Source organism: Mercenaria mercenaria, chromosome 5, assembly GCF_021730395.1.
Source record: "Mercenaria mercenaria strain notata chromosome 5, MADL_Memer_1, whole genome shotgun sequence".
In the NCBI taxonomy this organism is placed as follows: Eukaryota; Metazoa; Mollusca; class Bivalvia; order Venerida; family Veneridae; genus Mercenaria; species Mercenaria mercenaria.
The window spans coordinates 50923129-51211486 of NC_069365.1; the positions used below are offsets into that span (position 1 = coordinate 50923129).

A 288358-nucleotide genomic window follows, 5' to 3' on the forward strand; every position below is an offset into this window, starting at 1 on the left:
ACAGAACCTTGATGTATTTGGCTGAATTTTTTACTGATGATTAGGATTATTGCCCACAAAAGGGTTTAGCCTTACCTTGATAACCACTTTATATATATCGTAGTAACAGCGATTTTAATTATTTAAAAAAAAACAGGTTTTATTTTAGATTCGGGTATGGGTTCACAAAGAAAGTCGTGAAAGGAGAAAATGTTAAACCGCACTTTTCAATGAATTATGAATGGTATGGTATTTAAAGTATTGGAAAATATAAAATACCATTACTATATGTCAGTTTATATACACTGGGCTAGGTTAATCCACCCGAACAATGTCACTGTCGGTCATGTTTATATACACAGACACTACATTTTGACTGAAGTAGACAATTTTATTTAACTATGTCTTAGTTTGTATTTTTACCTGAAATCGATAATCGTTGTGAAATATGTGGTTTTATTTTCTATGTTATGTTGTGTTGTTGGCAGATATTCGGACTTTACACGGCTTGGATATCTGTAAGTATAGGCAACTTGACATTTACTATTATATTACGGTATCAGGTGATTCAGATATAAGACATTTTTTGTATTTTTGAAAGTCTATATAATGGTGATACCATCACTGTAAATGTTCATTGCATGTCACTTTATATATACATTATAGACGGGAAACGGTCAAATGCATTACTTTTAAAAAATAGCATAATATGATATATACAACAATATTTCTGGTCATAAATATTTAGAAAATTGATAAATAGATCGTTTTTCATTTTCATCATTTGCCCTTTCAGTCAACTTCCATGACTACTGCGGAGCCACCATTTACGAAAATGTTGGAGAACTGCGGTTTAATGCGCAACAACTCCCTTCCTATCTGCCCGGAAATAAATGCAGTGTCACAGTGAGTCTAGAAAGCGATACATTTAACGCAAAACCACAAGCCTTCTTCTATTTCACGAAATTTGACATATCAATATTTTGTGAAGATACTAATGTTACTGTCATTGATGGAACATCATATAGAGGGACACAGATAGAAGGTAAACATTTTATATTACTCGCTGTTATTTGATTTATATATAATCCCTACTGAGAATGTACAATATACCCTTACGAAACTCGATATTCTTTGCAATATCTTCCATATTAAAAGTAGTATATTTATGAAATTTCTCATATATTTATGATAATATGTTTTACTTAACATTATCAAATAAACTGAAACATGTAATGATATCTATTCATTCATTCAAAACAAACACAAGGATAAATATCAAACAGGGAATGCCATTATCCAAAAACGCCGCTTCCCCAAAACTCACAGTACGCAGATGTGCGCACTGCCAACACACCCACATACAAAGCAAAAACACGAGGAGAAAACGAACAAATAAAGGAACACAGTGGGGCACCTTAATTAAAACCAAATTTCGAAAAAAAGATAAATGTCCATAATTATTAAATACACAAATGAATTCCATTACAATGTAGAAAAATCATGACAAAAGCAAAATTATTTCTTTATCCTGTCATAATAATATGTAAGACGAAAATTAAATGTGGCATGATATTTGATCATATATCAGAAATATTTTCATATCTATCACTCGTTATCCTTATAATTCATATTCGCACGTTTACTTAAAAGCAAAACATTCAGGTGTTTTCTGTGACTTTATAAAATTAGGTTAAGGTCGAAAAATGAATAAAATGATAGCATTGCCTAATTTGATTTTGCTAAAATTTCTAAGTGCTATTTCCGACATATTTATCTCGACGTATGTGAAAATTCATAAATATGATAGATTGCAGTAATATCAAGGGTGGCCTTAGAAGTTTTTATTAGTACATTATTCTCTGTTTCTTTTATGACACCGAGCTCTCAACAACCGTATGAACTGACTTTGTATCTTCTGCACTCAATATACAAGGTTGTGAATTTACTCACGTATAATACAAACAACTCATCATTTAAGCCTGGGCTCAGTTAAAGTTACGAACACCCGGGCCCTGCACGCTTATTTTTGCAACGTGTGATACATATGAAATACACATGAATTTGCTTTTCCAGGCTTGCCAGCATATTTATGTGGTCACAATAAAACATTGGAAGAGGATGGCCAGTACTTCCAAACTGAAAGTCACCAACTGACAGTCACGTTTAGACGAAGTGCTTATGGAAAAAGATTTTCAGGAAATTTCAGCATTAAATTTTTAGACTTTTACTACGGTACGTGACACAAAATTTTGATTTGAAATTGTAAATGGTAAAAATTCTCTTTTTCGGTGGAGCAGGTCATTGACTACAAATTTTACAGATTGTTGAGGGTTTTATCTTTACTCTATTGAAACTGAAAAAGAACATTATGTTATTTTATTTTCAAACATATTTTAGAAAAAAAAAACTTAAAATATTGAAATACTAGAGGGAAATCTATAACTGGTGAAACATGTCAAATATTCAAAATTTAGATAAAAACCATTGAGAAACTTGTAGTGAAATGACAGTTTGTTTGTTTTAAATGTAAGAGTCGTGATGACAAACACTTACATGAAGTAAAATAAAGTTTTCTGTGTTTACATATAAGATCACTGAAATATCACAATATGAACAAGAGATCTTACATATGCCACTCTTTAAAATATTACATTTGATGTTCATTCGGTGAAAGATATTTCGATCTTACACTGACATAATCTCATATCTTCTTTATGCTCTTTTTTTAAAATGCCTTTCTATTAAAAGAAAAGAGCATAACGCGGTTAATTTACGTTTGGAACTTTTCTAATGGTGTACCGCCGTAGAACGTCCACTTCAGGTGCTACAGGTCGTAGATTCATGGTATCGTCATACCAAAGATACGAAATCTGGCACCAGTAGCTCCCTTGCTTGATGCTAAGTATTAAAAGGGAAGTTGGTTTCTTCTCTTATACTTTCCTGGGGATGGATTAAAACCAGGAATGGGGTGTCCAGAATGATCAATATAAGTCGTTGAACTTGTTTCACAATCGACCTACAAATAAATTAGCATGAACTATAATATTATGTACATTGACAACAGGTAATTGCGAAGGTGACAAGGTTTATGAATGCCCAAGTGGCCGATGTATTCAAAGTGTATACCATTGCTCTGACGACATCAAAGCTTGTGGTGACGACTCGTGCCAGACTGATACTAGTATTGACGTGGCCGAAACCTTTCTAGATAGCATTGTTAATATACTCAAGAACATTGGATGGATTGTCCTCGCCGTTGTTGCTTTCTATTTGTTCAGAATCGTATTCTTGTCAAATAGAGAAAAGATACGAAATTTCTTCAAAGGCAAGTCACAAACGGTATGTATATAATCAATGCTGTAGACAGATTACCACTACAAGCTGCCGCGTATGGTGGTTGTTGGGATATTTATGACTCTTGTAGTGTATGGTGGTAGTTGGGCAATTTTACGTGTCTCGCAGTGTTGAATGAGTACGTTGGTTATTGTGGTTCCATTGATCAACGTACTCTTTCTCCATTTGCAGAATTAAAGAAGTAGGCGACATCAGTCATTTACATTCACCACAGCTATAAATCTGTTATTTATCAGTAAATAAAACCGTTGATGATTCATAATTTGAATTTGTAGCGTTTAAAACATATTTGGTAATATACAGTTATTTTACTGCTACATTAATAGAAATGAAATGCCTAGAAACGGCTGGTATTTATACTTTGAGTTGGTCCCGCCAATATAGTTCAGTTCGACAGTTGTCCGCTTTTATTTAACAGATGTATTTACTACATAAATAATAACAAAGTTGATTTCGAATCACATTCTTTTATAATTGCTACTATATTTGTATATTTTGTAACTGCCTTAATATTTTTCAAAATGAGAGAGAATCATAACATCTCTGATCACTTCATACTGCAAATTCATTATGTATGGCCTCATTGATGTGATTAATTTACTTATTTCATAAGCCTCATGTTATAATGCATGCTGCACAAAACACTCAGCTGATCTTATTTCAGAGTCGGCGCGAATCGATAGGAATGCATTCGGTTCAGTTAAACGGGACACCAACAGATGACATTCTTTTATCCACTGAAGAGGTTCAGCCAAGACGAAATTCCACAAATTCGAGTTCAAGAATTTCTAGTGCCAGAAGTTCAATCTCTGAGCCAGGGCCAGAAGATTCCAATATTGACCGTAACGGCATTGCATCGGATGACGTCAACATGACGTTATCTGATAGTTATCCAGGGCAAGCTACACCGTCAGCGCCTCCACCAAGCTATGAAGATGCCATGGCACCGTCATATGATCACGTGATGGCAAATGAACATATTTATAAACACTGAATTACATGCTGTCCGTGCAACACAGGTGTTTCAAGAAAACTTCCAGATATCTTTGAATCTGACCCGTATTCTTTGAATATCTAAGTAAGGAAGTTAATATTCAATTTGTAGACTATACTGCAACTAAGCGAACATTTTAGTAAAGCATTTAACTTATTTATGTAGGTATAACGTATGTTTAAACATGTCTGCAGTATCCAACGGGATCGGTTGCTTCCCATGGGACCGAAGGTGTGACAATGCCAAATTATTCCTATTTAGAACAGTGAATTCCTATTCTAGTGTAAAACTTGAACAAATTTAAAAGTTTAAACAACATAGGTCATAACGATACGCTGGTCATTCCCTTGTTATGTTCTGTTATAAATAGCACTGAATTCCAAAATTTTCTAAACGTTTTTATAGTCGGTTAGATATTTCATTTGGCAACGATCTGGTAATACATTTTGTATTGGTTTAGAGATTTTCTCTGGCGCCCGTACTGATAACAAAATGGGATTTTATGGGGGTAAAAGTTGTTTTTGGCGTAAAAAATTGTGTTTGTCATGTTTGTTAAAAGCAAAGTCAATGAAAATTTCAGGTCAGCTCGACACTGCGCGAAAACATTCATTACTTCGGTAAATATCATTGTATTCTCTAATTTTATAGTAACTTCTCTTTAAAACCATTCTAATCCCGTGTGACATATATATTATACAATTATGTTATTACACTATTAATAGGTGTACATTATTGGAACATAGTCGAGAAATCTATTTTCAATCAAACAAATGCGAAGCAATGACGTAGCTAACTTTGCGCAGTAGCTGCAAACACCCAGTCAGGAGTACTTTTTGATACAAAATGGTGGACTATAACAGTCGTGAAATTTTATTTTAGAATGTGAAAGTTTGTATAAAGGTAACAAAGAACAGAATACGTCTGTCAAAATACAGTTTTGACAGTTAAAGTGATACTGTGATAAAATTGCATTTTAAAAAAATATATACATTGTATTTGGAAAACTTTGCTTTGTTCACTTTTTACCCAAATACCTAAAAGCAGCCGTAAGATCTTGGGCTGGCGCCTTACCATTGGACAATTTCAATACTGGACTCGGAACCAGCCAATCAGATGCTGTAGTTTGAAGACTGGGTCTCCTAACTTAGTTTTATCACTACTTGTCAAGGCTCAAAGATTATAAAACTGAGTTTTGAGACGTGTCTCAGAATACCAATCAGATCCTGGAATTTTTAACCCCGGACCCACCTGATACAAGCTTTGTTTTTGTGAAAGTTAAAAAGTGGTCCGTTTGTTATTCCAATGTTCATTATACTTGCGACTGAAAGATCTGTAAAGTACATATACTGGAGTGGAGTTACACACAAATGGGAAACAACTTTCATTTAGAAAGAGTATTTTCGGGTTTGAAACGTATTGATATAACTAAAGAAAACTTTAAAGAACATACTTAACTTGTACAAACCTTCAGATCTGGAGAGGAAGTTGGTAGACGTTCGAACATCATCGCCAATAACCTAGTTTCTCGGCCCTTTCCGTCGAACTTCGGGCAATATTATTGATAATCCATGTTATAATTATACAGGCAGCCGTTTGTTTGGATATGTAATTGCTGATTTCTGCCTTCAAATACGTTTCTGTACTTAAAATGTTATTGTGTTCACAGTTTTCATCCAAGTTATTTGATATGAAAATATAAGATCAGTCTAAGTGACAACACCGTGCAGGTTATCATGATTATCAAAAGAACAAAACCACGGTGCACAATCACGTGGTCTATGATGTCACGCCGTAGGTATCGCGCCAAGAAATTTTTGTCCACAAAGCGTCGATTCAAGAAGAAAATTCGTCGTAAGTATTTTGTTACGAATTTTTGTAAAATGTCTTTAGTATGTTGCAAGTCCGTTTATAAATGTGTACCTCCGATCATACTGCATCTGTCCGTGTCTGCTTTAGTTTGGCTAGAAAACGGGACAAACTGACCAAATCGCTCTTGCTATAGCTCCAAGCTGATTCCAGAACCGCGTTTAAAACAGCTTTCTCTTGCTACTTTTTGTCTCAAAACAGCCGCTGATAGATTATTTTTCACATTAATGGTGTTATTTTCAGGTAAACCCAAAGATAAATAGGTATGCTATTGCGGCAAGTTCTGAAAGATAATTGATATCGCAACAAGCTTAAAAAGTGTGCTCTAGCAGGTAGTTCTTAAAGATAAATGCTATCGCAACATACTGAAGCATTTATGTGCGACGACGGCTTGAAAGGTTTGAGCGTGATTTTCAGGATAAATCAAAGGCTTTGAAGCAAAATAAATCTGTTTATGTGTTAATGTAGAGCGGTATATTCGCGGGGCTATTATTATCATGTTACAAGATTAAAGGTTAGTCGTCAAAGAAGACTAATAAAACATATACAGTTCTTATGTTTGTCATTTAATCTGTGATTTACAACGATTTGATTAATGCCAGTATTTTATAGTTCAAAGTATAAGTTTTGTTGCAGTAGTCATTAAATACAGTCACAATTGGCCAGGCGTCAACAATCCGTCTAATACATCGCCCACTCACATGCACGCTTGAACACACACACGCTTGAAAAATCGCCCATGCCCTTGCACTACCTCCCAAAATTGCCGAAATGCATATAGGTATCAAAACTTCTAAAAACTGCATTTAGATCTTTTACGTGAGGTGAAAAAAAAACAACAACTAAAAAAACAACAGAAAAATGCTTCTTTTTGTCGTCATTTTATATATATATAAGCATATCATTTTAGGCCATGAGTGCAGTTTATTTCGTTTATTTCCGGGTGTATAATATTTTTGTAACGGAAATGTCCATAAGTGTAAGCAATATATGATGGAATTCATTGGTTGAAATTTACTTTACTCAGCCTTCTTTAACAAACAAACACATTGACGTCATACTTCTTTTAATGGAAAATCAGAATTACAGGATAGAGAAGTATTGACGAAGTCTTTCGATTTTTAGAAAAGAAAATGTACTGTTGATATATTAAGTCTTGTTCACTTTATTTACAGATAAACATTGGGTCTTTAAGAAAAACAAGCTAAAGCGATCAATGGCTAAACAATTCTGGCATTATTTTGCAAAGTAAATATAAAATGAATGTTCAGAAAATTCCTTCCACTTTTTCAGTAGCTAAGATATAGTGGATATATACACAACTTTTAAAATTGTAGGAATTATAATACAGAGGAAACAGTTTGCAATTGATACAACTATGCTTCGACATGTGGAAAAGTTTCTGGAAGAAATTATTTTGGAGTTTCGAAATATAAAATTTTAATATCGTATGTTACATTCACAGTCATTGGCAAAACTGGTGTAAGCGTCTAATTTTATCCGAAATCCATCATTACAGAAATAATACACATATTTTAGATACTATAAACACATCTTTAAAGTTTACAAATGTAAAAGTTCTTTTAGCACATTATGAACTATTGTTTCAGAAAAACAGGATTTCTTACATTCAATGTAGAGACAAGGTATATGTAAACCAAATATTCATAGGAACGAATTTTCGGGAAATGATACATTATTTTACAATCATATGATAAGTGTGAGTTTTATCTTGTTTACGTATGATTATACATGAAGTTACATGTTTTTAAAAATAACAAAAATGAAGCTAAAAGTTCTGGAATGTGTTAGTTGTAAAATATTACAAATGTTTAAACGACCTGACTCAGGAAAAATCCAATCTACATCATGATACATAGCCTTAAAAGCTTACAAGAGTTAACTGTGTAATAACTAAAATATCCAACATACAAAATTTCTTCAAACTTGGTCTAACTTACTCATGACAATGTCTAAAATAGAATTTTGAAAGAAACGTCCTATGTCAGCAGCCTTGAATTTTTAGTCGAAAGGCAGTCAAGTAACACGCAAACATGCTGTGAATCATCAGTTGTCAGTCCAATTCTAACGCTCGGAGGTATCATAGTTTGCTCTCATTCTGCCTTGCACTGCTGTCCCATCGAACACAAAGGGGTCCCCTTTAACAGCATTCCTGTCTAGGCTCATTTAGCTACCTTTTTCATGCACAAGACCCTAGTTCTCTCTGAGCGATCAAAGTCGTGGTCCCTGTAACAAGCAAAAAGACAAAAACTGGTAAAGTCTTATAAGATCAAAGATGACATATTATAAATGCAGATGTGACATGTCGTGTGCCGGCTATAACAGAACAGAACAGAACATATTCTTTATTAACTTGTACAACATGTACATCGTTAGATAACATACATTACAAAACACAGATTCAATAGGTCACGATATTCAAAAGTTACAAAACAAATATACTACTTGAAACACATACTAGTATACACTACTTATTAGAGGATGAGCACAACAATAATTACCGTTGCAAAAGTGAAATTCTTCGATTTAAAGACAATTTGATAAATTTACATAATTTGAGGAGTATATTTTTATCAGTGCACTTTAGCAATTCAATAAGTTTATACATATTTGGTCTGTTATAAAAAATAAGATTCAATATATTTTCTTCTAAGATCAGCTAAACACGGACATTTACAGAAAAAGTGAAATTCATCATCTATATCATTTAAATTACAAAAAATACAAAAACGTTCATTTCTTGGTGTTCTATTAACTCCATATCGTCCAGTTTGAATTCTTAATGACTGTGATGAAACCCGAAATCTAGTTAAATAAAATCTAAGATCAGAAGGTAAAACATCAAGATAGCTTTCATACCCAAATGTCACCTTAACATTATCATACAATTCCAACACAGTGTTCGACGACTTACTATTACACCATTCTTGAGCAAAAGATTCAAATAACCTTTGTTTTAAAATATGTAAAAAGTATGTTTCGCTAATAGACGTTGGGTTTTCAAACACATAGTTAAATCCATAGTCACATAACAATTTTTTTACACTAGAAACCCAATTTTTCTTTCCATTTATACAATCTTTATGAGACATATTGTATATAGTTTTCAGAATAATATTATCTGTTTTTATCATTTTGAACCAATATTTCACTATATGAACATACCTTTGTATATACAGTGGATATCGGCCTAATTCTCCATATACTGTAGCATTTGCTGTATTTAATTTTACATTTAGCATTTTCTTCAAAAATTTAAGGTGAATTCTCTCAGTTTCCTTAGATTTACTAAATCCCCATATTTCGGACGAATAACTTAGTATAGATCCTACGAATGAGTCAAATAACTGACATAGTACCTTTGGTTTCATTTTATATTTTCTACAGTTTATTAATAGAACATTTAATGCTTTTAATGTTTTACCCGCTAATTGTTGCTGATTTAATACAAAACTGCCAGTATAATTGAAAACCGTACCGAGATAATTAAAATCATTAACAATCTGTAGTATATTACCATCATATGTAAATTCTTCATTTTGAAATAAACCACCACGTTTTCGAAAAACAACTACTTTAGTCTTTTGCGTGTTAACTTCTAAACTCCATTTTTTGCAGTAACTGTTCAACAACGCAAGAGATGCATTTAATTCCTCTGGAGACTTACCAAGAATAACCATATCGTCAGCAAATAAAAGTAAAATGATTATAATATCGTCAACAGTTAGCCCAGAGTTTATATCATTTTGGAGAAACAATTCCAAGTCTTCAATAAACAAAGAAAATAGTATTGGCGAAATTACCTCCCCTTGACGCAATCCTACTGAATATGCAAATAATTCAGAATAACAATTACACGATCGCACACAAGATTTAACCTTTTCGTACATATCTTTTATAACTCTTAATATTTTACCGTCTAATCCAAGTTTGAATAATTTTAACCACAATGCGTTTCTGTCAATGTCGTATGCCATTTTCAGATCTACGAAACAGCAATAGAGTCTTTTATTATCATTTAGGTATTTCTGTACAAGATTTAACAAAATAAAACTAGCATCAACAGTTGATCTTTCTTTCCTGAAGCCAAATTGCGCGTCCGATATAGTATTATATTGTTCACAAAAATTAGTAATTCTTTTATTTAAAATAGTTGTGAATAATTTCGACATGCAACTTACAAGAGTTATCCCCCTATAATTTTTTACATTACCCTTATCACCTTTTTTATGTAGAGGTACAATTACACCCTCGGTCCAAGTTTCAGGGAAAAAGCCGCTACTTAGTATACCATTAAAAATATCGCATAAATGGCCAACCAAAATGTCAATGGATTCTATAAAATATTCATTTAATAAACAATCATTCCCACAGGATTTGTCTCTTTTCAACGACTTTACTGCATCTAGAATTTCTTCTATTGAGATAGGACAATTTAACAAGCAATCTTCATCAAAAGTATTTTCATTGAAATCATAGCTCTCTGCGAAATGTTCCGCCTCGGGATTTTCACTTTTAAAAACATCGTTACTTAATTCTGAAAAATGTTTTTAAAAAGACTCAAGTGTAATTCCATTATCTGACTGTTTTGATTTCGTTTTAAAATATTTCCAAAATTCTTTAGGTTTTGATGTTTTTAGTTTTTCCATATTCGATTGCTGTTTCATATCAAATAGTTTTCGTTTTTTCTTTACTAGTTTTTTTATAATCAGATTTTAATGTAGAAAAATGGTTTCTACTTTCCACAGTTTTACACATTTTAAATATACGCTGTGCCTCCATATATCTTCGTTTTGCATGCATACAGTCACTATCAAACCATTCTTTGTCATTTACCGGATTATCAGTAAATTGCGGTGACGCACTATTACGTACTTGCCGCTTAAATAACGGGTCACCTACTTGGCGAATTATGCTGGTAAAACCACCGACAACATTATTTACTGAATTTCTGTCACTGAGATCTATGTTTTCTGTCAAACGGTTTAAATTTGGTAACATACTAATCAAACCTGACCTGAAATCATTTTTCGACATTTCGCACCATTTATATTTTGTATACTCGCAAGAATTATTTTCATCGTTAGTCAAATTGCAGTTTAATGCCATTGAAATTGGACAGTGGTCGCTCCATTCATTAAAATCATGAACTGTAAAATTATTTATATGGACGAAATCGCATTCTTTTCCCAATAAATAATCTATAGTAGACGGCCCTTGTCTAGACGAGAATGTATAAGAACCGTAAGCAAAGTCATTACCGAGCCGACCGTTAACTATTCGAAAGCACGAGGATTTGCAAAGATCAAGTAATTTAAGACCAAATGTGTTACAATTTTTATCAGAGGAGGCCCTGGATGAGGGTACATCAGCGACATAATCATCACTATCGAGATCAGAAATATTTCTATCAAGAACTATGAAATCGTCCCTTATCCCGACACGACTGTTCCAGTCACCAATTAAATAAACTGAAGAATTGTTTTCAAACTCATAAATATCATTTTGAATAATATCAAAAAAGTCAACATTACATACATTGTAAACTGGAGACTCTATAACATGTCGCCAAGTATTTAATCCCAAAACAAATGAATACATACATGTACTGCTTACGGCGTTTCTACGGATCTTTTCAGAGTTTATTTAATTATTTTGTAACACGACGGCGTTTCCTATGAAGTTTGTTTGTTTTGCCGATGTAAAGGTTATTTCAGTGAGTTTACAGACTAGAATTTCCCCTATTATTATCATTATTGATAATTATAATGATATTATTATTATTATTATTATTATTATTATTATTATTGAATATAGGTTATTACCTGTCTTCCAATGTACAACGCTTATTAGTGGGCACACGTTGTATGGATCTGTCTTCTGCTCGTTGCTCATATTTGTCCACCAGATTGCAAACAGTCTTCCGGCTAGTTCGATAGTAAAAAGACCTGTAAAATAAGAATAGCACTTATAATCCAATGTCATATTTTCTCAAAATAAAAGTATCAAATATTTCATTTAGCATTTGCATTATCATTTGACCATTTTCAGTTTAGGTGAAAGAATGATATGCGTTGATTTACTTATGAATACTGATGGGAAAACTGACTTAAAATAAGAATATCATTTCAGCTTGTTGCAATATCATTTATCTTGCAGAACTTGCCGCAATAGCATACTTTTTTATCTTTGGTTTTACCTGAAAATAACACCATTAACGTGAAAAATAATCTATCAGCAGCTGTTTTGAGACAAAAAGTAACAAACAAAAACGGCCATCTGGAGAATTTAGCAAGAGAAAGCTGGTTTAAACGCGGTTCTGGAATCAGCTTGGAGCGATAGCAAGAGCGATTTTGAGATTTTGGTCAGTTTGTCCCGTTTTCCAGCCAAACTAAAGCAGACACGGACAGATGCTGTGTGATCGGAGGTACGCATTTATAAACGAACTTGCAACATACTAAAGACATTTTACAAAAATTCGTAACATAATACTTACGACGAATTTTCTTCTTGAATCGACGCTTTGTTGACAAAAATTTCTTGGCGCGATACCTACGGCGTGACATCATAGACCACGTGATTGTGCACCGTGAACACGTCTGGCGTCATATTCGTATACGCGCGCCTGTTCCCCGCGCTAAGATTAAAATTTGTTGCAAAATGCATATCTCAACATAATTAAGCATAAAATAAAAAGAAAATTTGTTTGCTTTTCGTGAATATGGAATATATCTCACCTCAAAGTGAGAAAATGTTCACATTTTCACTTGCGCTACGCACTCGGGAAAATATTTGAGATTTTCTTACTTCTAAGTGAGATATAGGCCTATTCCATATTCTCGAAAAACAAACAAATATATAGAACGTGAACCGCAAAATAACAGTTCATTTTGCTATTCGAACTGCAAAATCGATATGTTTTGCAGTTTGCAATTCAAATTACGAAGTGCAAATTAGATGGAAATGTTAAATAATAAAGCATGAAAGGCAAAAAATTATAGAATCTTTATTTATAAAGCGAATCGCCATTCAAATATATATATCTAGAACCGCAAAATAAAATTCATTTTGCAATTGGAACTGCAAAATGCATAATGTTTTGCAGTTTGCATTTCAAATTTAAAAGTGCAAATTGGGTTGAAATGTTTAATTTAAAAGCCTGAAAGCAAAATACAATAACATCTTTCTCGGAAAGCGAATTGCAGTTCATCTACTTATATATAACTCGAACCACAAAAAATTCATTTTGCAAGTCGAACTGCAAAATGCAAAACTGCAAACTGCAAAATGGAAATCAGTTTGCGGTTTCATTTCAAACTGCAAAATGCAAACTGCAAAATACAATTCAGTTTGCGGTTTGCAATTCGAATTGCGAACTGCAAAATGCAAACTGCAGACCAACTTAACGCCTATCAGGATCCATGCTGTTCGATAACGGTTTCTCTAATTGCAATAGGCTTTTAAAGCGAACAGCATGGATCCTGACCAGACTGCGCGGATGCACTATGTTGGTTTTCTCATGACGCGGCTCATACACTAACCTGAAGACCTATGAATAGACAATGAATGGCACGACACATTCAGAAATGGTATCGTTACAAGGATATTGTCAAGCGTAGAATACTCTGGCATAATCGTACTGGATTGAGATTATTCAGATCATATACAAGTATACTGCCACAGGCAGATTTTGATGACGGCATACAGCCTGTACAAGAAATAAAGAAAAAGCTGGCCTTGCATTAGATAGAGATAAAAAAAGAAATGTGCAACACATGATCATGGTACAACAAAATTTGAAATAACCATGAAATAGAAAGTTACAGGCATCAATCATTTTGAATAAAGATTCTGCGAATCTTGATGTTGTTCTCTCACACACATTATCCTTGGAAACGTTGGTCAAGGTTTTTGGTCAACCTGCCACTCATTTAATCGAATCAATAAGTGTCGTAAATTACATTTATTTCACATCAACGGAAAGTGCCGAACGATCGCGTAAACGTCCCTTATACACAGATGCTTTCGACACCACCGGAAGTAGTCTCAATTTAGTTTTAAATTAAACTTTTAATAGTAAAAAACGAGATGCCTTATAGATTTAACAATCTCAACGAACACTTTCAAGGACGCTAGCTTCAACATTTTACGACAATGTGTGATAAAAAAAACCATAAAAATTAATCTCATTCATTTATTAAATGTACACGCCATTTTAATATATTTATACATGAAGACTTTAAACATCCCGAAGCTCCTTACCACGTGAGTGTGTTATTTCAGTTGTACATAACAGAATTTTGAAATACGTTTATGTATTCAAAAGATATATCGGGTTCTTTAAATAGCCTATGACCATACAAATTTATATTTATACCTGTATAAGAGTTTAATATTTTGTATTGGATTTTCAGTTACAGTTTTTATAATACTATATAACTATTTAAATCCCGAATACGTTATGGTTTTTGATATTGTTTTCATTGGACTTTTCGCCTGTTACGAACTTCAAGGGTCAATATGTTGAACTCTGATATAAAACACTGAAGGACTTAAGACATTTAACATGTATAAAATATGGAAGTTCTCAATACATGTATATGGTCTTCTGATACTGCAGTTATGTGATGGCTGTGAAGGAATCAAGATATGTAAGTATAATTCTGTATGAAATATTATAAATATAAAATGAAAATATTCTTACAATTTATATATAGTACATGATCAATATATCAGTATTTCAATGTAATTATCAATGTAGTAAACAGGTAATGGCCTATATACATGTATTGATTAAAAATCCTTTCCGTCAATATAATTATGTCCGCGTAAATATCTACCTACATGTAGGCAGTACTGTACAATTACTATTTATGTGAGAGTTTTAACTATCTTGCGGGAAAAGTGTTTTAAAGTTTTATATGCTCATTTGTAGCTGATTTTCAAGACTTTTGTGGTGACACCATTTACAATGGAGCAGGTGAACTGAGATTCGATGCACAGAATCTACCGTCCCATCTGTTCAAATGCAGCGTCACAATACAACCAAAGTCGGACGTACTCACAGAAACAACACGGGTTCTGTTTTACTTCACAAAGTTTGATTTAGCAGGAACATGTGAAGATTTGAGCGTTACAGTCCTTGATGGATCTTTATTTGACCGAACTTACGTTGGAGGCAAGTATTTCTACTACAGTCATGGATTTACAATTCTTACCAATGCCAGACATTCTCTTTAACATTCTCAAGTTTTTCGAAATTTATTGCATTTGCAGTGAAATGTTGTCATTAGCTGTCACACCTGTTAGTTTATTTTGTGTTAATATGTAATGCATTCATTAAGAACGCAGTATCACCTTACGCCATCTGATTCAAAACTTATACTTTCCGTTATAGGTCTACCGATATATATATGCGGCCACAACACCTCGCTTGAAGAAAGCGACCAAATCTTCACAACAAAGTCGGATCAGTTCACAGTAATAATCAATAAAAATGACTTTGTAAGATATTCAACTGGAAATTTCAGCATAAAGTTTATAGCTTTTCACACCGGTATGCAAACATTTGATATATGACTATTTTCAAAACTATATATTTAATTGTTGTTTGTTAAAATTGTGAATCAAACGTTATATGTAGACAAGATTTAAAAAAATAAGTTAATTCATATACAAATAGATTCATTTGAAATTAGATACAAAATCTATGCATTGGTTTTTCAAGTGAATTAAAATATGGTATAAGAGTCACTTAAAATGTTATTCAAGTATCACTGGATCGAATACCAAACTAGTTTACAACTTCCTCCAAACAGTTTTAACTATTTAAAGCCTTTTAGTATGCATACATTTGATTGATCTCTGTTCCACTGCCCACTCCGAGTCCTCTCTAAAAAGATCGCCTCGTCCGATTTTGCCTGTATCGGCTGCCCCCACCCCCCTCCCCATGCCAACGTGTTGCTCTCTCTCTCTCTCTCTAAATTACTTACTGCCAGTTTTAATGATGATTTAAAATTGAAAATGAACTGAAACTGAAAAGTGACTATGACCAATATTATATTTACATACAGGTGATTGTGAGAGCATTTCTGTTGCTAACTGTTCAAATGGCCGATGTGTTGCCAGTGAATACTTTTGTTCAGATGACATCAACGCATGCGGGGAGCATCAAATTCAGTGTGATTATATAAAAGCAATTGCAGAACTGTTTGAGGCAATTGTGGACATTATAAAGAAGTACAGTTGGATAGTGCCAGTTCTAATTGGGCTATGTGTGTTGAAATGTATTTGCAAGCGAAACCGGAGAAGTATTAGCGATTTGAAATCGTCAACGTGTTCAGGCTTAAGGAAACTGTTCTCAAATTGTCGTGAATTAATCTTCCATAGAGATACGGTAAAATTGCTATCTTATGAATGCATGATAAGGTTAAAGTTTATAGGATTAAATTCGCCATTGCTTTTTTAAGAACATTCCTGTTGATTCCTGTGGATGACTACATCCTATAGAACTATTGTTTTATATCTATATCATTTCTTTATTAGTGAATCAAACATTCATATTTCCTACTGTTTTGTTTAAAAACTTGCTTTTATATTCTCACTTTATGAAAAAATTGTTTCAGGGTCGCCGACCTTCGAACAGCTCAGACAACTCAAACTTCGTGCAACTTCAGCCTGTCCAACGCACTGTAAGTGTGCATCGTGCACGTGAAAATGTACGAGAAGCACTTGTTGAGGCTTCAGATGTGTTTAATGCAGGGCAATCATCCAATCAGTCAGAAGTGAACTCCCTTAACGAGAACAACCATAATACAAACTCATATGCAGATCATACGTGGTCTTCAGATACAGAACACAGAACCTATGAACCGACAGCCCCGCCACCTTCTTATGATGAGGCTGTTGCGCCCTCTTATGAAGAAGTTATTAGAAATCAACATAAATATAAAACGACATTATAAGCTATAAGTCATGTCTGCTAAATTACTTCTATTTTTTCTCTTCACGACAGATATGTGACAATGCTTTCTGAAATATAGACAACTGTTGAACATGTGCCAAAATGTATTGCCGGTGTGAGCTTATCCGCGGTTTAGTAAAAATGTGTTACAAAAATATGTAATCTTCAACAAAATATTGCTGTTTCATTGTGTAATAACGATGTTCTCAACTTGTTCTGAGACAACCTCAGTCTGTCCTATAAACTGTATTAACAAAGAAAAATTAAATCTAGATGCAGCTTTCAACTTCTTATTCCACTATTTTCGGGTCATCCTGAAACTTTGCTCATAAGTGACAAGTGTATGACACAACAACATCAACATTTGCTGCATCTAACGATCTGCAGCTGTTCAGTTTGTTACATCATATTTTACATATTCTTTATCTGATACAAGGGCAACCTGAAATGTTTCTTCATCTCTGGTAAAACTAGGCAATTCTGTGGCAGTATAGAAGTGCGCTGTGATTAACTTCAATGAGTTGAGTTTGTCCTAACACTGGCTTGAGCCCTGAAACGGCAGCATTTGTCCTTGTATATATACAAAAAACACATCACAATTCGTGTATAGTTTTCAAAAAAGCAAGTCATAAGCTCTTTTTACCCATTCATTTTATTTGCCTAGACATTCTATCTTGTGTGTTTTTAAAGATACCAAATGCGTTTATTGTTATGCTTTATTTTTGGATGCTAACTTCAAATGTTGAAAATCTTCACCAAATAAGATTAACTTGACTTGATTAAGTGATTTTAAAGATACGTTCATAATGAAAACAGTCACCTTTAACGTCTCATTGTATTATATATATCACTCAAAAATTACCTTTATAAGTGCCAAAAGCAAAACACTTGATCCGCCCCTGCTTTGCCATAGCTCAAATATTACGCAATCCGGTTCTTAAAATAGCCCATTTACCTTACAAATATATATTTTGAAATGTACCAATATGTATTAAAGTATTCAACAATTTGTATGTAGATAGGTAAACATTCTTTATTTTTCGGTTACAGCTACATGTAGATAGGTAAACATTCTTATAGTTCGATAAGATTTAAATGTAGGGTACGTTAAGGTTTTTTGAGTTTCACCTGTTATTAAATCAAGGGGACAAAGTGTTAAATGTACAAAAAACGGGGTAAAGGAGTTAATACCTTTAACATGCATAAAATATCAAACAATAAAAAGGTGAAGGAGTTAATACCTTTGACATGCATAAAATATCAAAGTTCTCCAAGTGTATTATTCTAATACTGAAGTTATGTGACTATTGTGAAGGAAGGACTCAAGATATGTAAGTATCATTCTGTATGTAATATTATAAATATAAAAGAACAAGTACTAAAACTTTATATATCGGAAGTATATGATCAATACATCAGTTGATAGTTTTAAGGTAATTCTTAATAAAGTAAACATGTTATAACCTACTATTTAACATGTTCGTATTGATTATAGAAATCCTTTGTATCCATTATAGTGTTGTCATTTAAATCAATATTGCAATATTGATGCGCGTGTTAGTGGACCTGTATGGAACGGTGTCCGCAAAAATGTCCAGGTGCTAGAGGACCTATGATAGTTGTCTTCTGAGTATTTTAACTATCTGGCGGAAGAATGTTCTACGTTTTATCTGCTCTTTTGTAGCTGATTTCCAGGACTTTTGTGACAGTACTATTTACAACGAAGCAGGGGAGCTGCGATTCGACGCACAGAAATTACCGTCCTATTTGTACGGTAGTGAATGCAGCGTCACCGTACAATCACAGTCGGACGTACTCCTCACAGAAAAGACGCAGGTTCTCTTCTACTTCACAAAGTTTAATTTAGCAGGAAGGTGTAAAGATATGAATGTTACAGTGTTTGACGGACCTTTATTCAATCAGACACGTGTTAAAAGCAAGTACTTTTGCTATAAATCGAGGAGCTCAGCAGTTTAATTACAGTTCATACCCTGCCAGATACATTCACTCAGACGTCCACCTAATAGTTAATTGTAATGTCATTAGCTGTTAGACCTCTTGTTTTAGTGTACATTTTTATAATACATCATTGGGGATACATTTAGGCATTTAATTGTATTAAGTTGTTTTACCAGTATATACGTTTGGTAGATAAATCCTGTGTGAAAATAAAGGATCGGTTTCCTCTTATTGTGGATAGCCCTACTTAGTAATAAGATTCTTATGAGACTTTCAGTGTAGAGAAAACGATTTTGTACTTTTATTGTTTTTCGGCGAACGCCGTCTAAATTCGTTTTCGTTACCTATGCCACGTGACTTCAGTTTGCAAATCAAACTACTTGTTAACGCATTATAGATAATTTATCAAAATGGAAGATTTATGCAACACTCTGCCTGATTGGACGACAGTGTCAATTTCTTTCACTCTGTTGATTGTGCTACGCTGAGTAATATGTAGACCAAGCGTTTATCCTAAACGACGCTGTTCACAGTTTTAAAGCTAACTTTGGCACAGTATATTTAGCAAGAATGTTGATATATCTCAAAATGATAAGTAAGTTTAATAAATATGATAAAAACCTGTTCAAATACCAACATATATCAAATTAAAGAAAGAGCTGAATACGGTCTGCGTACCACATGAATAAGGGTGTGATAAGAGTCTTTTATGTAGAGAAGTGCTTTTTAAAAGATTTTCCTTGTTACAATTGTCGTCTGTATATGAAAAGGTGTCTTGCTTTTGTGACTTATTCAGATTGCATATTAAATGAATACTTGTTTGCTTTGATATATTTGTTATAAATTATTCAACTGATTTATTATACAAATGTATATGATTATTTTTCTTTAGTATGGTATGCAAATATTGAACTCAGTTGAAATCTGTTTTATTATATATATGCTATATAATGACTGAATCTCATTACACTGAAATGAAGGTACGCTGCATACAATTTATCTATTTGATATGACTACGGTCAAACTTTGCTTATGAAACAGAAATATTGAAATAATTACAATTGTCTGTTTTGCTTGACCTTCACTTTTTTATAGGTGTGACGTCATTGTCCAAAGATTCATGAATAGCGAATATGCATTTGTTAAAGCGGGATCAGTAATTAATAAAAAAATCCTTTTATTGATTTTTTCTCATGTATTCTAATCAAACTTGATTTGTAGCATCTTTATTAGGCCCGCAGCCAACTTTGTTCAGCTGGGACATTTGACCCCTTTTAGGGGCTGCTAGAGCTAAAACTAGAAATGCCTTTATACAGCGTCTCATGAACAGCTTGGTGGATCTTTGTCATACTTGGTCTGGAGCATCATTATAGGGTCCTCTTCCAAAATTATTTATATAGGAACTTGGGCCCTATTAGGGACCACTATAGCTAAAAGTAGATATGCCTTTTTTCGCATTAACCACTAAAATGTAATGGATTTTTTATCAAACTCGATGTGTAACAATATCGTAAGGTCTCCTGCTATTTTGTTACAAATGGGGATAGGGACCAATTTAGCTAAAAATATAAAAACGTTTAATGACCTCTTCTCATGAACCGCTTCATGAATCTTCATCAAGCTACTGCTGTAATTATTCGTCTAAGGATAAACGAAACAAAATTGCAACCCTACGAAACCTTTGCGAAAAATTAATAGAGAACCATTTAAATTGTTAAGTGCGGTGTTTAGATTTGCAATTTGAAAAATGTTGGATGAAAGATGAATGTTAGATGAAAAATTCATAAACTTCTTTCCTTATTACAATTCGCCGACCATCATTTTTAAAGATATTTCTTGTTATATATGAGCTGTAAGCTACAATTTTACAAAAATGGAACTAGAAGGTAGAAATAACAGCCGCCTTTTAATTAGGTCATGCGCCATCTTCCGCCTGTCAAATTTTGCCATTAGTTTTCACGACCTGTCAAATTTATTTTTATCTGTCCGTTCTTCAAATGCATTGTTTGGATGGGATTCTTGGCTATATAACATGACGATAAATTCCATATAAATAGTTGCGCTTGAAATTGTTTTGTTGAGCTTAATGTTTAAAGTCACGTAAGAATTTCTAGTGTTTTTGGTTATTGTTGGTAATCAGGATACCAGCACCCTATATTAAAGGCATAGAATGGTTCCTTTCTGACTGGCAACGAAAAAAAAGTTAGGTTGAAATATGATGTTATTGTTTTTGGAAATATCAATATTTTTTGTCATCCACCAGAAATTCATTAAGAACGTGGTATCACCTTAAGCCTTCTGTTTCAATACTTTTACCTTCTGTTATAGGTCTACTGAGATATATATGCGGATACAAAATCTCACTCGAACAAAGCGACAAAATCTTCATAACAAGCTCGGATCAGTTCACAGTTACATTCAGTAGAAAGGACTTAACAAAATATTCCACAAGAAATTTCATCATCAAGTTTATAGCTTTTCATACGGGTAGGCAAAGCGTTACAATATGAATATTTTCAAAACTATGTATTAAACTGATGTTTTTTTTTTTGTTTGTTTGTTTGTTTTTTTCTGTGTGTTTGATTTTTCTTTCTTATTTTTTAAATGGCTAATAGAACATTACTAGTATATATAGGAAAGTCTTTTTAAAATGAAATGCTGTGCTCATACATGTCATATACATGTATAATTTGATTCATCTGAAAATCATACCCTTGATATATTCAAAGTTTTATTCAACATCACTTTGTCCTATACAAGAGTTTGTATATCAAGTAATTTACAATTTCCTGAAAATAACAGTGGCAGAGCTAACAATGTAAGCTATTTAAAGCTCAGTCTTTTAACAAACATACTATTGTATGACCTTTGTTCCAGTTCCCACTCTGTGTCTTCTTGCAAAGAGATCGTCGCGTCCAATTTTTCATGCAGCTGCTGTCTCCCTGTCCCAACGTATTGTTTTGTATGTGTCTCTCCCTTTTTATCCATTAAGCATAACCTGTACATAAATACAAAAAAACATCTTTTATTTCACTCCAAAGAGAAATGTCTTAAAAATAAAAAATAAACCTTTTTCATTATATCTCAATATATGTGTGCCTAATTGACTTACTGGCTGCTTTTGTTATTATTTGATATTTTGTTATTATTTGATATTTGCAAATAAATTGTAGCTAAATATGACTATAACCAGTATCATATTTACATACATGTGATTTATGAGATCACCATTGTTTCTAATTGTTCAAATACATTGTAGCTAAATGTGACTATAACCAGTATCGTATTTACATACATGTGATTTTGAGATCACCATTGTTTCTATTTGTTCAAATACATTGTAGCTAAAGTGACTATAACCTATCGTATTTACATACATGTGATTTATGAGATCACTATTGTTTCTAATTGTTCAATACATGTAGTAAATGTAACTATAACAATCGTATTACATACATGTGATTTGAGATCACCTGTGTTTCTATTTTCAAATACATTGTAACTAATGTGATATACCCAGTATCATATTACATACATGTGATTTGAGATCACCATTGTTCTATAGTCAAATACATTGTACTAAAGTGACTATAACCAGTATCATATTTACATGCATGTGATTTTGAGATCACCATTGTTTCTATTAGTTCAAATACATTGTAGCTAAAAGTGACTATAACCAGTATCGTATTTACATACATGTGATTTTGAGATCACCATTGTTCCTAATTGTTCAAATACATTGTAACTAAAAGTGACTATAACCAGTATCGTATTTACATACATGTGATTTTGAGATCACCATTGTTTCTAATTGTTCAAATACATTGTAGCTAAGTGTAACTATAACCAGTATCGTATTTACATACATGTGATTTATGAGATCACTATTGTTTCTAATTGTTCAAATACATTGTAGCTAAATGTAACTATAACCAGTATCGTATTTACATACATGTGATTTTGAGATCACCTGTGTTTCTAATTGTTCAAATACATTGTAACTAAATGTGACTATAACCAGTATCATATTTACATACATGTGATTTTGAGATCACCATTGTTTCTATTAGTTCAAATACATTGTAACTAAAAGTGACTATAACCAGTATCATATTTACATGCATGTGATTTTGAGATCACCATTGTTTCTATTAGTTCAAATACATTGTAGCTAAAAGTGACTATACCAGTATCATATTTACATGCATGGTTTGAGTCACCATTGTTTCTATTGTTCAAATACATTGTAGCTACAAGTGACTATAACCAGTATCGTATTTACATACAGTGATTTGAGATCACTGTGTTTCTAATTGTTCAATACATGTAGCTAAAAGTGACTATAACCAGTATCGTATTTACATACATGTGATTTTGAGATCACCATTGTTTCTAATTGTTCAATACATTGTAGCTAAAGTGATATACATATGTATTTACATACTGATTTTGAGATCACATGTTTTAATTGTTCAATACTTGTAGCTAAAGTGACTATAACCAGTATCGTATTTACATACATGTGATTTTGAGATCACCATTGTTTCTAATTGTTCAAATACATTGTAGCTAATGTACTATAACCAGATCGTATTTACTATGTGATTTTGAGATCACGTGTTTCTAATGTTAATACATTGTAACTTAATGTGACTAAACCTATCATATTACATGCATTGATTTTGAGATCACCATTGTTTCTATAGTTCAATACATGTAGCTAATGTGATATAACATATCACTATTGCATGCATGTGATTTTGAGATCACCATTGTTTCTATTAGTTCAAATACATTGTAGCTAAAAGTGACTACAACCAGTATCATATTTACATGCATGTGATTTTGAGATCACCATTGTTTCTATTAGTTCAAATACATTGTAACTAAAAGTGACTATAACCAGTATCGTATTTACATGCATGTGATTTTGAGATCACCGTTGTTTCTATTTGTTCAAATACATTGTAGCTAAATGTGACTATAACCAGTATCGTATTTACATACATGTGATTTTGAGATCACCTGTGTTTCTAATTGTTCAAATAAATTGTAGCTAAATGTGACTATAACCAGTATCATATTTACATGCATGTGATTTGAATCACATTGTTCTATTGTTCAAATACATTGTAGCTAAAGTGACTATACCAGTATCGTATTTACATACATGTGATTTTGAGATCACCTGTGTTTCTAATTGTTCAAATACATTGTAGCTAAAAGTGACTATAACCAGTATCATATTTACATGCATGTGATTTTGAGATCACCATTGTTTCTAACTGTTCAAATACATTGTAGCTAAAAGTGACTATAACCAGTATCGTATTTACATACATGTGATTGTAACAGCAGCGATGTTGTTGACTGTTCAAATGGTCGATGTGTTGACATTGAATACTTTTGTTCTGATGACATCAACTCCTGTGGCTTGCACCAAAATTAGTGTGATTACCTGAAAGTGATTACCAAAGTGTTCGAAACAATTTTGAAGATTGTGCCAGTCCTTATTGGGTTATCGGTGCTGACATGTACATGTATTTAAAAGCGGTACCGGAAAACTGTTACCAATTTGAAATTTTGTTCATGCTTAAGGAAATTGGACCCAATTTGCTATGAACTAAGTTGCCATACAGATACGGTAAAACATAAGATTTCGTTTCACTCTGAACGTTTATCTTTCGGTTAAATTCCTGGGTTAGGTTCGATTTGACAGCTTATTTCTTATAATGTCATTCATGTCTGTCCAAAAGCTGAATGCTTAAGATAAAATCATTGTTTGGGATATACTATGTCTTTATTTGATAATTCAATACAATAAATATCTTCTCAGTATGTTATGCTTGTATTTACTTATTGTTATCTCATGAAGATTTCGTTTCAGAGTCGCCAATCTTCGGACAGCTCGGACAACTCCGTGCCACTTCAACCTGTTCAGAGCCCTGTAAGAGTGCACCATGCAGGTCAAAATGCACGAGAAACAGTTGGTGAGGCCTCAGGTACTATAAATACACGACAACTATCTATTCAGTCAGAACTGAACTCTCTAAACGATAGCGAACAGTCATCTGGAGACGGTGACTATACGCAGCTATTAGATGTAGAACACATGCTTTATGACCCGACGGCTCCGCCACCTTCCTATGATGAGGCTGTTGCGCCGTCTTGTGAAGAAGTTATTAGAAATAAACACAAATATAAAACGACATTATAAAAAGCATGTCGATGCCACTTCTGTAGCTAATTTCATTTCATGATTCTGCATGACGTTTGTGATATAGACCGATTTGCTAAAATGGTTTGCCTATGTCAACCTGTAGGATTTTTTTTTGGTAGTTTAAGCTGCTTTCAGTACGTTTATTTACCGTCTCACTTCTAATGAATATGCAATATTGAAGTTCAGCTGTCGTTATAGTATATTGTAACTTTGGCAAGGAGTGCTCATGTCACAACACTGTGTTAAGAGTATGTTTGGTTTTATTATGTACGCATATGTGTAAGATTGTCAGAATTCAGATAATTGCGTCTTTCGATTCATTATTTTTCACTAAAGAATAATGTCTCGTACAGTTATATATGTGTACCAAGCAGCTTGAATTAATAGTAGACGTTCAAATATTATGTGAGCCGTGCCATGGGAAAACCAACATAGTGGCTTTGCGACCAGCATGGATCCAGGCCAGCCTGCGCATCCGCGCAGTCTGGTCAGGATCCATGCTGTTCGCTAACAGTTTCTCTAATAGCAATAGGCTTTGAAAGCGAACAGCATGGATCCTGACCAGACTGCGCGGATGCGCAGGCTGGTCTGGATCCATGCTGGTCGCAAAGCCACTATGTTGGTTTTCTCATGGCGCGGCTCATGTATCTGGACAGTATTTAAAATCTCGAATTCCCTTACATCGACCACTTTCAATGAGATGCTAATCCTCAGGGAATATATGAAAGTGGGGGAGTGTTGTTTCCAGGAGGGAATACGGCTAGTTTTCTGCCCTAAATTGATCCAAAAATGACCTGGAGCTTTAGTGGTTTGTTGACTAACAAGGCATAAAAAAGATGATTGAACAGAAATCTGTAATATTCAACAAAAATCTGTAATCATCATCAAAAAATCTGTAACCATCTACTGTAACAATAATCAAGCATATTCAACAAAAATCTGTAATCATCATCAAAAATCTGTAATCAACAAAAATCTATGATATTCAACAAAAATCTGTAATCATTCGCAAAAAAAATCTAGACTCAGTTTAACACTAGATAAAGTATGTTTAGTGTTATATTTTGCAATATATATAAACATAATTGTAAATGAGTATGTTACGACTGATAAATCGACCAGTTGTGTGTGTTCAATCATTTTAGTGTCGAGACTTCATACAAATGAGCCGCAGCATGAGAAAACCAACAGAAAGTGCATTTGCGACCAGTATGGATCCAGACCAGCCTGCGCATCTGTGCAGTCTGGTCAGGATCCATACTGTTCGCTATCAAACCCTATTGCAATTAGAGAAACCGTTAGCGAACAGTATGGATCCTGACCAGATTGCGTGGATGCGCGGGCTGGTCTGGATCCATGCTGGTCGCAAATGCACTATGTTGGTTTTCTCATGCTGCGGCCCAAATAGCTATTTCAGAAATTTTTGCTCTAAAAATTTATCATGATTCATCAACGACCAGTATTTTATTTTTATAATTTGTGTCTATTTTCGTAACAATCATCATACGTTCTGAAGGCCTACACTGCTAATTATTACACGTGATTGCTTTTCGAGTTATATGGGAATTCAGAAAGTAGGGGAATCATATACCCTGAACTTTTTATTGTGTAACAACGTAACCAAATGTTTATAAGTTTATTTAACTCTTTCCGTCTGATTTGGAAACGATCATACACTGTGATATTGTGCATTGTTGTAATAATGTTCGTGGTTTTACTTATTCCGGGACAATCTAAATCTGTCCTGTGAATATTCTAATAATTTGTGTTTTTATTCTACTATTTCCGGGTAACTCTAAAACCTGGTTTGATCAAATGTGTATTGCAGGACAACATCAATTGCGCTGAACATCGGCCTATTTCGATTCAACGTGAGTTTATCCTAACACTAGTTCAGCCTGTAACGGCATCATCTGTCTTTATATGTATACGGAAGAAACATCATTCGTGTAATGTTTTCAAAAAAGCAAGTCATGGGCTATTTCCAGCCGCTCATTTTATTACGAAGCATTGTACAACGCATTTAAGTGTTTCTATGAAACTTTAATTATTTCATGAACCTTTACAATAGTGTTAAAGCTATGCATATTTTACCTGGCAGTGTAAGTCTTGTGTGCTGTCTTGGAGGGGTAATGAGTACAGGAAAAACAGATTTTAATAATACCTCCAGTGATAATCTACCATGTATTAAGAATTCAGTGAACACAAATTTCAAAGGGTGGGGTGGGGAAGGGAGGAGTAAGGGCTTACTTCCAATTCGGGAAATCAAGCTATGGATTTCCCACTTCCCGAAAACGTTGTTCGCTGTAAATGTAATTTGTTTTCGGTTCCGGAAGTAAAACCACCATTTTTGGTTGTTTTATTCAGAAGGCGTGTCTAGCTGTCAGTATATTGAAATGTGTCATATAAACATAGATTTCCACCGTTCAGAATGCTATGATGTCTTAATAAACTTGAAACTTCCCAATTCAAGAACTTCCCAAATTGGAATCAAAAACCACATTATATAGATGTAAACTGAATTATACATCTACATTAACAGTACTAAAGGGTATACTTACCGGTAATTACAGGGTGGCCGACCCACGTGACTTTTGGATACCGTACACACGGAGAAAATGCCCCGATTCACGTAGCTTCCTTATTACTTGACGGATTTTCATAAGATAAAGAGTGTCGAAGACAGAAAATTGGGTGCTTTCCTCCACATAAAACGATTGCAATCAGTTCTCAGTACTTTCCTCAAACACTTTGCCCAATTGCGAAAGTGTGTACGTTATCTATACAGTTAGTCCACGGAAAGAAGTTAGGCGAAGCGTTTGAGAAAAGTACAGAACTGATTGCAGATGCTTTGTGTGGAGGAAAGCACTTATCATGCTGTCTTCGACGCACTTCATTTTATGAAAATCCATCAAGTAATAAAGAAAATATAGGCAAAATGTTACCTGAATCGAGACGTTTTCTCCGTTTAGGCTGTTATTAGGTTCTTAACGAGAAATACCCAGCAAACACACCACGTTGTTACAACGTTGTTATGACGTCTTTTCCTGACGTTGTAACAACGTTGTTTTTTGGTTGATAATGAAAGGTGCGTTGACGTCTTGTCACAACGTTGGAAAGACGTCTTTTTTGCAACGTTGGAAAGACGTCTTGTCCACAACGTTGGAAAGACGTTGTTATTTGGTTGATAATGAAAGGTGTGTTGACGTCTTTTTCACAACGTTGGAAAGACGTCTTTTTCACAACGTTGGACAAACGTTGTTTCTTGGTTGATAATGAAAGGTGCGTTGACGTCTTTTTTGCCACCTTGGAAAGACGTCTTTTTCACAACGTTTGAAAGACGTAGTTTTTTCTTTGATTGTGAAAGGTGTTTTGACGTCTTCTGCAGTGTTGGAACTAAATATTTTTCACAACTTTGGAAAGATGTATTTTTTACATTTGAATGACATCTTTTCTCAATGTTGTTTCGTGTAAAAGCACAAAAAAAAACCCCAACAGTCTATGGTTTTAAACAAAAGTGTACTGAATAATAGAATAGTCACAAGACGTATCATAACATACTGGGTCTAGTAAGAAAACATACTAAATATGATTTAACTGAAATGTTTTTATTAAAAAGTACATATACCATTCAATCAAAAATAAATTTTGTTGATGCACGTAATCTGTAAAAAGAGCTGTTCAGGCACAGCAACAGTCAATCGACTATTCAATAGCTTTTTAACAAAATATTTCATCAATGAATACAACGATAAACACTTGTGGAAATGGGCAACCATTTTGCTTGAATGTAATAAAGTGTCATAGCATATAAAAACAAGAGCTGTCATAGAAGCAGCATGTTTAACTATTTTAAAACTTGATACTAAGTGAAGAAACATTATCTTGAATTCTAGCATAAAACTGCTGTTATTGTCACTTTTCGGGGGTGTCTTAACAGGAGAGAAAACGTGTATTAACAGAGAGATTCTCGCGCTCACATGCTGTTGTAACACCTTTTTATTTATGCGCGTTCCGTGGCAAAGCGTAAACGTATTACGGCCCCAAAACGAATAATTCACAAGGAAATGACGTGAACGTGATAAAACAAACTTTACCGCGCATTTCATGGGAATTTAATGACGTTGAGGGACAATATATTCATTTACTTAGTTTTGCGTTTTATGCCAGAATAGCGTTAGCGCATGTTATTTTCTTGTTGTAACATCTACAGAATCCCTCGGGAATCATTGATACCTGGCTTGGGTACCAACCAATCCCTCGGGATTCTGGAGATGTTGTAGCACGAAAAACATGCGTTATCCCTACACTATTACTTTATGTTTGAACAAAAAGCATTGAATAATAGCCATAAATGAGTGAAACTGCCTAAAATTCCTTTAAATAATTCAAGAAATACTGGTTCGATACCACACTTCGGTCTGTGAAATCTGATCTTAGATGCTGACAGAAAACAAGTAGGATAGCTCTGCATATAGTTTGTACAGTCTAGCTAAAATCTTAAAGTTACTCACCCACAGTTTGGGTGAAATTTTTCAACATCTTCCTTTCAAAAAGTTTAGCAGAGAATGTGTATTTAACACAGAAATGTGATCTAAAACGGTTGAGAATAAAATTTAGATATTGGTAAAAATGCAACAGGAATGTAAATTTTCTGCAATATTTCAAATTTAGTATACTACATTCTGCACAAGATATAGAGGATAATTGTTGGTTTCGGTGTAATATCACGTTATAATTTCACCGAGTGGGCACCAAAAGTGATATTTTCACGAGTGGCGCAGCCACGAGTGAAAATAACAACTTTTGGTGTTCACGAGTGAAATTACAGTGATATTACATCGATACCAACAATTTTTCTGTTTATTTTATGTCTAAAACTCTACTTTTGTTGTGTTTATTTCAATAAAATGTCGAAATTTGCGGGAAATTTTATCAGGAAGCATCGCAAAGATGACGTCATTTTAACGACGTCATCGTCATATTGTTTCCGGCTTTCAGTACGCTCGGTAAACTTTTTGACGTTAATCCGGGTATCAGATTTGATAATTTTCACTGAGTGGCCAGTGAGTTTATCAGGATATAATTCACCGTTATATTTCGATAAACCACCGAAAAACATAAAATAATTATTGTTATTTAATGTAATATCTTGCTTAATCATTCCAATAAGTTTGACTGAACCAATTTCCAACTCCAAAAAAGACCATAATTTATCCAAACTCATTGACAAGAGTTATCTGCTCTTGCCTACAGATGGAAATCATGATAGTAAGTAAGTAAGTGTTCAAAGTTTCAAAGCCATATGTCAAATAGTTTTGACAAACACGTACTTGTACGCAAACTGAACCAATTTCTAAGTACAAAAAGGCCATAATTCAGCCAAAATAGTTGACAGAGTTATGAACACTTACTTACAGATGGCGATCATATAATAAACAAGTGTTCAAAGTTTCAAAGCCACACATCAAACTGTTTTCACAAAACATGGACTGGTAAGAAATTGTACCAATTTCCAAGTCCAAAAAGAGTAGCCAAAATACTTGTAAGAGTTATGTACTCTTACCTACGGATACAGACTATGGTATAATAATAATCAAATGATAAAAGTTTCAATGTCATATGTCAAACAGTTTACACAAAATATGAACTAGTAGGAAATAAAAGGTACCCTAATTCAGCAAAAGTCCTTGATAGAGTTATGTGCCCTTGCCTAAAATTGGATATGGTGATGATAACAAGTGTTGAAAGTTTCAAACCTTTATCCCCGAAGGTTTTGCCAAAATGTAAACTGGTACCAAAACTTAACCAAGGTGTGACGCAAAGCTAATGCCGTATCGAGTAGGATAGCTATTTTATAGTTCAAATAGTAAAGTTATAAAGGTCCAATTGCGGCGTCTTTTATGCAGTTTCCGAAAATGATTTTAATAAAAAATCTTGCAAAAAAGTTCTATGTAGAACAATCTAAACAAAATACATTTTTTTTCATATATAACTTTCAGCCAGGTCATTTAATATTGATTTATGTGACAAATTATTTTAATTATTCTCAAAATCACTACAAATGGATAAAGTCTGCCCATCACTTAGCTTGAGACAACATTAACCTTAACCAACAAATTCTTGATTTTGCCTTGTGAATGAGTAATCTAATCCATTCACAAAAATATTAAGAATAAATAAAGTAAAGTTTAAGTGTAATGGACTGGCAAAACAATGAACAAACAACTGCAAATTTTTGAAAAACAATTCATTGTGCAAACTTTTTTTCTCAAGATACTATTTGAAATATCTTCACCTTGTAGAATTTTAAATTATCTGAAAAAAATTCCAATAACACTGTGCATCCAGAAAATGAATTGGATAAAAGTTCTTCAGTTTTGTATACAACAAAAAATCAAACTTAACTTGCACTGTTTTCACACATTTCATGTATATCACTTTTCAGCTGCATTTAGAATTTACTGAAAGATTCATTTTGTAAGTAGAACTGTTTTGCATTTAACACATTTTAAATTCAAGTGTTTGTGTTTTAGAGCAGATTACACAGTATGTAAGTCATGATTTCTGCTATTTCACTATTTCAGATTTCCTTTTGAACTGGATTTCTATCTGATAGTGCATATATATCAGTCACAGGCACTTCTCCCACTCCTAGCTCCCCTTCCTGGTCCTATGTCTACGCAGGCTGAAAATATACATTTTAACACACATGTAAACTTAAACGTTTTGTTAAAAACTAGAAGATGATCACACATATTAGAATTATGTATAAAGTTAAATGTATGGTAAGGTGACGGTGTATCATTTTTAATGCATGACATACTAATTTCTTTACTTTATCACAAAGTTTATACGGTAATACAGTGGGTGGGATAGCGCCGATGTCGTGAATTCATTTCGGACATACTGAGTTTTCAAAATTTCTGGAGCCCTGAATACATTGGACGGGTTCATTCAAATGCTAGAATTTCTATTCTTACTAACAACATTCTCACGTAAGTATGATCAAATATCATTTCTTAAATATTTACCCTTCAAGATCGAAAACAATGTTGTCCTTTCTTCTCCCAGTTTGCTTTTCCTCTGATGTTAACATGGTCATTAGTTTCATTGTCATCAACCTGTGAAACAGAATGAATTTGGTGATAAAAAGTTAATAAAAAGGTACAATTTGAATCTATATCACTAAAAATTAAATCAATAAGACAAGTATGCCAAGGAGCAGAGTGTTGAGCCCACCAGCTGTCAAGTGGACCTTGGACCTAGGGGCCTGGTTCTTGCGCACGACACTCCGTCTCATAATGGTAAACATTCATGCCAAGTTACATCAAAATCCCACCATGCATGAAGAAGAACTGCTCTGGACAAACTTCAGTATGACCGTAGGCCTCTTAACTGTGACCTTGACCTTTGAGACAGGAACATGGGTTTACGCATGGCCACCTTCTCACTTAGGTAAACATTCATACCAAATATAAACAAGATTGGTTCATGCATGTATAAGTTATGGTCTGGACAAAATCAGACAGACACAAGCACATACATCGAAAGTGGCGACTATATCAAGCTCACCGTAAGTGGGTTCAACAAAAACTTGACACAAGACAAATACAACTCTTGCATAATTATTATTTTTCATTCTCTTAAAGTATTCTTCTAAATTTAAAACATGCACAAAAATGCTCGTGAAACACGATTCAGATGAGTTTCAGTTAAGTTCACGCATATTTTATTCAAGAGGAAGTAAAAAACAGGTAATAAATTTATGGAAACTTTATTCCAATATTACTTACTTACTTACTTACAAACACCATGATATCCTTGTACAGCTAGAAATTGTGCCACTGGCCCATGAGTAAGTGTTGTATATAAGCAGAAGATAAAGATTCTATTCACAGTCCCTCATAGATGTTCTTCCAACAGCAGACAACATGGAAACCTGTCAACAGCAAAAAATTTCAAATTAGAGCTACTTTGTAATAATCTACATTTTAAGCACACGCAACAGTAGTACACCCATGCATAAAATAAATTTTGAGAATTTACTGTCTTGCATTTTAGATGTAAACAACCTTGAATCAGTTTCACAACTAGTTTACGGTAAACCTTTAGCCTACTAGCAACAAGTGATTCTGCCTTTGCGACCAGTGCAGACCAAGATCAGCCTGCACATCTGTGCAGGCAGATCATGGCCTGCACTGTTCGCTATTCAGTCAGTAAATTTTCAGTGAACACCCCTTCGAAAAACAGATGGTACTGTCCAAACTGAACGATGGATCAGTTCATTTTAGAAACTTAGCAGGGTAAAGGTTAATGAAAACTTATGCCTGACTAAACTCAGACATACCAAAGTCTTTGTAAAACAGATCCTAGGTTTTCTGCATGAGGCATATATGTTACTAGTCAAAATAATTCGCCGTTCAGATTGTTTTATATTTGTGACGGGCAATCTAAACGTCAAAACTTTGAAGGACCAAAATAATGGAATATAAGTCACAGTACACAGTCATGTAAAGTTATTGGTTTTGCGTTTTCGCATATTTGCATGTAGAGACACGGTAAACTTTAATCGTGTACAGTACATACATACATTTAAACTATCACCAGAAAATAAGTAACTTTGGATAATATTTGATAATTTTGGCATAAATCATTGAGAAATTGAATCCCTGTTCAATACATGTAAGTTTATTTGAATTTAAGACTAATGTTTGAAAATAATCGGCATTTAAACCTATAGCATGTAAAGCGTTGGCAGCGATGAAAATTTCATCGGAAATTGCTTCAACTATTTTGGTCTTTCGAGTGTTTGACGCAAGTGGGGATACTGCCCATATGAAAAGAATTATCCCAACATTTCCTAGGATCGCATCAAATTAGTTGGACTATTATGTTACTTCTGAAGAGAATCATCAGGCATCAAACGAATGTGAAGCAGTATAATAAATTATATTATATGGAGATGTCCAAATACAACGTAACAGGATATTTCGCCATTTTCGGGACAGTGTGATAACTTGACTGTCGCTGTCTCAACATGTCTAAACTTATTTGGCACGATTTCTTTCAGGAAATCTCTAAAACATGTGACGTCACGAAATGGCTTTGACTACAAACAAAATGTAAAAACTGTTGATTTTATGTTAGTCAATATGGTGACAGCGACAAGTAAGCATAGTTCCGGCTATATTTCTGTTGCCTTTAGATAATGGATGGCACTTCTGTTAAATTTTCTTGTTGTATGGTGGATGGCGTATGAATGCATTGCACGTTATTATGCAGAAGGGGGGATAGGCAGGGACTTTTTTCATATACAGACTTTTGGTGGCTTGATAGAATTTTGATCAGAATTGATAAAAAAAAAATATTTATAGAATCTGTGTTTTAAGAATATTGATGCAGTTAGAAAAACATCACTGTTTACAAAAAAAAAAAAAAACATGAACGTCTAGCCGCTCACTGTCTTATCAGTTCTAAAAATAGAAACTACAACGGATTTGTTTACAAACACCATCTAGTCTAGTCCTATATCATGACCCGCATAAAATTAGTTTGACTACCACACCCCTAGCCACTTCCAACAAGTAATGCTGTTTGGTGACAGATATCAACATACAAATGGCATGTAACTGTTAGACACTAAGCATACGTGAATTTATAAACTAAAAACCCTTTGTCAAAACCTTTATAATTTATGGAAAGTTCTAACTATTTTTTGCACTGTAAACAGTAAAAGACTGCAAAATGTTGACAGTCTGATCTTCATCGCATGCAAGATATTTTAAGTAAGTCCATTTCTAGCCTAAAATGCATAATTATTAATTTATCCTCATGCAGCACAACAATGTCAACATACAAATTACCGGTAATAGGCCTACCGCGAAAATATATGACAATATAAGTTATAGCTATAACTTCAACAGTTTTAAAAACGTCATGACAAAAAATAACTGCTGTAAAAACTAACAACATACTTACAGGTGGAGAAGCCATGATTTGACATATAATCTGTACAGGGCGCATTTTAAATACTTCCACGAATTTTAAAAACTCCGATCAACAACATGAAGGAGTAAGGTCAGTAATTCGGTCGAAAATGTGCTTCCGTGGTGTAGTCGAAAGAAGTCCATAATAAATAGATCCTAATTTTCCCATTTTCTGCGCAAATTCGTGTAGAACGAGTGCTTTAATCACACTTTTTCGCTACTAGAATACATTCTGCATGAAATGAGACGGTTTTCATGTTCATACAACCCACATGGCAAGTTTTGCAGATCGAAACCGGAAGTAGGTGTTTATTGCGCGGAGGAGAGCAAATATGCGCCATTTTTAGGGTAGCAGACCACAACTGACTGGCATTTCACTAGGAACTATTCAACCCCCTATTTTCTTTTCATTTTTTCGTTAATTTGTGATAGAACTTTTATGAAAAATTGGTGTAGGAAAAAGTGATGTTCTCTAAAGATACGTAAAGACGACATGAAGTTGTCGTTTTTTATATGAAACAAAGAAGGATTTGAATTACTGACCTTTAACCTTGAACGAGGGCAAAAAGGCACGTGAGCTAGACCTGTTTTGATTGGTCAATTTCGAACACATGTCGGAAATCATGGGACGGAACTCTTTCGAGTTAATGTTAGATGGTTAATGTTACTAACCTCACGACATGACGAATAGCGCTAAACGACAAATATGCAATAAAGTATTCACGCAATGAAATTATTTTTGCAGCTTGAAATAGTTTAAAGTTTCAGTAAATCTAACATGACGTTGTTCCAACGTTTTTACAACGTCGGAATAGCGATGTCGGATTTTGGTCGCTGTAAAGCCGTTGGAACAACGTCGGAATTAGCGACGTCGGATTTGGTCGCTGTAAAGCCGTTGGAACAACGTCGGGATAGCGACGTCGGACTTTGGTCGGTGTAAAGTCGTTGGAACAACGTCTGATTCTGGTCACCGACGTCGCGACCCCAAAACAACTATAAAAAGACGTCTTTGCGACGTCGTGTGTTTGCTGGGTATGCACGAGTTCTACGCGACTTTAGAAGCGCAATATTATTCCGCGAAAGAACGCTTGCATAATTATTATGTCTCGATGCAAATCTAATAATGTCTTTATTATATTTGCATCTGCAGTTACAATTATTAGGTAAATGATAAAAAAAAAATGATCTTAAGTCTGAGTAACATTGAAAATATCGTCGTATGAGGACCTTTAAACGCGACGACATACACGAAACTGACGTCACAAATGTCGCCGCGCTATATCAAATTTGAACCTAAAAAAGGAAAAAATATGAACGTTTTATGTTCCTAACTATAGACTGTCATATAGCACGAACTATGGACCGGCCATTTATAGAAGAAATCTTGTAATTATATGTATCATGTAATTGTTTGGTGAACAATAACTATAAAACAGGAAAATAACAAGTGTTTGTAAATTTGTTTGTCAGATACAGGATACATCAGACAGTGAATGGGTGCCATATTACCCTTCTGACCTAAATTTGCGTACTAGGATGAAAACAACAAGTAGGACAAAACCACAAGCAGAAGAAGATACGGAAAATTCTAAACTGAAAGCGGACAATACGCGTTTATAGAATGCTAAAAACTTTTTTTTATTTTGAAAACTTGTCACATTCAGGAGATACTGGCAATCTCTCTACAACTTCGCGTCTATTACACCATTTTCCGTATTACTAAGATAAAAAGAACGTTTTAAATATTCATAAACAGATGACCAAACCACTTACAGAGTAAAATAACTATTTTAGTTTATCTACACATCTAAATGAAGTAAAATGTCTCCTGTGAAAACTCAGTGGGCCGTATTTTCCACCATATGATCGTTTTTCAACTGAACCAGTTTTATGGCCTAAAAATATCTACATACGGGTGGGTAGAATAGATCGATATGCAAAATCAATACACCAATATCATGACTATTCATACACAATACAATACAAGCCTTGTGATAATATTGGAAAAGGTTTTAATAATTGTTAAACAATGTAGTTTTAAGTATGACACATTTTTCTATTGCAAATAATATAAACAGGTTCAATATATAGGGATTTTTAAGTATGTAAAATGACAATATTAAACAGAGTGAAATGTGTTTTTCTCTAGGCTTGATATTATTCATAACCTTGATCGCCAACGTGTTCTGTGATGGATTAATATCATGTGAGTATTTCAGATATTTATCTTAAATGTTGTTTCAGTCCCCTACTAGTCGAAGACTAGTTCGTCAGTCTGTCAGCTTGTCTAATCATTGTCAGTGTGTCAAAAGTCATATAACGTGTCACGTGCAACTCCGATGGCCAAGGCCAAATTTACAGATTGATGTAACAGTTAAGATTCATGATTATTTTGATCTGTTTAGCTTAGTGTCATCACGACAGTGATGGTCGGGGAAATCCCGAGTGCCTGAATAAGGAAATGTTACGTTTTGCAACAAAGCTTGATAATTCGTAAGGCTCGAATCCTGTCTCAGCAACCTTAGGTACACACCACGGACGGACAAACTATGATTATATTCATCTGTTCATGACTATAAACAGTCATAATTATATTTTAGATCTGAGATTTTCCAAACTGTCCAGACCCGGATCGAATTTGCTATACGGCAATTTTAAGATCAAAGTCAAGCAACTGGAATTGGAGAAATGGAGATACATGCTGTTCTTTTTCTTCTTCTTCAAATTACTACACTCCTTCATAACTTTGAAAATTATGTGTAGGCGCTGAATAAAATTTTATGGTGTTTTTACGTGTATAAAGTTTTTACATGTGCCAAAACAATAAAACTTTCAAACTTTACAATATTAAAACTTTGTACACTGGTTGCTTGAGTGCAGAGATTAAGACAGGCAAAGTACAATATCAGCATCGTTATTCAGAGTACTAGTACCAAGTTCTGCACATGTAAATTGTTTGGAATTTCTTTTAGCCGACCAAATTTATGGCCACTGACTTAGTCAAAGATATGCACAAAGGACCTAAAAGTTCGTATTGCAGGTATCTCAAAAGGTATATAGTTATCTTTATTATTGGTAAGTATTTGACCTAGGGTCATGAAACACTGTAGGGTTGTTATTTTGCATGTGATGTTGGCACCTGTAGTTTTGTTTGGGATTTCAGTCAGCCGACCAGAGTTTAGGGTCTTGATTTTGTCAAACTTGTGCATAAATGGTAGCATTTACCTCAAAAAGTATTTTTGGTGTGTGTGTGTGTGCGTGCGTGCGTGCGTGCGTGTGTTGTGTGTGTGTGCGTGTGTGTGTGGAGGGGGTGTAATTGGCGTTGTACCGACTTTGATGGCGAAGGAAGACCCAAGGTGTCCATCCGAGCACGAACGTGCACCTGGGTAGAACCACCGACCTTCCGCAAATCAACTGGGTGGCTTCCTCATATGAAAGAAGTATACACCTTGAGCGAGGTTTCGAACCCACAGCGGTGAGGGACAAATGATCCAAAATCAGCAACCTTATGTCACAGTACGGACTTAGTCACTTTAGTTGAGGTTATGTGTTAGGCAGCCGGTTGGTTCAGTTGGTAGAACACTCGCCATGATGCCAGCCCCCCCCCCCCCCCCCGCCTCCCCTCCCCTCCCCTCTCCCTCACACACACCTGCAACCCTCCAACTCCATCATCCAGGTAATACGATAATATGATAGCGTGTTAGTCTTGCATTTTCAACAAGTAACGTATAAGTCTATGACCCCCCCCCCCCCCCCCCCCCCCACACCTCCAACTCCATCATCCAGGTAATATGATAGTGAATTAGTCTTGCATTTTCAACGAGTAACGTATGAGTCTATGACCGTACAGAGAAGTAAGTACCGTGGACACACATCAAGTTCTTACCTACTTCGAACAGATGTGTTAATATTTATTGTTAATCATTTTGTACATTTTAGGGAGCATGAGTGATTTATGTGGTGCTGAAATATCAAAATATAATTTCGCTGGCGAAATTTATTTTGATGCGGAGAAGTTACGTAACAACGACTTTGGAGATGGCTGCACTCTTACAATAACGCCGGCAACATTGAATCAAAATGGCGGCAACAAAGTCATGTTTTATTTTACGGCATTCGAATTCCAGTCGGATTGTGACATTATTAGCGTAACCATCAGGGACGGCAGATACCGTGATAACAGCGTTGTTCAAGGTAACGGTTGTCCAGAGCATCTCTACTGTCTGGCTTTGTGTTGACATTTCTGTTTACTATGTTATTAAGTGACATGTCCCATCAGTTGCGTGTCGATGACTTGAGTACAATAATAGCAAATTGATTTTCAAGCTCGTTGTATTGTGGCTTGATATATGTTAGGGATTTCCAATTAAAGCTGCACATAAGCATGATTCCCAGTCTTTCAATACTGTCTTAATCGAAGACCAGCCACGAAAGCCAAAAGAAAGCCAGAAGGCTATTGGTCCATCTGATTTCAACCAATACAACTAGTTCTTTCAATTCGTTTGAGGCATATAGAACATAATTATCATTGTCAATTTGTGGCAACAGATTACGGTACTAGGCACGTTCATAGCTTTCGTCTATGTATTTTCGTCTTTGACAATTTTGTTACTTTTTAGATGTTAATTAATATTTAAGTTGTACTTATCCAATTAAGTATTGTTTAATACCTCTGTTTTGCTGATCTAACAAATAATGTTACTTTAATTAAGGTATCCGATCCATAAATAAGCTAGCAAGTTCTATAAAACAGTGCTATTAAAATATATCAAATATTGATGCCTGGTAAGCTCATATAATTTTGGTATCACTTGAAAGTGTATTGTCTACTGAAAAAAAAAATATAAATTACATTACAAAAATATGTTACAGAATTATTTTTTTTACTTTATCCTGAGACTTATACTTGAACAGATATCCAGTCATTACAGTATAGATTTATCACTTTGAGGTCAAAAAAACATGACAATAGTGATTCGTGCATATTATTTATGGTCATCTTACTTACTAATTCTTGTTCAGCAGACACAACTCTTTCAAATGATACAAAAACATGGGGTCACCACGCATCGAAATGTTACCTTTTTGTGGATCGGACACCTTAAGGGAAAACAATGACTAAAGAAATGAGCTGTTTGTTTATAAAGTATATTAGATCTATATAGTAGTGCATTATTTAAATTCCTTGTGTCATGTAGGACTTCCACGATACCTATGCGGAATAAATTCCACATTGACAGAGCAAGTTTTTTCAACAAATGGTGGAAGTGTTCGTATACATGTCAACATCAAAAGACACTGGAATTACATAGGGTACTTCCGTCTGAAGTTTGTTACGTATCACACAGGTAAGTTCTTTTATTATGCTGATATTGTTTTATTGTGCCATGTGCAGTGCTCATACAAATGTATTGCTTTTATTTTTTTGCAGCTACATTTGCAATACTATACATATACGACATGAGATCGTATGTTGATTTTACCCAAGAACAAAATAAAGCTACCACAAGGTCACATAACCTAATGCAATCAGCAAAAAAAAGATGTATATATCTATTTTCTTTTAATGCAAAAAATGGAAATAAAATAATGAAGACTTGAATTAAGGACGATACACAAACGTTCGCCACTTGCGACGCGACGTGTTCAGGGCTTCACCGTGTATCATGTGTAACGCTGTTCTATCAACCTTTGTCTAAAAAGAAAATATCAGATGTCCGATAAGCTCTCGTCGCGCATAAAAGCATTTTACATTAGAAAATTTTAAAATGCTCAAATTAAATGATAAATATGTACTACATTTTTTCTACTAGGGAGTTGTGATGAGTCCGATGTATCTACATGCAGCAATGGACGCTGTATTCCTCTGGAGTACAATTGCTCTGAGAACATAAAAGCTTGCGGTGAAGTGGATGATAAATGCACGGAGGAAGCTGCAGACGAGAATATTAGAGATTGGTTCGGCAATGTTATCAGATATCTCTTTATCCTTATCGGGTTTATTTGCATTATATGTCTGCTAAAAGTGATGGTGAAACAGGGCAAAAGAAAATGTGGTCAGCTCTTAGATGGCATGGGAGATTGTTTTCGTGACATCAGGTTAAAATGTGCAGACTGCAGACGATCGGTAAATTTTTGCTTGTATTAGATCAAACGGACCTGATAATAACTTTAATAACTTTATACTTTTAGGAACAGCAGTATATTTGCGCTACAGCACAATGTCTGCTAGAATTAGTATATGAGGTATAGATTATATACAAAATTGTCTACTGAGCAGTTTATACGTTTTTAGCAACTTGGTCAAGGTGGATGGTGTATATCCACGAAGATAAATATATTAAGGCCGTCTTGAAATATCTGTACAACGGATCGTGTAAAACCCAAAACTATGTGTCACAACATTCCGTATGTACATATTAATTCTTAAATTTTACTCGTAATTAACATGGCAATATATATATATATTTAATTATATAACTACAGTAATATATCTCAGTAACAAATGAAGTATGATATTTTGCTTTGTATCGGTTTGGTACAAGCAGACTATTTATCTGATACTATCTGTTTGTCAAATTTTAGGTCAATTTGTCTCGCTTTCGTAAACCCCGCCTTCCGCATTTTATAAGAAGTCGTCTGCGATCAAACACTCAGAACACACCAGACGAATCAACAGACGACAGATCCACAACTGAAGGAGTAGCTAATTCAGCTTTTTCTAACAGTGATACCCAAATAGATCAAATGATACAAGCTCAAATAAGCATACAATCTCCGCCAATGAGCACTGCTCTTCCACAGTCGATGACGTCACAGAATGAGCCTCCATCTTACGAAGAAGCAATGGCTTCCAGCACACATTCTTTTCCTTCTCTGCAACCAGAAGATCCAGCCCCACTTTACGAAGAAGTTATATCACCAAATGAAATGGCGGTTTCCTTTCAATCGGAGGAATATTCAACTACAATTGACGAGAATAGTTTTAATAGTAGATCAAATGATAACATAGAAACTTCAGAAGCAGACGACATGAACAATGATACGAACGAAAGAATAATGACTTCAAACATAATGATACAATCTTCTTTGAATACAGATACATCTTCCATTTTAAATAATTACTTGTGTGACTTTGCTGTAGAACTGTCCGATGATTATTCATCCGACCCAGACTGGGACTCTCTAAGCAATTCTTCAGTATTATCCCAAGGACAAACAGCTGTAACACAGTCTGTGATTAGTGCTAGTAATGAACCAAATGAAGAAGGTCCTGTGCCTCTACCAACTTACGATGACGCTGTTCCCCCGCCTTATTATTATGATTACATAGCTAATGTAAGTCGATACAAACAAGATTCTGTCAGGGGAAGCGATGCCTGAATGAACTTACCTTTGATAACTTAAATGGGTGAAAGGTTGTAGACCAGTCTCTGCTTCTGATTGGCTGTTCCTGATAATGCTTTATAAAACTTAACCTCCACGGACCATTCAGTTTTACTTCTTGATATTTTAATCTGCCGCTCTTAAAGAGTAATGCAAAAATGAATGCATATATATGAATGCGTTTTTTGAGTTTTTATTTCGACGAACAGAGTTGAATAAAAGTAATTTTAATTACAGTGATCCTAAACTGTCTGAATCTACACGCAGTGTTTTACGTTTTATCAAAAAGTTTTTTATCAGTCCACCAAAAACCATAAGGATCGCTCTAAGGGTACATACCTTAGAAGAATTTATATACAGTAAAGACTACCTTAGCGACCCCTTGCTTTCAGCGACTTTCTGTCTACAACGACCTTTTTATTTCCTCCCGATCAATTTCACATTAAAATTGGCTTATTTCTAGCGACCCCCTGTCTGATGCGTACAGCGACCATGATTTCTTAGCCCCAAAGCAAGATTTCGAACCTTTATAACGACTTTTTGACCCCTCCCCTCAAAGGCAGAAAACTTTTTCCAATACAAATCATGGAGTGTTGTTCTTGATCTTAATAACTGCCTCACCGTCTTATCGATGAAAAATAAGTGAAGCAGACTGAAAGGTCATTTGAAATATTCCATGTTTCATCAGAGTGTTTAAAGGTCCGTAATCAAATGCTAACTAGAACATGTCTTATTTGCCTTAACCCAAGACTTCTAGTCAGATTGTGTATAGAGACTCCCTTTCTACAATGACCTTTTTGAAATTTTCCGAAGGCTGGACACTGTAGACAGTCGTTACTGTACATGTAGTGTCAAGGAAATATATTAATACTGCACATATTGCCCTTGATTCGCAAATAAACGAGAACTTTGTGATAAAAAAACTACAAGTTTTTCAGACAGTTATTAGATTTGTGGAGCGATAGGCAATCCTTTTTTGACCATGTTTAATTGTATTGTTGTTATGTTTTATCATTTTATACAAATAAATTTTTATGTATGACCTTTGCTTCAAACATAGTCTTAAGGGACATAGAGTATCATGTACTGAAAGGATATAAAAAGGGAAAAAATAGGGACCTCCATGGCCGCTGACTTTGAACCACTTGCCCCTCACCGATATGGGTTCGAAATCTGGCTTGGTGTGTAGAATTCATATGTGAGAAAGCTATCCAGCTGGCTTACGGAAGGTCGGTGGTTCTTCCCAAGTACCTGCCCGTTATGATACAAAGCCATGAGGGGAACCTGGGTTTTTCCTCCACAAGTCGCCGTATGACATAAATTTCGTGGTTGTGGCTCTAGATTGATCCAACTTTCACCCCATCCCCTACCTACATACACACACAAATAATGAAAAAAAAATGTAGTGTGCAATATTGTGTTATAATTTATATTTCACACGACATTGTCATGTTTAAGATATATAACTAAATATTTTTGTCTAAAGTTAGGGCAATGTCTTTAAAAAGAATTGCATTGTTAGTTTAGTTATTTCTGGAGCAATCAAAGATGAATTAACACACATAACACGAGTTTTAACATTTGATTTGTTCTATATAACAATAACAGGTGGTTGATTCTGTCTGTTTTATGATAAAAAGGACCAATCAGTTTCGAAAAATAGTGAATAGATTCCTTTTTGATATGATCCGTATTACACGAGCATGCACTTTGTTTTTAGTCAACCGTTTATTGGTCGTTTTGATATATTGAGTCGAAGTCGGGACCCGTATTAGACTAGCTCCTAGACTATGATATAACTTTTTACATGTAGTGAACTGAGCCAGTCTATATCCAATGTTAAATGATAAATTAACATCATTCCTCTATGAAGTATTTAGAATAGACTGGTTTTTGTCTCTATGAAATGGAATTAGACAAAAAATGGACAGATCTAGTAGTACCAGGACTATTACAGAATTTTGGTCGAGAAATGTGAGAATGTCATTCTGTGCCTTTATCAAAGCCGACTCAGTTGAATGAAACTTTCTGTACGTAGACTGCAGAACGTCATGTAACTTATGTTCACTCAATTGCCGCTAAGACACGCATCTACTACCTTTTCCAAGATTATTTAAATGAACGGAAGATAGACACAGGCCTGTAGATTTTGAGAATGTTTGGTTCCAGACCTGGTTTCTTAAGCAGAAGTTTTATCCTCGCACTCTTAAACTGCTTTGGAACCTCTCAATTTCCTATGTCGTGCGATATTAACCAGGTGCCGCCAGGCTGCCGCCGCTGAAGACATGCTTTCAGGTATGTGAGATCATTCTGTTGACGTAATACTTTTAAAGTGGTCATCTAATAAAACTGTCTATAAACATGTGTTATTGTTGTTGTTTTTTTTTCCCACAGTGGCCTAGTGATAGATTTTGTATTCTGTGTACAGTTTTAGTACTATTGCTGCACAATATCATCATATATTTTGTGCAATCAGAACCAGTTCTGACCAATTAAAATTTATGTATTTGTACTTCATATGATGGCCCCAGTTACACTTTTATGACGATTGGCACAACCTCTATTCCTTTAGCCAGTATGTCAATCTAAATTATGAACTTTAATTTTTTTTCAAATATGTCCATTGCTTAAAATGTTAAACATTCTGTAAAAGGACATTTCCGAGTGAAACTCACAATGACCGCCAGTAATGGTCGCTTCTCTCATACATCCGTCCGAATTTTTGTCGTGCATATCTCAAAAAGTATTTGATCCAGAGTCATCAAAGCTCACAGCATTGTCATTCAGCATATGAAGTTGTGCACCTGGTTTTCTGTTCGGGAGTTCACACAGCCAGACCAGCGGTGGCCCTAAACGCACTGAAAAGGTAAAGTTTCGAAAAAACAAACACTTTTTGGGTTTGTTTACTTCAGTGACCAAACAAAACGGACTTGACATTACCTTATTACAAAGTTCCTGTACTTTTTTTATATAGTTGACTATGGCTTATGTTCTCGCACAACGTTGTCACTCGGATAAAAAGATTGTCGGTATCTGCTGTCCACCCGATGAGAGTTGAATGTTCAGTTATTTTAGACCCAGGTGGAAGAAGTTGTTTTAGATGGTTAACTAGGAAAGTCCTGGAGGATAAAATCTATTTGTTTGCCATCGGAGTAGGGACAAAATCCCTAAGGACAATTAAAATTCCAACTGTTCAGTTTGACTAAGGCGGACAAAATCTACCTTTTTTCAAATATATCCTACTTTTCAATTCATTCTCTATAAAAATGGATAATTAGGCCCATATTAGGCCTATCACCATAAAATCAATAATTTTTCAATTTATGTTGTTCAACACTTTTAATATAATTTACAGAACTCAGTAACAAAATCAAAGGAGAGATTTGTTTGTCCTACATTATTTATCCCCTCTTAAGAATTTCACGACAGTATCAGTAAGCTCAACAGGAAAATGTCACTCCCAGAATTAAATCTCTGGTAAAGAGTGGGAATTCGAAGCTAGCAGCAATATGTGTAAGGGAACGCATGATCGCTGGTGTCACCCTTCTTTCGATGAATATATTGAACATGTTCAAAGTTTACTTTACACGTACCCTAATCAAGCAAACCACAAAATGACTTCCGCACGGGACAGATTATTTTATTCTTTGCCAAAACAAGACGAAGATGATAAAATACATAAACAATACGATAAACAAAAGCTTTTGCCTTACATACTTGAAAATACAGCAGGGAGAGACAAAGTCTTCAGCGGCCCCTTTGGCCTCAGAAAAGGTTTGTCATATAATTTCGCGACCTGTAACAACTGTTCATTTTTGTCGAGCCCGCTTGCGTAAGTGAATATCGTCGGAGTCCTTAAAATCGTGGAGTACCTTGGTTCACGGCCATTTTTGTTTGTTAACTGGTCACTCGAGATTTGCATTCACGCACCGGAAATTACGTTGGCATTTACTACGAATGTTACTCGACCATGACGATCTTTCTAATTATAAAAAATGCGTTTTAAGAAGGCAAGTGCATTAAATACTAATCTGTCATGAAAATTTTACCTTTTACGCTAATCCCTAAATATAGCCACTGAAAAGACACATGTTTATACCCTAAAATGTTTTTTGAAAGTCCAAATTTCCTTCGTCTGCTTTGTTTACATTTTATCAATGGCACAAGTTGTGATGAATAACGGTTACGACAAAAAAAGTGTTTTTCATGTACCTATAACCCTTAGCAATTTTTTCCCTGCTTTTTCAAACTTTCTGAATAAACCACAGCCTATCAGAAGTAAATATAGGCTATTACAGTCTCTATCACGTTCCCAAAGTGAGCTCAATGTAATGAGATGGGAAATGAAAAACCCATGTAAACACTGGAATCGATCAGATTCACTGCACTGACTTAAGAGTAAAAGAGGGGAATCTTTCCTATGTCCTCACTGTGTAAGTCATGAAAAATAGAAACTGTTATGTTGGAGATTTGAAATGTTAATGTTTTAATCTTTTGTTACTGTAGTGAAACATTTTAAAAGCTAAAACATTGAAAATCATTAAAACCACATGAATGACTATATTTGACCTTTAAGTCACGTGATTCAAGTCCCAGGATACTGTGATGTCATATCCGCGAAATCAAGGTTTGCAGACGACTGACATAATTTATTTGACATGACTGTTTCGGGTGAATCCCAGTAGATAACTAAATCGAAAAAAGTTAATTGGAATAATCAGGGCTTCGGAAATTTGCCGGTTTGTCGGTTTTGGACCGATTTTTTACTTTTCAGACCGATTCATAAAGTGAAAAAACAAAAAAAATTGGTCCCGTAAAAATGGAGAAAAGTATAAATTTCTGTCTGATATCTCAATACACCATCTACAGCCAAGCAGGAAATTGTTGGTCGCACCCTCAGATAATCAATAAACGTGTCAAACAGTCTGACTGTCACTTTGATAATCGGTCCGTAATTAGCACGTGACGCAATCAGTACTAGCGCGGCACATCCTTTAATGTTTGCAGACAGCCGACTGCAATGTATTAAACATTTTTGACTGGTTTCCAAATATGTCTGACTGGATCCAAATCATTTCGACTGGGATCCACTTCTTTTATTTAAAATCCGATGGATGGTTTATTTCAAAAGGCTATGTTTCATCATGGTAAAAAACAAATGGTCACTGCATTTAATCAAAGAGCTATAATTGTACATTATAGGTCTTTGATTTAAAGAGAAATCACACGGAAAACCAATCAAAATATTTTTTATAATTACTTGATTTGAAAAAATTACAAGATTCATTTGTTGGGGCTCCAGTTGAAACAAGTGCAGAAAATCGTCTTTGCAACCCGACGGTGCAAAAAAGAAAAAAAAATGGACTGGCAAACACGAATGATAAAGAAAATCGGAGTGGTGCTGTTTATCAAATCGGTCTTTTAAAAAACGTTTCAAAATGAAATTTTGTTTACATCAGAAGAGAACATATAACTTTTAAAATGTAGCTGCTTATTGAAGTACAACATAAGTGAAATGAAATATCCGTGGCCAACACGCGTGACCTTTTGGTACTATACATGCGGGAAATTAGATCTCAGCGTTCATATAACGTACACATTCGGTCCGCGGCAGAGTATTCTTAAAATACCGAGACTGTTTAGCAGAGAATATGTTTTATGTAATTGTATTTTATAGAATTCCACCAAAGAATGAGGAAACATCACAAAGTATCTGCCGTGTATACGGTACCGGTCACGTGCGTTGGCTTTTAGACTAGTTACGCACAAGGTGTCAATGCCTCGGTAATTTTATCCTTACAAGTATTTTCTCGGAAAAAAATCGAAATTTAAACAAAGTAACAATCACACATAACACTGAATAACTGTCTTCATTGTATGGAAACACGCGGTGACCGGTAACTCAGTTTTAATGCATGACATGATTATATCTTTACTCTATCACGTTTTACAAAATATGTAATATTGGGAATGCAGTGGGTGGGGTAGCGCCGATGTCAGGATTTTCGTTTCGGACCGATTGAGTTATCAAAATTTCCGGAGCCCTGGGAATAATGTATGTGGTGGAGGATAAATGTATTTAATCAGGTATGTAAACATTTTCACATGACAGTTGTTATTTATTGAGTTTGCGCTGAATTAAAATTAACTCCGCGTACCATGGTACGCCGAGGATACATAGTTGTCTAACTGGCTGTATGACATGCATGGGGCACTCTTCTTTATATTTGGCATGAATTTAAAACCTTATTGAGACAGAGTGTCATGCGCAAACCCCAGGTTCCTATCTCAAAGGTCAAGTTCACAGTTGCAGGTCAAAGGTCATGTCAGATCATGTCCTGCCCACAACTTTGACTTGCATTGAGGAATCCTGTTTATATCTGGCATGAAGGTTTAACTGGATGAGACGGAGTGTCATGTACAAATCCCAGGTTCCTATCTCAAAGGTCAAGGTCACGGTTAGGGATCAAAGGTCATTTTAAAGCTTTTTCAGGCCATAACTTTGATAAGTATGTTTTTTTTTCTTTGGTGTAAATGTTCACTTCTGTGAGACGGAGTGTCTTACGCAAACCTAGGATTGCTATCTCAAAGGTCAAGGTCACACTTGGGGGTCAAAGGTCATTTTAGAGCTTGTCCGGACTGTAACTTTGCCATACATAAAGCAATCTTTTTTTTTTATTTGGCATAAAATTTGCCTCAATGAGAGTGTCGTGTGCAACTGGTTCCAGATAAGCACACATACTGTTTCTCATATTTTCATGGGCCTAAGGGGTGTTTTATTCTCAGTAATAGCTTTATAACCATTTTGTAAACAGTATTTGGGTTTAATTTCATAGAAAAATCATTTGTCTCTCAGATGGAGCCAAGAGATGTTAGAGTAAAACCATGTGATCATAAAATTGTGACACGCCTGGTAATTAAACACTTGCCATAATCTACAGGCATATTGACATATGTGCCACAGCTTTTAAGAACATAATGAAGGTATTCAATTTGTTTATGGGTTGTCATAAGTGATTTGTTAAATTCTTTGACTGTACTCAAAATACTCTCATTGTTTACACTTTTAACATGTATGGGTCACAACAGCAGAAAAAAGGAGTAAATTTAGTATGTCTTTATTATTTTTTTACTCATATGATATTAAAAGCAAAATATATGATATTGAACCACTGAGATATAAAGTTTGTACAATAAAATTCCAAAATGTGAAAGATATAACATGGCAATAATTCAGCTGAATTTATATGTGATGGCAGTGTCTGCTGTACCAGTAAGGGGAAGTATCACTGTGTTGGAGTTTGCCATTTTCTGTGATTGTCTCTGGTCTCGTAAACCGTTTTTGATGGTGACCATTTTGCGTCTGATTCGGAGATAATTATTTTGTGTTATTGACATAGGTTTTATAGGTATTTTTAGTGATACATAGCTTGTTTCAGCTGTAACTAGTTTATAACTTTTCTTGGGCCTGGTTAAGGCAACGTCTTTCAAAAAATGTTAAGAATTTAATTACAAAAAATATTTCTACTGTACAGCATTTGTCTTGATGCCAGAACAAATGTAAACAAAACAGAGTCTATGGTGACCACAGGCACTACTTCAACAAAAAGACATGTTTTGAAATTTTGTTTGCTTAAGTTATTAAAAACAAATAAATTACAATGTTAATTATATTATGTTTCTATTTCAGCTCTGTACCTTGATTACACAGCATCTGGAAGGTAAGATTGATAAAGGGTTTTGTAAATTGTAAAAGCAGAATTCCTCCAGTTGTGCTTCACAAAGACCAAATTTTTAACAGGAGATCATAGTGTCTATTTAACATTTGAGTAGAAATGAATGTACATGTAAGTCGTCTGAACATTGTCTACATGCTGTTTCTAGACTGATGGCTACCATTTTGCAAAACTGATTTGGTATGTATATAATGTGCTAATACAGTAATCTTATAGCCATTGAAAAATGTTTGCTTTGCAAGTCCTGGTAACAGCTAATATTTAGCCGCTTTATTTATCTTCCTCTTTTTGCAAATTCTTACATTTTTTTCAGATCTTTAAATTTCATTGAAGACTACATACGTAATGAGGTTCTTCCAGAATATGGTAATACCCACACAACAACCAGTGTATCATCACTACAGACCACACTGTACAGACATGAGGCTAGGTTTGTGTGTATTATAAGTTTGGTTAATTCACTATACTAAGGGCTTTGTCTTCACCTTGGGAGGATGGTGTCAGTGTCCTCAAAAGGTGAAAATGTTAAATCAAAAGAAAAGCAAGCACTGGAGAATAGCCAATTCCAGTCACAATGTCAGGTCTTGATGGAAAATGTATGTCTTGAATTCATTGAGGATTTTTTTCACAAAATTGGGTGAAAAGGAAAATGTTTCACATGGAAGGGTAATGTTACTATTATTGGCTCTTGTATATTCCTATTAAAACATAAAGTCTGTGCTACCATGTATATGTATACTCATCTTTATGTCAGTTTAAATTATAAATCAGCTCATAACTTAACCCTTACCCTGCTAAATTTATATGATGAACTTGTCCATCTTTCAGTTTGGACAATATACCATTAACAATTTAACTGTTAAAAGGGGTGCTTACCAAAAAGATACTGCCTAAAGTAAGGATTAATACAAAGTTCTTTGTGTATTTTGTAGCATTTTAATGTATATTCAGTAATTCATTCAGTCTTAAAACCAAAGCTTAATTCGTTACTGCAGTGAAAAGTGCTTTCTTTGGTAAAGCTTTTTTCATGCCAAAGTTATATATTCCTTTTTTGTCCCTGAAGTGTCTCATATAGTAATAAAGGTATCCATCACTCTGTCTGTACTCATTTTGCTTGTCTGGGACATAACTTAAAACTATGCAAGGATTTGATCGATATTTGAGTATATTTGGAGTATATATATGTATTGACAAGGAGGAGGGCAGTACTTACCGGTAGAAACCATAAAAAACTCTAGCTTAAGACTTCTGATGGCTTAAGTCATTAACATTTCGCTCTAAAGCAACTAGCAATTCATTGCAAAGTCTTTTTCACACCCAGAGAAGCCAGAAATCTTGACATATGATAATTGCAAAGCCAACCCAGATAATAAGAACATTGAAAAGAAAATATTTCTTATCTTGCAGGGACATAATTCGTAATGCAGTGCATGCCAGTGAACATGATGCTGTGATATTTGTGGGCAGTGGTTCTACAGGAGCTGTACATAAACTGATACATGGTCTGCAGCTTGACCATAAACCTGTAAGTGCGGTCTTGAATATAGAAATTATTTCTAAGAGTCAATGTTAGGTGGCGCAAGCCACCAAATATTTAAGGCAACACTGATAACTGGTTAATACTCCCAAATTGGCCAATACTAGTCAGTAGAACTGGATACTATTATCTTTAAGAGTAGTGTTGCAAAAGGGTAGAAAGATTTAACGGAGAAGCTTTCCCCAGTTTTAACTTTAAATAGGCTGCTGACCTGGACAACACTCTTTTTGACCAGTATTTATCGACCTTTGGTGAGAATCTCTTTGGTGTAATGTTCTGATCAAGCATACAGTTCCGTACTGCTTAGTCCACCTTGTGTATATATATTTCTAAATACAAAAGGGAAATTTCTTGTTACCCTAACCTGGCTTACATTGGTCAACGTAGAGAAATTACATGTTATCTTAGACAAAATAAAGTGATATGTCTGGCAATAAAAGTGAAGAAAACATATATAGTGTGAATCTCCATTTAATGATTATATATTAAGGTATTAGATCACTAATAGTAATGTTTACAAAATGGCCTTTGCTTGTTATATTCTGGAAGGTAACCATGTTTTGCACTATTTTGCAATTTTTAAACAACTTTTACCGTGCCGTTTTTTTTATAAATTTCGTTTAACTTATGGTATCTCCTCAAGCTCAAGTAGAGACAAATTTAAAAGTGATAGCCACTATCCAAAACGTTTGCAGAGAACTCATTATACCATTAATTTTAATAAAAGAAACATCAGACTGTTGGTAAACAATTATAAAACACAAAATAAAAATGTCAGTATCATTTTTAGCTCATCTGATTTTTTGAAAAAATATGATGAGTTATTGTCATCACTTGAGCGGTTGTCAGCTTCGGCGTCGGCGTCTGCGTCGGCGTTGCCTGGTTAAGTTTTATGTTTAGGTCAACTTTTCTCCTAAACTATCAAAGCTATTGCTTTGAAACTTGGAATACTTGTTCACCATCATAAGCTGACCCTGTATAGCAAGAAACATAACTCCATCTTGCTTTTTGCAAGATTTATGGCCCCTTTTGTATTTAGAAAATATCAGATTTCTTGGTTAAGTTTTATGTTTAGGTCAACTTTTCTCCTAAACTATCAAAGCTATTGCTTTGAAACTTGGAATACTTGTTCACCATCATAAGCTGACCCTGTACATCAAGAAACATAACTCCATCTTGCTTTTTGCAAGATTTATGGCCCCTTTTGTACTTAGAAAATATCAGATTTCTTGGTTAAGTTTTATGTTTAGGTCAACTTTTCTCCTAAACTATCAAAGCTATTGCTTTGAAACTTGGAATACTTGTTCACCATCATAAGCTGACCCTGTACATCAAGAAACATAACTCCATCTTGCTTTTTGCAAGATTTATGGCCCCTTTTGGACTTAGAAAATATCAGTTTTCTTGGTTAAGTTTTATGTTTAGGTCAGCTTTTATCCTAAACTATCAAAGCTATTGCTTTAAAACTTGCAACACTTGTTCACCATCATAAGTTGACCCTGTACAGCAAGAAACATAACTCCATCCTGCTTTTTGCAAGATTTATGGCCCCTTTTGGACTTAGAAAATATCAGATTTCTTGGTTAAGTTTTATGTTTAGGTCAACTTTTTCTCTTAAACTATCAAAGCTATTGCTTTGAAACTTGCAACACTTGTTGACCATCATAAGCTGACCCTGTACAGCAAGCAACATAACTCCATCCTGCTTTTTGCAATAATTATTGCCCCTTTTGGACTTAGAAAATCATTTTCTTGGTTGAGTATTATGTTTAAGTCAACTTTTCTCATAAACTATCAAAGCTATTGCTTTAAAACTTGCAACAGTTTTTCACCATCATAAGTGGACACTGAACATCAAGAAACATAACTCTATCCTGCTTTTTGCAAGAATGATGGCCCTTTTTAGACTTAGAAAATCATGGGTAGGACAATATTTCTATTACACAAAAAAAATCAGATGAGCGTCAGCACCCGCAAGGCGGTGCTCTTGTTTCTATGGTGCCTCAAGTAAACGGATTTAACAAGACAGAATTCATACTTCAACATTGAAAAAATAAGGCCGAATGCTGTGTTTCTGTTTTGAAGTTTGCTTACTCCATTTAAAAATAACCTAAGGACAGATGTAAAACCTATCTAAATTTCTTCCACAATATATAATCTAAGAGTGAAAGCAAAATAGAGAACTTTCACCGCGTGTAACTCAATATTTTTAAAGATGTGTAACTCTACCCCTTCTGTTTAAGTAGTAAATTCACTTTGAACACCAAGAAATCGCTTATAAGATTCATCTTTTTCCATTTTTGTACAAGAAATCAATAATAAGTCTTGAAAGAAGCAAAAACTTACTAAAAAAAAAAAGGAAAAAAAATTTGGTCCCAGTAGGGCTTGAACCTACGCCCCCCTAAGAATTGCAGTAAAAGTAAGTTTATGGTAGGAATTGAATATTCTTCCAAAAGGAGGTTCTCTATTAGTGATCTAATACCTTGAATAATGATTTTTTATCTTCCATATGCATTTCATAACTATAAGAAAGTACTGGTTAAGACAAATGAGTAATTCATATTTCATTGTTTCAGGTTGTATTGGTAGGACCATATGAGCATCATTCGAACTTGCTGCCCTGGAAGGAAATTGGTTCAAAGGTATGGGAGTGGAATTGTCAGTAAATATTGTAATAAGAAAATATAATCAGTAATTGATGCCTCAGTTCTTATTGTACAGAGATTGAAAATACTTATATATTAACAGGGCCTTCTCTGGGTTTTTCATACTTGTCGCCAACCTTTTCGCCAATTTGAAAAAGTTGAAGCCACTTTAGAGCCATTTTTGAGCCAAAGTTCTGAGCCACTTTTATTTCTCTTAGTTGGCTGTCATAGTGTGCATAGAGAAATAAAATATTGTAAATAATTTCATTAGGAATAATAACAAGTTTTGAAGGTGCATTAGTTTATTGTAGAAGTAATTTTTATTTTTATAGCTCTTTGGTCAGAATTACCAATTTTTCAGGACTCATTTATTTTCGGAAAGGAAAATTCGGATTTTTTTCTATTCTAAAAGGTCGAGTTGAACACTTGTCTAATGATTTTTAAGAAGCCATGGTAGCAAGTGATATCTTCCAGCTTCTGAACATTTCAAAGAAATTAACCAGGTCCAGGATACAAATTGAGGTCGATGTGTTTTTGTTTTTGGATCCATCGTTAAAATCTTTTATGAAAACTGAGGAATTACAAAATTATCTTGCAAAAACTAACAAATTAAATGTATCTTTCGTACTTATTTAAAATTCGTCAGTCATACAACTGCATGCCACAAACATGTCGATCTTTTTTTTTTTTTTGTAAAAAATCACAACACATAAAGTACACCGTAATCGGCGTTAATTTTGGTGAATTCTCGGCAGAGGTCAAACATACAAGCTGGCAGATGTTTTGATTACTGGTTAATCATCAATTCACACATTATTACCATAGGCGTAGGAGCAGGGGGGGGCCAGCGGGGGCCAGGCCCCTCCAAAGCTAGGAGAGGGGGTGGCCAAAGTATAGTTTGGCCCCCCGAATATTTTGGAAAAGAGATATAAATTGCAGTCTAATATAACATTTACTTAGCATCATATAGTTCTTTTCAACCTGATTTCTGATTTGCATTTGGCCTTCCCTTGTATTCTGACTAAAAATGTCTCTTTCCATAGTATTAGTACTGAAATCTGTACGCGCCACGCCAAGAATTTTTTACATTTTAAAAAAATAATATATCATTGAGCGCAATCACTACAGTTCCGGTTTGAGCGTCTGCAAAATCAAGGTAGGCCTAACTATTAAGCCTGTTTACGCATGTAAACGTTATGTATTTTTTGGTTTTTCATTGTCCATTCAAGGGAAATGATATTTCCACAACTTTATACTACAATTAGACAAATGCAGTGCTAATTGATTGTATGTCCAGGGCTTCAACAGAAGAATGTAAAAAAATGGCACACTTTTAGAACAATACATATTATGACTGATTAAGACAGTTCAGTGCCTAGTCGTATGTGTATCATCAGAATAACTCAATGATTGCTAAAACATAAAGGTTTGAGGGGCCTATGGCCCAATTAATCCCTGTACAAGGCTTTGAGTCTTTGTCACGAATAATGCACCGAGGATACCTTGCCGCTAACCCCCCCTCCCCCACCACAAACCGCCGGTCGAAAAGGTTTGGCCCCCCCAAAGTTAAACTCGCTCCTACGCCCATGATTACGCAATTATCTTTTCAAAGTGTCAAACAACCTCGACGAATTGTCAACACTGCCTAGACTGGTTATCGATTTTATTCACTACCAGCGTCTAGGTAAACATGTGTATCGGGAACCAATTATTGGGCCGCTTATATCACTACGGAAAAAACAAATGCCGATGCGCCACTTATTTTCGCCAGTTCGCAAAATTAAGCGCCAAATTCTTAAAATAATCGCAAATGGCGACATTGGCGATCGACAGCGGAGGCCCTGTATTAACCCTTATCATGCTGAACACGCTTGATTCTGTCTATGCAACCAGTGCAAATCATGGTCAGCCTGCATAGCCATGCAGTCTGATATGGTCTGTACTGTTTGCCATTCAATCAGTATTTTTGGTATGCACCCCTTTTAAAAGTTAATGGTACTGTTCAAACTGAAAGATGGACAAGTTCATTACAGAAATTTAGCAGGGTAAGGGTTTAAGTAAAGTTATGGCTCCATGTTAGGCACAAAGTGTTTTAGATTATAAAAACTTTGGTGCCAAACCATGACGCAAACACAGGGCCTCGGAATGTTCATACCAATGCTCTGTCAACTGAGTTACCAGATATCTCAAACAAAATCTACTAAGATTTGTAATAAATTTATATAAGGAGACACCATCAGCATCCAGTTTGTTGTTTTTGGGTGGATGGTTCGGCACAGTTGGCTGCACATGCATGAATTAATGCCCGTTGAATTTGTTCTGAACTTTGGAAATGTGCCTTAAAGCCAACAAAACAAACTACCCAGTATGTGTCACTTTTAATTTACTATTTTAAATCGGAGGTTTAATGATAAGTTTATGAAACAATAAAAGAAATATATTTGTATTCTGCAGGTGTTACGAGTGAAGACAGATAATGCTGGTCTTGTAGATCTAAACCACTTGGAAATACTCCTTGAGGTAACATGATAAAATACTGCTTTATTAGTAATCCTATCGAGCAACTTACACAGATCACTTTATTATGACATGAATTGCAGTACTTATTTAGGCAATAAACTCGGAACACATTAGATAGATAATAAGTTTTCTTATACGAACAAAGTAGTTTGCTATAATTAATTTCAATAACATTCTACTTTGCTGCTTAAATTTTACTAATTTTCTTCCTATATTATTTTAGATTCTTTTTTATGCCCCCAGCATCTACTGATGCGGGAGGCATATAGTGATTGTCCTGTCCTGTCCGTCCGTTCATTCGTCTGTCCGTCCGTTCGTACAAGGTTAACCAAATGGGACCGTTTCGTCTAGCATCAATACCCCTTACAAGAATGACTTCATACTAATGCAGATGTAACCTGTGACCATTCCTCATCTTCAAACATCACCTGACCTCAGTTTGACCTTGACCCCATTTTGGACTTAGGTTGCTTTATATGGGCCATCTCTTGGTTAACCAAATGGGACCGTTTCGTCTGGCATCAGTACCCCTTACAAGAATGAATTGATACTAATACAGATGTAAACTGTGACCATTCCTCATCTTCAAACATCACCTGACCTCAGTTTGACCTTGACCTTGACATTGTTTTGGACTTAGGGTGCAAAATCTATCGACAAGGATGCCACCGGGGGCATCAAGCACTTATTGAACGCAGCTCCTTGTGTTTTTTTTTGCTAGCATGCATTAGCTACAAAACATATAAGTGAATGAAGTTTACAGGGTCTATCGCTTGCAATTAGCGATAATATTCGAACTTCATCATATTGGTCAATATCTGAATCCTCAAAGTCGGAAATGAGTGAGTGCCTGATATTCTTTGAATTTCCATTGAACTCGCTGGTTACTGATTTTAACATAAATTAACATGCTTACGACTGTATGACAATTTGCAAATGTCTAATGGTATTGTCGAATAGGAAAAACACGCAGGCAGATGAATTTAAGGCAGTCCCAAACCTCAGGTATTCGACGATTATCGCCACATAATGTGATAGCAATTCGAATATCGCGACAGCAGAGTTATGTGGTGTTAAGCAACCGCCGCGTTTATGCTTCTTTGAACCTTCCTGCGTTAATATGGTCCCAACATGTTTCGGTGCAACATTAAAAACAAGGTTTTATTAAAGAATACTGCTGATTGAACTTTTGCGATTAATGGAATAGTGTCAAATTAGTTAGTTATCTTTGTAAAAGAACGCTTTAATGTATTATAACTACGTTAAATTGACTCCCATCGATGAATTTATTTGAATATGTATTTCTAGATTACTGTACACATTTTACTTTCAGTTTTATATTTCGAGTGAGATACTGACATTCTTCGTTGAATGACTCGGTGCAAAGAGCTATAAAAAATAAATACACTTCTACTTCTTTGCTCGGTGTTAATAATAAACACTTCATACATGTACAAGATATAACCAAAATTCGGCGTGTTACATTTATAGCATCGGCTTGAATTTTGAAAACGACTTTTTTCAGAATTTTGTAAGAAAACGATAACCACTGTATGGGAAATGATCTAACTAAGAAAATGAACGGTCACATCAATGTTTTTTATCAAGAAACAAGAAAATTACATCCACCTTTCGAATCACTCAACATCATTGCGGTAGAAAGTCTTCCCACTTCTCCCTAAAGTCTCCCCACTTCTCCCTAAAACAGCTTGAGGGAGAAGTGACTTCTCCCAAAAATTTGGACCTAGCTAGACCCCTGAGTTTATAGGTTCATAATCTTGCTTTCAATTATTGTTTTCTCATATATTTTCCGAACTTCATCATATTTGGTTCAGTATTGAATCCTTTTTTTAAAAAGGTCATGTGCAAAATTGAGTGTAGTGCTTTTCTAACTATGTCATTATGAATACTTCCTATTTGAACACCTGCGTTATCTGATTTTAACATAAAATTAAAAGTCTTATGGGACTTTTAACTGACTAAAGTCATGTTTACAAGTTATAAATGTACTAATGGTATATTGTAGAAATGGAAGGTGACAGGAAGGCAGATGATTGGTTGTTTTAGTGCAGCCTCAAACATCACAGGAATATTGTCCGACGTTGATATCATCACCGTTCTCTTACATAAACATGGTGCTCTAGCATTCTGGGATTACGCTACAGCAGCACCGTATGTCGGCATCGATATGAACCCTGTCTCAGCAAGGTTTGTATGTCTTGCAAATTTTAACCTTTACCCTGCTGAATTTCATAAATGAACTGGTCCCTTATTCAGTTTGGGCAGTACCACTTACTATTCAAAGGGGTTTTCACTGAAAATTTACTGACTGTGCAGTCTGATCTTAGTTTGCACTGGTTGCAAAGGCAGAATCACGTGCCAAAAGCAGGCTTCAGGTTAACCAAAGTCATAATGTACAAAACAAGTCTTTCATCTATCTTTGTTAGCTGTCAGTAACTTCAGTAAGCAAGTTAGTTTAGTAAAAACTACTTTTATTTGAGAGAATCAGTCATTTTTGGGTTATTTGGTTGATACTGCAATTTCGGAAACATTTTTTTATGCCCCCACTTTGGGTGGGGGGCATATAGATTTGCCCTTGTCCGTCCATCCGTCCGTCCTTCCGAGAATGTTGTGTCGCGCATAGCTCCAAAAGTATTTGACGTAGAGTCACAAAACTTTACAGGAATGTTGGTCAGCATGTGTAGTTGTGCACGTGGGGTTTTGCTTCCGGATTCATTCAGTTGTGTAGGAGTTATGGCCCCTGACTTTGTAAAAATTGGTCATTTTAGTGTTGTGTCGCGCCTAGCTCCAAAAGTATTTGACGTAGTGTCACAAAACTTTACAGGAATGTTGGTCAGCATGTGTAGTAGTGCACGTGGGGTTTCGCGTCCAGATTCATTCAGTCATGTAGGAGTTATGGCCCCTGACTTTGTAAAAATTGGTCATTTTAGTGTTGAGTCGCGCCTAGCTCCAAAAGTATTTGACGTAGTGTCACAAAACTTTACAGGAATGTTGGTCAGAATGTGTAGTTGTGCACCTGTGGTTTCGCGTCTGGATTCATTCAGTCGTGTAGGAGTTATGGCCCCTGACTTAGTTAAAAATTAGTCATTTTAATGTTTTGTTGCGCGTAGCTCCAAAAGTATTTGACCTAGAGTCACCAAAGTTTACAGGAATGTTGGTCAGCATGTGCAGTTGTGCACCTGGAGTTTCGCATCTGGATTCATTCAGTCATGTAGGAGTTATGGCCCCTGACTTAGTTAAAAATTGGTCATTTTAATGTTGTGTCGCGCCTAGCTCCAAAAGTATTTGACCTAGAGTCACCAAAGTTTTAAGGAATGTTGGTCAGCATGTGCAGTTGTGCACCTGGGGTTTCGCGTTCAGATTAATTCAGTATTGTAGGAGTTATGGCCCCTGACCTAGGAAAAAATTTGTGTCCTTTGTCATGTAGTGGGGGCATCTGTGTCCCATGGACACATTTCTAGTTTTTAGCTCACCTGTCACAAAGTGACAAGGTGAGCTTTTGTGATCGCGTGGTGTCCGTCGTCCGTCCGTGCGTGCGTCCGTAAACTTTTGCTTGTGACCACTCTAGAGGTCACATTTTTCATGGGATCTTTATGAAAGTTGGTCAGAATGTTCATCTTGATGATATCTAGGTCAAGTTCGAAACTGGGTCACGTGCCATCAAAAACTAGGTCAGTAGGTCTAAAAATAGAAAAACCTTGTGACCTCTCTAGAGGCCATGTATTTCACAAGAACTTCATGAAAATTGGTTAGAACGTTCATCTTGATGATATCTAGGTCAAGTTCGAAACTTGGTCACGTGCCATCAAAAACTAGGTCAGTAGTTCAAATAATAGAAAAACCTTGTGACCTCTCTGAAGGCCATATTTTTCATGGGATCTGTATGAAAGTTGGTCTGAATGTTCAAATTGATGATATCTAGGTCAAGTTCGAAACTGGGTCATGTGCAGTCAAAAAGTAGGTCAGTAGGTCTAAAAATAGAAAAACCTTGTGACCTCTCTAGAGGCCATATATTTCATGAGATCTTCATGAAAATTGGTCAAAATGTTCATCTTGATGATATCTAGGTCAAGTACGAAAGTGGGTCATGTGCAGTCAAAAAGTAGGTCAGTAGGTCTAAAAATAGAAAAACCTTGTGACCTCTCTAGAGGCCATATATTTCATGAGATCTTCATGAAAATTGGTCAAAATGTTCATCTTGATGATATCTAGGTCAAGTACGAAAGTGGGTCACATGCCGTCAAAAACTAGGTCAGTAGGTCAAATAATAGAAAAACCTTGTGACCTCTCTAGAGGCCATATTTTTCATGGGATCTGTATGAAAGTTGGTCTGAATGTTCATCTTGATGATATCTAGATCAATTTTGAAAGTGGGTCACGTGCCTTAAAAAACTAGGTCAGTAGGTCAAATAATAGAAAAACCTTGTGACCTCTCTAAAGGCCATATTTTTCATGGGATCTGTATGAAAGTTGTTCTGAATGTTCATCTTGATGATATCTAGGTCAAGTTCGAAACAGGGTCATGTGTGGTCAAAAACTAGGTCAGTAGGTCTAAAAATAGAAAAACCTTGTGACCTCTCTAGAGGCCATACTTGTGAATGGATCTCCATAAAAATTGGTCAGAATGTTCACCTTGATGATATCTAGGTCAAGTTTGAAACTGGGTCACGTGCCTTAAAAAACTAGGTCAGTAGGTCAAATAATAAAAAAAACCTTGTGACCTCTCTAGAGGCCATACTTTTCATGGGATCTGTATGAAAGTTGGTCTGAATGTTCATCTTGATGATATCTAGGTCAAGTTTGAAACTGGGTCAATTGCGGTCAAAAACTAGGTCAGTAGATCTAAAATTATTAAAATCTTTTGACCTCTCTAGAGGCCATATTTTTCAATGGATCTTCATGAAAATTGATCTGAATGTTCACCTTGATGATATCTAGGTCAGTTTCGAAACTGGGTCATGTGCGGTCAAAAACTAGGCCAGTAGGTATAAAAATAGAAAAACCTTGTGACCTCTCTTGAGGCCATATTTTTCATGAGATCTTCATGAAAATTAGTGAGAATGTTCACCTTGATGATATCTAGATAAAATTCAAAACAGGGTCATGTACCTTCGAAAACTAGGTCAATAGGTCAAATAATAGAAAAACCTTGTGACCTCTCTAGAGACCATATTTTTCAATGGATCTTCTTGAAAATTGGTCAGAATTTTTATCTTGATAATATCTAGGTCAAGTTCAAAACTGGGTCACATGAGCTCAGAAACTAGGTCACTATGTCAAATAATAGAAAAAACGACGTCATACTCAAAATTGGGTCATGTGGGAAGAGGTGAGCGATTCAGGACCATCATGGTCCTCTTGTTTTCTAAATGACAGAAATAACAAAGTAATAACCTTATTGATCATATTTCAGTCCAGACCAGCCTTACATGTACAAGGATGCTGTGTTCTTATCCTGTCATAAGTTTGTAGGTGGAGTACAGACCCCAGGTAATGACAGACACTGTAGTTGTATTCCTTTTCATGTATTAAAATCTCATCTAATTACTTTAAACCCCTCAGAGTAAATAAAATTGGTAATATTTTAGAGATGTCCATCATCTTACCATTGTAATTACATTCATTTTTAGCTCGACTTCAAGAAGAAAAAAATGAGCTATTGCACTCGCCCCCAGCATCGGCATTGCCGTTGGTTAAAGTTCTTGATGAGGTCAAATATCTCTTCCTATACTACTTGAAACTTAAAATGATTATTTACTAACAAAGTCTACACCAGGACAAACAATCCCCATAACTCTTGATTTGAATTTTGACAAAGTTAAGTCCCTTTTAACTTAGAATTTTTTTGTTGAAGTTTTATAAAGTTTTTACTGGCAAAGTTCTAATTCAGAGTCATGCACTGACTGATGCCAGTCAAAGAAAAGTCAAGCGTGCTGTCTTATGGACAGCTCTTGTTAGCTTGGCTTTTCAAAAAATAGTGAGAGCTGTTCAAATAATTAGGGTATTGGCGTTGCCACCAGCGTCACGCCTTGGTTAAAGTTTTGTGTGTGAGATTATATCTCAGTAACCATGCATGTATTGCATTGAAATTTCATACAAGAAGTCCAAGTCATCAAAGCTATTGATTCAGAAGTAATCAAGTTTGATAATAATTATTATTCTTGGTTGAATTTTATACAAATTATGACCCTTTTTCGACTTATTTTGAAAATATTAAAGTTTTGCATATAACTACCTTTAATTGTATCTCAGGTAACAACTATATTTATTGGACTAAACTTTCACTTATTGCTTTCCAGTCATCAAGCCTTCTGAAATAACTAAAATAACTCCTGGTGGTTAAATTTAGTCCTAAGTATGACCCTTTTTTCGGCTTTAATACTGGTAGGAAGTTTGGTTAAAGTTTTTCATACAACTAACTATCAGGCTGTATCTCAGTAACAGTTACTTGTCTTGGACTAGAAAACTTCAAACTAGATATCTTTCTCATCCAATGTCCAATCATAACCAATTTGGAGAAGTCTTTGTTGACATGATTCCCCTCATTTGACTCAGAAAATTTGATTTTTCTCGCAAGTTGGTATCATTGCCATAGTAAGATTTTAATTGGTAAAAAATTGTGATAAACTAACTCAGTTACACAAGTCTTGCCAAGTTATGGGCCTTGTCTGACTTAGATATTGTCAAGTAGTTGAGCATGCTGTCTTATGGCCAGGTCTTCCTAAAAATGATAATAAAAGCTATTAAACATTTATTTCAGTTTTATTACGTGTACTTCGGTATTATTTGAGTTTTATTTCGTGTACTTCGGTATTATTTCAGTTTTATTACGTGTACTTCGGTATTATTTCAGTTTTATTACGTGTACTTCGGTATTATTAGATATTATTTGTGATATGATGTAGTTGTGACTAGGGGAAGACAAGATGAAATTGACATGATAAGGTTTAGGTAAAAAACAGCACAATTTTATTGCAGGTGTTTTAATAGCTAAGAAGAAACTGTTCAGAAATTCTGTACCTGATGGTTGTGGTGGAGGATCCGTCTTCTTTGTAAGTAACATATATATATATACTTAGTGTACCAGTAATCATGATATACATATTACAATGAAAGCTGTTCTTGTTATTTTACCCAGATCCCAAAGAAATAAGCTAGGCGACAAATTACATTGGTGTAAAATTTGCGATTTTTCTCTAATAATTTTCAGTTTATTTGCTTATTGCTGCCATGTCTGTTTCATATTTGGTTAGACCCAGTGTGAAATAGAAATGCGTTCATTGTCTTAGATCAATTAAAAAACTAGATTGCTAGTTGAAAATTATAGTACAAAATGTAATAGGTAAATGGCAGATATTGCTAATTGCGCCATCCCTACTCTCTGTAGTAAGGAAGTGGAACCTTACCTTTTATTTTGCTGAATTATTGCCAAACGTCTAAAGCAAAAATGTAAATAAGTGAAACAGAGTGAAATTTATCCTTTCATATGATAATTTTGTTGTGATAAGAGCCAACTGAACAGAAGACTCATGGTATTTATTATACTCTGGATACATGTCTGCAAGTCTGCATCGTGAGGTGGGCAGATTAGACTTATAAAGTTATTTTATTACTTTCTGACAATAGGAGAGAATTCTGATTTGGTTTAGTAACTTATTTTGATTGTGAAGTTGGTCTTCTTGTTAACCACTGTCATGTACATATAGGTACGTAGAGATCAGCATCGTTACCTGCAGGAGCCGGAGTTGAAGGAAGAAGGTGGTACCCCGGCGATTGTGGAAGCTGTACGTGCAGGACTCGTGTTCCAGCTGAAACAGGCTGTTACACCAGCCGTTATACTGCAGAGAGAGAAGCTTATGCTCAGGTATCATGCTTATCGTAGTGTCCATATCAGCAGTAAATTGTAATATGCTATGTAAAATTAGTCCATTTGAGAGAGAATTGACCGTTATCATGAATCTTATCCCCCAGCAATGCAAATGTACTTCATGATGATACTGACAAGGGTTCAACAAAATATTAGTAGAAATGGGCTCCAGTGAGTTGAAGTTGCTGTAGAATTTGTCCTACAGGATGAGTGTGAGCTGCGGAAAAGTCTGAATATTGTCAGTTATCTCAGGGGAAGTTTGAGTATGTTCACGAGGTTTGATATTCGTGAAAAAAAAAATGTTTATTGTGAACCCTGCTGACAAAAAAAATTAAGTTCTGGTAGACTGCAAAAAAGACTGTTGTGGGTGGCACTTAAATTTACTCTGATATCTATCTGTCTGTCTGTCTGACCATTCGACAAAATTTGGGTTGCTCTTATCTCTAACAGTATTTGACTTAGAGTCATAAAACTTGAAAAGGAATGTTATACAGCATGTATATTTTGTTTGCAGTATCATTCCATAAGATCAAATTTTGGCCCTTGATGTAATAAAAAATATGTATAAAGGACATTAAAGATGGTGATAGATAAGTTGAGGCACTTATGTCATATGAATACATCTGTGTTTTTTGTTTGAATTGGGTGATAAAGTACTTTCGGCATTATACCAGTAATTTGTTTGTCAGATAAATTACAAAACTGACCCTCTGACCTAGTACTGATTTATTGTTTGCTTTCATGCCTGAAATACAGATGGAAAATGACTAAAACACTTATTGAAGGAATTTGCTTTTAGGGTTATTGAATCAAAGACAGGACATCATTCAGTAAACTTACTCATTTTTTCACCCCAAAAGTTCCTTCTCATTTTGACTACTGTAAAAGCACGTATTTCCGCTGGGTCAAAATTTCGCAAATTTGAAATTTTGAGTATGTTCACGAGGTTTAATATTCGTGAAATTGTAAAAATGGTCACTTTTTTAATTTGAATTATACTAAAGGTGAATATTTACGCGAGGATTTATTTTTGCAAGATGTAGGGCCTCGCAAATATAGTGAAAATTAAACCCTTGCGAAAATTTCTGCTTTTACAGTATTATTACCATTGTTGGGACTTTTTGCCATACAGTAAGATTAAAATAAAATGCTGAATTTAGATTGTCTTCCCTGTAGGTCATTGCCATAACAATTGTTTTCTTATGGTTTTGTCAGAAAAGCACAAGATGCATGGAAAGAGCATCCAACGTTGATAAACCTTGGAAATATGGCTGCATCTCGTCTACCTATATTCTCATTTCTGGTGTACCACAAAGAGTCGGGCCGGTTCCTGCACCATAACTATGTCAGTACACTGCTGAATGATTTGTTTGGGATCCAGGCTAGAGGAGGCTGTGCTTGTGCTGGGCCTTATGCTATGGTAGAGTAGAATTTTATGTCGTAGAGAAAAATGAGTTCTGTATTCATGTTTGTGGAAGATGTAAGAAAATGGCTTGAACTTTGTGAAGAGTAAGAGGCTTGAAGTGTCAGTCCTTGTACTAAATTTGGTTAATAATGAATCATTTAATGTATACAAAAGTGAGTTACTATACCTGCAAATTCATGAATATTGTGTTAATCTATATGTCTGTATTTGTTATCATATAGACCAGTAAAAAAATCTGAGTTTCATAATACTTGCACACTTATGGTTAATGGGAGGTAACTCTTAATTAAAATGCAACTAACCAAATCCTTGAACTTGAGATTTCTGCATTAATTACATGTGTTACAGGACTTGCTGGGTATGGAGGAGGAAATCAGTGAGAGGTTTGAACATCTGCTGGCTGAAGACAGGTAAGGGTTACATGTTACATATGAATTCAGCTAGTTTAGCTCAGCTGTTTCCAAGGTCAGATTTGAAGTTTGTGTGATATGACAGGTTAGGGGGTTGATAGATACTTTGATTTCTGATCAATAATTAGAGAATGCATTGACCTATGGTACTCAGACTTTATAGGATAGTTGCCTGTAGTTTACCCCAGATGTTTTGTTTGGGGTTGAGTAGGTCAAGGTCAATGTTATCTTGAAGCTGAAAGTCTTACAATCAATAGTTAGAGAACATTTGAGACTACAGTACTCGGACTACATAGGATGTGTGTGGTCACTATACAACCCCTACTGCTTTTCTTGATAATTTGAACTGTCAGTCTGAACAATGTTCTTGCAAAACTTTTGCTATGATTGTCTGGAAAAGGTTGTCTGATGCAATGTTGTGAACTGTACTCTTTAAACAATCATAGGTTCTGAAGGTGTTTTTATTTTTCAGTCGTCTGGATAGGACACATTTAAGAAGATACAGGGAATATTCACAAAGAGAAATTCTCAGGTACAGTAAATACATTCAATTTGTATATACCATTAGTTGAAAGAAATCTGAAGAGAAAAAGTGTATGTTTCATTGCTTTAAAAATTATTTACAGTTATGAAACCACATTTATATAGCACACCTTTTATAGTATACTGCACACTGTAAATATGGACTTAATATTTGAGTTTATGGCCCAACTTGGCAGGTTTGAAAAGAACTGTTGACAATAAGACCAAGTGGTTTTTTGTTGTTATTTTTTTTTTTCATTAAAGCCCCTGCATGACATATTGGCCCTATATCTGCGGCAGGAAGGCTTAGAGCCAGAAACCTCGTTAGAAACAGAGACTTCACAAGTCTAGTGGATGGCTTTTTGACAACCTGAGCAGGGCTCGAACATAAAGACTTCAGGGGCAAGTGATTTGAGGTCAGCAACCATAACCAATTGGTTGCAGAGGTACCAGGTGGCCTTTTAAAAAAAGATTTTTTTTTTTTTTTCAAATTTCAGACCAGGATTCACCAGGATAAATCTCCCATATTTTCTGGATGAAGAGAGTGTAGAGTTTACCCTGGAAGCTGTTAAACTTGTGGCAGAGGAAGGCTGGAAACTACTTCCTCAGGTAAAATATTAAGTTAAAATTCCCTGTTGGAATAGACATCCAAAATCACTGCCCAATGTTTACCAGATTCACATACAAATCTAAACAGGTGATAAATGAATTATTTATTACTTACATGTATATTTATCAAGTACAGTTTAATCTTGGTATCTCGAATTCCATGGGTGGAGCGTTTTACTTTGAGATAACTGAAATTCGTCTTAAAATGATATTTTGTGCACATGTTTTGGGGACGAGACTTGAAAATAGCTGGAGTTTGGAGATAAGCCAGTTCAAGACATTGAGTTTCAACTGTAGTTATTCAAAATGTGAATTTAGTCATACACATGTTGATTTAATTTAGGCTCTAATCAGAATAGCATATTTCAATAAAACCTTAATGGATTGAGGTAACACAGGAATGAGCAAAGTGCTCAAGTTACCTAGAATTTCAAGCAGTGTAAAAAATTAAAGTAAAACGATCTGGGACCGTATGAATTGCTGAAGTGAGCCAGGCACCTTGAGCTGTTGATGCTTGAAGGAGCGGTGTTTCACTGTATTCATGATCATATGAAACTTTTTATGTGTTATATTTTATTTAGGAATATCCATTTACATAAGTTCATGACACTATGTTATGACCCTCTGTATCATTGTCTCTGTTTTTATACTTTCAGTATATGTTCAATCCAGAAACTGGGGAATGGCGTCAAAGAAATTTTCAGGTACGTTTCTTTGAATTCTATCTATCTTCGATTACTGTTTTAATTCCCCGTTTTGGTATTATTAACAGATGTGCAGTCACTGCAAGAGAAAGATTTTTACAAAAGTACAAATATATTAACAGTGAGATGTCAAGTGAGAAAGTGAGACTGAAAACAGTAAAAAGTGTTAGATATACAGACAAGAGTAGTAAAATCAGGTTAAAAACACACTGCTACAAGCAGTTGCATGTATGTTGGCATACTGCCTGCTTGACAGATTCAAGTGTGGGTAGGAGAACAATTTCAGGTGGGAGGTTGTTCCGTAAGATGAGAGTACTTGGAAAAAAGGAAAATTTGTAATCAATGGAAACTGTATGGATTTGTCTCTAGGCCAGAGGAATTTGAAACACATATTTAAGATTATTGTTAGATAACATACGAAAACTTTTTGTTTGAGGCATTGCAAGAAAACCAAAAAGATAGAAAGACAGTGTTTCATGACCGTTTAGGATATATGTTAATTGCATGTTTAATTCCAGTTGCTGAAATGAAACACAACTTTAGAATATTATTGAACAAAGTTGTTTTTCCAGCATCACTCCAATATAAGAAGCAGAAATGATAATAGAAACAAAAAGAACATATAAAATATTTGATTTTAGAATGAAATAAAATGAGTTAACACACCTTAAAAACTTACTTTCAGTTTTAGTTTGGTCAGAGGATTTCAAATACAGTTGAACTTTGTTTGCTCGGACTCAGATAATTTGAACACCACCCTCTGCTCGAACTCATCATCAGGTTCTGGCCAAATCCCTTAATTGTTTAATGGCTTGAACTACCGATAACTAACAGATTTTGCTGGTCCTGTCGAGTTCAAGATAAATGTTACAAAGTTTGACCATATTTTTAAGGTATTCAAGGACAGAAAGTGGTTAGGTCATATATCCTACAACAGTGGAGAGATGGCTTACAAGATACCTCCTCTGGTTGACAAAGGACCACTTCCGGATAACTACCAGGTTTGTGTTGCATTGACCAATTCTATTTTCAACAATATTTCAGCCAGAATAATAGTGATTCTGAAATCAGTATCTATACTAACTTACTTGTTTCCGGCAAGTAATTGACAATTTCCCCATATGGAACTGAGATAAATCACAAATGAGATGCATCGCCTTGTGTCATATTGCTGAGAATTGCAACCAGTCTCTGTGCATATAGTTCTGTCCTATCTCAATCAAACCTGTATTAAGAAGCCAGCCAAGGGAATGACAGATTGACTGCTTAAGACAGGTGGCTGCTTAAATTGTAATAAGAGCAAAAAGTAAATCTGGGAAGTTAGTTGGCTGGCTGCTTGAGGCAAGTGACTTTCAACTGTATATATTTACATTCGCCCAACTCTTTTCCATTGAAAATTATGACGTTCATTTCATATGAACAGTAAATGGAAAGGCGCGAAAATTACATCAACGCTGCTTAGTGATACTGGGCCGCTGTTTTGACGATGTCAGGGAGAAGGTTCCTTAGATGAAGTCGCAGTTGTTCTGTCTAGTGAACAGAATGGCCGGGAACCTGATTTAAATGTTAAATGCAACAAAATGAGTGCAATTGTTAATTTAATCTTAATTTAATCTAGCGCGATTCATGAATTTGCTGATCCTATCCTGTCGTTCGTTCTACATGAACACCGAAAAAAAGTATTTCATTTCTTAAGCATATGCAGGTTTTGTTTTCAGTTTGTACTGTTTCATTATACCTCCACAAAGTGAAGTTTGGGGGGTATACAGGAGTGAGCTTGTCTGTCTGTCGGTCCGTTGGTTTTCATGGTTTCCGGACAGTAACTCTTGAAAGGCTTGACAGATTTAAACAATTTTTGGTACACAGGTTTAACATCAGAATATACAGGTCAATTTTGACTTTGAGGTCAGTAGGTCAAAGGTCAAAGTCACAGTGACCCTGAACAGTTAAACAGTTTCCAGATGATAACTTGAGAATGCTTGGGCCTAGGATCATAAATTTTGGTACACAGGTGTAACATCATGAAGTACAGGTCAAGATCGACTTTGAGGTCAGTAGGTCAAAGGTCAAGGACACAGTGACTCTTAACAGTTAAACAGTTTCCAGATGATAACTTGAGAATGCTTGGGCCTAGGATCATAAATTTTGGTACACAGGTGTAACATCATGAAGTACAGGTCAAGTTCGACTTTGAGGTCCGTAGGTCAAAGGTCAAGGACACAGTGACTGTGAACAGTTAAACGGTTTCCGGATGATAACTTGAGAATGCTTGAGCCTAGGATCATGAAAATTGATAGAGACGTTGGTCTTCACGAGCATATGACCCCTAATGATTTTGAGGTCAGTAGGTCACAGGTCAAGTTCACAGTGTCCAGGAACATTTAAACGGTTTTCGGACAATAACTTCAGAACGCTTGGGCCTAGAATCACGAAACTTAATATGGAGGTTGGTCATGACCAGCATATGTTGCGGGTGGCACATAAATTTACTCTGATATCTGTCTGTCTGTCTGTCTGACCATTTGACAAAACTTTGCTCTTATCTCTAACAGTATTTGACTTAGATCATAAAACTTTAAAAGGAATGCTATATGTATAATTTGTTTGCAATATCATTCCATAAGATCAGATTTTGGCCCTTGATGTAATAAAAAATATTGATTTCGAGTTCAAAAGGTCAAAGGTCAGAGTGACTCAGAGTTTAAACCGTTTCCAGACAGTAACTTGCAAATGCTTGGGCCAAGGATCATGAAACTTTATAGGGAGGTTGATCATGACCAGCAGATGACCCCTGTTGATTTTGAGGTCAGTAGGTCAAAGGTCAAGCAAGTTTAGCTTTGACATTGGCTTAGCTCTGTGACAAGGCCGTATTGTGGGGGTATAATTCGTCACTCCTGTGACAACTCTAGTTGTTTGTAGAAAAACCATTGGAATTGAAATTGATTTGCAGGCGAGATTCAGGAAAATATGTACATGCATATTATTTCATAAATGTAAGAACTCCATTCTTTTTATTCTAAACAGGACTGCCTACAGAAAGCAAGGAATCTCTTTGCTCAAGCAGGAAAGGTATACAGTATATCATAGTTATTCAGTGATACTATAAGCTTGGTAATATTCACAAGTTTTATTTTTGCTCATTTTCACCATGCAAATGCAAAACTCCTTGAATTATAAAAAGCAGTTTCTCAACTAGTGTAGACAGTTACGAAGCACAAATAGAAGCCATCTTTATATAAATGTTACGTGAAAAAATATATAATTTACAGTTTCGTGAATTGGCGTTTATCACTATAAATGTCCTTTTACAATGTCTTGTGCTAAATAATTTAGATATACTGGTAGTCAGCATATTTCTGAAGTTCCCTCATGAAAAGTATAAAAATGAAAAAAAGCATTTGTTTTTTGTTTAGAGACTTTAAAGATGAAGTGAAGTTTGTAAATTTATAGAAATGATGTATATTTCTTATCAGAATTCTTTTTTTAAAAATTTGTTTCAAATATTCTCCAATTTCAGACTAGGTACCAGCTAGCAGACCACACAGTTATGTTTGACGAAGCCTCCAAGTCACTCCGCTGGTTCCTACTCCCAAGTGAGGCTGCAGACTGTCTCAAAGGCAGTCAGTCCCAGAATGCATCACAACTACCTTTTTGTCCTCCAAACCTTAGAGAGCACATTGGACTTCCTGGGTTTTTAGGTAATTATGTAGAAGAAGAGGTGACATTTAAAGATATGCTTGATAAAAATATGAAAAATGAATCAGCTGCTGCAAAAAATAAAACACATGAAAATGCAGGAAAAGAAACAGAAACAGTCAATACAAAAGAGACAATTGCAGTAAAGAATGGCGTGACTGAAGAAACAAGCAGTGATGAAAAAGTAGCTGTTGGACATGGTACTCCTGATGGAAAGTCATTTTCTGAAGGAATGCAAAACTGTCTGAATTGTGGTTTTGACAATTCCAATGTGTCAGATAAAGTATGCAATGCTAAATTAAATGATAGTAAGAGAAAAGTCTATGAAGATGGCAGAGTTGGTACAAACAGGAATACAAATACTTGTTCAAAAGACACTGATAGCATCTCTATATGTGAGAAAGATAGAAATACGGAACAGGAAGAAACAAGTAGTAGTGCACATAGTAATACAGATGAATCAGTAGAGCCAGTAGATTGTTCAAAACTGTCAAAGGAAAGTTGTGATAGTGTTAAATGTGATAGTAGTCTCTGTGAAAGGAATAGTACAAACAGGAAAAGACATGCTGAAAGTGATAGTGTAAGCCCAGTATGTGCAATGACAGTGAAAAGAACTAAAGATGGGAAAGTGGTTGGTAATGGTGTGGATGGTATTGTAAATGATAAGAAACAGATGGGTAGGAAGAGTAAGAAGAAGAAAGAAGGAACAAGATGGTTTTCACCTCCAAAGACGATATTTACACCATTTCTGAAGGTATGCTGGTACTATTAGAACATTTGTTAACAGAAATTGAATATCTTTTACTAACTATTAGTTATGACCAATGTTTTTATTTTCTTTAAGGAAATATTGTTTCAGTTTTAAATTTCATTGAACTAGGAGGCAATAAGAAATAGGAGATTGGTCTCCCAAGCTCAATTATACAAACTATGCAAGGTTTTATGTTGTTTCTTTCCCCTCCCTATTATTATGTCAGGTAACCATTATTCTGCTGCATTTTACAGGCTTTGGAAGAGTATGACATGATAAAGGATGGAGACAAAGTGATGGTGTGTCTCAGTGGGGGAAAAGATTCTCTCTCACTTCTACATACTGTAAAACAGTATCAGTTCTATTGTAAGAGAAAGGTATAGTTATTTAAACAAAGCAGCAAAATATAAATTTCTCAAACAGAGCCAAATTGGATTATTATCTGCTGCATTAGATAACAGCAATACAAGGCCACCTTTGTAGGAAAATATTTAAGTTTCTGGTCTTTATTATCAAAATGGCAGAAATATAAGTTATTCTGAAATCTATGTTCTGTTTATGTTTTCCAACTAATTATCTGTAGTACCAGTACATGAAAAATTACTCGTATTTTTATACGAAATAATTGACACCAAACATGTCATAAATAGAAATTGTCTTTTTAAAAACTCAACCAGTGTGTTTGTAGCATCATTCTTCTTGATGTGTAATACATTGTAACATATAACAGAAATTAGGTTAATTTCATTATATATCCACCAGTGCCCATGAGTCAACACCCTAAGGATAAATGTTTGTTTTTCCAACACAAGCTCATGAAATATTTCATGTTTTGATACTTTCATAAACTGGAACATGTAGTCATCCTCCATGCAAATTTTTATTAAATTCTGTGCAGTGATAGTCGAGTAAAATGACAACTACTAGACGGGGGTGATTTTTTGTACACAATAAAAAGGTGTCCTTGAGTCAACACCCCTCAATATGTCCATTCACTCTGTGTACATAGGGTAATGCACTGATGTTTCAATATCATAAAATCAAAACTAAATACATTGTCTTTAAAAACACAAAACATTTATGTAATTTTCACAAGTGTTTTTAAAAATGCTGGCTTGTAATCAAGACTGGTTGAAATAAATTAGCAATTTCTTAAAAAAATGAAGAAATTCTTATAAATGAGTTCAAAATCAACAGCCAAGACACATATTCCAGACTTTTCACCACAAATATTATTTGTTTCCTCTATACATCTTTCTCCAAAAGTTTGATAAGAAAAGAAGAAAGAAAACAATAAAACAGCATGGGTGTTGACTCAAGGACAGTGTTGAATCAAGGACTCTTGATGATATCTTTGTTTTCAATATGATAAAAGAGTGTTTTTTTGGTGCTAGTTTTGAAAAATAATAAACTTATACCGATGTTATATGTTTCAGAACATACAGTTTACAATAGGAGCTGTGACTGTTGATCCCCAGACACCTTCCTATGATCCAAGTCCACTAAAACAGTATCTAGCTAGTCTGGGGGTACCATACTTCTATGAATCACAAGGTAAAATACAGATAAGTAGATGGAATTTATTAAGATATTTATTTTTTCAAGGGTATGGCAATTATAAGATACTGCTAACACATGCTTGGCCTAGTTCAACAACTCATACCTATCATGGTAGTAAAAAGAATGCTTTTAAACATCAGAGATAATGTTCTTAAAATGATTTAGTGATTTTTTAATGGACTTCAATGAGAAATTGTCTCCTTGCAGCCATTGTCAGTGTAAGCAACCCTCCTTTCCATTATCAGAATTCTTTTTTTGTATGAAAAAAGAAACCCACCAAGATCAGTTAACTTGCTTTAAAGTGCAGTGACACCACTGGGAAGGCTAAAATCTTATGTACAGAGTTGTTGATCTGAAGAGGTTAATTTACTCAGAAATTGGATTGTTCCGACAAAGATTTCATGCTTTGTAAGGGAGGTAATTGCTCTTCAGTGATGTCGTCAGAAGTTAGACTGTACTTTATAAATCCAAGCTGACAGAAAGTATCTTCTGTATACAAGGTAAATTTTGTAACAAAATTTACAACAGAAATTATATTATACAGTCAGACCTGTATTAAGCAGCCAATCACGGGAGTGACACAATGTGCTTAAGGCAGGTGGTTGTTTAAGGCAGGTGGAAGTAAGAGTAATTGTCTATTTCGGAAATAAGCTGACTGGCTACTTAAGGCAAGTGGCTCTGTAATACAGGTGTCTACTTAGGCAGGTTCAACTGTAATGTGACATATATATTTTCAGGTATATTAGAGCAGGCCTCTAACTTGCCGTACGAGTGTGCATCAATATGTAGCTTCTGTAGTCGTATGAAGCGTGGAATTATTTACGCATGCGCTAGAAGAGAAGGGTATAATGTCCTAGCTTTAGGACAACATTTAGATGACCTGTGTGAAAGGTAAAAGATCAGCTTGACAAATTTCTTCTTTTACTAAGTATTTCAATAAAACAGTCATTGTAGTTCTTTCTGGTGCTTGAAAATAGTTCTTAGCAAATTTATTTGCTTTGTATTTTTAACTTTACAGATAGTGAAGTGGGAGTATCGAAATGAACTAGTGGGGGTCTTCTGTGGTCAAGTGGTTAAGGTCACTGACCACTTACACCAGACTGAAGTGGGGTGAAAATCTTGTTTTGGGATGTAGAATTATTCATGTGAAGAATTAATCCAGGTGGTTTAGAGAAAGCCTGCTGTTCCACCTAGGTGCTGACTCGTGTCTGAGACTATGCTTGGAGGGGCACTTTGGGTCTTCCTCCATCTTGAAAAGCTGGAAAAGATACCATACGTCCTAAATTGTGTCAGCATGACTCTAATCCCCCCCCCCCCCCCAAAAAAAGTGAACAAACGAAATGAAATGGTGGAATAAGATCCAAGCTGCTCATGTTTGTATTACATTTTTAGCTCGACTATTCGAAGAATAAGTAGAGCTATCCTACTCACCACGGCGTCGGCGTTGGCGTCACACCCTGGTTAAATTTTTCGTACCAGTCCACATTTTGGCAAAGTCTTTTGAGATAAAGCTTTGAAACTTTCAACACTTGTTTACCATCACCATATCAAGTTATAGGCAAGAGTACATAACTCTGTTAAGCATTTTGACTGAATTATTGCCCCTTTTGACTTAGAAATCTTGGTTAAGTTTTTCGTACCAGTTCATATTTTGACAAAGTCTTTTGAGATAAAGCTTTGAAACTTTCAACACTTGTTTACCATCACCATGTCCAGTTGTAGGCAAGAGTATATAACTCCATCAAGCATTTTGGTTGAATTATTGCCCCTTTTTGACTTAGAAATCTTGGTTAAGTTTTTCGTACCAGTCCACATTTTGACAAAGTCTTTTGAGATAAAGCTTTGAAACTTTCAACACTTGTTTACCATCACCATGTCCAGTTGTAGGCAAGAGTACATAACTCCATCAAGCATTTTGGCTGAATTATGGCCCCTTCTGACTTTGAAATCTTGGTTAAGTTTTTCGTACCAGTTTATATTTTGTGTAAAGTGTTTGACTTATGGCTTTGAAACTTTTATATCTTGTTCAGTATTATAGTCTCTATCAATAGGCAAGAGTACATAACTCTGTCATCTTTTTTGGCTGAATTATGGCCCTTTTTGAACTTGGAAATTGGTTCTGTTTTCGTATATGTCCATGTTTTGTCAAGACTATTTGACATATGGCTTTTAAACTTTAAACACTTGTTTATCATTATGATTTCCATTTGTAGGCAAGAGTACATAACTCTTACAACTATTTTGACTGAATTATAGCCCTTTTTGGACTTTGAAATTTTTGTCAAAACTATCTGAACTGTGGCTTTGAAACTTTTAACACTAGTATATCAACATGATTTCCATCTGTAGGCAAGTGTACATAACTCTGTCAGCTATTTTGACTGAATTATGACCCTTTTTGGACTTGGAAATTAGTTAGATTTTTCATACATGTCCATATTTTGCCTAACATATAACTTAACATATTTGCCATCATGGTCACACATTGCCATTTAGTGCAAGACTAATCGAAATCCAAAAATACAGGAACATTTTTTGTTTAATCCATATTTTTCTTTTGTCTGAAAATCTATGGAAATATTTTGACCCCCTTCTTCAATCAATTCTTCGAATAGTCGAGCGCGCTGTCATCCGACAGCTCTTGTTTCTTATCTGCTAAAAATATATGCTTTTACAGTTTATTGTGTAAACACAACGATTTATTGACTATATTACCTATTGATTATTTTTATGCCCTCGAAGGGAGGCATATAGTTTTTGAACCGTCTGTCAGTCTGTCAATCTGTCAGTCTGTCCGCAATTTTCGTGTCCGGTCCATATCTTTGTCATCGATGGATGGATTTTCAAAGAACTTGGCATGAATGTGAACCACAGTAAGAAGACGTGTCGCGCGCAAGACCCAGGTCCGTAGCTCAAAGGTCAAGGTCACACTTAGATGTTAAAGGATAGTGCATTGATGGGCGTGTCCGGTCCATATCTTTGTCATCGATGGATGGATTTTCAAATAACTTGGCATGAATGTACGACGTGTCACACGCAAAGACCCAGGTCCGTAGCTCAAAGGTCAAGGTCACACTTAGACGTTAAAGGATAGTGCATTGATGGGCGTGTCCGGTCCATATCTTTGTCATCCATGGATGGATTTTCAAATAACTTGGCATGAATGTGTACCACAGTAAGACGACGTGTCGCGTGCAAGACCCAGGTCCGTAGGTCAAAGGTCCTAAACTCTAACATCGGCCATAACTATTCATTTAAAGTGCCATCGGGGGCATGTGTCATCCTATGGAGACAGCTCTTGTTATTATATAAATTTGGTATGATATATATTATCATTACAGCTTCCTGATGTCTATATTCCACAATGGTATACTGAGAACTATGAAGGCTAATTACACAGTAGAGTAAGTGTTCATTTTCAACTTAAATATTACACTTGCATGAGACTGGGCACAAAATTTGATGATTTTTAGCTCACCTGAGCCAAAGGCTCATGATGACCTTATCAGTTCAGTTGTGCATTCGTCAACATTTTCTAAAAATTTCTTCTTGAAAACCACTAGGCAGAGTTAAACCAAACTTAACAGGAATGATCCTTTGGTGGCCCCCTTTCAGAATTGTTCAAAGAATTGAATTCCATGCAGAACTCTGGTTGCCATGGCAACCAAACGGAAAAAGTTAAAAAATCTTCTTGTCCAAAACCACAAGGGATAGAGCCTTTATATTTGGCATGTGACATCATCTTATGGTCCTCTATCAAGATTGTTCAAATTGTGCCCCTGGGTGAAAAGAGGCCGCCACCCCGGGGGTCACAAGTTTTACACAGACTTATATAGGGAAAACTTTAAAAATCTTCTTGTCTAAAACCACAAGACTTAGACCTTTGATATTTGGTATGTAGCATTGCCTTGTGGTCCTCTACCAAAATTATTCAAATTATTACCCTGGGATGAAAAGAGGCCCCGCATTGAGGTTCCTCAGGTTTTACATAACTTACATAGGAAAAAAATTTAAAAATCTTCTTGTCTGAAAGTACAAGACCTAGGCCTTTGATATTTTGTATGTAGCATTGCCTTGTGGTCCTCTATGAAGATTGTTAAAATTGTGCCCCTGGGGTGAAAAGAGGCCCCGCATCATGGGTCCCAAGTTTTACATAGACATACATAGGAGAAAACTTTAAAAATCTTCTTGTCTGAAACTGCAAGGCCTAGGCTTTTGATATTTGGTGTGTTGCATTGCCTTTTGGTTCTCTGCCAGAATTATTCAAATTATTACCCTGGGGTGAAAAAAGGCCCTACCTCACAAGTCCCAAGTTTAACATTGACTTATATAGGGAAAGAAGTAAAAGTCTTCTTGTCTGAAAGTTAAAGGCCTCGACTTTTGATATTTTGTATGTATCATTGCCTAGTGGACCTCTAACAGGATTGTTCAAATTATGCCCCTGGGGTGAAAAGAGGCCCCACCCTGGTGGTCACTTGTTATATGAGTTATGTAGGAAAAAATATTTCAAGATTATCAGATCATATTTCCTGGACTGTGTAAATAAATTTACCTGTTGTATTCAAGTGATTATGTGTCACCTTACTGTAACCTTGACCTACTGACCTACTTTTTAGCTCACCTGTCACAAAGTGACAAGGTGAGCTTTTGTGATCGCGCGGCGTCCGTCGTTCGTCCGTCCGTGCGTGCGTGCGTGCGTCCGTAAACTTTGGCTTGTGACCACTCTAGAGGTCACATTTTTCATGGGATCTTTATGAAAGTTGGTCAGAATGTTCACCTTGATGATATCTAGGTCAAGTTCGAAACTGGGTCACGTGCCGTCAAAAACTAGGTCAGTAGGTCTAAAAATAGAAAAACCTTGTGACCTCTCTAGAGGCCATATATTTCACAAGAGCTTCATGAAAATTGGTCAGAACGTTCACCTTCATGATATCTAGGTCAAGTTCGAAACTGGGTAACGTGCCTTCAAAAACTAGGTCAGTAGGTCAAATAATAGAGAAACCTTGTGACCTCTCTAGAGGCCATATTTTTCATGGGATCTTTATGAAAGTTGGTCTGAATGTTCATCTTGATGATATCTAGGTCAAGTTCGAAACTGGGTCACGTGCGGTCAAAAACTAGGTCAGTAGGTCTAAAAATAGAAAAACCTTGTGACCTCTCTAGAGGCCATATGTTTCAAGAGATCTTCATGAAAATAAGTCAGAATGTTCACCTTGATGATATCTAGGTCAGGTTCGAAAGTGGGTCACGTGCCTTCAAAAACTAGGTCAGTAGTTCTAAAAATAGAAAAACCTTGTGACCTTTCTAGAGGCCATATATTTCACAAGATCTTCATGAAAATTAATCAGAACTTTCACCTTGATGATATCTAGGTCAAGTTCGAAACTGGGTCACGTGCCATCAAAAACTAGGTCAGTAGGTCAAATAATAGAAAAACCTTGTGACCTCTCTAAAGGCCATATTTTTCATGGGATCTGTATGAAAGTTGGTCTGAATGTTCATCTTGATGATATCTAGGTCAAGTTCGAAACTGGGTCACGTTCGGTCAAAAGCTAGGTCAGTAGGTCTAAAAATAGAAAAACCTTGTGACCTCTCTAGAGGCCATATATTTCATGAAATCTTCATGAAAATTGGTCAGAATGTTCACCTTGATGATATCTAAATCAAGTTCGAAAGTGGGTCACCTGCCTTCAAAAGCTAGGTCAGTAGGTCAAATAATAGAAAAACCTTGTGACCTCCCTAGAGGCCATATTTTCCATGAAACTGGGTCACGTTCGGTCAAAAGCTAGGTCAGTAGGTCTAAAAATAGAAAAACCTTGTGACCTCTCTAGAGGCCATATATTTCATGAAATCTTCATGAAAGTTGGTCTGAATGTTCATCTTGATGATTTCTAGGTCAAGTTCGAAAGTGGGTCACGTGCCGTCAAAAACTAGGTCAGTAGGTCAAATAATAGAAAAACCTTGTGACCTCTCAAAAGGCCATATTTTTCAATGGATCTTCATGAAGGTTGGTCTGAATGTTCATCTTGATGATATCTAGGTCAAGTTCGAAACAGGGTCATGTGCGGTCAAAAACTAGGTCAGTAGGTCTAAAAATAGAAAAACCTTGTGACCTCTCTAGAGGCCATACTTGGGAATGGATCTCCATAAAAATTGGTCAGAATGTTCATCTTGATGACATTTAGGTCAAGGTCGAAAGTGGGTCACGTGCCATCAAAAAGTAGGTCAGTAGGTCAAATAATGAAAAAACGTTGTGACCTCTCTAGAGGCCATATTTTTCATGGGATCTGTATGAAAGTTGGTCTGAATGTTTATCTTGATGATGTCTGGGTCAAGTTCGAAACAGGGTCATGTGCGGCCAAAAACTAGGTCAGTAGGTCTTGAAATAGAAAAACCTTGTGACCTCTCTAGAGGCCATACCCTTGAATGGATCTTCATGAAAATTGGTCAGAATGTTCACCTTGATGATATCTAGGTCAAGTTTGAAACTGGGTCACGTGCCTTAAAAAACTAGGTCAATAGGTCAAATAATAGAAAAACCTTGTGACCTCTCTAGAGACCATATTTTTCAATGGATCTTCATGAAAATTGGTCAGAATTTTTATCTTGATAATATCTAGGTCAAGTTCAAAACTGGGTCACATGAGCTCAAAAACTAGGTCACTATGTCAAATAATAGAAAAAACGACGTCATACTCAAAACTGGATCATGTGGGAAGAGGTGAGCGATTCAGGACCATCATGGTCCTCTTGTTGTGTTTTGAGATACAGCCTTGAAATTTGGATGACATGTACAGTTTTGCATACCGATCTTAAAACTGACTTTCAGTTACCATGAATGTGACCTACTGACCTACTTTCTAATATTTTAGCATCAGTTTTCTATTTTTAAAGCTTTAGCTAGGAAATTTGTTCAAGCAAACAACTCTACTCAGATGAGCGATATAGGGCCATCATGGCCCTCTTGTTTAAGATACAGCCTTGAAATTTGGATGACATGTACAGTTTTGCACATCGATCTTAAAACTGACTTTCATTTACCATGTATATGACCTACTTCTTAATATTTTAGCATTAGTTTGCCATTTGAAACATGTGGCTCATATTACTCTGATGAGCGATCCAGGGTCATCATGACCCTCTTGTTATCATTGAAGCTAGAATATTTGCATTGATCGAACAATGCCTTATTCAAGCAGTTCTGAAGAGAGAATAAAAAATCTTTCATTTTAAGATATTTCATGTGCTTTCTATACAGTTCATTAAGGTTTTACTGATACAAAATTTACTTTGATGTTATACATTACATGTTTTAGCTACCTGTAAACAAGAATCTTGCCAGATTTTATGTCTTTTGTATGTGAGACATTATTATGTCTCCCACAACACAGTGGTGTGGGAGACATATTGATTTACTCCTGTCTGTCTGTGTGTGTGTCTGTCTGTCACAAAGCTTGTCCGCACTCTAAGTCGAACTTTTCTCATCCAATCTTCACCAAACTTCAACAAAATGTGTCTGCCAATAAGTGCTCAGCCAAGTTCGATAACTAGCCAAATTGGACTAGGCACTTCAGAATTATGGCCCTTGGATTACCAAAAAACGCTCAGACTTCTTGCGCAGTTTTGCCTCCAAACCGGCGCCTATACTACTTTTAAAAGTAGTAGTATAGGCGTCCTTTTAGTGTCAAGAAAGCGCATGCACATGTGGATTAAGTAAACATTATATAAAGACTGACTTACTATTTAGATGATTAGGCAGTTACTGTGAAATCATTAATATTCGTGGGGAACTAATTTTTCGTGGATTTCGTGGTTGAGTCAATCCACAGATTTAATCCCAACAAACAAGTAAATTTCCAATTAATTTTATGTTCAAAAGTTTGAATCCACGAATTCATATCCCCATGAAATTGCAGTTTTGAACAAAATCACGAAATTTCATGCTCACAAAATTAAATGATTTTACAGTATAGGAGACATGCGCATCTCTAGTGATATTTTAATTTACAGGGAGGGAGATTTAAGAGTGATCAGACCATTTGTCTATGTCAGAGAGAAGGATTTAAGATTGTTTGCTGAAACTGTAAGTATATATTGTAAAGTCAAACCTGTTTATATAGACCTCACTTGGAAAGAACCTAAAAGTTAAGAGAGAATGAAGGGGCCCTGGTAACACTGTCTGACTATGAAATGGGGCCATGAGTTTGAGCCTGCACTCTTCCAGCTGAAATTACTAAAGTAGGGAGAAATGTCCCATGTATGGGTGCTTTACACCTTGCATGCTGAAGAACCAGGGCAGCTTCAGAAAGTGGATAGTTGTCTCTGTCTAGCACCATCATACACACTGAAAATTACAAACTGTCTTCTGGAGGAGTCACCCAAATGGGCTTCTGGTGGTGACTACAAAGAAGTTTACACACGAACAAACACAGAGCCTAAATGTTCAGTTTGTTGGTTGGTGGTCTATTCAGATGTTAATCTACATTGTAAAAGTTAAAATGTAAAGTTTTAACAGGTTGTCTTTACCGTCTGGTTGACTATGCTCCGAGGCAGTCTTTAACAAAGGTTTTTCTGTATATGAATATTTTGATTATTCTGTATTCCATCTGCTGTATATACTTTATTTTGTTGAGTTCGGTGTCATTTTCAATTCTTTAATAACAGTCACTTAATTTGTTTCTATTTCCACAAGTAAATGACATTTATGCATGAAATATACATGCGGTTTTAGGATAAAATGACATTGGACAGTTTTAGGTACTATTCAGGATCACTCTTATACCACTCATTTCAGAGTGTGATAATATAACTAGCTGATGAAAATTAAATCACTTAAGTTAGTTCTATATTGACAATTTAATTTACATGTATTTCTTACTTTATGAAAAAATTTCCATATTTCCCTTATTAACACCCCAGTGCATTAGATTTTGCTGCAGAGGGGGTTTATAAGTCACACAAAAAAAACAAAACAGAAAAAGAGTAGTTTCTAATGGATGAATTTTGATACTTATAGCACTAACATATTGCTGATATTTACTTTATTTACAGCATAAAGTAACATTAAATTGGTCTTTTAGAGGGAGAACTTGAATTAGAGAATATACGATATATTATGTTTTACACTGACAATATTTTTACTGCAGAACAAACTACCTGTGATTGCTGAGAATTGTCCGGCATGTTTCGAGGCGCCAAAGGAACGTCACAGAATCAAGCAGCTCCTTGCGTCACAGGAAATCATGTTCCCGAGGATATTCCCAAGTTTAATGGCAGCCATTAAACCTATCATGGCTATTAACAAAACTCAAATGAAAGTGTCAGACTTCTTCAAGCAGGATAAAAATGGTTCAGACGATGATTTTGATATCTAATTAAATTATTATAGGTGAAAGTTACATATCAGTAGCAGTATAAGGCCAGTTGCAACAGTTAATGCCAGTGACTTTAGATGTAGCGCATTACCGGTAATAAAGCAACATAAATCTAGAATTTGGTCTGAAATACCCAATACAACTATAGTGAAATCATGAATATTTGTTGAGGGCTAATATTCGTGGATTTTATGCTTGTATCAGTGAAGAAGTAAAATTTCCTTTGGAAGTTGAGACCCAGGGATTCAGATCTCCGCGAAATAGTCGTTTTTGCCTAAACCTCGAAATTTCCTGCCCACAGCATTTAATGATTTCACAGTATTGAACAGTTTCAGATTTCATTAAAGTATAGTCTGTGGTCAGCTATAGTCTAAGGGTGTGTGTATGCCTGTATTATCTTCTGGGCATTAGTCTATATTAAAAAAATTATGTGAGTGGAATGGTTTTACCAGTGTTTGTACCAGATTTTATCCGTAATGTTATGCCTATTATATTATTCAAAATATAAGAGTTGCTAAAACTTTATTCTCATTTGTTACTTATTTTCATCAAATTCCAACACAAAGAATAAACAAGTCCTTTATAGCATTTATTTATTTCAAAGGTTTCTATTTCATACTTGTATGAATACACATACATATAAGATTTCCTTGATTTAATTTAAAAGAAATGTCTGTTGGGTAGTTTTTCAAAACATTGCATGCTATTCACAATATATAGACTTAACTGTACATGTAAAGGCAAACTTACAGGTTTCAAACATGTATTTACCTGTTGCGAGTGAATCATTTTAAGTTACTGAAAATTGTGTATAGGGGTTTGCTCCATGTCTGCATACAGGTGCATGTTTGAAATCGCCACCTCTCATTCTACTGTGTACATCATGCGTACTCCATCTTTATGAAACATTTTTGTAACATATCCCATTATAGTATGAAACAAGAATAGTTAATTTTAATACACTCAAATTCAAAGGTTTGAACCATGAATTTAATTTAAACCCCTTGAAGTATACATGAAAAAAGGATCACCTGTTCTCCTTTGGTCATTACTGCCCGCACAGCTAGGAACCTTGGTAGATCCACCAACCTTGGTCTTATACGAGCATGACTGTACCTTGGTAGAACCACTGACTTCCAGTCATTATTACAGGCATTTAATTTTTTTGGTAGAACCACCAACCTCAGGTGTTTTGACAGGCATGGCTGTACCTTGGTAGAACCTCGACCTTGGTTTTTTACAGGCATGACTGTACTGTGGTAGAAACACCAACTTTCAGTCATTATTACAGGCATGACTTTATCTTGGTAGAACCACCAACCTTGTTTTTTTGCAGGCATGACTGTACTGTTGTAGAACCACCAATCGTGGTTTTTTACAGGCATGACTAACTTTGTAGAATCACTGACCTTCAGTCATCATTACACATTACAGGCATGACTGTACCTTGATAGAACCACCAATCTTCAGTCATTATTACAGGCATGACAGTATCTTCGTAGAACCACGAACCTTGGTTTTTTACAGGCATGACTGTACCTTTGTAGAACCACCAATCTTCAGTCATTATCACAGGGATGACTACCTTGGTAGAACCAGAAATCATGTCATTACAGTCATGACAGTATCTTGGTAGAATCACCAACCTTCGGTCATCATTACAGGTATGACTGTAACCTGGTAGAACCATCAAAATCTTGTTTTTTTACAAGCACAACTACCTTGGTAGGATCACTGACCTTCATGGCTGTAACCTGGTAGAACCGTCCAATCTTGGTTTCTCACAGGCACGACTACCTTGGTAGGATCACTGACCTTTATGGCTATAACCTGGTAGAACCGTCCAGTCTTGGTTTCTCACAGGCACGACTACCTTGGTAGAATCACTGACCTTCAGTCATCATTACAGTGGCAGTCTTGTTAGAACCACCGACCTTCCATCATTATTGCCAGCATGTCTGGGGACCTTAATAGAACCACCAGCCTTTGGCAGTTCCGACCTTCAGTCACTATTGCAGGTACCACCTGGTGCCTTGGTATCTCCACTACCTTTGTTTATTATTACAGGCACAGCTGGGTACTTTTGAAGAAAAAAATAACCAATGGCAATTATTACAGGTACGGAACTGCACCTTGGTGCAACCATTACCAGTGGCAATTATTACAGGTAGGAACTGTACCTTGGTACAACCGTTACCAGTGACAAATATTACAACATATTATATTACGGAATTGGGTACCTTGGTACCTGATTATTCAAATTCACATACTTTAAATGCCTGGTCCCACAACTCTATATCATTGTACTCGACAGATTCTCAGTAGAGCCTAGAGCAAACTGCACAGATTACTGGATAAAGCTTTTGTAGCAACACAGCCTGCTTGCATAGTGCAAATTCATAGTCATCCAAATGGCTGTTCGGTGTATGTGCGTTAGTGTGTGCATTGGTGCGTATTTCTGTCTGGATTTTTTTTGTTCAGACTGACATGCATAGAGCAATCTTGTTAATATTTGGCATGAATGTTAACGTCAATGAGATGAAGTGTCCTGCGCAAACCCCAGGTTCCTGTCTCAAAGGTCAAGGTCACACTTGGAGGTCAAATATGTTAGTTCTTGGCCAGGACATGCATGAAGGAATCTTGTTTATATTTGGCAGGTTTATCCCAATGAGACGGAGTGTCGCACAAAAACCTCAGGTTCCTATCTCAAAGGTCAAGTTCACAGTTAGCGGCTAAATGTCATTTTAGAGCTTGCCTGGGCCAAAACTTAAGTATGGAGCAATCTTTTTTTTTATTTGGCATAAATGTTCATCTCCAGGAAAGTCACACACAAACCCCAGGTCCCTGTATCATAGGTCAAGGTAACACTTACGGGTCAAGTGATATTTAGAGCTTGTCTGTGCTGTAACTTCGCCATGCATACAGCAATCTTTTTTATTCTGCATAAATGGTCACCTCAATGAGACAGAGTGTTGCATGCAACTCGTAGACCCCTATCTCAAAGGTCAAGGTCACACTTAGGGGTCTAAAGTCATTTTAGAGCTTGTCCATGCCATGACTGAAATACATTGAACAATTTTTTTATTTGACATAAATGTTTGCCTCCATTAGACGGAGCGTCACGCGCAAACCCCAGGCCCATATCTCAAAGGTCAAGTCACAGTTAGGGGTCAAAGGTCATACAAGATCTTAGGCCATAACTTTGACATGCATTGATCAATCTTTTTTTTATTTGGCGGATCCCTTTTTTGTGGAATTACAATTTTTTATAGAATTACTTCCCTTTGATTTTCCTATAAACAGCTTATTTTGTAATTTTTTTATTGTTGGCCAAACATAAAAACCAACACCACCTTTTTGTGGTACAACATGGATGATACGTCAAATTTTTAGGTGTATTTTGACCTATCCCTACCAGGTAAAGATTTTTGTGGACTTAGAATTATTTTCGAGTAGATGATCGTTTCTGTTAAAAAAAACTTTGGCTTTAGTTTGGGTTAATATACAGAAATGAAATTTGTTTTAAATGGCTGAAATGTTTGAGTCACCCAGGAGATGTGTCAACAAATAATGGGCTCAACATTGTTACCCTTAGGGCTTCAACATTCTAGTCTTCTAAAGGTATAATGAAAATACAAATTTAAAAATTTAAAATCATTTATTTGTATCAGCAACATGGCTGATAGCATCATTAACTAATTTGTGGTATGAAAATCATCCTAAACCTTAATCAAGTTACATGTAGCTGCCTTGATCTAATGTACATGTAGTCCATAATGAATTTATAACAGAAAATGGTTTCAGTTATATAAATGTATACACTAAAAAGAATAACTGGTATATTCATAACAAATCCTTGACAAACAGAAACCATAACAGCAGTTTAGTGCCCTAAAAGTACCAGACACTAGAACATATTTATTTAGTTAAAATGATCACATTGTATGTGTGAAGCTTTACTTTAATTCTAATCACATGAATTATTCCAAATCTTTAGTGATCACTCTAGCCCATACACTACACTGACAAGCAACCAGCTTCTTTAATTTACAATACAATGAAGATAACTACATGAACACAGAATGTAAGCAATGACTGAATGGAAATTCATCTTTTCTTGTATACACATGGTTTTAACTCTATGTCCTCAACGTTTCTGTCTTTAAAATCAGCTGTTTTCTTAAATTCCATCATCACAAACATCTTATTGTCAGTGTCCTGTAAATAAAGAGAAGATCTTTAACCTTAAGCAAGCTAAATTTCTAAAATTGACTGGTCCATCATTCAATCTGGGCAGTACCATTTATTATTTAAAGGGGTGTTCGCTGAAAATTTACTGACTGAATTGTGAACAGTGCAGACAAAGATCAGCCTGGTCGCAAAAGCAGAGAATCACTTGCCGCCAACAGGCTAAAGGTTAGCAGTAAGCATGTGCAAATATACTGCTGCGGAATCATTTAATTTCATGTTCGGGGCCTTAACAGCTATTTTGTAGAGATATACATCACATACATAAATTTTGAACTTCGAACACAGAATAAATACAAATTTTACTAATCATTGGGATTACATTTCGTGGAATCACTTAACCACAAAAATTACTTCAGTTCACATTATTTTATAAATAAACAAGAGCTGTCCGTAAAACAGCACGCTCGACTTTTCTCAGTGCTTGACTCTGAACCAGAGCTTTGCCAGTAAAAACGTTATAAAACTTCAACTAAAAATTTCTAAGTTAAAAAGGGACATAACTCTGTCAAAATTCAAATCATAGTTATGGTTATTGTTTCTCCTGGTGTAGACTTTGATAGTTAATAATTATTTTAAGTTTCAAGTCAAAAGCTTTGAAAGTAACAGAGATATTTGACTTTATTAAAAACTTTATCCAAAAAATTCTAAGTTAAAAAGGGGCATAACACTGTCAAAAATCAAACAGAGTTATGGGGATTGTTTCTCCTGGTGTAGACTTTAATAGAAAATAACTATTTTAAGTTTCAAGTCAGAGGCTTTGATGGTAACAGAGATATTTGACTAACCAAACATTCTAAGTTAAAAAGGGGCATAATTCTGTCAAAATTCAAATCAGTGTTATGGGGATTGTTTCTCCTGGTGTAGACTTTAACAGTAAATAAGTATTTAAGTTTCAAGTCAATAGCTTTGATAGTAACAGAGATATTTGACTTTATCAAAAACTTTAACCAACAGCGATGGGCGACGCTGGGGCGAGGGCAATAGCTCTACTTTTTCTTTTTAATAACACATGCTGTGTGTAAATGGTTATGTCACATCACCCTACTTGTATAGATCAAGAAATTGTTCCACCACACTTGACCTACTACTGCACATACTGTGAAATCATTAATATTCACGGTGTGAGAGGGGGGGGGGTAATTTTCAAGGATTTCTGGTTGTATCAATCCAAAAAATAAAATCCCAATAAAAGGTACTGACCTCCAAAAAGTGATCTTTCTTTAAAATTGAAGTTTGGTCATATCATGAACATCAGAACATAAGTTTTTGTTTCTAAACTACCTTGTGGACCATATTGTAAATTGGTTAATATGCCAAATGTGTAATCCACAGTAAATAAAGTCTTGCTCATTTACTTACTTACTTAATCATGCCAAATCAAGAAAAAAACATGCCCAAATCGGTAATCAAACCTAGGTCGCCACAGCAACAAGAGGACCATGATGGTCCTGAATCGCTCACCTTTTCCCACATGATCCAGTTTTGAGTATGACGTCGTTTTTTCTATTATTTGACATAGTGACCTAGTTTTTGAGCTCATGTGACCCAGTTTTGAACTTGACCTAGATATTATAAAGATAAAAATTCTGACCAATTTTCATGAAGATCCATTGAAAAATATGGTCTCTAGAGAGGTCACAAGGTTTTTCTATTATTTGACCTATTGACCTAGTTTTTAAAGGCACGTGACCCAGTTTCAAACTTGACCTAGATATCATCAAGGTGAACATTCTGACCAATTTTCATGAAGATCCATTCAAGGGTATGGCCTCTACAGAGGTCACAAGGTTTTTCTATTTCAAGACCTACTGACCTAGTTTTTGATCGCAGTTGACCAAGTTTCAAACTTGACCTAGATATCATCAAGATAAACATTCAGACCAACTTTCATGCAGATCCCATGAAAAATATGGCCTCTAGAGAGGTCACAACGTTTTTTCATTATTTGACCTCCTGACCTACTTTTTGATGGCACGTGACCCACTTTCGAAATTGACTTAGATATCATCAAGGTGAACATTCTGACCAATTTTTATGGAGATCCATTCACAAGTATGGCCTCTAGAGAGGTCACAAGGTTTTCCTATTTTTAGACCTACTGACCTAGTGTTTGACCGCACATGACCCTGTTTCGAATCTGACCTAGATATCATCAAGATGAACATTCAGACCAACTTTCATGAAGATCCATTGAAAAATATGGCCTTTAGAGAGGTCACAAGGTTTTTCTATTATCTGACCTACTGACCTAGTTTTTGAAGGCACGTGACCCACTTTCAAACTTGACCTAGATATCATCAAGATGAACATTCAGACCAACTTTCATACAGATCCCATGGAAAATATGGCCTCTAGTTAGGTCACAAGGTTTTTCTATTATTTGACCTACTGACCTAGTTTTTGACGGCACGTGACCCACTTTTGAACCTGACTTAGATATCATCAAGCTGAACATTCTGACAAATTTTCATGAAGATTTCATGAAATATATGGCCTCTAGAGAGGTCACATGGTTTTTCTATTTTTAGACCTACTGACCTAGTTTTTGACCGCACGTGACCCAGTTTCGAACTTGACCTAGATATCATCAAGATGAACATTCAGACCAACTTTCACACAGATCCCATGAAAAATATGGCCTTTAGAGAGGTCACAAGGTTTTTCTATTATTTGACCTACTGACCTAGTTTTTGAAGGCATGTGACCCAGTTTCGAACTTGACCTAGATATCATCAAGGTGAACGTTCTGACCAATTTTCATGAAGATCTTGTGAAATATATGGCCTCTAGAAAGGTCACAAGGTTTTTCTATTTTTAGACCTACTGACCTAGTTTTTGATGGCACGTGACCCACTTTCGAACTTGACCTAGATATCATCAAGATGAACATTCAGACCAATTTTCATACAGATCCCATGAAAAATATGGCCTTTAGAGAGGTCACAAGGTTTTTCTTCTATTTGACCTACTGACCTAGTTTTTGATGGCACGTGACCCAGTTTCGAACATGACCTAGATATCATCAAGGTGAACGTTCTGACCAACTTTCATGAAGATCTTGTGAAATATATGGCCTCTAGGGAGGTCACAAGGTTTTTCTATTTTTAAACCTACTGACCTAGTTTTTGACCGCACGTGACCCAGTTTCGAACTTGACCTAGATATCATCAAAATGAACATTCTGACCAATTTTCATGAAGATCCATTGAAAATTATGGCCTCTGCAGAGGTCACAAGGTTTTTCTATTTTTAGATCTATTGACCTAGTTTTTGACGGCACGTGACCCAGTTTCGAACTTGACCTAGATATCATCAAGATGAACATTCTGACCAACTTTCATAAAGATCCCATGAAAAATGTGACCTCTAGAGTGGTCACAAGCAAAAGTTTACGGACGCACGCACGGACGCACGGACGGACGACGGACACCACGCGATCACAAAAGCTCACCTTGTCACTTTGTGACAGGTGAGCTAATAAAAAATTCCAAGCGGTCTTTAACAATACACCACGGAAGAATACCTGCATAACGGACATTACAATGGAAAAATTTGTAAAAACAACTAATTCTTAATATGTGTTTCCAGAACATATAATCTGTCAGTAACTAAGTTTCAAAGCCTTCTCAAGAAATATAACAATAACTTTCTCATATCTAAAATTTTTCTCTTTTTTTTTTTTTGTTGTTGAACAAACTGGAGGTCAGTGTCTTTAACAAGTAAAATTCCCACTCATGTTCACTGCATGACACTGAATCATATCATTATGCAGCAGAAGCATGTTCTAATTAATTTTAACACTCTGACTTGCTGATATGCTGTGCACATAATAATTCACTCAGATATCGCCCTCTTGAAATTTATTCCAGACCTGTTTAGATAACTTAAAGTATTAATGTTTTATTAGTCTTTGGCAAGTGATCTAGGATTACTGAAAATCATTTAATTGCATGGGCATGAAATTTCGTGGTTTTAGTCAAAACGGCAATTTTGTGGGGATATGAATTCGTGGATTTCAACTTTTGAACATAAAATGAATGGGAATTTTACTTGTTCACTGGGATTAAATTTCATATACTGACTCAACCACGAAAATTAGTCCCCCACGAATATTAATGATTTCTCAGTATGTCACACAGGTATTTCATTTAAAAAAAATGTAGTCTGGACTGTACATACCAAAACCACATAAAAACATGAAATTTTTACACCCAGACTTCCTCCAGTTGTGCATTCTCATTCATCTGATGTTCGACATGGTACCGGGGAACTATGGTAGACCTCTGGTATGCGAGAATGCCAATTGTGTGGAAAGCCACATTAAAGCATACATACCATTATTTTCCTATACATATACTTTATTCTAACCCAGTAAGTTTCATGTTACAATATGGTATATAATAGTATATGGTCCTCACCTGCTGTTTTATTTTGAAGCCCATTTTTTCAACTTTGAGTACAAAGCCGCCTATACTATGGAACCTACTTGTGACTTCTGCTATCATCAATGTCCCACTGAAAATAATATGAGAATGGTGCAAATATAATGAAATATTATATTTATTTACAAGGAACAAATTCAGTTCTTTTCAACTTATGCCAAGTAAATACTACAAAAAAATGAACATCTAAAAGTTATGACCTTACTTGAAAGATCTGATTTTGCTTTAAAGATGTTTTAAATTATTGCTTGTCAATACAAAATTGCACCATAGCTGCATTCACAGTATTTTTGCTATAAATCTACGGCACAAATGTTTGAAAGGATAACTGTGATATCGTTCCATTATATTAATTTTATGTCTTATTCATGGATGCAACTGGATACACATCTGCACACATTTGCATTCTCTGCCACTGTCAATAACGTTAAATGATTTTTGAAACCACACTTTGATTTCAGCACAGATAGTACAACAACCAATGACAATACTTACTTGTTTTTCAAAACCCTGTTGGCTTCCTGTAGGTATGATGTGAGATTTGTACCCATCAGTGACAAACAAAATACTGCTATATCAACTGTACCATCCTTGACTGGAACCTAAAACCAGTAGGAATCAACATATGTATTTTAAGTCTTCAGTTAACAAATGGGTCCAAGTACCTTACTACAGACAAAAAACCTCAGGGGCCATCTCCAGGCAACATGTAATCATCCTATGAAATTTGATCGCCATAAGCCCAAGTGCTCCATATATACTGACTAGAAACTGTTTTCAGCTTCAAGACCACTATGATCTTGACCTGCTGACCCCCAAAACAAACCATAGGCAATAATAAGATAGAATTAAAAGGCTGTAGGCACAAACATTCTTTATCTATCAAGTGGAAACCATTTTCAGTCTCGAGTGCAATGTGACCATGACCTTTGACCTACTGACCCATCAAAAATGTGGGGTCATCTACTAACCACAGGTTATCACCCTGTGAAGTTAAAAGGCAGTAGGCTAATGGGTTCTTTAAGTTATTAAGCAGAAACCATTCTAAATTTCTGAGGGCACTGTGACCTTGAGCTTTGACCTACTGACCCCAAATACAATAGGAGTCAACTACCACCAAAATAATTGGGTTCATCTACTGACCAGAGGCAATCATGCCATGAAGTTTGACTACAAGCATTCTCTCCTCATTGATCAGAAACCAAATGGCCTACCAACTGACAGACTGACAACAGCCAAAGCAATATACTCCCTCTTCTGTGAAGGAAGGGCATAACAATTAAAATACATAATAAAAATTATTTTGCATAAAAATAATTCCGTTTATTTTTGGAGAAATATACTGAGATAATCGGTCAAGCGGTCAGCTTATTCACGCACGGCTGGTCGCAAAATTTAGATTTGTTTCCCGGTTTATTCAATGTTACTTTATACAAACATGAAAAGGAACCAGGCGGGCAATCAAGTAAATCCGATTCACGTGCAACCTTTTCAGTTGAAAAACTACATTCGACGAGTACGCTAGCTAGAATCTACTAGAAATTACACGTTGACAATTATTTTTGTTAATTCCAACGTTAACGAATTATGCCACGTGGTGTAAGAGGGAGACTTCGCGGTGCTAACAACAGAGGAAACAGAGCTCGCTCACCGGACAGGGCGCCGGTTCAGGCCCCGGCACGTGCCGACGACAGACAGGAACCAGATAGAGTTTTGAGAGGCAACAGGGCACGCCTTCATGTTCCGCCACCGGTACAACCACAAGCGAATGTTGCTCAAGGATTCGAACCGGAAAATCCGCGAGCAGATGGGGCCGACGAACAGGGAGATTATCCACGAAGGAATGAGGCCGATGAACAGAGGGGCAACAGGCGGGGCACCCCGTCTGCTGCGAACGCCGAACGACCCAGACATAGCCGGAAACGAGGGCGAGATGAGCTGGAGCTGGACGAAGTCACAGAACATCCACTGCTGCAGAACGATGCGGGTAGGTACCAATTTATTGATTTTGAACAGTTAATGCAGGAGTCCCGAATTATAGATAGGCCTACAGTTGGTCCTACCAGTAGCAATAGTAATGTTACAGTAATACTAACCCTCCAAGATGTGACATTACGCACGGGGAAAATGCAATATTTTAAACCTTCCAGCTGGTTCTACCAATGAGACCGGTATAAATATAAATTTTCCGTCGGTCCGCCTCGCAGACGACGACATAGCAGCCCACGTGCCAGCGTCCCTGAAGCAAAAAATTTGTAAAGGGGAGTACGTTAATCTTTCTTTATTATTAAAAGGGGCAGTTGAACTCGCAGAGTACTGTAATGGCACTGTATTTAAACTGAACGCGGATGGGTGTATAGAAACGTCACAGCGTGAATGTAAAGAAAAGATTGACGACATTAAAAAATGGACCAATGCTTTTATCATTTACACGTCCATATATTTATCAAATCACGCCGATAAAGTATATGAAATGCTTCATTACATGTTCAACATTAGGGAATGCGCAATTAGGAACAATGGGCTTAGCTGGCGAGAATACGACCAACAATTCCGCTTACGCCAAGCTATCTCCCCCTCGCCGTGGTCGAAAATAAATAATGAGCTCTGGTGGCGTTGTATGCAACTCCGTCCTACACTGAGAAATGCAGTGAACCCATTCAGGTTTACTTGTAATGACTTTAACAGTGGAAATTGCACCTGGCCTAACTGTAGGTTCTCGCATATATGCACTAGGTGTTCGGGACCGCACCCGGAAGTAAGATGTGTAAGATCAGGGGCGGCAACTCCGGTCCGAATGCAATTTCCACAGACTCAAAATACATTTCGCGGGAGACCCTATAATAGACGCGGCTCGTTTAGAGGCCCAAGAAAACATTAGTACCAATGCCACAAAAATAAGCGATACATTGCGGGGCACCCCGTCAGTAACGCTTATCACTTCAAACATCTATAGTTTAGCTAAAACCCCAATAAAAATTTCAGTTTTAAAACAATACTTACGGTTATATGACAAAAAAGAGGCCGAATTTCTGCTAAATGGTTTTACAAATGGCTTTCCTATTCAATATACAGGCCCAAGATTACCAAGAAATGCAAACAATTTACGTTCAACTGCACTGAACCCTGAATTGATAAAATCTAAAATAAAGAAGGAAATTGAAGCAGGTAGAGTAGGTGGCCCATTTTCTGAACGGCCATTTCCAAATTTAATTGTTTCGCCCATTGGCCTTGTGCCCAAGAAAACTCCTGGGGAATACAGGATGATTCACCACCTGTCGTATCCCCAAGGTCAATCTGTGAATGATTTTATCGATCCGGAAGTATGTACAGTGCATTACACTAGCTTTGATGAAGCGGTCAAAATGGTCCAAGAACTAGGTCAAAACTGTAAGCTGTTCAAAACGGATATTCGAAATGCATACAGGCTTATACCTATCCAACCTTCAGATTTTGAATTACTTGGTTTCTGTTTTGATGAAAACTACTATTTTGATAAAGCTTTACCTTTCGGCGCATCCATTAGTTGTATAACCTTTGAAAGATTCGCAAGGTTTTTGGAATTTTGCGTAAAACAAAAGCTCAAAACCGGGGGCCTAATTCATTATTTAGACGATTTTTTGGGGGGTGAAAAAACGTTAGACAGGTGTACCCAGGCATTAAACATTTTTGAGAACATTATGTCAGATTTAGGCGTCCCATTGGCGGAGGAAAAGACCGAAGGACCCACAGAGGTACTAGTTTTTCTTGGCTTGGAGTTGGACTCAATTAACATGCGTGTAAGGATACCTTTAACAAAAATTCAAGAGGTTATACAAAAAATAAAAGAAATGCTTCCCCACAATAAGACAACTCTTAAACGGATGCAGTCCCTCATAGGGTCACTGAACTTTTGCTGCCGCGCAATTCCTATGGCTAGGCCATTCTCACGCCGTTTAATTGATTCTGTATGCGGTTTAACTAAACCCTATCAACATTTAAGACTCAAAAACATGATTAAGTTAGATTTGAACATGTGGCTTACCTTCTTGGGCGATTTCAACGGGATTTCAGTATTTCATGATAAGTTCTGGGTCTCAAACACTGATATACAGCTATATTCAGACAGTGCAGGTGGTGAGGGTCTCGGATTCGGCATTTACTTTCAGGGTCATTGGTGCCTAGCAAAATGGCCTCTCAACTGGCATAAAATGGGTATTACTGCAGACATTACAACGTTAGAACTCTTTCCAATATTAGTAGCGTTGTTTACATGGGGCTCGGATTTGAAGAATAAAAAACTGAAATTCAAATGCGATAACATGGCAGTTGTACATATCCTCAATAAATTATCATCGAAATCAGAAAGGGTTATGTGCTTGGTCAGGTTAATAACTCTGCAATGCTTAAAAATGAACATTTGGTTAAAAGCGGAACATGTTCAAGGTTGTCATAACGACATATGCGACTCCTTGTCCCGTTTTAACTTACAGAGATTCAGAGAGTTGGCGCCAGAGGCGGACCCCGAACCTTGTCAGGTACCCGATTTCCTGTGGCACGTCTTCAATACAGAGCTAGACAACTCCTTAATACAGCGGTCGCACCAAATACTTTAACAACATATCATACGGCATTAAGGTACTTCCGCCATCTTGAATTTAGAGTGACCTTCATTTGAGGTGTGAAAATATAGTGAACCAAAGCTTTCAAATGCAGCTGTTCCGTAGCATAAAAACAGCTCAGTTTGCAAGACCTGAACTAAAAGTAGCTGTATAAAAAGTGATACTAAAATTTTGAAATAAACAAAGCAGATATTTTACCTGTATTTTTCCAAATTTTTGGTTAGATTTATAAATCCTTTCAAAATACTTTATTAAAAATTCATGAATGGCAAAAGTTAGTTCAAAGTTTCAATTAGTGCATAGGAGAATTGTCTTACTAAATAGAACTAAACTTATTATAAAATCTGTTTTCAAATGTGACCACTTCATGTATTAAAACGAAAATACATTTGTACATATTGCTATTTTCAACATAGTATTACATAAAAGTAGTGCAATGTGCGCACAATGATTTTTCTATGTATGGTGTACCGAACTGCCTAAAATTGTAAGAAAAGTCTCCGACTTAATGCCACAAAGATTTGGCAATGATCAAAAATCCGTTTAAAGGATTGTGCAAGTATAAGAAAGGTTTAATTTATTACAGTGGAATTTATGTACTTACACGCTGCTTATCTCAAGGAAAATTTGGAGCAAATGGAATTTTCGAAACTTCCTGCGGTAACTACCGAAATTACTTAACGTAACTTTCTCACACATACGTGATTTTATATTTATTAATTATAAAAACAATCGAAATATTTGCTTTATCACGGTATATGCAAACATTTTAGACAATCTTGAAACATTGGGCCACAGTATTTCCGCATACTGGTCCGGGACAAGTTCGGTGTGTATAGAGATTCCTTATTAGATGTTTCATGCGTCGTAAACTAACCAGTTCTGATCTATCGACTTTTTATACACTATGAGAATTTATGCAGCATGTTTTTAAAAACGCAGTGAGAATAAATCGCAGACAAAAATGTATAGCCAAATATGTTATGAGGTAATACAATTTGTATACAATTGTAGATAACTACAAAACAAACAAAATGCAATCAGTTGAACTTTTCAGGCGAAAACCTGATGATTAAAATCAGAAATATCTCAAAAGTTACTGTTCTTCGTTAAACAATAATAGCAGCGGTCCAGTACTAAGACTGTCTACGAAACCAAGGATAACGAGTATAAACATAAGGTACACCTGAAAATAATAGACTTGCTATTTGCCGAGTGCACACTTGTTTTCTATAGTCGTTAATATAAAGTAGACTTTGAAATATGCGCACACATGCATAATCTCATAAGCACTTCTTTAATAATGTATGAACCGCCTCGGTAGCTTAGTGGTATCTAGCGTCCACTCCGAGAGCGGGAGGTCGTGGGCTCGATCCCCGGCCGCGTCATACCAAAGACGTAAAAAATGGTACTAGTAGCTTCCTCGCTTGGCGCTCAGCATTAAGAGGATAGTGCTAGGACTGGTCAGTCTGGTGTCTGTATAATGGGACTAGGTGGGGTATCATGCCACGTGTCTACGGCGTGATATTCCAGTGAGGCAGCACTATAAAGTTGGGCATTGTGCTCACTGCTACAAGTAGACACCGTCGTTTATATGACTGAAAAATTGTTGAAAAAGACGTTAAACCCGAACACACACACACACACACACACACACACACACACACACACACACACACACACACACTCTCTCTCTCTCTCTTTAATGTATGTTCTCTGAAATTAACAAATAACTGGCTCAACTGAGACACCATACTTTAAAGTAAATTCAGTTTATTCACCACGAGGTTCAAATTGCACGGGAGTCTCGTGATAATACATGCCTTTAATTTCACATGGTTAAAGTGTAAACAAATAGTTAAATTTGCTTCGTTTTATTTCTCACGGAAAAGATCGGACGGTTTTTTATATTGGAATAATTTTAGAACATATATGCATTTAGAATTGAAAGTTGGTCGTTTTCTACAGGATGTAAAACTGAAACAAGTAAGCACTTTTACTTTTTCAGCAATGTCCCTCAGGTGAACTTTGACACTGTTTACAAAGATAAACCAGTTTTGTGTCATCCTGAAATGCGTTGTTCGGCTGAAACTTATAGTTCCCGGAAAAGTTCTAAAATGGTTTATTTTGGGGATTTTTGTTTCATTTATGTATTCAACACAATGTGCAATATTTCCAGTTTTTGAAAATGATTGAAATTGAACTTTATTTTAGAAAAGGTTCCGATCTTTCAATAATATTTTGCCAGCGGATGCTTACACATTTTAAGTGAAACGCCTTTCTTGTCTAAAGGTGGTGTGTAAAGCGAAAAACTATCATTACACATTGCGTTTATTCTTTAAATGTAAAGGATCGGTAACAGATTAAGGAGATCGGGCAGTGCTAAACTATACTAAATGGATATCTCTAACCATGAATAAGGAGGCATATATATATCAGTAAGGAAATCTGAGGTAAAAGAACAATCATATATTTAATTCCTTGAAATAAACATGGCGGCGAAATATTTTAGAAAAACTGTGCACGTGTTTTGCGCATTAGAATGTTTAACGACATTTTCTTGAAAAAGTAACGCTCGTGTGCACTATTTTGGCATTTCTTTGATTTGAAAATAAATATTTTATAGCAATTTAGGTTGCATACGATACCGAAATTTTGCACCAAAAATGTTCACCCATTTTCTTCCAAAGCAATGTGGAGATAGGGTTCAGCGTGGCTTTCATGCTTGCAAGTTAACCTACAGATATATCTTTTCAACTTTTATCATATATTTTTTGTGTCCTTGCATTTCGAAAGCTGTTTCGAGGATTCTGATTTTTCACATGAATTTCTAATTTCAATTTGCGGAAGTACCTTAAACATGTTCGAAACATTTAGGTCTGATTATAACCTACCTAAATCCTGGCCAATACCTATATCGCAGATTGTGCTATTTTTGACAAATTGTTTCGAGAAAGGTCTCTCACCAAGATCTGTCACAACATATTTGGCGGGCATTAACTATTTTCACAAGTTACAAGGATACTCAGATCTTGCTCAAGTATTTATAATAAAAAAACTTATTGAAGGTTGCCACAGAAATAGAAAAACCCGTGACAAACGCGCTCCGTTAAGAAAACACGTACTTGAAGCAGTTTGTAACGCATTGCCCTCCGTTTGTTATGATATCTATGAAACTAAGCTGTTTACATCATTATTCACTCTAGCATACTTTGGTCTATTTCGGGTCAGCGAATTAGTCGCAAATCGCGCTTATCAGCGGAGTAATACACTGTTACGAGAGGATGTTTGCCTAACTCAAAACGATAGCTATATCCTCATCAAACTTAGGCGCTATAAAACAAACCAACGAGGAAACCCCGTTCTATTCAAAATACCAAAGCAAAAGGAAGCGATAAATATATGCCCAGTTCGTAAACTTCTTGAGTTTTTACAAGTGCGGTCGGAAAGCCAATATGCTTTGTTCTGTCACCAGAATGGAGCGGCAGTCACGAGATCGCAATTTACGCATGTCTTGACAAAAGCTATTTACATGACAGGCTATAGTACACTAAATCTGAGGTCACACAGTTTTAGGATTGGCAGAGCGACTGATCTCGCAATCTTAGGTCTCCCGTCCGAGGTTATTATGAAAATGGGCAGATGGTCGTCGGATTGTTACAAATTATACATACGCAATATTCCAGTGTAGATTTTACTTGGTTTAATGATCTGCCCGCGCTCTCTTTGTTTAATTGGTCACAATAAGTTACTTATAGTCATATAATATCACCTCTATTCAAGTTAAAATACATTGAAATCTTACATTTTAGACGTATGGGTTTTAGGGATTCTATTCCCTACTGGGCCGGTGTCCGTGCTGAGAAAACCGGAAAACCTAACCTGAGACTTCAGGATATACAGATAGGCTGGTGGGGTGTGCGAGGACTGGGTTGGCAAGGATTCAGACATCAGGTGGAAGCTCAAGTTCTCCTGTGCCTGCCACCAAAAATGATAATAGTAAGCCTAGGTGGGAACGATTTAACTAACATTAAAACCCCTGGAATTAGAGAAATTATCCAAAGGGAAGTTTCCTACCTAAGCGATGCTCTCCCAAATACAGTGATTGTTTGGATGGATATCCTTCAACGGCGTGTATGGAAGGGTGCAAGGGATGGGCATAAAACTTTAGAACAAAAAAGAAAGCGTTTAAATCGTTTGGGCCGTAGAATTGTACTGGAGTCCGGAAATGGTGATGTCATAATGCCTGACATCGACAGTAGCACCAACTTCTATCGCAGTGACAGCGTACATTTAAATGATGTTGGATTGGAGTTCTACCTTGATTACATTAAAGATGTCATTTCTAAACACTGTTCAACTTAAATAAAATAGAAGTAACATCTAAATAACGTTTATCGTTTTGTGTTTTCTTCTGATACATGTATACTAACCAATCAGTTAGGTCCTCTATTATATAATTATCAAAGGCTTACCAGAATTTTGGGGGATAAATTGAAATGCAATTTATTGTGGCCGAAAATTCTGTCGACTCGGGAGGTGATCGGACGTACTTTATAAGACGTAAATTTCTTAATGGTAAATATTTACATACACTTTCAAGATTTTATTAATTAAAAACTCGAAGTCCGGTTTCGGTAAAAGTTCGGGCACCCGAGCAGAACGGAAACTGGAATTCGGGCAATAGAAATTGTTCGGGTCAGTGGCAAGTGTCGTCTGTTGCGGTTTACGGAGTGTCTGTATATAGATTCCAACTTTCAAATAAGTCGGGTGTAATTGCATAGGTATTGTCCTAGTACTGAGGTAATACCTACATAGCCTTGCTTGTGTCTATCTTGCCTTGCGTCCGTCGTAGCCTCGCTTTGATAACTTTCCCGACTGGTATCTAAAGGTTATTGAACAGTCTCCTTGCATGGATTTGCTTAGCGTAAACCAATGTAAATTTTGCCTTGCGTCCGTTGTAGCCTTTACATAGACGGCGGTGTGTGCTATATCTTGCCTTGATAAATTTTGCTTATACGGTATTTCATATTAGGCAGGTGCGTCCGGTCTCCTTCCGGTCGACTGAAAAACTTACCTTTCTGAGTGGCCACAACATGCCATTTCTTTAGTGATAATAAGTCAGAATAACTTAAACTTTACTTAAAATTCTGATATGATCTCGTGTATTATCGCAAACTTATTATTGTTACGGTCTTAAATGAGATAGTTGATCAATGTTCTGTAACTTTCTTTGCAGGGCACCCTGCAATTAACCTTACGCCAGTGTTGATTGACAGGTTCCAACTGACCAATCAGATAACAGAACTGATAAGCCTTGTTGTTAGCCGCCATTTTGTCCGTCAAACTTAGTGCCGGACTCGCCAGTCAAAGAATATAAGTACCACCGAAAAATCGTCCAAAATGGTAAAAAGGTGACGTTACAACACCTTTACATCAGACACAGGGAAGAGAGTGTAATACTAGAGCGCTTCCCTTTTCCAAATCCACTCTCAAGACCTCGAATATTGTCAACGATGCATCAGGCTCTGTGGACGTCCTCGAGAATAGTTGATCTTAAAAATCTTATAAGAGTGTTTAAAAGCAAAGCAATCATTGTGTTATTACGTTTTAATTATTTCATTTAAATCAGTGTAAAATTCTATGAAAATCTTATTTAACAAAAGTGCCTAGTATTCTTTATTCAATAGTAAAAATATTCCATCAGTTACCAGAGTAACTGGTATGTACTGATAAAACACAAGTATTTGATGTTTTATATTATTTGAATGGTAACGTGTAAATATTATGCTTTAATGTACCGGAAACATGATTTATGCATTTTTAAGGTTTACATCAATCTCCCACTGGTGTATGTTAAGTCATACCTTGGTGATAATACAACAAACAATAAACATGATAAAAAACTATGATTAATATAAGATTATTTTTAATGAGTCTAATCAACAATTTTCCAGGCGCTCAAAGTTTTGACTTAGCACTCGGTGTGTGTTTCCGTTCTAAATTTCATTTTAATAGACAGCGTAAACTTCGTCTAAAATTCCAGAAAAAATAGCATATTTCCTATAAAGAAGATATGTTCTTAAACAAAAAATTATACATTCATTCTGTATACTTTATAAAGAAATTTGGTAGGCTCAAACATTGTTTTAAGCTGCGATGCGCCGGTATATGTCTTGAAATATGAGTATGGACTATATCATCGCCTTGGACTATATCTTATTTATTTATCATTTACACGTTTTAATTCTAATAAGAGAACTTTCTTTACTTTTACTTAAAACACATCATGTCTAAGTATTAAACATTAAATGTTATGTATCTGAATAATGTTGAACAATGATATGAGCATCTTAAATGAGTTCCGGTATTTCGAAATCCGACGTTTCTTAAATGATACAAGTGACAATTTTTACATGTAAATTACCTTATTTAATTTATCTTATTATTTTGAAATAGGATTCAGAATCCACAGTCTGATTTCAACCTTAATTAATAAAAATCAATGTTCTAGTCTGCTTAATATAGTCATACCCTACATGATTTCCGGGAGATCGAAATTTGACGTTTCTATAATGAAAAAGAAACGGACAATTAAAAAAAACCCCACAAAATCAGCTATAATGGTTTCAGAGCTTGCCGTTTTTTTTTGCGTGTTTTCCGCTCGGCCCCCTGCCTTGTTTAGTTTTCCTCATACTCGGGTGCAGTTCCCGGCTTTTAACAACAACGTATCGTTGTTTTTTGTAGAATTTATGTTTCGCTACATAACATCCACTTATTAATGATTGTGTTTTGTCTTTTCACTTTAGAAATACGCGTGAATTGAGGTAGCGTACGCCGAAATCAACTAGAATGTCCGGCAAAATATTTCTGCCGTCGCCATTTGATTCCTTTGTTTGTCGGGCCTAGCATGAATTGTTCCCCCTGAAAACTGGTAGGCGTGGCTACAGGCTATCTGGCGTAAGGTCAATTTTAGTAAATAAATGGTTATTTCTAATTTTAAGGTTTGTTTAGTTCTATATTTCGAATGATAAAATAAATCTATTAAATAAATGAAATTCGTACAGGTGTAGTTTACAGCATGTGTGTCATTTTACACCCCAAAATGCAAGATGAAGATTTCCACCATCAGTGAAAACGCCAGAAGAAACATCTGTCCAGCATGCAAGAATAGACAAGAATACACTTATTTAATGGCTAACTGGCTACAAGTCCAAACTATTTGACCCAGATGCTAAGGACCAAGGGCTAATAGTTCATATTTTTGACTGAACTGTTTTATTAAATGACATCAGAAATAAATTTCAAAAATTAATTATTTTTTCTAAATTGCTGACTTCAACGGTTGAACTACAAACCTATCAATAGCACAAACTATGAACCGGCAATATAAATCAGTCATAAAATAACTACTATTAGTACAAACTGTGTTGTGGGCACTGACATGAGCAGATATGAAAAAAAATATCCCATCAAATTATCTTAGCTTTAAACTACAAGATGACCTCTTACCTTTGACATATCACAGACAGTCACATGATCATTGAGTGCTACAAGGTCAAATGAGTGCACTTTGTTTGGAACACTTCGAGCAAGTTTTGCATCACCACAACCGAAATCTGCCAGAATAAGGTGCTTTGGCCTGACAAAAGAAAACAAAACAAATTAGCTGCAGAATGAAGGTTCCTGTTAAGTTTTCTTGCAATATCCAAGTGCCAGACTTTAAATACTAGTACTGAAGAATATGGGCCCATGTGCTGCTTTTAATATGTGAAGTATATGTGAGCAGTTGGGTAGAACATACAACTTTCAGCAAGTTAGCACAATGGCTACTGGAATGGTGGAAAGTTATCTGTCGAAAAAAATAGTTCAGGAGTTATTATTTTCTTATACTGTATCCAATGTTGAATAAAGTTATCTCGTGTGAAAACTTCTTGTTGAAGAGCCATTTTACCCTGGTAATATCAGTGGATTCATTAAGCTGAATGTATATTCTAAACATGAATTATATATATTTTTTATTTTCGTAAATGATGTCATATCAATGATGTCACCAAGAATGCCAATTTTCCAGGATGCTATTTCAGCAGCTTGCATTAAAAAAGGTAAAGTTTCATCAACTGATTGCCATCACATCAAAGTTCCTATACGAAAAAAAGATGTCTTTTATTAAACAAGAGAACCACCTATGGGTGCCATCGCTCATCTGCAAGTGCCGGACAATATGTAAGAAAACAGTTATAATTAAGATTTTCTAAGTACAAAAAGGGCCAGAATTTTGACAAAATGCAAATCACAGTTATGGTTCTTGGCCCATATAGTTAACTAATGATGAAAAACAAGTGTACAAAGTTTCAAAGCTGTACCTCTTATAGCTTTTGAGAAAAGGTGGACCTAAACAAAAGTTTTAACCGTCGCCGACAATCAAGAGACATCAATACCTTATAGATTTTTTTAAAAATCGGACAAGCTAAAACTTCTATATGTTCCTTTCTAATGATATCTTCAACATATCTTGATTGTTGCCTGAAACAACCACAAAACTAACCAGGACAATGTTATTCCAGTACAGAACTATGGTTAAAGCCACTTACTTTGCCTGTAATTTCTCGATTATAACATCTATAGGATTTGTTGGCCACTTTTCAACTTGACTTTGAAACCCCTCATGATAAACACTGAATGCTACATCATCGTTCTTGAACATTGTGAAGGCTTCTTGACCCGTTGTTATGTACAGTTGTTCATTCAGATACCTGCCGGAATCAGAAAAATGCCTGTCAGATTAGAAAAATTCATAATCAAAGAATAGCTTGAATAACTTTGTTTAAAAGGACAAGTTACATTATGTTTTGATAAATCGTACAATTTTTTTTACCATAAACCTTATAAGGAACATATATACAGCATTGAGTTAAATCGTGCTATTAATTGAAAATTACCTTTATAATTTTAGTAATTGACAGCCGAGTTATCAGCACATTTTTAGAAGTTTTTAAGTTTCAATAATCCAGAACTTAAGTATTACTGACTGAAGCGTCAATGTGTGTTATAAGATGTGGGTCCAGTTCAAATTCGTGAATTAAGAAACTCAAATATATATATATATGTAACATAATAGAATTTGTATAGATAAATTAATCAGAGTTTAATTGGTGTAAGTATTTTCATTGTCAAATTTCATTGATATATAACTGATAAAGTAATTCAACAGTGCAATTTTATTGTTCCTATTGTATTACATTTAGGGTTCCAAGGACTTCAAACATTTTAGTAAAATGGTGACAGCCATTGTAGCTGTCATCTTGCCGATGTACCTACTTTAAAATCACTCCATAAAATCCGTTATTGGGATTACAATGAAAGCAATAAAAATTTTATGAATATTTAAAACATGTTTTATCACTTCTGCATGACAGAAATGCTGTAGTGTTTTCCTTTAAAACTAATTCAGAATATAATTCCTTTAAACTTTCAAATTAAAATTCAGTTTGTTTTCTCAAATTCGTACATACCTGAAGTTTTTCCTTTTTTTTTTAATATTCTGTAAAGTTATTAAGTACATGTAGTCCAATTAAATCTTTTCCAAATTCCTGGTAAAGTTGTATTTAACAGTGTGACTTTAAGTTCAAAATAATTGTCATAATCTATAAGTCATCTTCTTCTGCTGATCTATAGAAAATTACAAGTATTAAACAAACAGAATCAAATTACAACCACCAAGCCAAATAAATATCCAACATGTCCAAGATAGCAGTATTTTACCTAAATCTAGCAGCATTCAGCCTTTCCCTGCTTTTCTCTAACAATGTCTTTGCTTTAGCTTCACCTTTCTTTGCCCTACTGAAATCTTCAGCTTCAGCAACATCATCTTCAGCAACAATACTGTCATCTGAAGTCTTCCTTCCTGATCCTGGAGAAAGAATTGTTCTAATCACACTTGGGTCTAATGCAACTTTCTTTTTGTTTTGTTTTCCAGCAGGTTCTCTTCCATCTTTCTTTTCACCTTTTTTGTTTGAAACTTGTTTAACTGAATTTGTTTTTACTACTTCTGCAGTACCGGTTTCATTACTTTCACTTTCCTGAAGTTTTCTCTTCTTTTTACCTTTTCTTGACTCAAAAGATTTATCTTTAACAGCACTGGCTGCTTCTGAAAAAGAAGCATCAGTGTTTTTATTAACCTTCACTGTACCTGAGTCAGTTTTTCCTGGACTTGCCATGCTTTTCTCTAACAAATCTTTTGTAGCTTCTAACTGTGGCTTTATAGTTCCTGGCTCTGGTTTCACATATCCTTTAAACTTATTCCTTTTGCACATACGTTTTCTTTTTGTCTTCTTTTTGACACTACTTATTTCTGTTCCAGAATTTTCTTCACTGCTATTTACTTCTACTTCCCTCTTCTTTGTTGGACTGTGTAATTGTTTATCTACATTTTCAAGTGAATTACTTTCATCACTTTTAGTCTCATTACTCCGACTGTCTTTTCTTTTTCCATGTTTCCCCTTTTTTGGTTTAATTTTTTGTTTATTTTCATTTCCATCTTCAACAACATTCTCACTTTTCTGGTTACCTTCTTTTTCGTGTTTTTTATCAGTGACAGATATAGCAGCTATTTCATTTACATTTTCCACATTATTTTTCTGACTCAATTTCCTCTCCTTTAGTTTCTGTTTCCACAGCAGTTTCTTTCTTTCCTTTCTATTCAACTGATCCTCCATATTTACATTGTTTTCATTATGGACACCTTTATTTTTGTCAGAAACATCTTTAGTAGCCCCCACAGGTTCAGCCTGTGGTTTAGACAGTTTATTTGAAACCTTATTTGTATCCGGTTTACTTTGCTCCAATTTCAGTCTTCTTTTCTCTTGTATCTTCTCCCATCTTAATTTTCTTTTCTCAGACCTCTTCATTGGTGACTTTTCTTCTATGTCTTTACCAGCCTGAATACTTTTGTTTGGACTTTTGTCTGTAATACCACATGGTGGTTCAGACACTGCTGCTGACTTAGTCAAACCTTCTGTATCATTACTCTCATCCATCAGCTTACGTCTCAAAATCTTCTCTTGCCATTTCTTGTTTCGTTTTTCTTTCCTGCTCATCAATTCACTTGATGCTTCATCAGAAACTCCTATTGCTTTTAAGCTGCCATCTAGTTTTTCTTTCCCTTCCTTATCCATTTTTCTCTTTTTGTTTTCAGCGCTATCATTTAGTTTTACCTTGTCCTCTTCCTGTTTCCTCTTTTTGGAATTCTTTTGTTTTTTCTGGAAAAAAAAAAACAACCACATTACTCATAACATGAAATCTTATTTTACATTTTCTTGAGAAAAAGCAACAGTACAGTTTTGTTTGGTGGTTTGAAATTTAATACTACTGTAATTTAAGCAGAAATTTTCGCCAGGGTTAAATTTCGCTATATTCGCGAGGCCCTACATATCGCAAAAATTAATCCTCGCGTAAATATTCACCATTAGACTAAGTATAATTCAAATTCAAGTAGGATACAATTTTTACAATTTCGCGAATATCAAACCTTGCGAGCAAACTCAAAATTTCAAATCTGCGACATTTTGATCCAGCAAAAATATGTGCTTTTACAGTATATTCCTGCATGTTTTCTTGTTTTACATGTTATTATTTTACTTGATACATTCCAGACAACAAAATCCAAATTACAACCCTATAACACAATCAAATTATACTGAAATTTCACTGTGACAACTGCATTTAATAGCTATGCAGCAAAACAAAAAGCTTAATTCATGTAATGACGCCCTAGAAATTCCAAAATCTAACAGCATGTTCGTATCATATTCATAAAAACCGAGAAGTTATAATTAATATCTGTGTCATAATGCAGAATGATTTACCTTATTTTTCTGAAACAAACTTCTGTCTAGTTCTTTTGCTTCACTTCCTACATCCCAATTTACAGCCTCAAAATCCATTCTGAAAGATAAATTAATATTGTTGTGACTTTAGCAATTAAGCCACATGTATTTATATCTACATAAAAAAAGTTATTTCAGTACCAGTAGAAATGATTATATCTCTTTTTACCAGTATAACAAAGTAAGTATGATTATATCTGCCCTACATTAAACACAGTAATATGCCAGGCAAATAATTTGGGTATCATGGATAGGCCTACATTCTACTTTAGTAAAGCAGAATTCTGCTTAAGCCTATAATAGGGGACATGAGGGGTGTTGCACATGTATCTCCCATGAACACTGTCCTTTAAACTGATTCTGCTGTTGGTTGGTTGCATTACATGCTTCCTAACGATCTCCTTACTGATTTTATTTCTTTTTAATTATTCTGATTCAAGCCAATCATTCAGTTAAGCCCCGATCTCACATTCCCGGTGACGGCCCCGGTTCCTCCTGGTAAACATTAGCCGGAATATCTGGATGAACCGTGATATTTTTTTGCAAAAATGTAAGTTGGATCTCATATTCCCGGTAAATCCCCGATAATGAAGCAGAATCTACACTTTGACCCCGGTTTAGTCCCGGTCTGACATCGGATATCCACGGTGATTGTCCGGCGTGAACCCGATTAATCCCGGTGTAATCCCGAGTGACCCGGGTCATAGCCGGTAGTGCCCCGATGATCGCCAGTAGCATCCCTTCATAGCCAGGCTGTGATCCAGTGACACACCCGCGCCTACCGGTGCTTACTCGGTAGCAAATAAAACAGGACGCACGTCAATTCCCATAAATTATCTTGTAGTCACTTGAAGCGAAACATCATGCTGAAGACCAAGAAACCTGCCAGAAAATTGCCACCAGTGGGAAACCAAGTTGAAGACGACTCTACTGAGAGGCAAACACAGAGCCCAACGGACGAAGACTCTGCTGGCAAAAACCTCCCTCCCAAAACTAGGATTTTTACAGTGTTTTTATATACTATATCATCATATTACCTTATGTCATCGCAACTTCACCGTCTGTTACAGTTGTAGATCCGTGACCTCACCTTCTGTCACCGTCGTGTGGCCGGAATTAGCCGGCACACACCTGGTTAAACCTGGACAGTCCGTTGTGAAACGGGGTTCTACCGGACTCACCCGGTGGTTTGCCGGCATTTTCCGGCTATAACCGGGAGTTAATTGGCAAATAAACCTGGGCTTACCGTAACTTTCCCTACCCCCACCAGTACAAGACGGAGCCATACCGTGCTTTGCCTGTGCCATGCCATCCGTGGGCCAGAGATCGCAGTAGCTCTACCGTGTATAAAGTGATTGCCAGTGACCCCGGATTACTATGGAATATCACGGTAGACACACGTTGATATCCGGTGTTACCCCGGAAAATGCCGGCATTGCGCCGATATTGCAGGAATATGCCGGTTTTGGCCATTGTTCCTGGTGATTTCCGGTTGTATTAAACATTTTAAAACAACCGGGGCCAATTGCCACTTCGACAAGGATTATCAAGGATCTTCCCAGATGTTCACGGAATCGTCAAGGTTGTACGCCTGTTCAACAAGGTTTATCCCGGATGACTGAACCGGGATAAACTAGGAGACCAAACCGTGACAGTGAGATCACGGCTTTAGAAAGAGTTCCCATTTTTATAAGGTTCCAGTTTAGAGGGGTTCTGCATCAGTAGCTCAATGGTAGGTTCTTTGACTGCAGCTGGCCAGGGATTTGATTCCTATAGCCATGTCATATCAAAGAATTAGAAAAAACTTATCAATGCACAAGTGTACCAGGATGAATCATACCACTTTTCACTTAACTATACTGTATATGTTATATATGGTGAAACAAGAGCTGGTGCCAATGCTCATATGTAAGTGCTTGATGTCAGGCAATATGCAAGAAAAGAGTTATGGTCATTGGCCTTACCTATTACTGAAAGAAATTTTATGTATAAAGTTTCAAAGCTATAACAATTAAGAAAATTGAATCTAAATAAAAAAATAACCAAGAAAATTACAAATTTTCTAAGTAAAAAAGGGCCATAATTCTGAAATAATGCAAGAAAGAGTTATGGTTCTTAACCAATTTACAAATCTAATGATAACAAACGTGTACAAAGTTTCAAAGCTGTACACTCACGAAAATTAGACTTAAACAAAATTTTAACCAAGAAGCAAATAAAGGGCCATAATTTTCGCAAAATAACAAATCAGATCTATGGTTCCTAGAGCCTTTCGCACTCACCTAATAATAGTAAACAACTCTTCAAAGTTTCAAAGCTATTGCTCTTATACCATTTTTCCCAATTTGAAGCAAAAAATTCACAATCCATTTTGAATGCCTACCATAAAACTTGAAAATAAAGTTTTAAACTAATATAATTAAATGTTACACACTCAAAATTTACTTGATTTGTCAATACTTTTTTCCTAATTTTGACAAGTTACTGCCTGAAAAATTCCCAATTTGACCAGGGGCCTTTTCCCCAAAAAGCCCTAGCTGTGACATCATCAGTTTTCTCACAAGAGTCTGTGCACAGATGTTGCAGTTCGACATTGGTTTGGTAAACAAATGGGGTTACGCCATAACTTAATGGATGCGATGATCACAAAACAAAAACAAGAGCACTGCCTTGCGGATGCTGACGCTCATCTGATTTTTTTTGCATAATAGAAATATTGTCCTACCCATGATTTTCTAAGTCTAAAAAGGGCCATCATTTTTGCAAAAAGCAGGATAGAGTTATGTTTCTTGCTGTACAGGGTCAGCTTATGATGGTGAACAAGTGTTGCAAGTTTTAAAGCAATAGCTTTGATAATTTAGGATAAAAGCTGACCTAAACATAAAACTTAACCAAGAAAACTGATTTTCTAAGTCCATAAGGGGCAATAATTCTTGCAAAAAGCAAGATGGAGTTATGTTTCTTGATGTACAGGGTCTGCTTATGATGGTGAACAAGTATTCCAAGTTTCAAAGCAATAGCTTTGATAGTTTAGGAGAAAAGTTGACCTAAACATAAAACTTAACCAAGAAATCTGATATTTTCTAAGTACAAAAGGGGCCATAAATCTTGCAAAAAGCAAGATGGAGTTATGTTTCTTGCTATACAGGGTCATCTTATGATGGTGAACAAGTATTCCAAGTTTCAAAGCAATAGCTTTGATAGTTTAGGAGAAAAGCTGACCTAAACATAAAACTTAACCAGGCAACGCCGACGCCGACGCCAACAACTGCTCAAGTGATGACAATAACTCATCATTTTTTTTTCAAAAAATCAGATGAGCTAATAACATCACTGATCAGTTTAATATGTGAGAAATAGGATAACCAGAGCTACTTCAACTAGTCACAGTACAAACTTCTGGAGGAGTTGCCCATATGGGTTTATGGTGGTCACTATAAATAAGCTTACAAACAAGCAATTTCAGTATATATTTCATACGTGGTACGCAATAGCATGCTTATGCCAGGGGCACAGCCAGGCTTGAATGAATCAATGTTACGCACAGATGGTGGGGGTTCGTGGGGGCCTCCCCCGGGAAAAAACTGGAAAATAGAACTAAAAGGGTGAGCTCTGAGGTGTATCTGAAGGCGACTGGAGGTGCTGAATACGATTTATTTGAACCATCTGTTTTATTTCAAAGCTTCGTTATTAACATTTATAAGACATAACTTTATTATGTGTCTTAACTTGATTTTTGCTATTCAACTTTGAGATAAAAAATAGATAGGTTCAAGGCCGCCGACTTTGTTGTTACCGAGAGCATGGTTTTGCTATCTTGACTTAGTAAGCTAGTAGCATAGAGACGTTAAATGTTTGTAAAAGCAACTGCTAACTTTTGTTGTCAATCCTTTTATCGTGAATAGCTAGCAGCACAGTGACGTTAAATGTTTGTAAAAGAAATTGCTAACTTTCGCTGTCCATCCTTTTATCGTGATATCATTTTTATGCATGTTCTTTTCAGTATAGTTGTCATTAAAGAGCAGTGCCAGACACCTATTCTTCCTCTGGGCAAATAGGTCTACAACAGTAGCTGCTTTCAGTTCTCTGCCTCTGTGAACATTCAACAGACCTAGCCTAGATATGTGTTCAGTAGTCATGGTGGATCTCAAGTATGTTTTGAGGCATCTCATGCTACTGAACGATCGTTCTGCTGAGGCAGTCAATACTGGTATCACAAGCAATAGATGGAAACACCGAGCAACATCTGGGTACAGGTCTTCCGGCAGATCAATCCGTACACTTTCCAGACAATCTGACTAAAGTACATCTCCTATTACGCTACGCATAAGATCTGACAACGAGCTATTGATGGCCTCGTTCTGACAGCCCACCACTAGCCAATCAAAAGCTAACTTACAACATTCTGCAAGCTTTAAAAAGCCTTGGTTTTTGATATCAACAATTTTTATGTCGAAATATATCAGATAGGCGGTTAGCTCAGTCGGTAGAGCACTTGCTCTGTAAGCGAGAGGTCCCGGGTTCGAGCCCTGGATTAACTGCAATTTTTAATACTCTGACATTCGAACAAGTTGTCTGATTGGTTCAAACAAAAATAGATTTGCGAAAATAAAAATAGCAATATTGGAAATCCAAAATATACAGAAGACGAATGTGAATGGGTCGTTCTCAGATCTTCGTTTAGAAGATCAAGTACTTTAGTCAGATTGGCTTTCCAGAGACAGCGTTGGTGGAATCTGAGTATGCTCAAATCGGGTTTTTCTAATGCTGACATTCTCTCACAATGTTTCTCTGTTGACGGTCAGGTCTTCCTGTGCTGCTGTGAAGATTGCCTCGGCTTGTTGGTCACTGAGATCACGTATGAGATTTGCCAGAAGGTACCGTATGGCATACCTCTCATTTCCATGTAAAAGTCGTTGTTGAAGTTCCGTCAGTAAATGGTCAACAAACGGCAGATACATGTTGACCTGCCAGTAAGGTCCCTTAAGGTGTAAGGTAAACATCCCAATATGATCCGTAGAATCTACTATTTTTTTTGCGATAAGATCTCCATTTTTTCTACCTGCTTGGAAATCCGAACTGGTGTACAGCATCCCATTTGGAGGTTAATATCGTTTTCTTTGCCGAATCAGTCAGCAGTCGAGTTTCCTTGGCAAAAACACATGGATACGCTGTGTGATGTTATGCCTATATGAAAACTTATGAACGCCGTTTTAAATTTTACCGCACACAAACTTTTCAAGGACAACATTCACATACTAAATTAAATTTTGTAAAGACAGCTTACCTTTCTTGGTTTCAAATACATATAATACATCATGCAATGGCACATATTTAGTTCAATGTTACCTAGAACCAAGATCCAGATCTACGGCCCTGTATGCAGTGGTATGCATAGTTCATGTTAGGACTAAATATATCAGCAGAAACATCAAGTAACACCGGTTTCACATTATTTTGTCAAAATCATTTCGACGCATACATCATAACAAGAGAATATCGTGGATAACTTTCAGTTATTTCATTACTTACATGTAACTCCGGGAGATGCTTTATGTTTCGCCAACAGCTTGACAAGACTTTTGAAAGAAACACTAAGTAACAACGTAAGGCATGGGCGCAGCCATTTTTTACAAGGCTTGCTGGGAAGGAAACTCTTCAATGGGACACTCATCAATTTTATCTATCTGAGGAAACTTTACAAGTTTTCGACATATTCTAAACACCCATAGAAGGGAAAGACTATTTAATAAATTAGTAAATTATGTGAAATGTGTTACTGAGTAAGCATTTTCGCCGTAAAACTATGGAATAAACTCCCAGATGCAGTAAACCTAACTGAACTTTTACTTGGGGCCCAAGGCAGGGAATGTTTTTGTTTTGACAGTTAAGTCAATTTATACTGTGATATTAGAAATGGATGATATATTTACAAAAGTGCGAGAAGGAAATGCCTTCCATGTTAGAGTATGGCTGGACAATACTGAAAATGACCTAAATCAGGGGTGAGTATGGTGTCAATAAGACTCGATTAGTCCAAATCGTCGTCAAAATAATTCGACGTTCAGATTGTTTTATATTTGTGACACCGCAATTTAAACGTCAAAACTTTGAAGGACCAAAATAATGGAGGATAAATCACAGTACACAGTCATGTAAAGTTGCTTGGTATTGCTTACGCATATTGGCGTGTAGACACAGTAATTGTTAATCATGTACAGTACGTACATACATAGGTTTAAATCACCAGAAAATTCGTAATTTTGGATATTATTTGATAATTTTTACATAAATCAATGAGGAATTGAATCCCCTTTCGATACATGTAAGTTTTATTTGAATTTATGGCCAGTTCGTGACATAATCGACATTTAAACCTATACCAAGCATGTAAAGCGTCGGCAGCGATGAAAATTTCATCGGAAATTGCTTCCACTATTTTGGTCTTTCAAGTGTTTGACGCGAGTGGGGATATTGTCTATATGAAAAAATTATCTCAATATTTCCTAGGATCTCGTCAAATTTGTTGGACTAGTCCAAATCGTAGAACGTTCAGGGACATTGTGAGAACTTTTGACTGTTGCTGTCAACTTTTGACTGTTCACATTCCATTCTATAGGAGAGATCGTGTTTGTATACAAATCCGGTGTATTTTCTATTTTTAGAACTGATAAGACAGTGATCGGGTGGGCAGAAGCCGATCGTCCATGTTTTTTTTGTAAACAGTGATGTTTTTCTAACGGTCTAAACTTTTTTAAAACACAAATTACATAAATAATTTTTTGATCAATGGAAAGGTTATAAAACAAGCAATTTATTGATTATTTTTAATTGTTATTTCGAAATAAAATGGATTAATTATGAACGCTTAACTTACACTGTTTTTCTAAAGGTTGTGAAAATCACTACGCCGCTTTTAAAATTATATGTCATTTAAAACGGTTATTATTTGAAAAAAGATATTTGGATACAAAAATATGAAGATCGTTAGTATTTCAAATCTTTTTGAATTTTGAAAATCCATAAATGAGCAAAAAAGTTATTAAAAATTAAAAATTCTGATTCAATACACAAACGGTGTTAAAAACATTTGTTTTGCCAACCACCAGATAAACAGATGTTAACGCGTGACGTCACGGCGATCTCTCCTATGGATGGCAGTTATAAAATATCAGATGGTAAAGCCATATGGAAAAGCTGAACTGGTAAAGCTGTTTGTCATTGACTGAAAGAGTATTCATGACAGTTCCTTAGTACCAAACAAGTGTTGGGCTTACATAGCATACAGTATGGATAAAGATCTCTTTTAGGAAATAAATTTATGGTTTTTACCTACTTCCCGATTGGGAAAGGTTAATATAGTTTCTTATTGTCACTGAGTAAAATAAGTTAATAACACTTTTTTGGCTTTTATTATTCAATTTCAGAAGTGCTGGTGCATAAGAATATAAGTTGTCAGTACAAGGTATCATTAAATAAAATGCGTCATTTTAAACCTCAAAGATTTATCTACTACTCATTTTTTTTAATTGCATAAAACAATATTTAAAACAAAAAAAATCTCACATCCTAGGTCATTACAGGTCTATTTTTGTTGAATTTGCATGTCTTGCAGTCATAGACTAGAGTTCCAAAACTTAAAATGCAGTTCCATGTTAATATTAATGTATCTGGGTTTTCTGATTTCATGGGGAAGTTCGAGCCTCACTCGGGGCATTGAATTCTTCATGTGAGGAAGCCATCCAGCTGGCTTACGGAAGGTCGGTGGTTCTACCCGGGTGCCCGCTCGTGATGAAATAATGCACGGAGGGGCACCTGGGGTCTTCCTCCACCATTAAAGCTGGAAAGTCGCCATATGACCTATCATGTGTCGGTGCGACGTTAAATCCAACAAAAAAAAAAAATTCATGGGGAAGTTAATATTCCTGTATGGGAGGCTTTGACTTTCACAAATATAAAAGTTGAATTAAAATCTTATTAGGACATTGAAATGTATTTGAGGTACATTGTACTGGGAAGTTATTTTTATTGGGGGCTGTTGGTAACCCCTCACATCTCTACTTCTGGACATGAGAGACTGTGCACCCTTCTTTTGTGCAAAGGGGGCATAAAATACAAAATTACCATATGTACTTAAATTACCGGTAGCCTAATGGGAGCCTGTCTTCCCTTGTAACAAAAAAAAATATTAAGGTTCCTTTTAACCCATTTGAAACCTCAAGGTATTGTTTTAGAGTCAGTATTGTTGTCTGTGTAGAAAAAAAAAACATTACTCATGTAATAAGTGTGTTATTGCTTTATCTTAGATAGGAGATTTACAATGTGCTATCTGATCTGGCTCATTGATGCAATTTACAGGTAGTTAGTTTTTATTAAGATCACTGACTGTTTATTCTAGGGGAATTAATCAGTGTAATTGTTCACATCTCTCAGATTAGCAGGACTGGTAAACAAAGTGTAGCAGATCTATGCCCACATAGCAATTTGTAATTGTAATACTGAGTTTTCAGGGAGTTTTGAGAAATCTTTCAGAGCAGAATTGGAAAGATTTGCAGTAGCTTTCTTGGTTAATGAGGGTGACATAGGTTAACCAGTTTAATGATTATCCCAGATTATGGACAACCTGGTGGCAGGCAGTGACCAGTGTTTAGAATGGTCACAATGGCTCCATGACTACAGAAAGATCTTCAGTCAACTACAAAACTTCAAAGGGAGATAGAAGTGGTCACCTTAAGCATAATTCCAATTGAAAGCACTATGATACATATTTTCTGGATCCTAATAATATTGAAGCTACAATTATAATTAGGGTTTTTAAATCATTTAAATAAGATATAACTTCCCTAAGTTATTAACTCATACAAAAAAAAGATGAAAGAAAAACAGAGACCTTACTATAACTAACTTACGAGCAAAGTACTTAATTCCAGTTCAGTGACTCATCACTCACAAATGAATGAATACCTCACTATCCCAGGAAACTGACAGTGGTTACAGTAAATATACAAAAACTGGTTACAGTAAATATACAAAAACTGTTATTATATTAAGTACTTTTGCAAAGTAGCTCTCACATAAATTATATTTTTACAAAGTAGGTCTCTCATAAATTTGATATAAAAAGTTATATATTAACCAAAAAGGTCAAAAGTGTTTTAAAATATGTTTATGAGAAGGGAGAAAAATAATGAAATAAATTAAAACAAAAAAGTTGAAAAAGCGAAAAAAGAAAGAATAAAAAATTTTGCAACTCAGATTTAACTTTCAAATTTCATTCTGTAACATAAAGTTCTGCAAATACCGTAAATCTCAGAAAACAAAGTGTAGAATACTGCACACATTTGTGTAGGTATTTTAATTGCAAAAATGTTTCTCCAGCAGCTAGTGGGAATACACTTCCTGGCATCTGTTGTTTTTTATCTTTCTCACATAACCTTACCAATCCTCCACTCTCTTACAATCTATAATTAGAATATTCAGGTAGTTGTACGAAATGCATGATTGCCAAACTTTGATGATGAGGGTATTTTGCTCTTTGTGGTGCTTCTGAAGCTATTTTTTCTTCTTTTCAGAAAGATAGATGTAGAAGTTTTTTATCTTTTTAATTTGCAAGAAAAAACTCTTTTGAAATATGCTGTCCTTGCATTCCAGTTTACCATGCTACATGTAGATGTTGAAAAAATAAAATACATGAATAAGGAATATTTTGAATCATATACATCAGGGCTCAGTAATAACTCATACTTAAATTATTAATCTATTCATCTCCAAACATCATTTTACTAACTAACATCATACCTGTCTGTAAGAAACCAATTTATTAGGAATATTATTGCCTTCATTAATAGCAATTTTTATGTATTCACATTTTTTTCTGCACTAAACACGAAAAATACTTTTTACATATAAAATGCACAAATATACCAGCAATGTATGGAATGAAAAACAAAATTATTTTCTTCCTCGCACAAACATTGTTTTGTAGGCCATTTCATTTCTCATTTCTGTTGTTCCAAGTGTATAACTTGTTGCAAATTTACTACTAACATACTTTTTACATTTAGGTATGTTACTCCCCTACTGTTTTATTTGAAAAATTGAAAGGACAGAAATGAGAATTCATGTGTAAGATGATCTCATGTAAATGGGAGTTAAATTATTTTCGAGTCATTTATAACAAAAAATCTGATACTCAAATACAGGTGGGCTTTGTTACATTATTCAACCCTATTAATATTGCATTGAAACCATTGAAAGTATAAAGTTAATTGAAAAAAGGAAGGTTGATACTTGTAAATTACATGTATATATACCGTCTTAATATCTGACCTAGAGGGGTTTAAGCATAGTCCTAGCCCCTCTCTCATTTCAAACTGCCCCTGAGTACTGGAGACAGTAACTGTTGTTTTTACCAGCTTTTAACCTCTAAATACCTTCACCTTGTATTAACACTATCAGGCTTTTATTTCATTCTCACTATTTTTACTTTGAAGTCTTCTTTTAATGCTTTTAAACTACTTTTATTCTTGCACTTGACGCGCACCTGCTAGTTTACCCAGAAGGGGCTTAAGCAGTATGAAAAGATAGCTATTCACAGGCTAAAGGATAAGCGTGTAAAAATATAAAAAAAAAACTATCAATAGTCTGTATGGTCAGAGGTTTTGTTGCTTGGGACAACATTAGAATATATAGGAACTGATTTTTAATTTCTACTTTTACAGTTTGGTACAGAATCCAGGAACACTGGTTAGGTTAACTGCCCGCCGTTACATGACTGAAATACTGTTGAAAAACGGCGTTAAACCCAAAACAAACAAACAAACAAAACTTTTACAGTTTGGTGGCAGGAGAAATTCTGATAAAGATCATCAGCTTTGAGATGAAATATCAAATCTTACTAATATTTGAAAACCTCAAAGTTTTGTTTCGGGCAATTTTAGTTCAAAATCGCAATAAATTTTTAGCTCATCTGATTTTTTGAAAAAAAATGATGAGTTATTGTCATCACTTGAGCGGTTGTCGGCGTCGGCGTCGGCATCTGCGTCGGCGTTGCCTGGTTAAGTTTTATGTTTAGGTCAGCTTTTCTCCTAAACTATCAAAGCTATTGCTTTGAAACTTGGAATACTTGTTCACCATCATAAGCTGACCCTGTATAGCAAGAAACATAACTCCATCTTGCTTTTTGCAAGATTTATGGCCCCTTTTGTACTTAGAAAATATCAGATTTCTTGGTTAAGTTTTATGTTTAGGTCAACTTTTCTCCTAAACTATCAAAGCTATTGCTTTGAAACTTGGAATACTTGTTCACCATCATAAGCAGACCCTGTACATCAAGAAATATAACTCCATCTTGCTTTTTGCAAGATTTATTGCCCCTTTTGGACTTAGAAAATCAGTTTTCTTGGTTAAGTTTTATGTTTAGGTCAGCTTTTATCCTAAACTATCAAAGCTATTGCTTTAAAACTTGCAACACTTGTTCACCATCATAAGTTGACCCTGTATAGCAAGAAACATAACTCCGTCCTGCTTTTTGCAAGATTTATGGCCCCTTTTGGACTTAGAAAATATCAGATTTCTTGGTTAAGTTTTATGTTTAGGTCAACTTTTTCTCTTAAACTATCAAAGCTATTGCTTTGAAACTTGCAACACTTGTTCACCATCATAAGCTGACCCTGTACAGCAAGCAACATAACTCCATCCTGCTTTTTTCAATAATTATTGCCCCTTTTGGACTTAGAAAATCATTTTCTTGGTTGAGTTTCTTGGTTGAGTATTATGTTTAAGTCAACTTTTCTCATAAACTATCAAAGCTATTGCTTTAAAACTTGCAACAGTTTTTCACCATCATAAGTGGACACTGTACATCAAGAAACATAACTCTATCCTGCTTTTTGCAAGAATGATGGCCCTTTTTAGACTTAGAAAATCATGAGTAGGACAATATTTCTATTACACAAAAAAAAAATCAGATGAGCGTCAGCACCCGCAAGGCGGTGCTCTTGTTATAGGTTATTTTGAATAGATGGTTGACATCTACAAATGTGAAAAATTTCAGGAAAATTCATGAATTGATTTAAAAAATGTGAAGTGTAGAAATGGTCTTTATTAATGTTTGAGCTTGTTTGGTTTTCTAAAGCTCAGGTTTCATTCATGCAAATTTGCCAGCTGCAGTGGATCTAATAGATTGTGCCATTTAATATTTGAGCCGCACCATGAGAAAACCAACATAGTGCATTTGCAACCAGCATGAATCCAGACCAGCCTGCGCATCCGCACAGTCTGGTCAGGATCCATGCTGTTCGCTAATGGTTTCTATAACTGCAGTAGGATTTGAAAGCGAACAGCATGGATCCTGACCACACTGCGCGGATCCGCAGGCTGGTCTGGATCCATGCTGGTCGCAAACGCTCTATGTTGGTTTTCTCATGGTGCGGCTCATTCATTTTTGCACGATTTTTTTGGTTAATCGATTTTGACAAGCTAAGTCTGTTCGAAACAGTTTAATTTATATCGAGATGAAGATACTGTTTGATATTGTATTATAGATGCTGTCTGAAGAGCATTTTTTGGACTGTCTCAGTTTTATTTCGAATTTATTTATTTGCAGAGATGATCACAGATTTAGCTTACTTCACTGGGCAGCCAAAGAAGGCTATACCAACATTTGTGATATGCTTATACAGAGAGGGGCGAGAGTTAATGCTACAAACATGGGAGACGACACTGCTTTACATTTAGCATGCAGTCATGGGCAGAGAGATATCGCTCTTATGGTAACAAAAAATCATCTGATTTCTTTATTTACTGAGGTAGAACAAGAACTTTGAACTCATACAATGTTGCAAAATGCCTATCTGTTCGCAAGTGTTTCGCTTTGTATGATACATGGCGGCGACATCGAAATCGATTTGATGTGCAAATAAGGCGAAGTTTTAGCAGACAAAGCGAAGAAGTCGCCTAGATCGCCCCCACGGCTGATCCTTTGTATCATGGAACAGCATTTGGAGGGCAGCATTGGTGTGCTTGTTTTTGATAGCTGCCTCAGTTGTTCATATCGACATTCTTTTAGCAGCTTTACCTGATGCATACTGCTGTCTTGCAACTGGTGGGAAAGAATATTTCTGATTTATTTTATTTGACGGGTCAGTCTCTTGTGGAAAATGATTCCATACAGTGTTTCTGTCACATGCTTTGAGTTGTCTTTGTTCTGAAATCTATAGTCACTGCTGTTTTACTATTTTGAAAGCTACTGACAGTGTCATTATGAACAGATACTATAAATATGCAGTAATAAACAAAATTAATGAGACACACTAAATGTTTTTTTCTCAGATTGTCTGTTGCCCATGAACAACTTTTTCCTCACTTAGGAACTCAACTTAAAACAGTAATAAGTTCACTCTTAAGTTAAATGAATTGTTCACAGCTTCATAAAGTTTAAAGTAGTTTAGAGGAAAAAAGCATGAAAAACAAAGTCTTGTGACTATTGTCATACTGATGCGTGTTTTATATTTCCAGCTTTTCCACAACAAGGCAAACATCAATGCTATCAACGAGCATGGAAACACGCCCCTACACTACGCATGTTTCTGGGGACATGACCAGATTGCAGAGGATCTTGTCAATAATGGAGCCATGGTATCCATGGCAAACAAGTTTGATGAAACACCGTTGGAAAAAGCTAAACCATATCTTGCCAAAATGTTGAAAGGTATGAAGTCTTCTTGGTTTGTTTGGATTACAGACACGATACTTTTTGGAGACAGAAACTTAATTTTTGCGGTCGTTCATGAGCAAACAGATAGTTATTACCAGGCACATCAGGTTAAAGCTTAATGTTAATGACAAGTATATTCATTGCCCTTTGAATGTTTTACTTTGTGCCATTATTTTCAAAGCTACAGTGTGTTTGTACATTATACTATGCTGGTAAAAGTTGTTACCGTATTATGACAAAGGAATATTTTCATGTATAGTTTGTAGCTGTCTTAGATTTCAGTGCTTTATCTTTATTTTCACAGTTCTTGATATGAATTTGTTTTCTTTTGTACATATCTTGAAATAATTGTTTTTGCATATATACAGAGATAACATGTATATACATTAGGAATGTCTTTTTGGTGTTGCAGAAAGAGCTGGATCTTTAGGTCAAGATCTGCAAAAAATACCATTCAAAGATCGCAGTTGGCTCGGGTACAAGACTCGCAGTCGAGATGCGCTACTGTCCAGACATCAGGGTATAGATATTTCACAACTTAACCTAGTCACACACATGGTGACTACACACTCCGGAGAGGTGTGGCGAGGACTGTGGCAGGGAAATGATATTGTAGCAAAAGTCCTTAGTCTCAGAGAATGTACAGTCAGAAACTCAAGAGATTTTCAAGAAGAGTTTCCTAGACTAAGGTAAATAAATCAACTTTAGGTGGTGGACCCATAATGACAGTCTGTAATTTCCTATCAATTACATTTTCTCGGTATGTGATTTCAACATTTTCCTGTTGTCACCAAAACCATTGCATGTATGAGCCACATTATTGTCAAAAGAAAGCCGAAATAAAAGACAAGGATATAAAATCACATGGAAATTACCTAATGCTGTTATGGGTTCATTGACTTAGAATTTGAACTGATGAATTTTCCATAATTTGGCAGGAAAAAGTTTTTTCTACACTTTTTTTTTAAGAATGTTAAACGGCTATCAATTTTTGTATTGAATTGATTTTCACCAAACACAATATGATAGATGATAAAGGGTGAGATATAGAATGTATTTTTGTTAGTTTTAGGTCCTGTGTGAATTGGAAATAGTTATCTGTTTATAAAAAATAACGTGCTAGGTTGAATAATATCGGTAGTATATGGAATATGGTAGCACTACTTCTTGGTCACTATAATCAGGTTGAAGTGATCTCTGTCATATAAGTGTGTTTTATAAAAAATAAACATGGGATGTAATATTAAAATTTCTAATATTCTACACTTTGTGAAGAAAAAAATGCATTTGTATGTTAAATATTTCAGAATCTTCAATCACCAGAATATTTTACCAGTGCTAGCATGTTGCAATCAACCACCAAATCTTGTTGTCATCTCACAGTTTATGCCATATGGTTCACTATTCAATGTTCTACATGGAGAAACTGGTATTACATGCTTTATTTATTAATGACTATTTTTAGCTCGAATATTCGAAGAATAGGGGAGCTGTCCTACTCGCCCCGGCGTCGGTGTGAGCATCACACAAATGTTAAAGTTTGCGTACCACCCCAAATATTTTCAAAGTCCATTGAGATATTGCTTTGATATTTTTGCATACTTGTTTACCATCATGACCCCAGTCTGCAAATAGGAGGAGGCAACTCTATCAAGCATTTTGACTGAATTGTGGCCCCTTTTCGACTTAGAATAAATGTTAAAGTTTGCATACCACCCCGAATATTTTCAAAGTCCATTGAGATATTGCTTTGATATTTTGCATACTTGTTTACCATCATGACCCCAGTCTGTAAAAAGGAGGAGGCAACTCTATCAAGCATTTTGACTGAATTATGGCCCCTTTTCGACTTAGAATATGCTTATTGTAATGTTATAGTTTTACTCATAGCTTATATTATACTATCAAGCACTAAGAATAGTCGAGCGCGCTGTCCAGTGACAGCTCTTGTTTTGTGTTGATATTTGAAACCGTTTAAACAAGAGTCAAAACTTTATTACCTTAATTTGAAAATTGCTGTGGATTAAAACAGTGAACATTTTATTTTTGAGTGAAAAACATGTGCAAAGTCAGAGAGCAGGAATTTTCTCCAGTGTAATGAAAAAATAATTACTCCAAGAGAACTTACAAAATCTTCCCCCAGCACACCTGTATGTTTGACAATTGCCAGGGAGGAAATTTTTCATGAAAGGAAGTCATCCAGCTGCCTTATGGAAGATTTTGGTTTTCCCAAGGTGTCCACATCTAAAGTATTATGCTGAAAGTTGCAGGAGCCTTACTTTACTATTTATATACATTTCATTCACTGCAAATATTTACTGGTAATGTTGATAATTTCACTCGGTAAGAGTTTCAGTGTGGAAATAAACCAAGAAACTTGAATACCTACAGTTAAACTTAGTTCGCTTGAACTCGACTGGACTGAAAAAAAAATGGTTAAAAGTTTTCAAGAGTTTGATACATTATACAGGGATTTTGCCAGGATCTGATGATGTTTGAACAAAGGGTGGTGTTTAAATTATCCGATTAAAGCGAACAAAATTCGACTATATATTGTTTTTACCTTAACAGTTTACAACAGTTTATATTTTGTTCTTGTACAGGTATAGTGGTAGATCAGAACCAAGCATTGAGATTTGCCATTGATATAGCTCGAGGAATGGAGTTTCTACATACACTAGAACCTATCATCCCTAACCTTGTACTCACTAGCAAACACATTATGGTATGTCTACGTTACACTTTCTGATATATCTAATCATGTCAAAAGTAATTCATAAACTTGGAGACAGGAAAGATTATTTTCTGTTGTATTGAAAATAACACTTTGACTGAAAATATAGCAGTGAATAGGTATATGTACATGCAGTGTGATGATATAATAAATTTAATGTACTCCATCCAATTTAGAATTAATTAAAAGCTTAAAAAATATTTTAAAAGGAAAATAAAGTATTAAAATGCAGTTCGATAAATATACACTTATTAATTGGCTTGCCGGTCAATAGTAAAAACTATTGCCCAAAGGACCAAGGGCCAGTAATTTTTGCTATTGACTGGAAAGCCATTCAATAAGTGTTTTATTACATGACATCAGAATTACATTTCAGTTAGCTATGTTTTTACAGTTTTGACTCAAACCCAACAAAATATAATAATGAACTTTAGAACGGTTATATAGCATAAACTATAACCTGGCAATTTATAGAAGGCAGTCTTAAAATAATTGTGACTGCAATATCATTTACATGTATTGTTGTATAATTCTTAATTTTGCTGATAGCTATTGTTGCTGGCTCATGTTAATACCGTACCTGGTAGGTTAAAGAGTAGAAGTTTTGATTTAGAAATTTAAATGTAAAATAAGTTTTCAGATGAATATCCTTCTAGATTGATGAGGACCTGGCCAAAATCAACATCGATGACCCAAAATATCGGTCCCCCGACGGGACAATAGCAGGGGTAAAATGGAATGGAATGATTGAAGCATCCTGTTACCCTTGAATGTTAAACTGTGTTTCCAGTATCATCATCATCATCTTAACCATCTTCATAATATCTGTTGCAGGTTTTAAATATATCCAAGCCTCATTGATACTGATATTAAGTTATTGCAGTTAGTGCCAATTCGACCAAATGTATTGTATCACAGATGCTTTAGAATATTGCTATTAAATTTTGGAAAACTGTTAGATTTTATTGAGAACTGAGAAGTATGGGTTAAAAATCCTTTTATAAAATGTTGCCTTTTGTGCTAGAATACAATGAAAGCATAAAACTTTTTTTAAATTGACCCCTTTTCAGGAAAGTAAGATAAGCAGTCTAAAATCTCACAATTAATAAATTTAACACTTTCAAGAAAATGAAGACTTTTTTGATATTTCTTTTAAGAATTCATTAGTCATTTTTGCTAGCACTGGGTTTGTACACTTGTTTTATATGACTGCAAAATTGTTGAAAAAGACGTTTAATCCGAAACCCTTGTACACCTGTAGGAATCATCATTGAAATTACAATTTTAACAGTTTAACTGTTACAAAGAAAATACACTGAATTTATTGTGATTATAAATAGTAGAAGAAATTTGGCTGTGACTATTTCTTGTAAGAATACTAAACATGGTAGTAGTTACCTACATGTAGGAACAGGATACTGTACAAACCCAGCAGTAATGTTGAGAATGTGTAGAAGTTAGGATATAGTTCTTGTGTGTGAGTGGCTCATGTTTCAGCTTATAGAATCGAGATTGTGTGGAAATAATTGAACCGTTACTAACAATTGTTATGTACATGCTTCCTACATGTTTTTATGATGTGTTTTACCTTTATAAAAAAATTTGGTTTTACTTGAGGTTAAGCACTGGAAAAGTTTTGTTGCAAGGATTTTCAAATTGTCGTAAGTTAACATATCACAACATTTTTCCTGTTCAGATATGTTATACTGTGAAATGATTGATGTTCATTTGGGAGTAATTTTTGTGGATTTAACCATTTTATTCCTTGAAAGGAAATTCTTTCTTCCCATTTATTTATGTTTGAAATCCGTAACTTTATGTCTGCAGAAATAGCATTTGCATTGAAATCATGCTAACAAAATTAAAGGCACTGACCCCTGGATCATACAACAACAAAAAAGGAGAAAATTTTTAGATATCAGAAATATTTGCTGTATTTCTTAAGAAGGCTTTGAAACATTTTACTGACAAATTATACGTTATGGAAACACATAAGAGTTAGTTCTTGTTACTTACTTTTCCATTCAAAATGGAAGTAAACTGCCTTATTCTTAATCTTGATGTGTAGCAACTGTTAAGTATGTATTCCTCTGTGGTATATTGGTCAAAAACACTGGAAACTTTTTATAGCCGTGGCAGCACAGGTTCAATTCCCAACTTGGGCATGTTTATTTTCTTGATTTTGCATTTTTTTAGATAGTTTGGAAACAAAAATTCATGTTCTAATGTTCATAACATTTTAGAGAAAGATCATTTTTAGCCAAAATCTGGACGTTGGTGCCTTTAAATGATTTCACAGTAACATGTAAGCATAAAGAGGTAGAAGGAAAACACTTACATATTGTTTTTTTTTTTTTCAACATAAAGTTTTTCAGACTTAAGTTCTATTGCTTAACCTCAAGTGTGTGCCTGTTACATTTTCTTTTTGTTCATAGGTATCATCATATTATTTTATTTTGATAGTTTTAGGTGTAATTGACCTTACGCCAGTGTTGATTGACAGGTTCCAACTGACCAATCAGATAACAGAACTGATAAGCCTTGTTGTTAGCCGCCATTTTGTCCGTCAAACTTAGTGCCGGACTCGCCAGTCAAAGAATATAAATACCACCGAAAAATTGTCCAAAATGGTAAAAAGGTGACGTTACGACACCTTTACATCAGACACAGGGAAGAGAGTGTAATACTAGAGCGCTTCCCTTTTCCAAATCCACTCTCAGACCTCGAATATTGTCAACGATGTATCAGGCTCTGTGGATGTCCTCAAGAATAGTTGATCATAAAAATCTTATAAGAGTGTTTAAAAGCAAAGCAATTCGACTTAGCACTCATTGTGTTATAACGTTTTAATTATTTCATTTAAATCAGTGTAAAATTCTATGAAAATTAACTTTCTTATTTAACAAAAGTGCCTAGTATTCTTTATTCAATAGTAAAAATATTCCATCAGTTACCAGAGTAACTGGTATGTACTGATAAGACACCAGTATTTGATGTTCTATATTTGAATGGTAACGTGTAAATATTATGCCTTAATGTACCGGAAACATGATTTAAGGTTTACATCAATCTCCCACTGGTGTATGTTAAGTCATACCTGGGTGATAATACAACAAATAATAAATATGATAAAAAACTATGATTAATATAAGATTATTTTTAATGAGTCTAATCAACAATTTTCCAGGCGCTCAAAGTTTTGACTTAGCACTCGGTGTGTGCTTTCGTTCTAAATTTCATTTTAATAGAAAGGGTAAACTTCGTCTAAAATTCCAGAAAAAATAACATATTTCGTATAAAAAAGATATGTTCTTAAACAAAAAATTATACATTCATTCTGTATACTTTATAAAGAAATTTGGTCATCTCAAACATTGTTTTAAGCTGCGATGCGCCGGTATATGTCTTGAAATATGAGTATGGACTATATCATCGCCTTTGACTATATCTTATTTATATATCAATTCATTTACACGTTTTAATTCTAATAAGAGAACTTTCTTTACTTATACTTAAAACACATCATGTCTAAGTATTAGACATTAAATGCTATGTATCTGAATAATGTTGAACAATGATATGAGCATCTTAAATGAGTTCTGGTATTTTGAAATCCGACGTTTCTTAAATAACACAAGTGACAATTTTTACATGTAAATTACCTTATTTAATTTATCTAATTATTTTGAAATAGGATTCAGAATCCACAGTCTGATTTCAACCTTAATTAATAAAAATCAATGTTCTAGTCTGCTTAAAATAGTCATACCCTACATGATTTCCGGGAGATCGAAATTTGACGTTTCTATAATGAAAAAGAAACGGACAATTAAAAAAAAATCCACAAAATCAGCTATAATGGTTTCAGAGATTTCCCTCTTTTGTACATGTTTTCCACTCGGCCCCCTGCCTTGTTTAGTTTTCCTCATACTCGGGTGCAGTTCCCGGCTTTTAACGTTGTTTTTTGTAGAATTTATGTTTCGCTACAGAACATCCTCTTATTAACGTGTTTTGTGTTTTGTCTTTTCACTTTAGAAATACGTGTGAATTGAGGTAGCGTACCCCAAAATCAACTAGAATGTCCGGCAAAATATTTCTGCCGTCGCCATTTGATTCCTTTATTTGTCGGGCCTAGCATGAATTGTTCCCCCCTGAAAACTGGTAGGCGTGGCTACAGGCTATCTGGCGTAAGGTCAATAGAAACTTAGCATTGAGTGTAATTGTGATATATTTCCCAGAAATTCTAACCTTTGTTTAGAAAAAAAGGAGAGAAAAAATTTGCAAGATTATTTTTTTCTGAGACAGCTTAATTTTTCATGTGTCTATGTATAGAAATTAATATAAGGTTGAGAAGAACTGTTTAAGCAGCACAGTTGCTCAGTCAGTAGGGTGCTAGCATGGTATTCTTAGACCCGATCTAGCATTTTTCTCACCCATTTTTCGCAACCAGTAAAGGTAAAAAACACAGATGGTATACGAATAGCAGCATCTATATGCTGTGTTAAAAGAACTGATTTATGATGAGGAATAGGACAAATTTAGATGAAAATTTTTGCCAGTTCTTTTCTTGTTATATGATGCTATATAAAATAACTACTGCTATGATGATTTATCAGTGTGTTATTTGTTTACATAGATTGATGAAGATCTAACGGCCAGAATCAACATGGCTGACTACAAATTTTCTTTCCACGAGAAAGGAAAACTATACTGCCCTGCTTGGATGGCCCCAGAAGGTTTGACATTTTTTTGTTTTTTTGAGGGTAACAAAAAAGACACGTTAACGAAAAGATCTAATTTGGTTTACAGCACACCCAGCTTGGCCAGTAGAGAGGGATTTTTTTTTTTTGGTTCATGATCTTGAGGTCATCTCAAGGTTATCATAACCACAATGATTCCAACAAGAGTCGATCTTAAAATTGGGATGTTGTGTTTGCATATAGAGAGTGATAAGAGTGTCAACTAAAAAATAGTCTACAGACTTCTTTCAAGCAAATTTAGTAAGTACTGGTCTAGAATCCATGAACACTGGTTAGGTTAACTGCCCATTATTACATAACTGAAATAGTGTTATAAAGCAGTGCTAAACCTGAATCATTAAGAAGGTTTAAGGAGAACTATTTGGTTGTTGAGTTTTACAAGGGATTAAGCGGGTATACAATTAAATAGTGCATTGAGCTGACTTTGAAGCTTAACATTTACCTTGCTAAATTTCTAAAAATGGTCTGGTCTATCATTCAGTTTGGACAATACCACTTCTTATTCAGTGGGGTGTTAACAAAAAATAAACTGACTGAATAGCAAACAGTGCAGACCATGATCAGCCTATGCAGGCACGGATGTGCAGGCTGATCTTGGTCTGCACTGGTCGCAAAGACAAAATCACTGGCCGTCAGCAGGCTGAAGCTTAACATGCTATCTGCAGTGCTTGTTCTCCATGTTTCCAGCCTTACAGAAGAAACCAGAAGATTTAAACCTGAGAGCTGCTGACATGTGGAGTTTCGCAATCATGCTGTTTGAGCTAGAAACCAGAGAAGTGCCTTTCGCTGACCTCACACCCATGGAAATAGGGATGAAGGTAATACTATGTGATCAGCTTTTTTTGATGGTAGTAGGTTTTTAGCTCGACTATTCGAAGAATAAGTAGAGCTATCCTACTCACCGTGGTGTCGGCGTCACACCTTGGTTAAGTTTTTCGTACCAGTCCACATTTTGACAAAGTCTTTTGAGATAAAGCTTTGAAACTTTCAACACTTGTTTACCATCATCATGGCCAGTTATAGGTAAGAGCACATAACTCCATCAAGGATTTTGGCTGAATTATGGCCCCTTTTGACTTAGAAGTCATGGTTAAGTTTTTCGTACCAGTTCATATTTTGACAAAGTCTTTTAAGATAAAGCTTTGAAACTTTCAACACTTGTTTACCATCACCATGGCCAGTTATAGGCAAGAGTACGTAACTCCATCAGGGATTTTGGCTGAATTATGGCCCCTTTCGACTTAGAAATCTTGGTTAAGTTTTTCGTACCAGTTCATATTTAGACAAAGTCTTTTGAGATAAAGCTTTGAAACTTTCAACACTTGTTTACCATCACCATGTCCAGTTATACGCAAGAGCACATAACTCCATCAAGGATTTTGGCTGAATTATGGCCCTTTTTGACTTAGAAATCTGGGTTAATATTTCGTACCAGTTCATATTTTGACAAAGTCTTTTGAGATAAAGCTTTGAAACTTTCAGCACCTGTTTACCATCACCATGTTCAGTTATAGGCAAGAGTACATAACTCCATCAAAGATTTTGGCTGAATTATGGCCCCTTTTGACTTAGAAATCTTGGTTAAGTTTTTCGTACCAGTTCATATTTTTTGTAAAGTGTTTGACATATGGCTTTTAAACTTTTATCACTTGTTTAGTATAATAGTTTCAGTCTGTAGGAAAGAGAACATAACTCTGTAAATCTATTTTGGCTGAATTATGGCCCTTTTTGGACTTTGAAATTGGTTCTGTTTTCATACAAGTCCATGTTTTGTCAAAACTATTTGACATATGTCTTTTAAACTTTGAACACTTGTTTATCATTATGATTTCCATCTGTAGGCAAGAGTACATTACTATTTTGGCTGAATTATGGCTCTTTTTGGACTTTGAAATCGGCTCATATATTGCCATTTAGTACAAGACTTATCGAAATCAAAGTAATACAGGAACATTGTTTGTCTGATCTATTTATTTCTTTTGTCTGAATATCAGTGGAAATATTTTGACCCCATTCTTCAATCAATTCTTTGAATAGTCGAGCGCGCTGTCATCAGACAGCTCTTGTTATATAAGTATATAATTAGTGCTTTCTAGTTAGATATAGAATTCTCGGTTTGGATAGTTGGAAGTCACCAAGTTAAGAGCTTGCAGGTACAAGCCTTCCCAGTGCAATTGTTTCATGTCGGATGCGAAATAAAACTAGACTAAATTTAATCAAAACATCTACAACAAATATGGTTATAGTTAATTCTTTCAGCAATTTCAAAACACTAATGGTAAATTTTCAAAATGTAACCCTGAGAACAAACAAACACTAATGGTAAATTTTCAAAATGTAACCCTGAGAACAAACAAATAAACAAAAACAACAAAAAAAAGAACAGAAGCAGTGTTTTTATGTTGTTTAAAAATTTATGGTATTCAGAAGAAATATTATATTCTTTCAACAGGTTGCCTTAGAAGGTCTGCGTATCACTATACCGCCAGGAATCTCATCTCATATATTACGTCTACTCAAAATCTGTATGAACGAGGACCCAGGAAAACGTCCAAGATTTGACATGATCATACCTATACTAGAAAAGATGAAACATGCCAGTTAAACGTTTTCCTTAACAGGGATAAAAAAAGGGACATTAGATGGTAGAGCATTTTAAAAAGATATGATTTCGATTGAAATTTTTCCTGTTGGAGAGAGATGGATTAAAGTACTATGATGTCCAGATATTGATAAGTTATATGAATTTATTGGAAGGTTTGTAAATGTTGATTCAGGAGAAGAAAAAAAATATATCACCATTTTAGTCCTTGAATTGTGTTCATTCAAACTGTAGTATCATATGACTGTCAAAAACTGTATGAATGATTTGCTTTTTCGGATACTGTAGAGTGGATGATATTTCTGATGGTTTTATTTTTTGGTAATTTTCATGAATAGAACAAGTCAGATATTTTGAAACAGTAATGAATATCTCAAAAGGTATAAGCAGCCATGAAGCTTATGAATGTCAGTTTTACACTAGAATTAGTAAAAATGTGAATATGCCTGTTGTCTGTCAAATCTGAAAGTGACATGGAAAATACCCAGTCTGTGGTTGTATAACTGCTGGATAATTCGTGCTTCTAAATTAAAGTCAACTTTTCAAGTACCACCCGAATTTATGTTTCATCGGAAATTTAGCCTCCCGAGAATTGATGTTTCTATAGTTTGCAAATAAAATACTAAGTCTAATGTTATGAAGGTGCTGATTACGAAAATAGTACTTATCTGATGGTAATTATATTCTGTATTTTTGTTTTTTCTCTTCTCACATTACTTGCTTCTTTATATCTTGCTTTGTATCAGTTTTACAATGTAACGAGTGTACAAGTATGCCAGGCACGTTGTACTATTGAAAATGCCTAGAGAATTTTCCTTATACAGGCCTGGGATTTTCAGGACTGGTCCTGATTTCAAGCTTTTGACTGCCAGAATTTCCATAATGTAACGCTATTGAAAATCCAGAATTTCCATATGTAACTCTATTGAAAGTGGAGATTTCAGGCTTGAGGTTGTAGTTTTTCAGGTTTTTGATTTTTGACTGAATCACAGGCCTGCTTATACAGGTATATCTATCCTCTGTGTTTTGTTCTTAGATAAGGCTACTGAAGCAAAGTGGGATATGGTATAGCCTCTGTGTTCTGTACAGAAATATGACTGCTGAAGTGAACTAGGATGTAGTGATAATTTTGCTTTATAATATCTGAGAATTTGAGAAGTACAGTACTAAAGGAAAGTTATTTGGTTAAGCTATGAACAAAGATTGCATACACACAGAGGACTAGAATATATATGTATATACATGTATATTACATTATTTTGATATTTCTACATTTAGATACGAGTTGGGAAATATCGAGACTGAGCGTATTGTGAGACCTAAACCCAATTTTGACCAATGTTAAAGTTTAATAACACTAAAACTGGAAGCCAGTCTAAACTCTGAAGACATATGATTGGTTGTGCACACATGAGCACACATTTGAAATTGATCAATGGCAAACTTGCATTTTAAGACTGAAATACATGCTGAGTTTCATAACCTCATAGCTCACGTTTGTTTTGCAGTAGTTGAACAACCAATTCTTTGTAGATTAAATCATTATTGAAGACTTACCGGTATGCAAAAACTTCAAAGTATTATCTTTCATGTGAAAATTCACATTCTATGAGTGGTTACAGAAAAAAAATGGCCTTATCAAGATTGTACATGTTTTTCACTCTGCCTTTTAAGCAGTGCCTGTAGTTGTATTTTAGACTTTTGTGTCATTGCTATTCTTTCTGTTTAGAACAGATACATTTAGAAGCTCATTGTTACATTTTGTATTGCAAATTCAGGGATTTTCCTGTATTGATTTGATATCACTATCAATGCTTTCCCTGGGGAGTTCCTTTGCGGGTTGGGATTGGGGTGGGGTTGCAGACTCACCCTTTCAGATGTTAGAAGAGTCATGTGCAGATTTCTAAGATAGATTAGCCATTTTAAGCCAGTTAATACTTTCTTAAAGATGGGTATTTTATGGATCAAAATTGGGATATTGTTTAGACTGACTAATTACAAGGATTGAAAACTGAGTTATATACATGATGAATTTAAGGAATAATACATAGAAAAACTGTGTTTTAACATTATTAATACACGGAAAGAGGTTATATGTATGCTGAATAATTTCACGAGGGCATAGCCCGAATGAATTATTCTGGTGATGTATAACCAATTTTGAGTGTATTAATTTAGGTAAAACACGATTTTGCTGTACATTATTTCAGTTCTAATATGCCCTTAATCTAAAACTGTAGATAAAATATAGTAGCGCTCTTTCTTGGTCGTAACAAAAACATTGACATCATCGCACATTAACATCATTTTAGCCTAAGCTTGTTTTAACAGAAATGCATGTTAGAACAGATACTATGTTATTCATTAAAATTGTCTGATTACTTCTCTCTTCAATCTGCTCCAACCTGCCCATACCAGGGAAATGTTTAAGAATGGTACTGTGTCAGATCAGGTTTTATCCATTGTTTATCAACGTTTATATAATTTGTTACGTTTATTTGCATAGTTGCCAAATGTTACCCATTTTGACAATATTATCATTACTTCTCATTTTTACATTGATGTACTTTATTACAGAGAGAGAGAATTTTTTTTTTTTTTGAATGGTTTTCTAGAATGCAGATTAGATAGGTCCAACTACAAGGGCTAGTTTCAGTTTAGTGAGGAATGAAAAGGATTTTAAGAGTATTCATAAGCTGTTATATTCTATTAATCTCTAAAATACAATGTTTTAGCCACAGTTACTGTAGTGCTATTTTATTTATAAAATTATAGATTCTAAGGATTTTTTTTTCACACATTATTGAAAGGAGATAACTCTAATTTTTTGGAAACAGAGTCTTTCAGTAACACCATGAATGAAAAGACTTCTCAGATTTGTGTGGGATTGCACTGAATAATCTTCAAAACCAAAATAGATGAAAGAGGGTCCCTAAAAATGCATGAACGTGCAACTTCTTGTAGTTCTCGTATTTTTGTGGTCATAAGTACATGAAATATGTGCCATATATCTTTAAATACTATGTTTAGTAACACAGATCAGTTTTGCTGTTGATACTTTTATTGAAATTAAATAGAATAGATAATGTCAGCAATCACATTTTTTTTTGCAAGAAGAAGCCATATAATATACTGTGTACTTAGCAAGTATGTAGCGGTATATATTGTTCTATCACAGGTCATGGTGATATCGATTAAGGCTAACACATTTCTATGAATCTTGTTGAACTGGTATATATTTACAATATTTTTCAACCAAGTATAAACTTTTAAGTGCGGTGGCCTTATATATTGATATATGCATGGACGTAAATTGATATATACCCGTATATGTTATCGTCATTTTCTCATGAAAGTCAGTGGTGAAAAAATGTTATAACATTGATATTGTGTGTTTATTGATAGCTTTAATGATTGTTTTACATGATTTTTGGTGCTTTAGTGCTTTAGTTAACAGAATGAGAACTGCAACTTTGATTTATGTAATTACACAACATAGGAGTTTGGTTTGTTAAACTGGTGCAAGGATACTGCTGTATCGTGTCTTCATGTATACATGTATTGATTATTGATGAACTATGACATGGATAAAATTTCCCATGTAAACAGTTGCAAACAAGTACTTTACATTTAAGTTTGAAAGCTTTGTTGTTTTGCTGCTATTTTGCACGGTATCTAAATCATTTTAAACTTTTACTGGTTAAAGTTTAAAACATCAGCCTTTAGATGCATGTTAAGAGAAGTTAATATACATATATTACTATACAGAGTTGTATTGCCTTAAAACTTTAAAACTAAAAAGTGTTTAGAAAAGCTCTTTTTTAATGGGTTTTTTTGTGTTTTGTGAGATAGTGTGAAAAAATAGGTATTACATGAGAATTTTCTGATTTCAGAAATACGTTATCGATAAATCTGTTCTCATGTGAAGTGTTCATTTTCATTCTGATTCATTGCATGTCAAATATTAAAGATCTGTTGTTCTTTTTTCAAAGAATATTTTTAAATTTCAAACATTTAGCATATTATCCGAAATCTGGTTCGTATTTTTTGTCACAATATTACAAAATTTGTCTCATTTCTATCACAAATTCATAGCATCAAGAAAATGCTCAGTGTCACATTTTGCCTTTTTGTTGTTTGAAAATAACCAGAAACAATGTTTGTATGTAATTTTATGCTCACTTTGTTTGCCTTTTGCAAAATCTTACAGTTTGGACAAATGTTACCAGTTTCTTTAAGCAGATTGAGCACTGCTTTAATCACTGTTGTCTCCAACATATGAAATTACATTTTATTTAGATTACACACAACAACTGTAATTTTGAGATATCGGAATTCTGTAATATTTGTAAACTTTCTAGTTAAAGCAATTGATTTTTTTCCTTCTATATGAACTGTAAATAGCTTTTCTTTTTAGATTTCAAGAGTTTGTAACTCTTGTAAAATACATGTGAGCCGTGCCATGAGAAAACCAACATAGTGGCTTTGCGACCAGCATGGATCCAGACCAGCCTGCGCATCCGCGCAGTCTGGTCAGGATCCATGCTGTTCGCTAACAGTTTCTCTAATTCCAATAGGCTTTAAAAGCGAACAGCATGGAGCCTGACCAGACTGCGCGGATGCGCAGGCTGGTCTGGATCCATGCTGGTCGCAAACCTACTATGTAGGTTTTCTCATGGCACGGCTCATGTTATTTATTATATAAAGCCCTTATCATACATTTGATATGTAACCATTTCAATATTGTGTAAGCATTTTATTTGTTGTATGGCATAGTCCAGTTTTATAGCTTCTAAGATTAATTCAATGTAATAAAAAAGTTTTATTACATGTCTCTGTTCTGTCCTATGAATTGTCCTTGCAGCATAACATGTTTGTGTTCGTTCTGTTGTCACCAAGACGCGTTTTCATCATCGTACTTTCAAGATTTTGACTTCGATCGTTGTAGTTTCGAGTTTGAAAGATTGAAACTAAACTGTTTATGAAACAATGTAGCAGCTTTTAAACTGGTTTTCAGGATGATTTCAAGGTGGTATGGTAGTTCGCTGCTAACATGGCGTGCGGTTGTGTTGGCGCCCCACGTCTCCCCAACTAGAAACCATGTTGTTTTTGAAAAAGGTCCCGAACAATTTGTATGAAGGCCCTCTTCAAGTTCTTATGGAAATTACAAACTATAAAAACGCTCGAAAGCACGATGACGCGTTGAGGATATTAATGGATGGAGTTACTAGGGAAACATACATGAATATTGTTTTTAATACTACCTATATTCACACGGGCCGTAGCTTTCGCAAAACCGGTGGCACCAACGCCGCGCCGGTGTATATGATTCGTCGGAGAAGAGGTAGATTGTTTTTTTTTTCAAGTCAAAAAAAGTTGGTCTGTGATTGTTTTGACATTAATGTTTGGTCGTTATGCTACGTATATATTTTGCAGAGGATACGGAAATACCCGATGTATCACGAGTCATTAGCTTATTTGTAGCCGCCACAGGTAACCCATATGGGCGACTCCTCCAGAAGACTGTAAGTAATGTTAATAGGAGGACAGTGCAAGATACAGAAGACACTCCAATTCCAGAAGCATCCCTGGTTCTTTAGCTTGCCAGGTATAAATCACCTATACACGGGACTCTTATCCCAATGTTAGTAATTTTTAGTTGGAGGAGCTGGGGCCCGAACTCACGGCCCCTGCTTTCATACGAGTCATATCGTAAGTATGACGTTATAAACAATAATACCTCGTAGTTGGTGAATTGTCACTGAAAACATATAAAGGGTCAATTAAAAATGATTCCATATTTTCTCTCTGTGATATGATAATATACTAAGAGATTTTGAGTTCTAATACTTTGGCTATAAAAAGAACAATTTTTACTCATAACTGTATAATGTACTCATAACTTAAAGGTGCATTGCATTTCAATCATCCAACAACGGTCCCGGCTTCAGAAAAATCTTGCTGAAGAAGAAATCCGGAAAATGTTGAATAGATTGTCCCGTCACCGTAAATAGCGTCATCAGCCGCTACATTTTGAACAGAGATGTCATCACCTTGTTGAAGCTGAATTATTATAACTTGACTTCCCTGGTCATGTCGATTGTCTGTGCCCCGTGCGTACACGGATGCTTTATTCACGCCATTTACGACCATTTGACACCAAACTTCACGATCGTTGTAAGCGAGAATGGATGTGTAGAAAACATAGAGACCCGAAACTGGCGCAGTGAACACGCCATGATGAGGGCTGTAGCCGTTACCTTTGTTGGTTTCCACGTGGTCAAAGACTATATTCTGGTGTGCACCAGCATGAAGGACACTGTGCGTGAGTCCAGCAGTAAAAGCAACCGGCACTTCGTTGTCGGCTCGGCGTATTCTATTAACTGAATAGATAAATCATATTATAATTAGTTAAATACGCGTGACGATGCTATACATGTAGCGAAAAGTTGGTGGGGGCTACCCATGTGACTCCAACATCATTCCATCAATCATTAACAGATATATAAAACTGTCATAAAATTTGATGTCAGACTAAAACGTCTTGGCAACGATGAAATTTGCTCTCTTTGTTTTATTTCCTTACGGTTGTAGTCGTGTGATGTCTATGCATACTTTATTGCCGTAAGATAAATATAGGTTATTAGCGCAATATTCTTCCGCTAAAGAACGAATGCATATTTCACGATGCAAAGATAATAACCTTTTTATTACATACGTATCTACACCTAACAATGTAATGTAAATATTATGAATTTGTTCACTGAACTAATATAAATAAAAAAATAAATGCAACGACATACATTAAATTACGTCACGCACCCAATATAAAATTCAGGCGTCAGTGTATGGAAAAATATTGACGTTTCCGGTACCATTGTAACTTAACGGGGAATAGAAACGAGTATGTAATAAATACTTGTATCTACGTAGCCAAGCGGTAAAGATCGCCGACTTCAAAGCACTTGTCCCTCCCCTTGGTCCCAGCCTCGCTCCTCATGTAAGGCAGCAAACCGGTCATCTGGATTGCTAAAAGTTGATGGTCAACCAGGTTCCCGACCCAACCTGGAATAATGCCCAGATGGCCATCTGGGGTCTTACGTGAACTGAATTTAATTCACCTCGCCACCGGTACAACCGTACGGGCGGACAATCTCTAATCTTTGAGACGGTCATGTGACCTGAAATGTGTCGATGTGACTTAAAAACCCAACAAAACATTTTGTGCATTTACCTTCAAATGTCGTCTGCTGACCCTCGTCTTTGGTTACTTCTGGGGCTGTTGCCAGAGTCCCTGCACGCGGTTTCATACGTCGCATTAAATTGGACAACAGGTGATCTTGTCCAGTGTTTTTCTTCCGTAAGACTGCAATCTCATCTTTTTGATTGGCAAGTTCTTGCTTAAGTTCATCCATCTCTTGTTTATGGTCCCTTTCAAGCTTCTCAATGTCTTGCGTTTGCCTCCTGTCACGTGCATCGAGAACTTCTACGCGCTTGATGAGTTCTCGAATAACTGAGCCGTTTGTCGTTGCCTCATCTTCACCATCGTCAGATGAATGACTAATATAATTAGCTTTCAATGTAGCTAACAAGGCAGAAAATAATATGAATCGAAGTAAGTGGTGATTAAATATTATTGGATTTAATCAAGTTTTAAAGAGTTTAACAACAGTTATGCTATATACCCTTTAGGGGTTAACTGTGTATGAAACACTCTGTCTGGTACCTTTGTATGACTCACTGGTTTACATTTATAACAAGCAGTACTCTAGCAATGCATTCAGTCTTTCTTCTGCAGCTGCCTAACTCGCTAATATAATAATTTGAGTAAAATTATTTCACAATTACTAGGAACTACTTTGAAATATTCTGTGTCTTGGACTATATGAATCAACAGTGACTAATTGGATGTTTTAAAAGAATTATTGAGTCATATACTGTATCTTGGCTTGATTCAACTGTGCTTTAAACTCATTATTGGATATTGTACAGGATTAGTACAATCAAGACTACAGAGTGATAAAAAATAAATAAATAAAAATTAAATAAAAATAATAAATATAATAAAATAAAATAATGCCACGTAGGAGGGGAAGAGCCCAGGAAAGGTCTGGGATAGACAGTAGAGTGCGCTCCCGGGCTGTGTCTCGTGCCTCTGAAGACACACAGAGACAAAGAAGCAGATCCCCAATAAATGGCCTTAATATGACAAATCCTGCCAACTGGACTTTAGCAATGCTAAAAGAAAAATTGAAAGCGGAAGGTATTGTTTTACCCAACAGTACACCACACAAAACATTGCTGAAACTGTACCAGCAAATCCAGAACAGAAACAGTGACAATGTGGTCAGTTCAAAACATGAAACAAACGCACAAGGAGTTGTAAATGCTATGGCAGACATACCGGGAAACTTATCACAATTACAGGAAGAAATGCTGAAAATGCAGGCTACTTTGGCTGAACTTGCCAAGGGAAAGGAGAACTCAGATTCAGGTAAAGATTTTCAATTAAGCTTTAACAATGACGAACACGACTCAATTCAAATTGGACCTATGAAACGCCATCCTGTTGACGAGCTCCCACCAGTAAATATTATACCAATTAAGGTAAAAAATGACATCCTTGCTCACAAGTATGTAAACTTTGCATTGCTATTGATTCCGGGCATGGACACAAACAATGAGACCAAGGTCATGGATTCAGATGGACAACAAGTCATTATCCGTGCTGGGGATAACAGACTAAATAAAAGCCTGAACATCACTGAATTCAGAACAGCATTTAATAAATTCAGGAATGTCATATGTGAGAAAGAACCGCATCGACGCAAAGAGTTAGATACGTATGGGGAGATGATAGACAATATGTACCAACAGTATGGTGGTACGTACTTTTATGACTATCACACCGCCTTCTACCGTAAAGCCGAACAGTATGAACTACATAACGTATCTGTCGACTGGTCGTCCTGTGACACTAAACTTTACATGACGACTTTCTCTGGACTACGCAGCCAAACTTGTGACATCTGCAAAGATACGAATCATCTGACATCCTTCTGCCCAAAAACTGCACATAATAGTGGTTACAGTAGATCGGTTAGGAATCCAGCTGCGAGGTTCGCACCCACTAGAGCTTACCAGTCTGCCTCTAGCACATTTGCTAACTCAAGGGACAAATATGGCCGTGACCGCAAGTTTCACGAAGGTAAAGAGATATGCAATAATTTCAACACCACAGGCTGCAAAAATTCCCATGCTAATTCATCACTCATTCATGTTTGTGACATATGTAAATCTGTCAATCACCCTGCCTACCAGTGTGGCAAACAGAAAACTGGAGCAAAACAGCCTTCAACAAGTAAATGACTGCAACAGCATCAGCATAATGATTTGAAAGCCACAACACCAGTTAATCTGTTAGCTTTAGGAAAAGAACTACATTCCCATCCAGACAAGAACTTTGTTAACAGTCTTATGCAAGGAATGAGAGAAGGTTTCGACACTGGGTTACAATACTTGCCAGAGACCAGCTATCAGTGTAGAAACCTTCGATCAGCCATATCTCAACCAGAGATTGTTTCTGAACTTCTTCAAAAAGAGATTACCAAGGGATATTTATTAGGACCTTTTGATTTTCCGCCCTTTGAAACATACCGTATAAACCCCATAGGTGTTGTGGAAGGCAAATACTCAAAAACGTTTCGATTGATAGTGGATCTGAGTGCTCCTCACAATAATACCGAACACTCTAGTATAAACAGTCTGATTGACAAAGAGGAGTATTCTCTTTCATATGTGAGTGTTGATGATGCCATTAAAATAATCAAGCAATGTGGACAAGGTGCAATGATGTGCAAAACTGATATTATTGATGCATTTAAGCTTATACCAATTAAGCCAGAGTTATGGGCATACCATGGTATCTGCTGGAATAATAAGTTCTACTTCTTCAAAAGGTTGTGTTTTGGGTCTCGCAGCAGTCCAAAAATTTTTTCCATGCTGTCTGAAGCTATTCATTTCATTGCTACAAATAATTATAAAATTCCAAATCTGCTGTACCTACTGGATGACTTTCTAGCAATCGTGCCAAAAACTCTAGACAGCCACAGATATATGGCATTGTTGACACATGTGTTTGGCTCTTTGTCAGTGCCAATTCACCCTGATAAAACCTTGGGACCTAGCACTACGATGTCGTATTTAGGAATTACACTCGATTCCGTCAAAATGCAGGCTTATCTACCTTTAGAAAAAGTTCAAAGGATAAAGATGCTTTTGGATGCCATAAGCAAGTGCAAATCAATAACAAAACGGAAGTTATTAAGTGTCCTTGGTCATTTAAACTTTGCATCACGTGTTATCAGGCCAGGAAGAAGTTTTGTATCATATCTTCTGAAGCTCGCGGCGTCTGTACGAGAATTGCATTATCATGTGAAACTTAGTCAAGAGTGCCTTTCAGACATGCGTATGTGGTATGACCTATTGAACAATTGGAATGGTATCTCCTTTTTCTATGATGACCATGTTACTGAATGCACTGATATTGAACTCTATACAGACGCTAGTGGAAGTTGTGGGTATGGTGGATACTATCAAGGAAGGTGGTTCGCTGAACCTTGGCCTGAAGAGCTGCCAAAACTAGGAGAAACAGACATGTCAATAGCTTTTATGGAATTGGTACCAATAGTCACTAGTGTTGTTCTGTGGCAAGGTATGTGGTCAAAGAAGCAGATTAGATTTCATTGCGACAACCAGGCTACTGTGGATATAATCAATAAGGGACGTAGTAAGTCATCTTTGATTATGAAATTAATGCGTAGACTAACTTGGTGTGCAGTTAAAGGCAATTTCATAGTACATGCTAGGTATTTTCCTGGGAAATTCAATGTTGTAAGTGACAGTTTATCACGTTTTCAGATGCAACGGTTCCGAAGACTAGCACCAGACGCAGACAAATATCCCACCAAAGTGCCACCCCTATGCAAGCTATACCTTGGTTAGAGAATACTGTAGCAAAACTGTGGAATGCAGCTCATGAAAATGGTACAAAAAATTTGTATAACTGTGCATTTAAATTGTTTACATTTTTCATGGAACAAAACTCTCTGTGGCTTACAAATACCAGTATACCTCCAGCAATTGATGAACAAACTTTGATTTATTTTGTGGCTTTTTGTACTGAGAGGGGTTTAAAATATCACACAATTAAGCAATATTTGTCAGGACTTCGTTATCACTATTTGAAGAAGAAAGTTCAATCACCCCTTTCAAACGGGTCAGATCTCCACCAGCTACAAGTTATTCTTAGAGGTGTAAAAAAGTCACAAGTGAACATTAAACAGGAACGGTTACCAATAACACATGAGATCTTGACAGAATTTGTGAGCCTTCTAAATTGTAGGTATCTTGGCCTTTATGACAGTTTAATGTTAGCAGCTGCATGTACGATGGCATTCTTTGGATTTCTGAGATGTGGAGAGTTCACAGTGCACGCTCAAAGGCCAAAGAGAAGCAATGCACCATTAACTCTGCAAAATATCCAGTTCTCAAACAAAAACAGTTCTTATGTATTATTTCTGCCAAATTCCAAAGCAGACATATTTAGATCAGGAGTCAAACTAACAATCACAGCTACAAATTCTTCAACCTGTCCTGTGACACATATGGACAGATATCTTAATTTGAGAAGACAATGCGGAGCATGTGCGACTGATCCGCTATTCATTAATTCCAAGGGAACAACACTAACAAGGGAATTCTTCATTCAGAGCATTCACAAACTACTACTTCTGCTTGGAAAGGATACCAAACTCTATTCTGGCCACAGCTTTCGAATTGGTGCTGCCACAACAGCAGCGCGATTTCAAGTCCCTGATCATCTGATCAGAACCTTAGGAAGATGGTCATCCGATTGTTATACAAAATACATCAGAACTGATGGTGCTCTTATACAGGAAGCACATAAAGCTATGTGTGGCGTTTGATTATCAAATCATCTAAGGGTGATTTAGCAATTGTGCAAGCCCATAGGAAATAGCTATCATTGCAATCTAGTAGATGTACCTGTGTGTTTCAGTCTTCTGCTTTGTCATTAATAGGTAGAAAGCATGAGTGTTTGTAATGCTTTCTAAAGTCAGTGTTAGGTTCAATTCATATTTTCTCAATGGAGCTATAACTGCAATTTAGGAGATGTATATGTGTTTATTTTTAGATGTCTGCTACTACATAAATATTATTCAAAAGCACAATAGTGTAACGACGTCAGCTGTAATTCATTCTTTCACAATGGAGCTGTAATTGCAATCAAGCAGAAGTACGAGTGTTCTTAGTCTTCTGCTATGTCAGTGTTAGGAAGAAAGCATGAGTGTTTGTAATGCTTTTTAAAGTCAGTGGTAGGTTCTATTCATTATTTCACAATGGAGCTATAACTGCAATCTAATAGACATATATGTGTTTAGTCTACTGCTTTGTAGATATAATACTGGAACTAGGAGTGTCCTTTGCACTTTCGTTCTTGGTTAACACACAAAAAACAAAACAAAAACAACAATCATCAGTACTCTATTATGTCTGTTAATTTATCATACACCACTGGAAGTTCATGCTTCCCAATGCTTTGTCGTCTTATTGCAATTTTTGATTATGGATAAGCTCGCTATTTATTATAAATATTGGAGCTCACTTACAAGTGTACTGTAGTGTCATTCATTGGGAATATTGAACTGACTAAACTATATAAGAGGTATAATAACACAAATTGTTCCTGCTATTGAAAGCAGTTCATGAATCATGATCTACTTATTTTGCTGCAAATTTATTTTATATTTTTAGTATCTGCCTTCATCATTAAATGTAATTAACAGTATCTTCTAGCTATCTCTCTTTCCAGGCCTATCAGTATGCCTAATTTCATACTCCATACTGGATTTCATCAGTGCTGCTGATCTTTATTGTCTAGCCACAATTAATGTCCCACATGGGATTTGTTTTTCTGTATTTTCTCTTTGTTATGATAACATTCATTCCTGTTGAACGCTAATTGGCCTGTAGCTTAGAGGGGCCTGTCACTGATATGCTATCTGTTGCAATTAAAGCACCCCTGTGCTAAAGAACCCCTTGAGTTATGTGAAACAAAAAATGGTTCCTTTTATTCAATAATATGACAATCACTATTGACATCATTTGGTGTAGTTTAAAGCATTAAGAAAAAAAAAAAAATAAAAAAAAAAAAATCAATAAATAAATAAAAAAAAAAAAAATCGTCTTTTCATTTTAAGAACATTTAGACACAGAGCCACTTTAATTATGGCTTTCACCCTGTGGAGCATTTTTATGTCTGTCATTAATCACCAATTACTGACTTCAGTTCAGGACATTCCCCATGCAGAGTAAACAAGCAATTACCACTGACTGATGGTGATACTCTGGTCTAATCTAAACTTGATAGGATATGTCAATGCCTCTTGATTTTGTTGTTATTATAACTGCCATGTAAATGTTTTATCTCACTGCAGGATGTAATTACTCTCACAGCTGCAGATTATTAACCTTATTCTGTTGTTTTTTTGTTATAAATATCTGTGAACCTTTAAAAAGGTGTTATATTTCAAATGGGATATACTAATAAAGCTGATGTTAAGAGCAGCAGGAGAGTTTCTATGTCAGCAACAAGTTTGCAAAAATATTGCTATTAACACTTTCGGGGGCACTCGTTTCGGTTCATTGCTTATTCACTCACCTCGTTTGGCCATATATATAACTTTGTTATATATGGCCCCCTTCAGAAATAGCAAATCTAACCATGAAACAAACGTCAAAAGATGCCATGTCTGCGGGTTTATGAGTCCCATGTGGTTCTGATACGCTATTTCCATATATGCAGCCGTCTATCGTCCCAAACTATTTTCATACTTGCCATTCAACCTTTCAGGCTTGTATGCATTGCATCACGACTGGCCTGCAGTTCAACTTTGTTGAACTGTTTCGATGAACATCATCATCTTCTGTCATTCAGTTCATGGAAGATAAACCATGAACAACCAGAGATGTTATAGTCCTGTTCGCTCGAACAGTGGCCGACCCATCTCTGAGCCATTCACCATGGCTTCTTGTTCCCGGGCTGTTAACCAAAGTCTGGTTCACCGGGAACTCCAGTTCTCTGTCCGAACCCTAGACTGGTTCCAGGAACTGCGGCAGTATCGCCTGTACCTTTACACAGGTCAGGATCTGCCTACTATGATCCGCAAGCGTCATAGCCTGCAGTCGTGATGGCCTTAGCCGGCTGGCCAGCTTGCAGTGATGGACCGAGTGGGGCTGCCCCCTTTCTCCAAAGATATAATGTTTTAAGATGTATGTAATATTTGTATAATGTAGTTGTGTATCTCATATAATTATATACTTGTAATCAACCAACTGTGTCTGTTTTTTGTTGAACTCTTTAAAGTGGTGATTAAATATTATTGGATTTAATCAAGTTTTAAAGAGTTTAACAACAGTTATGCTATATACCCTTTAGGGGTTAACTGTGTATGAAACACTCTGTCTGGTACCTTTGTATGACTCACTGGTTTACATTTATAACAAGCAGTACTCTAGCAATGCATTCAGTCTTTCTTCTGCAGCTGCCTAACTCGCTAACCACCATCCCTCCCCACCACCAGCTTTTACATTGCAAGTTCTGTCACATGGAGTATGCCCTACAGGTCAATCACTTACTAAGGCAATATATGGCCATATATATAACTTTGTTATATATGGCCCCCTTCAGAAATAGCAAATCTAACCATGAAACAAACGTCAAAAGATGCCATGTCTGCGGGTTTATGAGTCCCATGTGGTTCTGATACGCTATTTCCATATATGCAGCCGTCTATCGTCCCAAACTATTTTCATACTTGCCATTCAACCTTTCAGGCTTGTATGCATTGCATCACGACTGGCCTGCAGTTCAACTTTGTTGAACTGTTTCGATGAACATCATCATCTTCTGTCATTCAGTTCATGGAAGATAAACCATGAACAACCAGAGATGTTATAGTCCTGTTCGCTCGAACAGTGGCCGACCCATCTCTGAGCCATTCACCATGGCTTCTTGTTCCCGGGCTGTTAACCAAAGTCTGGTTCACCGGGAACTCCAGTTCTCTGTCCGAACCCTAGACTGGTTCCAGGAACTGCGGCAGTATCGCCTGTACCTTTACACAGGTCAGGATCTGCCTACTATGATCCGCAAGCGTCATAGCCTGCAGTCGTGATGGCCTTAGCCGGCTGGCCAGCTTGCAGTGATGGAAGTAAATGCATGTTAAAGCTGTTAACAAAGTTAGACAAGAACTTAGAGTTTGCTTATCTTTAACAGCACACTTTATACTTGACATAGTTATGATAGTGATGTATATAAATGTGATATTATCTGTTGTTTATCATTGTTATATTGTTCCAAATCGTCAGTTTTCATAATTAACAACTAGGGAGACGCTACAAGGTGAGGTTGAAATTTCACTATTTTCTGGTTTGTAGACATAATTAAATGTTTGTTTTTCAACTTGCAAGTGTAAATGTTGCCATCATATCTGTTCTTGCACACCTCTTACAACATATTATGTTGACGGAACCTCCAACTTTCACAAACAGCAAAAAAATCCATATCAATCTCTGATTTAGCTTTGTCGCTCCCATCAAGCTTTGCACCACCAGCCGTTGTACCAATACCTACGCTCTAATCGATGGACGAACCCGAAAAAAATGACCCACCAATAATGAGACAGTGTCCATTTCAGAGCGGATCAAATATTTCAATTATAAGATGCCAAATATCCATGAAAAACAAACTAGTCTCATGTCACACAGTCAGCCTTTCTATGCTGTCGTCTGGCCATATTGTATATGTATTTCGTACCTTGCATTATTGTCATCGAATTCAAATTACACCGCATATATTGTGCATGACATGTTAATGTTAACATTGAATTGATACTATAGACGTGACTCCATAAGGACTTTTTTCCATTAATTTCATGGACGTACGGACAGTTAATTTTACGGACGCACTGACCGATAAGGTCATACATCATTATCATTGGAAAATGAAACTAATACCTGTACCGAACAAGCAATATACAGATGCATGTTGGAATCTTGGCAATAGCACTTACCTTCTTCGAACAGTATTTGGGTTGTTTCGGCCTTTTGTGTGCAAACAAAACCATGTATAATAAAACTAAGAGACGTTAGTGAACTTGACCAGTATTTCTAGAAGAAATAGTTCAAGTAAATATTGACAAAGACTTCGACCGATAGTCCATACACTAAAAGAGTTTTGTTTCTAATAATCTGGCTGCAAATCAGTATTAAATTTACTATTAAAAATCATTTTAATTGTCCAACAATGGTGTCAGCCTTTGAAAAATCTTGCTGAAGGAAAATTCTTGAAAACGTTGAATAAAAAGTTCCTGCACCGTCACAGTAAATAGAATCATTTATATAGCCACAAGATTCTGAATAGCGATTAATTGACTTACCTTGTTAATGTCAAGTGCCCCGCGTGTACACGGTTTACACTGTGGATTCACTGTTGTAATATGTTCTGGTCCTTTGGGATCATGGAATCCATTCAACATATGTGTAACAGAGTTCCGCTTAAGCCAGTGCTAGAGGGCTTGAGAGGTGTTGCACATTTCATTACCTCTCATGAACAGACTCAATCAAACCGAGTCTGCTATTATTCTTCTTGGTTGCATTAATTTTTTCATTCCAAAGGATCTTTTTACAGATTTTATTATTTATTTCCTTTCCTCACGACCATTTGATACCAAGTCTCAGTTATTATCAGCGAGAATGGATTATGGAAAACATAGAGACATGGGTCTATATTCATTAACGTACCAAACTGGGAACCTTAGACCAAGATTTTAAAATGCTAAGTTTTCTTTTTGCTATGACATTCTCAAATAAACACAGAGATAAGTATGCATGAATATTCATTCTGTAGTTGTAGACAGCTCTGTAAAAATTCATAAGTGAACTTTTATTATTTAAACAACTTGAAATATTTGCCATTCTTCATAACTTTGAGTTTCAGACTTAAAACATTGATGAATATAGACCATGTGGCCGGAGCATTGAATATACCCGGATGAAGTTCGAAGTCATTACCTTTGTTGGTCTAAACGTGGTTAAATGTAATCACACAAACCACATAGCTTTAGCAGAAGTGGCGGTTCTAACGTCACGGCGGTGGTGGATTCGTCACAGAAACGGTGGGTGAGTGTATTTCCGCTGTCATCGGTAACTTTGCAAATGAGCTTATCTTATTTGTTCACATTTGGCTGGAAACAACAAGTGAGACAGGAGCCCACATATGTACTCTTCCAGCCACAAAACTTATTCAGAGAAATTCTTTTCCAATAATGTAGTGTGTGAAGTTCAATTCAAAGCTATTCATTTTAGTCAAATTAGTGGTTATAAGAATATACCAACCAAGTGAATATTGAAAAGGGGTATGGATCTGCAGTGTATTGGGTGTCTTTTTTCGACGATGAACATGTGTGTGAAGAGCCTTGTTGTGAGACAGCGGAAAATAAATTTTCTGTATACGTTATAAATAAACCATCTTCTAAGAGTTGTTATACGTAGCCAGGCCCATTTTTATTTGAAAAAAAAAAAGATTTACACCCTTCATGTTCTTTAATCAACAACAAAAAAAAACATGTTGCAAGGAAAGTACAGAGGTCATTCATGTGAAAATTATGGAACTTCTTCAAAAATGATAGCCAAAAACATGACAGCCAAAATATAGGTCTGAGCAATAGGGCTTATTAACATATCTTAAAAAGAAAAATTAACGTTTAAAATGCTACCAGAATATCGGGTATAGATCTACATAGGTAGATCCATTTGGTGTTCAGATATGACCCATTTTGTAGACTGGTATTTTTTATTGTCTAACCTTTTGAAAAAGACCTCGCTTGTCAAACAGTATCTTGATGTCTCGAATAAACGACCAACTAAATTGGACTAACAACCACAATAAAATAAAATAGCAACTGGCCTATGCAAAACGTGAACATGTCACTTAACTGGGGAAAAATGAGAATTAACGTGTTTACTTTCGCCGTTCCCAGTCCAAAAGAGGCCATTATTATGCTAAAAAGCAAATCAATTATTGGACCTGCGCGTTGCATGTAAGAATATCACATCCATTCAAACAAGCGGTTACTGAGATGCGAGCTTGCATGCACAATCTTAACCCATATTTAGTAATTCAAAGAAAAGGCATATTTGAAAATTTCTATACATATTGATGACGGAAAGCTTCAAATGAAATGATGGAATTTTGTAATTTTGTACGGATAGATCACTATAAACAATATACATTATATTATAGTCAGTGAATTTTCACTCAATACATACTAAAAATGATTCCATCTTTTCTGCAATGAATCCTGCACCGATGCGTTTGAAGCACCGATTGTATGAATGCAGTATGATTCGATAATATACCAAGAGAATTTGAACTATAGAAAGAACAATTTTACTTTAATATTTTATAAATGAAAGGTACATTGCATTTATCCAACAACAGTACCGGCTTCGGAAAAATCTTGCTGAAGAAGAAATCCGGAAAATGTTGAATAGATGTCCCCGTCACCGTAAATGGCGTAATCAGCCGCTAAATTTTGAACAGAGATAGTATCACCTTGTTGAAGCTGAATTATCATTACTTGACTTCCCTGGTCATGTCGAGTGTCTGTGCCACGTGCGTACACGGATGCTTTAATCACGCCATTTACGACTATTTGACACCAAACTTCGCGATTGTTGTCAGCGAGAATGGATGTGAAGAAGACATAGAGACCTGGAACAGGTGCAGTGAACACGCCATGATGAGGGTTGTAGCCGTTACCTTTGTTGGTTTCTACGTGGTCAAAGACTATATTCTGGTGTGCACCAGCGTGAGGGATCGTGTGTGTAAGCCCAGCAGTAAAAGCAACAGGCGTAAAAGCAACAGGCACTTCATTGTCGGCTCGGCGTATTCTGTTAACTGAATAGATAAACATTATGATTAGTTATATATGCGTGATGATGCTATACATGTAGCAAAAATATGGTGGGGCTACCCATGTTACTCCAACGCTATTCCATCATTCATAAACATATATATCATGTATATAAAACTGTCATAAGAAAAACGTCTTAGCAACGATGAAACTTGCTTTTTTTCCCCTAACGGTTGTAATTACATTCTAAATGTCGTGGGATGTCTTTACATACTTTACTGTTATAACATAAATACTTGCAGCTACGTGGCTAAGCGGTAAAAATCGCCGACTTCAAATCACCTGTCACTCACCTCTCTGGGTCCGAGCCTCGGTTCTCATATATGGCAGCCAACACATGCATCTGGATTGCTAAAGGTCATTGGTCTACCAGGTTCCTGACCCAGCCTGGAGTAATGCCCAGATGGCCATCTACGGTCTTATGTGAGCTGAATGTAATTAACCTCGCCATCGGTACAACCATAAGGGCGGGCAATCTCATGTCTTCTTTCAACATTAGATCTTAAAAGCGGTCATGTGACCTGAAATGTGTCGATGTGAAATAAAACCCAACAAAACGTATTGTGCACGTACCTTCAAATATCGTCTGCTGAACCCCGTCTTTGCTTACTTCAGGGGCTGTTACCAAAGTCCCTGCACGCGGCTTCATACGTCGCATTAATTTGGACAACAGGTGATCCTGTCCAGTGCTTTTCTTCCGTAAGATTACTATCTAATCTTTTTGATTGGCAAGTTCTCTCTTAAGTTCATCCATTTCTTGTTTCTGGTCCCTTTCAAGTTTCTCAATTGCTTGCGTTTGCCTCCTGTCACGTGCTTCGAGAACCTCTACGCGCTTGATGAGTTCTCGAATAACTGAGCCGTTTGTCGTTGCCTCGTCTTCGCCATTGTCGGATGAGTGACTAATTTCGGTAGCTTTCAATAAAGCAAACAAGGTAAAAAGTGATATGAATCGAAGTGGATGCATGTTAAACCTTTTAACAAAACTGCACACGAACTTTAAGTTTGCATATCTTTAACAATGCACTTCATGCATGACATAGTTATGATAGCGAAGTATGCAAATGTTATATTATCTGTTGGTCAGTAGGTGCATCCTTAAGTTAAATTGTTACAAAACAACAAAGAACTTATATTTTACAACCGGCAAATCGTTACATTTTGATATGATTGATATTATCAAATATTTATATTTTGCGCAAACCTTTTATTTTTTCAACTTGCATTGTAAATGACATCATCACATCTACTCTTGTTGGCCTCTTTCAGTTTATCATCTTGACAGAACCGCCTATTTTACGTGCACTGAGAGAAAGTTCGAATCAGTCTTTGATCTACTTAATTCTTGCTTTGTATCATCAGATGAGCCGTGCCATGGGAAAACCAACATAGTGGCTTTGCGACCAGCATGGATCCAGACCAGCCTGCGCATCCGCGCAGTCTGGTCAGGATCCATGCTGTTCGCTTTCAAAGACTATTGCAATTAGAGAAACCGTTAGCGAACAGCATGGAATCTGACCAGACTACGCGGATGCGCAGGCTGGTCTGGATCCATGCTGGTCGCAAACCCACTATGTTGGTTTTCTCATGGCATGGCTCAGATATTGTACTAAAGCATATACACTCTAGCCCATGGATGAACCAGGGAAAAAAATCCGCCAATGATGTGACAGTGTCCATTTCAGAATCGTCAAAGGCATCTGATCATATATTTTAATTACGAAATGCTATATATCGATGAAAAGCAAACTTTTGTTATGTCACCCCATGAGCCAATCCCAGCGTTATTGTCTGGCCATGTCGTATATATTTCGCACCATGTATCTTATCTCGTTGTGTGTGTCATTAATTTTAACATTGAATTGACACTATATAGACTAGTCCTTCTGGTGCACTTTATTTGGACTTTTCTCATTCATTTTATGGATGTATTGATAGATAAGGTCGTGCAAAATATTGGTAGATGAAGCTTATACCTGTACCGAACAAGCAATATCCAAATACTTGTTGGAATCTTGGCAATACCACTTACAAGCTTTAAAGACTTCGACCGATAATCCTTACACTTAGAAGAGTTTTGGTTATAATAATTCGGCTACAAAAACAATTATTATAATTAAGTTGCTATTAACTACCGATTCAATTATTCAGAAATGATGTTAGCTCCAGAAAAATCTTGCTGAAGGAGAATTTCGGAAAAGAGTTTAGTAGAGAGTTCAGTCACTGTCACCGGAAGTGGCGTCGTTCGGCGCAAGATCCTGAACAGCGATACATTGCAATTTGACTTCCCTTGTTCATGTGAAGTATCTGTGCCCCGTGTGTACATGGTTGCTTATTTTTCTTCACTCATGGCCATTTGACACCAAGTCTCCCAGTTATCAGCGGTAATGGATCATTGGGTGTACATGTATAGAAAACATAGACCTAGGTCTGTGTGCATTAAAGTATCCAAGTCGGAACCTTAGACTAAGACTTTAAAATGCTGAGTTTTCTTTTTGCTTTGTCATTCTTAAATTAGCACAGAGAGTTATGACCCTATGCAGGAATATTCATTCATTTTACAGACAGTTATGTAAAGTTTCGTCAGTAAAGATTTGTTATCAACAAAGTTATGACAACTTGAATATTTGCCATTCTTCAGTCAAACATTTACGAATATGGACCATGTGGTCGGAGCAGTGAATACGCCTTGATAAAGTTTTGTTGCTCTAAACGTGTTTGAATGTAAGGCCCTGGTTCGCATCTGCGTAAATGAACGTATTCATATGAGTAAAAGCATCCGCAACTTCGTTTTTTTTTGTTCAGTATATTCTGTTCACTGAATAGGTACATATGATTAGTTTTATAATTCAATTCAATTCATTTCAATATTTTATTTGGCATATAAACACATGAATGTTTATCGCCAATAGAGTGGCGTACACACAATGTTTACAAAAGAGAAAAGCTTGAAATTAAATGTAATGTATAAACAATTGTATGAGCAAAATATGCAGTTATTGCAATTTTATAACATAAAGGATAGACAATTACAATTCAAAATTATACAGCATTATACATATTCAAATAAAAATTTATATTTGAAAAGTTTTCTATATTCTAGGGAAGTATTATAATAGGTGAAAGGTGTGGATACAGATACGAATATTTGTTTGTTTATAAGCGAATTTATTGTTGCCACCGATAGTCCATATAGGCGGCTTCTCCAGAAGGCTATGGGAGGATAATGCTAGATACAGATGACGCTTTCCCTGCTGTTAAGTGTGCCAAGTGAAGAGCACCTATGCATGGGACACATACTAATGTTAGTAATTTTAGTTGGAGGAGTGGAGGCTCGAGGATCGTGGTCAGACAGTAATACCACTGTACCACCTTGCCTGGCCTGGGAATCCAGTCTGACAATTTCTAACTTTTTTAATACCTGCAAATTGACAGTTGATAATATCAGAAACTCGATGAATGCCAATTAACACTAATTAGCGCAAATTAGGTGATCTTTAATGCATAGGTATTAGGTATGATTTCTTCTGACAAAGCACAAATATTACCAACGGCTTCCCAGGCTACACCTTGCCCGCATCCGTGCATCTATCATAGCGATCGGTTGCGTCAACCGTCTGTCCACCAATCAGGAAGAACGATCTATAAAGCAGTAATGGCATATATGTTTTTTTTTTTCTATGTTGACAACTACAAAATCAGCAATTCCTCTGTTTCGCATGATTGTAACTTTATAACAAATACCAGATGATACCGCATTTCAGTTAACATAAAGTATATGTACCCTTACTTAATGGTGAAGTGATGCAACTTTATAAGTGCATACATAGCCACTGATTCATGGAGGACCATTAGTTGTTTAACCAGGTTTCTGATCATATAACATGTTTCAAAACTATCATTGTTTAACATTTTTATTTAAACCTTCACATAAATCTCTGAAATGAAATATTTTATTAACAGCCTATCAACTTATTTTTCGATCGTAGTTTTTTTTCAAAGCTATGATTAAACATTCTCGGCATTTCTTAATATTTATTGTAATTAAAGAAGCTGTTTCGTTAATTGTTTCTTGACCAAGCATATATAAAGACGTAATTACGCCTTAACCTAAAGGGCCCAAAAAATTGTGAACTATGAAATATGGATGGATGTTCATCAAACTTAATTAGACTTCCTTGCACGAACTTTTCTCAAATGTGGTTAAATGGTGTCGCTTAAGAGCAGCTTTGGATAAAGAGAGAAAAATAAATAAAACGTACTGTAGGCCTACAGCTTACATTTTGTATTTGACAAAGGGTAGTGATATGGGACCATTTAATAATGTCTTGCTCTTGAATTTTTAGGAGTTTTGGGAGTTTTTTGGTGAGAAAAAAGCGTGCGCTGTACATCCATTATTGCCTTTATGTTGAGTTTTTAGTTTTTTTTTAAGACATATGGAAAACTTAGAGGGGTAAAATAACCATGTGTATCGATCGCACCCGGCATCGGTACGGTACAGTACGGGAACTAGTTACTATTATGACCCGGGGTCACGTCAACATGGACGTTTGCTTCTGACGTGTAAATTACAGTGAGTATTTTTACCTGTGTTTTCCCTTTGTTTACGAATTTGCAACGGCACAAATCAGGTTATTTTTAAATGAATATTTCAGATTTTATTTCCAAATTTTTGTAAGTGCATTCATTGAACGACAGGGGAGTTTTTGACGACTTTTCATGACTGGTCTAAACGTTTTGAGTGTTTATTTACTGGGTGGGGTAACATTTCAAAGAATGTAAACAATCCACTTGAAAAGTTTTATCACCTTACACCTTAGGTGAAATCAGTTAAGAATACATAAAATGTTTATGAAACTGGTGCAAATGTAAGAAACTGTTAAATAAATATATCGGACTTCCAAAACTTATGGAAGGGAAATTTTATGGCAGTAGAAGACGAGTTCCAGGACTCAAGAAGATTCTACAAGACCAATACAAGTACCAATACAAGTGGCTAGAGAACTGGAATCCATGCCCTAGACAGCGAGCTTACCAACCAGAACCGATTCTGTAGCCAAAGTACCATGCATAGGCTAGGGAACCGGAATTTTATTTCTATGTATATAGCTGCCAAAAGATTCACTTTGTTTCTTTTGGTAAGTATCATATCATGCATATTATTATCTTAATTAATTTTACCATGCCCTTGCATTAATTTAATCTACGTTTACTGTGTCTCCTAAAATGTACTCGCCACATACTGTCCGCCACATTGCAATGATATAAACTAGTACAAATGAATGCGTGATAACTACTTTGACGTTTTTCAGGGTTTTTTTTCGGCCATTTTTATAGCCGTTATTCGGCTATATTCCCAATGCCAAAAAGTATCTTTTTTTCCCAAAATGAGTGCAAAAATTCCCAATCTACATTCTGAAAAAAATTTCATCAAAATTGCACAAAAATTGACAATTTAGTCATTGCACAAATTATGGACAATTTTGTAATGGAAATATGTTAAGATGTTCTAAAATGTGGAACAAGTGTATGAGAAAGTGCTTAAACACATCCTTACTTTATCCTATGGGACTAAATATTTCCCAATTTGGAACATTTATGCGTCAAAATTCCCAATTTTGTGGGTATAGGCTATGTTCCCAAATTAGCTAGAAAAAACCCTGTTTTTAAACGTTATTTGCTTTAAACATGTACTATGTTTAAATTATTTAAATGGAGAATTTTATTGTTTTGTATATGCGTCATTAGATGTTTACGAATGTACAAAATAATTTATTTGCCATTAAAGCTTCCAGCGGATTCTTTGATCACTTTAAATACTGGTTTGTTACACATCGGCATGCCACGTGCGTCAGTTTTTGTACCCCCCGACAACAAAGTTGTAAGGGGGGGTATACTGGTTTCAGGTTGTCTGTCTGTCTGTCCGTAGACGCAGTCTTGTGCGCACCATCTCTCCTTATCCCCTTGACAGAATTTAATGAAACTTCACACAAGTGATCAGTACCAACAGTAGTTGTGCATGGGGCATGTTAGGTTCTTTTAGAAAAAAAATTTGCAGAGTTATGGGACTTTGTTTTTTTGTTACTATACTATATACATAGACACAATCTTGTGCGCACAATCTCTCCTCATCCCCTTGACACAATTTAATGAAACTTCACACAAGTGATCAGTACCAACAGTAGTTGTGCATGGGACATGTTAGGTTCTTTTAGAAAAAAAATTGCAGAGTTATGGGACTTTGTTTTTTTGTTACTATACTATATACATAAGACACAATCTTGTGCGCACCATCTCTCCTCATCCCCTTGACACAATTTAATGAAACTTCACACAAGTGATCAGTAACAACAGTAGTTTGTGCATGGGGCATGTTAGGTTCTTTCAGAAAAAAAATTTGCAGAGTTATGGGACTTTGTTTTTTTGTTACTATACTATATACATAGACACAATCTTGTGCGCACCATCTCTCCTCATCCTCTTGACACAATTTAATGAAACTTCACACAAGTGATCAGTAACAACAGTAGTTGTGCATGGGGCATGTTAGGTTCTTTCAGCGACAAAAATTGCAGAGTTATGGGACTTTGTTTCTTGTTAACATACTATGTACATACAGTCTGCATATGCAATCTTGTGCGTGCCTAATCTACCAAACCATTGCACACAATTTAATGAAACTTCACACAAGTGATCAGTACCAACCCTAGTTGTGCATGGTGCATGTTACATTCTTTTAGATAAATATTCTGCATAGTTATGGGACTTTGTTTTTTGTTACTAAACTGTATACATACAGTCTATATACATACAGTCCACATAATTATGCAATCTTGTGTGCGTCAAATTGCAATGTACTGTGTCAGTGCATGTGGGGGGTACATTCATCACCTTTAGTGATAGCTCTAGTTTTTTATTGGATTAAAGTCTGAAAGTGATAAAAGCAAATTGACAAAATAAACCATGTGATCAATACTAATTAACAGAAATTACTAAATTTGATTTAATTGTTTCTTTTATTGTAACTTTATTTCGGCTTGCTCAGATGCCGACAACAATTTCCGCATTCGCTTGTAGTAGTTTATATCATTCCAGTATGGCTGATAGTAATTTGTATGCGGTGAGTACACTTTGAGAAGACATAGTAAACAAAGATAAATGCAAGGTCATGGCTTGCTGAAATGGTAAAATTTAAGATAATAATATGTCTGATACTTCCCAAAACAAACAAACAAGTGAATTTTCTGCCACTATATATGCCATTGAAACATTAATAGTCTCTGTTCCCTTACATGCCTTTGCAGAAAATTGAGTTTGGCTACAGATACAGCGGTTACCGGATTAATATAAGTTCAGCTTGTATTGGATACCGATTGCCGGGTTTTCACAGCTGACCTCGACCAAATTTTATTCATCCTCCTCATACTTGGTAGAAAAAAATCCTTCAGGAAGATTGCTTGTTTACAGGGTAGAAAAAAACACAACACAGTTACATGTCATCATGTTTTACATGCCAATTAACCTTTCACCAGTGAGTTTTACACCTGACAAGGGTTTTAGTAGCCTTACTCATTTTGCTTATCAGGATGACTTATTTTATGATCTGATATTTTATACATGTAGTTGTCATCCCTCTAAGCCTTACCCGTATCTGCATTTTACTGTTAGGAAAACAAAGACTTTAAAAAATCCAAAAAAGTAATGATATTGGTCAGACTTACTTGCTTTAATAAGTTAAACATTAACATCCATGTAGAAACTTCAAATGGATTGAATTTAATCCATAATTAATTTTATATAAGAGACTTAAATCTTCAAAAATATGATGTGACAGGTGTGAGGAGATACCTACCCTGACACCAGTGACCGGTTTCAGTAACAACAGACTGCTGATATGATACTAAATTACAGAAATAAATCACAAAATATACATTCATAAAATGTCAGTGAGGCAAGTTTATGCTTTAATGTCAACATAAATTCATTATCAGAGATGTAATCATCACAAATACTTTGTACATGTACCAGAGAATGTTCCCAATGGATTTTAATTGAGGATTTCCTAAGAGAAATATGCAGAATAAGTTAACTGTTTGGACGTGACGGAGACAGCGACAGTCAAAAAAGTTATCACACTGTCCTATTATTTGGACTAGGGTTTTAGCTGATGAAAAGCACAAAAAGGGACATGTGGTGATGTTTTAGAAATTGATAGAACTATAGAGGATTTTTCACACTACTGGCATTTAGCTTGACTATTCAAAGAATAAGTAGAGCTAAAGGACTTATGCATCGGCATCTGCGTCCTGATTTAGTTATGGTTAAGTTTTTGTATAATATAAGCTGGTATCTCAGTAACCACTTGTGGGAATGGATTGAAACTTCATACACTTGTTTACAGTGATAAACTGACTTACATAGCACTGGTTCCATAATGCTATTTTGCTTTTTTTTTTCATACAAAATTATGCCCCTTTTTTGACTTTTTGAAATTTTTGGTTAAGCCTTAAAGTTTTATATGTAAGCTGGTATCTCAGTACCCATTAATGGAAATGGATTGAAACTTCGAGCACTTGTTCACGGTCATAATCTGACATGCAGTGCACAAGTTCCATAACTGCATTTTGCTTTTTTTTTTTTTGAAAATTATGCCCATTTTTCAACTAAGCAGTTTTTGGTTAAGTTTTTGTGTGTAAGGTCACTGTAAGTTGATATCTCAGTACATGTACCTACTAATGGGAAAGGATTGAAACTTCACACACTTGTCCATTGTCATGACCAGATATGCATTGCTGGGGTCTCAGGTAATCACAACAGTTACTATCGGTTGTTCAAATCCGAATAGTCGTAAAAAACTTATGATCAGAATAACTATATGTTAATTTTTGCCAGAGTGAGATTATCTGTTTGACTAATCACTGCATAGAACTAAAATCAGAACTAGGTAAGTGTCATAACCTAGCACATTCTGTAAAAGTTCCTGCAAAAATGTAATAATGGATAACCCCGATATTTTTTATCCTTTAAAAATAATAATGTTCTCTGAAGAAAAAGACATTGATATGCAAAGTGTTTACAGGAATACAAATCAAGTTTTACCTCAATTGGCTGGAAGTAAAACTTAGTATAAAACATTTAAATGAGGAAGATGCGGCCATTGTTGGTAAATATTTTTAAAATAATCCATTGTTGGTAAATGTTTAAAAAAAATCTGCTGGCAGCACAAGTGTACTTAACCCTTACCATGCTAAATTTCTATTATGGACCGGTCCATCTTCCAATTTGGGCAGTACCATTTATCATTTGAAGGGGTGTTTACTAAAAATTTACTGACTGAATATTAATAGCGAACAGTGCAGACCATGATCAGACTGCATGGATGTGCAGGCTGATCTTGGTCTGCACTGGTCGCAAAGGCAGAATCACTTGCCGCCAGCAGGCTAAGGGTTAACTACTTTACTTTAAGATATCTCTTGTTGGTAATAACTCTGTTGAAATTGACACAACTGATGATTAACAGACTTTGTCAGGACCTTGAAATTCCAGAAATAGAGATATGGTCATAATTACTTGTTTCTGTATAGTTTTGAGACAACCTAGGTCACGAAATGCTGAAAAACCAGGGCTTTTTGGAAGAATTGTCCCCCTGTGACTTCTCAACAGGGTTTTGCCCTGGGCCTATGAGAAAGCCTGAAGTGCCCACTACCCTTTCCTGGACCCCCCCCCCCCCCCCCCCCCCCCCCAACACACACACACACCGTGAAATATTCAGCTGATTTTTGAAAATTTCCATTGTAATGCCTGTTAAAGTATTTGGGAGCGGTGGTCTAGTGGTTAAGGCAACCCAGGGGTAACCTGGTTGTGGGTTCGAGACTCACTGGGGTCACGACCATGACTTCTCATATGACACCAATACTGGTTTTTAGAGGAGACTAGCTCGAGAATGTTTAAGCTTTCATCACAATGAAGTTAAAATTAATTAGTATAAACTAACTAAGGATGTTCCTAAATTAGAGGGAAAGAATGAATTTTGCATATTATTTTTTATTTTAAAATTACTCAAAACTAAATTATTCCTCGGACATATGACAGTTAAAATTTTGAAATTAAAGGGTTATTTTATAAGCTTTGAAAACTGCGAAGAAAAACTGTTTATTTTTAAAAACAGATTCCAACTAGCAAGCAAGATAGAGGGGTTTATTCCGGAGTCCTCCCACTATCCCATCAACAACTATTAGACTGAACCTTGAATTGTTAATAAAGACTTCAAGCATAATTATAAACTTTGTGCATATATTAAATATAATTTGCAGTGTGTTTGTGGTGTTTAAAATTAAAGGTCCCATTATAAAATGTAAACTGTTTGTCCTTTGAGATGGGCACTATTTTCTTGAATAATATGTTATAATGAAGTGTAAATTTCTTGTCATTTTCGCAATAATTGTTTATCATTAACATTTTTGCTTTCATTTGGAATCATTATATGCATGTTATATATATATGTTATGCATGTTATAATTTGCATTGCCTTTTAAGTGAAACCACAAAATGGGAGAAATATGCAACAAAAAAAGAATAAATATGTGTTCTGAGTTTGACCTATTAAATATTTATATAGGATATACAAATGTACTTCATCTTTCGTATTTTTCAGGTATTTTACTTATTTTAGTACCATAAAACAGTTAGAAAATGTCTAAAATGTCTTTTCATTCTTCCTTTTCAGTCTGCACAAAATACGAGTAAAATATTTTAATTATATCACCCTTTAGATATTGCAAACACGATTGCAGCCATAACATTTAAATACTAGTAGATAATTGCCACAATGAGCTGTTAATGAAAAGACGTTTGTTTGTTCACACTTTTGCAATCCCATATCATTACAATTAACTGCAAAATAAATTAAGGTTGACAAAACTACTAATTTCCTATGTGCGGACAGGGTGGACCAGTTGTAGCACTGTCTATGAAACCAGCAGTCATGAGCTCAAGCCACCTTCCTTCCAACTAACCTTTAGCCTGCTAAATTTTTAAAATGGTCTGGTCCGTCATTCAATATGGGCAGTACCATTTATTATTTGAAGGGGTGTTCACTGAAAATTTTCTAACTGAATAGCGAACAGTGCAGACCATGATCAGACTGCACGGATGTGCAGGCTGATCTTGGTCTGCACTGGTCGCAAAGGCAGAATCACTTGCCGCCAGCAGGCTAAGGGCTAAAATGACTAACATTTGAATAAGAGTCCTGTGTATGGGTGCTTTACACCTGGCATGCTAAAGAAACAGAAGCTGCTTGAATTGGAGTGTCTTCCAGTAAAGACGGTACACACACCACCTCAACCTGTTCTGTACAGAAAATTTAGTAAGATCAGCCAGTGGTAAAAAAAGTTTCATGTTTAACGTGGGTAGTCGACAAAAGTCCCTACCTGAAATGGATGGAAAAACTTATTTCCAGCCGAGCCCGCGGCAGGAGTCATATTTACCTCCCCAGCATACAGTCTGGGCCGATACTGCTGGAAACTGTACCAATTTAAGGTACTTCCGCCAACTTGAATTTAAGAGTGACATTCAATTTGAGGTGTGAAACATCTACAGTGAACCAAAGGCTTCAAAGCACGTGTTTACCACAGCACAAAAAACTCGTTTGCGAAACAACTTAAAAGTAGCTGTATAAAAAGTGAACTTAAAATTTGAAAATAAACAAGCAATATTTGTAATTGCAAACCTATTTTCCAAATTTGTTAGATTTTTAATCCCTTTCAAAATACTTATTGACAAAATCATTAAATGGCAAAAAGTGAGTTCAAAGTTTCATTTAGTTGCATTAGATGAAATTGTCTACTGAATAGACTATCTTATTCAAATCTGTACCTCAAATCTGACCACTTCATGTATTTAAAAGGAAAATACATTTGTACATATTGCTATTTTCAAAAACATACAATTGTTCAATGTGCACACACTGATTTTTCTTGTATGGTGTACCAAATCTGCCTAAAATTGTAAGAAAAGTCTCCGACTTAATGCGACCAAGATTTGGCAATGATCAAAAATTCGTTTAAAGGATTGTGCAAGTATAAGAAAGGTTTAATTTATTACAGTGGAATTTACGACTTCCACGCTGCTTATCTCAAGGAAAATTTGGAGCAAATGGAATTTTCGAAACTTCTTGCGGTAACTACCGAAATTACTTAACGTAATTTTCTCACACATACGTGATTTTTTATTTATTAATTATAAAAACAATCGAAATATTTGCTTTATCACGATATATGCAAACATTTTAGACAATCTTGAAACATTGGGCCACAGTATTTCCGCATACTGGTCCGGGACAAGTTCGATGTGTAGGCCTATAGAGATTCCTTATTAGATGTTTCATGCGTCGTAAACTAACCAGTTTTGATCTATCGACTTTTTATACACTATGAGAATTTATGCAGCATGTTTTTAAAAACGCAGTGAGAATAAATCGCAGACAAAATGTACAGCAAAATATGTTAGGAGGTAATACAATTTGTATACAATTGTAGATAACTACAAAACAAACAAAATGGAATCAGTTGAACTTTTCAGGCGAAAACCTGATGATTAAAATCAGAAGATCTCAAAAGTTACTGTTCTTCGTTAAACAATAATATTTTTTTCACACTTTCATTGATGTAAACTGATAATAAATGTGTATTGAAATTCCGGCATAGAAATGGACACTGACTTTATATTACTGCGGTGTTGACAGCGGAAGCAGCGGTCCAGTACTAAGACTGTCTACGAAACCAAGGATAACGAGTACAAACATAAGGATCAGTGTTTAGTATACACCTGAAAATAATAGACTTGCTATTTGCCGAGTGCACACTTGTTTTCTATAGTCGTTAATATAAAGTAGACTTTGAAATATGCGCACACATGCATAATCTCATAAGCACTTCTTTAATGTATGAACCGCCTCGGTAGCCTAGTGGTATCTAGCGTCCGCTTCGAGAGCGGGAGGTCGTGGGTTCGATCCCCTGCCGCGTCATACCAAAGACGTAAAAATGGTACTAGTAGCTTCCTCGCTTGGCGCTCAGCATTAAGAGGATAGTGCTAGGACAGTCTGGTGTCAGTATAATGTGACTAGGTAGGGTATCATGTACGTGTCTACGGCGTGATATTCCAGTGAGGCAGCACTATAAAGTTGGGCATTGTGCCCACTGCTACAAGTAGACACCGTCGTTTATATGACTGAAAAATATTTGAAAAGACGTTAAACCTGAACACACACACACACGCACGCACGCACGCACGCACACACACACACTTTAAGTATGTTCTCTGAAATTAACAAATAACTGGCTCAACTGAGACACCATACTTTAAAGTAAATTCAGTTTATTCACCACGAAGTTCAAAATGCACGGGAGTCTCGTGATAGTACATGCCTTTAATTTCACATGGTTAAAGTGTAAACAAATACTTAAATTTGCTTCGTTTTATTTCTCACGGAAAAGATCGGACGGTTTTTGATATTGGAATAATTTTAGAACATATATGCATTTAAAGTTGAAAGTTGATCGTTTTCTACAGGATGTAAAACTGAAACAAGTAAGCACTTTTACTTTTTCAGCAATGTCCCTCAGGTGAACTTTGACACTGTTTACAAAGAGAAACCAGTTTTGTGTCATCCTGAAATGCGTTGTTCGGCTGATACTTATAGTTCCCGGAAAAGTTCTAAATGGTTTATTTTGGGGATTTTTGTTTTATTTATGTATTCAACACAATGTGCAATATTTCCAGTTTTTGAAAATGATTGAAATTGAACTTTATTTTAGAAAAAGTTCCGATCTTTCAATATTATTTTGCCAGCGGATGCTTACAAATCTTAGTGAAACGCCTTTCTTGTCCAAAGGTGGTGTGTAAAGCGAAAAAACTATCATTACACATTGCGTTTATTCTTTAAATGTAAAGGATCGGTAACAGATTCAGGAGATCGGGCAGTGCTAAACTATACTAAATGGATATATCTAACCGTGAATAAGGAGGCATATATATTTCAGTAAGGAAATCTGAGGTAAAAGAACAATCATATATTTAATTCCTTGAAATAAACATGGCGGCGAAATATTTTAGAAAAACTGTGCACGTGTTTTACGCATTAGAATGTTTAACGACATTTTCTTGAAAAAGTAACGCTCGTATGCACTATTTTGGCATTTCTTTGATTTGAAAATAAATAGTTTATAGCAATTTAGGTTATATACGATACCGAAATTTTGCACCAAAAATCTTCACTCATTTTCTTCCAAAGCACTGTAGAGATAGGCTTCAACGTAGCTTTCATGCTCGCAAGTTTACCTACAGATATATCTTTTCAACTTTTATCATATATTTTTTGTGTCCTTGCATTTTGAAAGCTGTTTCGATGATTCTGATTTTTCACATGAATTTCTAATTTCAATTTGCGGAAGTACCTTAAGTAAATCACCCAGCACTGAACACTAGTCGGGATATCAACCGTGACCGGGAATCAAACCCGGACTGCTGGCGTTGTAGTCCAACCTGCTAACCACTGTGCCACTGACTCCTATAGTGGTGTCAAAGTACGTTTGATATATACAGCATAGCAAGTAATGGTCTATTCTAAAATGTTTGGGAAAAATGTGTTCTTTGTACTAAAATTTTCACGAAGCATTTATACATATTTGCAAAGATTTCAAAAGCAAAAGTTTGCTAAGTTGCAAAACCTATTTTTCCCCCAAATGACAGGACTGGGCTTTTTTCGCTCTTACAAAAAAAAACACTGGACCATAAGATGTAAACCTCAAAGCAGGTATAAAAACTTGAGAAATTAAATGTTTGCATTCCTTGTTTTGGGATATACATTTATATATCTGTATACTAAGTACTTCATGGTCAGACCTGAACCATGAAAGCTGACCATACTTGATTTTTGCAGAATAGGATGTTTGGAAACTTACATTAAGCATGTTGCATCATTTAAAAGACCAACACATTTTCATAAATTTATTTATTTATTTTTTTTTTTTTTTGGTCCAGCAACTGGCAGTAATATTGTAGATTCTGAACATAAATATTTATTATTCAAGCAAGCTTCTTGAAGTAGCATATTGATGGAAAACTGCATGCAGGCTTAATAGTTTATGGACAACAGGATACTATGAATGTTACATTAGAAATACTTTTGAGAAGACATAGGGAGTGTACCAACTGGCACTTTACAATTAATTCTTCACTGCCTTTGATCTGCATAATCATCCCATTTACCTGTCATTTTTGAAATTTAATCCTGCATGTCTGGCTAATTTTTGGGTCAGCAGATTATGTCACAGCATATGACAGATAACGGGTCTTGATGAAATTTAATAATAAAACTAAAATTTGTATTGAGAGGGGAAGGGTAAAGCTTGGGGTTTGGGGGGAGGGGGAAAGCTCAGTATTTGGGCAAAGGGGAATAAAGAATGTTTTACAAAATCTGCATGATTTGAAAGAATTGAGGGGTAGAGACCTGTAAATGGCCTCCATTTTATAAGAACAAAAATCCCTGAAACCACAAAGCATGTGAAGAGAACTCTGTCAGTTTGTTTTTTCCAAGCTTTAAATTAGATTCAAACCTCCAGTTTTGCACTACATATAGAATTGTTTACGGTAATATCATGACTAAAATCATTTGCATTTTTACTTATTAACAGAACTTTCAAACAAAATGAGACGAAATACAGTCACCCTGCTCAAGTTTGTTATTGCTGCAGTAATATTCCTTGCTGCCGGGCCAGTAGCGCTGAAATTTCTGTTTGGTGGCGGCAAGAAGTATGCTGATGAATATGTTGATGTTCCGCACGGAGCCATGCCTGTGGAGCCAAGAGAAGGAAATAGATTGAAGGTAACACTCAAAATAAGAAAGATTTATATAAACACACAAAAAGACAAAAAGAAAAATATGTTTTTGGTTGTTTGCTAAACTGTAGGGTAAGTATTTCTTGTAGAAAACTGATTTAGATGCAAAACTCACACTTGTTCAGAATATTTAAAACTATTGTTTTAAAATTTAAAATGATTCAATGTTGTTTTTGGAAGTTTACGAATTTGATTATTTTCTCAGATTTGATTTATGTAATATTTTCAATTTTTCCAGGAAAGAGCTTTCTCCAGTGATGCTTTGAAAAAGATAGATTGGCACAATTATAAGCAGATAGCGGAAGATGAAGGTCGAGTGGGTCCAGGAGAGCAAGGGGCAGCAGTCATATTGAGTGCTGAAGAAGAGAAACAGAAGGATGACCTTTACAAAGTTAACGGCTTTAATGCCTTTGTTAGTGATAAAATCTCCCTACAGAGGTCCCTGAAGGATATACGACATCCTGAGTAAGGCGTAATTTATATTTTCTTGTTAATCTTGTTACTGACATGCTCATAATCAACACCTCATGGGAAGGTAATGTTGTGTGACTGTTACGCACTGTTTCCTAACAAGTTCTCTTTGAAAATTATTACTCTGATTTTATGTTAAATATGTGTGTGAAGCTGGGACTAAAAGGTTCTACAGTCAAACTTTGTTGGCTCAAACTTGACGGGATGGGCAAAATTTGTTCAATTTATCAGTAGTTTGAACCATGAAATAATATACTTTATACCAGGATTTTGCCAGGACCTGGTGATGAATTCAAGCCAAGAATCCAAGTTTGAGCAAACAAAGTTTTGACTGTATTTTATTGCCAGTCTTTACCTTCAAGATTTTCAAATAATGTTTGATGTCTACATTATATCTTGTTTAGTTTTTGTCCCTGAATTTTGTAAATTGTCAGTTTGGTTTCTATTTTAATACCAAAAATGTGTAAAAGAAGACCATAACTATGTGTGTGTCTAATCAGCAAAAATCTGAGTAGAACATTTATAGGAGATATTCTTATAGTGTAATGCTGGCTACATAACTTCTGCATAAAATGAGGGCTTCTCTAAAGATAAAAAGAAGTGTTTGACTTTGATGATGTGGTCTCAAACAGTTAATGGCTGGGCTAGAGCACAGCTTATTATGATACTGGTATGAATAATATGTGACATTTTTGGAGTTATCTGTATTAAAGATCTTTATGATTTATCCATGTTTTGTCTGCAGGCTGTTTGTTATTTGCTGGATATTTGCAGATAGCCATCTGAAATGACAACACACAGCTGTACCAGTCCCCACAACATATTAACATCAATAATAATACAGATACATTTTTTGCATATTGTACAAATATTAGAATATTGATATCTATATAAATCTAGGTATATGACGTACCAATAGACAAGGAAGAGGGAAAACTAGTTCATTGAATTTATATATATTTAAATAAAATGAATGTAGTTGTTTTGAGTGCAGTCAGACCACTGTTTTTAAATTGCTTATTTTCCCCAAGCAAAAACATAAAAAGATGTCTATTTTTTACTCATTTATTAGATTTTTATATTGTTTTCAAGAATAAGAGGGAATTGCTAAAGTTTGGAAAGTAAAAAATCAATTATTGTAATTTATTTTTATGTTTAAAAAATCTGTTAACAGACAAGTTAGATTAGGGCACACAGCTAGTGGGAATATGACTTTTGTTTCCAACCCTAAACAGTATAATTATGTAAAATAAGAAATATCTGCAATGGGATTTACTTTCTCAGATGTAAAGATCAGTTCTTATGAAAACTCATATTTTGATAACTCTTGTGGGTAAAATGTCTGGCAGGGTAAGAAAAGCCTGAAAATATGTTAATCCGATATGAAAATGGCCCTCAAGCCTTTTATAACGCTGAAAGAATTTTTAAAATTGGACCACTATTGAAAAAGAATATGGTAGTTTGAAATTTAAGAAAATGGCTGATCATGGAGGCAGCCATTTTAGTGTGTTTATGATGTCATTTACACACTGCTGAATTCTTTATATAGCAAATAACCTTTCAAAAGATTAATTTTCATATGTTTCTTGAGTGTAAGCCTGTTAGGTGTAATACATGATAATTTCTTTCATTATAGCTGGAAAAAGTAGAGAAATTATTTTACAGAAATAAGTAAATATGATTCAAATGTGTACATGTATCAAAAATTTAATAAATCCACCATTTTGTTTTTTTTGTTGCCATGGAAACAAAATGGCTGCCAATTTGATCAAATATTTTAATACTCATAACTTTCTCATTTTTTACAACGATTTTGAAAATTCTTTCACTTCTTTAAATGATTTAAGAAATCCTGACCAAGAATAACATTGCCTTTCCCTTTAAGAAAATATTTGGTATTACTATAACATGTCATGCAGTGGAACTCAGCTTGCTTGAGAACTGAATACTTGAGCACCAGTCTCATAGAAGCAAATCGTTCGGTCCCTGATCATTAGCTCGACTATTCGAAAATAGGTAGAGCTATTGGACTCTTCTTCGTCAGCTTCGGCGTCAGCGTCCTGATTTGGTTATGTTTTTGTAATGTAAGATGATATTTCGGTAACCACTTGTGGGAATGGATTGAAGCTTCGCACACTTATTCACTTTGAAGAACTGACGTACAGTCGTACACTTCACAAGTTCCATATTAACTCTGTTTTGCTTTTTTACAAAATTGTGTCCCTTTTTCGACATTTATTCAACTGGCAAGGATGTTGAATAGTTGAGCATTGCTGTCCCCCGACAGCTCTTGTTTTCTTTATGCTGTATGTTTTCTGTGTTTGGATCTTTCAAGCCGGATGATTCCAGCATTTTTCTTATTCCCTTGTGACCTTACGTGATCTGTGTTTTACTTTACACTTGTATCTGTTAGTAGAACTAGAAATAAGCCAACAAAGATTGTCATTTATAAATAGTTAGACATACTAAACTTTTAACAAACATATTAACAGTCTTATTCTTTGTGTGTTGTATTGATTCAGATGAATCAACAGGTTGTTTTTTATTAATATTAACCTTTAGCCTGCTGGCGGCATGTAATTTGCCTTTGCAACCAGTGCAGACCAAGACCAGCCTGCACATCCATGCAGGCTGATCATGGTCTGCACAGTTCGCTATTCAGTCAGTAAATTTTCAGTGAACACCCCTTCGAATAATAAATGGTATTGCCCAAATTGAATGATGGACATGTCCATTTTAGAAATTTAGGAGGCTAAAGGTTAAAGAAATATTTTCTTTGGAATGCAGCAGCAGTTTTTTTCTTAGTCTGTTTTGCGATAGCATTTTGTTGGTATAACAATATGTGTAAATGAAAAAAAAAAGGTAAATATTTTAACCCATCAGTGATAGTCTTGTTTTTGAAAAGGTCGCTTTTTTATTTTTTGGTGATTGGGGGTGGCTTTTATTAGAAAGAATACAACACGTGAAATCTTTTAGATGTGATTTTCACCTAACTCTGTAATATCTATTTTTCTGTAGCTGCAAAGCCAAGAAGTACTGGAATAAACTGCCTAACTGTAGTATAGTAGTACCATTCCATAACGAGCACTGGACAACTCTCTTACGACTAACATACAGTGTGATTAACAGAGCACCGTCAGAGTTACTACATGAGGTCATCTTGGTGGATGATTTCAGTACAAAAAGTAAGACCATATCTTGATTGGTATATACACTAAAATGTATGAAAAAAGAATCAAAAGATATATATCACCCAAATTCATACTTGAAAATATGAGGAATTACTTCATAGTAGTATTATATTATTATTATTAGTACCTATGCTAACATGAAACTAATATGTAAATGACATAAACAACTTGTATATGTTATGTTTAAAACTGTGTATCTTAATATAGATATAGCTAATCACAGTATAAATGAGTACTGCCACTAAAACGACTGGAAGTTTTTTAAAAAAAATGAATTTGAAAATTTGAATGTAGCTCTGCAACAGTTGGTTTATATATTTAGTCAAGTTATGCTCATTTGATGAAGATTTCTGAATTTAAAGTATCTAAAATTGACTATTTTAGTGAAAGATAAACATTGGATATCTTTAAAGGCTCTGTTGGTTGGACATAGTGCTTTTTCTGCTTCAGATAAATTGATGTATCTTAAAAATCGCTCGAACTGTTCTCCCTCATCAATATTTCATCTTAACCCTTAGCCTGCTGGCAGCAAGTAGTTTTGCCTTTGCGACCAGGGCAGACCAAGATCCGTTCGGTCAGTTAATTTTCAGTAAACACTCCTTTGAGTAATAAGTGGTACTGCCCAAATTGAATTACGGACCAGTCCATTTTAGAAATATAGCAGGGTAAGAGTTAAACATGTACATTAGTCATCTTTCAGTGAGGTAACACAATTTCCTTTCTCTCTCCATTTCATAATGTATATGATTGACATTAGTTAAACAGTTAATGCTAAGGGGGAATCTGAGCCCTTCATAGATATTTTCACCTATGTAGAATCTCTTAACCTTTGCTAATGTAGAAAATAGAAAATCACTTTGGTTCAAATTTCAAAAGAAAATTTTACCTGTCAGTTTTAAGGAAATGTATGAAATTGACACTTGAAAAGAGGAAATGAAAATAACCTCAAAGTTGCCTTATTGAGAATTTCTTAACTGTTTAATGTACGTTTTTTTTTTGTCAGAGAGTTTCATAGGGTATATGTGGAAGATGTTCAGAGACATTGCTTGTGAATCTTGTTTCATTTCATGTATATTTTCTTAATGTTAAAGTGGAATTATACGCAGTTTTCAAGTAAAAATCCAGCTGAAATAGATGTCTGTGTATAAATGGTGGAGGAAATTATAGCTTTTTAACACAATATACCAAACTGTTCCTGTTACCAGTACGAAAAAATAACTTTCCAAATATGACTTTTCATATTTTGACTGGGGCAGTCTTTTTAAGAAAAATCAAACCGCACGCAGGAGTTGCTTCCCTTCAACTTCAGAAATCTCTACTTATAGGTAAGGGAGATAATTGCGTAGAAGATTGAAGAAAAGAACTATTATTTTATTAGTCTGATTTCTTTATTTCTAAAGAATCAACTTTAAATACTTATGCGGCATTGTCGTTAATTTCGCCGAAAATTGCTTTTATAAAACATTCACCAAAAACACACTATATGCAGTAAGATGCGCATAATGTCACTTTAAAAGTGCAAAAACAGTATCATGATAAAAGTATATTTTAGACACGAACATTATCTGAAACTGAAGTAGACAATAGTCATATCAAATGTATGAAACATGTGTTGTTTGGATAGCATTGTTCAGCAGCCTACACGCATCATTTTTCAGCAGTTAATATAGATTTAGAAATAAATTTGCTGGAAGGTGATATATCTGTCAATATATTAGTTGTAGACGTGGTTATTGTTGGCGTGTCATTTCTACAATATAGAGAGTAAACAGATCAATGCCATGAAACAGATTGTAAAAATAATGACTGAAATAGACTTTGTATCTCACAGCCGGTAAATTAATATAAATTTTGTAATGATATATCGGGGCCTCCATGGCCTATTGGTTAAGGTTGCTGACTTCAGATCACTTGCTCCTCACCGATGTGGGGTGTTGAATTATTCATGAGAGGAGGCCAGCCAGCTGGCTTATGTAAAGTCGGTGGTTGTACCCAGGTGCTCGCCCATGGTGAAATAATGCTTGGAGGGGCACCTGGGGTCTTCCTCCACCATCAAAAGCTGGAAAGTCACAATATGACCTATAATTGTGTTGATGTGACGTGAAACCAGAGAGAAAAAAAAACACCAAATAATTATATAATATTAAACCTGTTTATAGAATATGTGTAGATTCAATGAACAGACAGCACAAGATCAGCATTAATATTAGGTTGTGATTTCCATCATCTGTTTGTAAGAAGGGGATGAAAACAGTTTGTAAACAGTGATTTTATTCACATGTTCAATTTTCAGAGTTTTTGAAGGATGAACTAGACAACTATATGAAGGAGCACTTTGGTAACAAGGTCAAGGTCGTACATGCAGACAGAAGAGAGGGTCTCATTCGGACCAGGATATTAGGGGCCAAACATGCCACAGGGGATGTACTTCTATTTTTAGATTCACATGTTGAAGCAAATGTCAACTATCTACCTCCATTACTAGGTAAAAGTTCACCATTACTAGGTAAAAGTTAAGGTTCAAGGCCACTGTTCGTAATATGATTATACCTATTAAATTGAAACATGGTTTTTTGTTGTTTCTCTGTCTTTTAGTGAGAAAGTTCAAAAAAGATTGCGATGATATATACTGATTATTCTAACGATAGGCTTTTATAAATCTTCAAAAAAGTAGCAGTACGATGTAAATTCATTGAGACGTAACAGTTACAATAAGGTAACTTTTAAGTCAAGCTTCGCATATCAAGTAAATCACTGCATCACAATAAAAAGTGATGTAATTATGTTATTATTCTGTTCAGTTGAAATTGGAACATTTATCAATATTTTCTATATTAAAATTTCAGTTTCGTATTATAATACTGTGAAATCATTTAATTTGGTGGGCAAGAAATTTCATGGTTCTGGTCAGATTGGCTATTTTGTGGGGATATACCGTTTATTCTGGATTTCAAATTTTAAACATGAAATTCAATGTGAAGGGGCCTCTGTGGCCAAGTGGTTTAAGTTGCTGACTTCAAATAACTTGCCCCTCACCGACGTGGGTTTGAGCCTCACTGGGGGCGTTGAATTCTTCATTTGAGGAAGCCATCCAACTTGCTTATGGAAGGTCGGTGGTTCTACCCAGGTGCCCCCTCATGATGAAATAATTCACAGAGGGGCTCCTGGGGTCTTTCTCCACCATCAAAGCTGGAAAGTGAATTTTACTTCCTTATTGGTACCCACTTTCATGGATTGACTCAACCATGATATCCATGAAAATTAGACCTCCATAAATGTTTCTGATTTCATGCTGTTTATTTGTATCCTTGCAGACCCAATAGCAGAAGATTACAGAACAGTTGTCTGTCCCTTCATTGATGTGATAGACTTTGAGAATTTCAACTATAGGGCACAAGATGAAGGTGCTAGAGGGGCATTTGATTGGGAGTTCTTTTACAAGAGATTACCACTTCTACCTGAAGACTTGAAACATCCCTCCGAACCTTTCAAGTAAGATATTAGTAAAGACTATTTTTGTAACTTATATCACAGTCTGTGTCGGAGGATTACAGCCAGTGTGTGTATCAGCAAATACTGCCTGGATATAAGCACTAATGGTCTGAAGTGTTGTAAAAGTCACACACAGAAAATGAAAAATCATAACTATACATTTGGGACTAATACTTGTTCATTTTTAGCTCATCTGATTTTTGGGGAAAAAAATGATGAGTTATTGTCATCACTTGAATGGCGTCGACATTGCCTGGTTAAGTTTTACGTTTAGGTCAGCTTTTCTCCTAAACTATCAAAGCTATTGCTTTGAAACTTGCAACAGTTGTTCACCATCAAAAGCTGACTTTGTACAGCAAGAAACATAACTCCATCCTGCTTTTTGCAAGAATTATGGCCCCTTTTGGACTTCATCAGATTTCTTGGTTAAGTTTTGCATTTAGGTCAACTTTTCTCCTTTACGGTCAAAGCAATGCTTTAAAACTTGGAACAGTTATTCGCCATTAAAGCTGACTCTGCACAGCAAGTACAGTAACTCTACATTGCTTTTTGCAAGAATTATGGCCCCTTTTGAACTTAGAAAATCATGAGTAGGACAATAACTCTACTATACAGAGACAAAAAAGTCAGATGAGCGTCTGCACTCGCAAGGCAGTGCTCTTGATTTTTTTACCTCCACAATATTGCCTTTTATGTCAAAACCACACAGTTCAATGCCCAGAAAATTTGAGCCGTGCCATAAGAAAACCAACATAGTGGGTTTGCAACCAGCATGGATCCAGACCAGCCTGCGCATCTGCGCAGTCTTTTCTCTAATTCCAATAGGCTTTGAAAGCGAACAGCATTGATCCTGACCAGACTGCATGGATGCGCAGGCTGGTCTGGATCCATGCTGGTTGCAAACCCACTATGTTGGGTTTCTCATGGTGTGGCTCATATTGATTTAGTGCTGTCCATCTGTCTGTCAGTCTGTCAGTTCATATGTCCATCTGTCTGTCACAAAGTTTGTCAATGCAACTCTTCTGACACCACCTGGCGGATTTGCTTCAAACTTCTCAGGAGTGATCATGTGGCAGTTTTCCATTCAACCTGCAAAGTGCAGCATCTTTTAACTTGGCAGTATTTGGTTTATTTGTCCTGTCAGAGCAACTTGTTGATTTGAGTTCTTTAATTTGCAGTTGATATAAAAGGGGTGAAGTTTTTTGTACAGGTGATTATACCTGTAAGATTTGTTATCAAAATATATTTTGAAACTTGCTTCAGGTGTCGTAGATAAGAAAAAAGCAGTTTGAACCAATCTACGCATACAAGTTCATATTACATATAAAACCTGATATTGCTTGGCAAAACAATGGATGTTTAGATAGAAGGAATCTATTTAATTGATTAAATGAACACTGTCAGCAAGTACCCATTATGAATATGGATTAAGTACATCTGTGGGTGCATGTACAGGTATTGAAATCTAAACCTCTCGAATATGTAGATCTCTGAGCTTGTGATGTTAAGGTCACTTATTTCAATGGAAAATTGACTTTTCCAGGAGGTTGCACATGTTTGTGTCTGAAAAATGCCCAGAGTTGCACCTTGCGTCTAACAGTTACTACTGTTAGTCTGAAAGTTGCCATAAGACCATAAGGTCCATTTTGTGTTGTCATGACTTACTGTCAAAGAAACATTGAAGATTTTATCAGTTGTATACGTAACAGTCAGATTTTGTTGAAATTGCAGTAGCCCAGTAATGGCAGGAGGGTTGTTTGCTATCAGTAGAAGGTGGTTCTGGGAACTAGGAGGGTATGACCCAGGCTTGGATATCTGGGGTGGAGAACAGTATGAACTCTCCTTTAAGGTAAGCTGGTCTTGAAAAGTTAATGGTTTAATACATCTTACTGCATATTTTGAATATTTGTTCTGCTAACCATTAAATAGTTAATACGTAACCCCAGATACTGTATAATAAATAGAATTTATCATCAGTTTGATGTAAACAAGCAGAAACACCTTATGTTTTAAATGGAGTTTGATGTAAACTAGCGTAAACACCTTACGTTTTAAATGGAGTTTGATGTAAACTAGCGTAAACACCTTACGTTTTAAATTGAGTTTGATCTAAACTAGCATAAACACCTTACGTTTTAAATGGAGTTTGATCTAAACTAGCATAAACACCTTACATTTTAAATGGAGTTTGATGTAAACTAGCATAATTTTAAATGGAGTTTGATCTAAACTAGCATAAACACCTTATGTTTTAAATGGAAATTTTATTGCATGATATGTATAAAAAAGAATGTAGACACTGAAAAGGAGTGTCACATGATTCCTACCATGCTCTACACAAATATACACTTTTTGAATGGCTTGCTTGTCAGTAGTCAAAAACTGTTGCCCAAGGTACAAATCGCCAATTGTTCTACCATTGACTGTCAGGCGGTTCACTAACTGTTTTATTTCATATCAGAAATTAATTTTTCACTGTTTTATTTTTTTTTAGCTCACCTGTCACAAAGTGACAAGGTGAGCTTTTGTGATCGCGCGGTGTCCGTCGTCCGTCGTCCGTGCGTGCGTGCGTGCGTGCGTGCGTCCGTCCGTCCGTCCGTCCGTAAACTTTTGCTTGTGACCACTCTAGAGGTCACATTTTTCATGGGATCTTTATGAAAGTTGGTCAGAATGTTCATCTTGATGATATCTAGGTCAAGTTCGAAACTGGGTCACGTGCCGTCAAAAACTAGGTCAGTAGGTCTAAAAATAGAAAAACCTTGTGACCTCTCTAGAGGCCATATATTTCACAAGATCTTCATGAAAATTGGTCAGAATGTTCACCTTGATGATATCTAGGTCAAGTTCGAAACTGGGTCACGTGGGGTCAAAAACTAGGTCAGTAGGTCTAAAAATAGAAAAACATTGTGACCTCTCTAGAGGCCATATTTTTCATGAGATCTTCATGAATATTGGTCAGAATGTTTATCTTGATGATATCTAGGTCAAGTTCGAAACTGGGTCACGTAGGGTCAAAAACTAGGTCATTAGGTCTAAAAATAGAAAAACCTTGTGACCTCTCTAGAGGCCATATTTCTCAATGCATCTTCATGAAAATTGGTCAGAATGTTCATCTTGATGATATCTAGGTCAAGTTCGAAACTGGGTCACGTGGGGTTAAAAACTAGGTCAGTAGATCTAAAAATAGAAAAACCTTGTGACCTCTCTAGAGGCCATAATTTTCATGGATCTTCATGAATATTGGTCAGAATGTTCACCTTGATGATATCTAGGTCAAGTTCGAAACTGGGTCATGTGGGGTCAAAAACTAGGTCAGTAGATCTAAAAATAGAAAAAACCTTGTAACCTCTCTAGTGGCCATATTTCTCAATGGATCTTCATGAAAATTGGTCAGAATGTTCACCTTGATGATATCTAGGTCAAGTTCGAAACTGGGTCATGTGCGGTCAAAAACTAGTCAGTAGGTCTTAAAATAGAAAACCTTGTGACCTCTCTAGAGGCGATATTTTTCAATGGATCTTCATGAAAATTGGTCAGAATGTTTACCTTGAAGATATCTAGGTCAAGTTCGAAACTGGGTCACGTGTGGGTTAAAAACTAGTCAGTAGATCTAAAAATAGAAAAACCTTGTGACCTCTCTAGAGGCCATATTTTCATGAGATCTTCATGAATATGGTCAGAATGTTCATCTTGATGATATCTAAGTCAGATTCGAAACTGGTCACGTGGGGTCAAAAAACTAGTCAGTAGGTCTAAAAATAGAAAAACCTTGTGACCTCTCTAGAGGCCATATTTCTCATGGATCTTCATGAAAATTGGTGAAATGTTCAGCTTGATGATATCTAGGTCAGGTTCGTAACTGGGTCATGTGCGGTCAAAAGCTAGATCAGTAGGTGAAAATAGAAACACCTTGTGACCTCTCTAGAGGCCATATTTTCACGAGATCTTCATGAAAATTGGTGAGAATGTTCACCTTGATGATATCTAGGTCAAGTTTAAAAGTGGGTCACGTGCCTTCAAAAACTAGGTCATTAGGTCAAATAATAGAAAAACCTTGTGACCTCTCTAGAGGCCATATTTTTCAATGGATCTTCATGAAAATTGGTCAGAATTTTTTATCTTGATGATATCTAGGTCACATGTGCTCAAAAACTAGGTCACTATGTCAAATAATAGAAATAACGATGTCATACTCAGTTGAACACTGGGTCATGTGGAGATAGGTGAGCGATTCAGGACCATCATGGTCCTCTTGTTTACTTATAGTCCAGTAAAAATATAGACTGGTCTTACTGCATAAACTGTGTACCGGCGATTTACAAAAGGAGTCATGTAATGAAAATAAACAAGATTATGAAGTAGTTTTCTACATATTTTATAGACTGCTCTCAATTATTACTTCCTAGAATTTACTGAATTACTATATTTTACATAATATAAACAAAAAGGGTTAATAAAGGAAGATTTTTAATTTAAAAATTGGCATAACTTTGTAGACATAATATCTAAATCTTCATTTCCTAAGGATGCTTTGAGTTGGCATTCTCTATATAATTCGATAAATCATGTGTACATTAGTGTCTCTTTAAACTCTGAATGCATTATATGTATGTTTACAAATTGATTTCAGCTTTGGCAATGTGGTGGCAAGATGGTAGATGCCCCATGTTCAAGAATTGGTCATATTTATAGAAAATTTGCTCCATTTCCCAATCCTGGAGTTGGCGACTTTGTTGGAAGGGTAGGTTTATCATGCAACTCTTACAAATTGTTGAAACAGTTTCCCTCAGCTGCATAAGGGGCTGTCAGATCTTAAAATAAATAATAAATCCTCAAACAACATCTATAAAAACAGCTAGTTCAGTTACAAAAATGTCCCTTTTATATTGTTAAAAAAAGAGAGAAAAATATTGTTGTGCAGATAATTTTCTATACTTGTATGCTTTGTCCATATTAACTTGTTTGAAAAATATAAGCTGCCCTCAAAGTAAGAGGGACATGCCTCATATGTGTTATAAAGACCATGAAGGTCTCTTCCGTCCTTATCAAGGGGAGTGCTAACCTTCTCTCCTTTCTTATAACACAAGGGTTATTGGTAATTTGTTTGATATATATAGGGTAGAAATATTTATGTGACGTAGACTTTGGCATAATATTTACATATAAAGATATATTCATGTATATTAATTTAAAGCTTGATTTGAATCAATTAAAAATGGTTTATAATATTTAATCAATTAAAACCAAATGATATCTAATTGAATGCAGTTGTTTCTAATGAAGGTAACCATAGAAATATGAAAACAGAAATTCCACTGAATTATAAGGGAGGTAACTCATTATGGTGGTTTTCTGTAATGTAGTAAAATCAAGTCGTCTCTTTAATTCATTTAGTTTAGTTAGAATTATAGATTTTATAAACATGTCAGTTTGTAAGTGTCATTATGTATTTACAGACTTAGCTATTTCTATAAAAAAAAGGCTAATTAATCTGTCTGATTAGATAAACTATTTTCAATATTTTATAGAATTACTTTTCTTTTAAATGATAAAAAAGCATTAATTTTTCAATTTGATAGGTAGCATGTTGTAAATCTAGCTCAGAACTTTATCTTGCTTGGGGTGATTTTTCAAGGTCAGATTATATATAAACTTTCAACCCAACATAAAAACATAATTACAATTGTTTTTTCTGTAAAATTTGAAATGCATGTATTCATTTATTGTCCCCACATATCGGTATGTTGTGGCCAAAGCTATAACTTCTTGTCCATGAACATAAATATTGGATCACCTAGAATAGTATTCTTGTATTTCATCTTTTCCAAATTCTGTATTTTTTGAGTGCAGGAAATAATCTTACAAAATCTTCCAGATTTTTAAAAAAGTTTGAACGTGAAAAGCCCATTTTCAAGGGAGATAATTTATTTAGAAGCAAAGAATCTTTAGTAGTTGCCTGTCTTGTCATGTTTAAGTTAAGAATAAGTTTGGCTTGCGCTATCAATTTCAGAATTTCTATCAAAATTTTTTATCCTTAATATGTTATTTCATTGTGCTGTAAAAAAAGGCATATACATTTGTATGTAAACTATTTTTCATAGTCTTTTGCCAGTTTGTTTTGTCTAGTGCCTCGTTTCATGAAGGAAACTTTTGCCCGAAACATTTCACCTTGAATTTATATTCATGTTAAGCAAATTACCTTTTAGAATTATCGGAGAGTTGCGGAAGTATGGATGGATGAATATGCAGAATTTTTGTATAAGCGCCGGCCACACTACCGAAACATTGACCCTGGTGACCTGACAGACCAGATAGCCGTACGAGAACGTCTTCATTGCAAATCTTTTAAATGGTTTATGGAGGAAGTAGCCTTTGACCTCGTGAAAGTTTATCCTCCTGTTGAACCACCACCAGTTGCCAGTGGAGAGGTAGGTCACTGTTTACATCAAGATTGATCCAGGTGATCATAAGGGAATATTTTATTTATGAAAAAAGTTTACCTATCTATTCTTGGTAACAGTTAAGTCCTGTGTATTTAAAGTTCATAACTCTGTGACATGTTCACTCTCATGGGCATCTATAAATAAAATTTTGAAGGTCATAGTCTATATGCAATGCCTAATGGCAGACAAAAAACATGCAGGGTTCTTAATTACTCTTAAAAAAGTTGCAGACTGAACTTACGTTTTTAAAAAAAAAATCATTTTATAAAAGAAAGTACTATAGATTTGCCAGTTGTACTGTGAAATAGTTTTATTTCGTGGGCATAATATTTCATTGTTTGGGCCAAAATCATTTTACGGAAGATATGAATTTTCAGCTTTCAAGTTATAAAGATATAATGACGTGAATTTTTTTCTGTCAGTGGATTGGTGTGCCAATAAAAAAAGTAAAAAAGTAAAAAAAGTAGTCCCTACGAATATTAAATCGTTTCACAATATGCGTCTATTCACTTACACGAAAATTTAATTAAAAAGGGTTTTTTTTTGTGATTGATAAACAGATTGTCAGCTTGTTTGTGATGATGCATGCGTTTGATTTTCTAATGACTAGTATTGACTTTCAGTATAAGAATTTAGAAGCTAAACTGTGTATTGATACCAAGCACAGAGGCAGTGGTAGCAATGTCAAATTGGAAAAATGTATCTCTGATGGTCAGGCAGGTGGTGAACAGGTACAGTGATTATGATGATGATGATGATGATAATGATGTCATCATTTATAACTGCAGCTAGAGTTATACCCTACCATGTACCTTACGGTGGAAGGATCTGTACAATACATGTAGTTGCATATAGCAGGCTTTCTTGTCTGTTTGAATTAGACACCAGTATCCAAGATTATAAAATTGAGTTTTGAAACCAGTCTAAAAAATGAAGCATCTGATTGGTTGATTTTGAGTTTAGTCTAGAAATTGACCAATGGCAAAGCTGCTGTCAGAGACTGGTCTCCAAACTTAGTTTTACAGCACAGAGTTCTCAGCATTTGTTGATCTGCAAGCATTTCTCAGAACAGAAATGCTTGTTTTGTCTTTCCATCTTTGTTTTGTTTTGTTTGTTGAGTATTCCATGTCAGTCATCAACATTAGTAAGTCCTTTAATGATGTATGAACATTGCTTCAACCTATTTAGTTTAATTTTCAACAAAAATAGAAACAAATAAGTCCTAAAGGCCCTAAATGCTGATCTTGATGACTGCTGTAGTTTGCTTAATGTTTTGCTTTGTTTTGTTTTTTGATGCATAGGATCTTGGCCAGTGCAGAACTTTTGCCAGACAGGATGCAGAAATGATGTGCGTCTAGAGAATTTATTGTTTACTTCATTTAAATCTTTGTTTTGTTGTAGAGCTTAATCTTGAACAGTGTTGAAATAAAGTATTACTTGCTGTCTTCACAATGCTACCATCCATATCGTTTAATGTTTTTGTGATTAGTTTGAAGTCTGGATTGAGTAAGGAGCTAGAGATCTTGAAAGGGCACTTTCATCTTTAAACTATATATAACAGGTAAATTGTTTCAGCACTGTTTAAACTTAAAGTGTAGCAATATAAGTTTTGCAGGAACATACTTGCTATTGATTGTTGGTTGAACAGTCTTTCAATTATTGCCAAAATCAAACATTCAGGAAAATCAAAATATTCATGCAAAGTGACAAAAATACCAAGAAATTGCTATAGAGTAGGGAAAAATAGATGTTACCATTTTGGTCAACTGACTTTTAAGCAATATCAGAAAGTATGCTCCCTTGTAAGATTCTGAGGCTACAAACCATCTATCAATATGCTTGAATGTTTCTGCCTCAAGGTAATGAGCCCTTAATAGACAATTGGAATTTTTCGGTCAATTACATGCTCTCTGAGACCATAGCATTCTTCAGATGAAACTGAAAGCCATGAACTGGTAAGAGCTACAAAAACCACCTAAGAATTGTGAAAAGGCAGACAAAAATATGTACTAACATGAAATAACTGATTGTTATTAACGGTTCACTACCCCAGATTTCTTCTTACAGCCGTTGGACATTCCTGGGATTGGATTCCTTCATGTGTATACAAAAAAGTTCTGGTTGTTGGGTTTGTTAGATGTTTTCCTATGTGCTTCTTCTATGTTTACAGTTTAGAAGTTCTGCAGCTGCTTTATGTATAGATACAAAGTTCCGAGGAGGAAATGAGAATTTTAAGTTAGAAGATTGTATAAAAGATGGTAAAGGGGGAGGAGAACAGGTATACAGTCTCTTTGATTTCAGATGAGAAATGTTCACATTAATAACTTGTCATACTTTTCTTCCAAAACTTCATACTTTACTGAGTCACAGAAAAAGTGGCCTTTTTCTTGTGAAATCACATATCACTCTATTCAAATCACCAAATACCTAGATACTTATCAAATAAAGTGGGCGGAAAACATCTTTACCATTGCATGAGATCTCATTTGGTTAGCACATGATTTGGTGAGATTTCACTTATAGTTTTATGGGAGAGTCAGATCTGATTTATTTAAAAAAATTTTGAAAGACTGCAGCAAGGAAGAAATTGTATGCTTGTTTGTTTTTTAGACATGAAATTTATCACCCCCACCAGTTTTTTATAACGGATGTTTAACAAACTTTTTAAGACTTTTATACCCCCAGATACAAAAAATGTAGGGGCTGTATTCGAGACATGTCCGTCCATCTGCTGGTCCAGCCCAGTCTCAAGATCCAAGGTCAAGGTAACATTGCAGGTTAAAGATCAAATAGCTTTTTTTTGTCTGCTTCTTGACCTCTAGACAGATTGTCATAGAGCTGGCATCGACTGATAAAAATGATGTGTGGATCACAAAATCCAAGTCACATGGTCTAAGGTCAAGGTCACGCTTTGAGGTCAAATAGCTTAACTTTTTGTCTGCTTCGTAACATCTTAACAGCTTGTAAGATTTTCATAAAATTAGCATCAATTCTTCATCTTATCTAGATGGTGTGCAGAGCTCAATACCTGGGTCATTAAGTTCCAAGATCAAGGTCACACTTAGATGTCAAAGATCAAATATCTTAAATTTGTGTCTACTCTATATGTTCTAAACTGCTGCAATGAAGTTCATAAAAAAGGTCTTGCTTAAAGATCAAAGGTCATGGTAACAACATCTCTCCCTATATCAGAGCAGGGCCTAGGGTATTAATAGCCTGTAGTGATAGCTTTAGTTTCATATAGAAGAAAATTCAGCCATGTAGATTTTACTGAAACTTAAACAGGTTTGTGAAAATTCTTCCATTTCTGTGCCTCCTCAAATTTTGGGTGAACTTTTATATTTACCTTTGTCTGTCTGTCCATCCATTCAAAGCTGAGTCATGCATGAGCAAATATTAAAGGTTTTAGTCTTCCATTGTCAACAGTAAGTAACTAGTGACAATACAGTGACAGGAAATTGGGGCGTAAGTGTCCTATGGACACACATGTAGTCTTCACTTATGAATTATTTTGTTTCTCTTGACAAAGCAGTATTGTGGAGGTATTAGTCATGCCAGTGATAGCTCTAGTTTCCACAGACATGCTCTTTTTCACTATCTAGCAACTAAATATCAATAGCACCATTTTATTTGTCCATCTTCTAAAACCTTTCACTGTTAATCATTGATTCAAATTCTGTTTAAAAGTAAGCAAAACTATTGGAACAATTATTTGATATTAATGTTCAGTGATTAAAATGAAATACAATTGTTCTGTCCCTTGGAATTATATCTCAATAATATACACAACCAGTTTTCAATTTTACATCATACTTGAGTAATTAAAATTATAAATATAAATTATAATATTGCGTTTGATTTCAGGATTTAGAATTAACATGGCATAAAGATATACGTCCGAAGAAGAGGACGGTATGTTTTGATGTATCAACATCTGTCAGAAAAGCTCCAGTAATATTATTTAACTGCCATGGTATGGGTGGTAATCAAAGATTTAAATATAATTTGGTAAGTATAACCGTATACTTCTGTAAAAGTCTTCTATTTCGCAGGTTGTTTTTACCTTATTTCGGATTTTTGCATGAGTTTTTGAATTTATGAGGTTGCCACATCAAAATCGGGAATTTCCAGTATTTATTTATATATATATATATGATACTTAATGATTGACAGAAATTTTAGTGAGACAGATGAATTCACAAGAAGGTTCATTCATGAAATTTCACAAAAATAAACCCTCGCGAAAAAATAGACTTTTACAGTATATGAAATAAGAAAATATATATCGGTCAAAGAAATTGCATACCCAATTACCTCAGTAGGTAGAGGACACAAGTGAATTGAGAAGTTTTGAGTTCTTTCACTGGGCTAGGTGTATGTTGTTGTTTTTTTTTCTTGACAATTTGACTGAAGATGAATGGTCTGAAGTCAGTTGTGTTCCAGCTAAAATTCATGTTGAAAAATTGTCAGTCTCTTGTAAAGAACAAGTTGGTTTTGGTTCAGAATTTAGGAACTCTGGTTAGGTAAAATGACTGCCAGCACATAAATGTAATACTGAGAGTGTAAAATGCCAACCAAGCCACTTAAAATTAACAAACCAATGAACAAACTTGCAGACATCTAGGAATTATTCAGTGATTGAAAGTGATAGACAGTAAATTAGTAAATGAGTGACACCTTTGATACGATTAATAGAAAGCTTTGTTCCACACGGTAGGGGAAATGTAATATTCAAACTTAAGAGTTCATGTTAAGACTTCATTATCAACATAATACTAAATCAAGTTAACGCAATGACCTTTTGCAAAAATGTGCAGTGACACAAAACTGTTCATATACAAAAGCTACGTGTACAGTTGTATTGAAGAGGGAAATAAACAAAAAGTAGTGCTAGAATGGAATCTATGGTTCTTACACTTAACCTGTATATTCCATGAGAAATGTTTTGAGATTCACTCCATAGTCGCTGACAACGTGACAAGTAATCGGGTTATTTTTTTATTTTTCAGGATGCGCAACAAATATTTCATCCAATCAGCAATCAGTGTTTAGATTGTGATACAGGTAGTCGGGAACTTTTTATGAACCCATGTGATAAATATTCCAACACGCAAAAATGGATTATAGAGCATTTAAACCGGACAGCAGTACGGAAAGATTGGGAAGAACCTTAACCTTTAGCCTGCTAAATTTCTAAAATGGACAGGTCCATTATTCAATTTGGGCAGTAACATTTATTATTCGAAGGGGTGTTTACTGAAAATTTACTGACTGAATAGCGAACAGTGCAGACCATGATCAGACTGCACGGATGTGCAGGCTGATCTTGGTCTGCACTGGTCGCAGAGGCAGAAACACTTGCCGCCAGCAGGCTAAAGGTTAAACTTGCACTTGTGATATAGGAGTTATGTTATATACAAAGGTGTTCCATATATATAGCTATTTATTGTGTTTTATACATAGTCCATTAGAGTGATACATGTATTTGCAGAGTTCAAAGGAAGTGTTCGATGTTACATAGTGACACAAAGGGTGAAAGCAAAAGAAATCTATCTGCTCTTTTGTTTGTTTACACTTAGAACTTTTTTTGCTCGCACCCTTCTTTATATTGTTGAAGATGTTTGAGCAATACTTGAGTTTTAGAATAATTGTATGTGTGTTATTGGTAGGAATATAAACAATTTTTACAAGTTGTACGTAGCTTATATTATAGTATGCAATAGCAGTAGGTACATATGCACTTATTTATACTGTTGTTGTTTTTTTTTCTTAATTGTTTGTTTTGAAACAGAATTTCAAATCGAGGATTAGAAGTTGGATAATTTGTGACTTTTCAGTCCGATTTAAGTTCTCAAAAGTTCACCAAAGTTAATTCCACAGTAATTTCACTAGGCTTTACTCACATCTTTCTAAATATTGAAAATGTTTGATAATCGTGGGTAGTGACTTGGGCAAGAGTTTTTCCCCTTAGATACTTTCCATTTAAAAAAAAGCATGGATAACAGAATTTTGCAAAAGTTTTCGGATCATCTGTTTTTGAAGAAAAATTATTCTCTAGGTTTTTGCTACATAATCTACCTCAACATTCTATTTCATTACAGCAGAACAAAGTATTACTGCAGAATTGTTGTCAGTGATCATGAACTTTTCATGAGTTTTAACCAGATTTTTTCCATGTTTTCTTTGAATTGTGTAAGAGTTTGGTTACTAGTGCTAAGTGATTATTACATTCTTCACGCAGTTGTTGGGTCAGATCATGACTAGGTAGAAATCTTTTGTATTAGAAGATATGATCTTAACCCTTACCCTGCTAAATTTCTAAAATGGACTGGTCCATCATTCAATTTGGACAGTACCATTAACTGTTAGAAGAGGTGCTTACCAAAAAGATACTGACTGAATGGTGAACAGTGCAGACCATGATCAGACTGCATGGAGGTGCAGGCTGATCTTGGTCTGCACTGGTCGCAAAGGCAGAATCACTTGCCGCCAGCAGGCAAGGGTTTTAAGCTAATCTTTTGTCTGAGAAAGTGATATGAATTTAAGCTATGTTTTATGAGGTAATGCAAAATCTTCTGCTCTCAGTTAAATCTTGAAACCTGGTTTGTTGTTGAACACAAACTCTTTACAAAATGGAGTATTTCTTTTTTATTCGTATTAGAAAGAAACCAAAGATAATATATCAAAACTTACAGACAGCGTGTGTATTTACTAGCTTTTATATTAAGATTTTTTTAGAAATCTCGATATAAGTAACTGATTAAGTGTTTATGAAAGTAAATTTCCAGGAAGTAATTAATATTTATTGCACGTCAACCGCCATGACACATTTCTCATTGAATTTTGTGTGATAAGTGTTTCATTTTTTTCATTAATGTTTCATTTTGATATTGTTAAAAATAAGTGAATTCAGTATGCTTGTTTTCTACTTATTTTTTTTCCAACACCTTATGGTGAGACTTGATTTGTTTGATATACATCGAAATCATATATTATTATGATGTACTGGTGTTATTTTCTAACTTCTTTCAATTATGTTGTCTTTATATAGTAAAACTTACGTGGGTTTAATTACCAAAGACTACCAATTAATTATCCACTGAACAAAATTCTGGTGAAAAGTAGATATGAACATCAAGATTTCAAGGTTAAAAATCTTTTGGTCTGAGAACAGTCAATTTCTGACATTTTCAGATATTTAGAAATCATTTATATAGTTGGGGCTAATTTTCGTGAATTTCATGGTTGCGTCAATACATTAAATTTAATCCCCAACAGACCCTAAAAAAATCCCATTTATTCAGTTGAAATCCATGATTTTTCATGAAATTGATGTTTTTGTAGAACAACACAATTTTATAACTAATAAACTGAATCATTTCACAGTAATTAAACATGTCGGTATATTTTTTTTTCAGGGCATGTACCGTACTTTGGAATCTTTTAGAAGTAGTTAAAATAATTTGCATAATTTGTATGCCTTACTCAAAAGTAAAAACTGAATGTACTAGAATTGTGATATATATGCTAAATGGGTGCGTATGAAATGCGCAAAGGGGCTGTAATAAAAAAAAACAACCTTTTTACTAAAGTCCAAAAATGAACGATGCCAATTTCTAAAGTATAGTATTTAGTTACATCATTAACTTTTTATATTATATGAACGGTCATTTTTTAAGCTTAAAGCATTGTCATCTTCACATAGCTGTATATTTTTTCCTATCCCTTCCCCAGGAACAATTTGTACTTATGAATGAAAGAAAAGTGAATCATTGACTGTATGTTTAAAAAGATGAATCTCCTAAAGGTTTTGTTTCTGTGAAAATGTACCCCACATTTCAACATTGTGGAAAAAAATGTTCTGTATATTGTTGAAGCTTCCACTAGAGGTTTATTGTAATTTGTTCAAATAAATATGAAAAAATCTAAGGGATTGATAATTATAAAGATCCTGTTATAAATGTGATCATATTGTACTTGCTGAAATATTTGTTCTTGGGTTGCATTCTTGTATTATTTAAATTAGATTTGATATTTCAAATAGTTTACAGTGAAACACAGATTGCACAACCCATCGATACTTGAACACCCGAGTTCGCTGAAGCAGTTCATGTTGTCACAAGCTGTTTTCCTTATATTCTGTATGTTTAAATCACGCAATGCAAAGGACAACTCGAGCATCTTGCTCAATTCATTGCAACCTCAGGCGATTCAGTATTTTAAGGCACCAGTATTAAACATTCCATTTCAGATTAAATGACCTGTTTTTGAAAATTTTGAAGAATTATTATAGAGGGATATTTTCACTTACAGCGAAACTGAATTTCAAAATGTATTATTTTTACACTTGCATTGAGACTTAGTAACGAAATGTATTTAAATTTTCACTTACGTGTACTGTACCCAATAATGTTTAGTCGAAAATTTTTTTCATGTAGTTACATTAAATGAAAAATGATTTATTTGTATGTTACATTGTAGCTTTCAAAAATACCAGTTGCAAGGACTTCTAGCTTGACTATTTAACCCTTAGCCTGCTGCAGGCGAATTTAACAGCCTTTTCAAACAGCTTGGAACCAGATCAGACGCCGATTAAATCGGCGTCTGATCAGGTTCCAAGCTGTTTGCTACTCTGACAATATTTCTTCCAATTTTGGAGCAAATTGAATGAACTTTACAATTTTAGCAGATGACATTTCCAGCAGACGACAATTTATCTAGCATGCTAAGGGTTAAGGATTAGGTAGTCTAGGCTTTTGCACTCACTTCTTTTATCAGCATCTGCATACTGAGTATGTAGATGCTAACTGATTTGGTTAAGTTTGTGGATATAAGCGTGGTATCTCGGTAACAACAAGTGGGAATGGATTAAAACTTCACATGCTTGTTTATTGTCATGATCTGAGATGCAGTGTACAGGTGTCATAACTTTTTGCTTTGAAAATTGCAGATGTATTCATTTGATAAATATTACTCATTTCAAGTTTTAATACTGAATCGGAGAGCTTGTGACACCTGAAATCTTAGAAGCTTGACTTGCTTTACTGATCTCAAGACTTTCAGGGGCACATGGGCATAATCCTTACTCCTGTTTTTGGTATGTATGGAGAGTCTGTTGTAAGTTTTGTATGAAGGTAATCTTATGGTATTGACGCAACATTCATGTTTTGTTTTCTCCTATTTGTAGTTAAAGTTGGCATTGTGAACAATATTAAATGTAGCCCACCCGCTAGGTCATTAGGGAGGATGCAGATTTACGGATTGCAGGATCCTGAGTTTGATCCCCGGGTAAGGCATATGTTCTCCTAGATGATTTGATAAAAGACAAAACAATAGTGTCTGAAATCATCCGTCCTCCTCCACTAAGTTGGCAGTTTCTTGCGGAGAACATGTTAGTACTGGTACAAATCCAGGAATGCTACTTAAGTTAACTACTTGCCATTACTGAACTGAAATACTGTTGAAAAATGGCGCTATACCAAAAACAGACAAAGTTTGCACTGAGTGCACTTTAGTCATGCTCTGTAGTAGTATATGTAACTGTACTGTGTTATCACCAAACTATTATTTTCTCAAAGTATGTAAAGTGTTATATGTTTTTATTATGATAACCAGAGAATTCACTCACCTCATCTATTTATATTATATTGCACATAATTCATGATAATGTCAGCTAGGTAGATTCAGCCATGTTTTCATACCAGTAATCATGCCTTCACATTTTGTCATACCTGTGATCATTTCTGTCTAAAAATAGGATATGACAATCCATTAATACAAAAGAGCTTGAAGTTGAAGTCATCCAAAACTTGATCTTTTTTTCAGGGGCTTTTGAAAAGGGTTACCTCACTTTCTATTGCCATTAGTGACATGATAGGTGTTGGGGAGCATTCTGTCTGTCTGCCTTACAATAATTGAATAGATTTTGTAACTTGAAATGCAAACAATAAAGTTCACATGTTTTAAGTATTTCAAAAATAATTTTTACATCACGTATTAAATAAAACAAATATATTTGCATGTCCTCCAGAATTTGGTATGTTGACCCTTATCACGCTGGACACGACTGATTCTGCCTTTGCAACCACTGCAGATCGTGATTGGCCTGCACATTTGTGCAGTCTGATCATGATCTACACTGGTTGCAAAGGCAGAATCAAATGTGTCCAGCATGGTCAGGGTTAATCATTTTCCTATTTCCTATATTGATATATGATATTTATAGAAACTGCTGTTGAAGTTGTTATAGGTGTTAAGTGCAAGCACCTATATTCAGTTCACTTGATCATTCCATATAAATACATGTTCATTGAAATCCATATTTCTAGTCTAGTTAGGGGTAAATGATGGAATATATTTTAGATCAAGTGATACAATTTTTACATGTGCAAAATCCTAGTGTTAAGTTTTATTTTGTTGGTGTTAAGTGTAGATTTGATGAACTAATGTTATTTATTACATGACAACCTTATAAATCACCAGTCCATAGTTTGTGCTGTATTGCTGGTCTGTATTCAACACAATGTTTACTGGGCTAAGAAGTCAGAAGTATGAAATAATACTGCGAAAATTAATTTCTGATACCATGTAATAAGACACTTGTTGAATGGCTTGCCACTCGATAGTCAAAACTACTTCCCTTCGGTCCTTTCGAACTTCACATTCACTTTCCTTCGGACATCAACCATTAGTTTTGACTGTGGACTGGCATATCATTGTAATATATTATTCAAAACAAACAATCTTCTGAGGTATGTTCAAAGTTTACTTTTCTAAATTGTGCACCATTATTGACCAGCTGCTAATTCAATTATTTCATATTTTAGAATGTTGACAACATTATCACCCTTAATAAAATCTGGCATTTTTTACTTACGATGGACAACTTAAGTATTAAATAATATTTTCCGCACTTCATATTCCATGAGTTTTATTTATTTTGTATATAGCTCATAGTGACCAAATTCATTCTACTGTAAAGTAGCATAGTTACTACAAATGTCATATGTTGTATATTTTGTCAGATGTGCACATTTACTAGGCAATATACATGTACAAATTGATTTGTGACCAGTTCGGATTGGTCATTTGATGGCTTAAGTTTCTATAATCTATTTTTGACTTTGAAAAATGGTCATAAATTAAATGTCACAGAAAAGTGTATACCTTTCAGTTTCTGGATTGTATCATTCAGAAAAAAATAGCTTTTCTCAGAAATGGCAAAAAGTTCCTTTGTAGTTCCTCATTAGGAATATTTCAGGCTAGATATAAACTATTGTATTTACTTTAGCCAGTATGGTGAACAGGTTGGCATGATCTGGCCCCATGTTCACAAAATATTTTTCGGTCTCAGCTGAGTTTGAGATTGAAATTTTGATAACAAATTTTACTTAAACTTAAGATTAAGTTCCAATTGAGACCAACCATCAGTACTGAATAGTCTTAAAATAATCACTAACTTAACATTTAATTTTAAACATGCAGTTTAAATATAAATGACAAATCAAGTTCCATTTATCAAACTCAGCTGAGACTGAAAATGTTTTGTGAATATATGGCCTGATATTTTTTGCTATTTCTGTTCTAGCATTGGAGGTACAGTTACAGTTATGTTCTTCTCAACTGTGCTATATCTCTAGTAATATAGCAGCAGAAATGTAATATTAAATTTGAACTGTTCTACAACCCACCAAACATTCCATGTAGTATTCACTCAGAATCTTAACTACCTGTCTTGGTGATAAAAGCTATAATTAGATTTTAGCCATCAGATTTTCATTTATTTATATACATGGAATAAAACACAACAGCGTGCACAAATAACCACCAGGTTTTTAAAGTTGTTGACAGATTTTAATATCTTGTTTTAGCTCACTTGAGTCAAAGGCTCAAAGTGAGCTTTTATGTATAGATGGGTACACTGGCTGGTACACTGGCCCTTCAGCAGGCGTTCAAATCAGTCTCTGTAAGCTTAATGAAAAATAGTCCTATTCAACTGCATACTGCATACAAGGGCTGTGAGAGATCTCGAAATAGAAAAGGCAAGTTCTCATGGACCTCTTGATGGATCTATACCAATTTTGGTAATGATTTACAAATGGTATTCACTGGACAAATAAGCTTTTGATTGCATCTTCTCAAATGAACAGATTGATCAAAGTATACCAAACTTGGTATGTAGCACTTTTGCAAGGGACATCTTTAAAATTTGCTCAAATGGTTATGAACTCCTGCCAGCCAAGATAGCCTGAACAAAGATAAAAAAAAGAACAGTTTAAATAAAGTTTATTCACCAGTTTTGAAGTGGATATTCACCAAACTTGATCTGCCGTATTCTTGTATAGAACTCTCAAATTTGTTTAAATGATTCCACTCGACTGTACACAGGATCTAGAAGACCCTTTAAATGGCCCTTTAATTAATGTTTATCAAACATCTGGTCTGTAACATCCTTTGTTCAAATAGTTCTTTTTATAAATAAATTTTCACTGCATCTCAGATATGTTTAATCAAGTCAGCGATTAAAGGCCAACTTGGCCCTATTTTTATATAGCACTGTTATTATTTATGCAATTTTAGATAGATTTTTCTGTGCATAGTTGTTATTTTGGGATAAGAAGGAAAATAAAATATAATTTCTTATTAGCCTTGCTGTATCTTTCTTATATACTAGAACAGCCTATTCTCACAAACAATATTGGGATTTTGTAGTATGTTATTGCCTCGTCCATTATCACAATGTATGATATGATAAATTTTCGAATTAACCTTCATGGGAGGTAAACACGGAATAGAACTAGTGTGATTTCACCATTTATACAGTAATGGCCCTTTGGCCATGCATGGTGACAATATTAACGATAGTATGACCATGAATACAAAGTGTCCCACGTTTCCAAGACCTGCTTTAAGGTTGTTTCGTTTAATCCAAACAAGCGTGACGATGTTCCAGCCTGGTGCGGGTTTTCAGCACACACGCAAACATGGATGCATGCTCGTACGGACACATGTACAAAAACACATACACACGCGCAGACATGGGTAAAGCTATATGGCCCTCATTTTTAATAGATAGGTCATAAAGGTCGTATCTTTGAAGCTTTTCGTGTTTATTGCAATGACATTTTATGACTGATTCGATTTCGGAAATACACTCACCGACTCGCTGGGACATTGGTCAATATTGTAAAGCAGGAAAAGCCCGAGGACGGACGAGCGGTTTATTGATGAACATTCGGATGAGCGGCCCATGAGGACGGGTGATATATCTGAGGACGGATGAGCGGTCCGTTGATGACAGATGAGTGGGAGTAGTCCATTTAGGACGGATGAGTGATCCATTGAGCATGGGCGAGTGTTCCATTATGGAGAGTGAGTTGCCCACTGATGACGGATGGCGGGCTCATTGTGGGCGGATAAGTGATCCAGTGGTTTTCTACGAAGCCAAGAGTCACAACTTCAATTAAAAGCTATTCTGCCTAAAACCTTAGAGGGATAACCATATGACCTTTCTGCAAGAGGAACTGTGGAAGCCAGACCTTAAAACTTGCTTATCTTTAGGCGAATTCTTGGTGTACCGGTGAAATGACATTACTAGCTCTCATTGACCCTCATCATCAATCGGGGCCTCTACGACCGAGTGGTTAAGGTCGCTGATTTAGAATCCATGCACTTGCCCCTCACCGATGTGGGTTCGAGCCTCAACTCAGAGCGTTGAATTTTTCATGACTAATAATTGTGAGGAAGCCATCCAGCTGGCCTACGGAAAGTCGATGGTTCTACCCAGGTGCCCGCCCGTGATGAAATAATGCACGGAGGGGCGCCTGCAGTGTCTTCCTTCACCATCAAAGCTGGAAAGTTGCCATATGACCTAAATTGTGTCGGTGCGACGTTAAACCAAACAAAAATTCATCATCCACCTGTTTTTTTTTTTTTTGTTTTGTTTTAGCTAGTCTGATTTTGGGGGAAAATCTACGAAGTATTGTCACTTGATCGTTGGCGTTGGCGTTGGTTAAATTATTTGCTTAGGTCCACCTTTTTCTCAAAAACTGTAAGAGCTACAGCTTTGAAACTTTGCACTCTTGCTTATCATCATTAGGGGACTATGTAGACCAAGAACCATAACTCTGATGTGCATTTTGCCAGAATCATGACCCTTTTGTACCTCGAACATTTGAGTTTCTTGGTTAACATTTTTGTTTAGGTCACCTTAATTTTCTCAAAAATTATAAGAGCTACAGCTTTAATTGAAACTTTGGACGTTTGTTTATCATCATTAGGGGACTATGTAGGCCAAGAACCATAACTCTTACCTGCATTTTGTCAGAATTATGGCCTGTTTTGTAGTCTGAACTATAACTTGTCCAGCACTTGCAGACGAGCGATGGCACCCGTAGGCGGTGCCTTTGTCTTTATCCCATAGTCTGTCTCGCCAAATGCTTTTCTGTACGAATGTCGTTTCAAGGGAAAGTAGAGCCTTTGGGTATTGTTGATGTTTTTTTTTTAATTCTAAACTTATAATGAACTTTTCAGTGTGGTTCTTTTGCATATCAGGTGTAGGTGCTTATGACGATTAAACGGCGGCACATTTTGTTTAGGCAAAAGTATGGAAAATGTTTGTCTTTATGCGTACAAACCCTCGTTAGTTTCATGATGGAAACTTTTACACACTTTTGAAGATTTAACTTTTTCTTTAAGGAACTTTCTTTGTCGGGTGATAAGGTATATATTATGATCCAGACACGCGTTTTAACCACCCGCCTGTGGTACTGGTGGCTGTCACTCTTGTGCCTCATATTTAAATTTATTTATCTTTGCTTCAGAATTCAGACTTTTGGCCCAGAAATGTTCCCACCTACATGTTACACGGATTCATCCCGTTCTAACAGATTTAACGAAGGGCAATCATCTCCCGGAATCATGCCACCTTACCTTCAGAATGTCCCACTGATAGAAGTTTGAAATCTGAATGAATGTCCTTGGTGCGTTCGTGTTGTGCGCGGTCTCGGTTTATTTTTTAGAATTTCCCTCATTCACCCACACACTCTTTAAGAGCACTGGCTCGAACTCATCAACCCTATAAAGTTTTGTTGTTCAGCGCCTTATCACTGCACCAGCGAGTCCCTGTTTGGTCGAAGAACTGGCCCCGGTTGAGTTATAATTACTGTAGATTTCTACATAACGCATATATATTAGCTTTTTTGCAGGTTCTTTTGTATTACATAATGCAAAGAATTGTATAGCCTTGTCTGAGTATATTTCTAAGAGCAAGGCCAAATTACAGCCATTCCAACCTGTTAATTATCATATCAAAGACGTAAAATGATCTACGTAGACGTCCTTGGTAGCATCAGCTGACATGCACCTTGTTAATTTTTGACGTTTTTTTTCTTTATGCTTTGCTCGTTTACGGCAATAGAAGCTACCTCAAACCTATGTTATGTAAATCAAGTGCAAGCTGGAATTCTCTTTTGTGATAAAAATACTTTTAAACATTCGGGTTCGGTAGAAAAATAACAATGTCTTTCCTTGTACTCCGTACTTTCATACCAATTGACAGCTATTTATAGACACCGCGTATAAGGAGCTGTCGTAGATGGGTCTACATTCCAGACATTCTATCGCACTACGAAGAATAAAACAGACGAAAACTTTAACAGCAAAATTTGAGAAAAAGAAAGATTTTTTGGATTTTTTCTCCATATGGTAATAAATTATGCTATCAACTACAATACATTATTGTCACTGTAATTGCAGACATGTTGTAAATAAAAGTTTATTTATATAAACTTTATTTTATATTACAAATTCTCCCAACGTAGCGTCTGGCAAGCTGCCAAACAGCTGTTGATATGTTTGGCTGATCTTTCCCGCGTCTTGCCAACAGACCACATGACCTCCCTGGGAAAAGTTATAGCATACGCGAAAGGAAATAGTCCTTAAACAAACTTCCAAGTATTTACTCGTTTTCGATACATGTCTTTACGAATACATCCGTAATTCAATAACAATTTTTAATCCTCAATTTAATTAATGATAATTTGAATGATAACAAATTATAAGAAAGAGCGGCAAAATGAGACGGGCACTTGGTTCAGTGGTGAATTAGTGACGAAGGCTTTCCCGCCAATTAATACTCATTCTTGTGTAGGCCACGACAACTTTGTAGTACGCTTGAATTATCATCATAATTTTGTCATTTTTGCAAACTTCTGGATTTTACAAGTGCTTGAATTTGTTACGAACATGTCAGTTTATCATCGTTCTACTGCGAAAAGTCGGATTTTACAGGAATATCGCAACAGAGAGGAAGAAATCGCTGCCGCATTGTCAAGGTGAGTCGTAGTAATTTCTACACACGCCGTCTCGACATAAACATTGTAGTACACATGTATATGTAATTTTGTATTGACGTCTTTTCAATAACAAGAGGTAATTTCAATGGAAAGTTTGTGCAGTAATATAGTTTAATAAATGCTTTATCATACTGTATACGACTCGATTGCATATAAGGTAGATATATAGTGAAAATCTTGTTGCAAATGCCGGCTTGTTTGGGGGCCTTGTCACATGTTTCAGAATGAAAACAAAGGGCAAGTAACTCGCCCCACGCGTCATGCGCCATGCGGTGTAGACTGGGCTTATTTTGAAATATTGTAATTACTGTTTACAAAAAACAGCTGGTAAATATTTTTGTCATAATTTGAAATATGAATTAACGAGAAGCCACATAAATTTTGCGAATCGCTGTATTAATAGCACAACAAATAGATTAAAATAGTGACTTTGGAATTTTGGCACTGGGCCAAAAATGGAGGCTCACTCAAAAAACTGTATATCAAATGTTGTACTTTTGAATAGCTAAATGTTCTTGTCATCCAGCTGCCATAGTTGTTGATGTTATTTAAGGACACTAAATCTTCACTTATTATAGTTCCACTTTATTTCTTTAATATGAATTTTTCCATTTGAAATTGCATTGATAATTAGGATCAGCTGATCAACATCTGACTTTTGAGTGTCCTCAAGATGACCTAGTTGTAGTTATTCATAGATATTACTTGCTACCAAATTAATTATTGTAGTAAAGTACCTTTGTATATATAGTTTGGGTGATTTGTTATCAGTGTTGGGGTTTGCCAAATAAATAAAGCAGGTTGTCCTGCTTGTATTCAAGTTGTTCTGCAGGACAAGCAGCTTATCCTGCTAGGTACAGTTTTACTCAACCAGCAATTTGTTGAGGAAAAATGACTTTCTTAGACATGAAAGTCTGAAAAGCCTTTGAAAATAGTAAAACACTGTAAAATACTGGAATCTGAAGCTGGTCCAGTGTGATGATATTGTGGTTCCTTCTTCAAATTGATAAGATGGTGATTTGAGGGTGTTACACTTTAATTATTTGATATAGAGACAATTGGCTCAAAACAATATTTTTATAGTTGCTGAAATCTACTTAGAATGGTCCAAGCAGTTTTCGGTAAGATTACTTGTTGGAAATTTACAAGTAATTTTCCTTGAATCATATGTCTCAAGATTGGACAAGGAAAATCTAACATCTTGAAGAAATTTACATTACGGTACTAATATGTACAAGTTTGGTTTGGACATATTTTTTTCCTAACGTGTCATGTGATAAATCACCCCAAAAAAGTTCCAACTTTTAAGATTTCTAGAGCTGTAATGATCTGTCACCTATGTATTGATGTTTCTTGTTTTGTATAAAACCCAGCTGGCTATATGAGGTGAGTAACAGGTTATTAGGACAATAAAGTACTCGAGTATGAAGTTTAATATTCAATTGTTCACATTTTTATTTCTTTTCTTTTTTTTGAGATGCTGAATTTTCCTATGTACCATTATGGATAGTTAAAATTACCTTGGGTAGTGGTCTTCATTTTATCCTGTTGTTTACTAGTATAGAGAACTAATATTAAAATACAGTATTTTACTATTAAAATTTTCACCAAGATGTTGATGTAAATACAGTGATTTAGGATCTATAAAACAAAATTTATGGAGTGTATTAGGTCATGTAAGTTTCATTTTCCACACATTTCTTCTTTTTTTCTTGTATTGAGGACATTCTTCCTTTTTAATAGATAATGTATCTTGTGAATTTTTTCTGCAGCAAAATGATGTAAAACGCTACATAAAACAGTATTAACTTGATGACATTTAATGTCAATGGGAATTCAATAACTGTTTGTGAGCCAAGACGTATTGGCAGCGTGCCAAAGCCCACCCCTTCTGTCTGGTGGCTTATATGAATAGATCAATAAAATGCGTATTGATCACTGTGCCATTTTCTTATTTTATGTGCAGACATAGTCTGCTTAGTTTAATTCATATTGTTTAATCCTAAATATTCATCAGCTTGGCCCATTTGCCAAAAAAAGTTAATGAGTATTTTTAGGGCTTAGTAAGTTACTAACTGATCAGTGTCAGTAACACATCAAAGTGTGAAATGGTATTGACCTCTATAGATTGTATCATTCGGTCAACGTTTTTGCTTTTAAATTTTTTTTTTTAATTATTTTTTTTCATTTTTGAAAAATATGAAATACTAAGCCCAATATAATTTCAAAGGTAAATTTAATGTTAATTGAATTAGGAATACAACATTTCAGGGTAAAAAGAAATTAAGGTGGACCTGTCATATTTAAATATGGTATTTTGCATTACATAACAGACCAGGTTTAACCATAGATCTGCAAACAAATTACTGGTTCAAAGTTGGTTGTGCTCTTTATTATGCTGTAAAAGGACATAGTTGCTAGTGTTAATTAAAAGCAGCCTCAGTTTAAAAATAGTGTTTTTTAATTGATCTTGCAGGCAAATGAGCCACAAGGCTGGGCTTGAAAGTGAGAAGAGAATGCGGCGAGAGATTGCCAACAGTAATGAACGACGCAGGATGCAGAGTATCAATGCTGGGTTCCAGCACCTGAGAACACTTCTCCCACACACAGAGGGCGAAAAACTGAGCAAGGTAGGGAATACTTGGTGTATCTAAAAAAAAACTTTGTTTATTCATTGCATGATATCAGTGTGTATGCATATAAAATTATGATAGTTTTTTCATGAAGTATGTGGAAGATAAAGAGGTACTATATTTTCTGTGGCAAGGTTAGGTATGCAAGGTTTTAAAGGGTACTCATGAACAACGGATATATGATATACAACCCTGATTTGTATCAAATTCTGTTCAGGATGTAATTTCAACTGTTGCCATTTGTCATTAAGATGGGATATTTCGAAATATCTTGCAATTTTTCTTTCTGTTTTGTCTTGTTAAATAATTCATTGATGAGTAAGAGTGGAGGCATGGTCATGATTTATGCTGAAAATAAAGTTTTATCTTTTGAGCACATGAAACACCTGGCTTCCCTGTAGATGATAACACTTAGAGGAAATTGTGCCAAAGTTTTACTTTCAGTTATTTGCTAGCTGTTGAATGCATTGTTTTTTGGCATTTGTACTTTCGATGAACTTTGGCACACAGCCAGGATTCCATCATAGAGATATTTGATGGTATCCCAGAGAAATGATAACAGTGTCTAGACAAGGCATTGTCTTTTGGGAAGACTAATAGAAAATGTTAAGACATTTATAATAAAGCCATACTGGGTTTTTGGCCAAGTATTTAGTATATACATTTTGAGACAATATTTATATCTAATTTGTTAAATTGTTCAATTTTTTTTTCTGATAAAGATATAGCAAAATGTCACACACTGGTGGTGGCCAGATGTGTCCCAATACGGAAATGTTAATACAGTTACACATATGTTGTACATGTTATCTTTTATTGCTGCAGCAGTAAATATATTTGTATGTGTGTCAGTAGGAAGATCAATGGAACAACATGTGGTTCAGTTTTAATTGTTATGACAAAAGATTGCGATGAAAATACTTTGCTAGCTGAGGTGTGGCCTTCGTTAAAGTGTTGACCATATTGTCCGAAATTTGCATTTCAACATCTAGACCAGTGTTGGTAGGGCCTGTGAATAGCTGACAGTTTCACTCGGTCTGGCATATTCTTTTGAATTCTAAATTTATCAAACTCAGGCACCCCTTCCCCCCTCTCCCCATCAAAGAGGTGCAGTGAAAGGGGTTGTACTGTGTGACAGGTATGTGAAAAAAAAAGAACATGTAGGTTATACCTGGGCAGTAGAGCAGATCTTGTGAGATCTTTATCATAATTTGAAAGGACACTGTTTTTTAAGTGATCATTTTGACAGCTGGGGAAAAAAAGTTTCTTTGTTGATTGCTCAAGGTTGGTTGCTTGTAGGTGATAAGGATGATGGCTCGTAGTAATTTGTGAATGAAATATTCATGTGAAATGCAGTCAAGGGTGCTTAGCCACAGTGAATGTATTCATTTAACTGTTGTAGATTACTGATTAGGCTGTTGCCTCATTCAGATTGTTTTTTGTAATGAATAGTTATACACCAGAATTGTTTTTATAATGATTGAATGTTTATGTATCAATTGTATAGCTGCAATGTTTTATGGAATTTGCAGTGTCTGGCCCAGTGCAGGTCTGTATTGAAAGCTGACTTTATAATGAAGTTTATATTCATCAGGGGTTTCATAAGTTACGGAAGCAGAAGGGTGAATTTTCAGAAAGTTGCAAACTATAAATGGGCCAGCCTGGGGTGCCGGGGCTTCAGACCACTATAGCCTGTGAATTTTCAGAAAGTTGCAAACTACAAATGGGCCAGCCTGTGGTGCCGGGGCTTCAGACCACTATAGCCTGTGAAAGTCCAAGTCTTCGTTACTAATGAAACCCCAGGGAACTATAAAAAACACTAATATAATTTGCATTTTTGTGAGGATTGACGAGAAATTCAAAGGTATTTAGGTATATTATTTTGTCAAATACATAAACAAAGCATTGCAACCTGTGTGGTTGTTAGTAATGAGAAAACATTTTACCATTTACCAGGAGATGAAAAGTGTATTGTTGGCTTTTATACAAAGTTTTTATTATCGTAAGTTTTTACACACCAGATGCTGAAGTTGTTGATCTTCTAGTAATGTCATTTTTATTTTGGCAAAATGTTAAACAGCATTTAACAACAGGAAACATATTTATAACACCTGTTTTAGTGTTCAGTTGGGCTGAGGTAGACACAACAGGTTTCACCTTAAAGTGACCTCTCTACTGGCCTAGTCTAATTTATGGACATACTTGATGTACTGACTGGTCAGCCAGTAGGGGATATAAAAGGTGATTTATTTGATATTAATACATATTTGCCCTTTAAACCATTTGAACATTGCATATCTGGACCAAGTTTGTATGTTTCAAAGAATGTTTAAATACCTGTAGCTAATTGAGCTTATCTGTGAAGGTAAACAAACTTTAAAAAGAAAATTTGGATGGTCATTTCGTTTTTATTACATTTAAACAAATGGACCCATCAACATTTAGATTTAAATACATAATATTATTATATTGCCCTGCATTTTTAACATTAACCAGTATTTTTAAAGTTCAGCTGATTGTTTTAAGTACACCTACCCAGAAGTGTTAGAGAATTCCAGTTACCAGTATCAAGATGCTAGGCACTCCCCTTTGCATTCTTCATTCGCCTCAGGTGTGAGAAGGCTAAGCCTAAAAAAATTGTTTGTTCAAGGTAACCCATTACCCTGCCAAGTTAAAACCCCACTTACCTAGATTATTTTTTTCCTCCAATTTTTAGCAAATTTTTCAGAAGTGATAGAAGAGGGAGTTTGAAAGGATAATAAATGCAGATAGCCTTTTAACATCCTAACAATTCTAGTTTTTGACCTATGCAATGTCCTATTGGGAAAGTAAAATACCTACAGACAAATTTTGGAGAGGTACCCTAAATAATTTATTTTTTTCAGGCGGTAGCAAGGGTACTTGCATTCACTGGATGTGATGGACCGTTTAAGGTCATTGGGTCTTCTCATGAAAAGCTTTGCAGAGCATTTTGAGAGATTATAATTTATATTGTTATAAAAACAAAATGTAACCAAGTATGAAACAGTTTCAAAGTAGATTTTCTAACTAATAGAAAAGGAAGATAGGTTCTGCGTTTTCTGAATATTGTCAACAGTGGCACTCCTAGACCAGTAATTTCACAGATAGATACACCATTTCATGAGTAACTTGATCAAATGTATGGAAGTTATTGCTTTCTTGTGGATTAATCTATTTTTGCACTATATATGGTTCTCATAGATGCAAAACCTTACCCACCTGAGACAAAAAAATATTGTCTTGAAATTATTTTCATCTGTGTGCGGAGTTTATTAAATTTCAGTGGGGGGAAAAGCAGCGGATTTAATTCCAGTAATACTTTCTATTTAAAGCATTAAATGATATTTACTGTTGTGTATATATTATATCTGGGAATGCACAATTGGGAAACGTGATATGAAATATTGAAGGTTGATAGTTCATGTGTTTTGTGTTGGGATTAACGCCGTTTTTCAGCAGTATTTCAGTCATATAACGGCGGGCAGTTAACCTAACCAGTGTTCCTGGATTCTGTACCAGTACAAACCTGTTCTCCGCAAGTAATTGCCAACTTCCCCACATGAATCAGAGGTGGAGGATGAATGATTTCAGACACAGTGTCGTTTAACTGCCTGCCACTCTTGGCAAAACCTATTTCATGGCAGAAGAGGGGCTACTAAAACAAATTTATGGAATATTGAACTGGACTTTAATTCTGCCCAATATAAAAATGTTTTTCTAATAAAAAAATGTCTTGCCATTTTTTTCCCACGTCTTAGTTCAGACAGTCAGGTTCCCACAGTACAGAAATGTAAATATTTTTCCTGCATGGAGAGTGCAAGGTCATGACCTGATGAGCATGCCACAGTGTCTACACTGTGTGATTTATCCCATGATGATGAAATCTATGAACTTAACACAAGCTTACGTTATAATCTCTTCTTTTTTTGTCTGTATACTTTAGTAATACCGGTAATTTGTTGGTATACTTTAGTAATAATTTGTCGCGAGGTCATAATCTCATTGTGTAACTGTAGTTTATCACAGTAACCAGTGGCATGTTATAGAGATAATATTGATATTTTCTGTGTTATTTGACCGCCAGCCAAGAGTCTGACCTACTGACCACACCATATAGATTGTTGTGACACTGGACTGTACTGATGTGACCTTTCACACATTTGAGTCTGTTTTTCAGAGTTGTCTGCCCATATTGTTTTTGAAATTTATGTTTGCCATTAATAAGGAGTTGGATCTGTTGACATTGGATGCAGTTGTCCTTTTCTTTAATGTTTGTAGAGAATTTTTCAACGTCTATATGAAATAAATATTATAATTTTAAAATAGTTACGGCTTGGTAGATAATATTGCTTTGTTTATTTTTTTTGTATAAAACATCAAGTTGTATGAAAACACTGTTAAAGTATTAAAGTTCTCAGTGATATTGCTAGAAAATCATGGAAAGAAGGCTGAATTCGTAGAGTGACTAATTTTCATAGAGCATCCTTTGGGGACAAACACAAACAGTTGTGATTGACATGTCAGAATAATAGGAGCATGTAATTGATTTTCTGTCCGAATTCTTGTCTTGTTAATATGTCAGTAACATTTTCACTTCTGATTGTTTAATGACAAAAGTGCTCTCTACTCGATTAGCGGAAATCACTTAGTGGAAACTTGAATCTTATTGTTACACTGTCCATGTAATGTTTTTCAATTATTAGAGGAACATGTAACCTTTCACGCTACATTAATGTGAAGTGAAACGTGTGACATGGAATACAAAAGACTCACAATTAGGACTAGTTATTAGCTGATCAATATTAATCTACGCAGCACGCGTGGTGCCATGATATTTCTTTCGCTTGTATAAAGATATACAACAACAAATGTAGTTTACTTAGATTGATTGAGATTTATTGATATTAAAGGTAGTAATTAAAAGTATAACGTTTTTCCCGACAGGACGAATAGCCAGTAAAATCTACTTGCCCTGTCCGTAGTAAACTGTCATGCGCCCTAGTAAAATTACAATGGTCTTAAACAATAACAGTCTTTTATTCATGCGAGTACTTTTCCCATACACCATGTTTCCTTTTTGTTCATATTCATCGTGTTCCATAGTTTAAACCTTCTTTTCTAGCATCAAGTTTTTTCCCAGGTTTTCATCCACCCTTGGTCTTTTTTCAAAATTAACTATACTGTTTACAGGGAGGTTCAGTCATTTTATCCGGATGTAAACTTTCAAATCCGAGTTTGTGAGTGGATTTTAAAACCAATACTGGTATATGACAGTCTGGAAAATATTCAGAATTTTGAAAGGCATATAAATAGTTCACTATTTTGTTGGTACGTGTATGGCTAATTGTAAAGCGTCATTAGTTTAGGTAATACGCAGAAAAACAATCAAGGACATTCTCCTTTGATATGTTTATAAATAGAGCAATGTTTGTAAACAATGTCATGAGCTGGACCAATTGAGCGCATGATTAATTAACCGCCTAGTATTATGTTATAAATATTTAATGAATGTGGACAAGCTAAACAATTCATCTATCAATTATTCAGAGTTCTGCAATTAGGCCACAGGTAGCTCCGAACAGCATGCAATATTACCGAAAGAAAAAACTTTGTTTATGTAATATGTTTTCCTAAAATGGAACACTTAGCTTAAAGGAAACATTTTTAGTAAGAAATACAGGAATTTAACAAAGAAATTACTGAAAGGGTAACAGAAATTTTTTTTTAAAGAAATAAGTATGGTTGCCATACTTAATAGAATATACATGTAGGTCTGTCAAAATAGAAACGATATTGATGTATCAACGATATTTTTTTGTCGATCGATTATCGAGAGAAAAAACTATCCAGATAAACGCTCAGACCCTCAAAAACAATTAAGCTTACAAAGTTGTAAATTTAGATAAATGCAAACGAGAAGTGAAGGCAAAATAAAAATGAAAGATTTTATTAATTTTTATTTGTTTCTTTTATTTTCATAAATACAAATGCAACACAATCAAACAGAATATGAAAAGTAGGCAATAAAACTAAAAATAGCATTTACAAGAAGGTATGTAGTATGCATATGAACAAATAGGTTGTTAATCTAACTTAATAATCGATATATCGATGTATCATCGATATTTGTCTTCTGATATATCGGTATCGTCGATATGCCTAAGACCCAATCAATGACAGCCCTAATAGAATAATTACACGCTTGAAAGCAACTTCTGAAAAAAATAACCATTGGAATGGATTGGCAATCAAAGATGTCCACATTGGGGACTGTGATCATGTATAGACATAAATTTTTGTCTGTGTTTTCCTGTTCTGCAGTTAATTAAGGTTAAATATGACACTTTTCTATTTTCAGGCCGCTATTCTGCAACAGACGACAGACTTCATTAGGAACATGCAACAGGAAAAAGCAAAGATTCATGCCCAGAATGCATACTATAAACGTTTACTGAGTGAAGTAAGTCGACGGTGTAACATTGATCTTGAAATGGATATATCACTGTGTGGAGGGTCGCCTCCGTTAAAACGGAAAAAGCGAGATACAGGTACGCAACCATTTTTAGGGCTGATATCCTCAAACTTTTATTACACGTTAATTGACTGAAAGAATCTATTGGTAAAAGGAAAAAAGTTTGTTTTCAGTCTTCAGTTTTTTTTATTACAATTTTCCATTATTTTAATAGCTTTGCATAATTAAACTTAATGCTGTATGGTCATTATATGATCCAATGTACTGCTTTTCCTTCAGAATTTTCTAAGTTCTGGAACACTACGCGTAATGGAGAAAGAAGTCTTAAGTGCATCAAGATAAAGACTTAGTCCAGCTTTAATTTACAACTGGTAGAACTTTTGTTAGATTAAAAGCTTCAGCTCATAAAGTTATGTTGAAATGCTGACTTGGTGAATATAATGAACATTTTCATTTTTGACGCATGTAGAATCATCGGATGAGGGTATTACTGCAGACTTCGAAGAATGTAAATACGAAGACATCCGGCGGGAGGTGATGGAACTTCGTCAGAAGCTTGAGCAAGAACGACAACTACGCATGGTACTGGAGTTGAGGGCACACACCCTAGAGTCTCACCATTATGCCGAGAAAGTGCACCTGGCTAACCACTCTGAGCAGCACGTACAAATGCCATCTGGTCCTAAAATGGACAAGGTAGTGAAAAAGTTTAACATTTATTTGTTGTACCAATGGACTTTTTGTTTCAGGTCGCTGGAAGCTATATTCATATAAAAGCATTGAAATTAAATGGTGAATTAATGACGGATTTGTAAAAAAAAAAATAGTAAATGGAGAAATTTAAGTTTTTGCGGCATGTGTTCTTTCTTAATTTTTTAAGTGCTCTTTTGTACCTGGAAGGCTGCAGTGATACAATAGCCTTGAAATGAAGAGCCACTTGGTTAAGCTAATGAACAGTGATAATGAGTCCTTGCCAAAATTTGTACTGCATAATTACAAAACACATAAACATTAATAAACTAGGAGCCAATTCCTAGTAAATATCACTGACATACATCAAGTTTAACAAGTTGACACTGTCTGGGCTTTGATACTGATTAAACAGATCTGGCAGAGATCCATTAGTGTATTGATATGCTCAACTGTCATGGCATGCATCCAAGTTTGATAGCTGTAAAGCCTAATATATCACAATCTGTTTTGAAATTTAAGTAGGTTTTTTAGTGAATGAAGTCCTCGCTAGTATTTCTTTTGAATGTTAATAGTAAGGAATGTACGAAGGCAGATTTTGTGTCATGATAACCACCGTAGCGTGAAATGGGCTCACATTGCGAAATAAAGTAGTCTGAACAAAAGTACATCAGGTCAAACTTAAATGATTCAGCTCTGTCATGCGTATATGTCATTCTCGTTTTCTGCTGTTATTTTATGATACACATCTCAATTATGACTTACGTACATAAATAATACTACAGGATGAGGAAATGTGTCATTAAAATATTCACTTCCATTTTAATATATGATTGTTTCATGCATATCTAGATAAAATGAAGATTTTTAGATACATGTATATTAACTTGATGAGGTTCTGAATGATATTTCATTGCATGTATATATGATTTTGATTTTTCTATTTTAAGCATGTACCAGTAACCGAAGAACCAAGACGAGAAGAAAAACTAGATTCTGTACTAATGTGTGCAAACCACGAGAAAGACCACCCTTCATTATCACCTACCAGGCCAGAGCCAGTGGACACACCTAGCTCTATGTCACGCAGGAATCTTGAAACCATTGTTGAGGCCATACGCCATCTGGAAGGGGAGAGTATTAAAAATGAACAACAGTATTCCGCCCCAAATTCATTGCACCCAGAAGCATTGCATCCAAAAATGTATATTGAACGCAGCGAGGAAAGTGAAAATTCTTGTGACCCAGACGATTTAAGGTCGGAAAGTTCGGGACGTGACTCTCCATCAGTTCATCATCATCACAATTACGTCAGACTACAAAGTGCACAAAATTTACAACATGTCTCATCGACAAAACTTACAGCATCAAGTGTGGTGATGACAAGTTCTAATTATTCAGACAAATATCCTGCCGTGACAAATGTTCTACAAGGAAATTCAGCACAACTACAAATGTACTACAGACCTGGAGTTATTGTCCAAAAATCTTAACGAAAATATCATATTCGAAAGTATTGTAAATCATTCATAAAACTATTTATTTCTCATAGTATTTCATTCATTACAAATTGTTCGTTAATTTTGTTTTCATGTGTACATATAATTATGTTATATCATACGTTTGAATTTGTTAAGAAAGGAAGAAGTATTTTAGTCAACATGGAAACAGATATACAAAAGGAAGTTTTTTTTATATTAAGATTTTTTTATTTTATCTTTATACATTGGAAAGATTTCAGGTCTTGCAATTATTTTTGGCCTAAGCTAGATACTATAATCTGACAAAAATGTATTTGGAAAATGTTCAAAATTATTGTCAAGTCTAAAATTATTTGAGCCGCGCCATGAGAAAACAAACATAGTGGCTTTGCGACCAGCATGGATCCAGACCAGCCTGCGCATCAGCGCAGTCTGGTCAGGATCCATGCTGTTCGCTTTCAAAACCTATTGCAATTAGAGAAACCGTTAGTGAACAGCATGGATCCTGACCAGACTGCGCAGATGCACAGGCTGGTCTGGATCCATGCTGGTCGCAAAGCCACTGTTGGTTTTCTCATGGCGCGGCTCATTTTTCATTATCATTAACATGTATTATCTGTCGTCACTGCCAAATTCCAAATATTACAATTAGTAGTGCTTTATTGTGAATGTCTGTACATACAGGTCTCATTTATACTGTATATTTCCTTATTAATGCCATCTCCAATGGGGTGTTATAATATTAAGGGGCTGGGGCATTTAATGAGGCCCTAATATCAACATTTTTAGTGAATATAAACTGTAAACACAACTTTTACTGTGGTAGCGCTTTTGCCAACTTATGAACTAATTTAAAAAAAAAAAAAAAAAATATTTTCCTTAAAAAAATTATTTTTTTTTTTTTTTTTGGAAAATATTGCCAGAATTGGGGTGGGGTGTTAGTTGAGGGAATATACAGTATATGCATTAGAAATATTTGTTGAAAAACTGTTTCTTGCATAAAAGTATTAGAGATGTTTAAATCAAATTATGACATGTATGTATTGAAAGACTGTTTATGTCCTGTCTATAATAGATTGTAAATGTCCAATTTGTTAATAACATTGTTAAAAAAAGCTCAATAATTGTTTATGTGTGAATTCTTGTAAATTAGTATAACAAATGTGAACTTGATGTATGGTGCAAAAAGAAGTAGGTTTATCTGTGTTTTCTGAGGTTGTTTTTTTTGGGGGGTTGGGGGGGGGGGGTTGAAGAAGTTGAGATTATTGATGAAATATCTTAAAAAGGAGAACATAAAATTATATGACATGTCAAGTATTCCGATTGGCAATATTTGGCAAAGAAAATGCCAATCTTGTCAGCCGCTTTGCTTATATCTTTCCAGCAAGCAATAGAGGTCATTTGTGGTGTGGTTTCAGTAAATGTCACATAAGTGCATACCAGATGCTCCTAGGCCTCTCTAACCATTAAGAAGTGGCACATGGTTCTCAAAGTACTTTCCGTACTTTTCCTAGTTCTAATTAGATAAGTCTGTGAAAATCTAATGAAAAACAGCTTCGATTTTAAGTCTATGTAAATTAGCAAAACAATTTCTAGAAGGGATATACTAGTATTTTACATTTAATACAATTTCAGGAAGTAATAATGTAGGTTGAACATGCGTAATTCATTTAATAAGGTAGTATTATGCAGTTCTTATTGGTTTAAACTAGACAGATGTCAGACTTAAATATAGAGGAACTACTTGAAAAAGTACGATACTATGAGTTTTTTGGTGCTATTTATTTACGAAAAAGTAAAGTACTAGGTCATTCAAATTTAGGCATTATAAAACATTATCTTAAGAAAAAAAAATATTTTTTTTTAATCTTAAATAAGGGATGACTTTAAAAATTGATACACCGTAAATGCCCTTTTAGAATAATTGATGTATGCGGACATGTAGTTATTGTAAAAATATGTATCTTTTTCAATAGGATGCTTCTGCCATGGCTTCAGTGAAAAAGTTGAGTTTAGCAGGATTGACCCAGTTTTTGTAATCAGTTTCAAGAAAGATCTTTGGGTATATGGGAAAAAAAAGAGTAAATTTTTTTCATTTGTCTGCTAAATTTAGACAAGAGTGTAAGAAGTGTTAATATTCTTAGATCTGACATTTTGTAGTGTTGATAATAGAAGAACATGGCAAGCATCCAAGTCAATGCCAAGCAATGCAAGGTAGAGTGAGACACTGTGACATTTCAGCAGTTGTTCCACTTCTACCAGCTGTAAATAGACTGTACTTATATTGAGTGAACACCTGCTTTTTTTCCAAGTGAACAAGTGTAGTATGGTGTATGACCTCCAAATTCTTTTTTTCCTGTGACATTTGGTTATTTATGTTTAAAAAAATGTGTGAGGGTAGGGTAAGGTAGGAAACTTGCTTATAAGAAATTCCTGCTTATTAGTCTGGTATTATGGCAAAGGATATTTTCTATCAGCATTTTTGGTTCAATTCAAGTTTTAACAGTTTGATATTTGAATTTTTTGCAAATTTGTTCAATTTCTGAGAATTTTTTGAACTGACGAAATTATAAATGGCATTTATTACAATAATATTTAAAATTCAATGCAGCTAATTTTTGTTTTGAGAAAAAGTATTTTCACTTTTTTTTTTTTTTTTTTTTTTTAAACTCGTTTTTAAAGAATATGTATTCAGATTGTATGTTGAGTTGAAGATGAGTTGTTTTGTTTTGAATTTGTTAAAGAAAAAGTGTTGTCGAACTGTATTATTGTTAATAAGTCATTATCATAATTATCATCATCATCATCACCATCATGCCATTTACATTATGTGATAAGGTCCCCTTCCTTGAATATTTTCTAGGCTTGTCATTTTTGAAATGACACAATTAATTTGTTTATACAAGATGGAAATTTAAGAACAAACTAAATAAGGACTTATTAAAAAGAAATTCAGCAAAATGATTATCTATTTGTACATATCTTTCATATAGGCATGTGATTTCCATATAATTTAGGGATGGTTGAATCAAATGTATGTTTGCTGCTTGGGGGTGGAATGCCCAATTTGTAAGCATTGCCTGAAACACAGTTAATGTGATAATCTGGCATATGATTTTACAGGACTAGAATCTTTTTCCAGAAGTAAATTTTTACACATTATCTCAAGTATCGCTGACTTAAACTGACTAAGAGATGATTTTTCATTTTAAAAAAAATTCCCTTCTCAAGAAATGAGGTTAAATTCATTAATTGTTAAAAACATTTTTATCATTTTACATGTTTGTTGTGTCAGGTGAGGAACACATGATCATGTTGTTGACTGTCACGTGGTCACTGTTTTGTGTATGACCATACCATATATACATTGTTTATCAGCCATTGTGTACATAACAAATCTCATATTAATCACAACTTATTTATATTTGACTTGTTGAAGTTTATTGCGTTATTTCGTAAACTTGTCATGTAACATGTGCAAGACGCTCCCCACTTTTTTTCTCTTCAAATGTTTGCAGAAAATTGACAATACTAGAATTTTGTTCCGGAGTTGTTGATTTTGATGCAGCATGTTATTTATATATATCTATATATAAAGCTATATAATAGTTAGAGACTTGAGGCCCACAGAATCCAATATTCAGAGTGTATTTCTTGGGTCGTCAGTTGCATTTTTTTTTCTCTCTCGCCGTCAGCGTCATGTGCACCTTATCTAAGCTTTACATGTTGAACACCAGTTGTTGAAGAAATTCCACCAAAATTCCTCTTGGAAGATTCTAAATCACAATTTTGAAGAAAAGAAACGATATGATTTTTTGTACATGCACATGGGGGTATTTCAAGGATACTGTTATTTAAATGGCGAATGCTTTTTATTTTCATCAATGGCTGGTGTGTATTGACCGAACTGGTTGTCTAATCTAGTGCTATTTGACATAGGTAAAACTATACGAGGTCCTAAATTGACACTGTTAAAAAATCTGTACTTGAAAAGGCAAATTTCAACCATCTAAATGACACTTTTCAAAAATGTTTCTACATTTGAAATGTAATCTGCACTGAAAAAGCAGATTTCAACCGTTTAAATGAAACTTTTCAAAAAATGTTCTATCTTCATTTGGAATGCCTTTGATCATAATGATCATATATCTTCAGTTGAAATTTACACCCTTTTTAATAAGATCAGTGAAATATTTGCTAGGTGTAAACTTTGAAAAAAAAACTTAAAAAGATGTTTGTTGTGACAGAGCGCTCTTTATCAATATTTGAACAGTTCATTCATGTAAAGGCACGCTCATCCTTGCTGGTTTTATGGGCAATGTGATAGTTTTATCTATGATCAAACTTCCTTATGTATGCTTATGTAAAAGTATGCATTGGTGAATAAATAAACGTTGTGAAAAGTACGACATTGACTCTGAAGTTTTCAATGGATGGAAAACCCCATATTGAAGTAAAAGCCTTGGAAGTGCTATCGATCCCACGGCGTTAATGACAGCGAAATGTCAGCTAATGTAATAATGCCAAATTGAGCTTGTTTAAACTGGGGAGAGTAATATCGAGGTAATAAAGTTAACGGATAGAGGGAGTGTCGCTGAAAGCTTAAAATAGAATAAATTTATTGGTAGTTGAACTACTTGTTGGTTTCATATCGCATCCAATGGCCGAGAGGTATTTATTCAGGTCCAAACCCTTAGATAAGGTGCGACTGGCTCGGTGTCGCGTCATGGTTTGCTTGAAAAGGGTAAACTGAAAAAATACAAGTCTAGAAAATTGATAAAAAAATGCTAACTGGCAATGACCGAAGCTGTTGTGAAAATATGAATGAAAAGGCAATCGAGCATTGCCATCAATTAACTCAACCAGGAAGTTGGTAGTTTCGAAATTATCTCTCGTGAAGTATCTTTAGTGCGAATATAAGGTCATGGCCTTTTTCAAGTATTTTCCCTGAAAAAAGTTTTTTTTTACGTGCGAGGACACACTTTACTGCAAAGGGACTAACACTCTTAGCTTTAGAAAAGAATTATATTGGTTAGTACATGTTGGACCGCAAGGTCACGGTGACATTACTTTGGAGAACAAGGTCACAGTGACGTGTTTCCGGTCAGTAAGTAGATAAACACTTGTGCCTACCAAACTGAATGTGCTCAAGTACGTCACTGTTTTTGTGAGTGGTTGTTGATCAATAACTGCAGAACACTCTTCATACAATAATTGCATGTAGTTAATGGACGATCCCTGTTATTTTTGGGGTCAAAGGTCACGTTAACCTTGATACTCAAAATGGTGTTCACTCAGTAATAATTATATGAGAACGCTTAGCCAGTAGATGACCCCAATCGTTCTAGGTCAAGGTCACAAACAAACGTGAATTTGAAAATAACCCAGTTACCTCGGGCAGGCCATCGTTTTAGCCTTACAAACAGTTCTTCCAAAATGAAACTGAATCTTTAGTTCTTTTGACTTGACGGCCGATGCAGACCATTACCACTAGATGCAATACTAGTATTCCATTTGTCCTAGCTCTTTTCTGAAACATATGACCTAAATTTCCCGTGCTATTTTTATCATCATCTTCCTTAGAAAAAAATACATGTAACAGTTCCTTTCACAGTACGATCCTTTTTATTGCAGGGATCAGTCAAAGGTCACATTAATCTTGAGAGTAAAAGATGGTTCCAGCTAATAACTGTTGCGCCTACTGCCTGCTAGCTACATAGAATAAAAGCTATGGTCAGGCCCCGTGTTCACAAAACATTTTTCGGTCTCAGCTGAGTTTGAGTTTGAAATTTTAATATCAATTCTACTAAATCTTAAAGGTTAACTTCCAACTGAGACTGACCATCAGTACTGAATAGCCACTTGAGAATAGTTATTGACTTAAAATTTAGTTTAAAACATGCTATTTAGATATAAATGACAAATAAAGTTTCATTATCAAACTCAGCTGAGACTGAAAATGGTTTGTGAACACGGGGCCAGTGCATTGAGGTCATTAGGTGGAAGGAAAGTGTCGCAGTATATTACATACCCAGCTACCTCCGACTGACCATGATAGTCGTAAGGGGCGATATGTGTTTTTCAAACAGCTCAGTAACAGGTTAAAGTTTTAGCACATAACCACAGAATACGGAAAGGGTGACATGCCTGAGAAATGTCTCCAGCACCAAACAAATAACTAGAAATACAGAGTAAAGAAATGGTATCGTAACAAGTCTTGTCTCCACACAAAGCTAAAGTGACAAAATACTGTCTGTGCCAGCCAAATTACTGGACGAACCCGAGGAGAGAAAAAAAAATATTTGTTCTAACGAGTCATTAATTTTCAGTAATGTCCAGTTCTTCCCCCCCCCCCCCCCCCCCCCCCCCCCCCCCCCCGCTACAAGTAAATGTGAATCCCACGCCATCAACATTCTAATTTCAGTTGTTGGTTTTTTATTGAATAAGGCAACTCCTTTTAACTCTTCCCCTGCTAAATTTCTATAATGAACTTGTCCATCTTTCAGTTTGGACATTACCATTAAATGTTAAAAGGGGTGCTTACCAAAAAGATACTGACTGAATAGCGACAAGTGCATATCATGATCAGGCTGCACGGATGTGCAGGCCGATCATGATCTACACTGGTCGCATAGGCAGAATCAATCGTGTCCAGCATGATAAGGGTTTATCAAATTACTTAGCCACTGGTTAACACAACCCATGTTTTATTCTGAACATCGAAACTATACCACGAATTCATTTATAACTTTGCTGGACTTCACGTGCTACATTGCGACCAGAACGAGGGGAAAAATGACAGACATAAAAAAGTCGCGCGACATATGGCATGAAAATACGTTATGCATTTTTTAAGTGGATCGTAATCTCAAATATAATTACATTGTTTTGTATCCTTAGTTACTGTAAATATTACAGACTTTATTAATAGGGACAAACATGGTTTTTAAAAGCTTTTAGAAAGGTATAATGTATCTGGGATATTTGTTAATTTGACGGATAGATCGTGCGTACACCAGAACTTTGGCGTTCATGGGTAAACATTACTTTGGTCTTGTAAAACAAACATATTTTTTTTCAGTTGTTTTACATTTTGTAGCTGCGTTCAATAAAAAAGTATAATTTTTTTTTACTGAGAAATTATCTGATATAATTTCACAAGTTATATTTCAATGATTCACTAAAATATTATAGCAATGAAATAATACATTGCAACAGAATTACGGTTATTCACAGTTTGTAAGGAATGTGATATGCAGAGAAAGGAAATATAATGTTTCGTAATGTTTTTTATCTTTTTTTTTTGCACGGTCAAAGTACATAATGTATTGTTTGATTCGAGAGCGGGAGGTCGTGGGTTTGATCCCTGGCCGCGTCATACCAAAGACGTAAAAATGGTACCGGCAGCTTCCTCGCTTGGCGCTCAGCATTAAGAGTCAACCCGGTGTCAGTATAATGTGACTGGGTGGGATATCATGCGTGATATTCCATAAGGCAGCACTATAAAGGTGGGCATTGTACTCACTGCTACAAGAAGACACCGTCGAAGACATTAAACACATACATAATGTAATGAAGTTTTTTTTTTTTTTTTGGTTTTTAACGCCGTTTTTCAACAGTATTTCAGTCATGTAACGGCGATAATGTATTGAAGTGGTCGACTATATTTACTAAGATATCCTGGGAGTGTATCGCTTAAAGATAATTGTTATTTAAGAGTATCAAACTACCGGTCACGTTACCGAAGACGACATCTTTATTCTTTTCTTCATCATTTATTCACCTACGCATTTGACATATTTATATCGTTTTAATTATAAAAAAACTCGCACTGTGTAACATTCTTTGAGTGTAAACGGACCTCAAACGTCGAAATTAATTTTCATAATTTAAAAAGACACTCGTGCTATATTTGAAACTTAAAACATTTGAAGAAAAAACACGTGCATTATTGGCACATCGGGTTATTCCCTAACATTAATCGAAGTTTACCGGGATGGAAACGGGGGTAGGGAGAGGGAAATTCATATGTACGCAGATCAAAATTAAGAATTCGAGAAAAAAAAATTACTGGTGCCCCATTATCGGTGCATTGCATGTTTAGATCACAACTTTTTATTAAAGTCGGGCGCTGGATATAATACATTGTGCATTCGAGATAATAAGTCGAGAGCTCACGAAATATTTATTTCATTAATCTTTCTTAATTAAGGAAAAGAACAATAATTTTGTCTCAACCATTAACACCTGATGTAATAACAAGAAAAATGGTGCAAAGCTGAAATTTATGACATAAAAAATGCATTAGTTACGGTTTTCGTAATCATAAAATATACAAACAAAAGTAAAATTTCCGCATACAACTATTTTTCGCTGATAAAAACAATGCAGGTAAAGCACACAAATGTCTGCAAAAACTAGAAACCGAAACTTCGGGTTTGGCTTTATCTCCTTTAAGGCAATGAAAGTTTATCCCAATTTTATCAAAATAGACATGTTAAAAGTATACATTTTAGATACATAGCCACACAAGAACGTGAGTAAAACCGCATAGGACTAATAAACATACACCATGAACACGATAGAGTACTCGTTCAGCCGCGCCATGAGAAAAACAACATAGTGCGATTGCGAACAGCATGGATCCAGACCAGCCTGCGCATCCGCGCAGTCTGGTCAGGATCCATGCTGTTCGCTAACGGTGTCTCTAACTGCAAAAGTCTTTGAAAGCGAAAAGTATGGATCCTGACCAGACTGCGCGGATGCGCAGGCTGGTCTGGATCCATGCTGGTCGCAAACGCACTCTGTTGGTTTTCTCATGGCGCGGACTATAATACAGTCTCGGGCTTGAATCCCGGTGAGATCAGAATTTGGCTGTGACCGCCAAGTTGCTAGTATTGGTCAGAAATACAGGAAGCAGTCAGGGAGTGAACAGATACTCCTGGGTTCAGGTTTAGAGTAGAGCTTCAAACCGCTACCATCTCAATATATCAGTTTGATTAAACACTGAAGGTGTCCCTGTAGATAATCTTCTGCTAAAACCTGACAAATCCATTCAGCACGACGAGTTAGTTTCCTACGAAACCTTGATCGGCTTACATCTTTAAAACGCGACATTGACTATCAAGGAAGTATTATAACATTTGAGACACTTATCTTTTAAGTATTTGTACACGACACTTCCATGCACTCTTGAACTTCTAGTTTCATTTCCCGCCTTTTTTTCAGTTTAGAGTTTTTCTTAGAGATTATCAAGTGTTAAAAGTGTTTCGAGTTGAATACTTCGTGTTCATTAAGATATCTATCGCCAACATATTTTATATCGTATACTTCATATTGTTGTATATTATATTATTATGTATGAAGGTGAGACGTTAATAAAATATCTGTCTGTTTGTCTGTCTGTCTGTCTGTCTGTCTGTCTATTTGCTTATTTTAAAAAAAAGAAACACTGTTAAACACATTTCATTTGATATGCCCCTTTATTTAACAGAGCGCCTTTAATTATGACCATAGCCGTTTTTCCCGACATGTCGGCCGTTTACATTTGCCGTCACCGCTCTGTTTAACGGTGTCGTCAGCTAGGAAAGACATGATTATTTGTTTTAGCATTTCCGTTGACATCGACTGAAATAAATAGTTTTCTTACGTTTCTAGTCGAGATTACATAATTTCGGCCTTCACTCATTTTGAAGGACAGACGCATATTTCTCATTTCCTGGTGTGTGATCAAATGTCATGGCCGTTATTACGCTGCAGTAGCAGATGAAAAATAACAGCATGTTCTACTTTTCTTTTATTACTGTATTTTTTTTTCGAATACTGTATATGCCTGTCGTATCTTTTAACGATGTGAAAAAAATGATATAGCAGCGAATGGTGGATCGCCGTCGTACTTCAAAACTCCGCTGTGTTTTGTTCTAATGGTCTGTATTACTGCAGGAGTTTTTCATTGAATTACTTTTGTTTTGGATGTAGTTTCAATTTATATAATGAAAATGGAGCTCTAGTTGTCAATGGTTACATGATACTCTAAAATCAGCACTTGTATGTTCGAATCTTTGAGAAGCTGAGCCGCGGTCACCACATGTCCCCACTAAGGTCTATGTGAAAGTGAAAAAAAATCGCATTTGGGTCTCTATTCAAATCTGCTTAGGATTTCAACAAAAGCGTTGTGTACAGGATTTTCAAGATTAATTACACCTTTATGTACATAGCTAGACTACCTTAAAATTTATCAATGATTATGCACCCTTAGATAACAACTAAGGCCAATAATATCCTCTTATCTAGGTGTAAAAGTAGTCCCGACCCAAACTCTTTAATCTCCAGTTAAAGCAAAGTCAAACAAGTTCATGTCAACAGTGTTACAATGCCCTATATAGAGCAAAATAGATTACTTTGACCTAGGAAGATATGGCGTCGAAAATGTCCGATTTGATTTGAACGGACAATGGTTCGACTGCAGTTTCGTTTTAAATATTATGATTGGAAAGAAGAGATATTGTACAAATCGTAGAAAATGAATGTCTAATCCGTAAGAGTGTCACATAATCCACGCCATGCTCTACACAAATATAATACACAGTATTCGGAGTGGCTTGCTGGTCAAAAGTCAATACTATTGCCCTAGATCAAAAGACCAAGGGCCAATAGTTTTGACTATTGACAGGTAAGCTATTCAAAGTGTTTCATTACATGGCAATAGAAACAAATTTTCATTTTTCTTTCTTCAAACTTTGACACCAGCCCATCAAAATTTAGTGTTGAACTATAGATCGGTCAATATCAGAGACTATAGGTCGACGATTCTATATTAAACCTACATTTACATGCACTGCCATGGTCTAGCTACCAATTCTATTATCAATTTTTTTGGTATTTTAGCAAAAGGACATCATGTTATGCAATAGCCTGAGAGACTGGTTTCCAGAGCCGCAAAATCATATAACTTCCGAATAATATAAACTCAGTGTAGTCATGAAGTACTGTGCTATATTTCATATATAGGAATAAGTTTAAGCCAACTTCAATGTCAACATTATTGCAGTTGACATGAAATGATATGATCATATTTTGTGAACTACTAATATGCAATCAGTACCTTTATTTGCTAAAACTAATGTCATGAAACAATGCGGAACTTCCGTGAGAGTAACACATCTGTAACATTTTTTCAGAGTTGAAAGAAAACATATTCGAAACAAATTAATGTAATTTATTTTTCAGCCAAATATCTGTGCGCATGTGCAAAATATATAGTAACGTTTTATTTAATTTCCTAGCTTGGAAATGCTTTAAAAACCGTTGAGAATCGGGATGTTTAGCGGGTTTTTTTCTTGTGTATTTTTGGTACACATGTATTTTATATTAACAGTTTTTCTACAGTATTGTTACATTTATTATCGACATGACACGACCAACCACATCAAAGTTAGCGCTGGTATTGAACAGTTAAATGAATACGACGTAGTTGGTTTTTAAATTATCATTTGAAAGCTCCGTTAATCTTTTTGCTGAACTTGCATGATTAAATCGCTAAAAGGTTTTATCCGGCATCGACATAATACGCCATGTCAAGAAATGTTTCTCTTCCCTCGTATATCGGAGTTACCAGCAGACGCTAATGGTTTTAAGTATTTCAGACATTGTTAAAATGCTTTTTATAGTTAGTATAAGCCTTTCTAAGACAGGCATGCAAGAGTTCTTCCACACAAAAGATTTATTTTCGCATTTCCTCTAAGAAGTTACTTTACCATAATTATGTAGTTGAAGATGATCGTATCAAGCTAAGTTTGTGACATGTTACGTATGTAAACAAAGTTTGCGTAATTCGTACTACTGACCTAAACTTTCACTTAATATTTGCACTTAATTTACATGTTGACAAAGACCTCTCCTATGATATCAATTATATGGCAAAGGTATTTATTACAATTGTGAGAAGCCGTGTTAGATACTAGGTCATATTTGAAATATTTCAACATAAGTTATGACCATAGGCAATTGTAACTTTGCGATATGTATTATAGATACAAGATATGTTATAGATACAAGATATGTTATTTGCCAAATTAAAGTAAGAAAGAATTCCATTTGACTATGGAATATAGACATGGTTGTGCAAGTTTTTATGTTAAAACATAGAATTAGCCCCCACCTCTCCCCCTCCCTCTCTCTAAAAAAAGCCTTTCCCCACGATTTCACTTAAACGAAGAGGGGAAAGTTTTTCGCATATAGCTGAATATCCATACGTTGTTATTGACCATAATGAACAGCCAGACCGGGACTCGAACCAGGGGCCTCGAAATACCTTACCGTTGCTCTACCGACAGAGCTACCCCACCGCCTACACATTTCCTCCCCGTTTTAATATTCAAGTCCTATACCGTGACAGTATCAAATTCAAAATCTTGATCAAATTTTGTGACCTGTTACAAAGGCAAACAAAGCTACGTAATTCGAACTACTGACCCCAATCTTTCAATTTATATGCACTTGATTTATTACGTCTGATAATAATTATATGGTCAAGGTATTTATTACAATAGTGAGAAGCCGTGTTAAGTACTTGGTCAAATTTGAACAACTACAGATCGCTTTTAAATTAGTTATGACCACGACCAGAAGACGATAGGCAAAGTGACCAATAGCAACACAGCAGCATGATGACTGAAACGGTTTATTCGAGTAAGAAAGCGGTTAATATGAGATGATATAAGAACAAACAAAAAGAGCAAAAGAAAAAAGGGCAACAACAACAGACAACAACAACAAAAACAACAAGAAACGAATCCATGCATTAGGGTATGGGAAAGTGTTCCTTCAGCCTGTCTATCATACCCTTATTGAAATATACTAAATCGCGGCTGGTTAAGTGATCCATTGCTGTACACTTTTGAAGTTAAAGACAAATCTGTCAAAATAATGTTTTGTTGTTCAACACCAGTTTAAATTAGTAAAACGCATGTGTAACTCATGTGAGTCAAGCATTTGAAATGCAAATGCTTTATGTTTACAAGTTTTACAAGTTTATTTCATTTTCACCCAGAAGGTCTTAGACCCATGTGGCATAAACAACAATATAGACAAATATGGCGGCAAATCTTCAAATAATATCAAAATAAAACAAGTGCATATCTAATGTCCACATAATTTCAAGCCAATTATAACATAAAAAGTTACATTTATTGTACCATACAATTGAAATTGTACATGCATGTATAAAATCAAATATGAATTATTTAAATAATTGATTGATCTTTATATTCGATCTTAAAATCTTCATTAGCTTTTGTATTGTTATTTTTAGACGTTGTAAGAGTAAGCCCCATTTTATGTAAAAGCAGTTTCATCGATGGAAACTTATTTTGATTTCTAAAAATTCACTAGTTTTGTTTCAAAATAATTTGCATATTTTATGTGTAAAATCCAGACAGATATATTATATATGTTTTTTTACATAGTTAAATGGATTACCTACAGTGATGCATGGCCCATACACGCCAAATGGGTTATACTCTACGCTCTAAAAGCTTTGAGGGGATTTCGGACAAAGATGAATCAATCTAGAAAATTGTACAGGGACTATACAGATTTGCATCACCATGTTCTTCTACTAGATTCTCCTTGACTTTATGAAAGATAACGTTATTAAAAACATTAAATGTCTAAATGTGAGCACAATAAGTGATAAATTTAACGATCTCGTGCTCATTTTGCACAAAAGATTTTTTTTCAAAAGGAAAACATATTGAAAAGTGAAATGTGATGCATATATTGCGTAGAAACATAGACACTTTCCTATTTCAGACATATTAACGAATTAATATTACTCCACATTAACCACACCTCAAAAAATCTAGAGAAATTCTTTCGCGCCAGATGCGTCTGTAATGTTATATTCAGTACAAAAACCATCAATGAGAAATTTATGAAACGCCTACGCAGGTTCTGTGGCTGTGCTGGCATCTCTCCCACAGGAAACAAATATATTATTATTTTCCGATTTTCCAATACTATTCACTGTATAGAATATAGTCTTTTGAAACAGACGATAGTATTCAAGCTCCCATGGAATATGCGTAACTGATACACTAAGTGTTTCAAAAGAAATTGTAGGTTTTCAAGAAAGAATTAATTGTTTTGGACGTGAATGCATAGATTATCAAAATGTCTTCCGCATTCCGCAAAGCAGCAGACGTAAATTATGGCTCAATGCCAAGCCCAGCGTGAGGCGGGAAATCGATGCACATATAAACCAGATATTTGTTGTCCTTGTCGGGTCATATTCCGATACGCATTTGTTGCCGACAAGGTCATCACAATATTTCTAGATACGATGCAAAAGCGGCTTTAACGCGTAATTGTTGAACGTACACACCGTCGCGTAAGAATGGTCTGGCAACGTTTCAGGATTAAGCCATCAGAAGTGGGCATTTGCCTATTTTGGTCGTGAGCGAGAATGCACTGATATCCTTTTTCAAGGACCTCCCATAAACAAATGCCCCGTTTATTGGGTATGGGCGTTGGTCCGTCACTAATTGTCAGCAACTCGCCGGTAGCTATTCTCCTATATCATTCAGCTGCGAGTTCGAGATACTTTACAGGTTCTTTGACACACTGTGCTTTTTAAAACACATTCAGCAGAGGTTGTCAGCAGTATCATTAAGTCCACTTCACTACATGTCCCATGCTTGTTTTATTGATATCAGAACGCAGCATCTGAAAAACTTCATATGATGCACTTTATTTCTGTAGAAGCAGCAGAAGACAAAATTGTATTGTAATAAATTCAATGCAGGCCTCGGTATACTGGAATGATTTAAAATGTTGTACGATTTTACATAATTATTTTCTTGTTGAAACAATGTTTTGCCTGAAAATTTACTGTTCGTATGTAATTATATATCCCATGACCATTTTTACATACACCAAGAAATCAGTAGAAATCACGCTTTTTTTTTTGAAAAGAAAACATAATAAATAAAATTAACTAACTAAAGGGCTATCAATTTGAACTTCTATGTCCCTGGGAGTTTTCATTTTTTGAGTCAGAGTCTTTTTGTTTTGCTTCCCTTTAATAAAAGCCAAATGTTTTCTATTGTAGAATAGCTGGGGTATTTAAAGATTTTGAAATTATCAATATAATAAGTTTTGCTTGGGGAAAATCATGTGCAGGTCTGCGCCTTTGGACTCAATATGTTAATGACTATCCACATGATACACCCTTGTATAGGTTCAAGCAAAAATGTTTGATATGGGGTTACCTACAGTATTTCACTAGTAATTGTTTTTAGGTAAAATAAACATCCTACAATGAACACATCTCTTCAAACCGTTATGCAAGCTAAAGTCATCTTCTCTAAAGAAAGAAAGGAGACGCAAAAACATTTTAGAACTATCAGTTTAGCCGTTCGTGTAAGATTATTCTTTAGATTTTTAAGTCTTGTATAACAATATATCTTTTATAAAGAATATATGCTACTAAAACATTGTTTTGCGAGCGAAGCGAGCGGAAAAATCCATTTATAATGATGACCAAAGATCTGAATTTTAGATTATCAAAACCACTCATACGCTTGTCGGTTTTATGGCAGCGCAGCGCAGCGCAGCGCGGTGCTTGCGCCTCTGAATCAGATAAAGTATACTATTATATATGCATGCATAGCATGAGTGTAGGTGATGGAGGGGGTTGGGTACAGGGAAAGAGTAAGGGACAGGGAGAATCCCATCGTTCTACTGGAGGTACGGGGGTCCTCCCTTCGAAAATTTTGATATTTCAAACGGTACATCCTTTTGAGAGGAAGACATCTCTATCATACACTGAAGTTTCACAGATCTTTTGTGCCGTTTTATACTTTAAAGAAAGGTTATATCCTTACGAAGTATTTTAAACTCAAAATTTTTCACTGTAGAGAATTCGAAGTTGTTAATATAATTATTTTACATTTTGCTTTTTTTGTCTACATGATGGCATTTTCTATGAATGGTCATGTTATATTGAGAAAGTGCTGTAACATTTCTGCAGGAGAGTGTGGGGGAGGGTGACGAGGAGTACGTGGATCTTTAAGAAACTTATGAACACCAGATTTTGAATTCTAGATGATTTAAAGACAAAGTACGCAAGGTTTAAATTCCAGCCTTTGAAAAAAAGAGATATTTTTGAGTAGGGTTTTTATTAGGGTATAAGAACCTTGATGGAAGTTGTACCATGGATAATTTTAAATTTTCAAAAAGCCAAAATTAATGCTGAATTCGAGTGGGTATTTAGGACAGAACTACTATATGAATAAGAAACATAAACAATGGTTTTCAAAAGATCGTGCCCAACACCCTGTCCCTACGCCTATGTCATACATGCTGTATTCGCTACGGTTCATATATCGAAATCATTAAAAGAACATAATGTAGTCAAAAGCACAGCACACAGCACACCACACCACACAGCACAGCACACAGCTTAACACTTTCAAATCAGTCTTGCAGTCTTTTTCTGCAGTATGGAAGTAAGAGTTTTCTGTAATGACATATCTACAAACGTTTTATGCAATTATCAAATGATAAATATAAAAGCAAAGATTATTGTTATCACAGTAATGGAAATATTCTTTTTACAGCGATTCGAGAGTCAGTTGATGAAGCCAGATTTTTTTCAATCCAATCCGAAATTAAAAGATAAGGGTAGATTTCCAGGAAGCGCAGAGCCAGATATTGCAAAGTAGACCCGCCGTAAATAGAAATTTTTGGAGGAAAGATATAGCAGGTGTCCATCAAAATGTGTATGAAAGATATAAAAAAAAATGGATATTGGCTAAAAATGTGTGTTTGGAGGGGGATGTATGGGGAGAGAGGAAAAAACGCACACAAAGTCAAACAAATAGACAGCGAGCACAAAACGAACAAATACACACAGCAAAATAAATAGCGAAAGGAACACAGTGGGGATCCGCTCAATGACGGTCAGTGGTAAAACACCAGTTGGGTGCTCCAGTCGGTTTATGGTGGGCACTTAACCTCACTCATTGTTAAAAGGGGGTATAAACTTAAACGTTAGGGTGAAGGACGGTTTAAGGAAAGCAATACCACCAATATTAAAGGCAATATACTTAATATGTAACACAAAACTGACAAAAAGGCATACTGAAAAGGGAACACTAGTAACCTTTATAAAGGAACCTGTGGGGATGGATGGTTAAACGCGTTTGGACAATAGTCAAATTTTTTTCTCATAAAATTATCAGCCTCAACCCAACCCATCCCTACACCACACACACACACACCTAACGGTCGGCCCTAACCTAAATTGCATGTGCATGTGCTAATGTTATCCAAAATTTTCAAACATGCCAATGTTTACATATTAACTGTACAGATGTATTTTTCAGTTGTTATGTTACAATTATAAAACTTGACCTGGATCATGCCTTAAAATACGACAAAAATGTAAAGAATGCCCCCGAACTACTTTTATGAAATACACAAAACCACAAAAATTATACTAAATTGTATAAGTAGACAGATTAAAATACAAATGATCAATAATTATTTAAATTGTACATACAATTGATATTTGATTACTCTGTCAAAGTGTCATCTCATTAGAGGCCTTTTGAAATAAGATCAAAAGACGCGAACATCTCTAAATAAGATCATTATGCTTGCATTCCACTATTCAATAACTGGGGCACTGAAAAGGTAAACACAAATATTTTAAGCCCGGACAATATGAATGACTGAACAAAAAGTACAACTGACATGATTCAAGAACGTTTTAATATTATTTCTTTTTTGAACTTGCAGAGAACAACAACTTGCATTGGGAAGGCGAAGTGCGGTCTGTCAACGCAAGTAGTCACTCAATAATTATAACATTATTTGATCTTTAACAACCTTAACAAAAAGAAAACGGAACTGAAAAGGTGGTTTCTTAATGCAAGTAGTCACTAAAAAGACGTGCTCTTTCGAGAAAGTATATTATATATTTTACATTCACATTTTTTTAGGGATGAGGAGGGGTGTGGGGTTGGGGGTTGCAATATTGTGGGAAAGAAAGATATAAATCGTTTTATTTGATTTTTATTTTTTTTGACACAATTAAACGCTTTCCATTAACGGATACGTTCTTTAACCTTACGCGAGGTAACTTTATACTGTAATTGGTAGGTTATATTTAACCTTGTTATAGTTCAAACTTGAGAAAAAAAATAGCATTCCCCTTAAGTACACCTGTGATGACATTAATTATTTATATAGACGCCGTTTATAATAAAAAAAAGATATTTGATGATATATTTATATTGCCCACACATCGTATCGATAATGTCTGATCTATTAGCGTGGGAAATCATATGATACGTTCAACACAATATCACAACCTGCGAAGAGAGTTTCCGACTTACCGTTTAATTATAGTGATTAACGTTAAAATATATGGGTACGTGTCCCCGAAAAAAGGCAATAGTTTTCTTAGCAACTGAGTCCAACAAAAAAAAAAAAACAAACATAAAAGTACGAAATGGCGTGAATATATAAATGCACGAAAGAGTTATGAAATATTAGACTAAAATTAAGGGAAAAGAATAAATGTCATTACAGTAATGAAAGTTCTAGGGTTATTCATCGAAGTCTCTTTTTTGAGCATCTTAAAACACACACAGATACTTTACCCGTTGTCCAAAACCATACTGCGAGTGAAACAGACAATTTGCAAAAAAAAACAAAAAAAAAAAAAACACCGAGACAGATTTGTTTTGGGGAAAGATTTGTAACATAGTTACATACATGTATTTGTATTATCATGTGTAAATGAATTATTGTTTTGTGATTGATTTTATTGACTTTTGATGTCTATTCAAATCGTACACATGTATTATATATATTTGTCTTAAAGTTCTACATGTAACCAATAAAGTTGAAAACAACATAATGTTATATAAGTGCTATCAGGTTTCTTATTAACATTTGTCTTATAGTATTACTAAAGCTTTATCACGTACGTTTTAATTCATGATTAATAACTTTAGAAATATGTTAATTCAGACGTGATATATATGGTGTCTATCTAATCAATATTCTAATTGGTACATGATATGTAATATCTGTCATGCCGCCAAAGTAGACAGAAATTATAACTTAACTTAAAATTAAAATGCCAGTCTGATGTTTTATTGTAAGTCCATTGGACGGGCCCCAAGATATATGTGCTATCTTAGATTCGTAATCGTTTTTTTTTCCATTTATCTGAGTAAACATGAAATATGAATAACTTGTAACTGATTCACAAGCAAAAGTACAAAACTAAGTGCCTATATGAGAAATGCTTGGACGGAAATGTTTGACTCTAATGTGTGACCGTTGACTCTACCACCACACAAGATACAAAACTCAGCCTCTTCCGTAATCAAGTCTAGGTATCATTTCCATCAAAATGTATATGATTTGGGCATTTCTTAATGGGACGCATCAAAATGAATTTTCAGTACTCAGAAATCCTAAGATAGACAAAACAATGTATACATTACAAAAATAATATCCACAAAGAGGATTTGAATAAACAATTTACAAAATAAATTTGCTTCATCGACTCAATTTTACAGTAGATCTGCTAGACCTAGTAGTTCTCTATTGCACTTTCATGAAAACAGAGAAAAAACAGGAGACAAATCAGCTTAAATATTTGTATCAAATGAGCCGTGCCATGAGAAAACCAGCATAGTGGGTTTGCAACCAGCATGGATCCAGACCAGCCTGCGCATCCGCGCAGTCTGGTCAGGATCCATGCTGTTCGCTTTTAAAGCCTATTGGAATTGGAGAAACTGTTAGCGAACAGCATGGATCCTGACCAGACTGCGCGGATGCGCAGGCTGGTCTGGATCCATGCTGGTCGCAAACCCACTATGTTGGTTTTCTCATGGCACGGCTCATTAATGTATGTGCGAAAACAAAAATTGTGAATTTTATAGCTATATCAAATGTAACAAAAAAAAACCCAAAAAAGTTGCATAAAAAACACCGAGGCAGCTGCCTCTGTATGCCTCAACGTAATTACGGCACTGCAAGAACATAAAAAATCCATCTTTGAATAGGATGATTCCAAAGATATTGTCAAATAACCCTTATCTATAAAAAATATGACTGCTATATATGTGAATGCTTGCTTGCTAGGTTTATCTATCATATCAAAATGAACATTATATTTGAGAAATTATGTATCTGGTATGAATGGTACCACGACTCTGGTTAGAAGCGGTTTTCAAACCGTTGAGATGGGCATAGCTGGTGACAATATATACACAATTGATCTTAATATTTAGAAATGTTGTACAGGCCTGAATGTATTCAAAATGTTTCTAGAAGAAATGTTTCTGACTGTTGCTATCTTTCATCCTTACAGACATGACACTATAACACACGTGAAGCAAAGATCTGACTTTATACAAAACAAGGAAGCTAGTCAATGACCCATTTGTTATGTGAATGTTCCACATAGCAGACATAAAGATCTAGTCAGAGAAGTACATAATGCTGGTTACGCATTCATTCAGAAGGTATAACGCAGTAGCTGGTTCTCAACTTGCTAATGCATTTGCAATCGTTTGCAATCAGTCGCACATAAAGCAATGTGAAAAAGTCCCCAGCTTTGGTCTTTTCGGTTGTTGTTTCTTTAAATCCTATTGTAACAGCGACCCGTCGAGATGAGCCGTAATATTGTTAAAATTGGTTAATGTATTTGTGCCACAAGTCTAAAATTGAGCCGTGCCATGAGAAAACCAACATAGTGGCTTTGCGACCAGCATGGATCGGGACCAGCCTGCGCATCCGCGCAGTCTGGTCAGGCTCCATGCTGTTCGCTAACAGTTTCTCCAGTTCCAATAGGCTTTAAAAGCGAACAGCATGGAGCCTGACCAGACTGCGCGGATGCGCAGGCTGGTCTGGATCCATGCTGGTCGCAAACCCACTATGTTGATTTTCTCATGGCACGGCTCAATTAATGTTTGTTGAATTAATACAAAATGCATTTCATTTATTTAAATTTTCTTTACAAGTTTTAGTTAGATTTGCTTTTTCAGGAAACACAACTTATTTCGCGTCCGTTTTCAATGAAATTGTATTCAAATCCTTAGGTCTTATTATCGCTGTTGTGTATTTGAGTTAGGGGGTATATATTGTGACATTACATCATACCCTGTCGCCGTAAATGTTTATATAAATACGATAGGACATATTTTCAAACGCACGACATAATGTTTAATGAAAGCCGACACATAAACCTGATATGACTACAGCACAAATATCTAAAATGCACAAAAACAAAATCATTTGAACACGTAGTATGTTTATTAGTGTTACTTTAGACGATTGAACGGGGCTCAAATAGACTGAATAATTCACACACACACACACGCATGCACAAAAAAAACAAACATATTTTCTTTCTTTTTTTAAAGAAACTTACTTTTTTATGGGTTCAGATATTCAAAGACCTCAAGTATTCACTCGCTCCGTCACTATTTCATACCAAGACGTGCATCAAGGTATACAATTCATGCTTTTTATTTAGAGATGTAGAACAATTGAGTAATTGTGAACTGGTTGTAATAGCAATGTTTAGTCACAACTTCATTTCAATCAAAGGTTAAATGACTCAGTTAAAATGTCATACAAAATATGTTGAAATATATAAATGATAATTTTGAGTATATCGAACCAAACAGATTTGCATTTCTGACTGTTATTGTCAAGCATTGTCAATTTTTTCCTCAATGATTCATACGTTTGATACATTCAGTGGATTTATCATTATAGCAGTTAATTAATTCTTACACTGCTTAATTTCTATAATGAACTTGTCCATCTTTCAATTTGGACAGTACCATTTATTATTAGAAGGGGTGTTCACTGAAAATTTACTGACTGGATAGCGAACAGTGCAGATCATGATCAGCCTGCACGTCCGTCTTGGTCTGCATGCACTGGTCGCAAAGGCAGAACCACTTGCCGACAGCAGGCTAAGGGTTAATTATGTATTGATTATGTACTGTCCGTAACACTAATTGTTGCATGGCCTTGCATTTTGCATGCATTTTCTTCTTAATGATTGTATTTTAGTGGTTTATATAACGATGATGCACAGAGTTATTTGGAGTTTGCTCCATTTAGTTAGACTACAAGAATCCAGCAATTTAAGTAAAAAATGAGGGGAAAATATTTTAGATGCAACACTCCTTGTTTGTGGTTAACCGCATCCGTGTTTATTGTGTTTGGTGTATGTTTTGTTTGGGTTTTTTTCTTCGTTGGGAAAGGACAACGCAATTTGAACTTTTATATACATTGCATGTTCATACTTGTGTCAAGGCAATTTAAACATTATGACGGTAAAATCCGCCGCATTCGACTGTATCTGATAACAACTGATATAAAATGATTATGTGGTTAAGATATAGTAATAACTGGTTACACACTCAAAGAAAGAAAACATAATCAAAATAGGTATTTTGCTATTCTCATATATGTATAATATTACAACATTATAAAGGTACATAGTAATTCTAAAATAATTACTTATTTAACAAGAATAAAACATTACAAAAATTGTACCGGGAAATGGTTGCTAATCATAGACTGGTTTAAAGAATGGATAATGCTAAAAGACTGACAAAGAAAGAAGAGGCACTATTTTTGCACAAGTAAAAGCCATTTAAAGGAATAAAAAACATCAAGCATCCGTGGATCATGGGTTAACCGATTTTCAACAATGTCCTATGTTACTTTGAAGGACTGTGAAATAGAAATCACAATAAGACATGATACATACATTACTTACACAAAGTTAAAAAATGGTCGTTTTAAAATATCATGACATGTTTTTATTAAGGCTGCAGCACTTAATTTGGAAAATAGTTTATCGCTACTGCACATATCTGAAAGTTTGCTATTATTTTCAACTGCATTGTCAAATAGTATGCTCCGGAGATCACCATATAAAAAAACATCCAATGAGTAGATGAGTTTAACTTCCCCCCACGTCACAGATCCTGTACCAGGACACAAAATCGCACATTGATTTACTAAAACGGTCCTGTGTTGTGGTAGTGACATGAAACAATATTCTAATTTAATATAAATGTGTTTTATTTTAAGATGGAGGCTTAATCTGTCATGCCATCGAGTAAAAGTTTTGAATACAGAATTGACATTAATTTTCACTATGAAAATCACACCCGCAATTTCAGAAAAATTGAAAGATCTAATATCATATTTTTTTTGTTTCTTGAACATTTTTTCTGAACTGATCGTATTTGCTCCTGCATTGATCAAAGCAGGGCCCTGCACTGCCGGTTTTTCGCTAAGAATTTATTTTAATTGTGCTCATCTGTGTACGTTCTAGAACTCAGGAACGACTCAGAGTGAGCTTAAATCATGGTTTCATAAGTGAAAATTATTCAAAAGAAACTAGTTATTTTAAGTAATTTGTTATGTAAAAAGAAAACTCATAAAGTTTATTTTCATTCACCTACACCTGTGACCAAGCCTTGCCGGCAAAAAAAGACAATTTTATTACCTATTTGGCAGCTGTAAAATTGTAATATATTGTCAGAACTATGCTGAAAATAGCAGTATTAAAAACAACGTATCAAAATATTTAATATCGTCTACTTCTGTATAAAATGTATTATATGAATAAAGCTAAAGAGAATCATTAACGTCTATTTTCGTGCAGCCGCAATTGACAATATTGTAGTGAGAAAAAAATGAAGATTTCATTCATATGTTTTAAAATTTACTAGTTCGCAACTGAATACCTTATTAAACGAAAGGAGTGGTGCAAAGTTTAATATCGCCTGACATTATTGATCAACCAACCGCACAGTTTATGTATACAATTTTAACCTTCAAATTATCTCTACCGCTATGGTGGAAAATAGTGGACATAAATTTTATATAGCGTAAAGTAGTACAGACAACAGTTATATCAGCACAGAACAGAACAGATAATTTATTAAGACGTGTACATAGTAAATATTATCTACTTATAACACCAACATGAAAGTAAAAAAATAAAAATAAATAACGAACTTGTTACACACACTAACTGTACTAGGAATATAGTTTAAAAATGTTTTTGGACATGAACATTTGCGCTCAGTAATTATATTATATGTTCGTGCGTTGAACTCACTATTGAATTCGCTTTCAATAGTACAAGTAAATGCAATTATATGATAAATTTGATAAAGAAGATTTAGAAGAAAACCAGGATGCGGTAAACTACCTTTGCTAGCTTATTACAGTTTGCCCCAGTCCAGTTGTGCATGGTACTAGTAACAATTTACTTGGTTTAAATGACTATGTTGGTGGAAGGGTAAACCAGATTTATACTAATGATACTTTGTAAGGATTTGAGGTCCTTTGGAAGAAGCATGGAACGGAGTCAAACATACAATTGCAAGCTCGGCTTGCCTTGATGAGCATGTTCATTAGAGATACACACACCAGGACCCATTGACATATCGTAAGCAGATGTTGTGTGCTTTTTGAGCACCAGTTTGCTTTATAAAGCCATGTCTATTTATAACGTCAAATGGGAATATTATGTGGACATTAGGAGTAAGAAAAATAATAAGAAATGCATCATAATGTAGCAAATCGTTGAAATCATCAAATGTCCAGTATTTCAACTCCTACAACAAACTTGCTTCAGCCGAAATTTATTTGAATAAATACCAGATGGAGCCAAGAGCAGATAGAAATATTTTTTACAATATTTCCCTTGTAGGAGAATTTACGCCATCATTTCGAAATAATTTGTATTTAATTTCTATCGGTATTAAAACATTCTTGTTCTTTACAGAAAACTAAAAAATATAATCTCACAATTATTTGAGAATGAGTGTCCAATAATTTATGCATTTATTAACTTATTATTTGTTGCCATTGAAATAATTCATTAATACCGAGACGAACATTCAGTTTTATATCCTAGAAATCACGCTATTCAGTGACATTTGTTTCAAAGAAGCTGTATTTAGTAACATACAGTCTAGTTTACAGAACTAATACAATAACTAGCAAGTAAAAATGATGATCTAAATATTTTGCAATATTTGCGAAAGTCTTTGACAGCCATTTTGTTTTAACAAATATCAATTTACCTTAAACATAAAACTGCTTAATGTGTTAATATTATGCGTTAATCTTAATAGGAAACAAATTATCTTCCCTTTGTAAGGAATTGTTACTTAACATCACTGGTTGTGAAGAAAAGTCGGATATTTTTCTGCGACTCAAATTGTGTCTGTTACAAGAACATTTTCTGCGACAGACCGATGACGCTATAGTGTTTTGATACTATGACATATTTCAAGTCCCAGATGTGACGACCTGCCGCCGTAAATATTTATTTAAGATAAGACATCCAACATAATGACACAGAGACCTAGTTACACAAATTTGTATATTTATATATTTACTTAAAGTACATGGTAATTATGAGCTGAATTTTCAGTCATTTAAACAATCTTTTTTTTACCTTATTACAATCGTACCGGATAAAACATTTGAGCTTTGAAACTTATTCTTTAACTATTTTGAATTATGTTTTAAAGATAATACATGAGTGTCTTTTGACATTGAACTGATTAAAAGATTTTAGCAATGTAATCAAATTCGAGGCTCTGTCTGGCATTCTATCAACTTAATTCAACGAACGGGGAAAGACACAAAATTTTAATGTAATATTCTTTTTATCACATGTTTGCTTTTCCTACTAAAACGTCAAAATTCTTCACTTTTTCTTTACCTATTTTAGACCAAGTCTAACTGACCAATATCTGTACAGTTTCAGTCTAACAAGTGGAACTAATTTTGATGTAAATTTGCTTCGTGAAAAACTAGCAAAAGATCTTGCAAAACGTCGAAACCTAGCAAAAAACCTTGATTTGGTATAAATGTGTTTTAGAAGTGCTGGTAATCCATTCAATATCCATTAAAAACTATTTTTACCTATTGGCGCACTAAATAACCTAAATTCAGGGTCTTTTATCTAAAATTTTTCTTTATATTCTCCTCCAATATCATTATAGTATCAGTTTTCATTTGCACTTGGTTCTAATGGCCTCGGGTGAAATATATAAAATGGAAGAATTTATTCCTTTATAATTTGTTAAACTTAAATAACACTCGGGATATTTAATTTACAATTGCAAAAGCCGAAGGCCGACAATAAGAATAATTTCAATCTATGAAAATATTTCCTGTGTTTGAAATAACATTCTCGCATTGAATTATAAAAGTTTCGCACAGCCGCTGATAAAGGATCTACGAATCAAAGAAGAAAAAAATATGCGTGTACCGAGTAGTCATCTTGCCTGGTCTATTTTGCTATATTTTGTGATAAGGTTATTTTCTTATAAGATTGCCACCGTCGTCGTTAAAAATTATGTCTGTTAATGAGGCTGCATAATTCAATTGTGCAAATGTAAAATCATCATAAAGTTAAAAATATCCTGAACTAATGTTATTATAATCGTTCTATCGGAACATTATATTTTTTCCCCCAAATAGTTGAAAGAAAGTCTTTAGCAAGTCTTAAATTATATAACTAGGATTATTTTAGTGCCATCTTCACAGTCCCAATGTTATTTAAAGTTTAAAATAAATCATTTTAGTGTTTAAATATTCACATGTATTGTGAAATTAAGGGACAAAACCAGATTGTTAAGCTTTTGACTTTGGGGCAAGGTGCGCGTTACGTCATAACTACTCAAGCATTTTTTTATCGGCGCGTGCCTGAACATAATCAAATAGACCAGAAAATTATTCCGTGGTCAGTTTGAGCCTGAAGTTAATAAACCGTTCATTAATTTACCATAACACATATAAAGCAAAAATGTAAACTATTTTCTTTAAAAATAACTTAGCAACGGGTACGAAGGTGGTCGAAAATTCTGAAACGTAAACGATTTGAGTACAAAATTGTATATTAAAATATTACTACATTTTATTGCTTTGTTGATAAAATGTGCCAATCCAATAAATTCTACCAGGATATGGGTTAACTAAACGCGCCGTAATAAAAATTGTGCCAATTGTTTACATACCATACTATTCAGTGATATCTATTTTAATCAGCTATATTTTTGCGAAGAGATTGATCATTAAGAGGTAATTGAACACCGGGAGCAAATTACAATACAACACACATCTAAAGCAACACATGCAAATCAATGAAACTCACCGTCAGTAGATATTAAAATCATCATAGTCAAAATACACAACCTGAAATATTTTAGATTAAAAAAATCTATTTCAATCATTTGTTATTACAGTCCTAAGCTACTGCGCCTCCGTTTGGGGCAAACAAAAAATATCAAACAATTAACATCCAGCATCATGCAATGAGGTATATCATTGGCGTTCACAGATTCACACCGATTAGGTATGGTAGCTTGGAGACACAGAATGGGCACGAAGTTACTACAGTTGCTGGATTGCCATGCTACGACTTAAGAACCATCTTGCCAAAATTAGACTTGTCGTTAAAGTGTTCATACCGAAAAATATTCCTCCGGCCAATAATCGATAGCGGTCAGATTTTCTATATAGAAATAAGAAGGGCATGTACACATTTTACTTAATAACAAAATTACTAAAAATAAGAAACCTTAGGTGCAAACATATTACCAAAGTTCAACATTTGATTCATCACAAGGTTTTTTTTAATAAAATTTTATCTTAATTTTTGATTCGTTCTTCGCATGAAGTTTGATGCCATCATTTCGTCATTTTTTCCCTTCTTTGTTTCCATATAAAATGTACAAAAAGCTCATACATGCGTTTCTTCAAAGCATTTTTTTGTATAAAACCATTGATATGAAAGCTTAGGTGCAAGAACTTTCCTACTCTCATTGAATTTATCTTTTGAATGATATTTATTTCATTTTTGTGAAATGAAAATTTGATTCGTTCTCAGACGGTTTATTTCCACTAATTTCGAAGAAAAATTAACTTCAGCGCGAAGTTGTTGTTGTAGCGTCATAAGCAGACGATATTATAGTATGCCGCGTGAACATACGGTATTGTGATCAAAAGGTTAAAGTAATGATTTAATCATTTAATGTAATTTTTACTTCGCGAGTATTTCATTTTGTGTTAATATCACAAAAACAATATAAGATAAATATTGCATTTTAATATTTCGGTTCTAAAAAGAAAGAGATGCGCATTTCTTCTTATGTTGTTGTTCTCACCTTATTTTATATACATTTAAATATCAAGTGTCAGTTATGCCAATTATGTCAATTAAACATTAAAAGAGATAGCTTTCCTATCGACCCTTGGATCACAAATGCAAACTGTCGTAAAAAAGTAAAATACAGAATTTTTTGTATATTATTAAGTAAAATCTTAATAAATTTGAGTAAATAAATTTCAAGGTCCGCCTTGATCAAATTAAAGCTGGAAAATATGTCCGGAGCATTTTTTTGTGTACAAGAATGTTTTTGCAATGTAAATAATATCTGCATTTAAAACAGAATTGAATTTTACTTCAGTAACTTAATGATATATTTTTGTTTTCGTGAACATTTTACCTGGTTTCATGATCTTTTCAGTTATCATAAATGTCGTCGTCATTAACTTACTTTCATAATTTATTGTACATGTTCAATTCAAGATAATTTTACATGAAACAAATTTCTATATAGAAGTAATAAAATGTTGTATGCATCACGCATAAATCCTTTTTATTGGACCTGTAATAAAACTTGCCAATTACCTCTAAATAAGGAACGTTAAAACAACACAGACGTTTATAATACTGATAAGGCTATAATTGCGTTTTGAATTTAATACGGGTATTTGTTTTGTAATTACAAGGTAAAATTATCATGCGATTTTAATCTTTTGCATATTTTTTATTTTGCAAACAGTTTTCATATATTGGTGGAGTTATATTAAAATGAATAATGTCTGCCTGAATATGGCAAAATACCTGTACCACGCTGATTGCCACTATCTTTTTTTCTTTTTTTTTTTTAAATTTTACAAACATACCATAATTTTCGATTCATTAAACTTCCTATTTTGTCTATATGTTAAGAATTATTGAATTGATATACGTGTGATGTTCAACCATTTCAGATTAAAATAATTCAAAACCTACACCTGTGTAATTATAAATTGTAAACAGCTGTTTAAAAAAAACAAACAACAAAATAACTTATCAGTATCAGTTTATTTTTCAACGACAGCATATTTTATAGATGGGAGACGCCGTAAAAATATCAATGCTAGTGCTATATAAATATAAAAGGATGTGTCTTTGGGTACGAACCTCCTTTTTTCTAGAGATTAAGGGTCATTTACATTTCAGATTTGGTTGAAAATGAAAAAAATAAATAAATAAAAGACTTCATCGATATTTGCCTTTAACTTGAATCTAAATGGTTTACAGATAGCAATGTTCAGCCGATTTGTTACATTGTTTTTCGAAAACATGTTAAAATATACATTCTTCTTATATAAGAATATGTATGAAAATAATTTTATATGAAAATATGGTTTTTATTGCTGATAGATAAGGTCTATTGATATAAAAATTAATTTAATTATTATAAAATAACATGTTAAAAATGCTATGGTTCAGAAAATTACATATTAAACATTCATTTGATAAAAATGACTTCTTTTATTTCTAATGAAAAATCCCTTTTCCATAATTTGTAACTCCAGTGATAATTCAAGCTTGTTTAATTATCTTATGAAAAACCTTTTCTTTTATTACACTTGATATTGAAATAAACATCCAGGTGACAATACCCGGAGGCAGTAGATATCGACATCGCAATACCGGTCACCTGTTACCAATATATGTTACCAATACGAAATAGCTGTTGTCTCCCCTGATATCGATTTTCTGCAATATCGGTCATGAGGTCAATTCTTCCTCATGTTAACATTGGTTTCACGAAGTATACACACAGTTGGTCTGTCCAGTGATATTAACAGCATTATGTTAATATTAAATGTATTTGATTCTTTCACGAACAAACAAGCAGTGGACCGTACACGGATACCATAAAAAATGAACAGTTGCTACATAAATATGTAAAACAGGGACTTGCAGACTGTCCCAAAATTAAGGACATAGATTTTTTTGGCTTTGTTTGTAGTCAAGTTTGAGCCAAAATGCGTCAATAAAACTTACACGTGATATAATTTGTCTTAGTCATCTTCCAGTCAAGATCATGATTTATTTTTATTTTTTCAGTGACACGACCCCAGCTCATAATGCGTACAGTGTAAATGTAGGTGCTATGAAGAGAAGATCCGGCAGCTAGTCCCAGATGACGGTGGCCGACTCCTCCATGTTTTCAGTTCTACATTATGGTGGCGTCTACCTCATAGACGAGTCATAATGTTACATACTGCAATCAAACAATTATACTTCACATTAATTAGCTGAACATATCAGTCTTTTATACTTTCTATTATACCGTTTTGACCGTTGTCTACTAGTATTATTCAACATTGGTTAAACGCTTTGGCAACCAAACCATACCAGCATTAATCTATGTTTTGAGACATATTTTATCACATATCTACCTTGGGTATGATATTTATACCTGTAATTATACTTAATTCTCATTTATTGGGGGAAGGGATGTAATGGTTGACACGTTACTGCAGCAGTGTTCTTAAGGCACATATTTGTAAACAGTTATTTCACGGATGCCAAAGTTCTCTTTTAATACAATGTTTTCTTTGCACGACTTCCATATTTAAAAAAAAAAGATAACCAATTGGTCACATATGAGCCGTGCCATGGGAAAACCAACATAGTGGGTTTGCGACCAGCATGGATCCAGACCAGCCTGCGCATCCGCGCAGTCTGGTCAGGATCCATGCTGTTCGCTAACAGTTTCTCCAATTCCAATAGGCTTTAAAAGCGAATAGCATGGAGCCTGACCAGACTGCGCGGATGCGCAGGCTGGTCTGGATCCATGCTGGTCGCAAAGCCACTATGTTGGTTTTCCCATGGCACGGCTCAATTATATCATTTGACGCATTATTATGGTTGCATGGGAAGAGTTAATAAAAATCTACAGCTGGACACATTGGTCGATAGGGTTAAGACGCTTTCCTACGCAAGTGGAGGCCCAAGGTTCGATTCCTGGCTACTCCCATTGTGGTGAGTCCTTTGGCAAGGCACTTTATCACGATTGCCTCAATCGACCCAGCTGCAAATGGGTACAAGCAAATTGCTGGGGGTAAGGTATAATTGGTTTCAACTGTTCTTAAATTAGGGTCGCTCAAAAGCTCACCAGAGCTTAAGTTTATTGTTTCTCAAATCGACGGTAAATAAAATTTACTTTTACCTTTACCTTTACATTTACCTACCTTAACACTGGGAATGATCTTCGAACCAAAAGGTGAATTCAATTAACATGCGTACACTGGGCGGTCAGTTCGTCTGGTCTAACTCCAAAAATACAATATACGTTACCGCAAATATGCGGAAACAAATACAGTATACAGTTTAAAAGTCGTTTTTAACAAATACTCTTTGCCTATGGTATTCATTCATATAGGTCATTCTGAGGACGTGGACTCATAGGACTTGCAAGTAATTTGCCCCGATTGTGACGATGTCAGGAGTAATAGTACTACAAAGGTGTTTCTCATAAATAAGCAGACAATTTGCAGGATTTATATGGACATTTGCGACATATTATTTACACATCTGGGATATTAGTTTCAATAGCTTTTACAGAAATAATTCACGGAAGTGTTGATTTGAACTTCTGTAGCATCCTTCATCCTTTATTATCACAGACACAGTAACGAAGAGAAGAATCAGTTGCTATCAATCACTACAAAATAACCGATATAAAAATAGAAATAAGATGCAGATTCGGTTCATGAGAGATATTGGAATGTGTTACACTTCTCATGTCCCTGAGTACCGGTTTAAGAGAACTTGATAATACAGATACTTGATCCCAAAGATGTAATAAGTGCAAGCAAATATGAAAAATGGACACTCCATAGGTCGCTCAACACGACAAAAACGAAAATGTTTCAGGCTCGGTTTGATTGAGCCTGTTCATGGACGGTAGTGGAAATTGATACTACCGTCCACGCCCTCTGCTCTAGCCCCGGGTTGAGCAGAACTCAACATTTACACATGCTACAAGTACAAAAAAACTATTTAGAGACATCCGCAGATGTGTTCATACGGCGGTGCACATGGAACCTTTAATGATACCCTAGGGTGTAATTCCATGAAAAGCGGAGTACGGGCCCCAAGTCACGCACTTGACTAATTGTTAAAGACTTGAAAACGTACAATATTTGATTACTTTCCTTTAATTTCAGCACTTTCCTTTAATTCAATAGACATACATTAATGCTTTGAAACAATTCTGTTCTCTGACAGTTTTCATCATTGCACAGGACACAGACACTTAAGTCCAACACATAAAAATGACAACTGACGACATTAAGTTTTTCCGGAAATCTTGAAAATGAAAGTACACATAACAGGCAAAATTTGAAAATGAAAGTCACATTTGTTACAATAAGAGCTCACGCATAGGAGTTGACCTCTCTAAAACTATGAGCGTGGAATTCTTTGCTTATGGGAAGTCAGTTTGTAGCTCTTTCTTGCAAACGATTTAACAACATCTAGATTTGGGCTTCCATCCATGCAAAATATTTGCGCAAAAAAAACCCCACAAGTCCCACAGGTGTCCGCAACGGAATAAGGGTATATGTAGATTTTTCGAACCTCGTCAAATCGTTCTTAAGGTCCCTTTTGATGTTGTCTAAAACAATCAGTATTAGCCTCGGGTGTCACCATGTGAGATCTTTCTGTGTTCGAGAGCTGCTGACTTTTCAGTCATACTTTCAAAATGACTTTCATGAAATAAATGTAAATTCTACGGACGTGTGATAGGGCCATCAGACGCTAATACGTTTCATTACGCTACACGTGCGAGAAAAAATATATACAATGATACCTTAAAAGCTATGGCTTGAACAAAACTAATATATTGGAACACTCTTTGCTTAATTAAACGAAAAGCTTTTTAAATATAAATTTTAAAACGAAAGTACGAGAGGAACATTGCTGACATTGACTTGGATACTGCGATGCTTTCAACCTCGATAGTGCTCTTTTCCACTTTATTCTAACATTTATAACATACCAGGCATTTATTATTGTCACAACATTTTTTTTCAGATACAGAATAAAAGCATTTTAATAAAAGACGATAAACGACTCGCATAAAATATTATAAAAAAAAGTGTTAGTATCAATTTTAAACTCAAAAGATTTCTAAAAAAAACTGATATCTCTAATTATTTGTTGTATTGATAACTTAGCTCATTAATGCTGGAATGACTTGTTTAGCTGGTAACATGACATTTTCTTTCCAAGAAAATGCGTTAAAAGTACCATCCTATTCAGTGATATTTGTTTTAAATTAGCTCAGTTTTTCATATTATATTCATTAAAAGCCAATTTTACAGAATACCATTCAAATAAATGTTTCATCTTGTGCGTTTGCTTGCTTTAACAAAACTAATATTTGACCTATATATCGATTGTAATTGTACAATGGTCTCTATTTATTTGGACAGTAGATTCTGGCATACCTGTGGTATTTCCGGTGATTTTACTCACTCAATGTAGTCTTAAGAACTAAATTTATCATATCGTTCTTTGAAAATATTCTTATTAAGATAAAAAGATCTGAATTATTCCTATTTTCTTTATAGCATATTTCTCAAATAAAAAAGTTATTCTACAGGTAATTCGTAGAGGATTTTACATGAGTGTCCTTCCATATGAATTGAATAAAAATGATAAAAGGCGAGGATCTGCCAGGCATTTTATCATTTCCATTAAACGTGTTTCATACAATCTATGTATAAAACACAGTTGTGAGATTCTTTTCCTCACAATTCAGTCTTTTTTGCTGAAACATTGAAATGTTTTCTTTCTTTTCCCATTATAGACAACTTAAATTCGACAAAATTCTTCTATACTGGAAACGACGTTGACGTCAAAACATTTGTGTAATAAAAATATGACATGGCGTTATTTCACTCTAACGACGTTTAACATTTGATGAAGAACTGTATGCTACAAATACTAACACTTGACAGAAGCCCTTTTATTGTTGTGCGTCATTGAAACGTGATGACGTCATTTCTGTATATGAACAGAATATAGTATGCAAGAAAAATCATTGTTACTCATTGAAGGCACGAATCGGAATATCTGGCTCTTTGGTAACTGTTACTAAATAGTAAATACCAAACACTGCCTCAATAGTTACCATTGAACCGTATGAGAGATTCTTAAAGACAAGTTTTAACTTCCTGACATTACGGCACTAGTTGCACTTCAACTTTCACCACGTCAATCTAGCTTGTTATTGCAATTCTCTACTAAAGGTCAGGACATTTTAGTAACATCCTCTGTGACTCCAGTTACTTCCCCTGACGGTCGTAATATCAGACTGATGAAAGTGATAATTACGTCATGAGTTGGACTACAATACGCAAATCTAACAGGTATTGGAGATAAGATTTATTTGCTGATGAATTGCAAACAAAAATGTCAGATAATAGTAAAAAAAAGGTCATGTTGCTGTAGAATAGTGTTGATGATTTGAGTGTTCCGGTTACACTTTGAACAATTTTAAATCATTGAAAATACTGTAGTAGTTAAACATTGTAATGATAAATGGTAACATTACCAAGAAATCTATACAGAAAAGAAAGTCCTATCAGTTATAGCCGGGCCTAAAGCGAGACTTTGGTCGTGCATTGAAAGTTACATGTAACCTCAATTAATTATAAGCTGCAAGCCATATTGTTTAGCAACGGGTAGAACGATGTATATATGATGTTAACATTAACCTAAATTTCTAAAAGGGTCTGGCTTATCATTCAATTTGAGCACCACAATTTATTATTCGAAGGGGCGTTCACTGAAAATCTACTGACTGAATACCGAACAATGCAGACCAGGATCAGCTTGCATGGATGTACAGGCTCATCTTGGTCTTGCACTGGACACAGAGGCAGAATCACTTGCCGCCAACAGGCAAAAGTTTAATTAATGATTGTAAGATTTTGAAAGATGTTATTTAGCATAATAATTAAATTGCATTTTTGGTTATTGGGTTGTTAAATTTTATCACAGCATAAATGAATTTATACAGATGAATTTATACAGAAGAATTGATAAGTCTATCAATTAAGTAAGTCCTTAGTTCTCAACCAGCAAATGATTATGTAATATCAAGCTTTTGAAGGTGCTACGGGGTGTGAGAAGTGCTGTGTGTTTCATTGCCCCTCATGAAAGACTAAATCATACCGAGTCTGCTGCTATTTCTCTTAGTTTTAAAAGCTCTTCTGTAGAGATTATAACATATTTCTTATAATATTTCCCGTAGGCAATAATTCATACATTCAAACATTGGTTTTAAAAGGTCTCACTTCCGAGTCCTTCACTAATCTACATGCACAGTGTACACAATAAGCTTCTAGGGCACATTTATGTAATATTTTCCTCTGGGTATAATATTCATGCCAGTGGTAACTACTTGGCATTTGTGGACATGACATTGATATTGATATCAGAACACAATGATTAAATAACAATTTCCATAAACTGCATTTTATGACTTACAATTATATATTGCAATCTCCGCTCGACTTGCGCATTTGTAAAGGAAAATCAGCGGGTTTCATATATCTCTTGAAGCAAAATTATGGGTGCGTGGGAAGGTTTTGTGAAATATCGATCCTAGCTATTACAAGCAATATTTACATAGATTTATTCCTCTTAAAGTTCTACCCTCATTCCATTTAAACATAACATTAATAGATTGGCTCTTGTTGTAAAGTACAAACGGAAAAATATGTTGATGAAAGTTGAAAAAGGAGGACGTGTGATATAATGTATTTTCAGTTGTTCTTAGTTATATCTTTTTCCCCGAGGATATGCAAATGTGTACATTTATTTCATTTTGGTAACAAAGAACTATGAAAAGAATATGTAGGCTGGTTCTGTGTTGGAAATATATTGCTAAAGATAAAAAAGCGGTGAATGTTGGCTTTGTGTAGGCGATTCGTTATGCAATATCAATAAGTCAAAAGGCTTGTAATTGACACTTGCTCCCGAATAATATTTCTTTATGTGTCTGGGATACTGCGATGATGCTTTGATATCGGAATCAATAGATGTCATGAAGCTGAATTTCAGTAATGGCGTATGCTAAATTTATGATTTTCTTATATAAATGAAAAACACGCTTATATGGGAAATTGGTGTATAATGGTCAAAAATAATGTTCTGTTATTATTTTTATTTCTTTCTAGGGCATGGCAATTTTCGTAAGATATCAAGGTGTGGTTATTCTTTTGTTATATTTTGTGGTAATGTTATTCTAACACAAGACCCTCACGACCGCCTTTCCAGTAATATAGAGAGCTTTGTTTCATAACAGTTGTAGCACAATGAATGGCTTAATAATAAAGTTCATATTTGTGATTATGATCATTCATTGTCATGGAAACTATGATCATTGATATGGAAATGACTAATTATAAGAAAATTTCTATTTTATTTCCCTGAAATCGTAAAACCACACTACTAGGCGATAATTGCTTTTAAATTAACAACATTTTACAACCACTTCTGTCTGAAAAAGAAACAATCGTACCGAAGACCGTGCGGGTGAAGGTTTCATCTTGTTCTATTTTCTAGTTTATACAAATCATTGTTTGTCAAAAACATTTTTACATCACCGTCTGTGCAACAGAGAGGCCTTGCATTAGTAAACCTTAACAAAAACAAATCAAAGGATAAGAATGTAACTGAAAACTCACATCCAAAGAATGCGGCCTCCCATACAGCACTCCACACGGAAATGTTGATATGTTTAGATGCTTATACATACATAGCGGCTAAGCACACGTACGCATTAATACAAACAAAAGCAATAGTAATAACAAAGAAGTAACAAACATACACAAACATACATGAAGAAGGAATACAGTGGGGGACCGCATTGGAATAGTCACTAAATTTACTTGAGTCTTTCACACCTGGCATGTTCGTATATTACAGGACAGTGCAGACTATACGTACACCACGTCAGATCTAGCTGATTTGCAGTTTTCGTTATTGCAATTCTCTACTAAAGGTCAGAACTTTATAGTAACATCCTTTACATCCATCAATACGCAAATCTGACAGGAACTGGATATCAGATTTATTAGCTTATGAATTGCAAAAGATATGTCCGATAATACGTCCAAAAAAGGTCATGTTGCTGTAGAATAGTGTTGATGGTATGAGAGTTCCGGTTACACTTTGAACGACGTTAAATCAATGAAAATACTGAAGTAGTTAAACATTGAACCAGTTTAATGATAAATGGTAACATTATCAAGTAATCTTTATGCCTTATTAAATTTAGAGAGGAAAGTTCTACCAGTCATAGCCAGACCTATAATCACACTTTGGTCGTGTATTGAAAATAACATGCATCCTGAATTGATCATAAGCTGAAAACGATATAATTTAACAATTATAGAACGTTTTATAGATGATGTATAATATTAACCTAAATTTCTAAAATGGACTGGTCTATCATTCAATTTGAGCAGTGTCATTCATTTTTCGAAGGGGTGTTCACTGAAAATCTACTGACTGAATACCGAACAATGCAGACTATGACGAGCCTGCACGGATGGTTCATCTTGGTCTTGCACTGGTCGCTGTAGGCACAATCACTTGCCTCCAGCAGGCTAAATGTTAATAAGATTTTCAAAAATATGTATTTAGCATTATGATTAAATTGAATTTTTGGTCACTGGGTTGTTGGCGTAAGGGCAAAATATATGTGTTCATGCAATTTAAGCGAAATATTAAAAATGTACCCTAACAAAAGGTGATAGAAGCATTTTCTCTAAAATAGTAATGAATAGCAGATATTGTGTATGTTCCGGTTCCACTGTGAACGATGTTAAATCAATGAAAATGCTGAAGTAGTTAAATATTGAACCAATGTAATGATAAATGGTAACACTTTATGCTTTATTAAATCCAGAACAGCAAGTTCTACCGGTTAAAGCCAGACCTATAGCCAGACTTTGGTCGTGTATCGAAAGTTACATTGCATCCTGAATTGATCATAAGCTGTAAACCGTATAATTTAGCAACCGTTACCCCGCTAAATTTCTAAAACGGACTGGTCTATCATTCGATTTGGGCAGTACTATTTATTATTTGATGGGGCGTTCACTGAACATTTACTGACTAAATAGCGAACAGTGTAAACCGTGATGATCATCTCGGTTTGCACTGGTCGCAGAGGCAGACTTACTTGCCACCAGCAGGCTAAAGGTTAATAAATATAAGATTTTCAAAGATATGTTCTCAAATGTATTATTTAGCATAATAATTAAATTGCATTTTTGGTTAATTGGGTTGTTGGAGTAAGGGTAAAATATTTGTGTTTACACAATTTAAGCGAAATATGTACCTTAACAAAAGTTGATCACAGCATTATTTTTCTCAAAAATAGTTATGAATTTATACAGGACAAAATTGATAAGTCGCTTATATTCATCCGTGCAGTGTAATGTGACAAGTCAACTTAAATATCAGCGTATTGTAAGTTGCCTAAGTAATGCTCATGCTGAAATATCAAGCTTTTGAAGGTGCTACAGGGCGTGCGATGTACTGTGCGTTTCATTGCCCCTCATAAAAGACTAACCCATAACGAGTCTGCTTCTATTTCTCTTAGTTTTAAAAGTTCTTCTATAGAGATTATTACACGTTTCTTATAATATTTCACGTGGGCAATAATTCATATATTCAAACATTGGTTTTAAAAGGTTTTACTTCCGAGTCCTTCACTAATCTACACGTACATTTATGTAATACTTAACTCATAATATTCATGTCAGTTGTAACTATTTGGCATTTGTGGACATGACATTGAAATTGATATCAGTATTCTACGCAACGCAATTATTAAATAACAATTTCCATAATTTGCAATTTAAGACCTTACAATGAAATGTTGCAGTCTCCGCTCGACTTGCGCATTTTAAAGGAAAATCAGTGGATTTCATATATCAGTTTGCGCATAATTACGGGATGCGTGGGAGGGTTTTGTGAAATATCGATCCTAGCTATTACAAGTAATGTTTGAATAGATTTATAGTTCTTACAGTTCTACTCTCATTCCATTTAAATATAACGCAAGTGCGTCCATTTAACGATTGGCTGTCGCTGTAAAGTACAAATGGAAAAAATATGTTGATGATATTAGCTGAAAAAGGAAAACGTAAGATACATTGTATTTTCAGTTCTTATATCTTTTTTCCCCGAGGATATGCAAATGTGTACATTTATTTCATTTTGCTAACAAAGAACTATGGAAAGAATAAAAATGAAAATCAAGTATGAAAAGGCGATGAAGACTGGAACTGTATGGGTTACATTCTGCTGAAGAAAAAAAAAGCGGTGAATGTTGGCTCTGTGTAGGCGATACGTTATGTATCAATAACGCAAGAGGCTTATAATTGTTACTAGCTCCCGAATAATATTAATTTATTTGTCTACGATGGTATTTTCTTAATGGAATCAATAGACGCCAAGAAGCTGATATTCAGTAATGGCGGAATCTAAATGTATGCTTTTCTTGTAAAATTTGGAAATTGGTGTATAATGACCGAAAATAACGGTCCGTTTTCTACATTATTTTTCTTGATAATTTTCTTAAGATATCAGAGTGTGATTATTCTATTGTTATATACTTTGTGGTAATGTTATTTTCACACAAGACTCTCACCGCCGCCGTGATATAGACTTTCCAGAAATATAGAGAACTTAGTTTTTACAAATTTAAGTTATTCAGATGTATAGGACAATGAATGGTTTAATAACAAAGTTCATATTTGTGATTCAAGTTATAATCCCTCATTGTCATGAAAACTATGGTTATTAATATCAAAATGACTACTTTATCAGAAAACTGATATTTTGTTTCCATGAAATTGTAAAGCAACACCATACTATTTGGTGATAATTGCTTTTAAACTAACAGAAGTTTTAATATAGCTACTTTTATGTTTTTTAATTCCAGCTTTTTACACCATCCTCTGTGCATCAATGAGGTAATATTGTATAACAGATGTGACAAAATTACACATATTAAAGGTTATTTAACCATGATAATTGCATCATTGCATATACGTTTTCTTCCTTCTTATAATTGATACATTTCAGACGTATCAACAGAATAATATGAAATTACTTGTACAACAACCACATTCAAGTCAAAGAAGTTAATTTTGCGAAAATGAGAACTATAAGATTTAAATGACTTGCATAACTACATAGAAGTTATAATTGAATTTTCGAAGTAGGAAACAATGACAACATGTTCAAAGTGTCAGGTCCAAGTTCAGTGCCCTATTTATGCCAGTCAGACATATAAAGGCAACAATGAATAAACATAAAATAGAAAAGTGTCACAGCAACTGAAAACTCTTCCTGAAATGATTTCATAGAATACTATTTGCTCTCTATTGGTGATGTATATTGTATTCAAGATATGACCACTGTTGTGACATCCATAAATTAAGTTTTCTTTTGTTTAAAACTCAATAAGCTTCTCTACTTTTTGTTTCCTTTTAGGTCTGCCCATGGATAAATTTCTTACAAAAGCCATCATGTCGGACCTAATTGTTTCTCTTACTTGTATCTATAAATAAAACATTTTCTTTAAATCAAGTATTTACTACAAGAAAAGGTGTTATTTGTACTCCTCCCGTGTATGACTGGAAAACTGCTCATCTTACTTACTGTCACGACGGTATGGCTTTTGGCATGATAAGGGCCATTGCACCTGAACTTTCTGCACTGAAGGATTCCCTGGAATATGTTTCCCGTCTAGTCGAAAGTATGTGGAAACAAAATTCAATCTAACTTGAACTGAATACGTATATACTGTAAGCGGTTTTGTAAAAGCCACTACTGTGAATATGTTATTATAATAGCTAAAAAAAAAATTTCTAATTTAATTTTGCTAAATATGTATTCGATTTTTGTGTTTCTAAATAATCTTGTTACATTTAATCTAAATTGATAAAACCTCTCTTGTCTTGCTAAGAAAGTTTTCGTTTTTCCAAAAGCCAACTGATTGAAATGTTGTTTGTCGTTCCTCACTGTCCAGAAGTATGTTCTTCCCTTTACTGTATAAACAGCATGAAAATATACAAAACTCTTCGGATAAAACTGTAAACAACAAATCATATCACCCTACATGTCCCAATTACTCAGCAAAAGCAAAATCAACGTTTCTCTGTAAAAGCACTAACTTTGAATGTTCTCTGTATTGTACAATGACATGCACCTGCAAACCGTTTATAAAAGTTATTTTTGCTTGTGTATATACATAGGGCATTTTCTTTCCCGTATGCGCGTAGTTGAGACCAATTTCTTGAAAAACTAAAGCATTTCTATAAAACAAAATTGATAATCCAGTCAATTAGATAAAATGAGTCGCGCCATGAGAAAGCCAACATAGTGGGTTTGCGAAATATTTCTATAAAACAAAATTGATACTCCAGTCAGTTAGATAAAATACAGTTATGCTTGCAATGGAATGTGTCAAGACAACTTTTATGTGTCAGCATGATATAATTTTTAGTACCAATCTACCATTCAATGCTAATTAGGTAAATTACGGTCATGCTTTCAATGGAATATGCCAAAACTACTGATATTTGTCAGCATGATATAATTTCCATTAGCAATCTACTATCAAATTTTCATTACTTTTATGCAACATTCAAGCATTAGCATAAAGCGGGTTGTTGTATTATCTGAAAATGACTTATGTATCATCTGCACTTATGGCCACTTGCTTTGAATGTTACTGTTGTCAATGATTCAACATGGGTTAAATGCTCTTATAACTTACTCCACTGGGATTCAGTAAGCTATTTTTGGTCAGGACCACACATTCTCATATGAAGCCAGCTCTGGCTTTTCCAGGAATGGACAACCAGATGGCAAAATTGAGTTACGTTTCATAAGCTTTTCAGGAAGCGAAACCAAGTAGTGACAAGTTGAGCTTAACTGTACTAGTATAAACTTTCCAGGAATGCGAACAAAGATGACAAATTGAGCTTAACGTATTGTGATAACTTTTCCAGGAAGCGACCCAAGAGTGACAAGTTTGAGCTTAACTGTATTAGTATAAACTTTTCCAGATGGAAGCGAACCCAAGAGTGACAAGTTTGAGCTTAACTGTATTAGTATAAACTTTTCCAGGAAGCGAACCCAAGTGTGACAAGTTTGAGCTTAACTGTATTAGTATAAACTTTTCCAGGAAGCGAACCCAAGAGTGACAAATTTGAGCTTAACTGTATTACTATAAACAAGTAAGCTTCTATGCAATATTTCTGTTATGTGCATAGTCAAATGATAACACAACGTTTGGTAGTGGTAGACTACTATTTTATAACCCTTAGAGCACATATATCGTAAGTTCACAGTAAGCTGAAATAACTTTAAAATATTGCTTGGTTCATGCAATTTTTGAAATGAAAATAAATTGGTTTCATGGATCATTTGACGCATGCTTATGGGTGCGTGGGAATGTTGTGTAAAAATGTTCGTACAACTATTGATCACTGTACTTCTATTCCACCTGAATGAGAACAGATTTTTATATTGAATTGTTTTGATAATTTTCTCTTTAATATAAAGGTTAATATGACATAAAAATCTCATTATAAAGTACATTTGGAAAGATATTGGATCTTTATTACAATACCTAAATTATATCACCGAAAGTAACAATGAAAACAACTTTGCTAACTCTCAGAATTATTATATTATTATACCAGATTTATATAGCGCCCTTTTCATGATAAACACGTTCAAAGGCGCTTTACATATAGCAAACGCAGCCACACAGGGCGCGAAATTCATCCTATACTAGTACAGACACAGAACGATCTGACCAAAGGGACAGAGTGAGATAAAGCCCCCTGAACAGATAGAGAGAAATCCTTTTTAGATACAGGCCTGTCCGGCTAACTTAGCCTAGCTCTTTGCGAATAGACAGTCTGGTTCTTTAACGTACCCTGTGTATAGCACCGGTACACGCTAAGCCGTCTTTCCTGGGAAGAACCAGTACAGGCCTCTAGTTAGTAGGGAGACACTCAAGTCAATCGTCTTACCACTAGACCATCGGCCCACCTTACGCAAAAAAATGATAGGTTGGAACTTGCTTTTGCTGAAAAGTATTTTTCTATTATTTACACATTGCATACGACAGGACAGAACCAATGTGGTTATGACCAACGAAAACTTAACTTTTTAATATTAAATATAAAAGAAACTAAACTTTCATTTGTAGAAGAATCTGTCTGTCATGACTATGTAGGCCAATTAAAACGCTTCTTGTACATGTGTAATACTAGAATTCATATGAACATACAGAAATCAACAGTTTCCACGGATACGTAATATTCTTTACACGTAAGATCTATATATACATGCAAGTAATTCAAATATTGTATATCTATACGGATACTTTTGTTGATATTATGTAAAAATAGATGCACAATATATATAGTTATGCCTATATCTGAATGTTGTATTACACTGTAAAGCTTTCTTTTTATGCATGGGCGTAAAACATTGATGAAATAGATCTGATATTAATTTGCTGTATGAACCTGTAAAACCTAAATGAATGAAGATTTTGTTCTCAGTGTAAGTAGACTATATTGGGGACTTTGATGTGTTCTTTATCCATTCATATCTATATAATTCTTAATTATCTATTATAACTATCACTAAATTATCCAAAAGCAGGGTCTCTTGTGAAATTCTATTCGTCTCAATCAATATCAATTAAGTACACAATTTCATTTGTCCTTGGATAGAATATAAAAATGGAAGCATTTATTTCTTTTAAATTTATTTAACTTAATTGACACTTTAGATCTTAAAAGGAGTAGATGGATCATTTTATAAATGTCTTGCAGATACTTGTTTATCTTAATGTCTTAAAATAAACCGAGCAAACACATGCTATTGTCGCTTCATATACGATCCTTTAGGTTTACATTTTCGCATAACTGCAAATAGAAATTACTTTTGGAATAATCTACGAACTAATGAAGAAAAATAACACCATAGCAAGTAAATACAGAAATCATGTGTGTACAGAGCAGTCACCTTGTACTGTCAAATTCCAAAAAGACAATATATGTTTCCACAAAAATGTAACAATCACAATATGTGGTTCAAAAGTCGTTTTCTATAAAAACTATTTACTTAATCATTAATAAATGTTATTTCTGAGGACCTTGACTCTTAATCCGATTTGAAAGTATTTTACCTCTTTTGTGGCAATGATAGTTATAGTATATTAGTTGTTTCATTACAGTCAGCAAATATCAAATGTTATTGACTGCCTCGATAGCCTAGTGGTAGAGCGTCCGCTTCGAGTGCGGGAGGTCGTGGGTTCGATCCCTGGCTGCGTCATACCAAAGACGTAAAAAATGGTACCAGTAGCTCCCTGGCTTGGCGCTCAGCATTAAAAGGGAAACTGGCCTCTTCTCTCATACCCTCATGGCGATGGATTCCATCAGGAATGAGGTGTCGAGAGTGAACTTAATAGAAGTTACTTCACAATCGATCTAAAATAAATTATGTATAAAACAAATGTTATCAAATTTGTAATTATTAGTTTATTCATGACTCAGTTTTTTGAAATATGAATGACAAATCAATTACTTCTGCAGAATATAGGTGTGCCACTGACCTAAATACCGCGATGTTTTCACAGTTACTCCTTTCCACTGTATAATTTAGATCAAAATGTCAGGTAATTTTGCAAAGTCGTAAAAAGAGAGCTCATACTTGTTGGAAGAATGTCAGAGACTAAGCATGTTCCTTGGTTTGACCCTTCTCATGAAATAGTATTTATGACTTATAGTATTTTGCTTTCTCATGAAATTTAATGAAAACATTTGGCCATATCTTACATCTTATTTAAATGCATTTTGCTTCAATGTCAAATACTATGACGTTTTGCAAGTACTGATATGTGATACCATGGCAACGTCAATATTTATTAAACACATTTACGGGCGCGTTTCATGGTTTAACTTTTTGACACCTGTAGCTCAATGTTATATAATTTTATATACCGCAAACTATTAAAGCAAAAAATATAATAAAATAAAACTAGGGTATAACTATTAAAGAATAAAGATTTCAACTAGTAAATTATTCTTTGTGGTATATATAATAAAACTGCTTGATGTATAGAGTAATACAGACAGCGTTGTTCATAGAAAAGTACGATTAGTTAAACGTGAAATATCAAAAGATCTGTTAGAAGCTTTCAGTTTCTATTTCATTGGAACTTATTGCTTTTATCGATCTTTCTTCCATAGAAAATTTGTCCAATTGTAGCATGATCTTTTCATCTAGGCTCACCAGATTTCTTTAAAATATTTTTTTCTTGTCATGAAAATTAAGCTTGTTCTTGCTTATTATTGCCAAATGATCATTATATCGGATACATGATACTTTTTAAAATGGCACAAAATTAATTGTATTCTTTATCTAACTACCTTCATTAAAAGGTAATTGTACCGAAAACCACCCAATTGAAAGTGTCATCATTGTTTACCTTAACATAATTAATGTTTGGTCAAAATTTTAGATGAGAATTTCAGAAATAATTTCTATTCTCTTAGACAATGAAAAGTACATCAAAATCACCTGTCAATCAATTTCATTGCAAAAGTCATTGCCATTCTTCAGCAAACGCCATGATCAATAAATTGGACCATACATAAAAGCACACATCTAATATACCAGGAAATCTTGATAAAACGTATTTACGCAAAAAGTGCTACAAGTGTCAGACAATTGGTTATTTCAGAAGAGGTCATGTTGCTCTTGAATAGACTTTGATATAGGAAGCAATTTACATGTTCCAGTTCCACTTTGTAGAATATCATATTAATTAGAAATATCATGTCTCATTGTGATGATAATAAGTGATAATTGGCTTGAATAACTGTTACCGTAACCAAGGAATTGTGCCGTATGAAATATAGGTCACTAAATCCTATGGATTACAGCAAGATCTTTCTCGTGAAATGAAGTTCACACAAAACCTCAGTTCATCTTGCAGTATATTATTTAACACTTCCATGAAAAGTGTGTCATATAAATGTTGTGAAATAAATACATTGTAATAATATTCATTACATTTTTAAGGATTCTTACTTAAGTTATTTAGAATTTACTAATAAAGTTAAATTACAATTTGTCAAGTGAAATGTTGAAGTAAGGGTAAACGACGTTTTATTCACTTGAGACATATATAAAACAGGTTGATTAATGGATATCAAAAGTCATTTTGCGCATACGTGGGAAGAACTTTCATGAACATTATCCTTTAGATCTATTGTTACGATAGTTCTACTCTTATTCCACGTCAGTACGACGACATGAATTGATTAAAATAGTGTCTTTTGCTTGTATAGCTCTCATAGTAAAGTCAATACTGAAATATGTCGATGTATGTTTCACACAATTTACAGATTGCCCGTTTCAGTTAGACCAAAACTTCAATGGAGGAGGTTGAATCTTGGTGCAATCTTTCACTTTCCCGTGAAAATGCAAATTTTCATTCTTATGAAGAATAATGTTCATACTTATACAATATGTCTACATATAAAATCATCTTTAAGATTTTAGTTCCGAAACTGAACATGTCGATATTTACTCTATGCCACTGATTCTACAAGCATCTTATATAAATGTGTACAGAGTAAGTTAGCTGGTAGTCTTATCTTGCAAAAGTCTTTTCCATTTCCAATTCGTTGCTTATTTTTCTCATGTTCTCATGTAGAAAACATTTTTATCCGAACGAGAAGAACTACCTTAATTTATAAACAAAAGAAGCTGGTGAATGAAAAACTGGAAAATGAACTATCATTGCCTCATTTCCAATGTGACAATTCAATCGAGGGAAAACAAACACCTTGACCCATGTTTAGTCTAACCCGAAACTTTCAGTCCCAACACACTGATTTCTGGTTGTCGTTCCCTAACTGAATTCATATGTTCTTTTTTTTCATGTTGCCGAAACGCAAACATCAAACTAAGGACTTCGAGGACACAACATTGATCGCTTTGCATGGCTTCAAAAATATTATGTAAGGGTTTAAAGTTCTTAAACAAATGCTATCCCTCGGTGTTTGCAAGAAGTCCGCTTCATTGAATTTTGGAAAAATAATTGGATATCTTTTTTCGACGGAAAATACTTCTGTTCAACATGGACATTTATGTCAAACCTTTGGTCATAGTTACCTAAGTATCTAAATGTTTTGACTCCGTGGCATTTTACAAGTCTCGTTACGTGTCACCGTGCTCTCGTAAATGTTTAAGTAAGATAAGACATCCGACGCAATGTTCAATAAAAGCTGACACAGCGACCTACTTATCTACATTTGAGCGTCTACAACGAAATTACTTATATTTATTATCTATGTATGATGCAGACTTTCGGCTATTAACATTAATATTATTTTCTTATTCTTTTTGTCTCAATAGAGTTATACTATGCCGGATAAATATCAGATTATTTAGTGCACTAGGGGCGTGAGGGGTGTTACACTTTCCATTATGTCTCATAAACAAACTCAGCCTAACCGAGTCTGCTATTACTTGGCTTGGTTGCATTCTATGTTTATGCTTTTTGTTATTTATCACAACAGCAGTTCTTAACTGCTTTGTGACGGCCATAAACTTTCTCCCTGTTTGTCATATTTACTTTTGGATCATTGATTTCATTTAATTTCTATGTGTAATAGAGTTCCACATAAGTAGTTGCAAGGGATGGGGGCTTTATTGGTGTTGTACCTTCCAATTCCTCTTAGATACAATCTCAGTCGAACCGAGTCTGCCAGTACTTCGCTTAATTGTGTTTTCGTTTTTCAAAGGATCTTTCTATTGAGTTTACTGAATCTGCAATATGCATATTCAAAATGATGTCAGATGACTAAAATAGGATGAATCAACAGAAAAAAACCCCCAAAGAAACAAAAAGAAAGCAAAGAATAACAAACATTACGTTGAACAATAGTGTCCAAAGTTTTATCTCTATTGTCCGTGTGATTAATGTTTGATTTTAGCAAGGAAATAAGATATACATATTAACAAATGGTCATTTTTTTTTATTCTGACCTATATGCACATATATGTTTTAAATGGTACTGAAAACAAACATAATAATATTACATATAAAAACAACTTCCACCTAATGAACTGAAAAGCTACATGTACTGTTAAAATACATATAGCTCAATGTTTCCATGCATATGTATTTTTCTTTAAATAGATAGAACTCTTTATTTTCAAACAAGTTATGATAGAAATTACTGGTAATATTACACATTGTATTGTTTAAACCTAAAAATAAATACATGGATACTAGATAATATTATACCTATTAGTGCACTGGGACTCCAAAGCATTGAATCAAATATTTCATTTTCTGTTAAATCGATATCAGTTAAGGACCAATTTCCTTGCTTTTAGTACCTTCTGATAAACTATGAAAAAATAGCTATTAATTTCTTCGTAATTTGTTAATTTAAATACGCTTGGGATAATTATTTTACTGTTTAAAAAAGTAGGCAGACAGCAAGGCCATATTTATTCTATGGAACTCCAAAAAGAATCTGTCATAATAACTTCTAATAAAACAAGACATTGTCGCATAACTACAAACGATTTTTTTATTTTTACACACGATAGATGCTTCTGTACTATGCTAATTCTTCAATTCAACAACACAAACAAACCAACAACCCAACAAAAGTGAATTCACTTAGTACGTAAGTACTTGGAGGTCAATTTGTTTGGTCAGTTTCCAAACATACACTACAAAGTAACCACAAATATGCAGAAAAAAATACAAAATACAATATATAGTTCACATGTCAAGAGACTTTATCTCTGGTCTTCATTAATACGGGTCAATTTGAGGACGTGGATTCTAAATCGGATTTAATCATAATTTGTCGCTATTGTGAACTATTTCTAAAATAGAAATAGCGCTGCATAGGTGTTTGTCGTAACGTTGCAGTCAGCGAATGTTAAAGATTACCAAAACGTGTGAAAAAGAATGTAAATCAGGAACGAGTTCATGTCAAGTTGTCACGAAGAAAATAACCTGGCACGAAGAACTCTCTTACTAACTGAGCTTATCAAAGTGGATCAGACGGAGACAAATGAGGAATGACCTATGTCAAATCGTCACGAAGAACATTGCTACTTATTGGCGAGTCTGTCCTTCATATTATTACTTCTTATCTTAATTACAATTAACATTGAACTAGGTATGGCTTCCATATTGTAAAATGAGTGTATTACTTACTCAAGAAGACATGGTTGCTTGTGTTGCTTTCAGCTATTTACTAATAGAAGCTGAGAGACAAAACGTTTTGTGCAAATTGTAAGAACATAGAGCTTTTCAGTCACATATTTGGTGACAGAAGGTTCCACAGTTAATTTTAAGGTATCTAGTGTCACAGACCTTGGATGCATATAGTGCTTGAACTGTCTGTCCGTCCGTCCGTCCGCAAATCTGTTCGTTCGTCTGTCATACTTTTATCCAGTTCAAATGAAACTCGGTATAAGTTAGTACGAAATGAACATGTGATTTTTTCGGAACTTTAATGTTTAATAATTATTTTTGAGTTATCCCCTTTTGACGTTACAGTATTGCAATAACGCCTGAACCTTGTATACGCAACTCCTCCTACAGTTTTCATACACTTTAAAGGAATCTTTGTGCACTTCATATCATAATATTGAGTAGACATGTGCATTTTGTCTGGACTTTTATGTTCGTTATTCCATTATTTTTAAGGTATGACCCTTTTCTACTAAACCATGTTACAGCTAAATGTGTCCCTCTCTACAGTTTCCATAAAAATTTAGTAAAACTAGAAAAACAGCATCAACATGAAATGGATTTGTTGTCAGGACTACCATGTCTGATTATTACTTTTATTTTACCATTTTTGGACTTAGCCATACATCATCTACATCTGTACTTTGTGTACGCAACTCCTACAGTTTCCATCTAGTTCAAATGAAGCCTAGTACATCATCAACAAAATCTGAACATGCACATGTTGTCGGGCCTTCAGTGTCTGAATATTTGTTTTGAGTTATTCCTGTGTTGTCTTTAGAATATTAGAATACATTGTATCTTGTGTACTCAACTCCCAGTTTCCATCCATATACAGTTTCCATTAAACTCAAATGAAACTTGCTATATATCAACATACACACGTTCTATGGAGAATTTCGTATGATTGCTATTGTAGTTTGTCCGTTTTTCACTGTATATATTATCCCATCAAACACTATCGGGGTGTGGGGCATTTATATTATTTCTGTTTAAGAATTTTGGAATTTAATATTAACATGTCCAAAAAAGAAAACAAAGGCTGATTGGCTTGATCATTTATTGAATTACAGATTAAACAGTTGTTACTGTTGTGAAATCATATTATTTGGCCATATTAACATATATTGTTTTTAAGTCAAATGCTGCGATATTTCAAAATCCTATCAAAAACATTAGCACGCGGGCGCGTTTCATATGCTTTTATTACACGTTTTTGTTTGTTTTGTTTCTGTAACTATTAACTGTATGTTAAAGCTTTATTTCAAAAACCAAATAAAATCAAAATTTTGTTCAAAGATGAAGATTTCAACATTGTTTATATACTTTCTGATGCTTTTTTGCGAAAGATTCTCACCGCTACGAATCGTGGTCTGCCGAGTAATATAGACAGCGTTTTAGTAGTAATTATTTAACAAAATTGATTTTAAAAGGTTAAATTAATCATTTAAAATATCGCAAAGTGCATTTAGTTTGTAATCATACGGTTTCTATTGCATTAGGACTTATGTTTTTTTCCAGAGAAAATTGGCAATTTATATTACATTTTTACATCTATTGTCTATTGATTTTGTCAGGATTTATTGTCGGGAAGGAAAGATTATTAGTACCAAAATAACCACGATATTTTCTTTCTGAGAAATGACATAAAACAGCACGTAATTGTTTGTATCCTGATTGACATATTAATGTTTATAGAAATTCTCCACGCACAGCAATAATTAAAGTACACGTATTTGTCATTGAATACTCCTCTCGGCTTGTATATGAGTCTAATACAGTCGAAACTCAATATCTCAAACACTCTTTTCTCAAAATTCCGGCTATCTCGAAGGCATTTTCATGCGCCGTCTCGAAAACACATACACAAAATATCATTTTAAGTCGAATTTCGGTTATCTCGAAGCGAAACGCTCAAACTCCTTCAATTAGAGATACTTAGTTTCAACTGCATGGCTGTGAGTGCGTTGGTAAGGTGTGAAAAAAATGATCATACTTATTACAAGTAGAAGTTTTTATTTTTATTTCTTTACTTTTTATTGCTCTGAACTTTTTCTCTAATTCAGGGTTAATATGACATTAAAAATTGACATTATTATTTGACTCTTTCTCGTAGTAAAGTAGTTCAGAACATATAACCGGCTTTTGCTCTACAAAATATACAATGATGATATGACTGTACTAAAGTTTGAAAACACACGATGGTGCTGAACGGCTATTTATTTGTTTGTTCGAGCGTTGTTTTTGTTTCTTATCAAAATGGTAGAACCCATCCTTTATGATAAAGGAACAATTGTAGTACACTAGGCATTAATGTCTTTAGCTTCAAACATTATATGATTTTAGCTCAGTCAAATTTTGAGAGATTCGAGTAAAATGTGTACACAATGTTTAATGGTTATTTTATTATAATAAACCATAAGAACGATATTAGTCTGAAGTAAACTCATTTAACCGTAAGGGTAACAATTAGGTAACTTAAATCAAAAGTCACATAATTAGTAAATTCAATATCACAACAGTACAATTTGAACCTGTAAGTGAAAAATGTATGAAATTTTTATTTCCCTAGGAAATTTTTGAACGTATCAATTTGATGCAATTCAAATTATTATAATTATACCGAATGTTCAACTCTGTTAAATTTAAATGGAACATTCGTCAATATTTTTAATATCAATATGTTAATTTTATATCAGGTTTGTGGCGTCACTAATGACACCACAATATTGAATGACGTGGAATCAAGAAGTACATTTACCTTCTTAATTTTTTTTCTCAGCGAAAGAAGCAAAATTTGTATGTCTTTAAAAGTAAAAATGAATAATTATGCAACAAAATGATGATAAACTTTGCATTGAGAAATATGCGGTCGTGTTTTCACGGATTAATATTGCACCTATAATGTAGCGCAAAATCTCAACTCCAGAACTCGTGCATATTTCTCAATACAAATCTTGTAATCTGCACGCTTGCAGAATAGTATCCTATGTCAAGATAAGATCAGATTCTATCAATATTGGCCGCAAAATTGTTTGTTCCCGCATATGGCACTACTTTTCGCAAAGAGAACAGCACCAAATTGCATTCATTTTGTGACTTTATATTTTTTTGTTAATTTATTGCAACTGTAACGACTCAACGAATATGCGTACAATTGATATTACTGTTATGTTTTATTTAACTGAACGGATCATTAAACAATGTATTTTGATATAGTGATTATCCAAGAACTTCGACATATGAATGAAGAGACTTTGTTTTAAACTCTACTTGAAAAACTCATAATGAATGCACATAATTAGGATATACAAAAGAAGTTCCTTATTTTTTTTTACAAGTATATTGTTAAATGTTTGTACATCTAAGCATTTGGATATCAGTATTTGATATGCTGAAACCCTATCTGCAGACTGTAAGCTGCTAGATCGAGAGGTCGGGTTGCTTATATTTTCCTTTCGCGTAAGCACACCGAACTCCAGCCTAAACGAATTATTAAAGCGCACACGTTCCTTGGTAGTCATTGGGAACCTGCATACCATAATCTCTCTCGATACCCAATACCATCTTCAGCATATCAATTACTTTCTGTATTTCATATTCTACATATATATGTGTATATGTTATGTTTGTACTGAAAATGTAGACCGTAAAATTGCGACATTTCAAAACAATTTGTATCAAAGTGTACATATCCTACAACCATTTATAATATGTGAATGTATCTGTTTAAACAATGCATGCTGTAATCTCTGAGTAAGCGGAAATAAAGAGAATATAATATATATTCCCGAAGATATACAACATTTTAAAGACCATAAACCTTACAATGCAGTAGAAGTTGGATATGTTTGGGTAACACAATACTTAATGTCAATGTAAGAAAGACAAAAAATACGGTGAAGGTGACATATATGTGTAGGCGATAAAATGTCAAGAACGAAAGACCTTTATAACAGCCACTGGCGCTCGAGTTGTACTACTTTATTTGTCTGGGATAGTCGGATGAGTTTTGTTATCGGAAAACGCAATAATCAAGTTGTCTGAGTTCTAAAAACAGACGAAACAAACGTTCTCACAACAGATCTGTCTCGATAATAAAAATGTGTTCTTCAGGGTTTTGCTTCATGAAACTCAATAAATTAGATGTTCACCTGTTACAAAGCCGTTTTCCACTTCCAGTCTTGCCGCTCCTTTCTTTAAAGTTTCACCTTGGAATAAACAAAATCGTTCGAGTTATTTAAGAATGCTGATAGATTAAAAACTAGATGATAAAAATTGCCCGAATTTCGTTAAAAGTTCATAAATATTCTGACCTCGGTTTATGAATAAGTAACTAAATAATGACCGAGCCTGATCCAAATACGTCAGCTTCTCCCATGCCTTGATTCTGAGCTGTCACTATTACAAATTGTATTCTTACTGTTGTTTTTTTCATGTCCAGAAAGCGTATATCTTGGGACTTTAGAAAGTTGATTTTCCTTTCCTTATGCCACATAGCAACAGTGCATAAACACATTAACAATACATTAAACTGAATACAGTTGGTTTTGGGAAAGGGATCTCATGAACTCGTTAAACCCTACAACCAGTTTGAACGTTTACATTAGATGTAGATATGGGAGAAGATGGTCTTTTGATTTTCGTTTGAATTGCCATTCTCCTTAAACCATCGTCGGAGAAATAGATCACTGGAACGACTTCTTCTTAGAAATAATATGAATGAGTTTTATCCTATTTTTAAATATTTAATGCCGTTTACTAAAGAAGAACTGTCACTCACTAGCTCGCTCGCTCAATCGCTCGCTCCCTCCCTCCCTCACTCACTCACTCACTCACTTGAAATATCACGAAATGTATCTGTCTGTAGTCATACAGTTTCTATTGCATTAGCACTTTCTGCATTTATGCATGTTTTTTTTTACTTAATATTATAATCTTTACACGAGTGAAGGATTTCCGAACATCGACTTTTTATTTATCATTATTTATTGCCAAGAAAACTCAGCTCATTAAAGCTGAAATGACCAATTTTATCGGAAAACATGATATTTTCTTCCCGACAAATAGTAAAAATCAAACCAGGAAACTACGGTGTTATTTGCTTTAAATTAGTTATATTTGTTTCTAGAAGACAGCCGTATTGAAGACCCTGCACTGTGTTCTATAGCTTACTTAAATAAAACTGATATTAGAACGATTATTGAATGGACATGTAGAACTACCCTCTATTTACTCAGAAAAAAAGACACACTTTTAATATTCTCACTACTTTTTACATTTAAACCACCAAAGTACATAAATAAAACTTCACGTCTGTAAGAATGTCACGGCCTCGCACCATTTACACTGGCACGAGCCTGATATATCTGAGTTCCAGGGGTTTACAATTGGACTATTCAATATACTCGTTAAGTCTTTTATTAGTACCACAAACAATATCGTACATCAACAACGGTTATCTAAAATTAACAATAACATATAATAAGTAATAGTACAGAATTAACAAATACAAATAAACATGTTTAATATAATGAAAGGTGAAAAGTTTAAGAAACAATGTGAAAATGGAAACCAGTTATAAATTCTAACAAAGAACTATTCGAACTTGTCAAAAACAGTAAGTGAAAATGGTGTTTGCTCATTACCGTATTTCTTTACTAAACTATGCAAAAATTATTCTAAAATTATTAGAAATAAAAAGTTAAACAACATTCACACTTACTGAACAATGCCACGTATTTTCCTCGTAAACTCAGAAAAACAAATCTATTTTAACAGACTAAATAATATGTCTTTCGCTTTCAGTGTATAAATTCTTAATGTCCGTTTGGGCGATTTTTAGTACATGCGCGATGGCTATTGTTTTCAAAAATATATATTTGCGTAATAAGCAACCAATGGAAACTTGAAAAATACCCTTGGATACAAACCTAAGAATAGATTCCACCAAATATGGACAGTGCTTAGTTAACATTTTTGACAAATTCCAAACAACAATGAAAATATTTTAGCAATTACGACTGTCAGATGCAATATTATACTAGAGATATATTCAACCAACATTATCAGCCACTTCCCTTGTTAAAGATAAAAAGGCCAGCAGGTCTCCTTACAACGTCTATAAACAGTATGATCATTATGTAATTTGCTATATTTGCAAAAGTTTTTGCCATTCCTCCGAAACCAACAGATCAAAATTAACAGTCCGTACACCACACCAATATGCAAAAATTGAATGACAAGAATTTTTAATAATAAAATAATATGTGAGAAAATGCTTTGGAAACATAGAACGCATCCTAGCAAAATAATAGCAGACTGGGTTTTATTGAGTTTTTTTTCATGAGAAAAAAATTGCATAGATGTTAAAAGTGTCAAACAATCGTATATTTCAAAAGTGATCACGTGTTGAATAAAGGAACTAAAGTATATGTTCCGGTTTCACTTTACGCCATGTTTTATTCAATAAAGGAACGCGGAAATGATGAAAAATTGAACGAGTGTAATGAAAAATGGTTTGGAATGAATGATAACTTTACCCAGGAACTATGCCTGATTAAGCACAAAATGCTATCAATCTTCGCCAGAATTGTTCTCCAGTGTTGAAAGTAACATAAAACATCAATTCATCATGATCTACAAAACCATATAATTTAGAACTTTCAAGCGCGCTATATAGGGGAAAAAGGTTGTTAAAATAAAGAGATAATAATAAATTACATTTTCAACGATATGTATATTCAAACTTGTTACTTAATATGTACATGTAATATTCAGCTGCATTTTTGATAACTTGCTTAATGGAATAAAGGAAACAATATATACGGGCTTATTCAGTTTGATCATGCGTTTTTATATAACAGTTAAAAGGAACTTAGAACACGTTGGTTTACAGCACTCATGAAACTGAGACATATATTTAGTATTTCTATTAAGAGTATTCAGAGGCATTTTTATGTAATATTTCTACTGTGAATATTCGGGGAAATATTAATGTAAGCCTACTACTGTGAATATCACACTGTGATTGTCATATCAGTAACTAATATACATATGCGCACTGTAATTTCACTACAGATCATATTGACAGCCGAGAGTACTCTTACAATACAACGTTGTACAAATTATCCGCTCTGTTTGCGTATTTTTAAAAAAGAAAAATCAATGGGTCTAATAAATCATTTGACAACTATGGGTGCGTGTGAAGGATTGGTAAATTGATCCTGCTTATTAAACGTAACTATTGCGTAATTGTTACATTGTCCTGATAATTATTCTGTAATTGAATGTTAGTATGACGTAAAAGCGATTATATAGATTGGCTCTCAAAAGAGCTGTTTGTTAATGTCACTGATGAAAGATTTAAACTAATAACGCATACTGATACAGACTTTCAGTTTGGTTTATTTGTTAAACGTTATTTTGTTTTATAATTTACACATTGCAAAAATATGCCAGCATGTCCGGTTATGACCACACATTAACAGGGAGCAGTTTCATCTTAATATTTTTTCCGAGAATATGCAACTGAATATATTCATTTTTATCATTATCACAAAGAACAATGAAAATAAAAAAATATGTAAATCATGTTTAAAGGCACTGACCTCCAGATCGTACGACAACAACAATTAAAAGAAAACGATATGAGGAAAAATTGCTACATGATTTATGAAGACTTTGACACTTAGTTACTGACAGATTATATGTTATGGAAACATATAAGAATTAGTAGTTTATACTAATTTTTACGAATTTAAAAGCGTTGGTAACGGGGTACCATAGTTAAACTGCTTTAATTATATAGCCTTATATTAAACAACAGTAACGTTACTGAGGCGGCCTGGGCTTACCCCCGAGTCGGCATGTTTTTCTTCTGATCTGGTATTTTTAAGATAGTTTAGAAACAAAAACTCATGTTCTAATGCTCATAATATAACCAAAGTTCAACTTTGAAGAAAGATCATTCTGGGAAGAAGATAGATTTATATCATTGCTACAGGATCATTTTAGCCAAAATCTGGAGGCCAGGGCCTTTAAAATTGATTCTGTTAGGGTATCATAAACTTACGAAGATTGATTACGTGTAGATATTGAATTATATGCAATGTCAGTAACATTACTGAAGCTTGATATAATGTGAAGAAATCACATTGCTAAATACCAACATACGAATCTCGACAACGTGTAGGCGACAAATTATGCAATACCAATAATAACAGAGCGTTTTAACAGCCACCAGACTGTCCGAGTAGTACTACTTTATTTGTCTGGGATACTACGATAATGTTTGTTATTGGAAAACGCAATCATCGATTTGGCTATTTGCCTATTCTGGAAGCAGTTCTGTCTAGATAATAAAAATGTCTACTTTAAGGTCTGCGTAAGTTAATTTATGACTACCCTGAGCAGCACATGGATGCTGACCCGAAGCCACTGATTTGGTCTACATTTTATAAAAGGTTTGAAAGATGTGTTTACATTGATATTAGGTGTTAATGTGTTGCAAAAGTCTTTGCCATTTCCTGTTTTATCGCTCTGCTGTCTCACTATTTCTACTAGGATAAATGTTTGACTTAAAAAAAGAAAATAATGCAGGATGATTAAATACTTGATGAAATCCGGTTATTTTATTTGCACATGTAAAATTTCGTTCGAAGTACATAAATATTCTAGCCCTTGTTTCTAAACTAATATACAATTAAATCGGGGTACATACAAAAGAAAATAAATATTTAACCCAAACAGGAAACTGCCAGCCTACTAGTATTCCTCATCCACCCTTCAGCCCTTATCCCTACCTGCTTCTAATGACTATATCAAATTACATTTGCTTGGAAGCATATTACTTTGATCTTAGAGAAATTGGAACTTAGAAAAAAATGGGACTTTGAGAAGTTGAGACTAAAACAAAACCGTCTGGACGACTCTCACTGAAACAAAAATGACACATAGTCTTCCATTATTGTGTGCAAGGAAATACGAATTATCTTCAATTATATTTCAAAAGACATGTTTTTGGTTGTACAGCCCTTGTGTGTTTATGATCATTTATGCCAAGTCCTAGGCCATGATGAACTGACGACGTTGTAGTGTCCAGGTGGTCTCCATGTTTTAGTGGTTGAAGTCGCTGACTAACTTACCCTTCACCACTGTGGGTTTGAACTTCGCTTGGGGTGCGGTTTTTATTTTCTTTAAGAAGTCATTCATTTCGTTTATGGAATGTCAATGGATCTACCCAGATGCCCGCCAGTGATGTAATAATACCTTAAAAGGCATCAATGATCTTTCTCTACCATAAGAAGCTGGAAACTCGCCAATTGACCTACATTTGTATCAGTGTGACGTTAAACCTGACAAATACAAAACAAAACAAATGAGCCGTGCCATGAGAAAACCAACATTGTGGGTTTGCGACCAGCATGGATCCAGACCAGCCTGCGCATCCGGGCAGTCTGGTCAGGATCCATGCTGTTCCCTTTCAAAGCCTATAGCAATTAGAGAAACCGTTAGCGAACAGCATGGATTCTGACCAGACTGCGCGGATGCGCAGGCTGGTCTTGATCCATGCTGGTCGCAAACCCATTATGTTGGTTTTCCCATGGCGCGGCTCAAATGATTATTATGATTCCCTGTCGATGTAAATTTGTTAAAGATAAGACAATAGTAAAACCTAAAGAAACCTAGTTATCTAGATTTGTGTATGTCTACAATAAAAGTACATACATAAATCTTTGTATAATGATGAAAATTATGTACAGAATTCCAGCCATTATAAAGTATTTTCTTGTTTGTTTCTATCTGACTAGAATCATAAATGTAAGTAGAGGATAAAACATCTAAGTCTTAAATCTGCAATATGCAGATACAAAATGATTATAAGTAGGTTATATAATTAACAACATAATGAAGTGAGAGAAAAAAATACATTGAATAATATTGTGAACAAATGTTTTTTGTTTTCTTTTTGTTCCTGTTTTGTGGCAAACCACATTCAACTCATTTACTTTTGCTACTTTTCCTGGAAATAATGTGAAATAAACAAACGATCATTAAAAATATCCGGCTTTGAGCAGTGTTTCAAAGTATAAGTTTAATAGGGTAGTTAAAAAGATTATGAAAGAAATATTTAAAGGTCCATAATACTTTAAATTTTCATCTTTAAACAGATGAAACAGCTTTCCAAATAGATGTTATGTGTACTTACATGGTTAGAAAAGCACTACTTTAATATTACACATGAACTGATATAGTTAGAGCCATAAAGGGAGGTAATAAAAACAATAGATTCAATAAAACATTCTAGTATATTCAGCATTATTCAAACCTTTGACACATGTTAAAAAAAGCAATTATCAGAAATAGGATTTAACCTGAAATTAATGTATTTATATGTTCATAATGGAAAATGTGGCAGCCACATTTTAAACAAAGGCATTTAACTTTAACATTCCCTGCATAAGAATCCATCTATTAAGACTTCCATAGCCAGTACAAACTCTAAAACATAGCGCTATAATCTGTCTTTTACAGTAAAATTTTAGTTTAGTGAGCAAATGTTCAAATTTTGTACTCTTTATATGCGAGAACCATTTAGATAATTGAAACAATTTTGACGCACGTAATCCTTTTATATCCATATAAATCCATTCATTAATATCCATCACAAGCGTCATAGTACGGAAGAGCATTAGTGTCAGGTGCGTGTTATTAAATATATTAAATACTGTTGAAAATGGCGTTAAACCCAAACAAACAAACAAAATTAACAAATACATGACAGGTTTGTTTCGTGTTGAGAAAGAGATTTCTCTCCTTTAATAGTGTACGTAATGTGATTTGACGTTGAGCAAATTTTTAGGATGATTTTGTTTTAATTACTATTCCTTTTAATCTTTTACCAGTGTATTTACGTGTATATATACGTATGTATGTGTTCTTTAATGTCTTTGTAAAGTACTTTTGAACGCACATATTTTGTATGAAAAGAATGCTATATAAATGTGGTATAATGATAATAATAATCATAATAGTGTTATTACGTAATTTGATTTTCGAGATACTTTACTCGAAATTTCGACATAGTATCTCGAAATTTCCGACATACGTAACTCAACATTTTGACTTACCGTCTCGAAGGTCTGTGTTTACTTCACTAGAAATTTCGACTTAATAGCTCGAACAAACTTGCCATTTACTTTGCTCGAAGTTTTGACTCCTTATCCGCAAAATGTGAACATCCGCCCATCTGTCCAACGTCGACACTTAGTTTTTCATCGCTATTTGGCCAAAACACCTGAAATTGGTAGTCATTTTTATTGAATCTATCTTAATATAATGGTGATATTTATAATCAAATGAAACGTGGATTCTTCTAAATACACATCCATACGTGATACCCAACCGGTAGGGAGTTGCACAAGGGTCAAACATTATGTAGTATCTGCATATATATGTACCTACCCTAACCTCTTTCAAACTACAGCCAGGACATACACCTATATGTTCATGTATCGGGCTAGAACCAAGTCAAAAATCTGTGATATATAGTCGTAAAATTATGAGTTACCCAGTAACATGCTATGACCTCTCAATTTCCTGAGCTATCCTAGGTATCCAGTCTAAGTCTCAAATGGTGGCATGTACCAATAACTACACAACATATAGCTATTCATTTGCTGTATGAGCTCTAACTGGACAAAAAATCTCCCAGACTAAAATATTGTCTAAAATAGTGATAGTTTTTGTGCGAACAATAACTTATCATCTTATATGAACCAAGGCACCTTGACCAGGACCTATACATTTATGTCAATATATGGTAGTCTGTAAGTCGACATTTCAAGTTACGTAAATTATAATTTAAAGTTAACTAGCCGAACATTAGGGTTATTTTAGTAGACATTTCGACATATTATGTCGTAATATGAGTAATTATGTAGAAATTTCTAAATAAAGAAAGTAAGGTATCAATTTTAATTTGTTCTTTGCTGCGGTATGCTATATAGACGGGGGTATTTATAACTATATGATATGTTTAACTTAAATGACATTCGGAATTTTAAAAAGTGCTAGACCCACAATAAGTACATAATTATGCAATCGTTTCTCGCAGCTATGAAAACAAAGAGTTCGAACTAAGCCGTACAACATCTAAACTTCACTTTTGTAAAGCCAAAATATACAAACAGCTGTTACTTTTGGAGTATTCTACGAACCAACGAAGTAATAAAAATAACACCATAGCAAAACATGTGACTTCAATTAATAGGTATGTATCTAGCGGTCAGTTTGTCAGGTCAAATTGTAATAATACAATATACGTTACCACAAATATGAGATAAGTAAATACAATAAATATTTCAATAGTCGGCATTTATTAATATAGGTCACTCTGAGGACGTGTACTTTACACTGAATGGAAACTTGTTCTATTTCGAAAATGGCTGAAGTAACATACGTTGTCGTTACTTTGCAGTCTGAGCAAATTCTGATACAAGACGGAGAACATGTATATGATTTAATTGTTTGAGTTATTTAGTTCCGTAATGTTAGATCCAGTTAGTTCCGTAAAAAAGTACGGAAACGATTATTTGAACTATTGCGGCTTCTTTCATCTTTTTATCGTCATGAACGAATTAAGGTCAATAATACCATCTGTGATGTCTGAACATCAGCACAATCATCGGGCCGCTGAGTAGTTTTTACAAAACCTAACTTTGTCATAAGTTCGTTACTTTCAAAACAAAATTGACACATCCGACATGGTCATTTCGCGATTGCTTTTTAAAATCAAAACTTCACAATAACCTTTTGATTTGAGATTTCTTTTGGTAAAAAGAATGCACGAAAACACCCAACAAAACAAATCACATGGCATCATTATGCTACCGTAACTCTACCTACGGGGATAGATTTTAAATTTGTGATTCTGAACTCATATGCCTTACAGTGGGATATTCGAAGTTTCTTTCATTCATAAATAAAGTAGACCGTCATTGTCACTGACTGTACCAGCAAAAAGAGAAATCTTTTCTACATTTTTCAAACATCTAAGTCATATTAATATGTGATACATATCATTTGTAATGATATAATGTATCAAGTAGCATGTATTCATTATTGTAATGATATAATGTATCAGTTAGCATGTATTCATTGTTGTAATGATATAATGTATCAGTAAGCATGTACTCATTGTTGTAATGATATAATGTATCAGTAAGCATGCACTCATTGTGGTAATGATATAATGTATCAGTAAGCATGTACTCATTGTTGTAATGATATAATGCATCAGTAATGATATATTGTATCAGTAAGCATGTATTAATTGTTGTAATGATATAATGTATCAGTATGCATGCACTCATTGTGGTAATGATATAATGTATCAGTAAGCATGTACTCATTGTTGTAATGATATAATGTATCAGTAATGATATATTGTATCAGTAAGCATGTATTCGTTATTGTAATGATATAATGTATCAGTAAGCATGTACTCATTGTTGTAATGATATAATGTATCAGTAATGATATAATGTATCAGTAAGCATGTATTCATTGTTGTAATGATATAATGTATCAGTAAGCATGTACTCATTGTTGTAATAATATAATGTATCAGTAATGATATATTGTGTCAGTAAGCATATATTCATTATTGTAATGATATAATGTATCAGTTAGCATGTATTCATTGTTGTAATGATATAATGTATCAGTAAGCATGTACTCATTGTTGTAATGATATAATGCATCAGTAATCATATAATGTATCAGTAAGCATTTATTCATTATTGTAATGATATAGTGTATCAGTTAGCATGTATTCATTGTTGTAATGATATAATGTATCAGTAAGCATGTACTCATTGTTGTAATGATATAATGTATCAGTAATGATATATTGTATCAGTAAGCATGTACTCATTGTTGTAATGATATAATGTATCAATAAGCATGTACTCATTGTTGTAATGATATAATGTATCAGTAATGATATATTGTATCAGTAAGCATGTACTCATTGTTGTAATGATATAATGTATCAGTAAGCATGTATTCATTGTTGAAATGATATATTGTATCAGTAAGCATGTACTCATTGTTGTAATGATATAATGTATCAGTAAGCATGTACTTATTGTTGTAATGATATAATGTATCAGTAAGCATGTACTCATTGTTGTAATGATATAATGTATCAGTAAGCATGTACTCTTTGTTGTAATGATATATTGTATCAGTAATGATATATTGTATCAGTAAGCATGTACTCATTGTTGTAATGATATAATGTATCAGTAAGCATGTACTCATTGTTGTAATGATATATTGTATCAGTAAGCATGTACTCATTGTTGTAATGATATAATGTATCAGTAAGCATGTACTCTGTTGTAATGATATATGTTCAGTAAGCATGTATCATTTTGTAATGATATAAGTATCATAGCATGTCATTGTTTATGATAATTATCAGTACATGTTATTGTGTTGTTAACAGTAAGCTGTATATATGTAGATATACTTGTTTGCATACGGTTGTCTATTGTCCATTTTGATATTTTTACATAGCGTTAGTCTTTAGCATTGATATGCGCATAACATTTACGCAAAGTTGTACTTTAAAGCACAAAGAATCAGTATTATCACGCATACTTCGAATTAACTCTCATGAACAGACTCAATGAAAAAGAGCCTGCTTAATGATTTGCTTTGTTGCGTTCTACACTTCCAGGGAATTTTATTATCAGCCAAGATAACAATATATCAACATAATTATAGCCTATGCAAGGTATGTCTATTTTTATAAAGAAACATCAGGTGGTCTTAAAGATCATTTGGCGCATGAATATGGGTACGTATGAAGGTTTTATAAAAATATTTCCACCGCTATTGATTCTTCTCCTTGTATGTTCTATTTTGAATGAACATTATTTAATTATTTTATTGGTCTGACAGTTCGATTCTCGTTCAAAATTGATATTACATGAAATCGACATCATTGCTTGGCTCTAATAGTAAGGCTGTGATGATATAACCATTAATATAATCTATACTAAATTTCAACGTATTTATATATATTATACCGAAGCCTAATTTACAAAATAAATAAAGACGAAAGAGAGATATTTTAGTTGGAAACGCAAAATCGTATAGTATTTGTAAAATAGTTTGTTTGTTTTTTGATTTTTGTTAATATATTTTCTTATATTTCGAACTTTGTGTACAGACAGAGCCCGAACGGATATGACCAACGAAACTTACTCTTTGAATTACTACATGTGACTTTATGTGTTATAGCCTGGGGCAAGTAATTCTGGAATATATATGCACACACAGAGAGCAACAGCTTTGATATTTTGCAACTTTCTTTAGACAGATAAAGATCTTTGTTGAAATATTTGTAACTGTATATTTCTATAGATACTACTGGTGATATCACGTATACAATGTCATGTTTATTTGTTTCAGGCTTCATAATCCGTACGCGTACACAAGTAAAGTTGTATTACATTCCAAAATATTGCATGAAATCTGTCCTTTTGCAGATAAATATATTATAAAATTTTAGTCAAATAAAATGAAATGGTTCAGGTGTAAATTTGCCGTACGAAAACGAGCAAAAAGCATTGCAAAACGAAAATTGAACCATATCGTACCAAACATTGCTGACTTTGCAGTCAACTTGAAATCACCATAAATGATTTCATCTTAGATATGCCTTTGATCCATTCATATCCATATTGTTAAAAATCGGTAACACTAACACTTAAGTATTAATTTTCATTTGTACTTAGTAGCAGTGTGTTCCCTGGAGAATTATATAAATGGAAATAATTGTTTCTTTTTTTATCTTTTAACTTCAATGACATTTGTAATTTTAAACTTACTATTGCTAAAGACGTAGGTCGACAGTAAGGAAAATTTCAAACCGCTGCAAAAAATATGATACTGTCGCATTATCAAGGAAAATTATATGGCTATTTTTTACTATTTCTTTTTTTTTCCACACACATGAGATGAGTGCTAGATTAGGGTAAAGTATTAACCAGCAAAGAAAAGTACTAAAATACTAATGCAAAAAAAAAGGAATTTACCTAATATGTACAAAATGTGTATAATCTGTTGAAATTCTAAACAGAAAAGAAACGTTACCACAAATGTGCAAAAACGAACATAAGATATCGTTCAAAAGTCATTTTCTATAAAGACTTTTTGACTATGGTATTATTTTATACAGGTCATCCTGAGGTCGCGAACTCTTAATCGTAATTTGCCCCAATTGTGACAATGGCTAATATAGTAATAGTATTGCAAAGGTATATGTCGTTACACTCCAGTAAGCTAATGTCAAATGCTATCAGAATAGTAATTCAAGGAATTTTATTTTATGCTTTCAGGGCTGTTCAGTAAATACACAGACTCTTGCCATAACTTTAACCTTCATCCTGCTAAATTTCTAAAATGGAATGTCCATCATTTAATTTGGACAGTACCATTTAATATTCGAAGTGGTGTTCACTGAAAAGTAACTAACTGAATAGAATATCTTAACATCACTTAAATATCAGAAAATATATTCAAGTTGATGTGATTTTCTTTTGCCAAAAGTTGTGTTAGTTTTTTAAGACGTCAAAACGTCAGCTGGGCTGCTAGCGCGTTGCTATGGTTTTTAAACTACCTCTAGCCTTGTACAGTGTGAAGCCATTCTATTTTAATAATTTTAGCATTAACTATTGTTTAGACTTACTAGTAGTTATAGATATATCCGATAACATAGTGAAAGGGTCTGTTCAGTAAGTCTTCTTGCACTTAATTTGAAGATTTTCGGGCGTATACATCTACTGCCCAGATTTTCGGGCGTATACATCTACTGCCCAGCACTACCTGTCACTGAAAAAATCACAAAGCAGAGTATTGCCAGGCAGGTAAACAAATATCCCATGTTCTCATTCAGAGCACAACATTTTGTTGCAGATATATTTTTGGCACACGTTGATTATTCGCATTCGTATTTGATCACTTGTGCTTTTGGGGCTACTAGTGGCAAACATTAAATTTAAAGGTGGTCAGTCAAATATGAGCAACATTTTATGACATTTTTCAGTTTTTATATATCGTCGGTTAGAGATTTTCTTAAAGAATAAAAAGGTCCATTACATAGGCATGTTATTACATTTTATGAAATTTTGTAATAACCTCCCTTTAAAATAAAGGTATTCAAAAATTGAACAATTTCTTTTGATTTCAGTTTAATTTCTAGTTTTACAAATGCATTGAATAAATATTGGGACAATTCAACTACCTCAACTAGGAATTCATCTATTTTCTTTCTATTTTGGTTGCGCAACCGAAATAGACAAAGGGAGGTAATAATTATTTCATAAACTTGCATTTCCAATTAATTTTGGATATTTTGTACTTGTCAATTCAAATCTGTTACAACTTCAATACAAAAGTGCTTATATTCGTATTATTCATTAGGTAAAATGTGTTTATAAAATATGTACTTATGCTAATATAACGCTATCTTGATTGGGTAATCAGGATAGGAAAATCAAATTTTAAGAACACTTCCAGTTAAAGTCTGACGTGTATTAAGAACTCGGTGAGCATAAATCAGTGTAAATGACCAGTTGGTTAAGTTTCGAACAAGTCCATTAGCTGACCAAAATCGGATTAATCACCTTTAACAAAATGAAAAATGCCATTATTTTTTATTTTTTGTTGAGGAAAAGCATAAAATAATATAAAAAAATGTTTGTATTTTGTGTAAGATGAAATTTATTTCATCTCTTGAGCATTGACACTAGTATTCTCATACAAGTTTCAAAGCTCACTCGATGAAATAAAATTACATCTTACACAAAAACAAACAAATATCATCAGATCCTCCATACATCAATCAGATAACCTCTGATTTCTTTCCGAGAAGTAATTTACATCTTAGATTCAGCTGCTTCCGTAGAAAGAAATGACGGAAAATCCGATTGGGACTTCCGGAGCATGTTCATCTTTCACTTTTTTACTTCAGACAAAATCCCACGAACGAAGTTAGAGATATAGATCAAGTGAATAATTATATTTCTTACTGTACTTTCGCTTTTGATAAAATTTGATGAAAATGCTGAGTCATCATGTATTGGAGAAAATTACCTTATGTTTTTTCTTCAATGTCGAGTTCTATGTTTACATGGTCTGTCGGATATCTATAGCATTATTCATAAAGTTGCATAACTCATGCATTTTAAATAGAAGTATGACGATCGTGTAATAGATGTAAAAGCACCAATTACATAACAAAAGGTACATTTGTAAAGTCAAAAGAATCACTTGCGAACGCTGTTTCTACGTTGAGAGAACTTTGTGATTTATAGGGTATACAGTATTAAAAACAATACGATATGTTCTATATAAAATAAGCAATCTTCTAAGAGCTGTAACACATAGCCTGAGGCCCATTTAAAAAAAAGGACTATACTAGCCTTATGTTCTTAAAAGACCTATAAACCACAAAAGAACACCAAGAAAAGTAGGGGTCATGTTTCTTCTAAGAGAGATTTATTGTCTGACGGAATATCTTCCCAAACTGACAGCTAAAATGTGGGTATGGACACATGTGTAATCAGGTTTGTTTACATTTCTTTAAAAGCAAAAAATCTCTTTGAAAATGCTACCAAAATGTCAGGTATAGGTCCACAAAAAATAGAACCTGTGTCACTAAACCGACGACCGTTCACTTATAAGTGTCATCGTTGTCTACTGTTTATTTTAACAAAACTAATATTTGACCAAACTATCGATTGCAATTTTAGAAATTCTCTCTATGTACTCGCATTTTAACTTTCTAAACTATTAATCCACCACATTTACATAAATTAGACAGCCCGTCAGTAAAAGATGATACATAGTATCTAGATAATTTGCAATATTTGCAAAAGTGTTTGCCATACTGTATCATGAATGCAAAAATGAAAATTTCATCGAAAACATAAATAAAAGTGTCCCACATTATTTAGTCTTTTCTTTGGATAAATTTAGTGATAATTGTGTCAACTTATGTGAATCTAAGGGTCACTGAACTAACGACCATTCAATTATAAGTGTCATCTTTGTCTATTGTTTACTTTTATTAAACTAATGTTTGTCTAAACTATCGATTGCAATTGTAGAAATTCTTTCTATTTACTCGCATTTTAACTTTATCAATTTTTACTCCACCATATTTACATAAATAAGACAGCCCGTCAGTAAAAAATCTAGATAATTTGCAATTGTAGCAGGCGTGCTTTAATTTACCTCGATTTTAATCATTAACAATAATTGCAAGAAACCAGCTTTAAAATCCTGAGTCTATGCAAACAACTAACATAAACCTTGTTCTCATATTCAGTTAACTGGCACTATTTTGTCTAATTTTTGGTAACATTAGCATGGGTTTCTTGATTTTATTACAATCTCTATTTCAAGACCGGGTCTTATTTAATAGAAGGGTTCATTAGGTTCCATCTTCATAATTTCATTCTTTGGCATTGCTAAACTTCCTAAAATGTATACATAAGCTACAGTGTTTTGTTAACACCACTTTTTTCAGGTATGTTTGGCAATAGGTTAAATTGTGATTTGGCATTTTGGCGGGAACATTTCCCTATAAACACTGAGATTTCCCTGTCCACTTTGCCAGTTCTATAGACGCTCAAGGTAACGTGTACCTGATTACACCAGTCTGGTCACATTCTCTCTTAAAGTCTTTCTTCCCCTCATTTCATATTAGGGTTTAAATCAAATATTCGCGCATGGCTGGTCTGGATCCCTGGTCACAAACGCACTATGTTGGTTTTCTCATTGTGCGGCTAAATTATCGTAATATGACGTCAGAATGGATGTATTGATGGTGACACTATGGTACATACGTCAAAATGTTTCAAAAAAGTTTTTGGTCTGGTCTGTCTTCCATCATAGTCAGTTTTGGCTGATATTACGCTACGGGGAAAGTTCATGAGGTATTTAGCGAAGAGATCATTTAAACAGTACAAAGATCTGGCCCATGCATATGGATTTTGCTATAATGGATCAAGGACGCTACAGTCGTTTATTCTCCGATTAGCTCGCGTATTTTTAAAAATCTCATATATCATTTGATGCATAATTGTGGATGCGTGGGAAGGTTAAGTACAATATTGACCCCACTAATTACAAGAAACGTTTGCACGAAATTATTCTTTCGAGTTCTACTCTCACTCCAAGATATGCATTTTTGTTTGCCTCTCATAAAACGTCTGTACTGCAAGATGGCAATGATATTGGTCATTTATACCATTAAACATAATATTTTCATAGGACATAAATATTTCGACGAACTTTACCCTAGAAAGAATATTGGAAAGCGCTTGAAGAAAATGATTGTTTTTTATTCGCAAATAGTGTTATTTATAATTTACTCTTTACAGACAAAATGACAGAGCCCTAAAAAGAATTTTGGTACAGTAGGTATTAAGTTCTCTAATATAAAATATCTTTTCTCGCAGATATTGTAAATGTATACATTCAATAAAAGGTTGAAACACACTGAATACTATTCACTGTATATTCTAACATATTCAGAGCTGACGCAGTGGTCGAGTGGTAACACACTCTGCCTATGAAACCAGGGTTTATGGGTGTGATCCTTCTCTCCTTTACTAATAATTACTAGCATTGGGATAAGAGTCTTGTACATTGGTGCTTTACATATGGCACGCTAAAGAACCAGGGAAGCTTTTGGAATCGGAGCGTCTTCTGTATCTTGCACTATCCTCCAACTAACATTTCTAACCTTCTTGAGTAGTCCAAAATATGGTCACCACAAAAAGTCAGGTCAATTTTAGACTTCAAAACATTACATTATTTTGAAGAATAATCTTAACACTGACGTATCTGTAATAGAAAAGTTCATATGTCTTCATAGAGAGATTTTTCCTGTCATATTTGTTTAATATAAATACGAAAGCATATCAAAAATTTTTTTTTGCAAAAAAAGTATAAAAATGTCCCCTTAATGAAACTGTCACAACAATGACCTTGGCATAAACTTCCATCATCATCCTAAGTGAAAAAGAAGTTTTCCATAACCTGTCCGTAATTGCGAGGTAAGAACAGATTACTCCAACGCCGCTTTCTAAACAAAATAAAAATGAAAATCAAGGGAATTTGTTTAGGGCGGATAACACATTACTGAATGTTACCGAAAGAAAAGTATGTAATGTTTGTTATCTGAAAACGCTATAATCGATTTGTCTGAGCGCTTTTAGAATATCAACAAAATTGGATTTAATAAATGTTTAGAAACAGACCTGTCTGGATAATAAAATGTCTTCCTGAAGGTTTTTATGTGTGTTATAAAACTGTGCCTGATGCCACTGATGCCTTCTATAATCTTATTAAATGATGTGCAGTCTAACAGATTTCTGGTCTTCTGACTTGCAAATATTCGCACTGGCTGCCAATAGCTGCCGAAAGATAAAGTTTAGTTGATAAAATTTCTTTTTGCCGCTTTAAGCACATTTGAACCACTCACGAATCGTCTTCCTGGAAAAATCAGAACAGGTGTTATACGAAAAGGTGTGGTCGTGACCCGAGTGAGGCCCGAAACCGAGACCCCGTGTTAAGTGACCGTCACCTTAACTACTAGATCTCTTTACAGATAAAGTGTGCTTACAGATAAAGTGCTTTACAGATAAAGTGTGCTTACAGATAAAGTGTGCAGGAATCCAGCTTTATCTTATATAAGTTTTTAAACATGAACGATTTTATTGTATCATCAAAATGTATGGTACTTTAAACTGGATAAGTCTGTAATTTTAGTAAGTGCCACAGTAAGATAGATTTCGTTTAAAGTCCACTGGGGGATCGTAGACACGGAATGACCAGTATTATTGTGTCTTAAAGGCCCGGTCACACCGCCCGAACTTTGTTGGAGCGTTCCTTCAACGGTAGGGAGAGAGGGCGGAATTTAGACAACGCTCGTCACCGCGCACAAAATGGGAAAAAAATCGAAAACACGGGCGTTGCCTTAGAGGTGCACCGCTGAAGCCGGCGTTGCTTTAGCGTTGGTTTGACGGTCCCGAACTTTGTTGGAGCGTTCCTTCAACGGTAGGGAGAGGGGGCGGAATTTAGACAACGCTCGTCACCGCGCACAAAATGGGAAAAAAATCAAAAACACGGGCGTTGCCTTAGAGGTGCACCGCTGAAGCCGGCGTTGCTTTAGCGTTGGTTTAACGGTAGCGAGCGGTAGCGAGCGTTGGTTTAGCGGTGACGCGAGCGTTGATAGAGCGGCGTTCCGCGCATGCGTGCGTTGGCTCGGCGGGGTTTTAAAGTTGGTTTAGCGGCATACCGCTTTTGACTACGACACCGTTCCAGCAATCCCGTGTCCGCTCGTAAAATGCTTACAACCGCTCCACCAAAGTTTGTGCAACGTTTAATCACCGCCCGGGCAAAGCTGGCGAAGCAGCGGTGGTCCAGCGTTCATGATTTCTGCGTTGGCCTAGCGGACCCAAGCGTCCACGAACTTGCGTCTAGCGGTGCCAAACTTGACTGGACGTTGTTAGAGCGGTGGTGAACTTTGCCGGAGCGGAAAATTGCCCGCTCCTCACCGCTCGCAATATTTTGTGCAGCTCAAAACTTTCGGAGCGGTAGGAGGGTCCATCAGCGGTGGACGAGCGTATACGGCGTTGCCTTAACGGGGGCCAACTTCTGTTAAACGGTGGTGAACGGTAACGAGCGGTGATGAAATTTTTTCACCGCTCCAGGAACGCTCCAACAAAGTTTGGTCGGTGTGACCGGGCCTTTAACAATGACAAGTGTTACTGAATGTCATACTAAACGAGTCTTTACATAAAAACTATATACATGTACCGTTACAATACTGTTTTCGAATAATTGTTGAAACGTTCATTGCATCAATGCGAACATCTATACTGGATTTTGACCAAACAGACTGACCGCCCTATATACATTGTACTGCTACTGGATTTCGACCAAACAGACTGACCGCCCTATATACAGATACTGGATTTTGACCAAACAGACTGACCGCCCTATATACAGATACCGGATTTTGACCAAACAGACTGACCGCCCTATATACAGATACTGGATTTTGACCAAACAGACTGACCGTCCCATATACTGATACTGGATTTTGACCAAACAGACTGACCGCCCTATATACAGATATTGGATTTTGACCAAACAGACTGACCGTCCCACATACTGCTATTGGAATTTGACCAAACAAACTGACCGCCCTATATACTGCTACTGGATTTTGACCAAACAGACTGACCGCCCTACATACAGATACTGGATATTGACCAAACAGACTGACCGTCCCATATACTGTTACTGGATTTTGACTAAACAGACTGACCGCCCTATATACAGATACTGGATTTTGACCAAACAAACTGACCCCGCTATATACCGCTATTGGAATTCGACCAAACAAACTGACCGCCCTATATACTGCTATTGGAATTCGACCAAACAAACTGACCCCGCTATATACTGCTATTGGAATTCGACCAAACAAACTGACCCCGCTATATACTGCAATTGGAATTCGACCAAACAAACTGACCACCCTATATACTGATATTGGAATTCGACCAAACACACTGACCGTCCGATATACTGCTATTGGAATTTGACCAAACAAACTGACCGTCCCATATGCTGCTTTTGGAATTTGACCAAACAAACTGACCGTCCCATATACTGCTATTGGAATTCGACCAAATAAACTGAGCGCCCTATACTGACATTCTAAGAACAAGTGAGATGTCATGTATTATATACCTATTAAACTTTGCCGTATCCAAAACGCTGCGGTCGTGGACTTTCCAGAGCAGTAGACTTCACAACATCTTCTACAGGGACCCGTTATGAAACACTTGTATGTTATTATCATAGTATGCGATAGACCTCGGATCTTCTATTGGGGGTTGTTGGATCCTACATTGTGAAACTCTTGTTTATTAACATGTAACTTTTAAAGTAAAATCAATAGGTTTCTTGTATCACTTTGCGAGCGGATATGAGCGCGTGGGAAGTTCTCTTTTGTGCAAATGTTAGAACATAATATCGATCCTTCTGATAACAAGTACAGTCCTCGGTTGCATTTTGCACGAGCACTATTTTTATATTGATTCGCTTGCTTGGCTTCATTCTAAATTAATACGACATTATATAAATGGCCCTAGTTGTTGTCACATTGGAACGATATCGACGTTTTGGTCATTTTTTTAATTCATACATCACATAGCTTACAATATTGTAAACAAGCAATTTTAACCTCGTTGAAAAGATGGAACAGTCCATAAAACACACGGTGATCTGTTATTTTATTTTATATTTTTACTCATACTTTCCTTGTTCTTACATGAAGGCATATTTTGTAACGTACTATTGATCGTATACGGTTTAAGGGAGATTGTTCTTCTGTTACAGCATTAGACATCATAAAGAAATTATGAGCATTTTCCAGATCAGTATCTAAAACTACTCTGTTTCTGATGTAACATGCATATATGTTTTCTCGTGGGAGTAAAATTGCTTAATATCACCGTGATATAATGATGTCAGTGCATGACATTTGTACATTACTACTGGTGTTGAAGCAAGGGGCATGTACTGCAAAAAAATGCATTACCATTAAAGGAGTTGACCCGTGATGGCAATCGGTAGATAACGTAATCTCCGACTGCGATTTCGACATTCTCCGTTTTTTTATTGAGAGTCATTTACGCGTTGATTTACATTTTAGTCCGATGAATGCCGAAGTGTCTAATGATTATACGTAAAAACACGGAAACTGCCGAGTGTCGTTACGGGTTCATTACTTTACGTTGGCTGCAAATACAGATGCTTCCTAATGGATAAGCTGACCGATTTTCAGAGAAGTACCTAAAAAGAAATTAACCGTATCAGACAGGATAGTCGTATAATGTCAAACATGCAAGCGCCAATTCTGATGAAAGTCAGCTTTGTTGTAGTTGTTTTGTCTTTGAAATAATGTTGTACCGTCAATGTAAAACTTCAGTTCTTTGTATTTGACAAGACAAATACGACGACAAATTGAAAAATATTATGTAAATTGTCAGCTAGAGCAAGGTACCTTTAATCAAAATTAAAGTTACAGTCTAATTTGTATGCAATAAGACAACATAAATATATACATAACAGCCGAGACATAGGTTTGGTTTCGAAGGTTTCCCGTTTGGTTACTAGTCAGTCAGACAGAAATGCTGTATACAAGTATGTTTTCACTGTCCAACAAAGATACATCAACTAAACTTTAGGTGAATGCTACGGGCGAAAATATTGTATACTGTACCGGAAGTTGAGAGGCAGCATTAGATTTTAAAGAAACCTTTACTTGTAGGCCCGTTATATCAAATAGATTTTTTTCACTGTAATATTTCATTGATTCACTGACTAATATGTAATGAATTTGCGATGCTAAAATGTTAGCAAATGCTGAAATATAATCTCACTTCAAAGATCTGGGCTGTATGCCAAAATTACTGGAAACGGTGGAGTAAGAATTTATAAACATTCTTATGATATCAAAATGTAAACGATACACCCAGTTTCTAAAAAGGAGTTAAAGAATGGACTCTAAAATGAACAGTGTCCAAGTAAGCAGTGAAAACATTTTCCAAACTTGACGATATGTCAGTATGAGATGTTATGTGTTGGCAAAAACACTGAAATGATTAAAACAACAACCAAAGATGTTTTCAGGGCCACAAACAAAAGGACAGCACTACTTTTTTAGTCTGGGAAACTGTAATGCACTTTCCGTTCGGTTTCGGCATTCTCCGATTAATATGAAAACTAATTTTCTGTAATGGCCAAAGAATTACGAAATACCATACAGAGGAAACGTTATTTCACAGAAATTGCCAATTATATTTACGGGTCCATTACCTTAAATTGCATCTACGATAATTACTGCAGTTTTTTCTTCAAAAGTCTTTGCCACTCCCACGTATCCAAATCAACATTTCCATATTACATTTTGTAATACATGCCAAGTTTACGTTTACAGTTCTTTGATTTTTCTATGTACTACTGATAATCATATTTCAGTAATCGCTTGTTCTAAACCTAAAACAGTTTCAGTAAAACATGTGTGTCTTTTTTATACCTTCTATTCTGAACAAATTTAGATGAAATTAATAACTTTTAGGCGTGAATGACATTCCAACAAAGAAAACGGCTCTTAAAGGATTGGTTATCAAATAGAATTGTGAAAAAGAGGGAGATTAAAACTGATACGGTTTCAATATACAGTCTGCAGTAAAGAAAATACGTTGTTCAATTGCACAGTTGCGATTTGATTTTAGGCAACAGGATTCTCTGCGTACTTAGACTCAGTTTTTATTTAAAACCATAATGGTTAGTATAATGGAGTTCCGTTTAAGCCACTGCTAGGGGCTGGGCTTTCACCCAACTTGCGGTGACGATTTTAAATTTAGATTAACTGTTACATTTCTTGGATTCCAGGGTCTTCTTTCCGTATGAGAACATTTCAGCCTATAATATAGTATATAATATTAGTGGAAAAATATATGATATAATAATATATATAATATTCCTATGTAATCTAGAAAATGATTATAATGAGCAGAAACCCTGAGAACAGAAAGCGCAAAATTCTGGTGACATTTCAAAACAAAGGAAAATGACACATATTAACGACCCCTAAGCAAACATCTGTGCCATATTGATAAGAAACAACAATTATACCAATCTTTGACTATAATCTTGATTTTGATTTAGATGAGCTTTTTTCAGACAATATCACAACAGCAGCCGTTGAATGTCACCCCACATTTGGACTGGCTGTTACATTGTCCTTTGCGAACGTGAAGTGCATTTCATTACTCAGCTTAAGCCCGGGGGTGGGGTCGGTGGGATTTCATGATATGTATTGCACATTTCCATAACTCTCTTGAAAGGCTCAAATCGATTCTGTTATTATTTTGCTTTTCTGTTTTCTATGTTCCATGCTTCTGAAGAATCTTCATATAAGTTATTTCCTATATTTTCACAAATCAAGTTTGATTTAGATTTAAAGTCAACATTCAATGAAAATGACAAACACATTTCATTTACAAAGCCTCTTTATGCTAATTGCGATGCGTTATCTGGTTTCTAGCGTGCTAATTGATAATTGAAAACAAAGTTAAAATCCTCCACTGAATTTGAAAGCTTTGTTTTTTTTCTTGTTTTCTTCGTCATACCATCCCGTCGAGACGGCTCCGAAAATTTGTGATATCTATATTTAGATACACTAATGGTACTTAGACAAATCGATCTGTTGTGCTTTTCCCGATAACAAATGTACATCGTGGTGGTATGCGAGACAAATAAATTAGTATAACTAGGCTTTAAATGTAATTTACATCCTTTGATAATGCACAAGGCCATGCCTACACAGAATGAGCCTTGACCATTTTTAAAGACTATATTCACAAAGTTTACTACTGTGCGTACGTTCCACCCATTGCTAAGCTCCAGCGTGCAATGAATGCAAAAACAAATGACAACTTTGTGAGCGCAATGGCAAAGAGAGGGCTAAGACGTTTTCCCACGATACGGTTCCTACGGAGTTGAAGGCTCTAGATTCAAATCTTGGCAAATCCCATTCCGGTGAGACCTTGGGCAACGCACTTGATGATGTCTGCCTCAGACGATCCAGACGGGTATAAGCAAATTGCTTGGGGTAAGGTGAAATTAGTTTTTTTCTGCTTTTTGAGGATCGATCAAAAGCTCTTCAAATCTTATCGTAATTGTTTCTCAAAGCGACGGTGAATAAAATTTATCTTTCACTATACCGTTATGTAGTCTAGAATAGCAGTTTTGGTAATAGATTTGAGGACAAAATACATATTTACAATGCCAAGTCATGGCTTCTAGTTTCTATCAACAGACAAAATTACCTTACCACTGCCTCAAAGCATATTTATATCATTTTTAAGGTAAATTGCAATCTGCAAATTCGCGATTCCGGGTCATACCCTGATTTCATTTTAGTGAACATCTGTCTCGCGAAAACAAAATTTCAGTTGCGTACAACCGTGTATTTTTTCTATAATTGATCAGATATGATTTTGAAATTTGCAACAAATGAAGGCAATATCAATAGATACAAGCTATAGATATTTGATAATGGTAGTACAGCTGTAACAATTGGGCACAAAAATAATTGCTCGATTTCGCTGTAATTAAAATAATGTCAAACTTTATTTTTTAACATTTGAGGAAGGATGAAATTCAAATAGAGTGAAAACAATTGTACAATGGTGTTGTGGCATAGTAAAAGTGGTATACAGATATGTTTCCGAATGTTTTAAGAAGATCTGTAATGTTATTGCGAAACAAGAATTAAACAGAACTATAAGATAGATATTTATATGAAATAAAGCACTGCCTTAACGGGATTTGATCTGCCTTCAACTCAAGTGAATTAAGATTGAAAATGCATGTTTATGAACTATGTGTTTTAAGTCATTTTCGTCTAGAAAGTGTGTAACATATTTGCGAAAGATACTATTTGTATTACGACGCAAATCCCCTCAAACCTCCCCCCCCCCCACCGCCCTCCAACCGCCATTTTAGACCTTACGGCGTGATCCGATGGACCCTGTCATTATTCTCCTAAAACAGACAAAAAAACACGCTGAGTACTGGTGATTCTGATTTTCTGACATACTGTATCAAACCAATGTTTTTAACGCTGGATTGGGTAAGTCACGTTTTGGGAAATGTCAAAAAGTTACATCATGCATATTTCTATTCCAGTTCTTCTGCAAAGTTTAATTTGTCATAGATTAAATCTCATGATTGTCTTGGTTTCTCGAATGTGTGATTGAATCCCTATAAGAAATAGTTTGCAAAATTTCACTGGAATCTCTCCTTGGGTGAACAGGATCGATATTGAACGAATTATTTCTAAAATGGAATGTCCGTCATATAATTTAGACAGTACCATTTAATATCCGAAGTGGTGGTGTTCACTGAAAATTAACTAACTGTATAGCAAACAATGCAGACCATGATCAGCCTGGACATGTAGGCTGATCTTGGTCTGCGCTGGTCGCAAAGGCAGAATCACTTGTCGCAATATTGTATTCTTTTAAAGCATACTGTCTCTGACACGTACGTGTCTAATCTGTCACCGTGCAGTGTGTTTGTGCTATGATTATTTGTTTAAGTACTGTGCGGCACAGGTTAGCGACGTTTTCCTACTTGATCGTATAAAATTACATCTCAACCAAAAACAAACAAATATCATCAGATCCTCTGAATATCAATCAGATAACCTCTCTGATTTCTTTCTGAGGAGTTATTTAAATCTTACATCCAGCTAGTTCCTTAGAAAGAAATGACAGAAAATCCGATTGGGACTTCCGAAGCATTT

General features: G+C 35.0%; 11 protein-coding genes, 1 long non-coding RNA gene and 1 other non-coding gene across 24 annotated transcripts; 8 read left to right on the forward strand and 5 right to left on the reverse strand.

Annotated features, from left to right (window-relative positions):
• The first annotated feature begins 277 nt into the window (after positions 1 to 277).
• Positions 278 to 5337, forward strand: LOC123559006 (uncharacterized). The gene is made up of 5 exons (XM_053543498.1): positions 278 to 497; positions 776 to 1024; positions 2056 to 2214; positions 3047 to 3321; positions 4001 to 5337. The coding sequence occupies exons 1-5, from the start codon at positions 428 to 430 to the stop codon at positions 4328 to 4330; spliced, it is 1083 nt and encodes a 360-aa protein (XP_053399473.1). The 5' UTR covers positions 278 to 427; the 3' UTR covers positions 4331 to 5337.
• A 9262-nt stretch (positions 5338 to 14599) lies between these two features.
• On the forward strand, positions 14600 to 25547 carry LOC128557035 (uncharacterized). 3 transcript variants are annotated; one of them, XM_053543499.1, is made up of 7 exons: positions 14600 to 14868; positions 15153 to 15395; positions 15615 to 15773; positions 16291 to 16613; positions 16843 to 18511; positions 18865 to 21626; positions 25030 to 25547. In XM_053543499.1, the coding sequence occupies exons 1-5, from the start codon at positions 14784 to 14786 to the stop codon at positions 17179 to 17181; spliced, it is 1149 nt and encodes a 382-aa protein (XP_053399474.1). In that variant the 5' UTR covers positions 14600 to 14783; the 3' UTR covers positions 17182 to 18511; positions 18865 to 21626; positions 25030 to 25547. The 3 variants fall into 3 exon arrangements, with proteins under 3 accessions (XP_053399474.1, XP_053399475.1, XP_053399476.1); XM_053543500.1 differs by lacking the exon at positions 18865 to 21626; XM_053543501.1 differs by lacking the exon at positions 18865 to 21626 and having other exon boundaries at positions 16843 to 18244.
• A 6048-nt stretch (positions 25548 to 31595) lies between these two features.
• LOC123539716 (uncharacterized) lies at positions 31596 to 35809 on the reverse strand. 3 transcript variants are annotated; one of them, XR_008370996.1, is made up of 4 exons: positions 35344 to 35809; positions 33167 to 33304; positions 32397 to 32486; positions 31596 to 32050 (listed from the first exon to the last, which is right to left on the reverse strand). It is a non-coding gene; the product is annotated as an uncharacterized LOC123539716 (long non-coding RNA). The 3 variants fall into 3 exon arrangements; XR_008370994.1 differs by having other exon boundaries at positions 33163 to 33304; XR_008370995.1 differs by having other exon boundaries at positions 33177 to 33304; positions 35344 to 35808.
• A 304-nt stretch (positions 35810 to 36113) lies between these two features.
• Positions 36114 to 43780, forward strand: LOC123557182 (uncharacterized). The gene is made up of 5 exons (XM_045348485.2): positions 36114 to 37557; positions 39291 to 39545; positions 40550 to 40699; positions 41165 to 41478; positions 41937 to 43780. The coding sequence occupies exons 1-5, from the start codon at positions 37485 to 37487 to the stop codon at positions 42732 to 42734; spliced, it is 1590 nt and encodes a 529-aa protein (XP_045204420.2). The 5' UTR covers positions 36114 to 37484; the 3' UTR covers positions 42735 to 43780.
• Positions 43781 to 46322: 2542 nt separating this feature from the next.
• On the forward strand, positions 46323 to 84640 carry LOC123557183 (uncharacterized). The gene is made up of 24 exons (XM_045348486.2): positions 46323 to 46511; positions 50428 to 50458; positions 50787 to 50903; positions 51881 to 51998; positions 54587 to 54652; positions 57110 to 57175; positions 59202 to 59383; positions 62610 to 62686; positions 64175 to 64248; positions 64903 to 65060; positions 66279 to 66483; positions 66838 to 66899; positions 67372 to 67431; positions 67919 to 68030; positions 68687 to 68734; positions 69628 to 69735; positions 71759 to 71803; positions 72252 to 73184; positions 73436 to 73558; positions 74618 to 74735; positions 75479 to 75632; positions 78083 to 78145; positions 82752 to 82824; positions 83888 to 84640. The coding sequence occupies exons 1-24, from the start codon at positions 46352 to 46354 to the stop codon at positions 84113 to 84115; spliced, it is 3381 nt and encodes a 1126-aa protein (XP_045204421.2). The 5' UTR covers positions 46323 to 46351; the 3' UTR covers positions 84116 to 84640.
• A 3114-nt stretch (positions 84641 to 87754) lies between these two features.
• On the reverse strand, positions 87755 to 118233 carry LOC123557184 (uncharacterized protein NMB1333-like). Of its 3 annotated transcripts, none has more exons than XM_045348488.2 (8): positions 118207 to 118233; positions 109277 to 109355; positions 107175 to 108670; positions 106004 to 106165; positions 104922 to 105051; positions 93304 to 93410; positions 92785 to 92881; positions 87755 to 88333 (listed from the first exon to the last, which is right to left on the reverse strand). In XM_045348488.2, the coding sequence occupies exons 2-8, from the start codon at positions 109352 to 109354 to the stop codon at positions 88223 to 88225; spliced, it is 2181 nt and encodes a 726-aa protein (XP_045204423.2). In that variant the 5' UTR covers position 109355; positions 118207 to 118233; the 3' UTR covers positions 87755 to 88222. The 3 variants fall into 3 exon arrangements, with proteins under 3 accessions (XP_045204423.2, XP_045204422.2, XP_053399477.1); XM_045348487.2 differs by lacking the exon at positions 118207 to 118233 and adding an exon at positions 114830 to 114954; XM_053543502.1 differs by lacking the exon at positions 118207 to 118233 and adding an exon at positions 114585 to 114606.
• Positions 114941 to 136898, forward strand: LOC123557186 (integrin-linked protein kinase-like). 2 transcript variants are annotated; one of them, XM_045348489.2, is made up of 10 exons: positions 114941 to 115302; positions 121905 to 122070; positions 122816 to 123008; positions 123427 to 123703; positions 124322 to 124443; positions 125618 to 125739; positions 126405 to 126476; positions 130385 to 130484; positions 131196 to 131326; positions 132961 to 136898. In XM_045348489.2, the coding sequence occupies exons 1-10, from the start codon at positions 115214 to 115216 to the stop codon at positions 133111 to 133113; spliced, it is 1425 nt and encodes a 474-aa protein (XP_045204424.1). In that variant the 5' UTR covers positions 114941 to 115213; the 3' UTR covers positions 133114 to 136898. The 2 variants fall into 2 exon arrangements, with proteins under 2 accessions (XP_045204424.1, XP_045204425.1); XM_045348490.2 differs by lacking the exon at positions 126405 to 126476 and having other exon boundaries at positions 114943 to 115302.
• A 2070-nt stretch (positions 136899 to 138968) lies between these two features.
• On the reverse strand, positions 138969 to 140735 carry LOC128557037 (complement C1q tumor necrosis factor-related protein 3-like). Its single transcript, XM_053543508.1, has 2 exons — positions 140345 to 140735; positions 138969 to 139493 (listed from the first exon to the last, which is right to left on the reverse strand). Exons 1-2 carry the CDS (start codon positions 140523 to 140525, stop codon positions 139036 to 139038), a joined length of 639 nt encoding a protein of 212 aa, XP_053399483.1. The 5' UTR covers positions 140526 to 140735; the 3' UTR covers positions 138969 to 139035.
• LOC123556521 (uncharacterized) lies at positions 140735 to 147567 on the forward strand. Of its 3 annotated transcripts, XM_045347297.2 has the most exons (3): positions 140735 to 141604; positions 144031 to 144156; positions 144515 to 147567. In XM_045347297.2, exons 1-3 carry the CDS (start codon positions 141187 to 141189, stop codon positions 144538 to 144540), a joined length of 570 nt encoding a protein of 189 aa, XP_045203232.2. In that variant the 5' UTR covers positions 140735 to 141186; the 3' UTR covers positions 144541 to 147567. The 3 variants fall into 3 exon arrangements, with proteins under 3 accessions (XP_045203232.2, XP_053399481.1, XP_045203231.2); XM_053543506.1 differs by having other exon boundaries at positions 140735 to 144156; XM_045347296.2 differs by having other exon boundaries at positions 144031 to 147567.
• Positions 147568 to 151623: 4056 nt separating this feature from the next.
• Positions 151624 to 153128, reverse strand: LOC123559007 (complement C1q-like protein 4). The gene is made up of 2 exons (XM_045350828.2): positions 152739 to 153128; positions 151624 to 152149 (listed from the first exon to the last, which is right to left on the reverse strand). Exons 1-2 carry the CDS (start codon positions 152821 to 152823, stop codon positions 151677 to 151679), a joined length of 558 nt encoding a protein of 185 aa, XP_045206763.2. The 5' UTR covers positions 152824 to 153128; the 3' UTR covers positions 151624 to 151676.
• A 3490-nt stretch (positions 153129 to 156618) lies between these two features.
• LOC123557187 (putative polypeptide N-acetylgalactosaminyltransferase 10) lies at positions 156619 to 194298 on the forward strand. 2 transcript variants are annotated; one of them, XM_053543505.1, is made up of 12 exons: positions 156619 to 156735; positions 167855 to 168045; positions 168298 to 168524; positions 171549 to 171715; positions 174015 to 174206; positions 175036 to 175213; positions 176945 to 177062; positions 179844 to 179954; positions 181420 to 181641; positions 182280 to 182387; positions 185521 to 185664; positions 186666 to 194298. In XM_053543505.1, exons 2-12 carry the CDS (start codon positions 167869 to 167871, stop codon positions 186828 to 186830), a joined length of 1809 nt encoding a protein of 602 aa, XP_053399480.1. In that variant the 5' UTR covers positions 156619 to 156735; positions 167855 to 167868; the 3' UTR covers positions 186831 to 194298. The 2 variants fall into 2 exon arrangements, with proteins under 2 accessions (XP_053399480.1, XP_053399479.1); XM_053543504.1 differs by lacking the exon at positions 182280 to 182387 and adding an exon at positions 183827 to 183934.
• Positions 180178 to 180297, reverse strand: LOC123559270 (U6atac minor spliceosomal RNA). The gene has a single exon (XR_006687927.1). It is a non-coding gene; the product is annotated as a U6atac minor spliceosomal RNA (small nuclear RNA).
• A 3338-nt stretch (positions 194299 to 197636) lies between the features above and the next one.
• LOC123557188 (transcription factor AP-4-like) lies at positions 197637 to 213717 on the forward strand. Of its 2 annotated transcripts, none has more exons than XM_045348493.2 (5): positions 197637 to 197990; positions 200488 to 200641; positions 207024 to 207213; positions 207607 to 207833; positions 208778 to 213717. In XM_045348493.2, exons 1-5 carry the CDS (start codon positions 197701 to 197703, stop codon positions 209318 to 209320), a joined length of 1404 nt encoding a protein of 467 aa, XP_045204428.2. In that variant the 5' UTR covers positions 197637 to 197700; the 3' UTR covers positions 209321 to 213717. The 2 variants fall into 2 exon arrangements, with proteins under 2 accessions (XP_045204428.2, XP_045204429.2); XM_045348494.2 differs by lacking the exon at positions 197637 to 197990 and adding an exon at positions 198236 to 198338.
• Positions 213718 to 288358: the final 74641 nt, after the last annotated feature.

Coding starts and splice junctions, on each gene's coding strand:
- LOC123556521 (XM_053543506.1), top strand. CDS start 142,588: ATGCAAGGAATGAGAGAAGGTTTCGACACTGGGTTACAATACTTGCCA.
- LOC128557035 (XM_053543499.1), top strand. CDS start 14,784: ATGTATAAAATATGGAAGTTCTCAATACATGTATATGGTCTTCTGATA. Junction 15,396..15,614: donor TGACCGAACTTACGTTGGAG/GCAAGTATTTCT, acceptor TTTCCGTTATAG/GTCTACCGATATATATATGC. Junction 16,614..16,842: donor TAATCTTCCATAGAGATACG/GTAAAATTGCTA, acceptor AAATTGTTTCAG/GGTCGCCGACCTTCGAACAG.
- LOC123557188 (XM_045348493.2), top strand. CDS start 197,701: ATGATAACAAATTATAAGAAAGAGCGGCAAAATGAGACGGGCACTTGG. Junction 207,214..207,606: donor ACGGAAAAAGCGAGATACAG/GTACGCAACCAT, acceptor TGACGCATGTAG/AATCATCGGATGAGGGTATT. Junction 207,834..208,777: donor CTGGTCCTAAAATGGACAAG/GTAGTGAAAAAG, acceptor TTCTATTTTAAG/CATGTACCAGTAACCGAAGA.
- LOC123557184 (XM_045348488.2), bottom strand. CDS start 109,354: ATGGATTTTGAGGCTGTAAATTGGGATGTAGGAAGTGAAGCAAAAGAA. Junction 93,411..104,921: donor CTGTCTGTGATATGTCAAAG/GTAAGAGGTCAT, acceptor TACTGGTTTTAG/GTTCCAGTCAAGGATGGTAC. Junction 92,882..93,303: donor AACAGGGTTTTGAAAAACAA/GTAAGTATTGTC, acceptor TATTATTTTCAG/TGGGACATTGATGATAGCAG.
- LOC123557182 (XM_045348485.2), top strand. CDS start 37,485: ATGTGTTTTTCTCTAGGCTTGATATTATTCATAACCTTGATCGCCAAC. Junction 37,558..39,290: donor CTGTGATGGATTAATATCAT/GTGAGTATTTCA, acceptor TGTACATTTTAG/GGAGCATGAGTGATTTATGT. Junction 39,546..40,549: donor TGATAACAGCGTTGTTCAAG/GTAACGGTTGTC, acceptor TGTGTCATGTAG/GACTTCCACGATACCTATGC.
- LOC128557037 (XM_053543508.1), bottom strand. CDS start 140,525: ATGGATGAACTTAAGCAAGAACTTGCCAATCAAAAAGATGAGATTGCA. Junction 139,494..140,344: donor TCAGCAGACGACATTTGAAG/GTAAATGCACAA, acceptor TTATCTATTCAG/TTAATAGAATACGCCGAGCC.
- LOC123559006 (XM_053543498.1), top strand. CDS start 428: ATGTGGTTTTATTTTCTATGTTATGTTGTGTTGTTGGCAGATATTCGG. Junction 1,025..2,055: donor TAGAGGGACACAGATAGAAG/GTAAACATTTTA, acceptor TTGCTTTTCCAG/GCTTGCCAGCATATTTATGT. Junction 2,215..3,046: donor ATTTTTAGACTTTTACTACG/GTACGTGACACA, acceptor CATTGACAACAG/GTAATTGCGAAGGTGACAAG.
- LOC123557183 (XM_045348486.2), top strand. CDS start 46,352: ATGACTTCCGCACGGGACAGATTATTTTATTCTTTGCCAAAACAAGAC. Junction 54,653..57,109: donor GGAAGGAAATTGGTTCAAAG/GTATGGGAGTGG, acceptor TGTATTCTGCAG/GTGTTACGAGTGAAGACAGA. Junction 71,804..72,251: donor TCTTTGCTCAAGCAGGAAAG/GTATACAGTATA, acceptor CTCCAATTTCAG/ACTAGGTACCAGCTAGCAGA.
- LOC123559007 (XM_045350828.2), bottom strand. CDS start 152,823: ATGCGACGTATGAAGCCGCGTGCAGGGACTTTGGTAACAGCCCCTGAA. Junction 152,150..152,738: donor TCAGCAGACGATATTTGAAG/GTACGTGCACAA, acceptor TTATCTATTCAG/TTAACAGAATACGCCGAGCC.
- LOC123557187 (XM_053543505.1), top strand. CDS start 167,869: ATGAGACGAAATACAGTCACCCTGCTCAAGTTTGTTATTGCTGCAGTA. Junction 174,207..175,035: donor CTATCTACCTCCATTACTAG/GTAAAAGTTCAC, acceptor GTATCCTTGCAG/ACCCAATAGCAGAAGATTAC. Junction 175,214..176,944: donor CATCCCTCCGAACCTTTCAA/GTAAGATATTAG, acceptor TTGAAATTGCAG/TAGCCCAGTAATGGCAGGAG.
- LOC123557186 (XM_045348489.2), top strand. CDS start 115,214: ATGGATGATATATTTACAAAAGTGCGAGAAGGAAATGCCTTCCATGTT. Junction 123,009..123,426: donor TCTTGCCAAAATGTTGAAAG/GTATGAAGTCTT, acceptor TTGGTGTTGCAG/AAAGAGCTGGATCTTTAGGT. Junction 123,704..124,321: donor GAAGAGTTTCCTAGACTAAG/GTAAATAAATCA, acceptor TAAATATTTCAG/AATCTTCAATCACCAGAATA.